Here is a 288,358-nt window from a genome sequence, read left to right as displayed (position 1 = left end):
TCTTACAAGTTTGGCAGCGCTGCTCCACCATCCTGCAAACCTGCAAACCTGCAGGAGGTTTGTGTTGGGGGAAGTTTCTGGGCAGCTCTCATGCAGCCCGGAGTGGTGCGGAGCTCCAGGCAGACTCAAGAAAGGTTCATGAAGCAGTGGTGGAATGGGAGAGAGGTTTCAAGAAACTGCTCTGCATAGTGCACTAGGGCTATTGCACCGTACTTGATAACAGAAGGAATGGCATCGTACTAGACTTACTCCCATTCTTTCTATGCAGTTAATAATAATGGCAAGAATTACCTTCCCTTCCCTGTTCATCCACCATACCAGATGAGTCTGATTTTTAGACAATATGATAATGTTCCCAGTTACTTTATGATCCAGTTTGCAGCCATCAGCAGTAAACAGCAGCTTAAGTATGCAGCACACACAGCTGTAACGTACATAGAGAGGCCAACCGTGTGTTGTTCTGCTTCTGGTCTTGGGCAATTAAACATCTGCTTTCCACAGGGAAATAATCTTTTCCATATAACCCTAAGGGAAAAGAAGATGGTTTATTTCATTTTTCACACGACGCATTTACTCTTCATTAAGACACATTACAATTAAGGCAGCCCAGCATAACTCAAACTGTTCCTTTCCACCGATAATGATAGGGGGCAATTTTTGATCACTGGCCAGTTCAATAGCCAAACTATCAATCTTTTCATAGTTACTTCAAGGAGCCTTTGGGGAGCTACCAGCTAATGTGCTACCTCCAAACACTCCCATGGCACAATTCACATCCCAGCCTCTTTGATCCATTTCTAACATTCAAATCATTATTTTTAGACCACACACTTATGAAAAATAACCTCTATGCAAGCCAGAAAAGCCAAACTGAAGACAACTTGCAAATTCAAACAATTTCACACTGTGGCATCGTCCAAGATTGGGGCCATAGAATCAGAGAATAGTTGATGGTGGATGGCGCCCCTTGGTATCATCAAGTCCAGTGTGAATGCCTATGGTCACCTCTGCTAAGAGATACAATAAATATTAAGTCTCCAAGAACACAGCAGAGACATGTTGCTGAGAATCCCAGAATTTGCAGTGGGATTTTTAAACTGAAGTGTTTCCTGTGATGTGCACTTAGCTATAGACTTTCGGAAAAGCCAAGGGTACTCCTTGTGATAATTTGTCCATACATATGAACCCTCATACAAGCAGTCAAGACATAGGAGCCACGTGTACACAGCTATTTGTGCCCAGACACCTATTCTCTATTTACTGCTGCAGCAGACTACATGTAATTGCTCATGTGTTTACCAAAGATGAACTCAAATCTGTCCCCTAAACTTGTCCCGTCCATTTTGACACTTCACTAAACCACAGTGGCTCAGTGGCTCAGACAGGTCTTCACTGTCCCTGTATTTTCCACTTTTTGCACATTTAGCACATTTAGTACATTCCCATTTGCAATTCTGCATATTTTCCAGTGCAATCAAGCAGTTTTCAAGCAGCTGGGGGTTCACAGATATACACATGCATTTTACATACTTTGAGACTTCTAGGGCAGGTGAAGAGAGGAAACAGTTTGGCTCCTCCTAAGCCATCACACGGATCTGGAGCAGACCCAAAAGGGTGTGTGTGCATGTGTGAAAGGAAGAGAGAGCACTACAAGCTCAGGTTGCATCCAAGACAAAACAGTTACTCATTGCCAGAAGCCAGTGGCTTTGCCTACTTGAGGAATTCCCGTCCCTAACTTTTGCAGATAAAAAACCCCCATCACATTTAGCTAGCCCCTCATCATCCTCTCATTTATCAAACACAACCAACTATCTCTAACAAGTCAACCAAAGCATACAGGGAAATGCAACGTTCCCAGCTCTTAAACCTATCGGTTACAAGCAAAGAGCCAGTGGCTAAACAAACAGAAGAGTAATCTTTCAGACCCCAATTGGCTTCCTATCTATTCCGAGAGTGTTTGTAAATTCAATGGTGATTTATTAACCACTATTGAAGGACAGAGCTGTTAATAAAAGCTCACCTACAAATACCTCAGAAAATGTCAATACCCACTAATGACAAGTTCCTGAGATTCCCATTTAGCCCCAAACCGGCACAATACAGTGTATAAACAATTGTTTCCATTTAAATAATGTGCTTAAGTCCCATTGGTTGCTTTTATTTGAAATAAATATGTAGACCCAGAAAAAACAACAGCACTTTTCATGACCTAAGTTCTTAGAGGCACCGCTGGCAACTCCGTACAGTTAAGATCATGTTCAATGTTACTGAAACAGGATCAAACTCAAAAAGAAGTCTAGAAGTGCTCAGAGGCTCACACTTGCAGAGATCTCTCATGTATTATGGCTTATTTGCATTTGCATTAAAACCACAGATTTGGGGTATTTTTCATGTACACTGGCCTAGATTAGACGTACTTCAATTGAGAGCAGAATTTGGCTTCCTATCAGTGAAAATGTTAAGTGTATGATCTCCTAGGGATTAATATTCTGTGTCACTATGTTTTTGTGGAGATCAGGACGTTATGCTAAGGGCCCTCTCAATTAGTTTACAGGCTTCTTTTTTAATGCTTGAAACATTTTCATAGTGCCAAGGACCATAAAGTTGTTGTGGCAATTAAAAATAACATTGATTACATTTGTAAGTAAGGTACCAAAAATCATACTATTCATGACTGCCAAAAATAGCAGCTTTGGATTCTCATAAGAATTTCAGTACTGAAAGGAGGGGAAAAATGTCAGAGAAATCATTCCTCACTCTGGGAATCAGTTAAAAAGCTTAATGGTCCAGACTGTGCAAGATCCACAGACCAGACTCCCACCACTGTGTCACTCCTGTGCTCATTTAGACATGTGCAAAGTAGGTATAAACTTCTACTGCAACAAAGAAATACTTCTGCTTTCCCAGTTTCCAAAAGTTTAAATGACAAAACATATTATAGGCCAGGGGAGAATCGGCCCCATAATAGCAGTTGTTTAACTGAAACTCCCCAGATCTTTTTTCTTTTTTTTTTTTTTTTTCAGAAAGACAAATTGCCTGTGACTACATTTTTCTTGTATTATTGCTAATAAATTCTGGTCCTAACACAATGAAAATATGTTGAAAAAACCTTTTGTCAGACTTTTCCATGAAATTAAGAAAAAAGATCCGAGTAGAAAAATAAAGGAAATTTTAAGAACTTAACGTCAAAACTTCTTTCATTCAGCTTTGAGCTTAAGTTAGGGATAAAGCTTTGGTAGATATTCCTCCTTACTTTATATAGTTAGTTTTTCTGGTTTTGACTTACAGATCTACAAGAATTTTCATTGCATTTGTCCCATGTGAGAATACATTAGACTGTTAAATCCATTTTCAATAAAACCTGTGAGGCTTTAACCGTGCATAGATTAATGAATGTCTATGCAATAATGATATGAACTCTATCCAATATATGTGCTGTTCGTGGCATATTAGTAAATATCAGGCAGAATAGAAGTCATTTGTCGTAAAGGAGACCATAATTTAAGACACCTAAGGAATTCCAACACTTTGCAAGGCCGTACATGAAGTAACATGTCACTTATGCTGTCATTAAGGCTTATTTGAGAGGTTTAGATAAAGGGGAAAAATGCCAAAAGCAAGCTAACACTTCAGATGCAGAGTTAAAAAATGACATGCTTTTTGGTGGGGGAGGAGTGGTTTTCATTTTTCCCTTGCTGGGTTCTTTTTTTTCAAATCTGTGTAATTACGACATTCCATTTCTTGCACAGCTGAATACCTCAATGTATTGCCCAGTCTGTGCTGCTCAAGTACATTGTCAGGACACAAGCTTTTCTTTCCTAGGGTGCAGTCTGAGTGATCTGTTCCTCTGCTGTCAGATTACCCCATTTGTGTCTGGAGCAGGACCCAATGGGGATACACAGGAATCCCGCAGATCAGCCAGGAAGCACTCCAGCCCATGAGAGACTTCCCTAATTCCCTTCTTAGGCGCCAGTGCCAACGTAATGTTCTTGGCTTCAAGAAGCGTGAGTTTCTGATTCATTTTTATTTTTAAATGAGCCATCGCATTGTGGAAACCCCGAGTCTTTCCACTCCAAGGATTGCCATTATTATTAGTGACTATTAGTAAAGGAACATTGATTATCACAAACGGGCAACCTTTATTGGAGGTCAAAATACTATCTCAGATCTAAGTTGATAGTGCTGTTTTGTGTAGGTAACCAGCTGAAGATGTAGGGAAGTCTTTTTGTCCAGGATGAGCACGGTCAAGAGCATCACCTCTAGATTCATGATGCCACTGTTCCTCACATTAGAGGAATGGCTTCTATTTGGAGAGCAGGGGCTTTTGGTGGGAGAAGGGAAGATAGGAGGACATATGTGGAAAGAGAATACAAAGGAACATAGTCATGCAGAGGGGAGGGAAAGAGTGAAGGGCAAGGGAAGAGAGAGAGAAAAAAAATCTGGTGAACTCCCAATAACAGAGCAAGAGATTATCCACTTCCCCTGGCCCAGCAAGCTCCGAGGCTTGCAAACACAGCAAGACTAGATGCTGCAAGGGTAAGAAACACTCAGACTCCTATTTCCATGGAGATATGACAGACCAGGCCTTTGCAAGCAGGGCGTGCCTAGGATAGAAACTGCCATGCAGCAAGGACTGGCTCCTCTGCACTTTGCAGGCACGTCCCCATGTAAGACAGCTTCGTATTTGGTTTTGGCCATGTGCAGCACAGCTGCAAAGTCAGGGCTTTAATTGAATGCCTGCCCGTAGACTTTTGATTAATAATTCCACCCAACAGTGAGCTGGTGACCAGCCCTAGATGAAGGAACCAACCTAAAGCTGTGACACGGCTTTGGAAGATCAATGAGCTTTGTCACTCCTAAGAGATTAACTCAGCAGAAGAATGGGAATCTCTTCGGAAATTTCCTTTTCTTTACACCAGCATTAGCCTCTCCTGCTCCTGGTAAAGCAGACAATGCTAGGCAAAGTCAGGATTGGGGGATCAGGGCTCCGGCTACACTAAATCTCCCAAGGCAATTAATATCAGGCAAAATGAAGAAGCTGAGTAGGGAGGCGCTCACCATGTCTTGGTCTGGGATATTTATTTATTTATTATTTCCCTTGATCTTACTTCAGGAAAAAAGAAGCACACACCGATTCAGCAGCCTCATGAGTGCACTGTATCACTCTATAGCCAGAGAGCACAAATCTGGGCACATCAGCTGCTCTGGACCCACAGTCTGGGCTTCAAGGTGCAAATCCTGGTCAATGCAAAACCATGCTCTTTTATACAGTGATATTTAAGTATGTAGCTGACAGCTCTCACTTGCATTTTACATTATAGAAATGGCAACTCTGCAGGTGCATCAGCATTTAAAACACTCTTGGGTTACTGTGTATGTAATAGCTCACATGTTTGTGCCACTGGCAGGTCTGGCAGAAACCCAGTATCACTCCTGACTATGTGGCAACCCTGAGTTTAATGATCAAAACTGAAACAAAAAGCTTAGATAACATTAAAGTCACGTTTCAGCTCAATCTCTGTAACTTTGAACCACTAGGTCAAGGCTGAAAGTTTTCTGCAAATTTTTTCAGGAGGACAGCCATGTAGCTCACTTCAAAGCACGTAAACTTAAAAATCTCATCTATTCCAGGGGATCATTTAAAAACTGCCCGGTGTTTTTGCTGAACAGAATTCTGGTCTGAGAATGAAATACACCATTAACTTTCTGACCTGCTACAACTGGGTCCTGTTCTGCTGAAGGAAGTGAGCTAAAAACTTACTCCCCACAGTCTTTTGGGCCCATCACCATTTTTGATTCTCATTAGTTGTCCCGCAGTAACATAAAGGGCCCCCAACAGAGATCAGTGCCTGACACGATAGACAGATACAGAGGGTGGGATTTCTCTCACCTAATTTTAGCTGTCTAAAGATTAGCTATCTAGTTTAAACTAGTCATCTAGACTCCCTTCCTAGTCAATGGAGAGGGATAGGCACCTTGGTGGTAAAATTTGTCAAGGGTCCTAGCTGATGAATTTAATGTGTGTCTTCAGGCCTGGATTCAGCACAGTACTTAAGCAAATGCTTATCTTTAGGCACATGAATAATCTGATCTCTGTTAAGTGGAGCACTTCAGCATGTTCTGAGTTTAAAGATCACTGTGGGCCTAAGTGCTTTTCTGAATTGCTGAGCGTGGAGTCAAGCCTGACATGATAAAGCATGGCAGAGCAGAAACAAAATATGCAGCGTTAAGCTCAGAAGAGAGGGATTCAGGGAAGGCTGAAGGAAAGGAAGACAATGTTCAAGGGATGGCTGAAACTCCCAGGTATATAAAAGAGACTGGAAGTATTAGAAACAATCCTCCGTGGGTATCTCTGATCTCTGTAAAATTCCCAGTGATCAGGAGTAGGTGTTCTGCTCTCTGTGTTTCTGCCACAGAAAAACAAGGTGACATTCAGTGCAACGGAAAGCTACAAATCCAAAACCAATAAAAAGGAACATAACTCAAATCCAGGTGCAATGAATTTATGGATATCAACACCGCAGGAAGTGACGGAGGGCTTAACAGTATCAAAACCAAGGTTGAATATTTCTGAGGATATCCAGAGACTGTCAAAAATAATACCAATAGGGGAAATTATGGTGTGATTACTCATCATCCTTCTCTAGGGCTTGAGCCAGTTTCTAACAGCTAGAAATCAAGACACAACCCACAAGGAAATGGCAACGGAGGGCACGTAACCTCACAGCAGGCAAAGCTCAGATCCCTCCCATGACTCTGAAGCTTCTGGTACCAACCCCTGTTAGGTTCACACGTCTGTGTGGATCCAACCCTGTGGCCATTCTTTTGAACCTTTGTATGTAACAAAACCTATAGCAATTTCAGCACTTAAATAACCCCCCTGAATTTAAATTTAAAACTCCAGCTTCCTCTGCAACTAATGGGTGTTCTTTGGACCACAGCACTGCATTAAAAAAGGTTGGCTTGGTATTGTAAAGGCTAGGGAGACAACATGCACATCTATAAAATACCCTCAGTGATATACTCACCTTTCTTAATATCCTGTTCCTTCAAAGTGTCTTCATGCTGATAAAAGTGATCTTAACTGTTTCCTGAAGTGTGGGACAAAACTAACACCTCAGGTGGTTCTGTATGTGGATGCATGTTTCAGGCTTGCATGCATCTGTATCTGTAATCAAACCTGTCCTCTAGTCTGTTAAACTGAGATATCTTTCTTAGCAGTTATCTTTCTAATCTTGGCATCATTCTGCCTGAAAATTGCTGACAGATAGATGTGATGAAGGTCCCGTGGAAGAGGATGGGGGAAAGGAGGGCAGCAGATACCAAACTCAGTGTAGGGAGAAAAATATCAGAAGTGAGACAAGCAGAAGACCCAAAGTAAATGCAGAAATTCAAACCACACAGCAAAAATCAGGTTTGATTGCACTACACAGCATTAGGACCTTTATGCAAGAATGTGTGCTTTACCAATTTGGGTTTGTGACCTTATTTTATAACCATGCTTTTCTTACAGAGCACTGCTCTGAGAAACATCTCTCTTCCAGAAAGGCCAAGTGATGTAAACATCTGGCAGGTCACTTGCCTACAGCCTAGACTACAAAAAGTTACAGCTGAAGCACAAAAAATTACTGCTGCACTTCAAATCAGGCATCTCAGATGCCAGTGGTTGGGACAGCACAAAGGCTGAAGAAATCTGAACTCTGAGGAATAAATTTCCCTATTTTTTTATAGAAAATCTTTGAATGACAGGGTGATTTGCCCATGAGGCTCCAAATGGGAAGCAAGCCTGAAAAATATCAGCATCTGGAGATTTTAGCTGTCTTGGTCTAAGAGACGGAGCAGACAGGGAAACCAAGATGATTTAGTTTTTCTGGAAAAAAAGAAAAAAAAGGACACTGGAGCAGAAAGTCAAAGGAATCTTTGCAGAGTCTGATACAGAGCCACCTTTACAATCATTTTCTTTCTCTGTTTATACTATGTTCCTTTTCTTTTCTTATGTATGTGATAGTTACAGGAAGCTGACTGGAGATGTTTTATAGTGCATGTCAGGAAATATTAATATCACCTTTTAATTACCATACAACACCCTGAGTGCTTTTACAGGATGTGGAGAGGGGGGGAGCTTTATAGATAAAATGAGTAATAGAGCACCTTTCCATACCTAAGGTCTTTGGAGTGCTGAGTGGAAAATTAAATTCAAAAAACCCAATCAATATTTCTAACACAAATACATTGCTTCTAACTCTTTTGAATTGTCCTTCATCTCTTGGTATTTTGTTTTTCTTAAATGGTCTCCCTGGAGACCAGTGCTTGCATGAAGATCAGAGCTTTTCCTTAAAATAGAAAGAACTGTAAGGTTTTAACTCCTGGTGTCTATGAAGAAAAAACTGAAAAATGTTTCTAACAGCCCAGAACCTGAATAATAGGAGTTCCATATTTCTCACCCTGTATTTACTGTCTCCACTTTCTAAGCTCATCTCATTTTATCTGGAGACCTGCCAGATGAGATATGAATATTCATTGTAAATTATCAAAATACAAAGTAAAATAAATGGGGGGAATTAACAGTTTAGACATTACACTGGCAGACTTTGGATAAGTATTTCTGGGTTTTGTTGAGCATCCAAGCAGAAACTCAGGTGCTGGAGCAGCCACACACACCAACACACAGGTCAACCCATGGTCATTGATTTCAAAGGAATTTGGGTCAGGCTCAGCTAGAAAGTTCCTGGGTTTTGACTGTTCCTTTGAACTTTATTCCTTCTGCAGAAGGTATTGCCATTGACTGATTAAAATCTTAGACCACTGGCCCAGGCTTACTCCACTCCCGCTTTGCAATAACTATGATAATTACTGCTTCAGCTCCTCACAAAGAAATATGTAGTTATCTCTTTATGGAGGAAAAAAATAATGTATTTTCCCCAGTGATCAGCAATCCACATGGATTTCTAATAATCAAAGGGTTTCCTCTGGTTCAGCAGCATGTTGTAAAGTAAAGTTTATAATGTTGAAACAGCAATTGCTGGCAGCTTTCTTGCTAATTTCTTGCATAAGTGAAGTGCAGAGACCAATTTCACATTTTACTGTTACCTTCAATAAAAATTAGCATTTAACTTGTCAGAAAGAGCTAACTCACATGCCAAGCAGTGTCACAATGTTGAACACTCTGCAGTAGTATGTTTCTGTAGATTTTTTCAAGCAGCAGGGCAGCTCCCAGAATAAAAGAGCCAAGACTCAATTCGTTGTATTTATTGACAGAGTTCTCGACATGCATGTGCTTAATAAAAAGGCAGGCACAGAAGTAAAGCCCAGGGCCAAGTTTAACGGTCTACCAGTGATAGTCTCTAACCAATGGACACTTGAGAAATCTGTATGCTGCCTATGAAATGAATGAAAATGGCTTTTTAATTATGCATCATCTGTATAAGTTTTTTGCAGTCAAGCCACTTAGAAGCTGTGTGTTGGGAAGATCAAGAGGAGAGTTTTTGTCCTGGGAGCTCTTGAGTTTGGTTGCAACTGTCTTGCCACTTAGGCAAGGCCAAAGCCTTTTCTGGTGGTTACAACTGTGGTATTTGGATGATGCTGCCACTGTCACATTCACATACATGAGCTTTCTGCTTCTTCCTTCACCCCTTGCTGTTCCCCCTCACTGTTGTGAGCTCCCACAGCTAGGCTGGCTACAAAGCTCACGGTGACATGGCCATGTTGACTCTGAGGAAGTTCCTTTGGACTTTCCCAGTTTTTTCTACAGCAACAACTGCTCAAGTCAGGCCAGCTCTCCAAACCTACATCACATCACATTGCCGACCCTGCAGTGCCTGAGCTGGCATTTTAAAATATATGTATATCTGCAAGATCTTTTGCCACTGCAATTAGTGATGTGCGAGCAGCCTGGGTGGGATCCATCTCCTCCAACTTCAGCTGCCTAACACAGAGGTGTCTACCCATCTGGGCTTTCCCTGTCATCAATGGAGAGAGGTATGAACAGCCAGAGGGTGATTCATCAGACCTCAGCTACAGGTTGGATACAGTGAGTTGGCTTCTGGAGGCAGGTATTTGTCTCCACTGGTATAATGGGAGTCTAGACACCCATCTGCATCCAGACAGCCAATTCTGAGACAGTGAAGTGAGAGGAAACCCACCCCACGTACCTGTCTACAGTGGCAGGCACTGATATCAGCTAGGGGCTTTCAGTGTTACTGGAATGCAATTAGTAAAATGCAGAAACATCAGCAGGACCAACTGTCTGCAGGAAATGAATTTTTTTTTGCTCCCTGACTTCCCAGGAATATACCCCTTTGCATCACTTCCACTGCTGACTCCACAGCACTTAAACCAAATCAAACCAAGGGCAAGAAACATTTGAAGTGGTAGACAGTGTGTTTGGATGTTGTCTGACCATAAGGTTGGGCTTGCTAAAATATGTAGTTTGATAACATTCATGATGTGTTGGTGGGTAGAGTTTCTGCCTTCAGTTTCAACCATTTCCTTTCAACAATTCTTAACATTAAACACTGCTGAAAGAATCATTTGATTTGTCTTCAACAGAAAGATCAGGAATCAGTGATAGACCACATTCCTCAGGAAAAAGCTTTCTCTGACCTGACCAAACTCTGAGTTAAGAACCTCAAGATTTGGTCCTTGTGAACAAACTGAAATGGAAATAACTGTGGTTGAAGTAATGAGATAAAGATCATTGTTTCAGAGGACTTTTAATCAAAAAGATTGTCTTAGTTTTCTGTACAAGGGGGGCTTCTTTAGATAACCACATTGTCTTTTTGTGTCTGGAAGGGATTCTGTAGGTTTCTGAAGGATTTTCCCATGAAAAAATCCCCAAACCTCTTATAGCAGACTACACTGAAGTTTAATCACTTTTCAACCCAAATGCACACTAAGCCTCTATTTTAGGAGAGAAAAAAAAAAAAAAAAAAGAAAAAAAAAAAAGGGGGGGGACACACACCCAAACAGGGATAACTACTGCTTATTCTAAATCAGATGACACCTTATGTACACTTTTTCTCTTTGGTTGTCTGAAAAATTTACCAAAACTATAAGGTTTTGAGAAGTGCTCAAATCCACACCACTGAAGGAAGGGTAAAACTCCAATTGACTTTAAGAGGAACAGAATTAGGCCAAAAATTAGTACTTCTGAAAATTCCACACCATTATATTTATCAGTAATGTCTGAAGGGAATATGGCAGATGCTCACAATTCAGATTGACTTCAGATGTAGATCCCAAATTTAACATAATGAACTTGATTAATTCCAAGAAAATATAATTAGGACATGTTTATAGGCATTAAGCCATTTTGATGAAAGAAATATTTTCCAGCCTTATGAGGAACAAGTCGTAACAGACTAGTGCAGGTTTAAAAATCTCAATATGATTAATGAATTGGATTGTACTTCTATCCGTAAGCAGAGCAGTAATTTAATTCACTGATGAACAGTAAGAGGACAAAAATTAACCAAACATCCAGTACCTTCAAGTGTAAAAAACCTTAGTAGCCCTACAGCATTTGAAGCAGTTCCCCATTTAAACCATGTTCTGTAAAAAACGGAAGACATCCCTTTAAGCTGAATTAATTACACTGATAGAACTGTATTTATAGCCTTTAAACCTCAAGGATTAAAATAGTATTTCTATATTAGAGAATGATCTGGGCTTTCCGGATGTTATTTTGCAAGTTTTAGCCTTACCTCTGATAGTCTTAAGAAACAAACAGGGTACTTAAGGCATTCTTCCTTGAAATCAGAGACAGCACAGCAGTCCATCCAACACCACAAGTGAAAAGCTTTCTAAAGTCATTCCCAGTTTAAAACATTGCTTTGCATCTGGCCATTCAAAGGAAGCAATGGGACTTAGGGATTTTAAAGCTGGTGACTACAAAAACCCGTGAACGTAGCTTTCTGCAGTTGGCAGCAGGGAACAAAAGAAGAGCTACACTCCAACTGGTTTCAGGAATTCAGCTCAGACTTTGACAGACTTTCAGGACTTAAAAGGGAGGAATGGGAAGGGAGAGTAGTTGGATGTGAGCCATCCAAAGGACTTTCTGACCCGGAAGGATTTCTTCAACCATTCTGTGGTAGGCTTTGACAAATGTGCTTAAACAAACAAGATGGCCCCAAAAAATTACACTTTATACCATTTTCTTGAGACAAAAGGACAACCCGACTGGAAGAAACACTTTTAGTTTGTCGTGGCTGATTCTCTTCAACTCACAAAGTCTTCAGTAATTGGGAAGGATTCACAGAAGTTCAGTATATTCCTGTTTTCTGTATAACAGTAATAACAATGTTCATGAGACGCTTGGAAACCCTCACCATTTTACATGTTCAAAGCATTGTATAAACATCACTTAATTAATAGCTGCTAAACAGTGCTTTATTCAGGTGGTTCAGATATACCTTTGAAGGGTACATAAGTACTCAGATTGTACATTGTGAAACAATTTGATATTTGTTCATTTTAATTAAGTTTTTCCATGTTTACATACATAATACAAGGTAACAAAACATGATTGTACAGGTGCTAGAAAGGAGAGGAATCATGGGGGCCCAAGGGGATATAGAGAGGTGTAATAGGATCAAACTGGAAAGGCAAATTAGGCAGACTAATCAGTCAGTGGTTCCTACTGACTAAAAGTTGGAGAATTTCTTAACTGTGCACCATGCTATATTTATGACACTAAATGTATTAGCCAGAACGACGCATGAGAAAGCTCAAGGAAAGCAAGTGAATTTCAGACACAAGTCCCAGAAATGTCATGGAAATATAGGGTCTGGTCCAAAGGCCATCAAAGTCAGTGGAAAGATTCCTACTGAATGCAGAGAGCTCTGGATCCCAGATTTCCCAAGGGAAATCATGAAGGCGTCATTTCTGGCTCATTTTAAAGCATCAAAAAACTGTAGAAGTCTGCACTGAACAGGGGTCACAACCAGTGTCTGAATTCTGCTCTTGCTTAGCCCAGTGATCAAGCACCTTGCCCGTCTCAGGCTTCCTCCTTTGCTTCGTTAAAACTGAGTTAGCTGCATTAAGTTTAGCCAGAGCTACTTACTTAGTAATAACCTAGTAACAACTGATAAAATTAGTTATCTCCAAAAATCAGTCATAAAAAGCTATTACAGCAGACAGAGCAAATGACCCAACGGCAGCGAGTATTGCCCTTAAGTGTAGCCCTTAAATAATGACACCAAGGACACATCTGTCACAAAAAGAACAATTCTACTGATGTCCTTTGTTTACCATGGTCTTCTGCATTTGGTTCACTGAACAAGAGAAGGAAGTTTACATGGTTGTTAGAAATGACTGGAAATGCCCAGGGACTGTGGTCTTTACTCTAGATTTTAATTCTTCCCATAACTTATTTTGCAGAGCTAATCTGATTTAGGAGGAGACATAGTTCCTCTTCAGTGTTTCCCCAGAGACTTTGACCTCTTCTGCTCCTGGATTCCACCCCTGGCCATCGCAAAATATGAAGACTATCCACCAAGTATGGTGGCATATTTAGTCCTACTCATTTACAAAGATTTTTTCCACCCTGTTCCCAGCTTCCAGTATTCCCTCCTCTTTTTTTTCTACACTTAAGTATCTTCCCGAGTTGTTTTTTTTTCCCCCTCTGTCTGTCCAGTAAACCCCCAAAGTCTGCCCTCATACACTTACCATGGGAGTTTCTGTAGGACACTCAACTTACTAAAATGTGTGGAATTTCTTGGTCCTACTAGTTAGAACATGATTTGGTCTTCATTCAAAGTGAAAGGCAAATATTTGTCTGGCAAGGTGACTCTAAGCATTTACTACGTGTTACTTACCCAGTTGAGTCTTGGCAGTTCTCCCTACTGACTCTCCTCTCCTTTAGATTTTTATGCTCAAATACACTCAAGTAAAACTCCTGACTTACCCTGCTGCTGAGACTAGCAATGCTAATATCCATTCTCTTAGTGTGGGGTGTAATACTGCATTCCCATCCATGTCTTCACTGTCTGAAGCACAAATATGAACCCTTCCTACCCAGAAAAACAAATACATTTAAGACTACGACTTGCTCAGGCAGGACAGTAATGGAGCCCATATAAGTACTTTGCTGGATAGACAAGACCAAGTCCTAAAATGGGATAAACTTTCATCTTGCTCTTCATTAGGATAGTACAGCCATTTCTCTCTGTGGGATCTTACATGAAGAAATCAGTTCTTGTGAATGTTTCATTCCCCCCACCCTCATGAAGGACACTTGTTGGCATGTTTCCAACCATGCTAGAAGATTGCTGAAGCTTCCTGGAGGTGAGCCAAGCCATGTCACATACAGGGGGCCCACTTTGCATTTTTGGCTTGTGTGTGATTTTTGTTTTCAACTATGGTGGATAAAGTTTTCAAGTATATGATTCATCGGTGCTCTATGTCAAGCCTACAAATCTTTGCTTCTGAAAGCCTCCCCTTGCTCCTGAATTATATGCCAGCCAAGGCCAGAAAAGCAGAATTGTCATTCAGAGGCTCGCATACGGCTCAAGTGAAAATTACTTAGTGGGGGGTGACGTGACTTTATGATACCTATGCTGTCAACTGAGGAGGGCTTTTTTTAGTTAAATGTGATGACAACTGCACCCTATTTATACCAATGAACTTAGGCATATCAAAATAGTAACATCAAGAGGAATATCCTGGGCAAAAATTTCACACTGCTCAGTTTACGCTTTAAAATAAATATTTCTTTAGCTTACAATTGATCACTGGCTACAAATGCTGGAGAAGTGTTTTGTGGCTTTGACTCCACCCTGAAAACAAGAGAAGGTCTGGGGCTTGGCTCATTACAAGACTGACCAGTCAGACTCATGTGGACATAGGTTGCCATCCCTACGACCAAACATCCATGGTACCACTGGACATTTCTCTCTCTCTCCAGGGCAATTTGAGCAGAAAACAACCAGCAATAGAAGAAAACTTGTAATTTTGTGGTCTGCATCACTCTTAACATAATTATTACTGAGGAGGTCCAGTGCCCCTGTCCTCCAAAATTTTGGAATGCCCTTGCTGAGCCAGAATCAGTGCAGTTTCACCAGCTGAGTGCAGGATGGAAGGAGTGTATCTGGAGGCCGGGCATCCCTTTGTACTGTGGAATTTTAGGGGTGTCTTTAGGCTATGCTGAAATGAGAAGCAGCATTCCCCAGCTCTCAGCTTTCACCCTCTCTCCCTAGAGGTTTCCCGAGCAGCTGAGCACAGTCGAGCGGTGCAGGGCTTTTAGATGCATTTCACTTAATGAAGCAGGCAGAGGCTGTGCAGTCTGGTTGTATGAACACGCTGTTGCTTGTGGTCCCAGAAGAGTTATCCACAGCTCAGCTCATTTACTTAGCTTCATGCTGAGGGCAGAATTCACCTTCAGAGGGTAGGCAAGGCTGGCCTGCATTGCTGAAACAAAATTCAACTTTTAATATTTTCTATTTCGTACCCTGTGGTATGATTACCAGAAGTTAGTCTGCTCCCAAATCCCCCTTCCCACCAACTCCCACAACTTTGGAATGGTTTAAGAGGTCACTCTGCATTTTGGTGTATAGCCCTAATTGCTACTCAGCATTATAATTGATACGTTAAAGCCTATTAAAATATGGACCTGAGCCACTGCTTTACAGTCACTGCACTTCTAATGCCAAAAATCACTTAGAGTTTGTTTTTGTGCTTTATTTCAGCTACTTTTAAATAAATGTCTCTCCCCAGGACCTGGACGATACGAAAGGGATTTAGTCTCAGAGTGTGAAACTTGCAGCCTGCAGCACCAGAAAAATAAAGTGTTCTTACAAAGCTATTCAAATGGATTTCCCTCACTGATTGCTTCAGCCAAAAGTAAATTATAAGCCAGACATTATCAAAGAAAATCGGTGCAGCACATTCCAGTTCATTTCACTGTACAGCAAGGATTTGAATGCAGAGGTGCAGGCCTTCAGTCACATTTTCATATTTGCAAGGAAACTCACACACTAGAGCAAACACTATTTGTATATGTATACTTTAACTATCACTTCTGTTATTTATTATGGCACAGGATGCCTTCAGGACATTCTTGAGGGGATGAGCTGTCAGGCATGCATATAAAAATGAAGCGGCAAAATCAAGTAAAATTAAACTTAGCAGAACTATTAAAAGACTTAGACACCCAGCAGTCAGGCAAGGCTACTGCAGGACATTTCTAAAAGCTCATGAATGCAAGAGGGGAAGGGTCTGCCAAATGCCAAGGTGAAATGTGTACTCTTGCGTATCATTTCAAAAGAAACACTGGAAAACAGAGGGAAAGCAAGAGAACTCAAAGAGCTGACCCACCTGAAAGCAAGTTGTGTCAGAGCAAAGAATAACAAGGGAAAATACAAATGATGAGATAAATATAGCAGCAATTTATTAGAGAATAGCATTCTCAAAATCTAGGAAACAGAGGGGTTTCTCCAGGACATGCAAAATTCCACAAAGACAGAAGGATTACATGAACCATACCTATTTCAAAAGAATTAAATGCTCTGCAGTTAAGACCGTGCTGGGAAAACTCCAAGTCAAACTGAATTCTTTATGAGACCTTTTAAGAAATAGTTTGGCCAAAGTTTCCAAAGGCATCTCAAAAGTCACCGGGCACTTCTATTCAGGCGTATAAATGGGCATGCATGGGCTAAAAGGGTTGCTTCTATTATTACGTTTGTTTCTTCCATGTGGGTCTTTTAAGGAGACATTATACACATGAAATAGATCTTCATCTGTGTGGCATTTACACCACAACGCGGGGGACTACCACCAAAGACTGTCAGATGCACCAGATAACACGTGGAGATGTCTTCCCAGCCTCAGGACAATCTGGACTGACACTCCACAAGACATACATCTTCAGAGGAGCTCAGCTAACTGCCTTATAAGAGTGTCTATGTATTTCTCTGGTGCCACACTCAAGAGAGAGAGAGGACAGAGTGAAAATCATTTCTAAAATCAGTGGGGGACTATTGGGTATGATACCTGAGACAGCAGGAGGCTGGACTTTTCAGGCCTGTGTTTCTCAATTCCCACAGCCTTGCAGTTCTCAGGGGTCAGCACATGTAGATTTGTTGCTTCTTTCAACCATGGCCTGGATTTGGTCACCAGGGAAGAGAATTCTGGACAAGCAATGAGAGCAGCTTGCTTTTCAAGCTGCTGAGAAAAGGTCTACATCAGCTGCCTCTTCTACAGCACAGGGAACTGCCCTACTTAGAGCAAGCAGTGATTCCAAAGTGATAGCCACCAAGGAAATACCACTTTTAAAAAAGAGGAAGCCCCGTGGTGGAGGCCATGTGAGGGATGTGTGGAGTCAGTGTGCTTGTGTCCCATCCAGCAGGTCACCTGAGCAAGGAGGGTGCCCTGCAGTTGGATACCACCCTCCTCCTTGCCCACCCCTCAGAAGGCTTCCTTCTATTTTCCATCCCACTCCTTGGTGTTTGCAGATGCACCATAGCCCACAGGTCCGGATTTAACCCAACAGGACATTCCCAGTGACAAAACGATGCCCAAACAACCTCAGCCTCTTTACATTCTTATTACATTTACATCTTATTACATTTATGATGTGATCCTGTACAGCTGTATTACATATCCAAACTCTGCATATCACACTCAAGTCTCTGATAAGGAAACAGCTGCTTCTGCAACTCTTGCATTTGGCTGTAACCAGTACCTTATGACAGTTTGGCTCCCACTAAATTTTCCCTACCCTTGGCACAATTGGGACGGTATCCGACTCCTCTCCCATCTCCTAAAAGAAGGAGGATTTTATTCTGGATCCACAAGAGGAAGAGATAGGTCTCTGCTGGTGTTTATGGGATACAGCTCAGCTTCATGAAGATTAGCATTAATAGTGTTTGAAGATCTAACACTCACTCAGCTTGCTGAGGAGGTGCCATCATAGCTTCTGGAGTGCACTGGACTGACAGCCTGCAGTATGTGCCTTACACATCACCCCTGCTACACGGTAGCACTGAGCCAGCCTCAGCCAAAGTCAATAAAGTGCCATGAACACTCAGGATAAATTTTAACCAGAATAGCAGTAATTGTGTCTGTTACCTCTGGAGATGTAGAGAAAGCAAAACCCTCTGATACTTTTTAAGGACCTTTAAACTGCAGGGCAGACTGGCCATGGAAAATCCTCGAACTGAATGAGATTGTCCCAAGGAGCTGCTGGAGGGCCAGTGGACAGGAGCTGCACATTGTGAAGCCGCAACTCGTTCCAGTTTTGAGATATGCTAAGAGACTTTTCCATTATTACTTCCAAACAGGACAGGAACAAGGCTTTTCCTGCCATCTGAAACACATTCTACTAGTGTAATACTGGTTTAGGGAAAAAAGAAAAAAAAAAAAAATATTAAAAAAATTATCCTGCAGTTAAGTCATGCCCAGGAAACATTGTGGAAAACAAATTTTTTCATGTGAGCACTGGAGCATAGATGGGTGTTTTAAACCAACAAGATGATTGTTGTATTAAGCTAACTCTCTTTGTGTTCATCAAATGGACCATGTATTTCAAAAATTAGTAGTTAATAATAAAATGTCAAAGGGTGAAGGAAGTGCAGGTTCCTCCACATGCCTAGGTCCCTGTTTAGGAGTTTCTGAGCAGTTTCCACATCCATTTGCTGTTCAGCCATGGTGCCAAAACGGCCAACAAATGGGGCAGTCATAGTCGTGCTATTTGTGCTATTCATCCCTGGTCGCTCTACATCGGACAGACGCAACTCATTCATTTCATAAGGCCACCAAACAGAAGCTGGGTGGTGAAAGCATCCGGTCCCTGCTGAGTTGGCTCAGGTCTTCCTCGCCATGAGGGTCTCCATACACCACTATTGGCCCTTGGAACTGCTCAGATGCCAAAATTTGTGTTCCTTTCTTCCGATTAGTGAAACAGAACCACATTGTCAAGGAAATGCTCACAGTGATCTAATAGGTCATTTCTATCTTTAACTTCTATCATTCAAAATAGAAGGAAATTATTTTCCAATCATTTGAAAGTTCGCATTGTGAGCAAAATAAAGCAAAGTTCACTAACCTTTCATTTGCTTTGTGAGTTTTTCCTCTTATGGGTATTTGAAGAAATCAGATGTGACAATCCTGGACAATTAAAGTCTTTAAGAAAGGTCAAAAATCTCCCCAAAATAGAGAAAATGTAATGTTTCCAAAAGGCTGCTAAGTCCTTTCCAGTAGGTTTTGAAATAATAATAATTTTTTTCAAAAATTGTCCTCTGTTTCTCTGCCAAGTGCCACCAAACATATCCGTATTAAAGCCAAAAACCTCTCTTACAGGCTAGTGCTGCACACTAGAAAGATAAGTTTCCTGATATGAAAATTAATCTGAGTCATGTCTGCATTTTAGCATTTGTGAGGAGCACTTTTGTAATACTGCTAATTCTCTGGTTAGTCTGACAGGACTTTTTTTTTTTTAATTCAGATAAAGAGATTCTGTAACGCAGCAGACATTACCACATTGTCTTTGTGCTGTTGTAGCTGCAGCAGGGAGGAATTGCAGGCTGGGACTTTCAAGGGCACATTAGCCATTTGGTTCCAGCTGAAACTCCACAGAACTGGGCACCTACCCCGTCCTGTAACCACCATGCTCCATCTCTCCAAAATGTACAGCAGGGATTTCAGCCTCTTCTGGCACAAATTCCTGAGCTAACCTCACTTCTTACGTTAATAATATCAAGTTTTTCCTTCTCCAGCAGTGAGTGGGACTGGGATGAAATTCAGCTCTGGCTTGCTAAAGTTCTATTTTGAGAGTTCACATGAGACTCTCCTAGAAGAATCAAGAAAGTCTTTTCAGCCTCTGGCTACCGTGCACCTCACAGCAGGTTACAGTGATGTCTACAGTTCCTTGCTTGTTTTCCATGTAATTTTTCACAGTGTCCTTTTTCTGGAGACTTAAGGGACGGCAACGGGTGAGAGAAGCGATAAGGACAAAAGGATGGCCTACCGACAGATGCTTTGGAAAGGTCATTTCAGTGTTGGCATCTCAAAACTTAGTAGTCGTGTGTGTGAGCACCTGCATGAGGAATAAACAAAGCCTGCTTGAAGGACTTACTGAGGAATGCCATGAATCAGTGACATGACTGTTTTAATACTAACTTCCTACAGCATCACAAAATGCTCAGCCCTGGGACAGAAGCAGCTCTGTCCTTAGGGCTACACTGTCACACTGTGTCCTGGTAATCCAAATGTGGCTGGAGAACTGGAGAAAAATGGAAATTTAGAACAAAAGACGCAGGCAGACCTATCTCCACACATGGGGAGGGTAAATCAGCACTTGGCTCAGCTGCCAGACCAGGCCTCCAAACACTGGTTATTGCTACAACTTTCTAAAAGTCGATGGTCACTAAGGACATTAAGCAATGTGGTATCCCCTTTGCAACAGTCTCTGATGCAAGGGATGTGTTTTGGGCTGCAACCATTTTAAGTCTACTTGCTGCTCTGACTATTAACCACTCATGTTAAGGCAGCACACAGAGAGAGGCACAAAGGCAGGGACCTACCATGCCTTGGAAGTGATGGCTCTTCACCCAGAGAACAAGCCCAAATGACAACTAGACAAGAGAATTTATCATGGTCTCCTAATTAATCCATCCGTAATGGAAAATTGATACTTATTCCCCATCTAGGCATTTTTCAAAGTTTTTTTTTTAACTACCTCTAATTCCACTCTAGTTACTGGGCAGCAAACCAGCTGACTGCACCTACAGCCACACAGTTAATGTCTGATGCAGTCACTGAAGCCAAAATTTGTCTCTGAGTACCCTATCACAGCAAATTCATTTATGGCAACCTGCTTAATGACAAGCTGGTTTAGACCAAAACCAGCATAGCAGAGGTCAGCCCCTATTTGCCCTGATGAGGCTAAAGGGTACATATTTATACAGTGACTCAGCGATTATTTCATCATAGATATTTATTAACATTTTCGGGAGTGATGTGATGTCAGAGGTCCTTGCAGCAATTGTCATTATCAGCACCACTGCTGGGCACAGCACAGCACTGCTGCTCTCTGGTTTTCTCCTCCTCCACCTGACTCTCCCAGGAGGTTTCTGTATCGTGTGATTTGCACTCTCTGGCCTAGATATTGCAGGAGAACAATTACATAGATTTCAGCATCTTTTTTTTTTTTTTTTTTTTTTTAAATGATGCTAACTTTCCTACTGTGACTGGATCATAAAATTCTAGGCAAGCTATCATTTAGTAGGACACCAATGAATTCACCCTCTGCCTGAGTATTTTTGGAAATATTATTGGCTCAGCAGGGAATTAGAAATTAATAAGGGAAACCTATTGAAACTTTCACAATACCTGAAAGATAAATAGGCCATGCAAACCCAGTCCAAATGGTTAATTACCTCTTTCCAGTTTAGAAAAAGCTTATGTAATAATCCATTCTTTTCATAATCCTATAAATCTCCTTTCTTTTTTTTCTTTATGGAACTTGCTCTTATTGGGTCAACAGGAATTTAGTAATGGATTTTAAATAAAGAGTAAAGAACAATTAGACCTAAATACGATTAAGTCCTAGGAAATGTAACAATATCTTGCTTCAAAAATGCCAGTTTTATACAAAACAAAAATAAAAAAGTTTATTTTCAATCAGATGATGTCAGTACAAAAATGCGAAGGAGAAAAAAAAGACCAAGAAAATATTTCAAAGGAAGTAGACCCCTGGGAAGATAAAAGTGCTGTATATTAGGAGAATGATAACAGGACTGGCACAAAATAGGGAATTATAAATATAGACCAGTGGTTCTCAGCCTCTTCTGTACCATGACCCCATACTTCAGGAGAGAAAAATTTGGGACCTTATCCATGCAGCCAACAAAAAAGGAAGGGTGGTCACCTGCTCCCTGGGGATGGAAAACCACAGATCCCACACAGAGGATACTGAAGCAGAACCCCTTGGAAATCCAGAAGTAATTCTGAACAATAGCTGCGCAGCTTTTTGGAGGACTAACCTAGGTAATTTCTTAATCATTAACAGCAATCTATCATCTAAGCTACAACTATTGCTGATAAAAAATGTTCATATCAGAAAATAGGTCCCTAAGTTATTTAGGTATCTTGGGAAATGTTAATCTCTGATCTCAAGACCTATTTTCAAAAGAGGCCTGGAAATCAGGACTGCCTTGCTGAAAAGATGATCAACATCTGAGAACAGCCCAACTCTTTGTGCCGTGGCTCAGATTTCAAAGTCCATGAGAACCGGACTGCTGACTAACTGTGCCACTCCAAATAATGTCATCAGTCACCTAAAGCAATTAGGACCCGACACACCAGTTATCACCGAAGCAACCTAGTCATCCAAGTTTTATCTCAGTGGCGTCTCTTATTTCCTTGCCTTGGCCTCATCCTGGCCTCAATGGCAGAGGCAGCTGTTGACCTGCACCCTCTGGGGGACCCTCTCCTTCCATTCGGGAGAGCAGCTCCAAAAACAGCTCAAGCTGACTGATCCTCTGCTGTTATTAGCCTGCTGATAGAGACTGAGGTTGACTTAGCCGCTAGCATAACTACAAATATGTTTATAGGAACTCATATCCCCTGACCAATTGTTGAACTCATTGGGAAACTTGCCTGCTGCGTTTTGTTTAAAATGTGAATTGAGCACTCGTTGCCAACATGTATTCTTCTTCGTCCATCACGTCTCATGGTCTCCTGTCTGTGCACTATTGGCAGGGCTGTAGCATTGATGGCTTCTTGATTTTCCCTTTCTGCCTTTGGCTTTGGTCCAGGGAAAGGAGCAGAGGTTTAGCTGGAGACTGTCACTGACACTAACATCCTTCTCTGACCACCTCAGAGGAGGGGAAGATGACCGTGAAACCACTTGGTAACTTAGCTCAAATTTCACTTCAGTTCTTCCTTTACATATGCTCCCCTTGTTTCTTTCAGCAGACATGGAGGATTTTCAGTTAGAAAGCTGAAGATGCCATAGACTCGTTAACTTTAAAGGATTTTGTGGCAACATGTTCAACTAAAATATAAGCCAGGTTCTCCTCAGTGGTCTTACCCAACAAACTAAAGTGTCCAGTGAATATAAAAAGCCCCTGAAAGGCACTCTACATTCAGAAAAAGTAGATTTGCATTTTGATTTTCATGACTAATAACATGTTTATCATTCAAATGTCATAGCTGTTCTCTTATATGGGGGAAAAACCACGAATATGAAATGCCCTCCCTTTCCCCATGAAGCTCTGTGAGCCAGTGCTACCTTTTCCCAGTGATCTATGTTGTTCTCTCCTTTGGGGGGAAGAAGGGGTTGGTTGTTTTAGCCAGGTTAGGAACAAAATCCCCAATCCCTTGCAAGCAAGAGATCTTCTGCAAAGACTGGTGATGCAGCCCTTTACTTGTGTCCGTCCATCCTGCAGGAAATGAATGGGACTGTCTCCATATGAGGCTTCTCAGTAGTGTCCCCAGCTTATCAATAGAGCATGGCACATAAATGAGAACTTCAGTGAGAAAACAGAAAAGCTCATCAAAATGCTAGCAGGGCCCCCACCCCCACACACAAGACAAAAAAGAATTTCATGCTCACAATGATTTTTTTTCTTGTATCTAACTGAGACGGACAAGCACTGAGGAAATTTTCACCGTCTGGCCAGACTTGGGTGGGCTCTGCCTCCTCCCAAAGAGAGAAATGTTTATTGAGGAACAGACCTTAATGGCGTGTCTAAGTGGTGTTTGAGTGAACGTGACCTGGGGACAGATGGGGAGCAACTCAATGACTTATCAGGGAGTGTTGGTGAGAGCCTGGGCTGCTCCTTTCCCATTAAGCTGTTTCAGGGAGACGGCTTAAAACCAGGTGCTTCTGTTACTTGGCTCTTCATTGCTCTGAGGAACATTCCCAGCATTTCTGCTTTCTCCTGCAGGCTGGTTATGTGGGGAACATCAGGGCACCCTGCCCAAACACCCACCTGGGATGGCCTTTCCTCCACCATTGCTTGTGAAAGTCTTCTCAGGCTGCCTGTGCTCTGCCAGGGAATGTTGAAGAGCTGAGCCCTGGCCTCGAGACTTCAAGCATCCCAGGACCTGCAAGGTGAGGTTCTCCCCCTCACCCTTGTTTCTTCCTCATTCCACTGCTCCACCCTCTCTGAGCTGTATCAGTATGAACAAGGCAATAAAGGAAGCCACTGGAGGTTTGGAGGTTACCTGACCAATGGTGCTACCTTCTGCTACCAGAGAGACAGCAGCATCTTACACCACTTGGATGCAATACACCAAAAAACATCTGTCACCCTCCTGAAGCCAGTGGGGATTGCCAAAGGGAAGACACTTGTGTCATCAGTTTTTAAGGTGCATTTGTCCCTGGGATCCATGATATGGATGAACAGGTTTTCTAATTTATGTCTAGTCAGAATCAGAAGAGAAACCTAAGCAAATACGAATAAATTATGGTCAGCACACTTAGCTGGCCTGTGGACTATTAATGATTTTCTGTTGTTCTGTTATATTCATTCATCCATGATGTTCTTTTATGTTACAATAGAGCCTCCCTATTCTGTGCTACTGCAGAACCGTCCCTCTGGTGGATTCATATAATTCATATTAGTAAAATTTTCATGTGTGCTAATACACGAGACAGTCAGAGAGAAGAAACAAAGTTTGCTTTGGGGGGTGGGGAAGAGGAAAAATACCATCAGCATCAGACTTAAACGTTTCACTTAATAGCTTTCCTGGAATATACCCATCTTGCCAATAGGAGATAGTAGCTTTAGTAAAGCCTTCTCATTCACACAACATATGGGAGCGCGGAGTGTGGGGAAGATGAATCCTTAGAGCTACCTTTTGAAATGTAATAGGATCGCCTGGCTCAGTCAGCCGTGCTGCCTGTTACCAATTTAGTAGTAGAAGAATCAAAATGCATCTGTGTATCTTTTTCCACTGGAGTAAATATTTTATCTGCAGCTACCAGTTTAATCACACTGTACTCTGCTCCCCACAGGGAGCCCACCAAGAGCTCCCAGCCACCCCTTCGCTGATCTGCCACAGAGGCAAAAGCCCCAGATCAACACTGCAGTCGCAGCAGCGGATGGGGAGGGCAGAAAGTCACAGCCTTCTGGTTCCTACCTTCCCCGCCTACAGAAACCTAGCCAGGACACAGAACTGCGTGACCCCACACACAGAGCAGTAGCCAGGAGGATGGGCATGGCTCTGGGCCCCTGCCACCTCCTCAGCTCTGAAACTCCACGCTCTGCTCTCCTTGCTCACAGTGACAATGGCTGTGGGGTCAGCTCTGTCCTGCTCCTTCGTATCTGTTTAGGTCCCCCACAACCTACCATTGCTCTCCTCATTGTGGAGGTTTTTTGCCCTCTTCTGATCTCTCCTCTCCCTCTCTCTCAGTCTTATCCCACTTCACACATTTCCTTCCCTCCTTTTCCCCATATTTTTCCACCATTCTTCCCTTTTACCTCCCCCTGTATTATCCTCTTCCAAACTTTACCCCAAGGCATATATTCTCACTGGACCTCTCATGCAGGAAAGAACAACTGGGCTCCTAAAATACAGCTAAAGTTCTGCTTATGCACATCTTTCCTCTTTCTCCTTCCTCTCCCTTTCTTCTCTGCACACTGCAAGCTGTGGGAGCAGAGACATGATTTTCCCACATATCTGCTATCATGCATTGCACACTATTGTTCTACTGAGCTGTGAACTTACCCAGTGCTGTAGTAAAAACAAGCTGCTTAGACAAGGGACACGGTGGATATATTTGCCTTGTTTCTTGGAAACCTGAAAGACAAAAACCTGTTTAGTAAAAAATGGTTGGACACTTTTGCACTGGGAACTGGAGGAGGGAAGAAATTTCAGCCAAAAAAATATCAGTTTTCTACCAGAAAATGTAACTAAAGCAGATACTAATAAAAATGTTCGACTGACAATCCAGTTTCCATCTTGATGGAAAAATTTCCAGTAGCCTTAGCACACAGTATTTTATATAACTGAAAATAAGTTTATAGTATAATGTTTATTCTCTGTGAGTTATTTGTGTATAGAAAAGCAAACCTTTTGTGGCTTATTCTTGGTATGAAAGATTTTTCCAAGATTAGTCACCATAGTCAGCCTTCCTGATTAAAAATATTTACTTGAATCAGTAAAAGAACAAACATGAAATGTGAGGTGCTGTTAGTTCATTAGGCTACTAGTAATGAATTTTTCCAGAATCTATGATTTTCCTTGAGTAATAAAGCTTCATATAGTTGTTTTAAGTTCATCAGGTCTTGTCCAGCCCTCAATCCCCCCCAAAATCTTGAGAAAATCTCATTTCACAGTTTCCCATAAAACCAGGTGCAAAACAGCTGCTTTGGGCATGGAAGGATTCCTGAAGCACTTCATTGGTATCAGTAGCCAGTGAAAAACCATGAAATTGAAGGGATTTTGATAGGTACATTCACAATCCTCCAAGAAGGTGCCATGGAGGATAGTATGGCTGAGCTAGTGTTTCCCACATTTGGAAAAAGGACATTCACGCAGTCTAGTTTTCCAAACTCTGTGAAATTTTACAGTAATGGCTTCATTCTACTCTGTGTTATTTTTGAAAACACCCTCAGTTTGCTCTGTGGGGATGATATGGATGACTGCACTGATATCCCAAAGCTCACTGAGACCATCCACTGGAGAAAGGAACTCCCAGTGTTTCTTTAATGACTGTTGTTAAGATAAATGGCTTTGGCTATTTTGTGTAGCAGCCATGGGTTGTTGCTGCCTTCCCCATACACCTTCCACTGAATCACTTGTTCATATATGTCATCTAAGACCTTAGGTAAGTGGGGGATTTTGCCTATAACTGCATCCAAAGCCAATTAAAGACAAAGTCTCTCCATAATTCACGTTTTCCAGCAGTACTTTGAATGATCACAAGGTTTCCTTCTACTGATTACCTGTCTTATTATGAGCCTGGCTTGAAAAATGTTCTTTCCAGGCAGGTTCCATAGGAACTGTAATTTAATTTAGCAGTAGTATCAAGAGCTAGGTAATTCAGTCCTAGAAACATTTACCACTTATGCCCCATTCTTCCTCCACCAAACTGAGTTCTGCAACTTCATGGGAAGATCATTTCAAAGAGCATGTTTTCATCCACCTGGAGAACAGAGAGGGTGAGATCATGTAATGTAATAAAGCCTGTAAAATTAGTCCTAAATCATTGAGGAAGCAAAAGAAGCAGCTGCAGGTTCCAGGTTGCTAACTGTTGGGTTTTTTTATTAGAACTCCATTGAACTACTTAGTGTTCAGCATCGATTTAAAAACATGCCATTCTTAACTACTGGTTAGGCATTTCATTCACTATGAGGAAGACAATGATACATGCTTAAAAGAGTCAAAACAGTGGATCAAACACTGATACGTGAAGAATGACAGTTCTTTTTTCCAACCCTACTTTAAATGAGTATTCTAAAGAAGAACACTGAGCAAATTACAATGGCTTTAAGAAGACAGGTCACCTACTGGGACAAATTCTGACTCCACCGCATTGTAGAGGATGTTTTCCAGGGCCAGGGGGTACATGATCATTCTGGCTATAAGACTGATACCAGTGATATTCCTACTGTGAAGAAAGTATTCAATTTTCATCATTTGCTTAAAAAAGTACCGTTTTGTTTTAACAAATGGGAACATAAATGAAAGATATTTCTGTGTGCTCTGCTTACATGAATATTTCCCAGTGTTTTTATATCTCAGTTCTCTAAGGAATAATGTTTTCAATTTCCTTCTGAAATGTAAAATAAGACCTCTGGGCTTAAGGACTCCATAAACGACAGTTCTTACTCGCTTTCTATTTAATTAGCATGAAACAGATCATGTAATCATTCAGGGATAAATCCTGACCTCTCTGGAGGAAGAGGAGAGAAAAGAATAAAGGAATTTTCTTCTCTTGTCAATAGCAAACAAACAAATGCAGAAAATGTATGAGGGTGAACTGGCATTTATCGTTCTATTGAGAAGTCAACCCCTAATTGGAGGGGCAGGCTGGCTGGTGAATTTATCTTACCAGCAGCGGTTGGAGAAGGCATTTAAAATACTGCTCCACATGGTTTGTGCCATTACAAATCTCATTCTGAGTAAACAAGAGTTTTCAGCTGCTAAACAAGGCATTTACCTTTCTACTGCCTATGTTACCAGCAGATTCCAAGTTGTCTTTTGGTTAAGAAAAGGCCATAGATGATGAAGAACCACTATATAACTATGTCCATAGGCAAGAGGAAACCTTGGCCCAGTGCTCTCAAAACTGTCATTATTTATTGACACTTCTCACAATTTTCCATTGAGAAACCTACCCCTGGAAAAGCAAGCAGTGATGTTAATATAGTCCATAACTGGTTAGAGACGCACAGCTGAGCTTTCAGGCTCAAAGGCTCTAGAGACCAGAGCACAGGGACTAAAACCAGGACATTTTCCATGAGCAGTTCTCACATCCAAAGCCATGTCCCCTCCTTTTCCAAGGAGACGACAAAATTAGTAACACAGGAGGCTTTCTTCGCAGCTTGGGTTAGCCCTGAAAAGATGAAGTTGGAAAGAAGCTTCGAGATGCTGTTGTGTGTGGAAGGGATTTCTTTATCACTGTTACAGTGCTCAGGTATCGTTTGCTTTAACATTGGATAGCCAGACATCTCCAGATACGGAACAGGTTTAGCATTGACTGCAAAAAGGAGACTGTTCCTCAAAGTCTCTGCTTTTGCAAGAGCTGCATACTGGTTTTGGCCCAGGGATTTGTTGGATGTTATAAACCTGACCTGCTGTTCTCCCAAACTCCAAATAGCTGTTTGTGCCATGAAGTGCAAAGCAAGTACAAAGCCAGCCAGCCCGGTGTGCTAGCAGTCTGCATTTATTTTTCCCTAGAGAGACTACTACAGACTATAGATGCAGCAATAAACGTCTGAAATGCCAGGAGAGCTGGTCTACTAAAATGCATGAGGGTAAGGACATAAATGAGTGGAACAAGCAGGTACTGGAGAAGCAAATTAGACACTTTGCTTCCTGTAGCTAATTTAAATGGGAAATGGGAGTTGTTCCAGGTATTCAGTAAACAGGCTTGCAAATTAGCTTCCCACAGTTTCCTTATGCTGCTATACATGCATAAAGAACATGCATGTACTGCAGTTCATTGCTTTAACACACTTTGCTTCCAAAATCAGTGATTTTTTTCCATTAATTTCAGTTACTTGCAGAAATGTCTTCATACCTGGTTGTGAGCAAATAGGGTAGGCGATAACTGGAAGTGAGTGCTAGGCTGTTAATAACCAGGTAGCCAGATTCTTTATTTGTGAAATGTTTCTTGAGTCTGGTGTTACCAGGGGATACAAAGCTGCTTCTCTGTAGCTGATATCGCCCTGTACAAGAGAGAGAGAGAGAGGCTCAGAAGAGCTTCGTATCTTCATCCACTTCTTTAATTCCATATGAATTAACTGGGGGCCAGTCAGGCTTCAGAGGAGAAGGGCAGAGGGAAAGGGACTGCTTGTCAGAACTGAATCAGCTCCTGATCATGGGGAAAAGAGGTCTGAAAGGGTACACGTTATTTAATGAAGAAAAAAATGGTGTAAACCAACCAATTACTTCAGACTCCAATTTTAGCCCTATATGAGCTTCAACCCTTGCCCCAAGATTAATCTATACGACAACAGATCTAACTGCCTGTGTTTGCCTTCAGAATATCTGTTCTCTAGCTAAAGACAGAAATAAGATGGTGTTACTGAGCTCATAATAGTCTTTAGCAAGTAGATACATGTCCCATAAGCTTTAACAAACAGTCCCTTCCTATGTGCTCCCCACTCCTACATGGGACGTAACACAAGAGTGGAGGAGCCCTGTTTCCCTTGCTTCCAAACTGGTCATAGACTGATCTGTTTTATCACTATAATTCAAACGTAACAGTTCTTGGCTCTTGAAGTACCAGCAAATGGGCCAACGAAGCTCAGAGCAAGACACATGAACACCAGAACTACTCATAAGCCATTTTTTTCTGGGAATATTCAATTTGCTACATTGTCCATTTAATTTGAATGCTAAAGGCAAAAAAGAAATCAGCATTTCCAGTTCTGCTCATTCCTTTTATGGTGAAATGTTAGATAACTTGCGTTATTTATAACCTGCACATTTGGTATTTTTTTTACAACGGGGGGAGGAGGAGGACATAGTGGGCAAAAAGACTCTGGATTTTTTCCAGTCTAACTGAAGAATTAAAAATTAAACTGTGTCACAAGCGCAGTCAACTTTATACCTATGCCTTGTAGAAGGGCAAATCTTGACCCAGGAAATTAAAATCAATGTAGCTTATGACTTTAAACAAGGGACCTACACACATAGCACATACAGCATGGTAAGAGGTAATGAACTTTTTTGCTAAAGTTTTGAGTTATAAGGTAGTCTTTAGATGTTTGTATTTCAAGACCTCCATACTTCCCAACTCAGTAACACTTCTAACAATAAGACAATGGAAATAGTTTTTTGGAATTACAGAGATGGGAGATGTCTCATATAAGTTCCTGGCTTTCTCCCTGCCATGACTGTGTTGCATTTTCCATCATGATGAGCTGCCCAACACAGCTGTGCTGTTGCTCAGGCACTCTCCATCCCTCTTGTCGCTGCTGTCCGTGTTGTGTTGTGTCATCTGGTCATTTTCTTTTTCATCAGTGTCATTGTTCCAATGGTAAATCCTGCCAAACCACACTGACTATTTCCCCCCCATGGTGCTTATGTCATGCATAGTGTGGAGCAGACCCATACCCCAGCCCCAGGTTTCACAGACATCACTTATCGACCCCTCTTGCACACCCCAAGAGGCTTTTATTTCAGATGTGAAGTGAAGGTCACACTATTGCCCCGCCACTTACCTCAGTCCCCTGATCAGCATGTAATGACATTTCTCTGCCATATTCATGACCTAGATCTTTTTTTCAAAATTGGGAAACAGGCAATTTTATTTCACAGAAATCACTTTAGGACAGATGACCTTTACCTCAATGTGTGTGGCACAAAGCTCTTTCAGGCATGCTGCAGGGCTACATCACAGGATACTCAGAGGGCACATAAAGTTGCTCTACGTTATCTTCCCAAAATGTCAGTTATTTTCTGCCTAACGGCATTTAACTTGGGAGGAAACCTCTTTGCATGCAACAGTCTTTGTCCTAACTTTTCATTCAGCAATAGAAATGATATACAGAAGATCACAGGTTATTTCTAAACTAATACTAAGCCTAAAGCAAAGGTAAGTAGGGCATTACATATGTGAATGTACATGCAGTCTTTAGCTGTGGTTAAAGATTGCTTGCAGATGTTGACTACTGATTTTGGATTTTTTTTGCCTTGCTCTGCCTCTTTGAATATTGTTTTCAATGTCCTCATTGTCTTATTAGCTTTCCCTTCCCCCTGGATCCAGCGACATGCAAAAGGAATGACGGTAGATGTTACTTTTTCCTGCTCCGTGGCAGAGAGGAGTGTAGGGTTTCAGAGATTGTAAACTATTTCTTCTGCACTGAGAGACTGACTGCATGGGTAGAGCCCATTAAATATAGCTATGCTGACAGTATCACTTCGGAGAGTTCTGTGGGAAAAAATCTGTCTGCGCTATGTTGGTACCTCCAGCCAGGCAGAGCTGTCTTGATAACTCGTTCAGATAATGAATAAAATGTGGAATGAATTCCATGCAGGATCAGTGCTCTGTTGATGTGAGAACCGGTTGCAAAACGTACGACAGGATCCTCCTGTGGCTGTTGTTTTAAGCTTGGCAAATACCGTGGATTGTATATGCTAAAGTCAGGATATTATTAAAATAAACCCCTCAAAACTCCAGAGAGTTAAGATATGATGCGGCTTCCTTTGAGCTCAGGTCCCCTTATCGCTGAGATATGTTGTATGTGAATGCAATTTATATAAAGTTTTTTAAGACTAGAACAGACTGTTATTTCTGCCATGCCTAGGAAAATTGGGAAAGGTATGTAGCAGTAATAAATCAATTATTTCTTACAAATTATACCAAGATAGCATTGCCTAACAGCAGTCTTCCAGATGGTCAGGATGAAAGGTGGACTGGTCTGGAGGGGAAGGGAGGATTTCTAGATAACCAAAATAAATGGGATACAGTTTAGCAGTAGAACTGAAAAGATCCAGAGGAATGACACCTGTGTGCGAGGAAACAGATATCGTAGAGCTTAGGTTATATCACTGGGTTGGCAGAGCAGGTTTAAACAAAGAAATTTCCTAGACATCATCAAGGAGGCAAATTCTTTGTGGTGTTGAATTAGGAGTAACCATGGGGATAGAAAATGACAGATTTAAATAAAAATGGTGTAATTTCTAAATATTAGGGGCAAAATATACTTATCCCTAAGAGAAAAGAATCAGTCAAGGGAGGAGTGGAGGGGCAGGCATTAAAACAGGCTGTAGGAAACTGAGGAAATGGGAGGGCAGCCCCAAAGCCAGCTGCTCCACTGTGCAGATATCAGCCACTGCGTGCCTCTGACGCTGGGTGCCTCTGCAGCCAAGACAAGGATCAAGAGTTTTCACCCACTCTTCCTGGACTAATTGTCACTCTGCCGTTATGAGTGTGTGGGAACCATTCCCTCGACACGCAGGGAAGCCTGAGATGTGGCCTACTTGTCCTCACCCAGTAACCCTCCCTCAAATGACACAGGATGCTTTCCAGCTATGGCAAGGAGAGATTGGTCCAACATTTCATCACACTGGGATGTTGAAAACAATAAAAGTTTTGATCCTACAAGCCTATTTCAAATGTAACTCCCAGAAGCAGTAGACTTTTCAAATGAGCAAAGTCCATAACTAAAGAAACCTGACGCTAATTAACTAGAAATTCACTCATTAATATCTGTATTTTGATATATTAAAATATGAAATATATTACTATTTATATATTAATATTAATTATTTTAACATTCATCTGTTTCTAATCTTGGGATTAAACCTGTTAATTTACTGAAGAATATCTATACATCAGTTCCCAAAAACCAGCAGAGTTTGTTGAGTAATCTTGGTTGTCAGCGGACTGGGCAATTATATGAGTCCCTCAAAAAGGCAGAGGTTCAAAACCCAGAAAAGTCCCTGACTACCCACCACAGATGGCCAAGTGGGAGTCCAAGTAGCTGAATCCAGCTTGTGAGGCAGTTTCATATGGCCCCCATGATCAACCAAGCAGATAAAAAGTATTTTTGCAGGTAGTTGTCAGTGAGAACTCAGAGGGTCGGTGAAGCCCCGCACAGATGCCAGGCACACCTCTGAACATCTGGCTGGGAGTAAGAGTAGCTCTGGAGTCTAGGAAAGCTGACTGCGATAAACCAAATAATCCCTGCTAATTCTCTGCATAACAGGGCAATCCATCTCTCCCTTCTAACTCCAAGAGGGAATTAGTCACACAGATGATTTGGGATGAACCTGAAGGAACAGCTTTTCACTCCATGGGAAGCAAGAAACACTCAACATCATTTTGTTCCTACACATAATGGTGAAAAAAATAACATGTTTTACCAGAGGCATTTTTACCAGTGTCTCTCAAATTCTGCCACTTTCTCAGCACTCCTAAAACAATTAATTCTTCAACATAATTCTTCACCCCATCAGTGGGTTTGCTCAGGTCTAATTGCACTTGGGCAGCTGCCGAGGGCATGCAGTGCAAAAGGCCATGTAGCTCCTGGGGCACACGCTCCAAAAGAACAGGGCAAAGACAGACCTATGTCCCTCCTACCTTATGCAGATTCTGGCCTGAAGTTGGTCCTGGGGCAACACGGAATAGCCCCATGTTCTGCTATAATTTAATTACAGCCTCCCCACAACTGTCTCCAGGATGATGTGAAGATCAGTATCTACTGAGGGCTCTCACCAGGTGCTCAGGTCTCACTCTGCATTTTGCATACACTCCGCACCAGTCCCAAAGTCCTTGCCAAAGTGGCTATTTTTCTCTTTTCAAAGACAGAAAACACCCACATGTGCTATATTTTGATGCTGGACATCTGAAAAAAGAATAACCCATGAAAATAGCCTGAATGAACCTGCTGAATGGCAAACCATTGCCAGCTAGACTGAATGATCTTTCTTGCAGAGATGTTTTTGCTGTTTTCTCCTCTGAAAGCAATAGAAATGGATGGGGGAAAGAGCTAATTTCTTTTCTCATGAACGCACCCATCATCAACAGCTTTGTTAAGTCCAAAGAACAGAATTTCTCTTCCCAGTAATGATGCAATAACTAATAATCCAAACCCTACATGTAATACTCAGAGCTGGCAGGCAAGATAATTTCTGTGTTGTTTTTCTTGTTCTTAAAACTTGTAAATTCAACAAAAGTATTTCAGATGTTGTTGCAAGGTAATAATTATGAAACCTCCCTACCTCAAAGTCCAGAAATTTCAGGGACAGAAGTATTTAACACAGACATACTGAAACAGAAACATGAATCTCTTTGAGAACAAGGCAAGGGAAAACCAAAGAGCAAGGCAAGAGGACGAGGGATTGTTCTGAGGTCCCCTTTGTAAGTGAAGAGGGTGGGTGGTGCAAGATAAAATCGAGAATTTGACTTCTCAAGACAGATGGATTTGAAAAAGCAAAAAAATTATCTACGGGCTAAACTAAAAATTGTTATCATGGTGAGGTTATGGACTGTTTCAGGCTGCCAAAACAAATAGCTTGCATCCCAGAGCAGTAAAGGTTACATGCATGGAAAATGGAGCTATCCCTGAGGACTAACTAATATACTTCAATTATTATTATAATTTTTTCAGAGAGCTTTGAGAAAACCAGGGTACACTGAGCTACCTAGTCTGACTGCATCTACAAAAGCCTTAAGAAGAGATGTTCCAGCCTAGATTTTTTTTCATATTCCTAGCTGAGCTAAAATCAGCTAACGCTGTTTGAGAAGTGAAGGCAGTATTACTTCAGCAGTTAACAAGAACAGTTTGAGGTTATCAATATATTAAAAATGCTTTGAATTTTCAATGTTTGAAATTATTTCCTAATACAGCTCATGCCACTTCTGTAGAAGACATACCCAAGTAAAATGCAATCACCTCTGGAATTTCAGCTAAGTACAGGTACTACAGGGGAAAAAAAAATCCACACTTCTGACAAGGTTGTATCAATCTCCACTTATCTGCTCTTTTGCTAAAACTGCCGAGGTATTCCGAAAGGCACAGGCTCCAGCCTTGCACTAAGACTTAATGCAGCCTTTCTGCAGGGTTTGCTGCAGGATTAGTTACATTACTATGAAATTATTATAGATTTATATTAGCTACTATATAAGAATATTGCTTCTTTTTGGAGCAACCTGCATGGTTGTAAGAGAGTGTAAATTCCCCCATGTTCCATATTTCTTCGAGGAGAAGTGTAGCCAAATGGCTAGAGGAAAAGACAGGACACTAGGATCTCCTTGGCTTCTTTCCCAGCTGTGCAAACTATTTAAGGACGGCTTCTCTTCCACAGAAATCAATGAAACTCTGTACTGAACTTTCCTGGGAACATGATAAAATCCTTAATCTCTCTCTGCCTTCCTACCCTATCCTGCAAGATATCAAGCACACTAGCTTAGCCAGCCCAGCAAAGCCCTTAAGCATATGCACGTTAAGTGCAGAATTGCTGTAGCCAAAGCCCGTGCTTGCTGGAAGTGTCTCTAAGTGCGCTGCCATTCCCAGAGCCAGGAATGAGTGGGGGGCGATTACATTCATCTACCTCCGAAGGATGTTTCAAACATTAAGTAACAGGATTCTTGGAGACTGGGCACAGGATGCAACAGAGTGAGATTATCATTTCTATCCTTATTCTTAATACCTGTTAATGGAAATAGATGATAGAGTATCTATGTCTATACATATACAACATCTCTCCCATCCTGTCAAGGCAGAGCATTATCTGGTAAAGAAGCAGTGGTTTCAGGTTTGAAAGGAGAAATAAAATAAAATAAAAATTAAAAAAAAATTTAAAAAAATTTTTAAAAAAAAAAAAAAAAAAAAGGAAAAGCTGTTTATAACACATTAAGCAGATACTATTTGGAAGTTTATACTAGAATTCCCTACCGGGAAGCCAGAACCTACCTACAGGGTGTGTTGGGTTAGTTCCTCATTCCTTCTTTTTTTTTTTCTTTTTAAACTTCTTTTGAAATCTCTGAGTGTGGAGCATACCTTGCCCCAGGGGAACATATTGCTGAGCTGTTACTCACACTATAAAAGGGTGTCACTTCTCGCTCCTCCCTTTCTTTGAGGCCCCGTTTGGAGGTGAGGAAAGGGCTAACTGGCCAAACCACCGGAGCCTAGGGTTTATCGACCCTGGGGCACACAGCAGGATGGTTCTGGGCGGCTCAGCCTTGGTGCCCGGCTCTGGGGAGCTCGTTCAGGCTGGGAGTGCTCCAGCCTGGGAGTGCGGGGGGCTTCAAGAGCATAGTCTGGAGGTTTGGTGCATCTCCTGAAGTTGTTCTAGCCTGGAAGATGAGATTGGCTTAAGAAAGAGCTTTCTTTGGGGGGAACAGTTTCCTGTGAAAGGCTGTAGTTTCTCTCTCCTGAATGACTGGCTTTAGACAGGTTGGGGATTAGGAGGGGGGAAAAAAAAGGGGTATCCTCTGAAATTTAAAGCTAAAATCCCTCACTTTCTGTTTTAGTGGACTCTGCCCCTCTTCTATTTGCTTTTTCCCTGGCATGTGCCAGAGGTTGGCCCACAGCTGAGGCTGACACAGGGCCACATTGATGACCAAGTGCTGGCAATCTCTAGCGCTTTCCCCTTCCCCTTCAGTGCAGCACACAGGTGAGGCACCTCACAGGCCTCAGGGCTGCAAGAAAAAGGAGAAATTCTTTACAGTTTATAAACTTCATAGAATTCACACATCCCCATGAACCTGCAGCCTTCCAGCTCCCTAACACACCACAACCCAAGCTATTGTGAATGAGGAGAAAATCATCAATGTAGTTAGCAACCTACCATGAAATTCACTGACTGAATTACTGGATAAATATTTGAGTGGATCTAGCTGACAGGTATGTCATGCATGCAGTCTTAAAATAGGAAGGTAATGGGAAATGAGGAAGAAATGAGCCAAGGAACAGGAACGGGAATGTGAGTTCTGGTAATACAGCTCACGTTCATCAGTGCCTTTTTAGCAATATAGAGGATGTGTGTGGTGAAACTGAGAGCAAGACATCATCGTTAAAATAAACTGAGAGAAATTGCAGTTATGAAGAAACAGAGCATTAAGCAGCATTTCTCCAGGAATAAGGCTGGAGAATAAATTTATGGGTATTTATGTCGGCTGAACCTGGCAGGTAGTTTTTAACATTCTCACAAGAAGCAGACATAGCTATTTCCAGTAAAATCTGGGAAGCTGTGGTGGGTGTGGGCTCGCTGGAGAGGCACAATGCTCACACTGGCCTGATGGTGCGGGGCTTGTGGCTCCACACTGACTCCTTCACCTGTCATCTCCACAAGGGCTTGTTTCCTCTACAGCCTGAGGATCTTGTGGTTAATTTAAAAAGATGAAAGAAAGAGGTCATCCTGGTGTACAAAGGCATCAGGGCAGTGCATGGCAGCCAGCAAGACTCTGCACATGAGCTGTCGGAACAAGCACACACGCAACTCCAGGCAGCATCAGCAAGGGCAGGATTAGGCATCACCACATCCATCAGATCAAGCCTGTGGAGGTCTCTAAGGACGGGCCAATCATATTTGTGTCATTCAGAGTAAACAGTCTGGAAAGTAATTGCTTTAAAACACATCTAATTCATTTTTGACCGATTCTGCAAATGTTTCCCTTTCCTCAATGCTGCACTGACTGGCCCTGCAAACCATTTGGCATTGGCCTGTGTGGTGCGTGCAGTCGCTTTGCTCCTTGATGTTACCTCATCAAAGAGCAGCTGAAAATGATATTTCCAGCCAGACAGTTTTCAAGAGTGGCCGGTGAACTCGCTCTGCTCTGTGCCCTCCGACTCACGACTAGATGGGTTTCCTGTATGTCAATTCAGCTCCACATCGGTGATAAATTTAAGATTGCGACATGCTGACCAAAGAAAAAAAAAATCATGACAGGCTATTTTTGGTTTCAAAAGAAACTCCCCTTGCTAGGTCTTTTCAAGACTTCACCTCCACATACAGCTGCAGCGGATAAGGAAAACAGGATGCAGGGTTGTAGAGTTGGAGTGTAAATCAAAGGAGACAAGCTGGTCCCTGTGTGTTGCCTGGGTTAGACCTCAACCTTTGAGCAAGGTGAGCAGTTGTCACTTGCTGGGGACTCTCCCAGTAACAGCACTGCCCAGCTGCCTGAGCGTTTATACTGGGCCATAGCCGCGTCTCACTTTTTCCTCCCACTGTGTCACCTCCTTCCCTTGTGCTGACAAGTGATTTAGACAGCCTGCCCTGCTGGCCCTGCATTTGAAATGTAAATCAAACACATGGGACATAAAGCTGAGTTTCAAAGTTGACTATTAACTCGGGCGGAAGGGGTGGCGTGGCAAAAACACACAGTTCCAAGTTCAAGTCTGAAACCATAAGAGCAGGCTGAAAAACCTTCCTCCTCTTCCACCGCCAGCCAGTGTGAGGGTGAGCACTTTCCCTAGGGCAGAACATAATTAGTCAATCCCTGATTTCCCTGATTTCCCAACCTAGGTGCTCGGACTCCAAATCAAGTCTGACAATCATGTTCAAAGGGAGGAGGATGCTGGGGTGCTAAGATGGCCTTACACATTAGTGTGCAGTGGCTTTAGCCATAGAATCATAGAATCATAGAATGGTTTGGGTTGAGTTGGAAGGGACCTTTAAAGGTCATCTAGTCTGGGGCTTTTTGCAGTTCTTGATGTCCTGAAAGCTTTTGATGTTGAGCTGTAGCATGCTTAGTCCAATATCTAACACCCAGAATGCTAACTGAAAGAGTCTCTGGTATGGAAAATCTGGTGTTTAAAAGTACAGTTTACTCAGTTTCCCCCAGGAGAGTTAATGACCAGCCATACCTGTCAAGACATGGGGGTCCCCTAAGCCTCCAGGCCCCCTCTGCTGTCCTAATGCTTTCAAAACCAGCAGAAGTTTTGCCCAAAAAGATATTGGAGGCCCAAAGCAAATCATTATGAATATGTTTTTTATCAAGTAGGAATGTACCTCTACCATGAACAGAATGTCATTTAATATTTCTTTACCTGTCACCCTAAATAATTCTGGGTTAAAAAAAATAACAGTGACTCCCATTTTCTCTGAAATATTTTCTAGCATGACTTACATAATTTAACTCTGATAATTCTATAGTGACAGCCTCACCATTAAGGTCTAACTCAGCGATCGGACACGAGTGACTGGTATTACAGAGGTTTGAATCAGTTCTGCTAAGCCCACCCATTCAGGTACGTAGCAGTTCTCTGGGCTTGGCTGGGTCAGCATCAACTCCTGCCTGGATATGAAACGAGATTTCGTTGCTCTCAAGGACAATCTACATGAAAGAAAAGCCTCACCTTTTTCTGAATTCCTTAAAGCAATATTTTTCATGCAAATTTTCTGCGAGTGAGAGATGGTGAGAAGGGCAGCTGTGAGAAGTGCTGTCCTCCAGTGAGTAGCAATGGTCCCAGCAGTGCTGGGTACCACACTGGCTGAGCAGGGGACAGCTCGAGCCTTCAAACACATTACTCTGATAAATGGGTCACGGCCTCTGGTAGACAGGGTGGTGTCCTGGGACTCCAGGGAGCACCTCTGACTGTCAACTGGGGCAACCCCAGACACATCATCTCATTTTTCTGCAGCTCAGCTGCCCTATATGTGGAGTGGCACCACTTAACCACTTCTGAAAATTGATTTTGGAGAGGGAAGCAACACTGTGGAGCTGCTGAGCGATGTTTCCCCACAGACTTAGTCCTGTATTTCTGTTCACAACAACGGCAAGAGCTTCGCTGGCATATGTGCATTCACAGGTGGCTTTTCCGTCTTGGGGATGAGCTCCACCCCCATGCTCTTGGAAGGCAGAAAGCACTAAGGGCAATTTCACATGAGCCACTAACCAACATATCTGTTAATAACACTCCTTTGTTGATATCTTGGACCATTTTCAAACGGGCTTTGTCATCTCCTCCAATATGGGAAAGCATTGTCTGAAACTGTATAGGATTATAATTATGTAGTAGTCTTCCTGTAAATAATGTGTCATTCTAGGGAAGTAAACTGCTCTGCTCGTCATTAGGCTGCATCACAGAGCAAGTCGAAGCCAATTTGCTAGAGTAGCAGTGAGGATATCATTGCACGATCTTCACTTCCATTAAACAACTGGATCTAACTGTCTTTTATTTTTAGGGTAACCATGCTGAGCTTTAAAATTGCCTTGATTATAACGTAGCTTTCAAATGATTTGTCATGGCTGATCATTTTGCACATGAAAGTTGCTACTAGCTGATTAGGAAAAAAAAATCCACCATTGCTTCTTCTATTGCTTAGGAAATTGCAAACCTCAATCTGCAGCTTGAAAAGCATGTTGCCATGGAAATGATGCTTATGCTGCTGTAAATAAAAGTATTCTAGGGTCACCAGGGTCTGCGGCATAAACAGGGGCACAAATACTGCCTGGAAAAGGGCCAGAGTGGTTTAAACATATAGGAAGATAATTTTAATGGTATTTCACTTTCACCATTAGCATCAGAAGGACTGATGAAGGTTAACATGTAGCTATAACCTTGTCACAAAAACAAAGCAAAAGAAGTCTTAGCTATTGGTATTAATAACAGAGTAAACAGCATCGTAGCCCTCCTGACCAGCATTTCTCTGCTGATCAGGTCAGTGTTCCTCTCCCATTGTATTTCCCACACATTCAACAGTGAAATCTAATTGCATACTTATTCAGGAGCCGTTTTACTGAATTCATGAGGACAGCACAGAAGAGCTTAGGAAAGCCAGTGGATGTTATAAAATGCTGTACCATGGACTACCCGATGGTGCAGTGAAGCTTCCCTGATTCCCCCCTATGTCCCACCCACAGCCCAGGAGCAACCATGGGAAACTGGCCTTTCCTTGGAGGGGAAACACTTTCGAAGAAGAACCTGGCTGAGGGAAGGAGACCGTGTGACATTTGCTGCTCTTGTGCAAGGGTGATGTGAAACATCTCCATGTGGGACTGAAAGACAGCACTGACACTGCTTCAATGGAGAAATGTAGAGGCAGGGACAGAGAGGGTTTGGGATGCGTTGGTTCGTGAGTTTTCAGGAGGAAAGCAGGCAGTTACTATTTCTGGTGGGTTCTTAATTGTTCAATGGACTGCTCAATGGCATTAAATGGGCCATACCGTGAAGCTGCCTTGGGCAGTATCAGATGAAGGATACATGCTCTTTGTATTTTTAATACCCACACAAGCATTGAGAGCACAGGCAGTCACTTTAAATAAAACTACAGAGATTGCAAATGCCACAGCTTGCTTATTTACTTACTGTCTCTTAGTCTGCCCAAAATGTGGAAATAATGTTTCCAGAGATGCTGGAATTCATGTGCCTGTTGAGGATCCTGGCTCCTGTCCTGGATGATATTGCATATTCAAGGGATGATTCATTCACTCCTGAGAGGGAGGAAGGTCTGTACCAGCTGTACCACCTCTCCTTTGCTGACTGACAGCGTGGTGATGTTTCCACAAGGAAGCCTCGTGCCTCCAGGTTAAGCCAGCAATTATGGAACAAACAAAAGAGAAGTGAATGCAGCGATGATTCACGGGGAGAGAAAACAAAAGAGAATCGGAAAGGTGATGCCAAGCCAGACTGACAACAAAATTTTCATTTGTCTCAGCCCAAAATGTGCAGACAGGGTTCTGTATTTCTTTCATGTATAAATTAACAATGTCCTTTGCCATCTGCAAGGGAGGATCCAGGTGGGAGCAGCTCAGCTTTCAGGGCTTTGCCACCCCACTCCTGCAAAAGGGTGGTAAAACCTACAGCCAGCAGCTCTCAGTTAAAGTCAAGTAAGACCCAACCCCAACAGCCTTGACTGCTCCATAAAGTGACTTAAAAGTTCCAGAAATGGTTTTTCCCTTTTGTCCTCTAATTTTTTAAAAATAATTCATCTCTGCTGGGACAGGAACTGTGTGGGATATGGGGCTGATACCACACGCATTACACACCTCACCATGATTTATCGCAGAAGGGCTGGCAGAGGCTTTGAAGGCAGCTGACGTCTCCCAGCTGGCTGGGGGCTCACTCGCGTGGCCTCTGCGCCTTCTTAATGGGAACAGGGTGGAAAAGTTGGGCTCAGAGGTTGCTCAGAATGACCAGGAGAGAAAAATCTCCTCCTGCCACTCCTGTGATAATCGAAGGGGTGTGGAGAAGTAGTTTCGATTCCTCATGTTTCACACGGCCAAACAGAAAAAAAATTAATAAAAGTTTATATATTAATTACACAGCCAATTCCCCTGCTAAGGAAGAAGGCTTCACACTATCAAAATCAGTCTTGAAATTAATCTTGCCTGTGGTATATGGAAACTGAGCCAGATAGTCCAAGCTCCCTTTCAAACACACCTAATCTGTTTACTCCAGGCTTTTACTGCTGGCAGTACCTGGGACTTCGCCTCTGAGATTTCCTACAGTCTGTGATCTTAGCAGGTCAAAGTTTCCAAAGGTGGGGAGAAGAGAGGCAATCCCTTCCCTGCCTGTACAAAAGGTATGTGCCTCTGAGCTACTAATTTAGAACCAATGAATCAGAAATAGGTAACATGAAAACCATCTATGTTTACAGAGCACCTCCTCTAAGCAGACAAAAGCATGTGTCAACAGGGAAACTGCCATGTAGAGCTTGCGTGGCAAGCGGCTCGGCGTATTTAAACAGCTCTTGCAAAGATGTTAACATGTTGCTAGGGAAGCAAGAGCCTGCATGGATATAGGTGCCCTCCTGCACCAAGACCCACCATCCGTACAACGGGAAATAGAGCTGCCCCGGCACTCAGAGCTTTTTGTTTTCATCTTTGCAGCTTAAAAAAGGCAGTTCTCCCAGCAGCTGATTAATGGTCCTTCTGCAGAAACTGCATTTTGCACATATTTAAAAATCTTGGGCTAGATAACACTTTGACCTAAATATAATAGGGGTTTTTTTGGGTTTTTTTTTTTTTTTCTGATAGTGGCTGACATTTATAAGTTTTAATGCCTTGTTTTTGAAAGAAGTCTTTTCTAACTTGAAGATCAAAGGTGGCCAGGCTGTGGCTCCATATGCCTGTGCACCCCCCTGCACGCGGGTGCCTGGCGGGTGCTCTGCACACATCATCACTAGACTGGGACATACCGACACACCTCAGACCACCAGAAGAGACACACCAGTCTGGCACCAAGAGGTTCTCCTGGGCTGTGGAAGCACGCCCGGCACAGCTCCTGCTCCTGTGGTGTGCGGTCCCTGGGGTAATAATTGTCATCCCCTGTCTGTGAACCATTCCTCAAATTTTCTCTCCCTGAGCTCTCCATGTGTGTATGATACAAGCCTGGGTTATATTAAGCCCCTCGCTCAAAGGACCAGAAGGGATGGCTCCCATGGGCATATAACAACTACACTACAGAAGGAGTGAAAAATTCAGGGAACAAGTTGCACTGCAATATATAATATCTTACCTACCTGGAATACATCTATCCATGTACTGATCTCTATAAACACACCCATTTCTCCATATGGGTGCGTATATATTTGTATGTACCAGTCTCAAAATACCAGTAAGTTTTTATTAGCCCCATCTGCAGATGAGGTAATGATGACAGACAAAGTGCTGTGATCCCTCTAGGCTGCTCATTCTCAGGAGGGGAGAGTTTGGGTCTTCACTCTCTAGAAGAGGGAGCTGAGTTTTTCCAAAAGCCGAGTAGCTCCTTGGTGCAGGAGTCTTGCTGAGCTCTCGCTTTGAATCATGCTGGCAAATAAACATGAAAGTGAAAACGGTATTGTGAGATAGTTATGCAAGAGCGGGCGGATCCCGGGACTGAGCCATTGTTCCAAACGTTTAATTAACATTATGAAAGCTGATTAAAGGAAAATCTTTAACCTCCAGGGAGATCCCATTTTCCCTCACTTCCCATACCTCTGCAATTTTCACAATGTAAGAAGGAAAGTGTTATTTAAGGCATGATTCATATCAGCTACAACCTGATCTTTGCCACAGCCATGTCCTGCAGCTCAAATAATCACTAGCAGTTACACTAGACGGGGACACTTCTGAGGCAGCATTTTTCCCCCGTTATACCATGACCTGAATTGCCATCATAATATCTAGACTTTGTGTCATCCTGGCACGATGACAAGTGTTCACCCACGCTCAAGAACTAAAAGTTAGTTCACAAGGACAGCGATACCTTCCCAGACACAGCATCTCAGATACAAAGTGTGAATGACACACCACGGTCCGGCTCTGTAACAGCAGGGGCTGTTTGCTTTGGTCACTGCAGCAAATTCCTTTGAAGGCAGGAGACTGAACCACCATCTCCAGTGACTCCCCATCTAACCTTGAGCAAATCACTTATCCTTACTCATCTTTTGGAAGTGGGGATAAAGGCAGTGTTACCTCTCTCAGGGCATTGTAAACAGGTACCCAGGCACTGGAGATGTCTAGGTGGAAAGTGTGATTGCAAAGTCATGTTAGTGGAAAGATTCACTTTCAGCTGCAGTCGGTCTGTAAGCAAGCACAGACCCCTCCCGGTCTTCAGCTGTGTAGGGGTTGCATATTGCCTCTGCTCTCCTAGGCCTATTTTAATTATACAGCACACCCAGCCCATGAGAGACCTGATCCCAGGATCTAATCTTGGATGCAGTGGACAGCTGACTGTCCGCACTGTTTACTTGGAGGAGCGCCCCTGGGGCTGTGTCGAGGGCGATGCGGCCGATGGGAAGGGGGGACGTGCACCCGCCCGGCACACAGAGCAGGTACCTGCCCAGGGGACAGCCAGCAGCCCGCTCACCCCCCCTGCCCAGGGAACCTCAAGCTCATCGGCCTCTGACAGCAATGGCACATGAGTAGTGTCGGGTAGACACCACGGCCCTGGGACCTCCCCTGGTTAGCAAGAGCCTGGGTGGAGGATGCATCTACAGACACCCAGATCTAATTCTTGAGAATACACACGGCTTCAGTCCTCCCCAGGCATCAGGCTTATATAAATACATACACATATAAACACATGATATAAATACAGCCTCTGACAGCAATAAGTCTCGTATGCATATCTTCAACAGTTTTTCCCATCTGTAGATCTTGCAGGGAAAAGACATTGTAGAACTTCAGGGACCGTTCTGAAAAGATGAAAGATTATCTCTTCCCACTGTTGTCTGCATTCGCCTGATGCAAAAACCATTTTAATTATGATATAACAGGATCAGCCTCACTACTCCGACTGTGAAGAACAGGCACTGCTTTTGTGCACACAGAGACATCAGTAGAGTAGAAGCTTTATTTACAGGATGAAATTCCTCCTGCAAAAAACGCTAGAGATAAACCAAAGGAATATTAATGCAACATAGTGAATACCAAATGCATGAAATTCTGACTCAATAAAAGGCAGACAGCTGGGTATTCTGATAAAAATGGGCCTTTATTTTGTAATTCTTCCTTTCATTACCTGGATTCTGTGTTTGTCAGAGCAACAAAATATAGTTTCTTTGATACGCAGCAAATCTGAAAACAATCCTGCAAGTAGCACAACACAAAAACTCCCACAAAAAGGGAAAGCTATAAAATTTGAGAGGCAACGAGGCTTTCAGAAGTGCCAGTTTCCCAGTGCAATGGCTGGAAGGGTGGCCTGGCCTGGCGGCAGTTCAATCATTTTGTAACGAAGGACAAATACTTTCAACATCCTGAGAAAGAGGGTGGGGGGGAAGGGGGGCACGGCTCCCTTGCTTTCCCTCCTCCTGCTATTCTTTCTCCTCCCTCCCCCCACCCCTTAGATTTTCAATAGCTCTTTAGTGTTTCCATCAAAGGCTTTTGCCATTCATCCTCCCTTCTGGTGCCTGCCTTCCACCTGTCTATCCATCACAGCCCTAACCCAGGTCCTTTTTTTTTTTTTCCCCTTTGCTATTTTTCACGCGGTGGGATTTGTTTATAAGCTTCTGTATTACCTAAACTCGAGGGGAGGAGGCTATTGGGAGGAAAGTGAGAAAGCAGGATTAAGGAGTAATAATTCAGCTCCGTTGCATTTCCATCTGAACGGTCATAAAATGTGCAAATCCTATTCCTGGGAATTTCATGTCAGAGGCCTTCCCTGCCATTGCCCTTCCCGTGCCCCCTTTCTCTCTCCCTCTCACGCAAAAACAAGCATTGGGAAAGATGCTTATAACATCTCGGACACCAAAGGCCATGACATGTGTGGCAGTGGGGAGAAGGCTCCTACCAGCACGTGTGCAGGGCAGACACTCCAGATGTGGCCATAAACTACAGACGAGGGGGTGGGAGGCTGCAGATTGAATCCGGCAGGAGAACTGGAGTAAGCGGGGAAAAGTTTAATATGACAGCTCCCAACACCCCCAGCTATAATTAATTAGGCTGGGGAAAAAATAAAAATAAGGTAACTTTTCAGGCTTGTTCGCTCTGTAAGAAAATGATACAGAAATATATGTGATTCAGACCCCACCAGCTTGCAGTTTCTACTATCTCCTTTTTAGATCATCTACATCACAAGGCACCAAAATAGACACAAGCTGGCTTTCTAGACCCCAGAGATCCACCAACAATCCATCTTTGATCAAACTTCAAGACAGAAGGACCACTGCCATATACAGGTCAAAGAAGCTTTGTCACTGATTCAAGCAGTGGCTGGATATGCCTCTGTGCACGCCTGCTACCTGACCAAGCACACTCAGAACAGCAAACAGTGCTAAAAAAGGCCGTGGCCTTTAACCTCCCCCCTAGTGAGGCCACAAACCTTTTCTTGGTGGAACTTCATGTCATGTATGCTGGACCTGGCAACAGCTGGCAGCTTTCTTCCACTGACAGACACATCTTGGAGATACTGAGGATCACCCAACAGGTAGCACATGTCAAAATAAGTTCCTTTGATTGATAGTTATTTATTATTTTTAAATAAAATGAGAAGAGATTGAATGGGTTGCCCATCAGCAGCTCAGTTCTTTGTTCAGCAAATTCTTAGACAGTCTGACCATACATATGACAACACAAAATAAATTTCACTTGCTCGCAGTAGCAGTTTGCTATAAACTCAGTCCATCAAGGATTTATAGTTCTAGCAGCAGTGGGATATATGAAATGAGAAGCCCTTTCACCCTTAAACTGCCCTGCAGTCCGGTCGAGATGATGAAAGTCACTGTTTCTAAGGCCAGAGGAGAGCAGGAGTTCATTCCGCCAGTTCAGCTGTGCTAGGAAGAGGCGTGCAAATTGGGTCCAACGTGCAAATTGGGTCCAAAGACGAGAGGAGGTCCAAAGAAACAGCAGCCCTTGGTTTTGCAGAACAGTCAAAAAGAAATCCTTAATGATGCTAGCCTTGCTTTGCAGGCTGGAGGGGAGCAGTATTTCCATCAACTAAATGATCTCAACTCTTTGCCTTCCCTGAGGGCACTGCAACAGGACAGACTGCGATCCATCGCTCACCACAGTCACTCTCAGACTCGAACCTGAGCATGTCTTTGGCACAGCAGGTGGTATCCTTAATCCCAGGAGGGCCAGCCCGAAGCAAAGATTAGCAGAAGAATTTGTTTTCATTAAAATCCAACCTACCATTACTATCCTATCTGATGGTGTGGTTTTAAAATGCACATGTCCAGCTATTCTAGCAACTCTACTTCTGCAGGGAAAGGGCAGTTCAGCAACCTGCCTCTTCACTTTCTAATGTTTTCCTTTCTTTTAATCAACAAGTAACCAATACAGACACAGTGTGGAATGTTAAATGCACCTCCTGGAGAATTTTGCCAGCAAGGTCAATGGAATTGGGATTTCGCCTTTATTATGTTTCTTTTGACCATGGAACTGGTCTGATTTTCCTCCCAGGGAATTTTTCTTATGGGCCCATAATAAAAAAAAAAAAAAAAACCAACAAAAAAAACACAACAAAAAAACCCAAAACCAACAGAAAGAGACATACAAATAAACACTAATACGTGCAGGAAAAATACAAACCTTAGCACCATGCACTCCCCTCATTATTAGACAAAGGTTGGGAAGGGTTCACAAGTGTAAAATGCTCATGTGAATTATGAGATTACTGCTCAGTTTTCTTTCAAGTCGTGGGCTGGAAACAGATGGTGGCTGTAGCATTTATGACGGCACAACATGTTACTGCAAGCCTAGCCATCTCTCTCTCTCTCTCTCCTCAAAAATGCAGCTGCAAGGAAAGTTGTGGAAAATCACATTAATAGTCTCTTCCACCACACAGTTTTCCAGCCCTTCATCCCTGGCCAGCACATGGACAGAGCCATCTTGTATCCCAGTAAGAATACTCTTCTAATCCCTGTCCTGAATAGTTACCACTGACTGGCTTATTTAAAGGCTAGTTAAAATGTGGGGTTTGCCAGCATCGTAAAAAAGCCTTCAGAAAGCAGGTCCTTAAGGTCAGAGCAGATGCCATGTGACCCCAAGCGCTCCATAAGGGAAACAGAAAGAAGCAATCAGACTGTCCTTCAGCTGTTTATTATTTAAACATTCAGTTCAGGCCAAGCAGGTTGATTTATAGAGAAGCAGAAAGACAGATACAACATTTGCAAAAGCATCTTTGTGACTTAGGAGTCCAAATCTCACTTTCAAGCATGAGTAGAAACTTTCACAAGGGCAAATGCCTCTTGATTTTCAGTAAGACAGACTTCCAGTGACCACAAGCTTGGAAGTAACTGGGTGCCTAAAGATACAAAGAACAACTAACTCGATATTTAAATATCTTGCCTGTACATAAGAAAAAAATGTTCAAGCTTCACTACCCGTGTGCTTCAGCCTGATGGAAACGCCTTACTACCTAAAATATGTTCATACATACAGCAAAGCTATTCTTACAATCTGAGTGAAATACAAGAGCTGGGAGGTGGATGTATCCCCCATGGTGGAGCACAGCAAGGTAACTGGCCTGTGCCCAACACATTGCACATGTTAGAGGCACACCCAACGCCAGCTGGTACTAACCTGGGGACAGCATGTCTGGACTTGAAACCATGAGCTGAGCCTGGGGCACAACCCCTCAGCTCTCCAGTCACCACCGAGGGGCCTGCTTACACCACGGAATTCTTTAAACAGTGGAAAACTGTCACTTGTCATCTGTAGGATCTCTGGGTGCTTTACAAATATGATATATTCCCGTTTCACAACACTTCTAAGAGCATTAACTCACTAACAGTAAATTCAGTAGCTTCAGATTCAGGCCCTTGTCCAAATCCAGGATTTCAGGATTACTTCTTCAGCTGAGTTAATTAAGAGTCCATCAAATATTCATTTTCCAGACAAGTGTCACTGCTAAATCTGAGTATCCATTTTGCTATCCTCTTTGCTATCCTCATTACCTGACTGAGAACATCAGCAGCAACTTTACTGTGTTCATCCTTAGTCATTCAAATGTGTTCCTGCTGTCCTCCCTGCAGCTAGATATATGCAGTGCAGTATTTCTGCCTTCTAGGGTGTAGAACAGAGCAACTGAAAACAAGATAGACTTTTACCATTATTACTTTTTGCAGCTAGACGAGGAAGTTGCTACAGAAATTCAATAGTGTACACACTTCAAACTTTTAAAAGCCTTTTCCCAGAGGTAGACTCTTTCCAGGTGATACGACCATAAACATCTACTACATATCTATCATAATTACAAAGGTCCTGAGACCTTTCCTCTAAGATACAGAAGGTGCCTTTATTTTTTTCTTTTGGAAACCTCATCCTGCAGAATTCATTAGCATCCTATGCAACAATGTACTTCCTGTCAGTAATGAGCTATAAAGTGTATTAGAAGTTTCCACTTCTGGTTTTATCTTTTCCTCATCTGGCCTGAAAATTCTTTTGAAGTTGCTCAAAGTGTTCTTCATGTATGCTTGTTTTAGGAAATACCAGATCACTATTGGCAAACTTCTCCTTAATTAAGTGAGATAAAGGGATCAAGATGATACAATCTACTTAATTTCCCACCTTTTTAAGGTACTATTTTAAGATACTGTTTTTTCACTTGCCTTAGGAAAGAAACATGCTGAAGAAAATAAGGAAGGAAGAGGCCTTAGAGGTCCAGAGAGCTTAAGTATTGCTATGGGCTTTCTAGAGTAGTTGAGCTTGCTGGTAGAAAGCCACTCAATAGTTAAAACTTTCCCTCAATACTATGGACTAGTTTACTGAGCAGACCGCTTCTGAAACTAACATCACTCCAGACAATGCATAAGAGGAAAAGACTACACTTACACTGTGTTAGCACAGTAGGTTCTTCAGGGCCTCAGCTTAGCAAGCCAACTCAGATCATGCCTAACTTTAAGCACAAGTAACTTCAAAGAAACATCTCACATGCCTCAAGTTCAGCTTTCCACTGATTCTCTTGCTGAATCACAATTTAGGGGAATGCAGGGAGCTAATGGGAAACATTTGCACTGGCTAATCCCAGCTGCAAGGTCCCAAAACCCCTATTAGATATGCAGACATAGCCTAATCATTTTGGATCGGCCAGGAGGCTCTTCACAACAAATGGATACAAGCTGTTAGGCATGCTCTTCCGAAGCACACGTAGGAGAAACATATCCCTGAATAAAAAGTGACAATTTGATTTAAAAGCAGTATTTGTGGCAATCGGTAAAGCATGTAAGCTGAGCGTTAACCTGCAGGACTCATACGTGGCCTGTTGAAGAAACCACTCTATCTGGGATAAATTGCTTCTGTCATTTTCGCTGTAGAAACCCACTGCAGTCAAGGGGAATTCAGATCCTGAACACATTTTTTAGTAGCTTCCTGGCTCCAAGGAGACCTCTGAGCAGCTTACTTTACTGTGGGTGAGTTCGGACCAAGAAATGTCTTCACTCCCAGGTGCATGAGCACAGGGCCCTCAGTCTGCACAGAAATCTTGCTGTCAAGTAGATGCCACATCTTCTCCACCGCACAATGCAGCATGAGACCTTCCTCTGCATGAGGGACATGTTGGCATCAGGGAATCAGTCCTCAAGACAAGGGGCAAAGGGGTAACTGCAGTATTTGGTGGCAGCCAGGGAGGGTGTGTCTTCAGGAAGGACTGTTTGAGCACAAGGAGGCACAGCTTGACTTCCCTGAAGTGCTGCAGCATCTCTCCCCCCATCTCTGGCCCCACACAGCTGACAGAGCTGGGCAACAGGCTCCAGCAGAACAGGGCCCATAGCAGAAAATCTGGCATCTTGAAACTTCCCCGGTCTTCAGCTTAAAACCAGCACCACCTTCATACAGGAAAGACATGTAAAGCCAAAGTGCTAAGGAAAAGCTGAAGCATGGCTGGAATAAGGACTCCCCATTTGAAAAGCCAGGGTGTCCTATCAGTGAACAGGGTACAACAGGCACTTGAAAAGTCACTGCTGAGAAACATCTACACCAAACAGCAGAAAAAAACCCTAAGGTCTTAGTGCCACTACCTAGAGAAGGAAGGCAACATTCATGGTGAAATCCCTGGGTCAAGATTAGTCTCTCTGCAAAACAAAGTCAGAGGCATTCTGAAGCCAACTGAGGCTTCTTGAAAGGCTTGTAAAAACAAACTAAACTAAAATTAGATGCCCAAATCCCTTAAACTGCTGAAAAAAATCACAGCTAGGGATGTCCAGCAATTTTGGAGGGCTCTTGATACTTCACTGAGATTTACAAGTTTGAGTTCAACCCCAAAGGGAGCTGAGGCCGCTCAGCACTTCACCCACAGGCCCTCTGTGAACAGAGCCTTCTTTCTTGTGGTCAGAGAGGGGATATCTTGAATTTATGCCTTTCTTCTCCCCTTGTGAGCAAACAAAACAATTTCTATGAGTAATTCTACCCGCTAATTGCCAAGGAAAAGTCTGGTAACAAATGCTCCGCATTTTTGACAGGTCAGAGGCTTCCCTAAACAAAGTTGCTGTTTTATGTTTTCTAAGAGCACATGTTCACATCCGGGGACCTTGGCAAATTCCAATGTGGATGAGTCTCTGTGGGAAATTGCTTTTCCAGATTTTCTTGTTTTAACTGCTCCAGGAAATGAGTCTATTTTTACAACACTAAGCAGCAAAATATAAAACCATTATCTGCTTCATGGCAAGAGTTTCAGGTCAATTCTCAGGTAACTGTCATCTCCAGTCAACGGAGCTGTATCTATTTATGCAAGCTGGTGATCTGGCCAATTATGTAATTGGTTGATCAGTTACTAGAACATAGAGCTACCACTGGCCTAAGGAGTGTCCCATTTTCATACGTCTCAAAGTTCATCCAAGCCCTGATGTATCGATAAGTGAAGTATTCAGGTATTATGGTCTGTAAAGATGATCATGAACTGCTGAAAGATTTAAGCATGAGCATTTTCTATGAACACCTACTTTGTCACTGAATGATCATTATATGTAGTGTATTTCCTGGATTCTTTTTTCACCTGCCAAATAAACCAGGGTGGGATTTTCAGAAGTGTTTAAAATGCTTTTATTCTACTTACTTGTGATTGCTGTCAAGCATCAAGATATTTTCAAAATCCCCAGGGGATTTCAAGCGCCATGGGCTCAACTGCATCTCTGGGTGCTTCTGGTTTTTGCATGCCTGATCTTAACAGCTACTCTCAATTTCAAAGGTGGACAGTAAAACCAGTTGTCTTCATTATGCAAGATCAAAGACAGTATGTAGAGGCCAAAACACCAGGTCTGATCTTGGGAAGATGACTGTGCAACACTTTTTTACAAACTTGGCTCCTTATTTCCCTGTTTGAGGGACTACTCCAGCCTTCACATGTGGATTTCTTTTCTGTTGAAACACACATGTCAGCCTTTCTTTGTGTATTTTTATCTAAGATTCTGTAAGACATTTGGCATGCACAAGTATCAATCCAAAGAGAAATTTTTAGATGCTAAAAACTCAAACCAAGTCAGATTTGATGGCCTGCTAATGAATCAAATATAATAATGGCTGGATTCCCCTCTAGGGGAAGAAGTAGCACTGGAAAAATGTGACACTGAAACCTTCAGGGACAGAAATTCTATCACCAGGATGTTGCCAGAATTTCATCTATTGATTATGAACAAGACTAAGAGTCAGCACTTCCTTAGATTCAGGTTGAGGACTACATGTTCTTGACTTTACACCCAACTGAAAAGCTCACCAAACTTCACTCAAGAGACTAGCATAGAGAAAACAAACTTAGAGACAATATCTAAGGAAAACAGTACCTAACCTATGACTTGTTCTTTGATTTACAACTGTGATTGCAGGCCCCACCTCACAGTCATATGCCATGATAATAGGTAGCAGTTCAACGAGAAACAGCCATAACTTTTTACGTGTAGTAGTGATTCTGAGCTACTTCAGCACATAATTTAGCCTGATGCAGCAAATAATTAGAATGACTAAAGAGATAGGTAACATTCCACAACTGAAAAATTAATGATCAATCTTTTGATCTTGTTCATTTTATTTTCCAATTCTTTTTTGTTTGTTTTTTTTCCCTCAACTAAAAGTTGCTAAATTTCACATGAAATTTGCTCAATTTTGTCTGTTATGGGTACGAGTTTTCAAATTATATTCTCTAAGGTATCCAAACAGAAAATCCTAAATCAGCTCACTGGCATTAGCAATTGCAGTCCTGAATCCACCCACATCAGGAAAGTACTTTCCCAAAAAAGAACAAATACGTATTTCAAAATGGCAACCTTCACAGGAGTAGAAGAGAGTGGAACTCTACCAGCTGTTTTTCTAGTTGAATATTCCAGTCGTTACTTCATCTTTGGCATTGCTTACAACACACTTTAACACTCTAAGAGCACAAAGACCCCCCATCCCACAACTGGGATCCTGTGTCAGGAAGGCACACCCTACTTAAAAAGAATAATAAAGCATCAACTCTGCTCCATTTGCCTGAGGTCAATGGGATGTTTGTCCAAAGTTACGAGCATGCTTAGGCACTAGTTTGAAGAAAGGGCAAACACAGGCACCTCTTAAAGTGCTTTTCCATGTTAGGGCTTGGGAAAAAAAATCAGGATTGGGCCCATGATAAAACCCGTTCCTCTAGGAAATGTTACCCACACCATAAAAGGAATGAATGACACTGAAGGGAAGTACAATGAAAATTGTCTACTGAATTTTTGTAAATTCCCATAAAATCTGAGTCCTGATTTGTTTTATGTGCATAATTTTCACTGTAAGTCACAAAAGATTGACTCCTTAGAGATTCAGGAAATGACTAGCTCATGATAGCATAAAAGGCTACATAATTGCACGGGCAGAAAGCTGGATTTTCATCAGTCACTATATTCTCTGATGATATGGCAGTGGTTTTTGTTCACGTATCCAATGCACAATAATTAGGCAAAATGACTTACCCTCAATCTTTTCAGTATTTAGCTCTAAGGGTGCAAGGATTCATTCTTGGAAAGGGAAGATGGTCGTGTGATTTAGGGCACTGGATGAGCACTCAGATCTGAGTCCTATCCCTGCTTCTGCCATAGCCTTGCTGTGTGACCTTGCACAGTCATTTCTCCATGCCTCGGTCTCGCCTAAAATGGGATAACAATAGTTCTTTATTTCAGAGGAGATATGAGTACAGATCCGTTCAAGGCTGTGCTGCAGAGATGCTACAGCAAAGAGCAGCACAGAAAAGTTCAGACATGGAATAATACCTTGCTATTAAAATGAGGGAAAACACACAGTAATTAAATGGAGCAATAAACACAAAACATAGGCTGATTTTTGAGGAATGCAACACTGATAGGTTTTTCTCTGTTACCTGGAATTAAAGCAAACTTAAGCGGGATTCTTATGGGTTTAAATTTTTACCTGAATCTGTTTCTGAGACCTGCTAGTACTAGAAGCTGCGTATTAGAAACACCAAGAAAATTACTTCATTGAAAACCTCCACGTTGTTTCTGTTTCAAAGCAGCCATCATTTCCAGCCCAAGAGAGGGGCAAATAAGTATTCAGAGTGAGATTTTCAAAGCCATGGAAGGGGCCTACAATCATGATTCCCTTCAATTTACAGTAAAATATGAGCATAAAAATCTGAGGTAGCTTTGAAACTTCATCTTTGCTTTTGGGTACACTTTCAAATTCAATTATAAATGGGGCCACTGATCTTAAGTGAACTGTCAGATGTCTGGAATAGCTTCAATACCACTATTCCAGAGTTGCACTGTCACTGGAATTGGACAGAGCCTTAGCAGGGAGCCTTCAGTAATGAGTATTTTTTCAAATGCAAAGATGAATCTTCTTCTCTCCACAAACGTGTCTATGTAACAGCTTGTCTTTCATGGGGGTCAGTTATGAACCTGTAGGCCTGGGAGACAGGATCTCAGGGCACATGCCTAGATAAAGCAACTGATTTGGAGATAAACAGATCAAAGGCTGTTCTGTCAGGCAGGACAAGAAAGAAGAGACATGATGAGACAGATCCTAGGAAGGGAGAATAATTTTTGAGGGACAGAAACAGAGGGATAGAGGAAAGTCAGGCAGAGAATAGCTGGAAAGTAGACCACAGAAGGGCAACATGGACCCGAGGACAGCTAAGAGAACCTCATAGCTGGAATTCTGAAGCCCGTTGGAGGGAGGAGACCCATGAGATGCTGTTCCAAGCAGAGTAAAAAGCCTAAGCTCAAAGACTCAGAGGTGCTGGAGCTGCCTAGGAAACTTCAGGGCTGGAGAGGAGCAACTGCCTGTAGTCACTGCGCACTGTCTAACAAAGCAGATGCCAAGCAGGATGGAGGACAGGAGAAAAGGAAAGCAAATTGCCACGTAATCCTCGGTTTCACTCAACAAAAGCAACTGAAGGGCAGCTCTGGAAAGATGAAGCACAGAATTAAATATAATTAATTGACTACAGAATCGGTGATCATGCACCATATTATAACACAGGGATTGTTTTCAAGCAATCTCCTACACATATACTTTCTGTCCAGAAGAGACCTCAAAAAAGATGAAATCAGACCAACAACTTCTGAATCTCTGGACAGAGGAAGTGACTGCAGAATGTAAAACAGAAAAATGTTTTATCCCCAAATCCCTACCTAGTATATGCAAGGACAAAAACAACAAGGTGTTAAAGGATTGCATGGAAACATGACTTACAACAACTACCATCTTCAACTCCTTCATTAAGCCCCCTACTAGCCCCCCACCCCACAAATAACAAGAGCTGTTAATCAGGTATCTTGCAGCTCCAAGTGTTCACACCCTTCCCTGTAACACTCCAAACGCAGCACTTCAAAATTCCAGATGGAGTCCACCTCCAGCAGACAGTGGAAGAAGATATGACACGGCATTCACAAATGCACAGAGAACTGTTTAATTTACAGCCACAATGGTGAAACAAACCATTTCAGAGCTTGGACATTCAAAGTTAAGTCTGACACTCATTCTTATATTCACTTATTGTGCTTAAGTATTAGAGAACACAGGATTACATTAACCGTACACAACAATCTGAGATCCCTGCAGGACCGAGTAGCAAAAGGGATGAGCAAGAATGAGGGACCAGCCCCTCAAGTGGTGTAAGCTGGTACAGCTCCATTGCAGGCAATGGAGTGATGGTGATTTACACCAGCTGAGGATATGGCCCTTGAAATGTCCAACTTAACTTTGAATTAATGTCTCCTGTGTCACAACCTTTAACGTTACGGTTCCTTCTGGCTGTATCTGCCACTTTGAAGAGAAGGACTAATACCACAGCCTGTAATGTTCGGAAGGCTGGCAGGCAGTATCTCAGCTGCGCTACAGTAAGTGATGCTCACGTCGTGACACTACTCCTATGATTTTAAAAACCGTGGACTGGATCCTCATCTGATGTAAATTAGCTTAGGGGCGGCTGAAGTCAAAAACATTTGCCAATTTGTACTAGCTGAGAATATAGCCCTGAGATTTTTGTGTTTTCTGCTGCATGCCGTACAGACACTGTGCTTGAGAACAAAGACTCATGTGCATTTCGCTCCTGGTAACAAAATTAACTCGAGACCACAAGTCTCAAACAAACAACTACGGGAATCGACTCCATTCAGTCTTCATTCTCTCCTGGTTTTCTGAAGTTGGCATACATAGCACGTTTATTTACAGGCATCAATAAAACGCATGCCTCTCAGTTTGCTTTTTTTTTCAAGACTTTACTACAGGGCCAGACTCACTCGTGATGTAAATCAGCAGAGCTCCATTATACTCAATGGAGTTACTCCAGGGAAGCCGGCCCACAGATCTGAATGCAGCCTTCTTATGCCAGTGCAACAACAGGACTCTCAAAAAGTTGTTTTGCAAATTATTCCACTTAAGTGACTTTGACATCCTTTCATACCTGCACAGTGTCTGAGTGGGTCACATAATGCTTTTCATCTACATGATTTTAATGGATATATGGTTTTTTTTTTCATTAGATATCTTTTAGACAAAAAAGGAACGGAGCAACATTATTGGCATCCCACTGAAACATAAATATATAAATTACATTTTATACACTTTTTTAAACGCAGACACATACATTCATGTGCATAACATTGTGAACAGTACACTCAGTGGAAAACAAGCACAGACAATCTTAGTTAAATGTATTTCCAGTTTTGGTGCTCAACAAATACACTGGGAAAATGATCACAAAACGGTGACTAACTCTATCTCTGCATTAGCATCTGAAGCCAATAATGCCTGTTAGCTAACATTGCTTTGTTTGGTTGAAATTGGACATAGCTACAGGAAGAGGAGGGGAATGTCTGAACTATATTTAAAGAAATGGAAAGTTAAAAATCTCTCTTTTGTTGTTTTAAGGTTCTGCAGTTCATTCACATTTGAAGATATTTTAAGTGGAAACACTTTCTTCTTCAAGACAAACTTTTTGTCATTCCAAACTAAGAAAACTCTTTCATCTCTTTGTAGATGCTTCACAAATAAAATAATCCAGTAGTTCATTTCACATACCCAATGTGATAATCCAAATTAAACAAAGGGTACATAATCCAAACTACTGGGGTGGGGCAGTGATTTTGGCCAAGTGAGTAGCCATGTCGTATCTGGCACAGCCCTAAATTTCCAAAGCAGTACAGAAGGATTTAGCCATGTGGATCCCACTGCAATCTGCGGGGAACTGAACATTTAATCCTTTGGCACTTTGAAAACATAGGAATTGGTGCCAGAGTATTTTATCTGCCCTGCTATAGTTAAAATAGATTTTGATGTTATTTGGGCTATTCTACTACAAAAATATGACCACAAAATGCTTTTTTTTTCTTTTTCTTTTTTTTTTTTGGTTCAAGAAAACATAGCAGGCTTTCTCAGGTATATAAAACTGTTAATTTTTAGATAAAAATACAAACTTCACCTTTACAAAAACACATATTTCTGTTGAATACACATAAAGCATAACATTTTACCAAAAATAAAGAATTTTAGGTTTTGTTCAAATATTTGCAGCAAGGTAGTTCCCATGCCACCATGACATTGTACAATGCAGATACAAGAATTTGTACATTTCACACAGCTCCAACATGTGAAATAAAAGTATCTGTATACTGATAAGAATGACAATTGCTAACACAATATCACTAGTAGGCAACTGGCATAAATCTTAAAGGAAAGAAAAAGGATTTTTGCATGGATATCCTATGATTTGTTTACGCACATCTCTCTTTTTTTTCTTTTTTCTTTTTATGTAATGCTTTAAATTACGGGGGAAGTTGGGGAACATAAACCAAGAAACGTCTAGAAAATTATGCATAGGTATACCGTTTTTATTTTAATACATCTCATTAGTTTGCATCCCACTAGGAGAAATACCATAATGTTTTGTGTTCTGCTTATTGTTATACCAGTCTTTTATATGTGTTATTGGCAAATGTAGTCCAAGAGATAATAAAAAGCTAGGCAAAGAGTAAAAAGAAAACTTAATAATCACTTTATGGTGTAAAAAAAAAAAAAAAAAAAAAATCCACTTAAGGCTCCCCAGAAGGATTTTTTGTATAGACTTTTAAAACAACACCAAGCAAGGATGTATTGTTCTATAGTGTTTGCGTGGCATTTGATCATTTCATACATTCCTGCTTTTTTTGTGCCTGAAGTTCACCAGTGTCCATCCATCTTCATCAAGAACGCAGGCACATTTCTTGACGTAAAGCACCGTTGACTGCTCTGACAGAAATCCACTATTCACTTAGATTTTTGTCATGTTTTTGAGTACTTTTGGTATCCTCCATTCATTCAAACTGTCTTTTTTTCTTTTCTGTTTTTCTTTCTTTCATTTTTTTTCTTTTTTGGACAGGGAAGCTTCCTATTGTTTCACAGAGTGCTACAATACTTGCTTTGATGTCACATTAAACAAATGTACATTGTCTCTTTGTTCTCATTAAGTGTTCTTTTGAGCCAGTTTTTTTCCACACAGGAGAACAAATAAAGTATACAGTCAATAAGCACCATACATAGTAGGTTCAGGAATGTAACAAACCATGTACATCCATGTCCCAGAGAGAAGTTTTTTTTCTAGCTTATTTTCACCTTACATCTGCAGGAGAGAAAAAAGATACAATAACTCTATGATTAGAATCAAAGGTCCTACCCTCTAAGTAGATGACTTAAAAAAAACTGTTCTGCATGAAGAGTCACTAACCTGGGACAAGAAGCTCTAAATGCTGTTTTGATTGAGTTTACATGCTCACTTTTAAAGTTGAATTTTAGAAAATCTTTGCTTCTATCATACTACTCCCAATAAATACCTGTTAATCTGAAACAGGATATCAAGTTTAGCATTCTTTAGAAATGATACATCAGTATAAATGAAAACTGCCATTGGGAGTTTATGTGCAAAAATAGGTGCTTGAAATTAAATTCACCAACATCCAGGTGTAAGGGTACACTGTAAAATCCAAATCATTCCCGCTCCAAATACTGGAATCAATTGCAAGTGCTGCAGTTCACATAATTTCAAGTCATTAAGAAATGGAAATTCCGCTTTAATTTGAAACGTGTATCGCCATCATCATACACTGCTAATACGTTGGCCAAGGGACTTCAGTCGGTTTTGCAATGAGGGTGTAAGCTTTTCGCTACACTGAAAACCTCATGAATTTTGATGATTGACTGTCATCATCCTACTGAGGCTGAAGATACCAAAAAAAAGATCTTAATTTTCTGGTGTAAGTAACACCAGGGCCCTGCAACACAAAAAATGTATTTCTAAGCATCTTCCTTGTCAGGTAGGCAGATCATCAGACCGTCTCAGGTGCATGTACAATCAATCCCAGTTCATGCCAAGATATGGGTTTGATGGTCATGGATATAATAATATTTGCTGTATGTACACTCAATGTTTTACAGCCAATGACTGGGAACACAAGAATTTGTAACCTGGCAATTCATTCATGCATTATTACGTGATGCTTTGACCTCAGAAATCAATAATAATGAAACAAAAGCAGAGGCAATGGAACTTGAAATTTCAGAAGCTGAAGTATTAGCACCCTCCAAAAAAAAAAAAAAAAAAAGAAATAAAAAAGGCAAGAAAAGGAAGTAGCTCAAGAATGTAAGATGCTGATGGTGATGTGGAGCTTAAAGGAAAAATACCAGCAGGTAGAATTATCAAAGCCAATCAAATCTAATCTCTTTGCAGCCTTGAGGTAGCAAGTGTCAAGATTCTGAACAGTGATTAAGTTGAAGTGATGATATTTGATTAAGTTTTCCAGTACTTGTGCTATTAGGGTGTTCAACATATAGGTCCTACCTGAATATCAAATAGTTCCAGTGGGTTTTATGTTGGTTTTAACCTTTTTCGTTTCCGTTTTTTACCTGATTCCCTAGGCCTTCCTGTTAACATAAGGGCAGGGCTGGTAAAAAGCCCTAAGGTAATGCATTTCGTTGAACACTGAAGTAAAAAATACTCAAACCATTTACATTTCAAAGAAGTTTCATTATCCTCTGCATTAAAGTAATAACTTTATAACGTCTGATTTGACATTCCATTTACAAAGTAATTATACAAAAGTAAAGAAATAATAAACTAAGTTGGCATTGCATACGTCATTTCCAAGAGCCATCTATAATTACTGTTACCATGCAGTATTCAACATTTGCTTTCAGCTCTGTAGTTAAGCTATTTTCAGCTCACCATCCACTTGCTGGTGCAAGTTTTATTCCTATCAGTAATTAAATCCTAGAAATCTATATTCTTCCATGACAATTCTATCCCATTTTTCACACACATCAAAAAGAAAAGTTTTAATCTGAAAAATCTTAACTGCTTAGTCTTTGGCAATTAAAGACATTTTGGAAAACTGAAATTAATCTAATGAAACTTTTTTTTTTTCCAAATAGAAGACATAGAAAAAATATCAAACCATACATACATAAAAATAACCATTTTAAATGTGGTTTGGTCTACTCATAACTCAACCTAGTTTCAGCTAAAACACTCAGCTCAGATTATAACTTGATGTCCAATAAAATCACAGCAGAGGCCTAACTTTGCTTTTATACAACCTCTAATTCTTCTGCTCTGTACAAAGCAGCTGAAGTTTACATTCAGTTAGACCAGATTTATGTCTCCACGCTGGATGGAGACAGTACAGACAACCCTTCCTTACCCAGCCACCTAAAAAATCCATCACCTTTGGGCCGCTTTCCTCCTGTATTTACCTGCTCTTCACTGACACTAATTTTGGGCTGGGTGTGCTGTGCCCCTAAATGCCCAGCAGAGGTGCAAAACAAGCTTTTGAGCCTGCCTTCAATCAAAATCAGAAGAACTACTGTAGTGCATTTCCTGAATATATGTCAAGTTCTGCACTGACTGCAACCTAGTAAGAGGATCTGAGCTAATGATTTTAGTTGGTTTTATGAAAGTCATATTGAAAGTAAATATTTTCTGCCATAAATCTTTCCCCATGGCAACTTAATTGTTGTCTTGATAAGGTAAACTTAGGTTTAATGTGACAACAGACAATACATTTTTGATTATAAATAAAGTAAGAAAACAATAGGAACAGGCAATGTTGTTTCAAAACTCCTTAGTCTTGAATACTGAATTTATTCCTCAGTGCTTTATGTTCATTTCATTAATATTTTCCCCAAGGTCAAGTAAATCTCAGCCTTAGCCCTGTCTCCAAAAAGTCTAAAGAAATTAGGCAACAGAGTTCACCAATAAGCTGCAACACAGCAATCTTTAACTCAATGAAGTAAGACCTGAATACTACTGGGCATTTACATTTATTTAAAGGCTAATCTAATGAGAATTGATACAGGTTAAACTTCAAATACAAACTCTTTATACAGCACAAACTGTCCCTAATTTTGCATCTTCGACACACAGAGAAGTAGCTGGGAGCTTCTCTACTGAATTCACTAGAAGCAAAGTTTGCTTTACATTCTTTACTAATATAAAAATAAGGCCCATATTAAGTCAGCATTTATGCAAAAATAAAAAGAAAACATACCAGTTTCTTCTTCTCTATAATCTGAATTAGTATTTGATGATGTACAGGTGCATTCCATATGCTCTTCTAATCTCACCAGAACTTCTTTTAATTTTGGCTTTTTTCTAACATATTCCACTTTTGCCACCTATAAAATACGATGAGGTATGTACTGAGACACATTAACATAGTTATAGTTCAGAACTGAAGACAGATAACTATATACCTCTATTTTTTTAATGTAGCCAAACCCATATAAAATGTTAGCATACTAATCATCTTTTATCTTAATTGTGCATCGTGTAACTATTTATTGCACAGACTATTTGTTTATTCAAGTTTAGCAGTTTGAAACAACTTTCTTTTCCCCCAAGAGATAAAACAATTTCCCATTCATTTCAGTTTGAAGTTTTAAGTAACTCAGTTTTCACATATATCACAATAAACTTTATTATAGATTCTAATCAGTGGTTGCTCTTGTAGATTGCCACTTTCAGCATGCTCTTCTGTACATGTTGATCATTGTTCTTAAGCTGACGGCTAACACTGAAGGCATTAGGTTGGTTTGTAACACATTTTATAATTTACAAATTGGTGTCTCTGGAGCCCTCTGAATGTAAAGTGCTCAACTCTACAGAACCAGTACCTGAATAGAAAGCAGCAATATCAATCCTACTCACTTCTTGCAATGACCTGGGCCTTGTTCACAAGAGTTCCCATGCACAGTTTTTAGGTTCAAGGGAACTACCCCCCACAAACTGGATCCAGCCTTTGGCTTTACTGTGGACAGCTGGCAGGGACGCTATTTCTCTCCAGTCCATCCAACTTCTTCCAACTGCACTACTCCACTTTGGGCCAAAGCACTGACATCCATTAAAAAAAAAAGTCTGTAAGGCAAGGAGAGGTTGGAGGAAGGAGCATGCTGGAGAAGCTCTGGCTACAGGCAGGTCTCTCATCTGAAGGAAACCAACGCAGAAGACAGGATGTTGGGGTAGGGGGATACTGAACACGAGGACATCCTGACCAACTTGGTGTCAGCAGCCAGGAGAGAAGGAACAGTGCAGGGGGCAGGAACACTGCTGTGCTGGGGTGCTGAAATGGGCTGTGGGATGCTGGGCACCAACTTGGGCTGAGTGTAATGGGCATGACAGTCACGGCAGTGCAAGGGAGGATGGCATAATGTGGGCCAAGAGAGTGCTAAACAGTGTGTAAGGGGTCCAATGTTTAGTTTACAATTGTGTTAAACACTGCATGAACAAGTGATAATCATTTGCTTGAAATAGAAATCACTGAAATGAAATCATGGCTCCTCAGTCCTGCTAATGATTTATTTAGCATTTGAAAGTGGGCTGCAATGTGGCTGTCCCAGTAAACAAGAAGACTGCACAGCTGCAGCTATGCATTATAAATAAGATCGATGAGGGAGCAGAAGGCCAAGAGAGGCTGGTTGTCTCTACAAAAGTTACATGACAAAGCCATGAAGTCTGATCCAACCAAAAGATGCAGTTCCTACCAAATAAAGCATCTACAACTATGCTAGGCTCTCCTGGTAATGGTTTACTTGTATGTTTGGTGGGGATTTAATGCTCCAAATCAATCTTCACACTATGAAAATCATTCCCTGGCCTTCCCAAAACTAGAACAGTGTCACAAAATGAAAGTGGCGGCTGGAAAGAAACATCACGTTCTCAGTTCCCAGAAACACTCTTCTGGCTCTGTGGACACAAACTACCAAAGCCCTCTGATTGGCAATAACAGAAGCTATAGCAAAACCTCAGCCTTATTAAGTCAACAGGAGATCTCCCATTGCTTTCATGGAGCAAGAAGTTCTGATCCACATTTTAGTCACCACCTCTTGTGTCAACAGGATCTGGAGACAATTTTCATTTCCCCAGCAAATAAAAGTTGCAGAAAGACAGATGCAGTAACAGAAGTGTGCACATTAAAAGGTATCTTCCAAAACTGTCAGACCTCCATATAAACAGATTAAGAGCTGGCCGTGACATACAAGAATGCTTTTGCTGAAAGATTAACTATGGGTTGAAGTAGTGTTTCCTATCAGGACCCAACTCCATCAAGCCTTTGAATGCAAAGATTTGAAAATGTATGGTATAACTGAGTCATCTGGCATCAAAGCATGACTAATCCTTAAAATTTACAAAAACAAACAGTAATTAAGACACCTCCATCATCAGAGACAAAGAAAGAGACCCAGCAGTCATGAAAGAGCTTTCAAATCTGCTATGCTTATTACAGCTGTTAGAATAAACTACTCTTATTGAAAATTACATGCAACAAAAATAAACTGTAATCAAGCTTTTTAAAGTCTGTCCTTGTTTTGCTTGGTTTTCCAAACTGAAAGATATATTCAGTTCCTGTGACTATGTGGTATTAAACAACAGTAAAAAAAAAAAAAACAAACCCCAACGAAGTTACTACTTTGAAGAATAGGAACATAATGAATTCATGCAGCAATTTAAAGCTGGTTTTTACTGTACTGCAGTTAAAATACAATCCAGCATATGTTTCACTGCCCTACTTCACGCTACACAAGTTAAAAGGAATGTCGTTTTGTGAGATGTTGCAAATATTCAAACTGAAGCAGCACAAACCAGATAAATTGCTGTGCTTGTGTCACCTGTTAACACCTGCTGCCACACAGGATGCTAATCTAAAACGATGAAGGCTGCAGGTCAGATTTTCAGTGGGTATAAACAGGGATAGCTATGCTAACAGCATGGGATTTGGCCTCGTGTTAGCATCTTTTTTCTTCTTTGTACTTTTCTCCCTGGTGTTTACCTTGTACAGTTACTCTCAAGTGTATTACCAAATGCTTTGAGATCATCAGTCCTCAACAAACCCACATCAGCTTCTTTTACTTAATGCCACAAAACTAAAAATCCTCAAATCCTCCAAACGCACAAAATATCACTATATAAAAACTCTGTAAAAGAAAAACAGTGAAATAACAGACTAGCTTAATTAAGTAGTGTATAACCGGCAGCACCATACTTGCATCACTGTAGACTCTAGGTACTACGCTGTGGTATGGCATGGTGGCGAAGTAAAAATGAAAATAAAATCTGATAAAAATATGAGGCTTAACAGAAACATCATAGGGACACCTCTTCCAGAGCTTCTCCAGGAAAGATGAAATCAAGGAGTAACAGTAGGAAAAAAACAAGACTGTAAGCAGAAGTGTCCAAAACACCTCTAGCACAAAGCCAAAACTGATCACAGGCAGGAACTCACAAGAGAAGTCTAAGCACAGAAAACTCCTCATAACAGCAAAACTCATATTGCTAAATAAAGGATGGGAAATGAAACCAAACAGCAACTGAATGAAGATGCTTTTTGGAAGCTGCTATTTCTTCCATATTAAAATAAATGCATGCCGATACAATGGAGGGAAAACCTAACTTCACCTTGCAGCTGTAATCTTTACAGCCCTCAGGTCTCTGAGGAAGACTTAAGTCAACAGGGCATAAAGGCACCAGAAGGACTAAGCCGGGATCAGGGATCCTGCAGGGCCTGGCAAGTCACTGACCATTTTGCAGGACCGGAGCCACGGCTCCAGGGACAGGATGGCAGGACTGGCGCAGTGCCCTCCAGGACACACCGTGCCAGCTGTTCATGCCTCCTCAGCACAGGCAGGATGGAAAGTGGCAGGGAGGCCAGCCGCCTCCGAGCCTGGCAGCCACCCATCTTAAAATACCCATTAAAGACATTACAGGGCACTCGTCTGGCAAAACCTCTACCTCAGAATAGCCTCACGCACAGTTATATAGGGTCGGGTAGGGAGAGTTTTCCCTGAGAGAAGCGAGGCCCGGGGGTGCACTGTCCTGCCAGCTCCGGGGACGGAGGAGCGGCCCTGTCAGTGCCCGGAGCAGGTAGGAGCTCTGTCACTGCCCTGGGTGTGCGGGCTGCGGCCCTGCCAAGCCCCACGGCAGCAGGAAGCCGTCACAGCCCCGCGTGGGGGGGCTGCGGCCCTGCCAGGCCCCGGGGGGGGGCGGCGGGGAGCCCTGTCGCGGCCCCGGGAGGGGTCGGAGTCCGGCGGGAGCCCTGTCGCGGCCCCGGGGCACGCTGGGAAACGCAGTCCCCGGTGCGCGGGAAGCTGAGGCGGCCGCGGGGCACGCCGGGAAGGCGCCGGGGGAGGGGCGGCAGGAGCCGCCTCCGAGGGTGCCTCGGCGGTGCCTCAGCGAGGGCCCGGCTGGAGGAAGGGCCCGGGGGCAGAGCTTGAGGGAGCTGCAGCCAACTCGTCACCCGCCCTCGGGGGAATGGCTGATGTGGGGTCTCGGGCCTCTCTCCCCGAGCCGGCCAGACCTTGCCCTCTGCCAGGCGACTGCCGGTGACAGGGCTCCTCTCACGCTCCGAGGGCACCCCTCTGGTTTTCTGTCTTGACTTCACCTGTATCAGTTTCCCTTGTTTCTTCCATTTTAAATTGACCTTTGATACCTGTCAGCTGGTCTTCCCAGCAGGTTCCACCAAGTCCTGGCAGTAATCTCCAGTGAAGCCACAGCTAAAATCAAAGTGCTGTTTATCCTAATGATAGAAAGAGTCACCGAAGAAAAATGTTCTTAAACCTGCAAACATTGCATACAGCCATTTTGCCTACATGCACAATTTGCTCTTGCAAAGCCTTTTTAACCTCTTCAGAGGCTGGTAGCTCTGCTGAACAACTTGTTCTGAATTCCTGCATTTTTTCCCTCTCTCTTAGAGACCTCTCGGAACAACTCCCAGATGACACCTGAGGAGCTGCTCCTGCATTCCCTCCTTTCCAGCTCCTTTTCTCTGCATCTTTCCCTCATATTAATGTACTGTAAGAATACACTAGGTTAAACTTCCCCAAATTGTCTTGACATTGAATATTCAGAAATGCCTAAAGCTGGTATGGCTCTAACTCAAGGCCAAGCAGAAGGCAAAGCTGAGGTAGATGGAGTGATTTAGCTCTTTTTTCTCAAGTTTCTTTTTTCTTAGATCTTTGTTGCAAACAACCATAATATTCAGCTTGGCTACTAAAAATTAATAGCATAGGCAGGATTTACTCGATAAGACTGTTTTTTGCTGCTGTGACCAAAAGCACTAACAACATGCTCAACGTTACAAAAAACCTCTTGGGAAGACTCAGTTAAGAAACCCCCCAAATAAATTATGGTCTGGTACTTGGCAAATACTTGATCTCGCTATGCAGAAGCAACAGAATCTGCAGATGTTACTGAAATGCTTTTGCAGACAGGGGAGGAAATATATCTGTAACAGACACCAACACCCCTAAAACTCACCAATCCTTGTCACCATTACTCTATCAGGAGAGAAACGCAATGCCTTCCTTCCTATCAAAGAGCAATTCCCAGCCAGCCTCTTCATTTCACTCTGATTTTTGCAGTGCTGTACAGGTACAGCTGGCTGAACAGAGATGTCTTTAGGACCAGGAAGCTATTCTCTCATGGATTCACTCTGTTACGGTGCAAGGCAAACCTACCTTTTACTAACCCACTCCATGAAAGGGAGGACCTTAGAGGACCCATTTCAGGGAAGCTGTTCCAGCAACACCCCTGGCTTGGAGCACCTTACAGCTCCCACTCCACAAGCCCATTAACAGTACTTCACTGACCAAAGCTCAGTGAAGGCAAAGTAAGGACATGCCTGAACCCTACAGCCTTTGAATCACGTCCCAAGAACGGAATGCCCCAATACAAGCACCTCCGCTGCTCCTCCCACACTGCCACTGCCGTCTCTTAACCTTGACTACACTGGCCCTCAGTAAGACAAAGAAAACACCCTTTGCTTTCGCCTGTTGGATGATGCAAACCCACTTGCTGACCTTTCTGGACGAACATTTTTCTAGTGTGAATGGGCCAGCTATGATCTCACTACCTTGTCAATGAAGAGGAAGTGGGAAAAGCCTTTTCAATGTTCAATCAAAAGAGGGCTTTTATGCAGTCTGACATCAGGGGAAAATACAAGACGGCTTTCCAACTGGAACAGCTGAGAAGGCTCTCCGAAACCGCTCCCCCTACCTTTCCAGCGACCCTCACTCTGGGCCAGCTACTTAATGGCATGAGCAGACATTCAGCTCTGAACGTAGGATTGGCAAAAGGCTCATAAAACCATCAATTATATCAAAGCTACAAGAAGATCTGACTCTGGAGGGCATAAATATGGATTCTGTTCAGAGATTTCTGGTGTGACAGTGGGGTCAGCCTACAACCTTTACAATGAACATCCTGTTCCTGCTTGACCTCTTGTCCTTTTTTTCCCTTCTACTTAATGACCGTTTGGAGCAGTCTTGGAGCTTGGGAAAAAAAAAAAGTCCCCAAAGCTGGCTGATGTATATTGATATTGCTGGTGGCAATATATTTACACAGCCACAAAAAGCAGCTGCTCAGCTGAGCCTACTTTTAGCTTGCGCCCTACTAAAATGAATGCAAATCTAAAAGCACTGAAACTCTATCAGCGGACTGATGAGAAACTAAGACTTTATTAACGTGGCGGTGCACCGGGGAAGCAGGCCCAGCAACGACATCCTGCAAAGCTACTGCCAGTTGTGGAGTTTACAGCTTCTGCGGAACCTCGGTGTCTGCAGCAGCAGGGGACTTCGACAGCCAAACCTCCCTCTCTCTATTTGTAATCTTGCCCATCACTGCAGGGGTAGGAAGCAAGCACAGGGTTGCAATGTCACACACAAGTACCAACAGCAAGTTCACAATACACGGCTCAACTTTTTGCTGGGCATCTCCAGCTGCTTTGTACGTATTAGTTGCGACACAAAATTAGCTGGAAGCTGTATCAAACACAAAGGCAACAGCACTAGATATTATAACCCTGAGGCACTTTGCTGTTTAGCTCTTATTCTTAATGGCTTGCAACTGTAGCGCTTCAACTTCCCCAGTTCCCTCTCAGCCCTCAAATAATTATTGATCTCAATTCTTTCCTCATTTTTAATTGTTTCTGCAAAGCATATCCCACAAAGGAAGGGCATCAAGCAAGTGTAAATTATAATTATTTTTGGAAAGACTGAGGGAATCTGTTCAGATGTTTCTCCAGCTTATTTGGGTGTGAAAACATTTTTCAGATGTTCAGAAACAGAAAAGAAAAAGACATCTTGCTCAGATGCATGCCTGTGTGTATGAAAAACACTGGAATGTCTAAGATGCCTTATTTTGTGTTTAGGACATACAGCACACCTTTCTCAATACAAAATCCACTGCACATACGGTGATCAGTGTGTTGCGCTGGGCAATTTTATGTTCAAGAATGTGGTTTGGGTTTTTTTTTAATTCTGCTCTTAAAATACTCAGGGCAACAAGAACTCAGAGTCTTAACAATATAAATGCTAAGTGTAAGTCTAATCTCCTACACACAGATGTAGATCAACAGTACTTGTTTAAATACTGATAAAAATTAGAACACAGTGAAGCCGAATGAACATAAGAAATATTTCACGTAATATTTACTGGAAAATTGCAACAGGGATTTTGTCTAATGAGTAAATACAGCATGAAGCCGTTGAGTCTTCTATCCCTGGGGTAAGATAATTTGAAACACATTTTTTCAGATCAAAAGTGTTATGTTGTCAAATATAAAAGCCCAATTTAGACTGCATAATATTTAATTAAGAAAACAGCATTCCATACTGTGATTTATTTATTTTTTTAAGTCCAATGCCCCTTGAGTCATTTTATCTTCTTAACTTCAGATGTGTACTGTGCGAGATCATGGGAAAGACACAATCAACTTTATTTTCATTACAAAAGAACAAAAACCTAAAGGGAATTCTATGAAAATCAAATCCAAACCCAAGATTTTTCCAATGATCGGGTAACTTGAAAAGGCCATCTGCTCACTCAAAATGGAGAGGAGCATTGTATCTGATCCTGGGGCTATGAGGATAGATAATAAAGATCCAGGTCACACAGAACAGACAAAAATGAATACCTGGAGCTTTTAGACTTAAGAGGAGCCTCTCAGGGCTCTGCAGCCACGATTTGCTCACCTTGACACTTCTGTGATGTATCCGCGATGGCTGGCATTTCACACTGCTGGTGTTGCAACAGCCAGTGCAACGTTTCACCTCCACGCAGGGTGGCCATATCAGGAAGTTGGCAGAGGTGGGATCAATCTGACTCCGAGGTATCTCATATATAACCGTCCGTGTTTTGCAAACAGCCGGGATGGCTTCCTCTGTAAACACAAGAAATTCACACTTCAGGTGAGCAGCTGCTCTCAGCTCAGAGCACCCAGATACTCTGCACCATTGATTTATGAGTGGCACCCTTAGCTGGTGGGTTGAGATGGCGTTCTCAGTTCCCATTACTGACTAGTTGTGCCGAGTACTGCCTACCAGTAAAGCTGTGTGTGCTACCCTAGGGAGAAGCTTGACTCACTCCAAAAGCCTAGCACTAACATGAGGGTTTACAATAGCCTGGCTCCCAACATAGCTTGGAGCACAAACTATTAGATAAGACAATCCTGGCTCTTCAGAAGTGACAGCAGACAGGGGCTTCTCCAGATTAGATGAGCCTCTAATACAGCCTCATAGTGACTGTGTAACAGCAGCTGTTATTTTACAGCACTGGGGCCATCACTGCACACACATATTATCACACAAACATGCAATACCTGACAAATACCACCACAGAGGCTGCGCTGAGGATATTTAGATCACATCCGAAGTGGCTGAGCTGGGAAATAACTTGCACCAGCTTGAAACTTTCAAGTCTTGGGTTTCCACTTCCAAAACCTTAACATCCCCACATCAGGGAGGCTGGTCCATCTGCCATTCCAAAGGGCAACTACCATTTTTTCTGACTGAAATTATCAATGCTTTCTATATGGTGAGTTTTATTTAATTTGTTATTTCTTGAATGAGGCAAAACCACAGGAGTAGCATGACTGAAAAACTTGCAGTTAAACCACTGCCCCGCTGGGCTGAGGTAAGGTGAGTTTGCAGACAACAGTTGCAGCCACATGAGGATCATAAAGAGTAGCTCTGTACTGCTGCATGCTGCTGCCATGAAAAATCCAAACCGTGTATTGCTCTCAACATAGGGACTGCCTAGGAAGTCAAGGAGGTAATTCAAAACGGTCCAGAAAATAATAGCAATTGCAGGGACAACTTGTTTAATGTAAGTTCTCCGAAAGCAGCTTGGATGTTTTTTGCCTTGCAGTGGAATCAGTGATGGCTTTGGGTTAGATGTGTCATTGAACTGGAATACTGCCTGCACTTCTTCAGTTACTTCTGAAGTACAAGAAGTTCAGGCCTGACCTGTGCCTGTAACATGAAAATTTAGGCTTAGTTTTGAAAGAGATGCATTTCAGTTGGCTAAATAGAGTGAAAATTCCTCTTCTTAATCCCCAGTGCCATGAACTCAAGAAAATTAACGGATCCAATTCTGCAAGATAGCTGGCAACTCCTACAAGTTATTGAGCATATCCAGTTCCCACTGACTTTTATGGGGAGGCATTCAACACCTTACAGAGTAAGGTGCCAAGTGTAGCAGACTGTTTCAGAACCGCTGTTCTCTAGAGGCATTCAATGTGCCGAGCAGGCTTGCCAATTCACACTGCAAACCCATGCTGACAGCATGCTGTGCTATCTACTGTGTACCACCATGGCTTAAAGTACAAATATATTGACTCTGAATTACCTATAATAGATAAGATCATGGTTGTTTTCTGCAGTCAACTGGAATGGTAAAACACTCAGATCTAATCAGATGAACAAGCACTGCATAATAATCCTATTCTAAAATTCATTAGCATCTCTTTAAATTTGTACTTGGGCTTTGTTGGATCACCATCATGATTGTTTAGTAAGAACAAAATCCTCTGTAAACATACCTGGTGCCCTACACAATGATGGAAATCAGTGCCCCAGCGTTTTCGTCAATGGCTTTTAAATTTTTGGATAAACTGTTTTTTTCTTGTGAATAAAGAGTCAAGCTGTTTCCTTTTGCGGAGCTTCTGTACTGAAAACTCTACCAACTGTTGATGTTTTTTAAAGCACACTGCTGTAGCTGTTCCCCACACTATGAATTATACATTGAATATCACAGCATTTTCCAACCAAGGTCTAGCTTTCTAACATGCTGCAACAAGAAAGTGAATGTAAAGAATTTGTGCTTGTCTGTCTCCTATGGACATCCTCCAGAAGACAGCTTCTCCAGCAACAGCTCGTTTTGTGCAAAAAGAAAGGCAGAAACTAGCAATGGCCTTTTTCCTTTGTGCATGGCACATTTTTCCAGTGAAATGTCCTGCTTGGCTGACCAAAAGCACCCCCTCTGTTTTTACTCCCTAAGTACAAATAGCTTGTTTCTTACCAATGCTTCTTTTTCTGCGAATGGGCACAGGACGATTCTCTTGCACATGTTTAGCAGAATGAACACTGTAAGACCTCAAGTTTGTTTCTGAAACATCATCATATCCTAGAACAGGAAACAAAATATTAAACCTCAGCTATGTTATTCGCATCAACGTTGCTGCAGTGCTATTCCATACATAAAAATCTGTGCTGTTCATCTGCACAAGACCAAATCCTGCTGCAATTAGTCTAATGTAACTCCTGTCAGGAGCAACTGCAGGGGCATAAGGCAGGAAAGAACATAGATGTTAAATGTCATGTAGGAGCATGTACAATTTAATTCTAACATTCATATTACTGCAAGCTCCTAGAAACAGTGCACACTCTGTGACACTGAACCATATCTAAAGTAAAACAGATGCATTTTTATGTGAAAGGCATAATACAGCTTTTCTTACTGGAAAGGTGTAGAAATAAGAACAATCATACTTCACGTGACACATTTCTTACAAGTTATTTGAAGTTCTGGTGTGAGGATACAGTAGAAAATATATTGCACACCCAACAGCAAACAATGCTGCCTCTGTAAATTTCCTCTTGCTTGGGCAGTACTAGGACAAAATCAAAAGCAAAAAGTAACTAGCATGGGTTTCCTTTTAGCCTCTCTGTTGCAGAACAAATCCCCTGTGAAGTATCCTAACCTTTGGAGGGGCATCTGAAGCTACTGCAAACTCTGGGACTGCATCCAGGCTTGTCTTGTTCCCTAAATAAGCCTACCACATGGGTTAAAGGGCCATGAGAAAAAGCAAAGATGGAAAACTTGGCATTTCATTTATCATAAAAAACAACAAAATAACCGCTCCAACTATTTGGTTTTGTTAAGTGAAGCAGTCCAGGTCGTGTCCCATGCAGTGGGGTTCTGAAAACGACAAGCACAATCTGCAAACAGGGGATCAGGAAGACGTAAGCAAACTGAGGACTGCATACAGATTCCAGTACACCGAAACTAAGAATCCTAGCACTCTGCTGCTTGGAGTGCCCCCTGTAACGTCACTGGAGAGTTTCAAGGTTTCACTGCCAGCTCCAAAGAAAACTGTGATATGCACTAAAAAATGTAAATGGCTATTACACAGCACTCAATTACCCTCTCTGCAGGCTACCAACATCCTACACTCCTGTCTTCTGCACTGTCACACTCCCTGCTTCCAGTTCCGTTCTGTATGTAGTTGACTGTGACTCTGGAACTTGTTTTATTCTAAGCTATTAGTAATACACATCATAAGGGTCTGCTCTATAAACAAACCAACTCCTTTTCTCCTCCCTCCAAGAAATCCTGCCCTAAAGAGCACACAGCTTGTGAAATCACCTGCAGAGCCTGGTAAGACATGAAGACAGCGGTATCTTCAGCAACTCAGAAAGAGCTCTGTGCCTCAGGTTTATCTTCACTTCTTGGAAAGTACTACTGTAGATAGCTAAGACATGATGAAATGGGAGGTCCAAGAGGTAGCACCAGGATCACCCACTGGTCCTGTCTATTTTCCTTAGCAGCTGAACAGATCCTTGTCTGAAACAAGTCAGTGTGAAATCCACATTCTCAATTTACCCAAATAAGTTGTCTCCTACTTCCTATGTAGAGTGCTTGTTTCCCACTGATTTCAATGGGAAATTTTGGAACCTGACTGAATAGCTGATAGTGGGCCTCATTTGCAGTCCCAGTCCTGTAATGTCACACAGCAACGACTGATGGATTTTATTTCTCCTTTCATTATACCTTGTACTCCAGAAAATTCATCAGTGGGCTAAATAAAATGGCTTGCCTGAGACCTCACAGGAAGTTTGTGACTGAGCTGGAGAGTGAAGCCAGGTCTCCTGCATCCCATTTCCAGTGGCACCGGGCCATCCACCTGACCCCAAATGGTGTTATGCAAAATGAGGATCTGTTCTGACATTCCTCCAGCCCTCTTCTGCTTCCTAGCACTCAGCCACCCAGCACCTTAGTACTGACCTCCTTTTTGGCAGCTTCAGGTTGTCACACCCTCTCCCTCAATTTGAGGCAATGAAGTGATACTCAAAAGAAAGCAGCAGGAATTCTGCTCGGTGTAAGATCCAAGCTAGGCTCAGAGCAAGAAGCATCTCTGTCCACATGCAAACAGTGTTTCAAAAAGATTAAACACAAAACTAATGCCTCTAATCCGAACTGCTTGGTGGGCACAGACATCTTGCTGCAAAGAGAAACCGTCGGTGACGCCAGCTGTACGGCAGGCCCGAGCCACAGGTCCTAATCCCACATTCAACACGCTGGCATAGCTCCCTTCTAACATGACTGATTTCTTGCTGTCTTGTTTAAAGAAACTGGTAAGACTAAAGGAATAGTATGATCAGCTAACCAATATGTTAAACCATGTGCTTATATATAACTGCTCAACTCAGCTGCAATTAGCCATATTCTATCATCATGTTTATAAAGCAAAATGACATGTCGAGGAGCATGTGTTGCTTATAAGATGATTTCTAAGGTGAAGAAGGCCTCTGGCTCATACTGTATCTCACTGTCTCACTACATATCTTAGGCATGTATATCATTTCATAAGTTCATGTCTCGTTGTGGGGGTTAAAAAAAAAAAAAAGAGATCTACAAAGCTAGCACAGCAGACTGCAAAACAAGTTCCAGTCAAACCTCAATGCATTAAGCGACACAAATTGTATTATTTCTATTGACACGGCATCGATATTTTTTTTTAAACAATCAGAATTATGGAGCACATGGCTGGAGACAGGACACACTATAATGCTAAAGGCACTTTGTGTGTCCCCGATCCCCACAGGCATTTGGAAGGAATTCCATTTCCCAGTGAAGTCAATGAGAAAATCACTGCACTTCAAGCAATCTTTAAGTCAACAGGAGTCTTGCTTGAGCAGGACTGAAAAATCAGAAAGTCAGCTTTGAAACCCACAGTTGACTCTGGATGTGTGGCCAGAAGACTTCAATAAAACAATGACGCTACAGTAATTACAAACAGCACTCTCCAGTTTGAATTTAAAGATGCCTGATACCTAATTTGCATCAGTTTTCCTCCCCCCGATGTACTGATGTAGGAGCATAAAGTTGCAGGATAAGGATAAGCTCTTAGCAAAGGAAATAGGAGTTTACGGGTGCTTAGAGCCTCACAAAATGAGGCTTAGAGCAAAAAGCTTAGAAACCTGGTTCTTAGTTTAGCAATTGAACATTGCTTGTCACTAAGTGAAGATGGAGGATGCTGCAATGAGCCAAATTAATGCAGCTCTCTTTTAACGTTTTAATAATAAAAAAATGTTTTCGTGGCAGCTGATCAAGAAATTTCTCTGTAATCTTTTATGTACTGACAACATATCAATGATGGGTATAAAAACTCCTGCAATTAGCCTTGGTCAATCCATTAGTGTAGCTAAAATTGTTCTTTTTGTCAGATTGGCATTTTTCCACTGGGTCATGGAGTATAAATCACAGAGTTCCTGTAACATTCTGCCAATATGTGATTACTCTTCTCACTAAATAAGCATGTGGAAAGCATCCTAAGACTACTGTTGGTTTATATTTACCACTTTATACTTTCACATTGCCATCTCCTTCCCAAACAATTTTATGTGAGGTACAATCCCCAATATATGCAGTCTCAACACAAACCCTTCTAGATGTCACTTTGATGTGCATCCAAAAAGTATAGGTCTCGTATTCTCATACCAACAGCAGCAGTGTAGGAAATTCTCCTTATCTCCTTTTTTCAGGAATTCAACGTGAGGTACAATAAACTGAAATGGTCTGTCTTACAAATCGGTCCTAGAGCCAGAAAGCCCAAGGCAACATCAATCTGTTTGTTTGATCTTCTCTCTGGCTGATGCAAAATATGCCCTTCTGACATCCAACTGCAGAGATAGATGTCATTAAGTTTTCAACTTTGATCTATTAAAGGAAATATAAGTAGCAGCCTGCAAGATCCTGTTTTGTTTAGGTTTTTTTCCCTTTACCTAGATGTGATCAACCAGCTGTAAAGGAGGAGGAGTATTCCCTCTCTCTGTCTCAGGAAAAACACAGGACACACATGGCAGTTGCCCACCTCATAATTTTTAAGAGGTGCAAGGAAAGCTAACACGTTGCATCGTAACATCCTTAATTTAAGCACCACACCAAAAGCCACAAAGTCAACAGAAGATTTTCCAATAGATTGAGCTCTGCAGCAATCTAACACTTTTCCATGAAAGTATACTGTTAATTTAGAACATTTCTCCACTTAACAAAAGCTGCTCTGCTGGTTCTTAATCACAGGCCGTTAAATTCACATGGCCTAAGGTGACCCTGTGGTTGATGCCCTTAAACCATGCAACGAAGCACACTCAGCCCTGCATTTCCCCACGCAGGGAGATGACTGGGGGAAAATCTGTTCCCAGCGGGAGGCAAACGTAATAGGTGATGAAATGAACTCTACCTCCCACAGGACAGATGGGTGAGGTGAAGCGCGAGGAGAAAAACCACGCTGCTAAACCAAAGAGAACTTCACAGGCGGAATATAGGAAATGCCCCCGTTTCGGTGATTTAGTCTGTTAGTAGTAAAACTGTACTCTGCACGCTACAGCTGCCTACTTCCTGGGATCGTGCATGCTTTCTGTTTTAAATAGGGTCAGACTCTGCTCTCCGTCATGCCAGCAAAACTCCATCGCTGACTATGGATCCCCCTCACAGCAAATTAATGTAAGACCCTGTTTTCTGATATAAACAGAGAATTTTCATGTTACCTTTACAGGGATTTCTCTTTGAATCGGACACTCAGCACTGGGCTCTGACAAATTGGCCTGGATTTTCTTTTTTGAATACAATGATAAGCTCCATGTTGGGTAGTGTTTTTCTTTAAGTAATATGCCAGATGGTCTGGGGGTGTGGTTTCTAATTTTATGAAGGGGGTTATCAGTCATCTCTGCGCTACAATATAGAGACCAAATCTGTCAGAATAGAAGAAAAACCTGCCCACTCCGACTCACAAAACTTACTTTCCCAATTAAAAATATATGCTCTGCATTGCAAGAGAGAAAAATGACCGTTCTTCCTTCATTTTTCACAGATTCCGTCTTGTTACTCAGGAACATCAGATATTTTCTGCATGCATGCCTGATCCTGCAAACTCTTCCCCTACAAGATCATTCTTAATTCTCAAGTCCACCCACTGAGTTTAAACAGGGCTACTCACATGCAGAAGGACTGGCAATATCGTGCACTAAAACAAGGAAGAAAATAATCACTGGAGTGTTTTTATTCCGAGCCTCACTTTAAGTCAATGTATACTATGAAATAGAAATATATCTACTGTACAAGCCCCCACTGAACTAGCCCTTCCTTAAATACAGTTATGGCCCTAAGGAAATATATTTCAGAAATACCATCTTACCAGTGACAACATTTGATTCGCTAATCCAAGCTAATACTAAACATAGTAAACAGGCCCAATCCTGTTTATTGAAGAAAACATGGTGATTTCAATGTTCAGTTAGTCACTCCAATAAACCCTTAATAAGAATTACTCATCCCAGTAAAGACTGCGGGACCGTGCACAGAAAACATAGATGTGGGTAGTAAAGCCTGGTTGCTCTCTGTGAAGATCCAACCCTGTCTGTGTAGCTCAGCATAAAGCTGGGAGCAGTCACATAAGCAAGAACAGGGTGAAAGGCTGAATATTTTGGGTTTATTTTTTAATATTGAGTTCATGTCTTAAGGCATTACTGTTTCATGTTGAAATAGTAAAACATTTATGTGTCTTGCTTCTCTAATGTTTTCTAAACTGACAAATTGCACGAGAACAGCAAAATGAAATGGTAAACTTGTGGCTGACCAATTTTTGGTCACACATCCTCTGGTTAGCATTTGCCATGAAGTAAATAATTATTTTCTGAAATAAATTTCTCTGCTACATCTACTAATTTATTCAGCTCCTGCCGTTGCTCCCCTTGTCTGCCTGATTCTCTTGCAATGGAGCCATGTGAACTTTTGCTCTCCTTGTAAGTGGTATTTAAAAATGAAGCATGCGCTTGTTAACACTGGGGTATTTGAAGAAAATAATGTATTCTGGTAGCTACAGAATACTGACTCAAACGCAGAAGAAGCGTGCAGTATTCTAAAATGCCAGTGCTCAGATCCAGCCCTACTGCTACCGCAGCCAAGCCTTCCACTGGGTTCACTGGGAAAAAGATTTTAGCAGTAGTGCACTTGTCTGGTCCAAAACAGTCTTCAGTGGGGAAATATGTATTGCATACCCCTTCCCTGTTGTGAAAGCTGCTTTAATTGCAGTGATAAGCAATAATGATGAAGCACTGCTCTCCAAAAATATTACACCGATGCCAACAAATCTGGTAATCAGTAATTAGCCTCTACGGTAAAGTATTGTGCAAGAGAGAAATACTCCCATTTTCAGTGCAATGGGAAACCGTTTGCTCCCTAATCACAGGAAAATTGAAAGCTATGTCCATAAAACACGTTCCTAGTGCATTCCTGCTCATTAATACAGCACTATTCAAAGAGCAGTGAGTTAAAGCCTAGAAGGATCCTGCAACACTGAATGAAGGTGATTGAACCTGGCACAGACTTTACAAAAATACACAGCATATGGTTTAAAGGAGATGGCCCAGTACCAACGCAAGCAAGAACTCATTCATTTTTCTCCGTGTTTGCTCTTGAGAAAGATGCAGGTTTCCCTTGGGCACATCAAAGGTGCCGGGTTTATTCTCTCTCGGCTAAGGGAAGAAATCGCCAGGAACAAAGTGCATCGCGTGAAACCAAACGATAAGAAACCTAGTGATAGTGCTTCTAGATCTGATTTACTGCTGCAACGATCTGTCTGAACTGCACGTTCTCACTACACCCATTTGCATGCCTAATGATGCGGAAAATAACCCTGCACTATTTTCTTTTGGGAAAAAAGTGTATTTTTAAGGGTAAGCTTCGTATGCAGATTCCTGTTTAAAATCAGCGCGGACGGTTTATTTTCCTTTTAATAAGGCCCGGCGCTTGAAGAGACATTACTTCATTCATAAATATTGTTTCAAATATTTTAAATACCTCTAGGACAGTAGTTTAAAGATAACAGAGCAATGCAAGACCAACAACAAACCTTACGGAAATTCTTCTCCGCTGAGAGACGGAGAGCTCTCAAAACACAGAGGGTCACCAGGTCCCTCTCCGCCCTGAACCCCCCGAAGTTTTCATTCCCGATCGGCCCCTTGGCCGCCGCCTCCCTCTGAAGCCACGCTGCCCCGGGTCTCGAGGCGGGGTCCCCGCACGCCTCCCGCCGCCGAGGCGAGGCAGCCCGGCCCGGCCCGGCCCGGAGCGGCGTGCGCGGCGCTGCGCAGCGGCGGCCGCCCGCGGAGCCTCCCCCCGGGGCGGCGGCGGCCGACGGCGCGGAAGGAAGGAGGACGGGACTAATTTACCTACGGAGTCAATCTCCAGGAGGCGCTGCAAGTCGCGGATGCTGTGGATCTCGCTGTGCGCCAGCCGCTCGATCAGCTCCTGCGGGATCTCGGCCTCCTTCAAAGACACACACACCGCGGGTCACCGCGCAGCCCCGCGCAGCGCCTCCCCTGCGCCCCTGCAGCAGCGCCGGGGGTTCAGCGCGGCGGGGTTGGGGGTTTACGGAGGGGGCAGGGTGTTTGCTGGACGTGTTTGGACGAAGCGGGAGAAAAATACGCACACACGCGCGCTCACCCCTCACCCCCCCCCCCCCCCCGCCCCAGCTCCACCGGGCGCTGGAGCGCTCCCGCCGCCCGCGCTGCCTGCGCGCCCGCGGGGGCTGCGCGCCGCCCGCTGAACTGCGCCACGGCTCGCCGGGGCGGGCAGCGCCGCCCGGCTCCGGCCTGACGGAGCCTGTGCCCGGCCGAGCCGCGCCCCCCGCCCCGCTCGACGGCCGGACCCCCCGCCGGCAGCCCGCCGCTGAAGTTCGCCCGAGCGGGCGCGGGCTCCCCCCGGCCCCGGGGGGAGGAGGAGGAGAGCCGCGTCCCACGGGGCCACCAGCATCCTACCAGCGCCCACGTCGCGGACCCCGGTGCCAAGCAGACCCGGTCCCGGGAAAAGTTGGAGTGGCCGTGCAGCGCCGAGCACCGCGCTCGCCCCGGCCGGGGCCACCTGTAGCCACCCCAAGAGGCGGCTCCGCGCCCCGCTCCGTCCCCCAGCAGCCGTGTGCGGGGGGGCTGGCTCCCCACCCTCGCCCGCTCCGCGCCGGGGATCGTCAAAAAAACCGCCGAGGGGTGCTGGGGTTTGCGGGGGGGAAGGGGGAGAATATTCAACCAACTTCTGCCCGCGGCACTAACGGGGCCCGCGGCCGGCGGTGTGCAGCGCCGTGCGCCGCGGGGGCGGCCGCTGCCAGGCGGCTCCGCGCACCGCTCTGCCTGCGCACAGCCGCAGCCCGTTTGCACCCGCGGGGCCTGAGTATATATATACATAATATACATTATATATATATATATATATATATGTAATTTTGAAGGGCAGCCAGCAGCCCCGGGGCGGAACGCACGGTCATTCCCCTTCGCCTCTGGCACGCATGAAATGGCAACTTGCTTTCTGCCTCGGCCGCGCAGGGGCTGGGGCAGGGCGAGCGCGGCCGGGGCGCGGAGATGCCCGCGGAGATGCCCGCGGAGCCCAGGTGGGCAGCCCGCTCGCCCCGACCGCCGGCTGCGGCGTCCCCCGGGCACCCAGGAGGCTGGAAGCCGCTCGCACCTACCTCGGAGAAGGTGAAGGACAGGTAGCCACAACCTATCAGCAAAACGCAAGCCCAGGTCCTCATCGCGGGCTAGTGCACTTTAGACACGGAGGGAAGGCAACGCTGATGGAGAGGAGCTGCAGGCCGGCTCCTGCCGCGCAGAAATTCAGTACCATCCCTCAGGGGAAAGGCAGCGGGGTGGCTCGGGGGTCCTCTGCATCCAGGGTGGGTCGGGGCTGCCTCGGGGCGGCGGTGGTTTAATTACGGCGCTGCCGCTGTTTGTATGTTCCCCTCGCTACGGGAGCGTGGCTGCTCTCCTTTCTGCTGCTCTCGCTCGCTCCTCTTGGCTCTTAGGACTAGACCAGCCGGTACTTCTGCATATTTGCTTAGATCAGACCAAAGTGAAACCCAAGGAGTCGATCCGGAGCGCAGCCGAAACGCCCATCACCTGTCTGGGGCGGCTGGCCCCCCTCACGGCGGGCGGCGCTGGGGCCCGCCTCCCCCCGCCGCCGCGGCCTCCCGCTCCGCGCCGGGACTCAGGGATTTCGCTATTTGCCGGCTTCTCCCCCACCCCGCTGTGCTTGCCCTCCACCCTCTCCCCCTTTCGCAAAAAAAAAAAAAAAAAAAAAAAAAAAAAAAATTCTTTATTGATAGGGATCGAAATGTTTCTCTTGCTGAGAATAGTCCCGCTTACCCTCCCCGGCTGCGGTGAGGTTAAAAATAATAATTAATTAGGAATAATAGCAGTGATAAATCGGAGCAATATTGCAAGATCTCGCGGGCTGCCTTGGTGCAGTTCCTTCTCCACTTTGCACGGGAGAAAAAAAAAGAGAGCAGCAGAAGGAGGAGGAGGAAGGGGAAAAAAAAAAAAAAAATATATATATATATATATGCAAGAAGGTTTAAATCCCAAGGGGATCGGAGACGAACTGCAACTCCTGGCGGAGGGAGGACTCCCGGGCTCGCTCCGAAGCGGTGGCCTGTCTGGAGCGTGGCTGGGCGAGGAGCAGCATATACCGCTCCCCTCCCTGCCATGCGCCTCCCCCGTCCCTCCTCCCGGTACTCCCGGCACCAAACCCACAAACAACAAGTAGTGGGGGTGCCGCCAGCTGCAGCCCCTGCTCGCAGGGCGAGAGGGGCTCTGCCCACATGTAAGGAAGAAGGGGGAAAAAAAAAAAAAAAAAAAAGGAGCCGGAGGAGGGCAGGGGGGCCGGGGCGGGAGCGGGGCAGCGGGGCCGCCACCCCGGCCCTCTGCGGCACTGGGGCGGGGGAGGGCTGGGAGCTGCTGCGCAACAGCCGCCGTGTAACCTCCCGGGATCCACCTTGTGCCCCTGGCTTTTATGTAAGGCGGAACAGATCGCCATGACCACGGAGGCCTGGGTTGTTTTTTTTTTTAAATCGCTGTTGTTATTTATTTTGGGGGGGGGGGGCGGGAGGGGGGGAAGCTTGTCTTTTGCAGAAGGGGAGGGGCAGAGCGGCGGTGGGTTGTGTTGTGGGGATTTTTTTTAACGTAGGTTCTTCGCTGCTGTTGCAGCGCAGCCGTCATTGCAAAGGAGAACCCCCTCCCTTAAGAGATACAAAAGCAACACACACCCCCCCGCCCCCCGAAAAGAAAGAAAAAGCAGCTGGGGGAAGGGTGGCGGTGCAGGCGGGGGGCAGTGGGCGCCCTCCGCCCTGCGGCACCTGGCTGCGGCATGAGCGGGCGCGGGGCTCCCCACCGCGGCCGCGGAGACGCGGCGCCCCGGGGCTCCGCCGCACCGGCCGCGACCCCCCGTCCCCCGCCGGCAGCCCGCGGAGCATCGGTGCCGGAGCCGGGCGGGGGCAGCTCAGCTCGCTCTGCCTTCGCATCCTCCGCCCCGGCGCCCCGGCGAGAAAATGCCCCCTTCTCCCGGCGTGGATTGGCACAAGGTGCCTGCTGCACCCTGACATCTCCCTGAACTCATTGTGATTTAAATAACAGCCCTTTCTCATCTAAACAAAGCATCTTAATAGCAGATGCAAAGAATTCAGCTCATCTGAAAATCCAATAGCATTTAAGTGGATTAACTGCAATAACACAACTGAGGAGTGATACTATCCTTCATGGAAGACAATAGACTGTAAATGCACAGCCAGGGAGACTTATCCTTTCATCTCTGAATTTCCTTCAGCATTTCAAAAGCGAATGCTTTCTAGAAGCCCTGAAGGGGTTTGCACGCTACTGGCTTGGACATGCTTCTAGGAAACAACCTGTGCTTTAATGGGCACTTTGCAATTGCATAGAAGTTCCCACCAAAACAGAAGTGGCCTTTCAAGTACGTTTAATTCTCTCTCATGATGTCATGTAGACTTACAGGGTGGTCTCCAGGACCACAAGGGGAAAAAGAAAAAAAAAAAAAAAAAAAAGTGGGGGTTGAAAAGAGAGAAAAGGAAAAGAGATGTAAAAGATTTGGAAGCACTTTAAAAAGGAGAATCCTTTTTTTTTTTTTTTTTTTTTTGTAAAGACAGAAAATGCTGAGCCAGTGTGGAGCCGTTCTCAAATGCCTCCTGATATAAAAAAATATGATCTGAGTGCCACACTGCAGCAGACCCATCCACACAGGCTGTGCTGGCAAGCAGCAGGGCAAGCAGGAGGCAGAGCAGGGCAAGTCATTCTGGGAGTTGCCATCACTTTCTTCCACGGAGGTTGACATCGCAGAAGTAAAAAGTGATGACTTGAGTTTAAAAAAAAAAAAAAAGTCTCATCTGCACTTATCATTTGATGGGGTTAAGAAACAATTCTTACGGTCTGTGTTGTCATAGTAATAAAAAAAAATAACTACCAAACAGTGAAATACATTCTGACAGCTGAGCACTTACTTCGCTCCTTCCTTTCTTTACTGGCTAATGTGTCTGGGATCAGAACTGCTGGGCATTTGTAGCTCTTTCAAGTGGTATTCCACTACGAAAGCCAACATAGAGATAACTCCTACTTTATCTGTTGGTAAAAAAAAAAAAACTATGCAATTCTGATTTTTCTTACATTTCCCTCATTTTATGAGAAACATACTGCATTGGCATCTTTTTTAAATCTGTCATTGTGGAGCTCAGATAAGCATCTTTCCCCGGGTCAAGTTACATTTGGAGTAGCTTTTAACATTAGACTGTTTATATGGATCATTGCAAATATTTGATAATAATGAAAAATATGTAAGATCCCAGAAGAGACCAAAGACCAGGGAAGGTAAATAAAATTCACACAGATTCTGCAAACAAATTTATACTTGGGTTGTCTGCTTACAAAACACATTTTCTCCTCATCTATTGTTTGATCTAAAAATGCCATGTGTGCCATGTAAGTCCTTACAAGCGTGCAGAGGTACATCTGTGTGAAAAACATCACTCAAGTGCATCTTTACTTCAGCATGGCACCTTCCAACAGTCCACAAGTCTATTAAACATGCGTGCACCAAACATCAGGTATCATCTTTTATGTAACACCTACAAGCCACACATGTGGAAAGAGCGACAGAGTGGTATTTATAGGTTTAAAAGAAAATCAGTACAAAGAACAGAGCACCAGAAAATTAGGTTTTGCCACTTTTCTATTTGTCTGAGAGCAGCAAGCAAGATACCGCTTGTCTAATTTAAAGCATGTACTGTTAGAAGTCCCTCAAATGCCAGGAATTATAATAGAATTATACTATGACAGAGTGTTGAGAGGGAGGATTCCCAGGGTTTGCACAGCACTTGGCATGGGGGAAGGGATGCAGAAGCTCCTTGACACAAAATGAAACTACTCGCGGCACCAGTGCTTTCTGCAGGCAGTGACGCATGAAGCCAGGGTGCCCCAAATCGGGCTTCCAGCACCAGCTACGAAGCTCATTTAAATCTCTGCTGGCTCAGCTGGTAGAAGCACAGGTCCAGCCGTGTAGCGGGACCAACACATTTCATCGAAGCATGCCAGGGCTGCGATGCAGGAGAGCGGCCTGGCCGCGGGAAGGTGGCTGGGAGAAGCGTGGTCAGGACGGGCAGCGAGGCAGGTGCTGAGGTGCTCGGGAGGGGCTGAAGCCACAGGGGGCACTGGGCTGGCTTCAAATGGGACCTGCAGCCCGTGGCAGCTATTTCAGAGGCTGAAATGTTGACGCTTGCTTGGCCCTCCTGACAAGCCTTGAAATTGCAGGAGGAATCATTTCATTGCAACCACATTGCTGCTGAGGGAGTCTTGGGAAACCTGTCTGAGTCTTTTCCAGACTTGATTTTAGTGGGGATTTTGCCTCATTGACAATCATGTGAATATTAGCAAAACAGAATGAGGGTGGGTAAGGGTTTCTCTTTGCAAGAGTGGCCTGCTTTTATTGTAGTGTCTGTATGGGGATGGCCAGAGTGGTTCAGTGTGCTCTGCGGGATACATCCTGCCACCACAGCTGAAAAAGGACCAAGAGCCGAGAGTGTCCTGGTTCCGGAGGGGGACCACAGAAATACTCTCAGCAATCCAGACCCGCACTGTTCAGTGTCAGCGCCACACAATACAATATGGAGGATGAAAGTTCAGAACATAAAATATCCAGAAAGCTAGACAGGGAGTTCACCCACTTTGGGCGGTTTCCCTCTGGTTTTGAACATTTCTGTGGCCTGTCACTTCAGAGGGCACGTGGCCATGGTTGGGGAAGGCCATCTTCCCGCTCTGCAGCTCGGTTGCAGCCTGCCTACAGAAACAGGCACAAAGCTGCTGCAGGTGTGGGTGAAGCACAGGCAATGGATTGCAAATGCAGAAGGTGCTGATGGCAGGCAATCCATTCCCATTCCTGAAGTTTGGCCCATAAAGAGCAACAAAAAAAGCTGCAAGGAGAACAAGCAAGACAGTTATTCTCCCAGCTGGTACACCTACAAACATTACTGCCTCCTCTTCCAGCTCTTTCTTTTGGATCCTTGCACTGGCTCCATCCTTCTGGCTGAGCTTTGTTTTCTTTGAAACTTTTATTGGTGCAGCTTTCCAGATGTTTGTATGGTTGATAATTTTCTTAAATGGTCAGAAGATGCAAATCTGCTACAAGGTTTCAGCTAAGTGGAGTGATCAAAAGGGGCTCGGAAAAGTTTTATGATGTCCCTGCCCCTGAACACAGAGGGTAGCCATGGCCCACACCACCTACACGGGTTGACACTTAAAGCCACAATATTTTTGGAGATGCTTTACCCTCCTGTGAATGGGGCGGGATCCCACTCGAGCTGATCCTCCCCCCAAAACTGCCCCTTTGACTTCAGTGGGGGTTAGACCCAACTCTCGCTGGAGAAATGGTTTGGTTTAATAGCAAAGACAGTTAGTAATGCTCTTGTTAACGTGCTCTTCTCTCCCCCCCTGCCCAGCTCCTTCTTACCAGGAGGTTCAGCAGCACAGCCCAAAGTGAGGGGCTGTTTGACCTTCCCTACTGCAGGAGCCACTGCTGAGTGACACGCAGTTCACCTTCAGGGCTGGAGTACGAACTGGCAGCCCTGCCAGCCTGGTTAGCAAGATACCATGTTTAGGCATTAAACGAGGACACTTGCATACCAGCACAGGCCGCTATTTTAGTGGGTATATGATGTTGCTCCCTGCTCTCCACCCTTATGGGACAACAGAGCCGCTGTGAGTGCAGGATATCCTCTGCCTGGTGGATAAAGCTATTAAAAATGGACTGTCTTTTGTCAGTGATACTTAGTTCATCCAGCTGAATAACTGTAGAAGTACCAGCCTAGCTTAAGGTATACTGATACGTGTTGTAAATGAAAGCAATACGCTCTGGGGTCCTGTGCGTGCTGCACTCATGTCTCCTCAGCAATGTGGGTGTAAAGCTCTTCTCCTCTGACTCAAATCAAAGCCAGTCGCAGTGATTCTGTTGAGACCATCCAGGATGTAACTCAGCCATGCTAAGTACCATAAAATTGTGATATTGTTCTTCATTGTTTGTAGCTTGGAAGCCTGTAGAGGCCTAGCTTGGAGCAGTCCATTTTATTAAGCTCCATCCAAACACAGTGAGATAGTTGTTCTTCTGAAGAATTTGTATTCTCAAAGTGCAAGCCGCCCGTTTGTGTTCTTGTATCCATGCAACCTTGTTGCTCTTACAACATTACACATTTGTCCTGTGAGATTCCCTCCCTTATAATAAAAACTCACGAGAATGATACACACATTTTCAGCTCTGCACACACCAGAGACTGCAGGATCCAGCAGTACCCAAAGGACAAAGGAGATACGAAGGCTGCTGTAGTGGAATTGCTAACTTATTTTGAACTGCAGATGTTTGTAATGGCTGTTGAGTTTCCTAATTGAATTTCTGACCTTTTTTGTCACAGAAACCCAGTTAATATAGGGGAAGGAGAAGAGCAAACAGAAGGATTGGTTTGCCTTTTTTTATTATTATTTTTTTACAGAAAGTCCAGTGTAGGGTTCTGTACATTTTTTTTTTCATTTTCTTGCATCTAGAAGTACAGCAGCCTGGTTTTCACATGGCTCAGTGGTTACACATAGTTCAAAGGACCACGCATGCAACCCCCAGTGCAGTCAGGGTCTCTCCAGTGAGCCACACTAACGAAATCCCCCAAAGCTAATCCTCTCCGAGCGCTTCCATCCTTCGAGGCACGCTGTTACGCACAGACCCACTGGTGGTGGTGGCCAGACCAGAGCCCACAACCCACATTGTGTCTTCTGTTCCTCAGCAGAAATTCCCAGTGCTTTCCAGCTGCTTATTCTCAATACTTTGTACTTACACAATTTTTTACTAAAAGCTGATAAAACCCCTCTATAACCGCAAGGCACATCAGTAATCAGAAATGCAGAGAGGACATAGTGAAGCTATGTAATGAACCTGCCATGTGACTGCGGCCAAGTTGCAGATGAGAAGCTGGGAGTAACCACTTCCAAAGTTCTTTTTTTCTCAGCCACACACCATGGCAGGACAAGTTTTAGCATTTCCCTGCTACATTCCAGGTCCAATGGACCTCCTAGAAGCACACAGTGGTCACATCGTTTGGCTGTGTCACATGTAGATATCTTAGCTCAGCCTGTCACCTGCTAGCCACCATGGCGTGTTCACTAGGACCATGGTCTTGCCTGGGATCTGCTGTTGGGCTACAAAGGGGACACATACCCCCATTTACACCAGAAATTAATTTCTTGGTTCTTGCAAAAAGTGAAGTGCAGAACTATCTTTTCCATCCTATTGAATGTAGCACTTGTTTACCTTTCAGCAGTGATTTGTGATGCTGTACCCATCAGTCTGGATAGAGAACTCCTTCTTTCTTGGAAATTGGTGAGAAATACAATGTTAAACCGGAGCACAGGCAATGGCCCTTTAAGCATTGTCTGTTTAACTGTAGCACGATCTCTCCTGCACTCGAGTGCTTTCCATAAACAGCAAGTCATCCTGGAAGGGGAGGGAGAGGATGATAAATAATCCTGTTATTCATGCGACTGCGTTCTTTCATGAAACTGGGAAAAGGCAAAATAAAGTGGCGACTGCAAGACTGAGAACTAAATGCAAGTGGGTTGTGCTGCTGCAGTTATTTTGGTCTAGAAGAAAATCTGAAAAGAGAAAGGTGAGCAGAAAAGGCTTAAAATGCCAAGAAGAAAGCCAAGAGACAGGGTATAAAAGAACAGCTTTCTCTGCATCCCTGCTTTGTGTCTCGGCTAACTGCTAGGGCTGGCTGTAGCTCTGCTGCCCACCACCTGCTCCCATGGTGTGGCTACCTGTGCACGCACCTTGCAGAGGGGTGGGAAGGAGAAGACACCAGAGCTCCATCAGGGACATGAGCTGGGCAAGGAGAGAGGCAAGAGCAGGCAAACCCTGGGAAAGAAATCCCATGGAGCAATGGGGAAGCAGAGAAGAAACCTGTTTGCTGAGGGTCCTAGCAAATGAGCTCTACCTAGTTTTCCTGGGACAGTCTGTGGTGTTCCCTCCATCACGCTTTGCCCTGGTGCCAGAGGTGCCTCCCCAGCTTGTGGTGGAGGCGTCGGTGCCCACGCTGCAGCCGCTCCAGTTCTCTATCTGCCCTCCCCATGCATCCCGCCAGGCCCCGCGCTGGGACAGCTGAGGCCCAGGCATCCGTCCCGTTCGGTCGCCTCTGCTCGCAGGCAGCCTCCCGCAGAGAGCCCGGGCAGACAGCTGTGGGGTAACAGCTTAAACCACTGCAGCTGTTTGCATGTGAGTCAGAGTCCTCCATCCCTGGGATGCTCCTGGAAGCAGCCTGGCCCCATACTGCTGCCAGATTGCCCAGTACCAGCCCGGTCTTCAGCTTGTAAGAGCATCTTATGCCAGGAGAGTGTGTCGGCCCGTCTAAGACTTCAGTAACGACACACATCTGTTTCAGTGGTGTGGCATCAGGGATTAGGAAAAGGCAGCCACATTGTTATAATCTTCCAAAAGTGCCTCTTCCCCATGGAACTTCATGGCATCAGTGCAATTCCTTCAGGCTTATAAAAGCTTAAGCCATTGTAAACAAGGCAGCCTTGGAGCCTAGGTACTGTAGAGAGAGAATTCCTCTCCATGTCCTAGATATTTCAGATGGGAAAAAAAAAATAGAAAAAGAAGAACATTTAAGACGTCAGCTTTTCTGCTAGTGTAGATGGGACCAGCTCCATCTAACTTCAGTCCGGTGTTTCTGTCATACCGTCACTGTATGAAGCTCCTCTTAAGGCAAATGGGAATTACACATGGTGTGATGAGAAAGCAACAGATACCTTTGTAAATACTGCACAATCACATGAGCCACATGTATCTTTCCTGAGACACCCTGCCAAACTAGCAGGTGTTTTCTACATCAGGCCTTATATTAACACACTCCTGCGTATGTCTGGCTGCATCTGCTGCATTAACGATCGTTCAGTGCATAATGGCTGAGTTGGTTTGTGAAGTTAAATACCATGGGCAACAGCCCAGCCACAATGCATACAAATGTTAAACTGCTTCTGTTTGAATCACAGGGTTTATTACCGGCGGCTCCTTCACTATGACTTTTTCTTTCTTCCTCTCAATGCATTTTTTCCTTGTTTCTGCCCATCCTTTCCCCAGTTTGTGGTTTCCAGATTGCCTCCATCTCTTTATTTTCTCCATCTTTTGCCATAGCTTTCCGGTCTCATTTCAGTTGCTGTGGATGCCAGAGAAGATGAAAGCTGCAGCCAGCCAGCCCCAACTGTCCAACACACTCTGACAGCTCCGGAGCGATGGGATGCTTCTCCAGCCAGTGCATGTCTGGAGCCCAGGGGTAGTGCTGTGAGGGCTGCTGCTTGGGGATGCCACCATTTCAACTCTGGATGCTCTTAGTGGCTGCTGTGGAAATGAAAAAGGGCAGATCAGGGACTGATGCTGTTTGAGTGCCTGCTCCACTTCTACTCTGAATGCAAACAAGCTTAACCGATGGATCTGTGTCCAAGTCCAAAGCCACTGGGGAAAAATCTGCGCCCTTAGCAACACCCAGTGTAAAATCCTACTTTTAGAGAAGTCGGTGGTAAAAGTCTTTGGGGATTAGTCTTCCACTGTAATTATCAGTGACTTTAAAAATATTCTGTGGCCAGGCATGAAAACCATTCAGAAACAAGGAAGGACCAAACCTGAAGCTATCATAGACTTCTACCAAAAAACCCCACCTGTCTTTGTAGGGCTGATACTGAAGTTAGGTAGAAATTCCCAAGGGCATCAAAGAGGTGTGCACGGTCAACTCCCATTGAAATGGGATTTGAGGGCATTACTTATTACAAGGATTTGAAAACTATTTTTCTATCCTACTTTGTTTACAATTAAGATGCCAAATTCAAACATCCAGCACTAACATGGTGTCTGTTTCCATTGCTCATGCTTTTAGTCTTGTAGTTGTTGTCATAGTCCTTCATGGAGGTCTCACCTTTGGTCCCGGGCTCTCTTGGCCTAAGGTTTAGTTTTTTGCAGTACTTCCATGGCGTATGCACATACACAAAGCGCAACAGCTGGTGGATCTCTTATTCATGGCTTAATCACTTCCCTCCGGAGGTGTGCGGTGTGATGTGTGGTCTTACTCAACCTTGGCTTTCTGAGGGATGCAAGGGCAGGGTCAAACACAGCCCAGATTCAGCCCAGCACTTAAGACCATGACTAACCCAGAGCATGGAGTGTTATCTTGATGTCATTAGGACGGACCTGCTTCTTTTCCTGGCGTTAAGCAAGCATTTAGCCTTTTGGAGTCTGCCTTACCACACCCTTCCCATCTCATGCTCATCTCGGCATCACATTGCTAGCTGCCCACTGGGTTTCCACACATCTCTGCTGACTTTCCCCAGGCTGTCCGTCTGATCTCATAACCACATCTTCTCTGGTGGTTCACCATGTGCCCCTGGTCCCACCCTCTGTAGGGGTTTGCTGTATCACTGCTACTTTCCCATCCATCTGGAATTTCCCCTGAAGGCCTTGAGCCACCTACTCCCATAAATGTCATCAGAAACCTTTCGCTGGGAGGGACTTTCTGTGTTGTGTCTTGTGTTTCTTTGCTTCATGTTTGCGTAATCCGAATTGGCTGTTGATTTTAATTTGAAACGCCATTACACCAGTACAGGGCCCCAGCATTCGCAGCACTTCAGAAAGATAAAATAGTGATAGGGAGCCAGATGGCTCAAGAGACTGGGAATCAGCGATGGAGTCTTTAATTTCTACATCACTGCTTCAAAATGCAGCTCTGATCCACAGTGATCTTCGTGGTCTCAGTCCAATTTCTAGTGTACATATGGTCATGCCGGAAAAACTTTCTCCCATAAGACACCTCCTACTTTGGCTGGGAGGCCTGAAGAGGTGTGTGGTTGTCACCTGAAACCACAGTGAAATGTCACCTGCTGCACAAGGGTGACATGGTCACAGTGGCTCTAGCAGTACTCAGATATGGTCTGTGGCAAGGGAAGTTCTAATTGCAGTGCTGCCCACCTGGCTGGCTTCTGCAGGAAAGACATTTCCTGCTCTCCCAAATTACCTTTCAAGCCATTTTAAAAATAACCTTGTTACTAAGTCTCATGAAGACTGTAACTCTGCAGTCCCAGAGGTTTGACTTTGATCCCACCTGTAGCTAATGAAAGACTCCTCGGAGGTGAGGAAGGCTTTGCCAAAGTATCAGTAGAATAAGAAACAAGTAAGAAATTTGTGTCTGGGGTGTCCCTAGGACAAAAACAGTGTGAAAACAAAATCTGGCCATGCATGCAGGAGCCAAAAGCCATACTAAACTAAGCCACAATTTCTTGCGGCATAGTCTTCCTTCCTGATGATGGTTATTTTCTAACCTATCTTTACATGAACTAGAAAGAAGCAGGTGCCAGAAAAGAGGTGACTGTGGAATGGTACTAAAGTCATTACACATGGAGCAGGAAGAAAGCAGTCCAGCCTTTCAGGTTTCATTTACTAAAGCCATAACAGTCTGATAGGACATCAGACCCCTTACTGGTAAAGTCTTCAAATGTATGTGAAGGCAGCAGAGCAAATGACTGTTTTTCCTTGCAAGGCTTCTTGACTTGGATGTTGTCCCTCCTCAGCCCATGTTCACTCAGCTGCTCTCTCCCGGGTTCCCCTTTCCCCCACTGGAAAGCTGCCCAGAAACTCCCTCCCCAGTTTAAGGGCCAAGACTGAAACAGCCGAGTCAGGCTTGTTATTTAGGTCTCTGCCCCGCCTCGCCTCCCCGTGCAGGTCCATCTCGTGCCTTCATCCTTGTTTTGGCTGGATACGCTCCCCACACCCCTCGATGCTCCTGGCTGTTAGATGCACACAGCCAGCCAACGCGTTGCTGCTCCGCGTGCCCCCCCATAGCCAGTCCCACGCCGCGTGTCTGTAGCCCCGCGTCGGCTCTGGGGATCTGCTTTGTACCATCAGCAATTGTTTGGTTTATATTCGCGTATCGGACTGTGACCCTGAACTGGCTTCTCCCTTTAAATTCCTTCCACTTGGCTCTGCCCACACTGTCCACAAAGCCTCTCAAAGAAATGCAGCTTGAAAAAAAAAAAAATCTAAGAAGAAAAACCCCTTCACAACAAAATGTCCTTCTCTCTCCCAGCAGCTCTGCTTGGGTGCGGTTTTCCCAACACTCCCCCACAACCGAGGCGCAGGGTCTGTTCAGCACTGCTCTCCCCGGCACTGCAGGCGATAGGGTCACCCCGCAGCTGGGCACAAAGCACCCGCAAACTCTCCCCGTCTGCGGGGATTGTCCCAGCTTGCAAGGGGCCGGATGCCTTCCCGGAGTCACCGCATTGCTACAAAAATGTGCTTTTGCCCAGCTTTTATCCCAAGACCCATATCGCCCTTTCAGCTTCTGCCGTTAAGCTGTGTAATGTCTCGTGCTGAGCTCACAAGCAGGGTCGTGTGGCCCACGAGTCTTCTCCTCCACGGTGAAGAGCCCATGAAAACCCCTCGCTGTCTCATTCACTCCCTTATATATATATAGGATCGTCCCCATGAAGTGGCAGCTCCACACATGTGCTGGTGGGCGGATAGCTGTGCATTTGCCCTCATGATTTCATGCCAAAAACATTTGCAAGTTCAGCTCATCGCTCGATTTCCCTCTCTCTCATTCTCCCTTTCGCAGTTACTCACTGAGTCTAACGAAGGCGACCTGCCTTCATCCCCCTCAGCAGGCCATATGCTCTCAGGCTTGGGTTTCTGCTTCCATCCCTACTGCTTTATCATTCCCTTGTCCTGCCCCAAGTTCTTAAAGATTTTATTAAAGACTTTCAGTAAGATCAAAATAAATTATGTCATATGCACTGCTGTTATGAAGCCTTCCCTTTCACCTCTATTTTCAGCAGCTATTTTGAGATGATTAATAATTTACACCAAGGCTTGGCACAACAATGGTTAAAGGGACGAAGCTGATCTGGTACAGGAGCCTTCTGGACAGAAGCAGTTTTCTTAGGTCTTATAAGTGCTATTTTTTCTTTAGGAAAGGAGTAGGTTTTTTTTTTTAAGTGTTGTGAGAACAGGAATGTTTCTTTTTTAGCCAATTCCACATACTTTTTGTTATAGGAGAAGATGTGGTCTGAGGGTTTTAGCAGAGGCTAAAACAGGGGAGAACTGGATCTATTTTGGTGGTGTATCAAATGAATAGGAAATAATTGAAAATGCTGCATTAAAAAATGAGTTTAGCAGCAGCTCCAGGCAAACCCTGTTCTGCAGACAGCCCTCCCCTTACCTGTGCAGCACCCAACAGACCAGGCCACTGGGTGCAGAGGTGCCGATTTGATCCATTTCCACACCTTGGCCAAAATACATTCCTTTAATCATGCCCTCCTGGGAACGGAGGTTTGGTGTGTAATTGTTTTGCTGTTGGTAAAATGAAACATTTTGGCTCCCAGAGGTTGTTGCAAGGCTGTTTTCAGGGTGGTGGACAGACAGGTCTTGCCTGGGGCTCCGCTGAGATGCTCTCACACAATCTGGTTAACGGGCAGCGTGTGCTTTGCTCAGACCGAAGCACATGGAATAAGCCTTGCTCCCAGGGTGCCGGTGACAGCAGTGCACCAGCAGCCTTCTGCCTTGTAGGGACTATTTCTTTTTTCCCCACCTGCTGCTTGGGCTGAAATCAGAGCTCAGATTCATCCATTCCCATCTCAGCACCCTGTCTCCATCACACCCTACTCAGTGGAAAGGTGATGGTGGTTTTTTGGACCCCACATGACACACACATCCCCTGCTAAGGACACACACCAGTCCTATCACTTCAGATACACGTCCAGGTCTGCCAACAGCCTCATCCGTAACCACGGTGGGGAGTGAAACAGATTAAAAACCAGAGGCCAGAATTTTTTTAAGGTTAATCTGCTAATGCCAAAGGATCATATTTGGCAGCAACATAAGGAGAGTTCTCATCAGTTTATAATCCTGCTTTTCTTCCCTTTAACAATCTAATTTTGTACATCACTGTGTGGAATCCCGATGCAGATCTCCCCCAGTTAACACCACCCTAGTTGTGCCCTATGGAAATCTCTCTGCTGCCTGTGGGAGCTGGAGAGATGTGGGTGCCGTGCAGGTGTAGAGACTATCTGGAGGGGTTTCAGAGAGTAACAGGAAGCTCAGGGTCCCAAGAAGTGCTGCTGGAGACAAGTGCAGAGCTTTTCATGAGCAGTTTTGAAGAAAATTACTTTTCATGTTTGTATCTCACTTTGCACTTTGGTGCCGGGGTCAGTTGTAGCTATTGGGAAATGAAATATTTTGATTGTCACAGAGGAGAAACAATTTTTCCTGAAAACTTTCACACCAAATGGAAAATTTCTGACAAACTATTCTGCTAGAACAACCTTTTGTACTGCAGAACAAACTGTGATGAACATTTTTTCTACCAGGTTTTTCTTCTGACATTATGAATCCTGATAGGGGATTAGCTAACATGGCTTGTTATCAGTGTATGCAGCATCAGAGAGGAAGACTTGAAGCTATGTGAGATCTTGAAAACAACCATCCGATGCCAATAAGCAATTTGAGATGTTGGTAGAACTGAAAAGCAGGAACCGTGGGCTAAAGTCAGTGCTGATGTTACTCCTAGCCGTGGGTGAAGTTGCCCCAGGGCTGAATTTGCCTCAAGAGAGTCAAGCCAGGGAGCATCTTAACTCCTAAGAAACTCAGAGTGAATAAATTACGAGGATTAATTGGTAAGGTCAGCAATGACATCGTGAGTCCATTGCAGAGGAAACAGGATGCATTTCTAAAGGGCTAAGAATGGCCCCTTTGCTAGATTTATGGGGCTAAGGTGATGAGAGGGAGGTCAGATAACCTTTCAAATGACCAAGGCAGACCAAATATGCTTTGCTATCGTCCGCTTGCTTTGCAATGTCCGTGTGTCGTGTTTAGAAAACAAGGCCCTGTCTGTCCCTGCTGAAACAGAAGCAACAAAATAACACTGCTTGTTAGGGAAATGCCAAAACAGAAAAAAGATAATTGAAACATTCAGGCTGGCAGTAAATGGGGATAAAGGCAATAAATCTTTAAAGCACGCTGCTTATCTCAGGCAGGAGCTGCTGGCGCTGCTCTCTGGCCAGCATTCTGCCAGCCCGGGGAGGCTTCTTTGGTGCCCAGTTATCTGGAGTGTCAGCCTTCAGCCAAGGCCACCGGCTTGCAATAGAAAAGGGATGCTGAATCAGAAAAGATACGTGTCCCTCCTGCCACAGCTGTTTTCTCTCCTAATCAGAGATGCTCTGCCTGGGGAAACGGCTGCAGGTGAAGTGGTGTTTATGAACTAACGCCGCAGGCACATGGCCAGCAAACCCCTGCTAAGCAGGAGGCAGAGAGGGGTGGCTTCACTGGGGAAGGACACACGGCCCCTTACAGAGCTGCTCCAAGGCTGTGTAGCACAGTCCTGGAGCTGCCACATCACCCCGAGGGCTTGGTGGGCTGGAGGCTGCCACTGCGGTACTTGCAGCCTTCTACACCATTGCGAGGGCTTTCTTGATGCCTGCACAAGCCACTGATCCCTGGCGACTCTCAATTTATTTTAACATGAATAATCTCGGAGTAAGTTGTCAAGGAACCCCCATAATTCAGTTACAAATCTGCAAATTTGATATAAAAGAAGACACAAATTTTCCTTCCGGATTTATGCATAGTTGAAACACGAGCAATAGAGGGGGAAAGCCTGCAAACAAAAATAGTATCCTAGAGTCTTATGCTTATTACATGGCAACAAAGGTATGTGATGCTGCAAAGCTCTTGGCTCATGGCCTCGCCCTGCTCTCACACAAGTCCTGGAGAAGTTATGAAAAGTCCAGTAGAAACCCGTGAGTTCTGATGAGGAGTATCCCTGCTTCCCACCTTCCCTGCCCTCGTGACAGGAGTCAGCAGAGAGATGTGCTGCAAGGCAACTGGCTGATAGTGACCACTTCATTGCTGCCCAACATTGCACTCCATGGCTTTGCTCACCCAATTTTCCATGCTCAGTGTCCGCTCTCCTGTTGCAGTGCTAAGGTTGGTCTGTGAGTGATTTTTCAGGGGGCAGCCTGTGCAGCGGCGAGGCCCAGCCTCAGCCAGCCAGCCAGGGTCACCTGGTGGGACATGGGATCCAGGGAGCACATCAAAGCTGGAGGACTGCAATTCTTCTCTGAAGAGCAGCTCCCCTTTGAGATTTTTCAGAGGCCACCCTCTGCCCTTTTTCTGGCTTTGATGTTCTTCAGATGGAGATGGGATTTCAAAATGCTTGACTATAGGGAAAAAAAATATACTAGAGAATGCTATTTCTCCGACCGCTTCTTTGCCCCGTCTGCTCAAGGGCTTGATCTTACAAGTACTACTGAGACAAAACTGCAGTCAGTGGGAGATAGATGTTTTCCGAGGCAGCTCCAAGGTGGGCAGTAAGCACAGAGCAATCAGGTCCCGTCTGTGTTGCTTTGGGCTTGTCAAGCAGCAGCCAGAGACTCTCCAGAGAGAGCTGCTTTTTCTAAGGTGCCAGTATAGCTCCTTACACAGAGCACGTCAGTTTGAGGTCTCGAGGCATCATTGTAAGACCCCAGCTTGCTATGGAAATGTTGATCTGGTAAGGATTACTTCTCTTCTGCAAAGCACAGTCCTTTCTTTTTCTCTGCTGTAGTAATTTTTTCTGCAATTATAACTCACCACTAAACAGCTTAAACTGCAGGCACTAATACAACACAGGCAGCAGCCTCCCTCTACCTTCAGTGGACAGCTTGTATCAGATGGCACCCGGATGGTTTCAGCATGAATCACTCACTGCCTCTGTAACCAACATTCCCATAACCTAAATCTATCAAAAAGAACATAAACCACATCAGAAGCCAGTTCTCAGATACTCATTTGCTAAGACTTTGGAAATCTCTTATATTAAACAGATCATCTCTTTATAGGAGTATGAAGCTGCCCTAATTATACAAAGGGTGGAAAGGGATGATCTTCTATCTGGGACAGCTGTTTAACTTTTTCTGGCTTCCTAAAAAGCCATTGTCTTGTAAACTGAGCATTCCTCCGCTAGCCTGGTAGACACAACATTCCCCACGTCCCAGCCGAGCGCCGTGCAAGGCGGGCTCTGCTCTCTGCGGAGCAGCGGTCCTGAGCCGGCCAGCCTGGAGAGCCCCGGCGGGGTCAGAGGCACGGGCAGGCTGGTGCTGGCTGCCCCTCAGACACCCCATGTGGAGCACTACCTGCTGCCAGACACGGGCCTGCGCTGGCTTGGGTGTGTGGTCCCTCAGCAGTGGCCTCTGGCCGGTTGTGTTTTGGAAGGATGCACCTTGCTCCAAGCACCTGCTGCGCATCAACCCCGTGTGCCCCGCTGCCGGTGCACTCCCACGCCGGCCCTCGGGGGCTGCACGCTGGGATTCAGCTCCAGGCAATGTGGCTTAGCAAGAGATGTTGGTCTTCAACTTTTTGATTCCCTCCTTTGCCAAGCTGTGCAGCGATTCCCACCTCTCACCTCCCCAGTGACACTTTAAATTGGGGAATCAAACCCAGGAGCTTTTACACTGCAAGACACTGGGCTTGTGGGGATCTCACTGGGGTCAGCAGCAGCCTCTGAGGTTTTGATCTGGTGGCTCTTAAGTTTTTCCATATGGCTGGAGATATGACGAAAACCCTGAATCTTCAGGAAGATGAACTGCTTCGTTACTAAAGGCTGCCGCGTTCCTTACCAGCCACCTGGGCAGCAAGCAGGGCCAGGGTCACTCACACCGACCGCCCGAGGAGGGTGACAGCTCAGGATACTAAACAACATCCATCAAATGCCCTTCACTTGCAAACCATGCTCGATTTTTTTCTGCAGCTAAAGAACCAACCGTGAGTGACAGTGAGGTGACAGCTACTAACACCAAGTTAGGTTTTACGGGGAAGATTTTAATTCCATGTTACGATAATCCCAGGCAATTTTATTCTCATGAGTGGTATTTATTCTTAGTTTCCTTCATTTGTCGGCAATAATGTATTCAGTTTCTGTTTGTGTACATGTTCTAGTACGTGCTATTGTACAGATGATGGGCCTTAAATTCACGCTTTGTTGAAGGTATATTTCTTTCAAAAGGTTTTACATTACTAAAGGTAGCAACTCACAAAATAAAACCATTGTTGCAAATATAATTTGAAGTTAATCTTCATATAATCCATAGTAAATATTTGTACGCAATACAAAAGTGGTTGGATTTGTTTACAGTTTAAAATCGTTGGAGAGAGGATTCCATATAGATTAGTTGGCTAATCTGCTGTAATCTGCTTAAAAAGAAAATGAAATGGGTTTTCTTTCACTGGATCATGTTAGCCCTATGTGTGCAGTGACTTCAGACAGGGAACGGATTCAAGCACAAAAGGGCATTTACCTTGTGGGCGCTCAGAGCATTGCTCACATTGCAGGAGAGCCATAAATTTCCTCTTCTGCCTTAAAGAATGGGACAGCTGCAGTGACTGAATTTAAACCGAGATGGGTGTCATGCTCTTCTATCCCATTTCCTCGCTGCAGCGTTTGAACTACATCGCCTGGGGATAAGCTCATCTTTGATGAGGCACCTGCAAGGTGCTTGCACAGAAGTCATCCTTTCTGAATTTATTCTGTTTTAATTCGTTCCCTCCTAAGGAGGATCTATGTGAGGTACCTCTACACTAGCATGCTCCTGAGTTAATAAGGAAAGCGTCCTGCTAGTTTTCTTGATGTCTCTAAATCTGGGGAGGAATGGGAAATTATCCTGTATTCTTTACTCACAGCCCAACTTTGATCACAAGGGAATTGGAGCTCAAGTTGGAAAAAGATTTTAGATACTCCTCATACTTCACAGAAGGTTCCTGGCTGTTGTGGGCTCCCACAGGACCCGTGTGTCTCCTCTGTGCAGGGGCTGCAAGGTTCAGGCTTGGACCTCTAACAGCCCAAAGAGTTAAGAGCAAAGCACAGGCAGCAGACTGAGAGATCCTCCTCCAAACAAACAATCAGCTTGGCTGCAAGGTTCATTTCACACATGGCTGAGACAGTGTGAACGGTGATGAAATCTTGTTTCGTGGTTGTTCACAACACACCAATATTCAGAGGTTGCAGAGGGATCCCTCTGAGCCCCTGTCCGCAGTGTGGGGGCCCTCATGCAGAGGTGACCTGGCTGAGACAACACACTAGCTGCAGTGTAGGCGAGTCCTAAATCCCTCTGCACCCTCTCGATCCAGGATATGGGCATGGGCCAGGCAGGGAGCAGCCCCACCAGGGGAGAAATGGGCTGGAACAATCCTCCCTGTGGGTATGAGGCCGCTTCACTTCCCATTTTCCCACCACACCTGGGACCAAGCAGGTGGCCATCAGCGGAGCCCGCTGACATGAAGGATGGGGTTGCCCACATCTCCCTGCTCCTCACTGGTTTTAAATCCCATCTCCTGCAGACCCCACGCTGGGCGGGCTGGGCTTCCCGGTCTGTAACCTGCTCCTCTGTCTGGGTCAGGCGGTAGCTGCAGCCCAGCTCTACTCTTGGGGGTTGAGACAGAGAACCCAGAGAACCTCCCCAGGGAAACCTTGGGGAAGGAAAAACACATCTTGCCTCATCCTGTAAACAGCAGCACGCTCAGGGCTGCAGATCCCGGCCTGGGAAGGGATCTGGCCCATCACCTGTGCTGCAAAGGCATCAGCTTTCAGTGTTGGGGCGATCACTTTTTTTTCCCCCCACCGCCTATCCCCAGTGCCGGTAGATTATTTCAGTGTGGGTCCCTCTGAATAATACATTCATCCGCAGTCCTTCCCCCACCCCGTCCTCAGCAAGGCCTTCATTAGTTGAATACAGTGGCTCAGCTCCAGCACGCACAGCTGCCGTCACTGCTGCAATTCTTTTGCCTTGAGAAAAAGCATATACAATTTAATATGCTCCTGGCACAACAGCTTTTCTGTAGCGGAGGAGGCGGGTTTGTTTATGGCTATTTTGATAGGGCAGCTTTCATCCGGACACAGGTTCTGCTGCATCTCCCCGCTCGCACAAGGGTGCCTTTGTTGGGCTGGTTCTCGTGTTCCTCGGGAACCTCTGGCCATTTCGGCACCTTCTCCTGCCCCCTGCAAGTCCAAGTTTTAAAAAGCCCTCCTTGGCTAATCCTTATTTCTCTAAAAGCTAAGACCTGGGCTAAGAGCCAGAAATGCAAGGCAATAGGAGAGGGTGTGATGCTTTACTGGATACGTGTCAAGGATATGAACCATCCTGCCATCTCATGGGAATTTGGCCCATGGTAGCATGGGCTGGATGCATCTGAGTGTCCATGCCAGTGGGAGCAGAGCTCGTGATGCTGCTGGTGGCTGTGAGCGGCGACTTACAGGCTTGCCAGGCTCAGGAGCAACTCTATTGCTTTCCCAGATACCTTTGGCCTCGCCAAGAGCCGTACAAACCGGGCGCCGGGGCATGGCTCCCTCCTCCTGATTGCAGGACTAAGACTGGGGCTTTTCCATCTCTGCAGGAGCTGGCGCTAGGAGATGCAGATTCTGCTCGGCAGCGATTCCCGCAGTCATCGTTACGCAAGTTAAACTGTGAACAGTGACGCATCTCCCCGCTCGGCGCTTCTGCAGCACGTTCAGCTCCCGGGCAGGGTGGGGTGCGGATGAGATGCACCTCCGGGCTGGAAAGTCTCAATCAAATAGTCCAGAGTCTGCAAACGTAGCCAACTACTTCTATCTGGCAAATTGCTTGAGCTGCCCCTGGATGAGAAGGAGCAATAATCTCTTGTATTTTTCAGCTGCTAAGTCTGTTCCCTGCCGTAGTGGAAATAAATGGTGGGAGGGTTTAGCCAGCACTAATTCATTGCCACGTTCGATCTGAAGTCGCTGCGACTTTGTGCTTGGCCCACAAATCCAACTGAGAAAATGAAAACGGCTCGAAATACGACTAATCATCCGATCATCGTAAACACATGGTAACGAAACAGAGTCACTCTGTAGCGCATATAAATTCCACACATGTGGAGGAATGCAAAGCAGCTATTGTACCCCCACTTTGCAGCTCCATTTCACTATTTTCCCAGTTTATCTGGAAAATACATACTGCATGGTACTGTACGTCGTATTTCACTGCTATGCACCATGATGTCTTCTGATGGAACAATTGCCATGCTTGTAGTCTAAGGGCAATACAAAAGTGCTTTCAAATAATAACAATACATTTTCTGTATAAAGAGGATAGGGAGTAGCCACTTCCCAGAAAGGCTTGATTTCCCTAGAGCCAGCAGTCTGAACATCCAGGGCGCCAGTAACAGCAGGCAGTGGCGAGAAAATCCCTACCTCATCATCAGTCTATACATCCCGTTTCCAACTGCCAGTCCTTGCAAAGAGCGGAGGCTGCTGCACCCACCAAGGGTAAGGTGAATGCACCCGGTGAGTCCTGGCAGCACGAGGCTCGATTTATCCCATCAGGGCTTGGGTGAGGGGCACTCTTTTGGCAAACCAACTCTTTCGGCTTCAAACCAAAGCTGTGAGTAGAGAGGATCTGCGTTCTCACAGCCCAGCTACCAGAGATCACGCAGCAGCGCAGCATCTGCCAATTCATTCAGTACTGCTGGCCCATGCAGCAACATGGCACGCCGCTGTTCCATGTTTGGAGACAGTTTATACTGGAATAGGAGCAGTCTTCTTGGGTAAAATGATTATTTTTTTCCTCCACGAGAGCTCACAACTTTTTTAAAGAGAACTCTGCACAGTTAAAATTGCCTAAGCACAAGAGGATGGGATGTGTGTTGCAGCTGGTCTGGGCAGCGGAGGCTCTCTGCGATAGTTTTGCAGAGAGTGACTTGAAAACAAGGATTAAAACACAGCTGGGGAGGGGCTGGAGCACTCAGAGGCGAAAAGTTACCCATGCACTTCTGAGATAGGAGTCACAGTATGCCCAGGGAGACGCTCATGTGTTGCTTTCCTTTCCCAGGCAAAGTGCGGCCTCTTTTCTAAAAGCGGAATCCAGATTTTTAGACATTAGAAGAATCACTCTGGTATTGGAGCCTGATCAAGCACAAAAAACATCCCCAGCCTTCACAAAAATACCAGATGGCTGCAGATGCCAGGTCCTTTGGCCAGGCAGCTTTTTGAAAGAAAAGGCCAGCTTGTTGTGCGAGTGCTGCATCCCAGATAAAACTCTGCTGAGCAGCAAAGACACCCTTGGAGAAGGAGGGGCACTGAAGCCAAGTCATTCCCGTAACATCGGATTTTCAAGGCTATGCATACACTCATATCCAAATATGTTCTCCTTCTCCAGAGAGAAGTAGGACCTACAGAAGTGACTCTGGCTGTGGAAACACTCTTGAGTTTCTGAGCAGTTGTGTGCATTTGAAGAAAGCAAAAATGAGCTCCAGTCAGAGTTGCCAAATCATTAGAAACAAATTAAAAAAACATGTCTGGGAATGTAAGAATAGATAATTCAGTCTCTAAATGGTGAGCTGATCTTTGAAATATCAAGTGTGAGCTTTTAGGCTGGTTAGTGCTCATTGTGTCAACGGTGCAACACCACCTACTCTCTCTTCCTACTCTGCTAACTCCATCCACCTGCAGCAGCCTTTGGGGACACTACTGCAGCTGCAGTGACCATATATTCATGTGGCACTGCCTGCCGTGAACAGCAGGCAATAGGATCTCTGGCTCTCTTTAAGGAGATCATCATGGTTTTGCCTCTGCGCGAGATAATGTTCCCTCTCTCAGCTGCTACACAGAAATGTGAGGAAACAACAAACATGATCTCTTCAATAAATGGGTCAGTGAAAGGATTTATGCACCATTTAAGACTTAAAACCAAATGCGATGCGCACTCCTTGTGCAAACCTTCACAACAGAAGAAATGTCACCCTGCGTGTGGTGACTCTGCTTCTGAAGACCACTTACTGCAAGAAAAACAAACCAGCAGCTGACGACCAAACTGGCATGCCCTGGGATTACTCTCTGCAATGGCTCTTGTTTTCCACCAACACCTGAAGAGGTAACATGGTGTCAGACTGTGTTTGCTGGAGGATCAAATGGCTCCACAACTTACAGCACCCACTGCCACAGAGCAGTGTGAATCTGACCTAAGAGAGCTTACAGGAATCTGACACACACACTAAAGCCTGGTCAGCCACACGGGCCTTGTAAAAAACCTGGAGGTACAATTAGTTTCTATTAAAAAAAAAAAAGTCTTTTCTTTTGTCTTGGGAGTCCTGAAATGGCTGCAACACAATTAAAACCAACCGAAAAAAGAATGACAATGAGAAGTGGTGAGATGCTCTTTTCTGGGGAGCGTGGGCTGGTAACGTCCTTCTGGAAGAACCTCAGAGAGAGTGGTCACTTTTGATTACTACATAATGTGAGTAATTCTCTGGAAAGACAAGTCCTTCCCGCCTGAATCATAGCAAAGGGGGGAAAAATAACACATTCCAAAAATGGAAAGCTGGACAGCCCTTGGATGCCGGGAGCCGCCTAAGATTCCTGTGCAGGGGCCACCGCAGAGAAGCTGGATGGAGTGAGTCCACCAGCACTGCACGCTGCTCTGGGGTGATGGCTCCAGCACCAGAGCCAAGCTTGGGCCACAACATACCTACTCACGGGGCCACCCAGAGCTCTGGTGGCTACTGTAGTGTGGCACCAACAACACGCTCAACTCCTCTTCCTCACCCAGAAGCCATACTCTCCAGTCCTTCAACCCCTGCATTCACCCTGATGCATGAGATACAGGTGGTTTCTTTGAGGGCTCTGCCTTCTCTGAGAAGTTTGTCCTCAGTGTGGTTCTTGGTCAGCCCGCTGCATGAACACAAGCCATGGCAGCACCACAGAACATCTCTGGCGCCAAAAAAGGCTTTGTGCTTCAGTCCCAAGGCAGCGGCACTTCTAAAAATCCATGCATGGCCAGAAGGTGAGAGGAACGGTCACGACAGATCCCCATTGTGGTTGGGGCCATGGAATTTGTCTGTGACACTGGAGGAAAAAGGAGCATCATTGGTGTTTGAGAAATAGAGAGCCTGCTCTTCCCAAAGTCTCCCTGCTGACTGTACAACAGACTCATCAGCAGTCCTGGGGGTTTCGAAGCTCTACACAGGGTCCCCTACGACCAGCGAGACAGCTCACATACTTCATGTTCCACATGTGCTTCAAGGCCGGCTAAGCTTCATCTAAACCACAACCTGAAGGTCTGAGAGACACCTTGAAGCCCTGCTTCTTTATATAGACATACAGGGTTACATTTAAACAGAAGACATATTTTTCTTCATGCTAATCCTCCAGAAAACCAGTTTGGTTTCCATTACTATAAATAACTGGGATTCTTGGTCTATTTTTTATCCCTTTGCATCTGATTATTTTCAGTAGAGTTCAAACTTTTTATGATATGCAGATTTTAACTAGAACATGACTTCTATTCGTATAGACTGCCATTATTATTAATAAGCCCACAACGGCCACATATAATGTAGAAGAATTTTATTCATACTGTAATCCTGTCCCATCATCCACTGCAAATATTACAATTATCTTTAAAATGTCATTGAATATCATTTTGTTCCACTTAAAGCATAAGAATCCTGGTGTTAAATTGTTACACTTCTCATGAGATTGCTTATAACAGAACCATAATTCAAATATATTTTCCATGAGCTGTAAAGGTTTAAAGCAAGAATGTGTTGTGTGTGTGTGCTCAAGTAACTTCTAAACAGTGAGGCTAATACCTGGTGTTTAACAAGAAATGTATCTTGCATGTTATGCAAAACACTCACAATTTTTTACCAATACAACAGAAATGCAATAGGTAAAAGATACATGAGTGACTGGTAATCTTTAAAAAATATTTCTTTTAAAAACTGCACAGGAGAATACAAAAACAGTGAAGCAAATCAAGAATTTTGCAAATGCTTATACATTTATATATATATATATAATGGGGGGCTGCCTATATAAATGTACGTGATAAAAATTGCAAGGTTGAAAAATTGAATGGTCATATTTAATAACACGTGCAAGAAGCATAACATAAACTTAATAAATAGTAGCAACGAATATACGCTGACAGGACCACTGAAAATATGCTGAAATAAATTAAGCACCTTGAAGTGATGAGAGGACTCTGAAGTCGAGAAGCAGTTAGCTCTGTAAAAACCACTGTGGGCAGCTACTGGAATATTGGCCCCTCTTGATGGGAGTCGATAGGAAATTCCCAAGTTAGTTTTTGTTAATTCCAAAGAAGAAAGCATTTGCATGTCAGTAGGCGTAATTTTAGCCATGTTCTTCACTAACACCTCTGGTTTCAAAAGGGAGATTGCCGCCTTACTTCATTGCATAACATTTGGCATGTAAAAGGTACAGAAAGTTCGTATTTACTCAGAAGAATGTTATCATAAAGAAGAAGTGTAGTTTTGCCACAACTGAAAAGTGGGCAGTGCTATTTAGGGCAGCTGAGATGCAGAACTTTGCTGCTGTTAGCAAGGAGAAGTTTTCCTTCAAAGGAAGAGCTTCACAACGAATAATCTAAATGATCCCATCCTCGAGGGCTGCGCAGCAGAGTAAGGTCTGGATCTGCAAAAAGCTCCATTCAGGAGGAGACCCACGTCTAGTCGGGACAGCAACAACTGCCAGCGCATCTGCCTGCCCCGGCAGGGACCTGCGCTCTAGGAGCTTCTTGCAAGATCCTGGTGCTTTTTGTTATGAGATACGTGTCTTTTGGAGGACAGGCAGCATTCTAAAGCATGTATTTGGCTTTCAGGAAATCCTAAAAAATCCTAAAATTTAGTTATGTACTGAAAGAAAGGCATCTGAATTTAATTAAGTGAACCTTATTAAAAACAAACTGGCGTTGTTGCCCCTGATGTACAACTGGCACCATCTCTTCAGCATTTCATACAATATTCAGAGAAGTGGCTGAGGACACTCTGCTGCCCATAAGTATGTTTTGAAGCCCACTTAATTCAGTGGAGAAGTTCCTGTTGGACTTCTAAGGGATCTAATGCAAACCCTCATTTAAAAAAGGCTGAGGACAAATAACTTCGGTCCTAAAGGTGCCATTTGAATTCTTACAAAACATTGTTCCTTGACCTCTTCACCCAGAAGACTGGAGCAGGCTGTTTGGCTTAGCATATCCTACAGAGCAGACCTGAAAGGGCTTGCAACACGGAGGAGTATGGCCCCTGTATCTAAGCCACAAACAAAATGACTCAAAAGCTCTACTTTTCCCTGGCTTGCTGGAATGATCAAAATCTTTCTCTGACCTTCCCTCTTAAACTGCCACTCACCCCGTGGGATTTCAGAAACCTCCAGCCCATAACCAGTGAAAAGTCTTTTAAAAGTGACAGGCAGAGGGACATCACTTGATCAAAGAAGCTTGACAAAAGGTGAATAAGACCAACCTCAAAGATAATAAGGGAAATAGAAATCCATATGAATTTTAAATAGTTAAAACCAGTTTTAAGCTATATGATCCAACAATAGGTAAAAATCTTGCCTGCAAGCCAAAAGCCTAATCTTTCCCAAAGCTGGTCTTATCCAAACAGTTGTCTTCCTATTTACATGATACATGAGATTTGAACTGACATCCAGTACGTGACATAAACAGAAAAAATACACATAAAATGCACATCTTTTATTTTTTTCTTCATAAAGCTATGGAGCTGCACAGAGCAAATTTAAGTGCACAAGGTCACACAAAGGCAGCTTTCCAGAGGAATCCTTCAGACGGTGAGCGAAATGAAACTGTTGTATCTCTGAATGTTTCTCTTGAGGATTTCGGAACAAGGGCCGAGCACGCGTTCGAAGCGCGGCCGATCCAGCTTCACACACTTCAGGGGTCCACGTGCCACCACCGTGGCAGCTCGGGGCCGATTGAGCAGTAATGCTATCTCACCTGGGAACAGGGACAAATACACTGTCACACACCCTGTGCCTCTTTTTCAGAGGGTGCATATTCGAGCTACCATCCAGTTGCTTTGGTTGTAGAACATCTCCCTTTATATATCTCTTGATAGACACTTTACATAATTCTGTTGACAGTACAAATGCATTACACATGCATAATGCATGCGTGTAAAATGCCTTTGAAAACAAATGCTTTCAGACTGTTTTGCTGATTCTGGATCTGTCTCCTATCAGCTACACTGGTGTAAACCAAGGAAGGGTTTCAGCTTCACTGAAATCTCTCCGTATCGCTGAAAGCAGCGGCTGACCTATGCATAACCCCTCGCTTGTAAAAGAGTGCTGTAAAAAAACACTAATTAACACAATAACTATTCGATACAAGTCCTTGTGTCTGTCTTTCTGAACCACAATTAAGCTTTTCTTACCAAAATAGTCTGATGGACCAAGTCTTCCAACTTCAACATACTCCTCGTTGTCAGACCTGCGCTGCAGAACAGAAGCTGTGCCCTGGGAAAGAGAAGTGCAGAAAGTCAAGCTGGCTTTCCTTAAACCTGTCTGCTTTAAAAAGTATCGAGTCCTGATTATTTCCTTTTGCATGTCACACCCCTTTAGTTCTGCTATGGGAGAGTTGACAATTTCAGTCAATTCTTTATATATGAATGAAAAGAACTAAAGGATAAAAAAAAAAAAATCCATCAGTGTGTGGTAAATGATTTCTCTCTTATGAACTGTTTGGATGTGGACAGTCAGCTCACACAGAAGAGGAACAGGACAGAACCCAGTAACACCTATTTAACTAATGCACATCATGCTGTGCAAATGTATGCTTTAATAGAATTTAAAAATATGCTCTGGGTGGATGCAGAACCTTCCAAGAGAACTGTAAAGATTTACATCAAAAGGACTAAAAAGGCAATTTTGCCAGTCACAATCTTGGGACACGATTTTGTAAGACAGCACCTAGTTTATTCCCCACCGGATCATTCACTGGATCTATTGCTGAAATGGTTGGTAAAGGGAGTTTTTAATGCTTTTTGCAACAAAGGATGATTTTTTTTTTAGTGGCTTTGCCCGCTTGCGGCCTGTAGTGATCTGGACACCTGCGAGTCAGTCGCTGGAAAGATGGAATGTGTCTTGTCTCCACTACCCTTAATAACTGCTGTACTTGACACATGCTAATACATGTCAAAACTCAGTTACAGTCTATTTAAACCTTCAAAGAGGTTTTACATGCAGAAATATTCTAACCTGGAGGAAATCTTAAATTATTGTGGCAAAAAGCTTTTGTAGAGGAATAGAGAAGGTATCTGCTTTTCTGGAAAAAAATTATAGTAACATATGAAATTATCTTCTGAGTCCAAACCAAAAGCATAGGGAAAGGCAAAATGTTAACATATTTTGATTTTAACTGAAATTAAAAAGATTTTTTAAAGCCAAGATTTTTAAATAGACTAGAGAGCCATTTTTAACAGTGCAGTTGGAGAGAATCAATGTTTCAATGTTTTTTAAAGATTTTCAGCTTGGAAAGTAATTTTAAGGGCTGATCCTGCCTCAGCCAGGACAGGGAAGGGGAGGAAGACTGATGCCAGTTATTGGAAAATATCAGAGCCCTCACTCTGCAGTTGACCACCCAAGCCTCGCGTTGCGGGGCCCATAACCAGCTGCAGGACCACCCCAGCTTGGAGCAAAACCTCCCCCCAGTGCAGAGTATTTAGTGCATATTCACTGGCTGCAAATATCCTGCAGCCTCCTTCCACCAAAAGAAACTTGTGTGCCTTTGGGTAGGGGGGGGGGGGACGGGACGACTTGAGGAGACACTGAGCACCCTGAAACAGCTTGGCTTCAGTGCAGCTAAAGGCACTCGGCACCCTGCAGAACCAGACTGCACCTTTGCACTAACACATCACCATCGAGTTACAAATCTGAACAGTAACGTAAGGCTGCTTCAGTTCTGGCTTCTGCTTTTCTAGGACCTGGGGGCCCAGGAATTACCAACAGCAGTAGAATATCCACTATTATGCATCAAATGATCATAATTTGCTTTCTTCTGAACAAGCACAACTAAGCTGCTGTAATACTGTTGTATTGCATCATGCTCTATTTCATAACAGGGTTATTTTTAAGCTCATATACTTCACAAATTGCTGGGGCACTCTCTAGGTTAACTTATGTGCTACATAAATGAAGAGGTAAATTTTATTTCTTCCGATGCCAGGAACCAGAAACAAAAAACAAATAGTGTATTATTTGATACATGCTAAACAGATGATGTTTTTTATACTGACTTGGATGTATATCAAATTAATCTAGCACATTAAAAGTTATAATTTCTCATTTTGCCCATTAGCAGTAACCCGTGCTTAGTATAAATCCCCTAGATATCAGACTGTCAACACGTTACACTGGTTATGACAATTTACCATTCCACCCCATCAGCTACATGCCATATCAGTATTACAAAAATACTGAAGAAACACCAGGGCTGTAAATCCAGGTACATTTGAAAACAAACACAAAAATCTTCTCAGCTTCAATGCTTCCAGTCTTAATATGCCAGGCAGCTGATAGCAGAAGATACAGAACTGTGTGCTTGGCACAACATGCTTGAGTAATGACACCTGAACTGGGCAAGGTTGTTCAAAAATAAGCCGAAAATCCAGGGGAAGGTTGGTTTTGGTCTTTTGTGGGGTTTATTTAGGGTTTTATCTACTATTAAAACATGACATGCACATAAAACTGTCCACAGAAGTGTAAGGCTATCCACAGAACTAACTGGAAGAACTGGATATAAGAAAGTGATTTGGTGCCTGTCAAGTTTCCAGAAAAAATTCCTTATCCTTGATATAACTAAACTGTTCCGCCAAAGTTGCTGTTTTCCAAGATCTTCCAGTAAATCTGCAAGGGCATGAAAATGCAAAGATAGTGTAATGAGTTTTGTTATTCACACTTACTGCAAGATTTCAGAACAAACACACACTCACATGCAGCATTCTCGGAAATACCCCATACAGGGAATATCGACCTCCCTCTTGCCAAACTTCAGATCAGGTGCAGCTCACTAAGTCGATGCTGTTCTTACAGCCTGTGCAGTGTAGATGGATTCAGCTTCAGAATCGCTTCCAGCCCCTGTCCTCCTCTGTGTCCCCATCTGGAGCCTGGCAAAACCCTAACCCCTTGACCCAAATAGCTGTCTGCAATCCATGTCTCCAGTCTCTTTCCCAAAACTATTTTTTAAAAGAACTTTTATTACAGATGTTTTATTACATAAAACAAAAAAAAAATCCCCAAAGTAATCATATTGACTGCCCAGGTCAAATGAAGAAAGGACTCGATTCCCCACTGCCTACCTTGAGCATGTTGCTGTAAAGGTAATCACAATATCAAGCAATATTGCTTTCATCTCCCCAAGTGTCAGCTTTTATTGTGGCTAATATTTTTTTGACAGGGTCCATATGATATAGGACTCCAATAAGTCAGTCTTCTGAAGCAATTTCTTCCACTGTTCCACTACAGTCGGTCTTTTTAATCCAAGAAACACCATGATATCTGTTGGAGGAGGACAGATGTGTCTGGCCTCCACAATAAACACTTGGCTTGGCAGGATAAAGCAATGCATATTCCAGATACATATTTTTCCACTCTTGTTTTAACAGTCACATAGGCTTTTCCCGTTGCCCAGTGAGAACAGGTCGATCATGGAGCAAAAGAAGTTTCCTGAAACCCTGACAGTGAGCACCCAGATGTAAGATCTGATTACGCCGCTTGGCCTCTCATTGCACCAGTCACCAGCCCCACAAGGACATCCTGGAGCATTGTCAGAGTGACCTCCACGGGAAGACTGTCCACACCATGAAACAAAGAAGATGTATTTATAATTATCCATCTGTATCACCTTCACTTTGCGTGTCTTATCTCTGGAATCAATGCTATCCTGACTGTATTAGAATCCAATTGTAGATGACTAGTGTAACCAAGGCAAAAATAATACAGAAATAAAATAATACAGAATAAAATACTACAGAAACAATCCTTTATTACCTGTATACTTAATGAAGTTGTGATAGTAAATGAATTTGGTGCTGACCCCTACCCTTGCCCCCATTGCAGGTTTCATGGCTGTACTTCATTTCACTTTACTTGTCAAGTTTTTCCGACACACTTTCTGAGCTTTCTATCCTTCTTGTGCTTCAGCAAACCCTACCTCCTATAAATGATACGACTGAATAAATCTCCTGAGCCCTGTCCCAGGAGGTATGGGCATTATCTAGCAAGGATTAAAGGGGCTTACCACTCTCAGTCCCAAAAGCATTTGGGAAAGATTCCCCCTTACATGGCCGCAAAACTTGGCAAGATCAGTCTCTGAAATAAACTGCACGATCCTAGATTTGCAGGCTTAGACTATTTAGTGCTGCTCAATTTAAGATACTGTCTTGTACACTGATAGCCATTTCAGCCTCCTACACCACCAAGAAAAGCCTACAGAGCACAGGCTCAAAGACTGTCAAGAAGTTTGACACCATTTAATAAATCAGCACTCTGTGATGGTACTGACCTGAAGGCAGACAGGCATGTCTTTCTGCTAGCAGATGCCTGGGAGTGAAATTATGATCTTTGGTGGATCCAGGAATATTCCCTTTCACTCACTGGGGAGTGCCTGTATTCCCAGGAACCAATATCATTAACCTTCTCTCCTCTCCTCCAAGTAAATACAGGCATCTTATTGCAAAAACAACAAGAGTAGCAGTTCCAAAAGCAATGTGCCATCACCAGCTCTCTGCCATCCTCACCCCACGCACCTGCTTACTCCCTCTATCACTGCTCTGTCACGGTGCTGAGAGTATTTATTTGATTCTTTCAAATGCACCAGCAGTTTGTTTTTTAAAAATTTATGGCCTAGATACAGCACCATAATTTAAAATATAAAAAATAAATTAAGGTTTATAATCCATGAGCTCCAATCCTCTCCAAAGTAATGAGATTTTGATAGATGTTTCACTTTTAAAATATCAGACCATATGGATGAGTGAGACATCCTACAGTGTAAAGACAGTGACCCATCCGGATCAACACTGAGATTCCCAGGCTTTATCCTGCATGTACTTACAAGCACTCATTGCTTCAGGAACCCTACTTTTATATTTAAGTATGAATCCTATAGCCAGCAGTTGGACTAAGTAGCCTGGCTACAAAAGGCAAGTGTTGATGATGCTAAAAACTGAAATCCTGTATTTTTCCTCTATTTCAGGTCAGCGGATTGGATGGGATAATTCCCGAGCAGCACAAGGCAAAATGGGGCAGACAGTGATGTGTCTGTGTTACCTCTGGGTGGGACAGGCTGTGCAGTATGGTCCTTCCCCAGGGCCAGTGGGTAGGAACAGAAATTCAGCACCGTTTTAAAAACTTTTTTGTTTAAAAGTCAATCTTGTTCATGTTTTGGTTTTGCTGGTCTAACCTCCCATTATTAAAATATAGCAATCAGTAAAAAATATAGTGAGGCTCCATCTGTAATAAAGGACATATTTATCATTATAAAATTGAAGAATATTTATCCTACCATGAGAGTATGCAATGTCAATGTCTACTTTTTTTGATACACCAAGTATACAGAAGAAATTTCTACATTTAGAAGAAAATAATTTCTTTAAAGGAAAGTTACTATTTCTATTTCCATTTTTATTTCATACTTTTACTTGCTGATTTTTTAAAGAAAAGCACAGAAGACAGGTTTTTTTCCCCATGCCCTCAAAATGTTACATTTTTATCCTAGTTTTCAGCTTATAAAGTTTTTCTAGCCTATATTGATTTCCTCTTCACCATCCACTAGAAAAGAGCAGTGCAGTCTATAGAATTAGAGATGGAAAAGGTCAGGCTGATCCATCTGCTCTTGCTACTAACTCTATCAATTGCTATTATGAACATACCTTTGCTCCTTCTCACTTTGTTAATCCGCACACTCCATAATTCACACATTCAAAAGATAAGTTTCTCCTCACTCCACAATCACACAAACCCTCATTATATGTTGCTATTAAATCTTTGCGAAGTTACTACAAAAGAGGAAAGAAGAGGCTGTGAAGTGGTATGAAATGCTCCTGTTCACACAGTGACGCTAGAACAGATCTGAAATGAATTAAAAGCTCTTTCACACAGCATGATTCTAGGAGTATTTTATTTAATTGCAGACAAGATGAGGCTTGTGGAAGTAATACTCTTTTCTTAAATCAACAAGCACAGCTAGAGAAGGGAGAAGAGCTTTTGGGCACACATGCCTGTCTTCAAGTTGCCTATTTCTCCAGATATACCTAATAAAATATACTATTCACCTATCTACAAACACTGTCTGCACAATGGTCTTACACTATAATTGCTACAACCACAGCAGGTTGCACCATGTTTACTCATATCTGCCTGCTTACTGGTTCATGCATGTGAATAAATCATTCACAGAGCATCTCCAAATCATTACTTTAAATTAGGGAGAGTCTAAGGCTACAGCTCCTGATGCTAGGAAACTCCTGGAAATAGTGATTGCCTGGTGAATCTGCAAGACCTGCTAAGGTCTGTCAGCTAATGTTGCACCCTCCACTTCAAAAAATTTATCATTTTAATCAATTTGGTCTTCTGATGTGAAACCTCAAACAACTTTGGTCCAGGTTGGCAAACTTTACCTTTATGACTATTCTTTACGATGTGCCTGCTGTAATGACTGTTGGGTAAGGACTACAAGAACAGACCCCAGGTTTGCACTGACTGAAAAAGTGGTGGTTGTTTGGTTTGCTTGTTTCTCTAGCAAGTGAATTCTCTTCTGTGTCCATTAGGGTTCACTACAGATTACAGTGCGAGACAATGCACAAGCTAATGAGCTACTGAGAGCTTTTGAAAACAAATATACAACTTTTTACACATTCAGCTTTTTTAATTTGGCCATGACTCTGGAAATCTGGAGTGCCACTGATTTCAGTGGATTTTCAGAAAGCCAGTACCTTGGGAGTATCATTAGGATTAATAATGCAAGGTCAAATGAGCTCAAAAGGCAACACTAGAGTAACAACATGTGCACTGTGATACCCATACAATCTTCCCGAGAGAGAGAAGCGCTGCAAAAAGTGCCTTCACACCCCAACCACTGCGCTGTCAGTGGATATGATTATCATTATAACATTGATGCATCATATTCTTATTGGCCATAATTCTCAACAACAGTAATGCACACTGCAGTCTAGTAGCAAAGATGGAAAGCAAACATCACCACCCAGCTGGCACGGATCCTAGACATCAGCTCTACAGCCATGCCTGGTATCAAACAATCTGCAGTTCACCGTGTGTACCAGCTGTATCTACCTGCGTAAGACTATTGTACGTGTGTCTAAACTTCCACCATTTCTGCTACTTAGGCACATTTATATTAGTTTAAGAATAACATCCAGACTCAGAGGAACAAAGCTGTCTAGAGCAGTCACCAAAATAGCCACAAACATAAAGGTACTTTTAAAAATTACAATCAATCATAAACCTAGTGTAGCTTAAAACAGCAGAAACAACTGAGCCACAGGGCATTTCCTAGGGATATACGAGAGGCCAGGGTTAAGGCCCAGACATGACTACACCCAGCCCATCATTAATCACCAGGAAACACCTTTGCCTTGATAGTTTAGTATTTAAAATCATAGATGTTTGACATGGGAAGACCTTTTCAATCATTCTGTTCATCCTCCTATTGCAGTATCTCAGACAACCTTCCTCTTCAGTGTTTCTTTGATACAGTCTGCATTAAACCTGTGCTGTACCTATGTATTCCCCCTGAAGTAAAAGAAATGTTATTAATATGGAAGAAGACAAGATTCAGGCGGAGAGAGACCAGTAAACGGTGAAAACCTGAAAGAAGCAGAACACACTGCACCGACTGAAATTTGCTTCATGCATGGAGACCCTCTGCAATACTTAGGCAAAATAAAGTGGGTTTTGCACACAGAATAAAAAATTGGGATTTTTTTTGTTAAGCCTTTTCTGTTGAAAGGCTTGTCAGAATTAAACCATGAAGTTTTATAGCATTTTGACTTCAAAATGTTGCCCTTGAGCCACAGCAGCAGAGCTAACATCAGGCTAGATCACAAAGGTGCGTATCCATGTGTTGGGGGACTCAAGACTTCATCGGCAGTCATCATCATCATCCTCCATCATCAGACGGAGGGACACCACAGTGACCTCCGTGCTCCCCAGCCTCAGTGCCACCGTAGTCCCATGCTTTTCTTCCATACCACCAGTTGCTCACGGGGACTGGGAAGCCTGGGACCGAGGGGATGGTGACAGAGGGATAAGGATACCAGCTCTGAGCCCTGGGAGGAGCCCCTTGCCTGGGGTGTGATCCTCCTTGGCTAGTTGTCCTGGCCCCATGCCCAGAAATCTGGGAAGCAGTTGCACCACAGCCCAGCCTTTGGGATCCCCCTGAATTTGTATCTTTACTCCATTCTAGGATTTTAGTTGCCCCTTTTATTACACATTCAGTCCACCTGTCGCAGGGGTGACAAAAAGCAGATCCACTCAGTGAAGGTGGGCTCAGATGCTGGGCTTTAATGAATCATCTCAGTGATACTTGGCCTTGACTAATCAGTAGCTTCTGTGGGAAAACAACTGAATTAATATTCATCCCGGTGCCAGATTTTAAAGACTGTCTGTGCCAAGCACTCTGGATTATTGGCAACAAGGCACTGTTTTCCTCCCTCAGACATGTCAGCGTACAAAGCAATAAAAGTCACAAAGGAAAAAAAATGTTGCATTTTAGAGATTCTTTCTTTCTACAAAGCTAGCCATTATCTTCACTCTCTCTGAAGCCAGGAAACATCCACTGAGTCAACATAAAAGTGACTCTATAATGGGTTATTCATCAACTGTTCATATTTGTGACTGACCTGACAGGGCTCATCTCCTGGAAGCAGACAGTGCAGAGCGCTACCACCTACAGCAGGGCAGGGTTGAATGTACGGGACAGAAAACAAGAAAACAGTGCTGAACCTCCCTCACCCTGCCCACAAAATCCTTTCTGGTGAAAATCGTTTTTAGCTGTTAATGTTGTTTTACGGCCCAATTACTCCTACCACCATCTGCTTCATTGTGAAAACATTCTGTAGATGCTGAAGTAACCAGACCAAGCAAAAGGCTGAGACAGACATCGTCATTAAAGCCTCATAACTAATGCTGAGACCAGGGCTGGGCGAGCAGCTGTGGCCAGCTAGGGCAACAGCTTCTGAGCAAGCAATAAAACTTGGAGCAAACTGGGGGAAGGAGAGAAGAGAGTTTATCACAGAGATGAGAAAAATCCCCCATGGAAAAGCTCTCCTTAAGTCCCTTCAGTTGGTGAATGTTGTGCATTCAAAGGACCAAATTCTGAAATTCAGAAGAAAAAAATTAATGCGCTCAAAGCTGCCTTTTCCTGGAGCACACTGCAGAGAGCCCTGCATGCTCCACAAAATCCACACTGCACAGCTAATGAATGAGCCCTAAGGGGTATATTCCTTCAGCAAATCTGCAGTCATCTCAGCTGTATCTTCTCTTCAGGGAGACAAAAGCTATCCCAGTAAGGGACAGCTTTAACATGATCTAGAGAAAGGGATGAACTCCAGCAGGGATTAGGAAATTCTCCATTCCTCTTCCACCACGTTGGACACCACTATATTTCAGGTCTTGTTCATACTGCAGTATTTTTGCTTAAAGACAGAGAAGCACTCCTCAGGATGGGGCTCCTAGCTCCTAAAACAGCAGATGCCTTTAATTTCAGTTCAGATTTAACGTGCTTCAGGACATAAAGTTCTTGGTCATGTTGACTAAGTGCTTTGCATCAGGGCTTGTGAGCTCAGTCTTCAATGCCAAAAGAGCTTATAAGGATCCTGAGAACCTCCTGAAAACCTTGAGGGGTAAACAGCCTGTGCTGCTCTCCTTACTCACACAGAGAGGTGTTTTGTTACCAGGGAACCTCCACTACTTTTGCAGATTTCCATGGTAGGAAGACCGTGGAAGACTGTGTACCAGGCTGAAGAGAGGAGTCACAGCATCAACCATACCTTAAAGCAAGTATTAGCTAAGTAAAAAGCCACAGGCTGTTTTGAACACAGAGAAAATCTAGCACTCAGATTTTTATGAAAATTCAAATGGAGCATGTATATATTAAGAATGAAACTGCCAATTACTAACTTTGTGTTTTACTTCTGTGCACACCAAATGATCTCCCAGTTTTCCACGTATCCTATAGTGGTAAGAGGCCAGGGTGTGTCTGTATTTCCAGCATAAACTTCAATTTTATGGGTTTACAAATCAGATGTTTTAAATTACAGCTGAATGAGACTGAAGACTCCTACACAAGTTGTCATGTCAAAAGTGAACTGGGGAAACATTCATATGTATTTTTTTGCGCTGGGTATAGCATGTGCAAAAGAGAGGTTATGAAAACTACTTTTAAGCCTTTGAGAATAGTATGGCTACACTGCATCCTCTGGTGGTTTTGCTTTAAGACCTAAGTTTACCAACATCCCAGTGACACAGAGCAACACAGCAAGTCCTGCATGTACCTCATGATGCTGGCATAAGCAATGTTCTCAGTCGCAATGTCCTGGAAGACCACTAGCATATCACTCCTCAGCTGCCATTCTAGCCCTTTGGGACTGCTGATAGCATCACTCCTGGGATGGCTTTTATGTTACAGCTAAGGATCAGCAATTCTAGGGCTACTTTCCAAGAGAATACAAATCCTTTGAACTATGTAGCCAGAGACACTGCAAATATTCCTTTAGCCAGTAAATAATCTTGATTTTTTATTATTTGCCAACCTTTGATATATGAAAATCTTCTATACAAAAACAAGGGAAGAAATAAACAAATTTCAGACAGCAATAGAAGTGCAAGTGACTTCCACATAGTCTGCAGCAGAAAATAACACCCATCATTTCTGGATGATAAAAATTAACATAAAAGGACAGTCAGTTGATGTGTTAGCCTGGGATGCTGATCACAGGGCTAACACTGCTTCTCTGCCTTAGATCTTTGTGAGCAAAACCATGAAGGTTCAGACCTTCAGGGTACCTAATTCCCATCGATTGTTTTCAGCAAGAATGAAGAACTAAATACTTGTGCCTGTGCTTCAGATCCCACCACGCCACATGACCCCACCATGCCACATGGGAGGTTGCTTCATGCACCTCATCACACAGGTGTGGTAAGGATAAACCCCACAGAGTTCATGAGATGTCCATGTAAGTAGCTAAGGTGAAATGAGCTGGTTAAAAGGTTACATATATTATATACTACAGTTATTATGACTCAACATTATTTGGACATACTACATGGATGTACCAATCCAGGTGACAATTTTTTTCCATAACAAACTACTGGCTCTGTACATTGCTTTTACATTGTTTTCCTACCCATCAGACTTCTTTTTTAAAAAGCTTAATTTTCATAATATTAAAAACTAGCTGATCTTAATGGTTTTGAAGAAGGATGATGCAAGAGGACTTAATTCTGATTGTGGACTCAAGATTGAGTCATGACTGGGTCTGACAGTATTTTTCTAACTGTACATTTTTAAACTATTATACATTATTCTCCAGTCTCTGAGTTCATAGCAACTCACAGAATTTACATACAGTTGTCCTGGTTTCTGCCACAAATGAGGAACAAAATCTGCAAAGTTCTAAAATAGACTAGAAATATTGGCTAATCTTATTTCACAAAATTGTAAAGAAAATGGTCCACTGTACATCACTTCTGAGGTTTTAGATTTTGAAAAATTTACCATAGGTGACTGCACTGCGGTGGTTATTAGTGGGGGCAGAGAAAGAATTGGAAGGAAAGGCCAAAAGCTGCAGTCACTGACAGGTATTCCACCACTGGTGGGAAGAAGGGGAGCAGCCAGTCTCTTCCTATGAAACACTGTCCCTTTCTGACAGAGGAGAGATAAGGATATGCTCAAGGTTGCATGTACATGGATATTGCATGTATGTGCAGCCTGATCCACTGCCCATGGAAGTCAAAGTCAAACTGAGTGTAACAAGAGCTGGACTAAGCTGACATTTTAGTTCCTTTGACTCCACAAAATACTTCACCTCCATCCCTAGTCAGGATGGGACCCAATCACACACTTAACTTTCAATCTTTGACATCAGCTGGCAATTAAAAATGCCATCCCGAACAAAGATGAACTTGGATGCAGAGCCAATGGAAATGCTATTGCTCCAGCACAACTAGGTCATATCTAGAAAACTGAATGTACCTTTCCTGTAAGAGCTCTATGGGAAACAATGTCTCTGCAGTTAAAAATAAGCAAAGTACAGAGACCCCTGTGACTGCTGGCTCTGTTTATTCAGTATATTTTGTTTATTAGGTATATTAGAAGTCCCTGTAGACTGCCTTTGACAAACATTTTCATTATCAACAAAATCCCGGTAACACTAAGCAGTTCAGATTGTAGCCTTTGAAACTCCTTCTCTAGACAACATTCATCTTCCTAATTAATAATTAATCACACTGTGTTTTTAAGGAGATTATCAGGTGTGATAGCAGAGTGTGCCTAAGGCAGTGACTTTATTAACCATGCGGAAGAAGTTTACTTTGTAGTTCTCCTGCCTGTCGCAGGGGTAGGTGCCAAAGGGGTCTCTCTTAGGTTAGAAAGTCAAAGAGCAACAATTTAGAGCAGGAAACAATTGGGCTCTTATTTTACTTTTTCCTTTTCCTTCTTAAGGAGCTTTGAAACCATAAATCTTCAGATGCTTGTTGTGCAATTTAAGACTCAAGTCGACTTTTCCTACAAAAAGGCCCCGTTCTGTGAAGAACAGAGCGCCCTTCCGAGCTAGACCGAGGACCTTCCTCTGTCAGTGCACGTTACCATGGTAGGAAGAGTTTACAAACACTGTTCCACCTACAAGGCTTTGAACTGCATTTGTGCAGAGACACTCCATAGCGTGCCAAGAGTGTCAGCAGGGCTGGAAACACTGATTTCACCTACAGGACAATATCTCAAGTACACTCTCAGCAAGAACTCGCAGCGGATCCTGCCCAGACCGGAGCCAGTTTGTGGCCCTGACTTGAAATGTCAACAGCAGCCTGAAAGCTAGCAGCCCCTCAAGGATTACAAGACTGTTTTCAGTGTGATCAGCCAAGAATAGTGCTGGGCAAATAATCATTACCTATTAATTTGATTCATTTCTGTCAGTGAGGCAGCTCTGTGCAGTAATTCTAGATGGATTTGTGTACTATCATTGAAATTTTTTCTTTTATTTGTCAGACTTGCTAATCCCATTGCCTGGTTTCAGTAGTGACAGATAATTTATGCCTTTTCTCATTAAGATCCTCCTCACCTTTATGAAGTATCATTAGGATTATTCCCACTGATGAGGAAACAGGGAGGATAATGGTCTGCCCACAGACTGGACTGATAACAGAGGTGAGACTGAAAATCAGATGCCCTGACTCTGCCTCCTCTCTAACCAGCAGGATAATAACAAAGAACACAAATTCCCATCTTTTTTGAAGTGCTTTTCACAAAGGAGCGGCATGAGGAGGGTGCAACTACCCCCTCTAACATAGCACTAATCTGCAATTAAATATACTAGTTTTTAAAGTTAAAAACAAAAATCTATGTAAAACTACTTGATACAATGGGTCCATTTCTCCTTGACTTTTCTCCTGTGTATTATCTTCTATTTTTAGGTCTTTTATTTTTAGGCTGCTGCATGCTATTGCTGGGCAGCTTGACCAACTATTAATTGGAAATGTTCTACTTCTCATGCAGTTTTATTTCTTTGCTTTCTACACCACTTAAACCAAACTGTCCTCTGAGGAGATGACAGGCTGTGGAGAGCACATGTAAAGGACACTTAGAAGCTGTGCTTTTTGGGCACAGTGTGGCACTATTATAAACCTTTTGCTGTTCCACACCTGTGTATGTTTGTGTCTGTCTGTGCATTTTTCTTAAGTCATGTCAAACTTTACGGAGTATTAGGGCCATATGGCAGCAGTTCAGCAAGCTCCCAGTAAGCAGCTGAGATTACAAGACTCCCTGAGCACAGTCAGTGGAGTCCTGTGATAATATCCGTGTGCCGTATATAGTGCTTGGTCATGACAAGTAGATCCAAATGATCTGACATGGGGAGGGATGGGAGCTGGAAAACCCAGAGCTGCACTTCACGGCTGCAGGTCCCCACATTTTTGGCAGCTGCATTAGGGACTTCGAGGTACTGTGCCACCCAGCCAAGTTCAAGGCTGAACTTAAGAGAGTGGTACATGATCATAACCGCTATTTTTAATACTATTGTCATTACTTTTCTCAGTAACCTAGACAACAGCAAAAACCTCATTTCTTTCCAGTTTCAGAGCACTACTACACTAGTTTGAACTACTAAAGTCAGTGGCAAAGCATGAGTCGGGAACAAAATCAGCTCCTGTTCAATTGGCATTTCATTTAAAGGGACTTAACATTTGCTGGGATATTTAACTCCACAAAGCTCACATGCCTTTGCAAGCTACCACTTTAAAATGCTAGCTAAAAATATTTGCGTTATCTGAAGTCAGATGAATAAATCGTCCCTACTGCTGGGTACACAGTGTGGCAGTGTACAATACAACTGCAAATTTATTTGTTAGAAACTGTACATCTGTTATGATTTATGCTTGCCAAAATATAATTCTTTATGGCAACAATTGTTTCATGGTGCTTAAAGTTTTTCACCTCTGTGCCAGGAATCTCATATGGGATAATTCCATGACCTTGGAATCCAGCAGATACATTCCACATCTGTCTGGTCTGGGAAAGCCCAAGTTTGTTGTGTGAAAACTGTAGTGGGAAAATAACGCCTGAATATATCTGAAAATACAGAAACTGCAGGGCTACTTCTTTTCTTTTTTTAATTACTAGTTTCAAGTGCAGTAAATCAATCTCACAGAAGCAGTTACTTTGCTTTTGTAAGCAGACATTCACTTCTGATCCTATCTCCAAATTAAGGAATATGGTATAAACATTAAAATAATTCTATCTCTGGAAAAAATCACAGCCTTTAAATATTAAAACTAGATCTTACTGAAGGCTGCTTGCGATTTAAATGGAAAAGCACCCAACCTACTAAAAGTAAACATCTTACTGGTGCCTGTGAAGATGTAGGGTGGCAGAAAAACTGTAGCTGCCCTGGAATCTCAGGGTAATACTTTTCTCATTAGACTTTTTAACAAAAAATGAACCATATACAGGTTTGTGAGCAGTGAACTTAAAAAGCCCTGGTTTCCTGTGACTCTTCCCTGTGCACATTTTCTGTTATTCTGATAACTGGGCTGAGCTCCCAATGCAGCCTTGCTCTCCACAGGGCACTGTAGCATTTTCATGCATACAGCCTGCACGTCAAATAACCTGCACCCTCCTATGATCTCTGCAACACTGGAGATAAGATGGTGGACAGAAAGACATGAAAAAAAAGGATATACTAAGAAAAATGGAGAAAAGGTGAATGTGCTAGCTTGGGAGAAGGGGGAGACTAAATATTCTTGTCCATACTAACCAGGATGACATTCCTGGTTTAAAGCAGGAATTGCTGTTCTGATCATCACCGAGGCTGGAAGTCTCCCTTTCAAAAGGGTTTAATGGTTGCTCTTCCATCTGCAAATCCTGAAAGTGCCAATTCACTTATAGGCTATGTCCTTCTGCAGGACCAAAATACTTAAAAGACAATATCCCAAAGATATCACAGAGAAAGGCAGCATTGCAGGCTAACCAGAAATGAATGACTCATTTACGAAGTTCATACAAGACCGTGCTAACAATTCAAACTCCATGTGTGAGTCCTGGATTTCTCAGAGAAGTTTTTATGATAGAAGTCACAAGATCCTGCTTGGAACCAGTATCTCTGATGCTGGTGCACCAAAGCTTTGTAAATTGGTAACTGAATTGTCTAAGGCATGATTGTGGTTTATAATAAATGAGTACCATTCCCAAAAATCTGTGTGGCAAGGTACAAGTTAGCTTTGCACTACCGGACATACTATGCTCTAAAGGAGACTGCATTCTGGTGATCTATGAAATGGTTTCTGCATCTACAGCAGCCAAACAGATTGGCTGCATTTCTACTGTTTTGGATTATAAGGCCATAAACATCAAAAAAACATATGAAAGAAGCTAATGACTTTTCAACATATTGTGACAACAAACCAGCCAAAACTACTTTCAACCAGTTTGTAGAATAATGTGTTCCTGGCGGCTCGCACCAACTCTCCTGCAGAAAAGTTTAACATCAAAGATGTAAACTCCTGTGAAATCAGGTTTAAAATACAAAGCTTAAACTATGTGTTAGCAGACTGAAATACTGCTGCAGCAGCACAAGAAACAGTTGATATTGGATTTTCATTCTTTAATGTAGAAAAATATAGGTGATTTCCAAAGTGAGAAACTGTATTAGATTTATAGTGGAAAGGTGAGGTGAGCAGATACTTTATGATTGTGCAGTATTCAGTGTTGATACTTTTCTACCCATTCAAGTCTTAACAGCTGTTCCATCAAGAGGGGGAAAATAAAGGCCCTTGGTAATTCTTAAGCAAGCTGCCAATTTTCCACATGGGATTCGACAGCTAAGAAAATTAGGTTTTCCTAGTCTCACACTGCTGCAAGGAATAACAGTTACTAACACTAGTAGAAATAAAAATTCCGTATTTCTAAAAAAATATTATATATCCTAAATTTTACTTATAAAATAAATATCTTGTTAACAAAAGAACCACCCTATCTAATATTTAGTCTCTCATTCTGACACTATTTTTTGAAGGGGCACTGCTCATCATATATTTAAAGATCCTTAAGTGTCCAACTGTATAATATACAGGTGAAGTTATTTGCACTGACAATTTTGTAAGCATCAGAAGAAAAACTATGTTCATAAATCAAATACGTTATTTCCCACACTCAAGAAGGATGGAATTTTAAGTGTCAGATATTGATTATGAACCAAATTCTGGCTGCCTTGGATAGATGCACCTGCCCAAAAAACCACAGATAAGGAGCAAGCAAAGAAAAACCTGTTGGCCTCTAAACCATCTGGAATGAGCGCTGTACAAGCCCTTTATCCCCTGAGCTGGGCAGGGTCTCTTTCCTCCTAAATCACATCACAACACTGCAGTCTGGTGGAGCCAGAGAGGTATTCTGTGTACATACAACTGGACTCCAAGGCAACACAATGATACCAGGTTCCTTACATCCACCTGACCCACCTTCTCCCACAGTGAGGGATTCAGATGACCTCCTAGCTCCTGTGCCACCACTGCCTTGTTGCTGGTCATGTAACATCCAGCCTGGAATGTGCACTTGAACTGTCACCACACAGCCATATATCGGTCATCCCCAGTTTATATATTTGTGTATGAACACTTACAGCTGGTACTGAAAAGCTCCTACATCAATACATATACAATCATATCCTAATGCTGCCTTGTTATTCTTAGTCTGAGTCTCTCTAATACCTTTTTTTATAACTTCTTGTATCACAGCACCTAGGTATTTGTACGAGATACCAATGATCCAAATATTTATGTCAGAAAGGGAGGAAGAACCCCATTGGCATCTGTTTGCAGAAGTGAGATGGTGGAACTGAAGTGTCAGATAATCTCCCAGAAAGATGTATGCATTTTCAGCTGCCTGACAGATCGGTCTGCCTGTGTGAGAGTAAACAGAAAAGTGTCTCAGCCATTTGGGCTTAGTTTAAGGCAAAAGAAAGAACAAATTATCCATTTTCAGATCAGGTCTCCTGCTCCAGTTTACAGATGTTCGTTTGTGATTTCCCTTGTAAGTCCCGTTAGGAACAACGATCAACCAGCCTGGTTGAAGTACAGGCAATTTGGAACAAGAAAAATCTCATGTACAAAACAAACCTTCAAACAGTAAAAACACAGACACACCTCAAAATTCCTCTGTGTCTTCAATTTACTGGAAATGGGGGATTGTCCCACTTAAGACATTTCCATGGAAGTAGGGTATGAATTAATTAGAATTTTGAGTCATTCTCCTGGTTTGAGTGGAGTTAGTTCAGATATATGCTGAAGTAAGAGATTATACTGAACCCAAAAGTCTTGATCTTTACCAGGAAGTGACAGAGTTTATCAGGATGCCAGCCTTACCTCTGTAATAATGAAGAAGTCATCACCGGGCTCTCCCTGCACAACAATTTTTTCTCCATCTTCAAACTGGACAGGTTCCAGTGCATCAGCCACTGTCAGCCGCTCCCATTTATCCAGGGACTCTAAAATATTGAAGATCATAAAGCTTTATTATAAAAAGACTCTTAACTTTGCCTGAAGATTTGTATCTAAACTGACAGTTCTGCAATGCCTGGTTCTGTTATAAAAGAAACATTTCTTTCATCCAGGCACTTTGCACGAACCTCCAGTTGGGAAACATGAATGTATTTATTCATTGTGTCTTAGACTTTAGTAATCACCCAGATAATAATCTTAAAAGTTGGACAAGGAAAAGTTGGCTCCAGCTCCCTACGCCTGCGATCTGATCTGCGCTGCCCTGATGCTGCAGTGGATTGGAGCAGCCTAGGAGCTGTTTGGAGATACCAGCGATATGGGAGCGCCGAGATTCTCTTGCCACATCGCACACCAGATGTCAGAACAAGTCCTGCTGTCTTTTTGTCAGAGTTGCTCTCAGCTGGTTACTGATGGCCTGACAGATAAGCGATTCAAAAGTGTCGATCTCAAAGATGACTCTTCCCCCACGGGTGAGACCATGCACCACTGAAGCCAACAGCAAGACCCTGGTAGCCTGGGTGGCAGCAAGACCAGAGGCTCAGTATGGATGTCTGAAGTGGCACCTCTCTTTCATTTGCCAGCAGGATGGTTTACAAAGTGTTTTTCTTTCCATTCGCCCACTTAGACAGAAAAGTTATAAAACTTCAAAGTAAACTTCAACAAGAAAAAATGACTGGTCTCTTTTATGAGTGATGGAGCTAATAGAGCCTGCTCCCTGGGGCTTGGTGTCCTTATCACCCACCTGCAGCCACCACAAGGCCCTGGTGATAACCACATGGCAAAGGACAGCCTGCACAGAGGCTCCTCCAGGGCTTCTCACTGTCCCACTGCCTTCCTCCTCCTGCCTTTGCTAAGGGATGGATTTCACCTGCACTGCCCTTGGGGAGAGGAGGGGTGCCAACCGGTGTCTCTCCCCTCTATCTAGTTGCATGAGAATTCAAAACAATGAATTGAACTTCTGTACTTTTATCAGATTTGACTGAAAGAAGTGACAGGTTTAGAAGTTATTAAAAGAAACAGATAATACAATGATATAACTTCCACTGCCTCATAAAGCTGGGCTAAAATTCATGTACTGGAGCATTGCTGATTCTTACTTACTATGAATTATTGGACTAATATAAGTCACGACATGGCTTCTGATACCAGGATTAGCTCTGGGCTGTTCTCTCAGACTCTGTTTTCCCCATTTTGTTCAAAATATTGCTTAGAAGTATTGTGTGAGGCTGAAAGAGTTCTTCTTTAAAACTTAAAAAGCCTTTTGGTTGAGCTCAAAAGTGCACACTGAGTCTGGTAACAAAACCTGATCAAAGTGATCAACCCAGCAAAGGTAAGTTTTGAGTTGCCTGACACACGAACATCTTCTTGTTTTTATGCCACTTTCTGTTGCTGTTTGGGAGATGACTATTTCTAATATTTTCCCCACCTATAATCACTAACGCACTTTCCGGGTGTATTTGTGACCTTTGCCGCAGAAGCACTAATATCAAAGACCAATTCCATATTGTCAATGCAACATTCAAAAAGTGCTCTGTTTGACTAAAAATAAGCATAAAACTCTTTCATACCGACTAGAGTAGGCTTTTTCATTTTTTAAAAAAAGAGAACTCGGTAATTAACAATGAAAAGAAAGAGTCTCTTGAAACTTCTTCTTCAGTTGGCTTTATGAAAAATTCAAAGCTAATTCTAGCTCTAGTCACGAAATGTCTCTCTTTTGTCTAAGAGAACTGTACCACTACAAATACATTGGTTAATGATTCTTGCAAACAGAAGATTATATACAATATTGTACACAATAAAACTCCTGAAGTTTTAGTTGCAGAATTAAAGTCAAGCTTCAAGTAAAGTAGACCATAAGCAATTTTTTGCTATTTCTAAATTGTACATATCAATTCACGGCTTTATATTTAATTAAACTCCAGAAGAAAGATTTAAAACAATTACTTTTCTCATATCTTGTTTGATACATTATAAGCAGCTACCGATAATCTAAAAAATCTTTACTTTTTGAAAAAAATATGACTCTTACAATTATATGGCTAGTTACAGACACTAGACAGGCTTTGTAAAATATATACAAGAAGCAGGTAGAGTTTTTCCCACCAAGAAATCACTGAGTTCTGACCACATTATGGCATGAAGAGAAGTTGACTTCTCAGTGCTGTGTTGAGATTTCTGAAATACCTTTCTGCTTCCCAGGTGTCATCTACTTTTTAGACATGTGAAATAGATCCTTACACACTTCACCTAAATTATCCATGTTCCTAAAATGATGCGTTATTTTGTCCAGCTTTTCCAGACTTAAAAAAGGTTCAAATCCTGAAGTCATTCCTCTTTTTTTACGGGGATTCAAAAGCCATACTACAAACTAGGATATAATTACATTGCAAACCGCATGTTTAAGGAAGCACATCTTTGAATAACCTTTCTACTCTGGAATTGTTTTGAGATGTCTCATTGTTGTAATTGCTCCTCATTAGTGCAGGTGCAGAGATCCTTTTTTCTTTAAATAGTCATTGTAATTTGGTATAATTTGTGCTCTTAATTTAGGAGATTTAAATTAAGCATAAAAGAAGACATTTAAATGATGAAAACTTCATTAATAAGTGAGCAACATCCTTGGCCTTACTCTAAGCATACAAATGTAATTGAAGATTTCATGGAGAGCACCTCTCAGAAGTTATATTTTCACTAGGATACTCTCATATTTCAGGTACCTAAGCTCCAACGGTGGATGAATACCATACCAAGAAATGGAAATTGTTTAAGTAGAAATATAAATACTTTAATTATATAGCAAATTAATCCTGAACTGTTTTTTTCAAAACAGCCCCAGCAGAAACATGATGTTTCTCCTACAGAATCAGCATTTCATTGTACTGTGTAACACTGTCCTCCTTATTAGAAGCTTTTGTTCTCCTAATGGTGATTGATTGGTCAGGCATTATGGGTTTGTTGTTTTTCCTACTGAAGGCCATCAAGAACATGTCCAAATTTCGTGGCTATCACATTAATCAAAGGGAAACAAAATCCAAGGACAAGAAGCTAAACAGATGTTTTAAGAATGTGAGACAGGGGCTGTAAAATACAAAGAAAAGAAATCAGTCCGTTTTGATTTGTAAGGTTAGTCTGTTTAGTGCACATAAATACAGTATTCTTGCAGGAAAAAGCTTCTCACCTGTCACCTGGAAGGATGTAACTAGACTTTATGAAAAATTCATATCTCTGCACTGCTTTCTCCTCTATCCATGTGATCTTTACCACAACAGCAGCTACTGAAAGGTTACCTCTGCGTGCCTGCTCCCATATTTAAGAAAAGATTTGTCTTTCACATAAATGTTCAGTGCATATTAAAAAATGAGAAAATCAAGTCCTAAAAAGGGCCCTTTACACTTTCATTCCTTCGGAAATGATCAAACCATGAGACCTTCTGTTTGACCACCATTGCTTTCATCATGCCATCAAAGAACAAAATTCATCCTGCCAACACGTATAACAGAGGAACTAACAGGCAAGTCCAAAGGGCAACTGACCCAAAATGGAGACCTTGCTCAGGAATTCTTCATACATCTTCCGCTTTCTCAGTGTGCTGCCCTGTTATTAAAGGAGAGAGAAAAAGGAGGTAGAACATTACACAAAGTATTTTTGTGATTTCTTCCTACAGCTGCTCTTTTTTTTTCCCCTCCCCTTCCAAATCTTAAGCATAGCCAGTATAAACAGCCTAAGGCAAATGTTTCCTCATAAAATGTCTGGACAAGTTGTATTGCTGATAAGCAAAGACAGAAGGAATCAAATTCAATCCTGGTGTAATTTCACTGACTTTGCTGGTGTTACTGGACACCATGGATGAATTGTATTCATTATTTACAGGCACTCATTTTAAAGCCAGAGCTTCATCAATTAACTGTTTAGCTAATTCAATATATATCTTGTTACCAGTGAGGCCCTGCTAGAAGGGAATTTACAAAGTAGGATGAAGCTTAAAATGTCCCCCTCATGGGTCCCATCCTTTTAAGTTAAAACCTCTTTAATGACAAGAGTGTTTATCTGTAAGCCTGGTTTATATTCTATATAGTGTTGTATGTACTGTTACTGCTAAGCAACCTATTCATATTATTATTATTTTAACAAGATTTACATGTTTTGGAGCAGATAATCCATCAATGTATGTGCAGCCACCAGCACAGTCATTCCCACTCTACTAAGCTTTTATTGTGTGATAAATTACTGAGAAATCTTCTGCTTACATAGTGTCTGATCACCATAAACAGAAACCCTAAGTAGTCATTCCAGCACACATTTTTGAAGGAGATTCAGGTATGAATAAATACAATGCAGTTTTACCAATACAAAAGCAATTAATTCATCCTTAACTCCTTCTGCAGTGACACAAATGACTTGAAAAGACTTCCCAGGTACCAAAGAGGAACTCCAGAGTCTTCCTTGGTACCGTGCAGTTCATTCCACACTGTTATACGACAGCCCACATAGTTTCTGCCTGGGTAGATTCCCTGTGGATGTTGAAAACTGCCTGGTGCCTGCTAGTCAAATCTACATGGCAGGAGTACAGCACAAAGATGATACGTTCCTCTTCTGAAGAAAGGGAAATAAAGATGGCATTTGCTCATAGGCTGGGAGAGAAGACAGAAGCAAATGTCAGTGTTTGCCATAGAAAAAGCCATTTCTTCTCCATTTCTCCTTCTCCAAGTAAGCACTGGTAAGTGCTGGAAGCAGAGGCAGAAAGTGGGGATAGAGAAAGGAAAAGGAGGAGAAACATTCTGACCTCCACTGTGAAAGCATTCAGAAGCACTTTAAATATGCAAATAGGAAAGGCTGGTGTACTCAAGCACAATAATATAACTAAGAATTAATCATCCGTCTTCCTACACGCACTGTGCAGGTCAGGCTTGATCCAGCAACCACCAAAGCATCGTGAATCCTTCCACCAACATCAACAGGCTTTGGCTCCAGCTTCTGACTGCAGCACCAGCAGAAGCTGCTGAGTGGTCTCCTCTGGTGACAGCTCCCATTTGCTCCCCTCTCCTGGGGACACCCCTGCTCCAAAACAGTTGCAGCACTGTCAGGAGCTGCCACTCTTCCCAGGTATCTCTGGATCAGCAGCAGCACCAGCTACCAAGGTCTCCCCCTCCACACCCCGTTCATAATTTCCGAGTCTGGTGATGACAGTTCGCCTCTCAGCGATAGCATCAGTAACCCTTGTCTGACCTCTCTGTCTGACAAACCTGGTTCTCAACCTCGGGGGCCCCCCGAAAGCATTTGAAGTGCCAGAAAGAAAAAAAAAAAAAAAAGAACTTCAAACAGAGGAGGCTCTCCAAACCACGCCATACCCTGACAGCTCCCTGCAAGACAAAGAATGGAAAACTGGACACTGCACAGTTGTTGCTTTCCTCCCTGCAATCGAGTGGAAACGAGACAAGCAAAATTGACAGCTGTGGAAAACCAGATTGGTGGTTTAGTTTGATGGGCTGGGGCACCCAGGGACAGATGTGGAAAATGCTTTTTAAATGACTTGCGGACACAGATGAATTTTAAGAAGCAGTAATCAGTAGCCATAAGTGACACCTGACCACAGCTTCGAGTATTTAGAGATGCAGACAAGACTCAGGAAGGTAAGAATTGCAAGCATCCCGCCCGGCCCGGAGAACAAGAGCCCATCACTTCCTACAGGAGCACGGGTGTGTTATGTCTTGGCTAAACTAAGCCAGCACAGCAGTACAGAAGCCACTGTGAAGACAAGTACAAAAGCAAAACTGAAGTGGAAAGAATTAAATGTGTTGTTAAATTTTTTGTATTGTGATGGTATCTAGAACCTCAGTGGGACTCCACTCAATGCATAGCTACACTGTCTTAAACATCCCATGTCTCAGAATGATACCACAAAGGTAAGGGAGAACAAGGGTCTAGGAAAGAGCTAGTAGTTGAGGTTTAGGACTCCTATTCCGTATCACGTGCACTGAAACCCAAGATGACCCAACTGATGACTTATGACTCAACCTGAAGGGTGGCTCCATCCAACCCTCCATCTCTCCTGGAGGAGACAAACAATAAACTCCAGGGTGGCATGAGCCACCCAACAGCGGAGCTTCACCTAAGGGTGCCCAGGCAGGCACAGAAGCTTTCTCTTAATTTTCAGAGCACGTGAGGCTGGATCCCAATCAGCACAACCAAATTCCAATTTCTTTTCCAGAAAGGAAAAGCTTAGCTCACCATCATACATATTGTTTTCACTTGAGTGTGTTTTCCTGCTCAAGCTTTCACAAGCAGAGTGAGAAGAGATTTTCAGAACACTAATATAAGCTGAAAACAACTCAGCGGTAGGTATCTTACAAACAACCAAAGCATGTGCTTATTTCCACAGGTATTAATCATCTTCTTCTCTCCATGAAATAGAGAGAGAACATGCCTACTTCCCATCTTCCATGATTAGCCTAATATTCCCCTCTCATCCCCTCCCAGAGGTATGTCACCTCTGACTCCTGATGTTCTTTTTATACTTGTTTTATTTGGTCTAGTTGCTTTATTCAAATTGTTGAGGCCACGGGTATGAACACCATCATAAACTCTTCTCTACCTTCAAGTAATTTCCACAGAAGCGTCAACCAGTGTGCTCCCTAGCACATGTTCTAAGTCTGTTCTTATACATTTTCATGGATCTTCTAGAAACAGCAACAAATCAGACAGTAACGATATCTGCAGACTAGAAGATACTATGAAAGCTTGCCAGAACAGGAAAATAACAAGAAAGGACCTGGAGACATTAGAAATGGAAGCGGAAAATAATAGAATGAGCTTCTGTTCGGAAAATACAGCTAAGAAATGCAAGGAAAAAAAATCCAAAGCACATATGTTTGATGAACGGAAGACGACTGGAAAGTTGTAAAGCTGAAAGAGATTTATAGACACTAGGTGAGACCTGGTTTGCAATATCAGACTGCAACAACACAGCCAAGCTATTTTGGTCAGTATACTCAAAGACATCATCCAGGAATGAAGTTTAGAGACTCCATCTCCATGACTTGGATATGACGGTGCCTGGCGTGCTACACTCTGTCTCAGTACCTCTTCTCCAGAAAAGTGCTCCCAAACCAAACAGAACCTGAAGAAATGCTAAAACACTTGGGGAGAGCCAATAAGGAAGAAACAAAACAAATTCAGCCTATATATGTTAGCTCAATACTGGGATCATAGGTACTTCATGCTCATAGCTAGCACGCATTGTTGCAAGGGTTTTAAGTAGACAGTGATAATCATCTACAGATATATGGCAGAAAGAGAGGGCAATTTAGTACAGCATAACTTGACATAACTCAAAGTAATAGGAGAAAATTAAGAAAATCTAATTTAAGATCAATATCAAAAAAGTCTTCCCAATGTAGGAATTATTCTCTTGCAGAAAAGTTTCCCCAGGGAAGCAGTAGAAATCTTACTGCTTGAGCCAGATAAAAACAATAGTAAATGTACATGAATAATTCTGCACTGGCAGGGTTCTTGATGGCATGTTTTAAAAAGTCTTTATTAATTCTGCTTTTTCTAACCTATTAATATCTTATTTCAATAGTCACTGCTTCTTCCTCTCCCCCTTTCCTTTGTTCACTTTCTTCCTGGTTCTGAGCTGTCATGCACAAGCTCAGCTTCTTAAAGACAGTGGTTCCCACTAACTAGAAAGACTCATTAATATTCTAAGCTGCAGTGCTCCTCCCTGAAACAGTCCCAAGGAGAAATGACATTGCTTGCATTTGCCAAATCCACCCAGAAAAAAGCTCAAAGCCGGTTTTAGGGCCACTTAAAAATGTAGCAAGCCCTAGGCTACGCTTAAGCAATACACAGGCTCAGAAAAATGGATGCCCCAGAGATTATAACAGGTCTTGTTGAATAGGACTGTTGCATGTCTTTTCCAACTGCCCCTCCTTCACTTTCCCTGTTTTCTTCCACTTTTTCTTCCCACTCCTCCAGTTCACCTCTTTGCTCTGTCCTTCCACCACTCTTCACGTGTTCTTTCTTGCTTCATTTTTTCAGGTGAGGTTGATCAGGTCCTTCCTAGAAATCCCCACCTTCAGTAAGAAGCCAAACAAATGGCTACCAAAACGCTAAGTATGGTTCAGGTTTCAAATAAAAATAAATATCCTGGCAGGAGGTGCTGGAATGGCCTTCTGGACTGCTCCCACCCTGTTTAATCCTTGCATAAACCTAATATTGAATGATGCTTTGGGTGTACATTCTTACAGGAGCATGAAGAAATAGTCACTGTGAATACTGGTCATAAAAACAAAATAGCCTGCAAGATCCCGGTGCTATATTGCATATCGAACGGACTGTAGACTTCGGCTCTGCTTTATGTTTTGGCCACCATGCAACCTACATTCTATGGCAAGTCCTTCTGACTTCATTTTCTCTGCATAGAAAAAGACACTTGTTAAAGAACTTGTTCACAGGTTCAAAGCTGTGAAAAGATGGTAAAACAAAGCCAAAATAGCATAAATAAAATGAGTTATAACATTAGGAACTGACTAGCCTTGATTTGTCATGACTTGCATCCCAATATTACAACTCACTTTATGCAAAGTTTGCCAAATAGGCAAAAAGTATGGTACCCCATGCATCTCTGCTCTCAGAGCCAGGTATCTTGGACCATGGGAACTAGAGGATCCTGAATCAAGACTTCTCAAAGAAGAAATTACAAGAAATTAATACTTCAGATTTCCTCAGTCTGGGAACTAAATTGTCTGGGGGATCAATCTGATGTTGGGATACAGACATTTGCTTCTCTGGTATTTGTGGTATTTGCTATATTTAGAATACAAATGTTGTACTACCCTGGGATGTTCCCCACTCCGTGATGCTCTTGAATCCCAATTGCAAAGAAGAGAGCAGCAACATTTCAGCAACTGAATTACATGAGAATCCTATGGCAGAAAAATTCCTTTGCATCTCTCCCAGAAGAATGTAAGTAAATAAATACAGAATATTTACGAAAATATGTGTGTGTGTGCCTGTGTGTGCACACACAGAGAACATATAATAAAAAAAATTTGTAACAGAGTGAAAAGTATGCAACTCAGCATAGATAATTTTACGAAATAAATGGAACACCCAGATGGACAGATAATTTGTGAGTGTACTAACGGGGGGAACATGTTGAAGTGGGTTTTTTGTAATCCATCTAGTACAGTGAATTTCATGGTATAATATTTTGTCAAGAACTGCAATGAAAGCCAAGCAATTTCACTGCAAATCCTGACAAAAAGAACTATCACAACATTTACAATCATCACAGCTGCTAAAACAAACTTGAATGTGACCTTCAAGCCATCAGGGTACCTAAGCTGAGACAGTGAAATATAAAGAAATATATCTGTTTTAACAAACTTCCTTTGGGACAGACTAAATAATAAATGGATGACAAGCGTAACTAAATGCCAGCAGGAACTTTTTGCATCAGCCTTTGTCTATCCAGAAAAAGGAAAACCCAAACTCCTGAACCTCCTGAGATGCATTTCATTCATACCATAAACCAGTCAGGATCAATGAGACACGTAAGTGGGGAAAATGGCACTAAGCAGAAATAAAAACTAGAAATGAATAAATGCAAAGAACCAAAACAGAGCCTGCAAGGAAAAATGAGGTAGAGGGTCAAGTGTCTCATGACAGGATAAAATCTTTTTGGCAAGCGTGGATCTAAAGGCATGACTTGCAAATAAATATTTACAACTTGAATAAAATTTCAACACTAGACTGAGAAAACATGGGGCTGGTCATGGCCGGGAAGGAATGCAGACGAAAGAAACAACTACCTCGGGTTATGGAGGGGCTTTATCTGACTACAGAAAAAAACATATCTTTGGGAGAAAAGGGTCATTGATCCCTTGGAGAAAAGTATTTGCAAACAGAAAATAAGAAAGAAAAACCTGCTTGCTCTCAACCTTTAAAACCATCTTAAATAATATATTTCAGAAGATACCTTAAACATAACTACCTCTTACTTAAAGGCAGAGGCATTTCTACATCCAAAATACCCAGCAGCTTTCTAGAAACATAAGGTTAGAGGCTAAATAGCAGGAAATCATGTTTATGGGACTTGAAAGGCAGCTACTACTACATCTTGAAACTGAGTACAGCAAAACCAGCCACGTAATGGTGGAGTCAGATTTAAGTATGAAATGTAGCCACTGAAACATGATGTAATTAATTCTTAGGCTTGGGGAAATGTGCAGAGAGCCACTGTAACCTGCCCTCACATGAATACACAAAGACAGGTGTCTCATTTCACCTACAGCAAAGAAATTATCCACACTGCACCTACAAATAAATGAAATTATGACAGAATTCATGTAGTCTGGATGGGTAAATTGCATTCATTGTAGATAGCACTTAAAACTGAACATCTTCTATACCTGCAGCAATGAAATCACCGTGCTACCTGAAATATTTCCTATCTAAGTACTGGGAATACTACATTTATACTGTCTGGATATCTAATATAATGCAACAGACCACCAAGTTTTAACGGCCCAACTGTAAAAAAAGCAAGAAGAGAGAGAGGGAGAGAAAACATCTCCATGTGAAGTTAAAGGTCTCATCAACTGCAGAAACTGAGCTTCCTAGGTAAAGTATGGCAGTCCCTGGTTCAGAGAACATGTAAATGATTTTGAAAAGTACCTAGCACTATACCAGAATCACAAAGAAATATATCTGTAGTATTCAAGTTGTATGTATGGCTAGCTTTAGCCATTAGCATTACAAACACAGTCTTTTTCACTTGGGACTTTAAACCCTTTTAGTAAAATCCTGTCTCTGCATCAAATATTCATCTTCTCAAGGCTGCTATCAGACACATACCGAACCTGAAAGCTCACAGGGTTGGATGATGTTAGGTACCACTATCTTTATCACCACTAAAACTGAAATTGCCTCTAGGCTACGAGGCCTGTGAATCTGTCCCTTCAATTCTTTAGTAGCAAGGTTATAGGCAGTTGTAAAAGTCTGTGCTTAAAAAGCCAAGAAATACGTCGCTTGTCCTGACATTTATTTCCCTCCTACATTCCTTCTCTTTTATACCTTGGGTTCTTCCTTGCAGCCTCCAGGTTATCCTAGACACCTCCCCACTGCATCCATGTAGGACATGGGACAAATAAGTTGAGTGTGCCTCTTAAATCTTTAGGAAATTCTCCTGCTCTGTTTTAGAAATACTTTACAGAAAGGTCTCAGTACTACTGCCTGCTTTCCCGCACTGGGAAGCATTCAAAACCAATTCATCCTGCTTATCCACAAGAGAGAAGAGGGTACGCTTCTCATCATTATTCCTCTCATTTTGTCTTGGAGTGATCACGCTGAGTATTTAGGGATAGAGTAAATTTCCATCAGATGTACTCTCCTAGATGACATTGTGATGTTCGTTTATGTGATAAAGAACTCAGCCCATGAAATACAGAGTGAAAAACAGCAATGCTTTATACAGACATCCAACAGTCATCATACAGCATAAATAAAGATCGCTTTTGCAGTCTGATGCTTAAGAACTAATCAACATGTAAAATCTACTCATTCTTTCGCTAATTTTTGTTATCCATGACATCCACTGGAAATATAGAAGATCTCACAATGCACACTCCTTTATTATTCTGAGAGCATAGTGTGATTTCTTTCAGATCAGAGTGAAACAATGCAGCTTTCAGAGACAAGTCCTATTGAGAAAAATGCTTTACAAAGAGTTATGTCTGTTAATTATCAAAAAGAAAGGAATATTTTATGGAGAGGGAAGATATGCACATGGACATCGGAAACAAACTCATAAAAAAAAGTTATGACATCGCTAAAGTTAATCGTCTGTCAAAGTTTCCATTATAAACTCACCACTGAAGAACCAACGGCAAATTCATAAGCTAGCACACACCCCAGGTGCCCAGAAGGTCTGCTGAGCTCTGCAGCAGACATGAGGGAGTTTGAAAGGAGCAGAGCAATGAATCATTAGCAGGGGCTCTGCAGCTACCATCCTACGATACGTGTGGCTGTGGGCTGGCTAATGACGATGGAGGGCACAGTCCAACTGAGACTTTTTTTAACCAAGCTGGATTTACCTTGTATTGCCTGCTTTAAAGAGTATAATACAAGTTCAGACAAAGACTTCATAGGCAAGGAGTAGTCCTGAAAGACATTTTGAGGTTCACGATAAGGAGAGGATTTGCATAGCTTCAGTGGGTAACGGAGGCCTCCTGAGGTTTTCATTCATGTATAATAGTTACGCATAATGTTATTCAATTGCATTTCTGACTCAGCGTCTTTCTGCTGAATCTTGTCCCCTTTCCCTTCAGTTCACTTAATTTAGTTACTCAGTGTTATTGTCATGTCCTCTCTCTTTTCTGTAGAAACACAGACTGCGTATATCATCAGCGTACTCTGAACACAGAAGTGCTGGTGCTACAGAAAAAAGTAAAAAATATCAACTCCATAAACAAGCTCTTCTCCATAAACTTACCATTAAAATGCGTCTGTAGCTGTCCCTGTCGATGCCCCAGAGTTTGAGATCTGTCTTGGCCTTGACAGTGGCAGCCCGGGGTGTTCCATAGATCAATGCCAGTTCCCCGAAGCTGCCTCCTTCTCCGATACTGGTGACCCATTCCCCGTTGACATAAACCTACCACAGCACAAGACAAGAAGCAAAACCAGTTTGGGGAATTATTTGCAGTTCTCCTCCTTCTACCAGTTACCTAAAAAGCTATTAGTAATTTCATTTCTAATCGTCAATGCTGGGGCACAGAAGAAAAACAAGAGCGTAACAGTTTCCGCAGTTGGTCCCCAAAGAGGGCAGCAACCTGCTTTGTGGACAGAATTTCAAGTCGTCTTGCTTCAGTACAATGATTGCATTTACTCTCCCAAGTTTTCAGCTCCCATGGTTAACTGGCATCATGTTTTCCCTCTTGTGTTCAAGGCTCAGACAGTCAACAAGCAGAACTGTCACAGCTTTGGCTTTTTATTAACACTGTAGAAAGGAAGGAGATTTGTTGATATGTGTAATGAGGTTTGCTGGAAAGCACCATGGCCATGAAATGAAAAACAGTCAAAACAGGGAAACATCTTTCGAAAAGGAACATTTTTTTTATTCCCTAAGCCTAGTGCCTCCAACAACCATTTAAATAGAACTACTGAGATCTCCTTCTTCCTTAGTGAAGACTACTAAGTGCTCTGGACTTGAGAAGCTATATGCAGAATTACCCTTCGTCTTTACAGCTCTACAGAACTTACAAAGCAGTGTTTGACCCACGGCCTATTTAGATAACATATCCTCTTGAAACACAGTATGAATAGAAACATCACAGTATTTTTCCTGGATGATGTCTAACTTGGGAAGAATTCCTACACTTGAGCGCTGTGTAAAACCTTCACTGGAGAAGGTGAGACTCATGCAGGTGCTTTCCGCTGGGCTGCATTTTCCTCACCATTCATGGACAATACAGCTCATGAGAGATAATAGTGTATTCAAAGACTGGTATGGATTGTGTATTCTGCAGTTTGCTTGTAGGCTTGCTGCTATAAACCTACACAATAAACCCTTTTCATTCTGTTAATGTGTCTGTGAGTTTACAGGGTAGGAAAGGCTGTGTGCATTTGCCCAGTGCAGAATATATCCCAATCTGTTACAGACCAATAATGGCAGAAATCTACCAGAATTAGTTTCATTGTTTGGAAGTTCTGTGAAAAAAAATAATATGAAGAAAATATGCAGGTATTTTCATTTTAAGTAGAAAACTATGGCAAAGGAAAAAACCATAACCTATTACCAATTACTGAATCACAGACTATATCAGGTTTTTTAAAATATATGAATTAGAGCTGTGTTCAAGCTGGGCATGAGAAATGCTGGTGACCAAAATAAATGAACTGGGGTCAAAATTCAACAAATTGTCAGTATTAATTTTACTTCTATCTTCATTTTATGATGAAAGGTCTTATTACAAACTACAGCTGGAATCAATCCCAATTTATCTTTCCAATATTCAGTTAAGATCTGATCCAGCTCCTACTCAGGTCAGTGAAATGCTGGTTGAGTAGAAGATGGATGAGGCCACAGAGAAGTTCAGCTACCAAGAGCAATTCAGCTGAAAAGCAGCAATATTAGCATTACTGCTGAACTCCAGGCAATGTTGTGGCTCTTGGTGTTCCTGGAGCATCTGAGGATCAAGGGGATGAAATATAGGGTAAAAATAATCCCAAACAGGCAGGTGGTAGCAGACTGCCAAGAAAGAGATCAAGCCACAAAAGCCATAGCTTCATTTCTTCGCCAGGACAGAATGAATGTCACATAGGAGAATATCACAGAAGAGAATAACAACAGCACTTCCTTTCAAACTTTTACACTCACCACAGAAAGAAAATCTCACAGAACCCTGAATCTACTTTTGATTCTCCTCATAATGAAAAAAATGAAAGCAAAAAAAGAAGTTTTAAAAAAGCCAGGCAAACCCAAGCACTTCCTGGTGAAACAAGCAGGTGATACTGTGGCTCCTGGATATTTTTTTGTGAGACACACAGGAGAAATGGATGAATAGATAGGATTCTGAAAGGCGCGTAACATGAGAACATATGAAAATTTTTAAACTCAATCCATTGCAGAATTGTTCAGATGAATATCTGAATGTAGGGATAACCTCCTCCTGTGAGGATTTCACCAGAGGGACTCAGCGTTGCCTACAGTACAGGAATTCATGTCCTCAGTAAAAAGTCTGAGAAACGATGGGGAAAATCTAGTAATTCCATTGAATTTTGGACCACATCCTGTATGTCAACTGACATTGCATCCTTGACTCTTTTTCAGCACACCAAAACCACATGTATTTCTATATGCTCTTTTGTTGAAAAGCACAGGTTTTGTTATTGCAGAAAGGTCTGAATTACAGGTGGGAAAAAAATTCATTCCAACACATATCTTTTTAAGCAATATGGTTGCACTTCTTGTTAAAGCAGAATACATGATATGACTGCAGCCCAGAGAGGGGAATTACCCTGGTAAAATTCAAGGTGGAGCAAGTGAAGGATGGACATTTACTGCTGCATGGTTGGTATAAAGAGACTACTCCTAAACTGCTCTAAGACTTCTTTAATTTTGCTGTCTTACTTGACAAGACTCCCCAAAACATGTTTGACATCTCAACTGTAAACAGTTTATGCAAACAGCCATTCCTCCACTCTAAGGGCGTCAGGTTTAAAGTACTCTGAGGTGAAACCAAATCACTGATCTGACAGACTTTGGGCCTAGCATTCACTCCCCCAATAAAAATGATACTTCCAACATCAGTCTCCAAAAGAGAAAACAGCTTGAGAATAATTATTGTTTTCTAGGAGGAAAACTACTGCACTTCATTCTCTGCAATGGCTTAAGTGAACAATCAACTTCTGAATCATGAGGAAGCTAAAGTACATTGATGGCACATTACAAAGCCGTTTTGCACCTTAACAGAGTATTCAGCTCCACTCTGAACCCCTTTGAAACAGATCTTTTAAAAAGTAGAAAGGAAAGTAGCTCTGTTCGTAAGGTGTGGGAAGTGAAGCTATTTTAGGCTCAGAACAGCTTATGAAAGCCAATGTTATATGGCAGCAGCTCAGATGATCTCCTTCTTTATCCTAAAAATTGCTGGGCTGAGGTTTTGGCTCAGGTAGTTTTAGGCATTTGTGAACTCTTGCTGAAGCGGTGAGTATACAGTGTATTATTCCTCATCGTTGCTTGATCTGCCAATCACAGCTCTGTAATAGCTGGGACCTTCTTCTTTCATGAGCTGAAGAGGAATGTAGAATTGCAGGTGCCCAAATATGACTAAGCCATCAGGACCACCACTTTCCACAGATGAAAAGGACTTTAGGTTTCTATTGTTTTCTATCATGTAGTATGAGCGCTGCAATTTTTGCAGGCTTGAAAAATCGCACAACTTGGTTCATTTATTTATTTTTTAGGAAGCAAATGTGAAAAATCTCTTGTGACCATCAGCAGTTCCTTCCTTCACAGGCTGTGATATACATAGGCACTAATTGTGAGGGAAAATGCAATGAAGTCACACAATGCTCAATGCAATAGGAATGCATCTTGGCCTCACTCATCTTCGTGTTGTCTAGAGAAGCAGAAAGCATCCTCACCACAACCAGTAATATAGCCATTTTACTTTGAAAGCAGGATATGAACATCTATCTCTGAGCTTCATTAGAATGAATTTACCGTTACCTGAATTTTGCATTGCGAATTTCAAGTTAACTTTTAGAATTTTTCTCTGATGCCACTCTGTGATCTTATTTGTTCCAGACATTGCAACTTTTAGATGTTAAATCCCCTTCCGTGGATCTGTTTGTAATAATATATGCTTTGTGCCTTGTCAAGCCTTAATATTTATTATCCAAAAATGAAAATGAGGTTTATTTGTTCTTGGAAAAATAAGCAAGCCTTAGACATGAAGGGTATTTATATATGGGTAGTTTTCTCAAATAAAGCCAGTGCTTTAACTGTAGTATGAATTCACTTTTCTTAAATATAAATATATGAACTTGGAAACTACCTTGAGAATACTTAAAAATTCAAGGTGAAAAACTCCAAACTTTAAAATGTTCTGTTTCAAATTTCCAAAAGCATCCTTCGAAATTAGAAAGATCATTAATGATGGAAGAATTCAAATCAAAAGCAAGCTATGGAATCTAACCACAACTAGTTTTAAAATCCAACAGTATTCTCACATAAACCACCATGTAATTTTCATCTTTGTATATACAAATTAGACAGTTTGTATATATGAATAAGGGGTTTCAAGAAGATTGACCTACAATCAAAAGATAATCTTACCTATTGTCCACAATATTCATGTATAGCTCCACACATGGATTTATACAGTAAATACAGAACCTGTTTCAGAAAAAATACTGAAAAGTTTTCATTTTGATTTTCACCATACTATAGTTTGGCTGCTATTGTTTTACAAGAAGAAAACCTGAGAATGACTGTAGGGAAAGTTGCTGTGACATTAAATAGAATTGGAAGTTGTTGAGTCTAAAAAAAAATACATCTGTTTTAAAAGGGTAGTTGACGGTGCTTTTTAAAGTAAAAAAATGTGAGGTTATAAGATTAAAATAATAAACAGGAAGTCATTTTTATATTTAGAAATATGGATTAGAGATTTTTGCAAGACACATACTTTAGCAGGTACTTTCAACATCTTTACTGGAAACTATAATTTAAGCTCTCCCAGAGAGAGATACTTTTTGGCATACGTTCACATTTGTCTGAGCAGAAAAGCTTCCGGTAGACAACTGACCTCTAAGACTTCAAACCTCATGCCATCATCTACCTACTCTAAACTTTATCCACCTGCAGGGCTGAGTCATGACTTAACAATTCTCCTCAACCAAAAAGGAGGAAGACTGCAACCGATAATGCTATAATGTCTTTTCCCATCCAATGACAGTTTTGGTCAAAGTATACCTGGTTTGTAGTATACAGTATAAGAGAAGAAAACCCCAGGTTGCCCAAGGCCTACCCTTTCCTGATTTCTAAAAACCTTTATTTTACATATTAAAAATATGTCCTTCTTGCTTGGCCCACAGACCATGTTGAGCGTGCTTGCCAACAAAACAGTATTGAGTCTTCTTTGGCTGTCCATAGTAATGCCAAGAAGGAAATGTACAGATATACAAGGTTTGTTTATACCCTAAGAAAGTGCAAGAATTGAGGATAAAGTGTTATTACATTTAAAAATATTTTATGTACTTCTAATTTGACTCAGATTACTTTTAAGGGAAAATATTAGAATGCTCTTACTTACTCTTTGGAGTACCTAAGCCAAAACTCTAACAGTAAATTACTTTTAAATGTTGCAGTTTTTAAACTCAAAACACCACACACTGATTTTGCTATTCTGGCTTTGTTGGTCATTTCTATTTGGTTTTGGTTGCTTGGTTGATAGATTTTTTTTTTTCAGTTTGCCATGACTTTCTTCCAGGGGATGGGAACTTTATGATGGCAACTGCAACCTCCTTTTTGTGTATTTTTGCATGCATATGGAAAACCTCAGTGTTTATCAGTCACAATGTTCACCAGCCCTGGTATACCTCTCACTATTGAGCAGATCAGGGAAACGCTGAAGGCAGATAGCCTGGCCAGGGGTTAAAAGCCTCCATGCATATGCCAACACCAGCTGAAATAGGCAGAAAATGGCTTGAGGCTTTAAGTCTCAGGGTCAATTGTCTACTCTCCAAGTTGCTTTTTTTTCCTGGAGAAGGGTGGAAGCATGCCAAAAAAGTATCTGGCAAGGCTTCAATGAACTGCAGCTCTTACTAGCAGTGTGGATTTTCTTCAGACAATAAGGAGTTTAGCACTGCTGCCCAGAAAGTGGAGAACTCTTTTCTGGGGAGCACTATATACGGTGTGATAGTGCACACCCATGGGGTCTGGGAGCTGCTGCCTCATACAGCGGCAAGTTACTCTGCACTAACTGCCCTGATAGAGACTTTACCCTATGGGGGGAAAATGGGCTCATCTCCCTGCAGCTTCCCAGCAAAGGCAGTTAACGTGGGTAACTTCTCTACCAGGGTGTAGTTACAACTTGCTCCTGGATGAGCACATGTTTCTTGTGCTTTACACAGTATCTTGCAAAGAAACAGTGTGTGTTTTGGCTGAAGATACAGGAAAATCTTAGGAAGGAGAGAGCACCTAGCTGAGGAGATGGGGAGAGCAGTGGTGCTAAGGTGCAGCAGGATGACGGAAGGGGGATGCTGAAGTGGGACAGCATGAGAGTTGGTTACAAAGAGTTTTTCAAGACTTAAGAAGGTCAGGAACTTTGGTTGTCCCTGGAATAAGCTCAGTCCATCTCTTAAGTCTTGTAAAGGTATATTTGTCCCACAGGTCATGTCAGAAAACTGTCCATACTTGTGCCTGAGAATTGTCAGGATGACATTATTGTGGATCTGTCCATTTTGATATGTTCTAGCAGCTATAGGCTGAGTTTGGCAATTAGGGGAGTAGGGATTGAGAATGCTTGCGAAACTGAAGTTACAATCTACTCAAAGAAATAGTTATTTCATCCATTCCTTAGAAAATCTGCTGTTCCAAGTCTCAAAGACATGGCAGGAAAAATGTATATCCTACATCATATATAACTACTCAGAATGCAAAGAAAACTTCTGCCTTCAACTCCAATAGCATAAAACAAAGCTATGCACCAGGTTCTTCATTTAGTAAAACATTAAGTCTCACCAAAGTCAACAGAATTACTCATGTGCTTAAAGGAGGACTGGTGCTTAGCTTGTCATATCAGGGGTCTGGAATAAAACTTTCAAAAACATCTATACAGCTTAAGAGTCTACATGTAATTGCAATGCAGTGGCACTGAGGCCATTGAGTCACTGTGGCAGTTTTTCATATTTTACCCCAAATCCTATCTCAGAAGCCTCAAAGGTCTCTGAATTGTTCTGGGAACTGTAAGATTATTCTGCAAAAGACTTTCATGAACTCAGGAAACCACCAATGAAAAATGATCTGGACACATGTCTCGGGTCATTCATGGTCAAGATTATTTATGAAACTATTTCAAATTTCTATAAAAATATGGAGAACCTCTGATATACAGCTAACATGGTGTAGTAAAGGTGCATCTGAGTAGATGCCATGATATACATGGGAAGGGAACTACAATGCCATCTTACCCGACAGAGAATACAGCAACTGGTGCTCTAAACAAGCCCTTGCAGAGCCATGGCCACCTTCACCATTAGTGGCAACCACCAGCTGCAGAAAATACACAAACCACCTCATGCAATGGTTTTTCAAGCAGACACAAAGCTCGGTAGGCTCTGGACATTTATTTTCCACATTTTGTCACTGCTTTGTAAGAGCAATATGTGCATATGGAAGATTAGGTTTTTTGCAATTAATTGCAAGGGTTTTGCAAACTATTTTCTGATGTCGGTCTCCCACTATCCCTGAGCCAAATGCTGAAGAAAGCTTTCCTAAAGGTTTTGAGCAAGGACAAATTATTTTTAAAGAGGATTAATCTGTAACTTCAATATGTGCATTTGCGTATGTTTGTGCGTCTGATTCAAAGCCAGTGAACTCATTAAGCTCAGTATCAGGCTCTAACCAATTATTTTAAAACTAAATTTTAGCGCTGTTCTATAAATATTGCTCTTTTATTTTCTGGCCCTGTGGATGTGGCAATGTTTGCTATTGAGAGGTATGCCTGATAGGAACAGTGAGTCAGACGGATTTCCTGAGAAGCAACTTCCAGAGACAGAGGGAGCATGTGAGGTTTCTCAATTCCCAACAATACCAATTAGATGGTCTCCTGACACAAACAGACTGCTAAAAAAAATAACTTTCACTAAAATAACTGTATGTCTCCTGCCCAGATTTAAAATAAATCACTTTCTTCTTTAAATATGCCAAACAAAACTCTCTGGGCATCTGAAGACCAATGTTGCTAATGAGCAAGCCTGTCCTATCCAACAACTGTGGATGTGTCTGATGTGTGTAGAAAATTCAGTCAAATGAGGAACTTGTAGCAAAACTGAAAAAAGGTGAGTTTCATACAGGATAAAAATTATAAGGGGTGAATAGATTATGATTTGAAAGTCAGGTTCAGAAAGAAGCTTACTTTCAAAGACTTGCTGATTAAACCACTGCATACTCCTGTAAACATTTTGTGGTCTCACAGATCACTTTAAACGTATAATAATCCTTGCTTTATTAATATGCTGCATTGTTCATATATTTGGACCTAATTTTAAAAGCAAATTAAGGTTTCTAAGATGAAAATCATAGCCCGAGGCTGTATCTCAATTTGGGAGAAAAAAAAACCAACACATGAGCTAAGCTAACTGATTAAAGAAAATATTTTCCTTATGGTTGATCTGAACCCTCGGGTGCATTCCAGCACGGTGGCCTGCTCTGCCAAAGACTGCACACCTCCAGGTGTGGTTAGGGTTCTAAAGATAATGTCATCTGCTTGGTTTTGATACCATATTTTCCTGCTTGGAATGGACAAATAAGCTAGGATGTAAAACATGCCAATTATAAAATTATGCACAAATGACTTAACACAACAAAAGCAAAGTAATGAGACCAATCCTGTGAAATCTATTTCAAGAAAAAAGGAGAGGGAACCACAGCACATGTCTGGATCAAGCTGTGTGCCAAAGCATACAATTTTATTATGTAGTTTCAAAATAAATATTATACTGTAAGAGTGTACTTACATCCACCTCGCCTTGGTCAATCACATAGAAGTTGTCTCCTTCGTCACCTGGAAGCAAAATACAAAAGGTGATTGTTTCCTGAAGGTCTGCTAAACTATTCAATAATTTCCTGTCTCCCTACTTAATCCTGTACATATTTGCACAGGTTTGTACACCAGATTACTTACAGAGATTCATTTTCTGAAACATCCTTGCCTATTTGCCTTCATAAATCAAACCATCGCTATGATTTCTTCCTATTAATATCTTTCAGTTGCATTAATTTCTCTCTTTTGACTGATTCAACACTTCATTCAGTGTAAACACACGAGAGGCTTTAATATAGCCTGAGGGTAACGAAGTCCTCCACAACATGCTGCAGGCACGCAGGTAAGTTGCCAAGTGTGATAACTACGATATAGCACAATGAGGTGTTGAATATTCCCAACAACCATAAAAATATTTTCCATCTCTAATTACTCTCAGCTAGCCTGTGCCACCCTTATGCATTCTGAGCTGTGGTTTACTTCCTCACTATCTTCAATTAAGGAATGAACATTTTAATGTGAAGTGCTCTTTATCTACATTTAACTGTAGCACTTTGAAACCCTGGAGATCTACCAGTGTGGTTTTGTAGGAGACCTCTGCACACACACAAAAAGACCTGCATCCGTGAACTTATGATGTAGCTGCACACTTAGATGCTTTCAGAATATGGTTATTCTTCTCTTAAGCAGAGAGGGTGAAATCTCAAATGGAGAGATGAGAATTGTACAATCTTAGCAAACATGCAAGGGAAAAAATGAGAGGAAGAATTACCCTGTTGTATGACTGTTTCTCCTGCAATGTGTGTGACAGGGAACATGGCATCAAATATGTCACTGGAAAAACAAAGACACATTTATTAATCAATCAGACCTATTTCATATCTAGCTAGTAGACCTACCTTCATTGTTTCATTTAACCTTCATTAACAGATTTTGCAGAAAAAGAAAAAGAAAATGTTAGTTGTAATTGGAAAATGAGCCCCCGCTTGGCAAGAAATCAAAATAACTAGTTAGGCACAAGCTGTGGTTTAAAACTAAGTGAGACCGTGATTCACTGCATGCTATTTTGAAAGAACTCCTGAATTATATGCATATAGGCCACTTCTTATAGCACTGCACAAACTAGCCAGCCTATTTTATTGTCTAAGCAGAAAGATTTCAGATTTCAGCTGCGATTTGTATGTGTCACACCAGTAAGTGCTAGATGCCTAAACAGGAGCTCTCCTCTTCTGAACATCTGGCCTCGCATTTACAAGCAAAACCTGTTCCACAATACAGAGCACATTTGGAAAGGTAGATGGCTCTAAATTAATGTAGCATAAGAGTTGGCAAGAGATTGCACTCACAGTGCAGAAAAGGCCAAACACTGAAAATCTTAGTGAGTTACTCGTGAGAAGGGAATTTGACCAATGCTACAGAAACACCGAAGCTGCAGAAGAGCCTTGTGATTATTAATCATCGCTGAATTACACACCTTACTGTGGTCTCCAGCATACTGTCGCATATCCTTAAAAGGCCAGGCAGAGCAGTAAGGACGGAAACGCACCCTGCACCAACACTTTGGGCAACTTGCCCAAATCCAGTCCTTTTGTTTATTGAGGGAGACAGCAGGCTCCGTGGAGCCAGGGCTTCCTTTCCCCACATCAGATTTTGGGGAACTTATTTTCAGAAGCATGAACCACACTGAGACGGGCGCTCCCCACCTCTCTTCCCCTTCCTATGCATCAGTCTAAAGGGCTAAAGGAAATAGCTCCCCGACACAAACAAAAGGCAGCAAGGAGGAATCATTAATTAGTCTTTTCCCTGGCCTGATCTAGGAATGGTCCATCCAGGGACCACCAAAGACAACAGCGAGATGAAATACTTCAGCCAGGAATGAAGCAAAGTTCTCACAATTGTAATGAAGCACAAACAGTGAAGGAACCTAAAATTTCCATCAAAATAGCCAGAAGATAGCAAACCAACCCATGCTACGTTTCGATGCCTTATATGGGAAACACATATTGTAAAATCCCATTATTAGTTTATTTCCTGTTCAACTGTTCCAGAATTTATTCAGGCTCAGGTCTAGGAAATGTTTCACTCCTAAGTTCAAATTGGTCATGTCTTTCCTCTTGAGCAGCCAGAATGTTTTTGCTCAGTATCGTAGCTCTGCGTCAGCACCACTTGTAGGAGAACTGGGAGATTTCAAACCAGACACCTCCCACTGCTCTGCAGTACCTGCAAAGGATGCTTACCCCATGACCTATAATAAAATGATCTATTTTACCCCTGTTGTTTCATCAGGCCCACCCTGTGCTACTCCTGCTCACTTTCAGGAAATACCTCCACCACAGACAAAAAGCTTGCTCAGAGACTCTAAGGAGAAACCTCTTTCTCACCTCATTCTGAGTACCAATGCAAAGACATACAATAAATTATTCTGTATGGACTGTATTCTTAAATCCACTAAACTGATTTTTAATGATCTTGAATGGGTTCAGCATTTCTCCAGTTCAAGGGACTTCTCTGATGGCAGAAAGCATCCATCTGGTGCAGGCTGTGAAGCTCGTCCCTGTGCCAACCTTCAGCGTTCCCCACCTATAAGAAATGGGAGCTGAGATTCAGATGGGATGGGGGAAACTACCACGATGGTAGGTGCCGAACTGGAACAGCCACCGAGGGACCTTATGGTGATGAGGCAAGTCAAGCTGTTCTTCTGTAGCTCTGGGACCTGGAAATTCAGTATGACAGAGGCTCATTTGCCTCCCTGTGGTTTCCCCTTGGCTGTGCCTGGGCACCTCACCAAGCTTTAAGAACAGTCCTGCAGCCTGCAGAAGATTTACTGGAGGAAAAGCACTCTGCGTGGCAGAGAAGAAAGTCTTCAATGCGATATATCCAAAAATAGGCACAACACTGTGAATATCAATAACCAAACCAAAATGTGACTGCTTGAACAAACTTGGAAACCTTTTTTTTTTTTTTTAAATAGAAACACAGAGGAAATAACTACCCACAGTTTCATCCTTTCATCTTTGTTTTAAGGCTGTGTTTTATTTATAACTTAACAATTGACTGTACAAACAGTGCCCAATAAATTATGTATAGCACTGTACCCTTCTCCAAAATGTTTCACATTTAATTTCTACACCTTTTAGTTATATCAAAAAAACCCTCTTTAAAACTCACAGACTAAAACTTTCAGCTGATGGTGTAATGAACACAAAGTCTATTAGCACCAACAGCACTTTTACACTGTAGTAGTGTAGCAGAATATTAGTGCAAATATTACAGCACCCCATATACAATGTGTTTCAGAAAAGTCTTAATCTTACTAGACCAAGATTTGGATTTTTAAAGAGACCTTTGAAGGGCATGTCATCAAACATGAGTCTAAAATACATAGGAACACACAGATAGACAAGGTACCCGAAGTCATGGTGATGATGATTTACATCTCCAAAGTGAGACAAGGGCATATCTTTGATAAATAAATGTAAGTGACCAATAGTGTCATGACTGTCACTTGAAACACATAATGATTTTCTTCTACTAGTAGTTTCTTTCTACTAGGGAACTGTTGTTCTTAATCGATAAGGTTAGGCCAAGATCTCTCACAGTGATTAATGAGTTGGAGTGTTTCTGCTTTTGGATGCCCAATTTGATAATTCATTAAATAGACTCAGATCTCAGATGATACAGACCAGCAGGCAGCCTCAAAGTTTCTCAACCTACAAGTCTGGCAGCCAAGAACTGGGACATTCAGAATACCACCAGAGAAAACCACCCTTCTGGAAATTATCATCTCCTGAAGTACTAAATGCTTAAAGTCCCTGTATGAAATCTGGCTTTTGATTTAATTCAGACTAAGTGTAGAATCTGCTTGGAAATTTTTCCTATTGCCTTTATCCTCAGTGTCTAAAATAAACACAAAAATGTCACAAGGATCAGTATACCAAAATACTTCGAAAATTTGAAAAATTTGTTCCTGATCCACGCCAAAATCTGAAACTACAATTGTCATGGTTTAACCCCAACTAAGCACCATGCAGCCGCTCGCAGCACAACAATAAACAGACATATTTTCCACCTCCCCAGTAAACGTCCATGTGTCCTCGGTCTGTACTACATAGAGAAAACAGCTTTAAATACTGAATAAGTTGAGAAGTGGCTCTTGCTAAAGGCATAAACAAAATAGCCAAGGGCAAAAATATGGCCTGTTGTTTTTTGCCTGTACCATGCAGCTGTTTATAAGACATTCAAAATCATTCTCTGACCATTACAGTAGAAAAGCCCTTACAAATACAGTGCTGCAACCATCTCCCTACCAAGAAAAGACTGTAGCTGTGTTCTCCTACAGCTCTGCAAAAGTAGGTAGTTGTATTCCTTGGCTTTGAAGGTTTTGTTAAATACTTAGGGCCAAACACATGCATACACATTCTAACAACCAGAATTTTTTTCAAGCACAAACAAGTTTTATTCCAGCATGAACAGAAAGCCAGAAAATCAGTAGTTAAGTCTTCACGAAATGTTGAACTACCATGATTTCATCTGTCTGAGCTGTAGCACCAAGAACACAGCAGCCTCTGTCTTCTGCCCCTGCACCAGCTATTTAACTGTTGACACCGCCCGTGCTAGCAATGCTGTGCTCTGAATTGATATGGAAACGGTTTCATTTTTTGCCAGGATTTTTATGGTTGTGCTGTAAATGAGAACTGCTCAGAGGGATTTCCTTATGTTGTTGAAAATGTATCATTTGCCCTGTTGCCAGATGACTTATTCAGGTGATGGAAGAAGAAAATAGGGCAGCAGTTCTGATATTTCAGCTGTTGTTTCATGAGACTGCAACCAAGACAGATGCACTGCACCCAGCGTGTCCTGGGCTCAGCATCAGTACTTGGAGGGCTCTTTCTCACCCTCTCCAGAGCCAAAGCTTTTGACAGGTTTTGCAGTTTTTTCACAGCTCTCTACCTACTTCCAGAGGATCTGTATCTGGTTACCCACGGCACTTAAAGTCAAACATTTGTTCCAATCAGAAGGTATCAAGAGCAATTTTTGGCTTGGAAGTGTAGTTGCAGGCAAGACTGTATGTACCTGAATATCCACATTTGGATCCAAAGAGAGATGCTAGCAGGACATTACTAATGTTTTCAAGGGGAACTTCTGTACATTTAACTCCTTGTAATTTTTTGAGGGTATCATTAAAAAACAAATTACAAGAAAAGATTATAAGCAGCATAGAATATAGAGAGAGCAGTTAACTAGTCCAACAAAGTGAAACCAAGAAATGTGTTTAGACATGAAATCTCTATCTATTCGATCAAAAAATACCATCTGTCTTCTTAGGGAATATCAAAATTTAAAAGACTTTTTAAAAAGGTCAAAGATATCAAAGGCTTGCAGCAAGTTTTAACACATAAAGTGTCTTCCATGAGTGTACAGGAGAATTGCAGACAACTGTGATCAGACCTGAAATCACAGGGGCTGATCCTCTGCTGCCTGACATCTGTGATGACTTCGGGCCACCTGTCCAGGCTGAGCCAATTCCCTTTTCATGCAAAGAAAAACTCCACTAGAATCAGTGAGGCTGCAGCTATTTAGTCCAGCAAAGAGCCTATCACAGTTATTGCAAAATAAATATGATGAAACACTTTGCTGATTTAATTCAGTAGCATTTTACAGACCCCGTTTGCCAAGATGCAAATGACTGTACTAAGAGGAAGCCAGCAGAGAGGGCAGGGCCAAGGGGTTCTCTTTCTCACGAGAAAAAGTGAGTGATAAAAATAAATCATCTATCTGCTTTTACACCGAGGCTGCTTGGAGTTGACATGGAATATTAGATGGACAAAAAAAAATAATGTGCACTGTAGGTAATATAGCACTGGCAATGGGCAACTGAGAAGAAGTTGTTAAAACAAAGCGAGAGAAGGAGGATTCCAAGCACTTTCAGAACCAGACCATGGCAATGGCCAAAATAGGGAAACTATGTAAGACAATTTATCAGTTTCACAATCAGATTTCTTTCCAGCCCTTGCTGTGCTGGATGCACTGCAGGAAAGGATAAATGGAAGAGACAAAATGCATATGTGCTAGGCAAAAATGGAAAATCTTCGTTATACCTGCAGGTTATAATTTGTCAAGAGTTCAATCAGAACAATTTCATTGTGCAGGCAGACTCAGCCTTCAGTGTGTGTGCTACAGAGTTCTTTCTTCTTTTGCTATCACTCCAGCAAAACAAAGCAAGCCCGATATTGTTGAGGATAGCTTTAAAAGATATGTAGCTGCTCTGGCATAATTCAGCAAAAGACATGCAACATTTTCTTGGAGTGAGGCTGCCCTAGCAGGAAGATTCCAGCATTTTAAATCTTTCCCACTTACATACCTTTAAAGTTTAGTAAACAGAGTTGATAGTAACTCCACCTTTATTTAGCTGTAGCTCTTATAACTGGGTACTACTTTAAAATTTCTAAAGTTGGGGGGGGGGGGAATTCTCTTCCCTCGTATGTCTGAGATTTTCTTGTGATTCATTTCCTGAAAAGATAACAACTTTCTAGCAATCAGTCCAACAACCACTTCTCCTGCCCTGTAAGGATGAAGAGCACAGAATTTAAACCAAACTGGCTTCAATTAACATCTATGCAGTAAAGGAATAAATGCAGTACTTTACCACCGAATAAAATGCAAGGGTCTATGCTATGTGTAAGTATAAGGCTTCAATACATACTGCTTGTTCCTAGGAACACTGCAAGTCCTTGCTCACGTATAATACTGAAATCACTGAGAAACTATTACTATTTTTTTACTGACTACTGAGAATAAAAGCAATGCACCCAGGTAAAAGAAAAGATTCCTTTTTAGAGGTATTTAACAGCCCTCAGCTTACAACTGCTGTAATCAAATACATGGTGTCGCAGGCATGTACCTAAGAAAGAGAGTCAGTACTGAAGCCTTAACAAAAACATTACCCATCTACTTCTGTTAATTTCTTTTCATGTTAGGACAGCAACAAATTAATTATAGCAGCATGCAAAACTATTAATAATTAAGAATACGGAATTACTTCATTATAACGGCCAATGTTTAGCTATTATTACAATTTAAACATGCATTAATTTTACTATAATGACCATATAAGTCTTTGAAATTGGACATGTGAAGACATTCTGAATGCCAGGTTAACATTAAAGTCCATGTCTAATTCCATAACATTTATTAAGTCACAAGTCCACATAACCAATAGACATACGAAACAGAAAGAAATAAAAACCCGTCGTCTTCTATTTCTGTGAAGTATTTCCATTTTTACTGTTCTATAAAGTCCTTTTATAGGTACATTAATTACACCGAATGAACTGAACGCAACTTTGTGAGCAGAGCATCAGTTCATTTTACAGACTCTATACATCTATGTGCTAATGGTTCACATCATGTCCCACATGTTAACAATAGCTTTCAAAGAGAAATAGTTTCTGCGGGGTTCTTCATGTGGAAAACTATCTGCCATGGCCTACTGCAATAAGAGGCAAAAAGAGGGGCCAAGCCTTGTCCCTCGAGAGTGACAAGGTCCAATCCCACACCCCACCCCATTGCTTTTGCCACGGCTTCTTTTCCTCCCATCCACCCCACAGAAACACCGTTTCATTGAGGTCGTGTTGCCAAGGCCTTGGCTGTACCATGCTTGTCCAAGAAGCAGAGCTCAGTGGAAATGTAACTCAGGTCCATCTCTTACTTTCATCTCTACCTAACTTTTCACAGGGTTGAGGGAAGACCCACGCTTCCTTCAGGGAGTCTCAGTTCCAGACCCATCAGCCTGTTCGCATAAGAAGCCCTGTGACAAGGCACACGACGGATGCTGGGAGGTAGGGGAGGACATTACACAATGTGCATGTTAAGCCACATATCACACTGTGTCTAATGCCAGGCTGCAGCCATACAGCATCCCTTCCAGCAGAGCCAGCTGAACACAGGGCAGCTCTCCAGAGTCTTTCACGGCAGACCAGTTTCATAGGTTTTCATAGTTTGTAGTTCAAGGACAACTGCAGACTGGGCTGCATCAAGAGGAGTGTAGCCAGCAAGTTGAAGGAATTGATTATTTCCCTCTGTTCAGCCCTTTTAAGACAGTCTGGAGTACCATGTCCAGTTCTGGGCTCCCCCATACAAGAAAGACACTGACAAACTGGAGCAAGTCCACAATGGCCACCAAAATGGTCCAGAGCCTGGAGCATACAGCAGATGAAGAGAAGATGGGAGAACCATGTTTATTCTTGTATGAAAAGACAATCAGGGAGATCTTATTGCTGTCTACAAGTGCTTAATGAGAGGGTGTAGAGAAGTTGGAGCCAGACTTTTCTTAGCGGTGCACAACAGAAGGATGTTAAGGCAACAGACACAAATGGGAATGGAGGAAATTACCACGTGATAAAAAGAAAAAAAAAATTCACTATGAGGGTGGTCAAACACTGGAAGAGGGGCCCAGGGAAAGGGATTGTTTTCAAACTCAACTGGGCAAGGCTCTTGGTTAGAGCAGCCAATTTTGACCGGACCTGCTTTAAACAGGAGGTCCGAGTCAGGATGTCTGGAAGCCCCTTCCACCTGCCGGGAGCCCAGGGTTTGGCACCGACCTTCTCCCACTGGGAGAGATGAGGTGGTCCTGAGCTCAGCCGCAGACACAGGGGAGGCGGGGGAGCGTGAGTCAGGAGGCCAGCTGGAGGAAATCCCATGCATAATGCATGGAAAATATGCTCTCTGTGTACTGATGTAGGAATATCTGCACGCTTCTGCATGAATAATTGCAGTGAGACTGTATCCCAACTTCACATCACTAATACCACTGCTCATCAACAAAGTCTGTGCATATCAGAAGGCCTTGATTAGAAATTAGGCAACATGGGGTTTTGGGGAAAAAAACAGTTTGCTGAAACTGAATATTCCTGTGGAAAAAGGCTGATGTCATTTCCCATGTAAAATGTTTTAAAAGTTTCGAAACCATCTAAATGTCCTACTGTGATATCTGCAGAGGATTTACTTTTCACTATGAAATTAGTTCAAAATTAAGTTTCTTAGTAAAAGTTTAAAACCAAAATTGTTGAAAATGATATTTCAGTTGAACTTAATCGTATTTGTTTGCTTGGTTTTTTGCTTGTGAGCATTCTGAAGATTTTCATCTTGGAACGAAGATTCAAGATGGAAAAATTTAAATGCCAAAAGAAAAACAAACAAGCCAAAAAAAAAAAAAACCCCAACCAAAAACCAACAACAGAGAAACTTGGGTCAATAAAATACACTTCCTACTTGGTTATGATGTACAAATATATATACACACATATAGAGAAACACATATACTAGACTACACAGGCTTCTTTCTGTTTTAGCAGGTACAGGATGGTGATTAGGAATTCTCTCCTTAGCCAGGTACCAGACTCTAATGTAAAGATAGAGACATTTATGGATGAAGCTATATACTATAAGAATACAGCACTGCTGCAAGCATCCTCTACTGAAGCTTTTACTTTGAGAAAGTTCCAAATACATTATTATTAAAAGCACAGAAGGGCACTGTAACAAAGTCAAAGGTGTTATTTGTGTGCACTGGCATTGTAGAAGTGACCTGGGAAAACACTTAGCACCATGACAAACCATGTACTGCAGACAAAGTGGGCCAAATTCATCACTGGCGTCACCAAAATGAGATCAGTGTATCTGAGCCGACTAAAGGATCACCCTTTAAGTCACAAATGACTACATTTTTCATTCTACGTAATTAATTACTTGTCTCTTTCTCAAGCATTCTAGAAAAGGTCAGATACCACATTGAAACAAGTATTTTAACTTAATAGCTGAAAGAAAATAACTTCTAGTGGGACAGAAACACAACACCACAAGAGTAACTATCATCCCCAAAATAAATCTCTGTTGTTATTAATATGAAGCAAATTCCAGCCATGATAAAGAGTGACCATAACAAAGTTCCCATATTTGAACAATTTATTCCTTCTGGTACTTTTACATCTCTTCACTCTTTAATTTCAAGCTCCCTCTTCTGGACTATCCCAATGAAGCTAGACAGTCACTACACACTACTCCTCATCCCTACTTTAGTATTCAGGTAATACAGCTAAAGAAGCCCTTGGTAAATGGCGCTGGCATAGATCACTAATCAACATGCCCCACTTTCACAGTTACTACAGCTGAAGTTCTTTGCAAATGTATTAGTATATGCTGCAATTTAAAGAGCTCCCAGAGGTTTGCAGTTATAAATGCAATATTATGTGACCTCTTGGAGTAGATGATGGAGGAGATGTCCCTCAGCATTGGGACACAGGACATTATATCCCTAGGGATATCCCTATATAGGGATATAGGACATTATATTAAGTAATGAACTATGATAAACTGTATTTCACATGTACCTACGTAAATATGGAGAAAAATATACTATGTACATTGTGTTACTGTTCACATTATGCAGTAAAGAGAAATACCTTCCCCACTACAGTAATAGCATTTTTTGTTTTGCCTTTGAGATTGAGATGGAGGACATTCTTTCATGAAAAAGAAATTAGCAAATTGTTAACAGAGTAAGATTTATTCTAATACGTCATTCAATCTTCCTATTCCTACAAACAAACTGTTGGCAGTTAACTTAAACTTAGGCATCTATTTACATTATTTTAGTTTACTTTTTTTTTGCAGTCTGTGCAAGAATCACTTCTAACAGTTTTCTATAAATATGGTAAAATTAAATTGTATTTGATAATTGTGACTGCTCCTTCAAATCATATACTTACTGCTCACATACACTATTTTTATGATTACAGCTTCTGCACCTAAAAGAAAGGCTAGAGCGCCACATGATAGCACCTGTGCCTGGCAACTGTATCAGCACAAAAACAGATAAAAGATAAGAATTATCAGGTATTAGAGTAAAATCTTTTCCTTTCTGTGCCTGGTGGTCCTTGCCATTAACATAAAAATCAGGATACTGCTAAAGAATGACACGATGCTGAAGAATGACAAGATGCTCAATATAAATTAAGTTAGAGGGGTTTTCTATCATGTTCATAGAAAATAGTTCTGTACATCAGGGAACTCCTAGGGTAATTCTGGTAATATGAGTACCAATATATAGTACCACTGGAAAACCTTGGAAGCGATTAGAGACTGAAGCCAAGGCTCTGCAGAGTTGTAGTTCCCGAGACACTCAGCAGCGTGCCTGCTGCGAGACAGAGGAACGCATGCTGCAACTAATCAAGCAGTGTTTGACATGCGTCTCCTCTGGCTGACAAGCACATAACATACGGCTGCAACCATCTCCCACATCTTGCTTAATTAATTTCCATCCTTGTTGTGTGCTCCCACACCTGGAGATATCAAACAGCTGTGTATAATAAAAACATTTTAACCTGTGTTAGTGGATAGGATTCAATTTAGTTTATAATTGGATCTGTAAATGAAATCATTATAAAACAGCTGATAAAGGTTCCCAGGAATGAGTCAGAATTATTTTTTTAGAAGTGTGTAAATCTAGTGTTAAATAGCTGATGAATAAAATTCATAGCTGACACAAAACCACATGTCCACAAGCACTTGCTTTTCTATTTGCATATCTATTATAGCTTACAGACATGTGCAAACTCATACACCCACACATTTTCCTTATGTTTTCCCTAAGTTTATCATTACTCCCCTTCATCTCTGATCCACAGCATTTCTGAGATATAATCTTTTACAATAAAATGAAATAGAGATAAAATTTCTCTAGACAATAAGCTTTTTTTGTAGGAGCTTTTTAGTGAACTATCACAATTAAGCAGCTTCATTTTTTACAGCTCCACTAGTTCAAAGAAGTAGAAAATAGAGATCGATCAGATCAGATGCTACATGCATTTTTTCTTAAGTGATCTGTATTTGCAGGGGTCTGACAGAAAGGGAGCTTTTTAAGCATGAAGAGCTGTTTAAATCTATAGATGCACTTTCTTCCTACCTATATAAATAAACTCAGACGCAGTTACATTACTTTGTTCCACCTTTCTCAGTAATTTTCTTTCCAAGTCTTCACCAACCACTAAAATGTACATCAAAGACATCTTGAAGACACCCAGCAATATCACTGGCAGCAACACCTGCTACTTCGAACCTCACAGCACTAATTCCTTAGCAGTTTGCCGTGTTTCAAAAACCTGGCTAGCAAACATGGCACTAATCTCTTTCTTCTGCATTCTGCTGCAAACATTAACAAAATCAAGAGTGCCTGTTAAATTCTGCAATGTAATGTGCATGGGTCTACTTTTATCTTTCCACGGCGATAGCAAATGTGGAAATCTCAGCTATGTTGGTCTTTCATCAGCATTGCCGGGATGGGAGAGGGGAAAAAGCAGTGTTGTATATGCCTTCCTGCATATCTGCAGTACATATTTTAAATGCCTGGTTGAAAGGGAACATGAAGAATTCGTTAGGCAGGCTGGTGGATCAGGACTAACACAGACGTTTGCGGTCACTCTTACTCCAAACCTTCAAACACCTTTTGCTTGGCTCTGCTAACTCTGTGTTTGCCTTCACGCTGGTATAATTTTTAAGCAACTTCCCAGCAGGAAAAATTATATTTTATGGCATTAAATAAACAAGGACAAACTCAGCCCTGAAACAAATTGCAAAAAACCCCCACAGGAGTACATTATCACGCGACCAATGTTGCTTCCTCACAACTAAATAAACCTCCTGGTTCACAGATTTCTGTTTAATTTGGCCTCTGGCATGACAGAAAGGAATTTTTTGCCCATTTACACAACTCTATGAATCAATCGTTGACAACAGTAAGCTGCTCTTCCCTCTGACTTAGAGGCATGCACCGAAAAACAGCCAAGTGCTGTGCTTGCTCTATCAGGTCTCTCGAATAAACCAGTTATGATATGGCCTGTAGCATACAAATCCCTCTTTAAAAAAAAATGCTTCACGGTTCCTTCTCTTGAAGACTTGATGTATCAGCAGGTATAATTGCTCTGAATCTTGAATCCTGGCTGGGTACGCTGTGGTGAACTGCTCCAAAACCAGCATCTTAAAATACTCTGTCTGAAAGCTGAGAACTAGTTTAGGTATAGGTTTAAAAAACAGTTTAAAAAAAAAAATTAAGATTTTGCTGTTTAAGAAACATATCTCCACAGGTTTAAATATATTTTTAATGCAGAGCAAGCAAGCTTTATCTGTGTTGATATGAAATTCCAAAATACAATACATGGCAGAAATTTCTATACTAAAACCCACTTAAAAATAAATCCAATTAAAGGGAATATATAGGACAAGAGAACAACTAATTCCTTGTCTTTGCCTCTTTTCAAGGAATATTCATATAAATCCCTGGTCTGACATTTATGCCGTTTCATGTGACAGGGATCAGAATTCTTCATAGCACAATGTTTTAAACCATTTACCCCGACAGCACCTTTATAACAAATAATAGAAACCTCTCTGCATTCACAGAACATTTTCTATAGGCTCACAAAGATTTAACCCTGCAAGCTTTTATCCATGTGAACAGTCAGCACTCATACTTGAAATAAAAGGAGTAATTTAATGAAAAGGGGGTGGTAGAATCAGGGATTTGGAGTGAGAACATTCTGTGAAGAAGAACATTTATCTGTGCTGGTGAAGTGGCTTGTAATCACAGGTATTATATATGTGCTTTGTAATGCAATAATAATAACAACAAGGAAAATTTTGAGCTCAGTGCCTGAATTAAGTAACTGTCCTGGATCCTTCAGGCTGCTTTATTTTAAAGAGGGTTTCACAACTTGTGGACCCACAACACATGCGTCCTTTACATGTTCCTGTGGCCACAGGAGGTGGAAGAAGGTCACAGGTGTTAAACCCCACTTTGCATCTCACTTTTTAAGGGGAGGACATCAGGAGAGACCCCACCCATGACTGAACGGCTTGAGATAACATTTAGATGAGATGTTCCTGTCTAAGTATACAGGCAGGACAGAGCAATCTCTGTGTGTGTTTAGGGGTGAGAGCCTGGAGGACTCACAAAGCAACAATCCAGACTTTGGGACACCTCAGTTTGAATTTAGAATGAGATGTTATCACACTAAATCAAATGCAATTTAAAAAGAAAACTTTAATAAGAACACTGCAGACAAATTTCATCTTGGTGAGGGTCAAAAGAGAGGGGAGGATGAAAAGTGTTTCTTAAATAGAGGAGATAAAGGTGGCAGGAGATAAAAAGGTCAGACTAGGTGGTCTAAAGGTCTCTGCTAACCCTAAACTTAGTGACAGATACAGAAAAGCAAACACTTGATCTCAGGAAGATTTGCTCATACAAAGAAAGTCTTGAAAAAAGACCAGAAGAGTCAGCTATCAAAGCAATGCTTATACCTTAGTAGTAAGTAAATACATGATGAACAGCACAAATACACACTGGTACTATGGGCCACCTCCCTCTCCATTTGAAATAGCAACTTGCACACACATTCCTGAGATTCTCCTCAAAAACCAGACCGCACACTTTCTGCAACACCTCAACAGTAATATCAGTGGTTATTAAAAAAAATCTTAAACGAATAAACAGATCTGAAAAATAAACTACCAATGTGCCATAGGATTTGTAACATTAAGTTGACTTTTAAAAATAGACTAATACATGCAAAGGTCACTAAAATATTTATATTAATGATGGAGCTGAACACTAAGCAGATATTGACTTCTGTTAAGGTGAACCTCAAGATTTATTGGCCTAAGAGGTAAACATTGACTGAGATAAATCCAAGGTCAATATTTACTACCAAGGACAATAAATCTTGGTGGACTATGAAACATGAAATAAATAAATATATATGTACATTCATAGACACAAGGATATCTACAGATATTTACACAAATTATTTGGAAGAATGATCATCAACATCATTTTTTACGGCATGTTTTCTTAATTATGATAGAAAGAACAAATGAATAATTATGAATCAGTGTTAGATATATCTATTTGCATATGTCAGCACTGATGATACCTAAGGGTGACATTTCTGCTTCTCCAAGTGACTCCCTTTGCCTACTGAGCTGGGTGAAAGGTTTCTTAAGACACAAAGGCAAGTCAGGACCTTAAATGCAAATTAGCTGCCCTATTTCCATCTTAGCCTGAGAACCCATGCTTGTAACTTAAGAAGCTGAGTTATATACAGCAAAGTAATCTGAATAATTGTCAAGCTCTGGACTTATCAACCAGAAAGATTTCTGATGGAGCACTCCTGAATTCAATGCACCTTCATGTAAGGTCAAGTTTTGTCCCATGCAAGGCAAGCGCAGGAGGGAAACACGTGGATATTCTGGAAGCGTTTTAACAAGAGGCACTTTTACTGTAGTTGTGGTCAATTTTGTAAGAGCTCAGGACAAAGATGTATCAATCAAACTGAGCAAAATAAATAAATAAAAGCATTGGATGACTTTCAGAGTTATAGGCTTTTTCCTTGAACTAGAAAAGCAAATAAATTTAACAGGGGTGCTGACAAAAGTAGACCTTCTTCCTCCAAACAGTATACAAGATCTAAGCCAAAAGGAAACAGATGACTTTGTGTGTTTGTAGGAAGTGATTAGAGAAGATAGAACTTAATTTATTAAGATGGGAGATGGTGATTCTTTTGTTGACTTTTCAGGTCAAGTGTTAAAACCTTCCGCAAATAATGCAGTAGATATGCTACAACTAAGCCTTAATGGTTCAGGAGACTGGGCTTTTTTGATACTCTAAGTAGGTTTTTCTTGTTCTTTCAACAATTGTTTTGGAAATCCAAGTGAGAGAAATTTGCAACCCTTTTCTATGCCTCCTGGTGACCTCCCCCTTTGCAAACTGCACCAGCTCGGGCAGTTGGTTTGGACCAATATATACTCACCGTCCCAATGCAGGACACTGCCTAAAGCCAACGGGGACAGCTTCCACATGACTTCTGAATTTTTTTCTATGTACCCAATGGATGACAGAACAGGCAAAAAAGAAAAAGGAGGAAAAAAAAGAAAAAAAAAAAAGGAAAAAAAAAAAAAAAAGAAGAAAAGACAGACCAAAGTGCTCTAAAAAAAAGTATTTCATTTATCTACCAGCCTGACAAGTCTCAGGGAGGAATGCGGCGCTGCACAGGCAGTGCTGGCCACTGGGTTTGCAGGAAGGAAGAGCAATTTGAAGTGCTGGGCAGGAAAAGGCCTGTTAGCACTGTTACCTTTAACTTAATCTTTAATCTCCTCCTATGCCTCCAACTTGTCACCACAGGCATTAATCACCTGGCAGGTCTTATAGCTGTCTCAGGCTCATTTATATTATTTGTTTTAATGGGCTCTCTCATGCCATCAGTGTTCGGTGGTGTATAGTTCTGCCCTTATTTCCTGCTGGCAGTTTTGGTCTATCAAAGCAATGTGGTTTATTTTTACGCAGGTTTCCCAAGGCTACAGTATAGCCACAGGTTTCAGTGATCACAGTTGCCCTCTACAGAGAGTAATCCAAAACAATCCATGAAATATTATTGCTCCAAATATTTTAGAAGCCACTCAAGTCTCATTAATATGAACACTTTGCATTTAATTAAATTTTATTAATGTTCTTAGTAATTCAAGGAATGGCAGAATGGCTGCACTCTGAAGCGGGATTTATTTTTTAGCTTGCAAAGAAAGGAAAAGCAATTTTCAACTCCACAAAAATTGGAACATGGAGGGAAGATAATAAACTGACAAGGAAAAAACAAAATGTCTTTGTACTCTTGACTTCCAATTCCAGATGAGATCTCAGGCTAAGTGTTCTCTCGACAGACAGAATTGCTATATAAAACTTATAGCCAAGATTTGCAAAATCGGAAGCCGAAAATTCACATTTGTGAGTTTTCAGAAGAACTGATAATTTCAAGACAGTCCTGTTTAGGAAAATATAATGCCAAAATAGACTTAAGTAATAAGCACAACTTGAAAACACTCAGCAAAAGGACTGTTGTCTCCTTTGAGTAGAAACTGTGTCCAGAACAGGCAGATCTTGTTTCTCCCGAACTATTTACCCCTGTGAGGATGCTCGTAAAAGGGACTGTCAGTCAACAGCAGTAACAATTAGAATATTCAGAATATTTACATTGAATGTCACTTTCACTTTGAAATAGTGCCAGATAATTTCTCTTAAAATTAAAGTTATTTTGGCTACTGTGAAGAGTCCACTATGGATTCTTAATGCAATACAATCTATATTTTATATGGTGAACTCATTTATATGGTGAAACATTTTATATGGTAATTATTTCACAGCATGCAAAATGATGAGGAAATAATGAGGAAAGCTTTGGATGAAATTTTAAGACAAGGAGTGATTCAGTGACCTGTTGGGAGAAAAAAATGAGAAGCATAAACCTCTTCTAGTCTGATTTTTTTAATTAGAAATAGAGATTTCTAAAAATACTGTCTACTTCACTAGTATTTTGAGGGGGAGATAGCCTAGTAGTTAGCTTTCATGCAGCTGAAAACTAAATCTGTTAGACATCCCACAGTCTGAAATTCTTATTCCAAAAGGCTCAGAATGGTATATTTTCCCTGATGTGAAATCAGGATTGCAGTGTGAATGTCTGACCTTTTATTAATCAACTCAGAAATGACTGAACTTAAAGCCACTTTGTTCATCATCTTTGATGGCTATAGGTTGATGTCACCCAAGGTAACCTGTGCAGATAGAGATTCACCATTAATTCAACTGCAGTAATGCAAGGCTTAAAAACAAATTTTGAAGGCAAGAATAATGAAAATCATAGATGTAATTGGAAAATGAGACAGACTGCAATATCTACTTTCTCCCTTTATTTGATAACTGATATTCTAGGTAAAATAAATCAATCAGTTCTTCAAGGAAGCATGTTCAGTGCTATGAGGGAAGCTGCTGGTTAAAATGGGAAAGTTGATTAGGAAGAAGAACCGTAAAGTGTTTAAGGCAATAATTTAAGGTAGATTAACAACAGTTGATATTGCAAGTGGAAGAACAAGCCCAGAGGTAATTTTATTACGAATATTTTAAGGCCCAGTCTTAAGAAGTGGAGATGCTGTGTTCGCAGGTATTGCACAGAGTATCACAGGAAAAAAGTGGATGCTTTTGATGACTGAAGCAATAAAGTTAGAATGAAATTTGGTAATCTAACATGAAAGGCCATGCATGTTGAAGTTACAGCAACAATTTCTACTTTAATCTGAATTTATTAAATCACTGGATAACTGTAAGCTACCCTTTTTACCCTTGGCTGGGGAAAAAAGCAAAACGACCCTATATCAGTAGAAACTGGGTTGCTTCCAAGTGAGCAAGAAAGTGTTAATGCCATTGTAAAAAGCACTTCTGTAAATGATCTCACTTCAATATCGTGCACAATTCTAATCAACCATGTGCAAAAGAAACAAAGAATTCAAAAATATGTAGAAAAAAGGTATTCTGGGGTTAGATGGAGAGCCTGTCTTTTATAGAAAAGAGTGTGAATCATTTACAGCAGTAAAATAAGCACAGATACCATTTTAGTTTATAAATACAGAGATGAGAGACAAGGGAAGGGTGAACATCAGAGATGAAAAAGAGTTATTTTAACTAATGGACAATGAGGGCATAAAAAATCAACATATATAAACATTTATTCTGGAAATGAGATGCTCTCTTGCCATGGGAACAGTAGTGTTATGGAGCAGCTTTCCAACAACTGTAGTCCAATAAACTGGAGAAAATAAAAATATCTTCATTTAGGTTATATCTGAGGGATCATATGACTTGGTTTTCTACAGTATCAGATGGCTGAACTCAATGATTCAGGAGAACCCTTTCAGAATGTATTCCCAAAGACAAGCAAAAAGATGTTTCCTAGCAGGGCAATGAAGAGTAAAACAAGTGCAGGATTGCTGTCGGAGAAGATTTCAGACACTGATTTCTGACAGCCTACTCTTGTAACTGAGGCAAAATAGCTGGAAACCTCATCAGATTTGTTCCTCTCAACTTTTTAAAAGATGAGAGGCAGTGCCAAACACTCAAAACAATAACGTCTTGCCTTTATAAACAACCTTTAGTATCACTGGATATAAACCAGAGACTTGGACATCTGCTGAGCATGCCTATTGGATTGGCATCAGTGCTCTCCCCCTGGCTCGCACGGAAGGTGACGGGGTCAAGAATGAGACATCTTGTTCTTCAAAAACAATCTTCCATTTTGCCACTGGTAGCTTTCAGAATCCACCTCCTTTATAGCCGAAGCCTGTTTAATTTTGCCTGCCTTAGGGGTTTTTTGAGCATCCTCTAGATTTCAATTAGAGCCGGAGAATCTGTCTAACTGCATGTGTTGTGCTGAATTACTGACTACCAGGAGACGTTTGGAGTTCGGTCTCTTGGCACGGCCATGGGTAATGCTGTATGTCCTGGTACATACTGGGAACAGATTGTCTGAGACTACTGTAAGAATTTCATTATTACACATGTAGCCTGGGACTGCCTTTCTCACTGTTCCACCAAACATCCTTCTCTAGCCTTTAATCTATCAGCTAATAAATGTTATTTTTAAACTGCACTAGCCCTCTCCATATTTTGCACATCCCCACCAGAGATGCAGACAGCCTTTATCCAGACAAACATGCTGGATGGACGAGGAATGCAAGGAACGATATCATTCCCTATCTTCTCAATTTTCCCCCTATTTTTCCACCCTTGCCAGGAGACAACCTTACTTGGCATAGCCCAGCATCATGCTCAGTGAGATGCAGAACAAACCAGTGCCATGTGCCACGAAGTGTTTCTCCAGCTTCAACTAATGGGATGATTAAACCGAAACAGAGTTGTGGATAAACACAGTAACTGGTAAAGACGCTGGGTGATTCAATCAGGTCAAGAGGGAAGGCAGGCATTTGGGTACTGGAACAAGCAGTGTGAGATCATTAACACCCAGCTGATGGATTAAAAGAAAGGCAAAGGAAATCTCTGAGGTCTCCCTGTTTCTTCCCTTCACCGGTTTGAAGACCAGACAGAAATACGGGCATGTGTAGGGGAGTGTGAGCTATTTTAACCAAAACATTTCATCCATCCCTAAATATGGTCACAAGATTTTAGATACTTGGCTTACTCTTAAACAGTAAGATTCTGAATTATCTCCAACTGTGTAGGCTGTAAAAGAAAATGCATAAACCAGCAATCCTGCAAACTCCCTAGAAACATATTCACTGCCAGTTTTTCCTCTGTAGCTGTTATATTAATCAGTGTCTTAGGAAATTAGAATGCCCTGTGATTATATCTCTTTCAAACCTAATAAGCAATGCTCTGCAATTAACTTCAACACGCTCTCCTTAATGTCATTATCTATCATCTACAGCTTTGAGATACACCAGAGGAAAATGCCAAAATTATGGCACCATGTATATGGATTGCATTTTCTTTTCAGTGAGCAGCAAACACCAGTATTTCAGTGGCATCTTGGTTACTCTCTTAAGATTTCTAACCCAAATGGAAAAAATGTGAAAAGATCAGCTGTTCTCAGAAATATTGCCAGAAAAACATATTCAAGGGATTTTGCCTGAATCGGAACTCAAATAATTTTCCAGAATCTAGCCCTGAACCAAAACCCAAGAGATCAGCCCAGATTTCAGGCTTCAGTTTTATATCTTACCAGATATTCACACACAAGTTCATCCTTCACAGCAACTTACATGCACATGTGTATAAGTGTAAGCGTACACACAGTGAGTGTGACACTGGGTGTAGTCAATGGATGTTATTTCGGTACTTGTAAATGTATATAGTCTCACAGAAACATCTCTCCTCATCTGCCATATCAAAGTGCTATATATATGGAATGAATGCTATAAGGTATTATCAACATAAATTTGGAATAGTCAAGTTATTTATAAACAGGCTTAGTAATATCAGATTTTAATTGACAAATGCTGATAAAAATGGAATTTATATTGCCTTTCAAGACTCATGAGCTAGAATTATTTTTTTTTTTTTCTGAAATTGAACAGATGCCAGAAATAAATCAAAAATTGCAAAGTGGAAGAGAGATGTAAGGCAGTGCGCCGAGGGCCGGGAGGAGAAGAAAAGTGGAAAATTACCAGAATGTAAAACTGATGGATTTAAGAGAGAAAGTCAGAGTGGCATCACTGTGGATACCAGGGGAATAGAGATAGGAAGAGAATTAAAGTTGACCAGAAATTATAATCAATAATGTAAGTCAGGAACTAAAAACATCCTGTGAGTTAAACCCTGAGTTTTCAAAAAAATAACTGCAATATCCTACCAATCACCAAATCTCCAAGTGCAATAGATGGATTTTGCCAAGCAACATACATAGCAAACATGGGTGAGTCTTCTCTCATATCTCATTTTGAAAAGCAAACTGTTATAAACTTGCTTTAATATATGACTTTTAATTATGCTGATTTTTCATGCCTCTGTGACTGAAATGCTGAGTCACTCCACTACCAAGAGGCTTAATCAGAGAGCAAAGAACTAAATACACTAAGAAATATAAAAGAAAAATCAGAAACTTTCAAAAATGACAGTTAAGAAAATATAGTTTTTAAAGTCATGTACCTGCAATATATGCAATGCTGCATCAATGAAATATTATACTCGTGCATATTAAATCAACAAAAATAAGGAAAGGAAAAAGCAGACTCCAGTAACAAGAAAACATTAATTGAATCACATTAAAAATACTCTATTTTATGTGAGACTTCCAGTACTATGAAAGGCAGCCAAGTTTAAACCGCTCACAGAATTTGTAGAAATTAATGAGTGACTTTCTGATTGAGTTAGGTTTACAAAAGAGCTATCTAAGAGCACAATTTAATTCTCTCCTACCAATATTTTCTGTTGTTTTGCTCCCAGTCCACAGCTCCTTTACTTTGGCCGTCAATTTAATATCGATTAATTCTTCTGCTTGTAGTAGCTCCCATTGACACCCACTGAGCTCCTCCAGATCATAAGAGCTGCTCACATAGATTCACTTTCAGGATCAGATACTCACTTTGCAGTTTTATTCATCAACCACAACAGCATCCAAAAAGTGTTCAATGTAGATAATGGTTACTTACCTTTCTTAATAAAAAGCCCAAAGCACAACAGGCAAAGAGCACCTTTTAAGAGTCAACTATTATTAACATAAATACACCTCACAAAGCTTTCCATCGTTTGCTTTTCACTACCATTCATCCTTTCCACTGGTCTCCTGCACAGATTTTCTATCAAGCTACAGATCAGATCCTACAGCTGGATTCTCCTTCTTCCTGAGACTTAACATAGTTAGATGCCATGAATAAGTATTGATTTACATCCATGAGGATCTTCTTCTTCTGACTTAATCTGCTATCTGATCCATTAGCAGCAGTTAATGGAGAACTAGACAATGTGGTTTCAAGGAACTGCTCGAGTTCAGCGGAGCTTAAAATAACTTAGGCCGCAGAGAAGGGAGTTAGCAATTTCAAACATAATCAACCAGTACCAAAACCCATCCTGCTATATACTACAGCAGTCATGCTGCTTTGCTGTGTCAGCAGGACCAATCCTTCCGTCCTTACAGCAACAAGTGGTACGACCAAGCCCTCCCTTTTGCCATGCCCTCGTGATAAGACTGGTGTCTCAGCACTGAACGTCCTGTTTTCTCACCCAAAAAGATGCAATTCTCTCTGTTACTTCACATTCCACACATTTTCACATGTGTAAAGGGAAAACAGCTGTGCCATATTTTTAGCTTAACTAGTTGAAAGGAAAAGCAAAGGAAGCTAAAATCAGAAGTATTATTTTGCACTATTGAACATATTAATGATGCCTTTCCAACCTCATCAACATTCCCATCAAAACTAACATGTTAATTTATATTCTTCATATAGTACTAATTATGTGTACAGCAGCATGATACCCTGTATGAGGAGCAAATCTCACTGTAAGAGATGAAAACATAATGTTCTGATTTTAACTTCATGATAGTATAAGTAACAAGCTACTCCAAAGAATACTGATTATAATAGGACTAGAATGTGGTCCTTAGAGATGTTTTAAAGATCATGTAATTACGAAAGAGGCTAAATAATTTTATTTAGAGGTGGTGCCAGTGATGCAAAGTTCATTTGAAAAAGCACAGGAGTAGAGCAGTTCTGACTACATAACCCTTTAGTATTGCAAAGAATGCATGATTTCCATTTGCAAAGAGCTATAGAAGAAACACTACTATGTGCAATACTGGTCTCACCATCCTCTTCTCCTTCAACTACACCTGTAACTGAAGTACATCTTACCTAAACGAATGCACAGACACGTCAACAAAAGCAGTAAGTAAATTACACACATAATTTCTAACTAGAAATGACAAAAAAGGGTCAAAGTACTGATTTACCAAACTTTCCTACTCAAAACCATCCTGAATTCCATGCAATGTCTTGCATAGCCTCATTATCTAGAAGTTTCAGCAATATTTAGCTGAGAAAAGATGCACTAGATGTTATCTTCTTCGGCTCTAATAGAGGCCACCCAGTGGCCAGGTACAGCAGTAGAAATATGTTCTCTGGGTGTCTACAGGTCTTTATCAAAGGATCTGTGAACAGAGAGTGGGAAAAGTGTTCCTGTGCCTTACTGCTTTAGCTTTGACTTTCTCTTTTAGACTCCTAGGCAGCAATTTTGCAGCTGGTGTTAGAGACAGCTTTCAAAAAGCACTGAGGATGTCCAGCTTCCAAGCAGCACACACACTGCTCATGCTGCTCTGACAATAAATGGGGTTTGAAGTCACATTTGCATAGTCTGAAGCTGCTCTTTTGCCAGCACACAACCAGCTTTTTCTCTCTCAAAATGCAGCACCTCCACAGAAAGATTTACATCCAGACAACATTCTGAGGAGTTTTAACATAAATACATACTTTGACAACTTTAAGCCTACCCAACTTGAAAATTCAGCTAAAGTGCTTTTAAAAGTACTGCAGGTACATAATATATCATGTGGGGTTAGCTGAGACAAAGGTTTAAATAATAGCACACTTAAGAAATTCTGTAAGATGGGTGAAGATTCAAAATATATATTAGACTCACCTATAATCTCACATGTGTAAATAATATGAAAAACCACTGAGATATGCACAGCAATACCAGTGTAAAACAAGTTCAGTGTCAAGACCACCGAAGATTTCTCAACCACAAAATTACACTGCTGCAAAGAACTTTCAAGTCAGTTGTAACACACTGTATGAACCACAGGTAGAAGGCCTAAGACAAAATGCAGTAACAAAAGGTCTAGGAGAGATAACGCTTTTTGTGTGGTAATTCATCTCTTGCTTTATACAAATCTCTAACCTGTTAAAGCAGACTTCTGTTTACACACTGAAATATAGGGCTCAATTTTTTCACACACAATAAAAATTTCAAGTAATTTGTATACTTATGGCAATCTCAGTTATAGCCTCCAGGGGATACGGTTTGGAAGTACGTTTTTTACCACTTGTATTTTCTTTGTTACTTTATACTTCTCCTTTTTAATAACCTTGAACACAGTGACCCCAGGTGGCAGATACAACGATGGCTGCTTTCAGAAGCTGAGCCAGACCTTCATACTTCATCGTGAGGCTGAGGAGTCTCTGTGTCCTATCACAAGAGTCCCCAGCATCAGTCCAGGACAGCTCGGTCCCTGCTATGGGACTGGGGGAGTAAACCCTTCCAAGAAGGTCAATAAAAGTCTTTACAGAACAGAGCGATAGGTCCTGTTAAGGTTTTTATTTTAGAACCACCATTCCCCATTTATGCATGGAGGATTCTCTAACAACACAGCCTTCAATTTTGCTTGAGTGCTGGAAGAAGTCCAGCAGCACAAACCTGTGTATCTGGGCTAATTCAGGCTGCTGAGCAGCTGGGTGAGGTACCCGGCACAGATCCTCGTGCTGCTGCAGTCAGTTGTTTTGCCCTAACTTGACCATTTAGGTAGTTCTGTACTAACAGCTTGCCTTGTAGACATGCACAAAGTTGTTTATCAAAACGAGATATAGATCTAGATCCAACAAAAAACGTTAAGTATTCTCCAGCACCTTGATTTTAATAGGACTTAGGCATCTTAATGCCTTTCTCCAAGCCTCAGCTTCCCCACCTCACTGTTCCAACTGCCTCAACAGTTTACTGGTTTTTCTCATGCTATTGCTTGGAAAAAATTTCACCTGCAAGAAGTTTGCATTTTGTGAACCATAGTGTAAAACAGTACAAATAAAAGGATTACCAGTGCAAAATAAAAAATTAACAGTAGGTAGACAACTCACAGTAGCTTTTCCATCTTTAAAAACCTGTTTTATTTCACAGGTAGAACAGATCAGTGAGTCATCTCTGTTCTGGTGTGAGCTGCACAGCAGCCAGAGCATCCGTAAGGCTTTGCTCAGAGGCTGCACTCCAGAAGCGAAAAGCATGCTTTAGAGTTGTAAACAAATTAATTTAAGTACAAAGGCAGACTTTTCAAGCTGCTCACCAAAAAAAGCGCTGCCCAATACTACTTCTTACACAGTACTTTAATTGCATACAATTAGCCATCAAATTCATGTCCATCATTAATTAACTTCATGCGTGTGATTTTTAGTCTTGAGCTAAACTAGCTCTGAGAGGGAAGGAAGCACACCCTATGCCAATGCCTTTCCAGTGAGATTGCTCAGGGATTGCTAAAGAGTTCCCTAATGGCAACAAAACTATCCTGCCATTGCCAGAGGGTGTCACTACGGCACTAGAACAAGCAACAAAACAAATAAAATGGATAAACAAGAAATATGGAGAAGTTTAGCAGAAATAAGCTCTATGTAACCTTCACATGAATCGTTCATCATTTCACCCGCAGGCTTTAGGAACATGGTTCTGGAGTCTAAGAACAATATAACTCTGTATTTTCTTTTCCTTCCTGTATCTCTTGTGCTCTAATCTGATTTCTAACACTAAAGAAAGAAAAACTACCTATTAGAGCTGTTTGCAGAATCTTCATTATACCCACACAATTAAACCTTATTTTCCATGAAAGCATCCTTTGAAATTTTGAAACTATTCTAAATGCACATCGTTCACATTCACAATAACTGTATTCATCAGGCTATTGTTTTAATCGGAAGTTGCTGCAAAAGAAATATAATTTTCTGACATATATAGCCCAGGTAACTAAAACGAGCCTACGCTGAGCATATTAAAGTGAAGATCAGATCTCAGTTTGAATTTAGCTAAAATCCTAAACCAGAAGAGGAAGGAAGTCCCAAAGCCAAAGAGCACAGTAAATGAAAACATTCAGAAGCCAGTGGAAAAAACCCTGCAACATAAGGAAGATCCCAAGGTGTACCTAATTAATAGGTTTATTGTCTTTATAGTCTATATACAATTTACTTATTACTGAAAAATGCCAGGAGTCAGATGACCTTGAGCCTATATTAATATGGTATATGACAGCCAAGATAACTTTATCTATGTTGGATCTATGAAGAACTCAATTAGGACGTCTGTGTAAGGGATCAGACATTTAAAAAGCGTGTGTTGCTAGCTCCTGCTCTGAAGATGACTTCAGAGGGTGGGGTGCGTGTGAAAAGGAGATTAAGTCCCATATGCCACAACACATTGCCCAAGCAATTGAGCAGCTTTATTTCAGCTATATTTTAGTACCAGTGTAAACCAACTGGCATTGCTGAGGACAGTTTTGATTAGGAAGGGCTGTTCCCACAAATTGCTGCAAAGCTCTTGTCAACCTGTCAAGCAATCAAACCCTGTGCTCTAATAATAGAACAATAATTTCATACTCTTGGAAATAAATTCTAGTCAAAGCACGAGATTTAATAAATAAGAGAGGAAACATGACACATGACATACGATTAAAGAACAGCAAGTAAATTTGGATGAAACACTACTTACCACTATTTTAAACCGAGTTTCTAAAAGCAAAGGAAAATCTGCATGGATGTTGTAACCATGTTGCAGAAAGCAGCCGTACGAGGAACACAGGTCAACTGCAGTGATGAAACTGTCAGGACTTGAAATCAGGGCACCGCTACAGTATTTTAACATAGCAAATCTAGTCTATCGTGGTGAAGGTTCAGCTGGGTGTTCTGGGAATTATTAGGATGTCAAAAGGCAGAAGTCTGTTTCTGGACATTGAAAAATAATTCCCATTCACCTCGTAAGATAGTGATGTGCCTCTTAGGGAAAAGAAAAGCAAGCATTTCAAAGGTAGCAGCAAAGTCTTCTTACAAATCTTTTCAATTTAAAAAAGACAAAATTAAATTCAGAAAATATTTAAATCTGTTGTTTTGTTTCTCTTGTTTCTCCCTGGCTTTTCATGACAAATAGAACTCACAATCAGACAGATGAGAAATACATAGATGTGGAAACCTGCAATGGAATTTAGCTTAATGTCAGCAAACTTGGTCTTTCACTGAAAATGGAAAGAGGAATTCAAGAGGTCTAGCTTCTATGTGGACCTTGTAGCAACAGTAAATATAAAATAGACTATCAGGACATTCCTATTAATGAGAATTAAAGCTCTAGATTGTGCAGTTTATTCTACTTACCTCAATTATTAAATCTGGAAGATCATTCAATTTATGTCAGCCATTACTCTAGGACATTCATTCATGTGAGCAAAAAACTTCCAAATCCTCTGGGGTCATGATACAAATCTACTTTTTTCCTGCAGTCATATCCACAAACAGAAGAATAAACTAAACTTGATTCTGGAAACAGTGACGATAATTGCCAATCTTTTAGTTACTCAGATGGTGCAGGATAAAGATCTAGGAGTACAGGGCACAGGAAAGTAGGTTATATGTGATCAGTAAAAGAGTTTTTATAAGAATCCATCATTATGCACTGCTTGGAAATACTGAAGTAAATCACTTAGGCAAGAAAACATCAGTGCTGAGACACGTCTCATCATCTGCTCAGCAGCACTCTTGATGAAGCAAAGCAGAGGGCTCGGGGTACCACTTGCTGGGTGCTTCACCTTCTCCATCAGCGGTACGATCAGCCATGCTGCGCACTGAGAATTAACTGATGAATAGATGCTAAGGCAACTACAGCTTTCCTGATACCATCCAACACAGATTACAAAATCTCAGAGGGTCCTGAATAACAACCCATCCTTTGTAATTGAACTAAGACAATAGTTTAGCAAAAGACCCAATATGTGCCTATTTCAGGCGTCCAAAAATCAGTCAGGCTCCAAGTCGTAACAGCTTGGCTTTGAGGCATACCAAAGTCAAACAAGCGTTTTGTTCACAAGAGATGGTTGCTGACTCTTCATTAAGTGAAATAAATTTTCATGTCATCACATTTTGCCATCTTTGAAAAAAAAAACCCCACAATATTCTGGAGCACTTTAGAAAGTGCTGCAAGAACTAGCAAGAGCAGAGAGCCAAGCTTGATCTGAAGGCTTCATGCAATGGAAAATCTGCCACATCCCGAGCTAATTTAAATTATGGATCAGTTCCCTGATTACTCTAAAAGAAAAAACTAAACTTTTCCAGTCTGAATGAGCCCAACTTCAGCCACCAGCTTTTGGAACTCACATCCCTCTGTCTATTAAAGAGATCGTTGCTATCCCTCACCTTTCTCTTCCAGACATGATCAATTCAAGTTGATTCTGCTTTGTTAAACTAAATACACTCTCCATATACAAAGCCTGGAAGATGCGGAATGCCTTAAAATACCATCTGACACTGTTTTCTGGACACACACTACTATATTTTCTATTTAATGCACCACACAGAGGAGCATGTTATACTTTTCTAATGCAAATCTCATCTGTCAACAAGCATGTCTTCATATTGGTTATAAATCAGAAGTTGAATAAACATAAAAAATAAAATCCCTACAAAGATAGTGATAGTTTTGTGAGGGCTTTTTTTCAGTTTCTGAAAGCAAAAGGGAAATTGAAAACCCAATATATTTTCCTGGCATTTTTTTTAAAAGAGAGAAAAGGAATCTGATGGTGCCAAAGGGTTAAAGTATCCCATTTCAGGCAGTCTGAATATCTGAATTTAGCAGCTGACAGTGCATGGTGTGTCATTCTCTTACAGCTGTTCCCGTTGATTCAAAGACCATCTTTGTTTCTTGAAATCTTAGCAACTGTTACTTTTTTCCAAAGACAATGATGGACCAGCTGTTACCTCACAAGATGTGATGTACTTCAGGTCAAAGTCTTTAGTAAGGAACTTGTAAAACAAGAACTAAATCATTGTTTCTGTTTGTCAGATTTTTTTTCATTAAAACAGAGTTAACAGCCTAACAGTCAAATAACTTACACTTGGTATTTCCATTAAGTGCACTGGAATGACAGAGAAATTTCATCTGGTTGTTGAGCTGGATCCTCTCTCTCTATAAGGAAAAAATCACCACTAAACCTCACAGTATTATAAATTTTTTTTTGTTTGAAGGTTGGTTTCTTTCTGTCTTTCCAAATGAGGTGTTACTAAGCAGATGTCATCTCATAATGGAAATGCACAGGTCTAAGCATTCAGAACATAAGATGGGGATTTTCAAGAGAACCTTACAGGAGTTAAATGTTCACTTCCCACTATATATCAATCAACGTGAATATTCAGTTCCTCTATGCTCTTTGAACATCCTCTTCTAAATGCATAACTAAGCAACTTAATCATACAGTTGATCCTCCAGTACCGGTACCGGTAATATTCCCTCTTGAAGACATGTAAGCTTTCAAAGCCATGCAAGGTTGCAGAATCAGTCACCTAATTAAGACTTATTAGAGTAGGAGTAACTGTTGACAGGTTACCTACAACCCTTTAGGGGGGGAGAGGGGGAGGGAAGGAAGCATCATTTTAAAGAGCTTTAGTTGAAATAAACCCTTGTTCGTCCATGCACAAAGACAAATTACTGCTTCCAGCTGCTCTGATGCAGAAGACAAAGACTTGCTGAGAAGAGTGGATGTTCTTTTATTCAACCTTTGTGTTTAATTCTGGAAAGCCTTAGCATTGAGCAATGTATTTTCAGAACTACTGCCAGCTAATTGTTCTGTAAAGAAGCATACAAAGGCACGGTCATATATACTGCTGTGGCAGAAAATTTTACAAGGCGTGTTAAATTCCACAGTAGTCTTAATTTTTCTATTTTATATATAGAGAGATTAAACTTATCTCAAGATTTTTTCATGAGCATGCATGATGAATACTATTTGTTTCAGGCTATTTTTTCTAGATCTAGAAAGGATTTATGTATATCCCTTCTCTGCTTTAACCCTGTTTTTCAGAATTGGTGATATACTGCCCATATGTAAGCCACTACTTTATGCAGAATTAAAAATAACTACCATTAGGAATGGCGCCACTAGTATTTGTAACGAAGAATATAAACTGTCTAACAAAACACTAAGGGTGAATCACAACCTCTAAAAAGCTACGAACTGACAGTATTCGTTTCTCAAGATAAAAATATCCATAAATACCAAATGTGTGTGCTTTTAGTTATGTTTAAGAGAGTAACCTACCTACCAGGCCAAATACTGACATCACAAAAAGTACATCCCTAGTACAACGTCTGTACGCTGTCAGGCTGTTGTAAAGGCATTGACACTAAAGCAAATACAATCTCCTGATGACTGCTGAGAGCATAACTTTGCATAACTAATTTAAAGACTGCTGCCTGCAGGCACCACAATGGTAATTAAAGACAATAAATGTCTTGGATAAATGAGATGGATGTACTGGAAAATAAAGTCAGTGTTAAATTCATGGCTAATCCTTGAATGGAGAATTGGATCATTTATTTTCCAAATGGCTGGGAAATTCTACCTGGTTTCATTTCCATTTCTGCTGCCAGATGACTTTTGTCTCCAAAATCTGTAACTTTTTCTAGTTTAAGTAGTACTCCTCATTGGCAAGTTCCAATTCAGCAGGACTGAATGTGCTTCCATTTAAACACATCAATAGTTCCTTTGACATCCATAGCAAGTCAATGGAACAACTCACAGTTAAACATGCACTTTTAAATACCATGCTGAATCAAGGCCGTGAACAAGGGATAAAAGGCACAAAGAAAAGCTGGATTGCCAGGCAGTTTACCTGGAAAATACCTTGGTGTTATCCAGAGGGAAAGCTTTGTTTAGCATGCCTTGGTTGATTTGAGAGATGAGTTTCCTCCTCTGGGTTGCTTACAAGTAGAATTGAAAGCACAGACTAATCATCTAATATGACTGATGATCAGAAAGAAATCACCCACACAGAGAAGTTCTGCACCAATCTCTTCGATACCAAATCTGTTAAATAGATATACAATTTGTATATACACATTTCTGCCCCAAGTTACCACAGTCTGCTGAGCATCTCCTGGTGTTCCAGCACAGGTGGGACCTTCATGCCTCTACAACCCTTCACGGGATGCAGCCCACCTGCTGTGCAACCCTGCACAAAGTGCATTGGGATGATGCTGTCATCTTCCTTTCTCTATTGCTACTCACAAAAAGGAGAGGCAAGAAACCTATCCAACTCTTCGGTCACAAAATATCCTGATGTAACACAAGGAAGCCATGTTACATACTCAGCAAAGCCCTCTGCCCCCAACTCTGCCATGTCTCACTGTACAACTTCTCTTTCACCTCTTATTCTTTCTTTTTATCTCTCACCTTCTGAGTGATTTGAGGATTCTTGGCATGAAACAATAGCTCATTATAGAGGTATTCATGCCATCTATTTCCATCCTCTGACTTTGTCCAATGGCTAGTAAGAGAAATTAAGGTGCAGTTTTGCCATCACTTAATTTGATTTCAGGCCCTGCTGCTCCCCAGAAGGGGAGCTCCTGCCCTGTCCTCTCCTCCCTTCAGCTAGGCAAGGTACTTCTGCAGACAGGTAGAGGGTGGAAGGACCTGATCTGACTGAAAACTAACCCTCTGGGGGAGGATCACTTTTCAGAGAGCTGATCTGGCTAACCATGGCCAGGAGAGCAATAGGAACATGCAGCCAAGGTTTGGCACTTGCTGCGTTGCTCCTTCGGTACCAGCTCAGGATTTGGTTTAAATCAATGGTGAAACGATACCCCAAGGCTCCAAACTGAGGTATTCTGAGCACCAGCAAACTTAAAACACCTACAGCAAGCAGAGAAAATATTCCCCCTTAACATCCATGTGGTTTTAGCAGAACATGGACTCCTGGAGATACAGAAATACTAATGCAGTATCATGGTAAGGGGATTTTTCTAGCAGTGTTCTGCACACTGTAGGCATATACAAAGCACAGGCAGAAGCGAGATCTGTGTTTGTTTTTTAACAAAAGAGTTAAGTTACAAATGCAAGGAAAATACAGGATGTATAATGAATATGTCATAGCTGTGGCATCCTGTTTCTAAAATATCTTGCTCCTGAATGGTGCCGTCTTAGGTTTCTTCCACATATATGAGGCTTTCCAGCTGGCCTACAGCCAGTGCTTTAATAAAACATGGTATTATGCAGAAGTGAATAAAGCTTATGGCAATAATAATGTCCTTGAAATTCACCAATCAACAGAAGATTCAAGAATATTTTAATATGACATCAACAGGACAACAAATAAAATTCATCTGTTTCAACTTCTATTTGTTCAACTTCATCTGTTTCAACATTCCACTTCTCTCATGTTAGATCATGCCTATACTGAAAAAAAGTACCCAAGTCGTTACTGACCTGGATGAAGAGTGTGTTTTCTGAATTTGATGACAATACCTAGCATAAAGGAACTTCAAGCACTTCAAAAAACAACACTAGGATGTGAAATGATTACAAACTGAAGAAACGGTCTGAGATAATATATGTACTTTCAATAAAGACACAACAGCTAAGTCTATTTGGGTAGGAATAGCCAGTGGCGTAAATATATGAAGATTCACTGCCAAGGTAGCATTTCTGCAGGAAAGGATCCAATGATTCCTGTGATCACATGCTAAGCAGTCAACAGTTGTTGCAGTGAAAAATATAAACAAACAAGAAAGAGGTGGACCAACCGGAGAAAGTTGAAGAAAACAACAAAAATGGTCAGTGGTCTGAGGAACCTGGTCTGCCAAGAAAGATGGGAAAATTAGATTCATCTAGCTGAGAGAACAGAAGATGTGCAAAATAACAATAATCCTTCAAATACATTAAAAAAGAGAAAATTTAAAAAAAAAAAAATTTACAGAGAAAGAATACACTAGTTCCCCACTACCAAGGATCCAAGAATTATAAAAGTAAGGTAGAGGGTGGGAGGAAGGACCTGATCTGACTGAAAACTAACCCTCTGGGGGAGGATCACTTTTCAGAGAGCTGATCTGGCTAACCATGGCCAGGAGAGCAATAGGAACATGCAGCCAAGGTTTGGCACTTGCTGCGTTGCTCCTTCGGTACCAGCTCAGGATTTGGCTAAGAGACTTCTCCCATCCAAATAGAGGACAACCTAAATTATGTTCAAAGATATTTGTCTAACCTGTTCTTAACAACCATAGATTCTACAATCTGTTTAAGTATCCTAGAAATTATTACCATGTGTCTAGTTTACATCCATCTCGCACAATTTAAGCCCAGTTCTGATGTTTTGTCTTCAGGGAACACAGATACGTTATAACTCATTTCCTCTCTCTGGAAGCCCTTAATATGTTTTAAGAACTTTACTGTGTCTTGATACCGAGGAACTCGTGATTTGGACACTAAAGTCTTTCAAATAGTGTGTGTTTATGCCCAGTAAATTCCTATAGGACCCCGCTTTGCCACCCATCATGGCATACAAAACTGAATTGCAGAACACAGGTTACTTACAATACACCTTTAAGAAGGTAGTAGAACATTTTTCTGAAATGCTAACAGCAAGATGATGCTATCTACAACAACGTGCCTCCAATTTTATCTACAATATCACAGCAGTATGTGCCCTCCACAATGTCTGGGTAAGAATTTTTGCTTGAAGAAAACTCTTGGTTGGCTTCCATGCCCAGTACAAGTGCCAATTTTCATCTTTACATCTTGGCCCCAACAAGCATAGAAAATAATAAACGCCTTTTTATCTCATACCTTTGCAATGCAGGCAACACACAAGGGCAAATGCAACACTGTGTGTTGCTGTAGTAAATAGTTGTGTCTACTGTTTAGTTCATTTGTTGTTGCTTTTTTGCACCTTCGATACAGCTCAATATTTTAGTAAAAACATTAAATACAATTTCCTAACTCTTTGTTTCCAAAGCAGTTTCACACCAGCATACTGTTCACACAAACCAATTTATTATTAATCCAAGTAATAAAATACACAAAAGATTTCGAAAAGCTGTTGCAGGCATTACAGCTGCCTGTACATTAATAATAAAGAATCAATGCTTGTAAAAATTATTCCATTAGCTAAAATGCCAAAAGTGGAGTCTGGAATTGCATGTTAAATATTTATCTACTCTCTTTATTCCTTTACAAACAAGTTTTTCACAGCTTTTACATACAGATTTTACATTTACACACAGATACGATGAATGTTTAACCATTCCACTTTTTTATGTGGTCAGGAGGCCACGGAGCTTCTGAACAGGGACTGGCAGACGTGGGTCATGACTCACAGCAGAGCAGACAGGCATTGGTGACATCCTGGAACCAGGACTGACACTCCTGCTGCTCTCAGTCCTGCTCTCTCATGCACTGGTTATGCTTCAGTTATACTTCCTTCTCCTCCTTGACAATCATCAGGTTTGGGTACAACTTCCATTCCCACAGCAGGTCACTTCTGAATCTTCTCACCGTCCCCCTCTCACGGGCTGCCCCCATCCAGTAGAGACAGAACATCCTGTCAATGAAGTGATGAAAAATATCTTTTATTTTTATCCACAGAAGGAAAAGGAACAATTTCTTCCTTTTTTTTTACCCTTTACTGTTCAACATCATGGCAAAGCCAAGTGGGTGTACTTGTATTCCAGCATTACATGCTGAACCAATAAAAATTCTCACTAGCTACACTGCCAGGTTATAAGAGATTAGGACAATCAGACTAGCCCCTTGTCACCAATTTTGACTTTATACACCATTTCACAACTAGGAAGGCTTAGAGGATGTTAATCTGCTGAATATCCAAGAGTGGGAGAGGAAATAAAATGCTGCCAAGTTATGGGTGTAATTATCTTTGCATAGATAGAAATCATTCACTGCCTGCTGACTGAACGAATCCAAAGCAGCAGAGAGGGCATCAGTACAGCACACCCTGCCGTGCTGATTTCTCCCATATGCAAAATTCTCAAGTGTCACAGACCAAAAGAAAGGGGAAAGTTTATGCAAACTCTTAGCAGCCTTCAGAATGGACCTGAACCATGAGATCATGTTGGAACCAGGAGGAATTAGATCAGAAAGGAACTCCTTCCCTCTATTCAGCCACTAGAACCTATAGCACAGGCCACCTAAGACAACGCTTGGATGTTATTAAGTGTAACTTTCCCCCAGCACTCTGGAGGGACACTACAAAGATAGATCTACTTTCCGAAATATGCACTTCTGCAAAATTTGTCATTTTATCTTTGCATTTTTTTTATTAAGTACAAATGCCATAATCAAGGATTGTATTTAATTTTATTCTTTTCTGCTGGAACTTCCTCTTGGATCACAGGTGTAATGAAGAGCAAAGAAACAAGATGGCTTCTGCCCCAACTGATGTTAAAGACAAACTGTTGCAAAGAACATAATCTATAAAAAATATATTTGTGTTTATAATGCAAAAACCCCTCACAGTTAATGCTGCCATTTCACTTTTCCCCAGTATAATGAAAGAGAGGGTGAATGTCTCTTACCTGGCTGAAGGTCCAGCTCCACCAGTGTTTTCTCTCAAGGCTGTTCATCCTTGAACAGACTGCAGAGCAATTCCTAGTTCTTCTGGGTGCACAGGCTGTGTAGCGCTGTCTTCTGTGTCAGAAGTTGTTCTATGCTTCAGTGAGCTCCTTCAGCTGTCACACAAAAAGCTGTTTTGCAGGACTGTGTACATACATGTAAGGCTTTGGTGAGCACCAAGCCAGGACCAGAGTTGCTGATCCTGCAGTGATCATAACTATCTCTGCCTGGGAAAGTTGTCCTCTTGGTGGTCACCTCCACAGCTTCTGCATGATGTCTGCACACCAGTATGAACCATGCTTTTCAAGAAAATCTTGCTGCGGTCACATCTGAGCTTAACTAACGTGCTCCACTGCCCACCTAATAAAACCCTCTGAGCAGTCTTTTCCAAGAGTTTCTGAGTGGAGTCATGAAGAAAGTGGAGTATGGAAAAAACACAAAATGAAGGGCAAAACCCCCATGTGAACGTAAGCCAACCAATATGTCATCACACGAGGTGGAAGAAAGGAGAGAAGTTAGAGCACATGTGCCTATGGACCTGAAACGACGATATAACAGCACGATCAAAATCCAAACTCAACTACCCCAGCATTAAATACATCCTAACTGCAGAGGAAATACATCAAAGCCTGAAACAAAGTGAAAGGGCTTTGCCACACATCCCAGCCAGGGAAGCAAAACCCATCAAAGCACATACAACATAAGGCTACTCTGAGAAGACTGCAACTGAGTTTGGGCTCATAAGACAAGAAACAAGAATGAGCTCAAAGGCAAGCACACTGATACACATCCATGTACTCTCTGCAACTATCTGAGCTTTTTAGTTCATAATTAAGCCCATCACCACCTTAATATCCCTCTTTTCCCCACAGCTCACAAATATTCACCCTGCCCGTATTTCACTGAAATTTTTAATATAGTCCAGTATTTTTGTTAGATGTGCAATATTTTAATAAACAATCAAAATCAAACTATATCTATTAAAACACAGTGAGAAATTAATTTTATGAAGCCCTGATGCTGCTTTAATGTTTAACAGCTAGCTTCTCATCAATTAAAAAAAATTCTGGATGAGTATATGATACATCCATGTAAATCCGAGGTTTTGTGTCAGTGAGAATGTAACAGACCAGCTCTGGGCAAAGGAGGACACACATCAAATATACATCAGGTGGACATGTCCAGAAACACAATTAAAAAGCCACGCATTCCTGGTTTTGCAAATGAGAACAACAGCTCCCTTACAGTTAAAAGCACATTTCCACTTCAGATAATGGGCATTTTGCCACTGGCTTTGAGACAACCAGAACCCTACTCCAGAGTTTAATCAAGATCTTATTGAAGTCAGTGGAAAAGTCTCAGGAGAAAACAGCGGACTGCTACATCACTTTGCAGAGCTGCACTGTTCTTTATAATGTTAGCAACTCCTGAAATGAGCATTTTGGCAAAAGTTGCTGATAGCTAGCTCTGCTACCTTCAGTACTGATGCAGTTTCCCTTTCATTGCACTTTTCAGTGTAATTTTACACCAGAGACTCTGTGTGTGTGTGTGTGTGTGTGTGCGTGCGCGTGCGTGTGTGTCTGTCTCTCACTGCAACTCTTTTTTAAGCATGGCACATGGAAAGACACTATCCAAAAGACTTGAACAGAACTATTTCAGACACCAGTGCAAAAAGATACTTGTTTACCTTAACTTCAGCATGACTTCTCATGCAATTAATCATTGATATGGAATATCTGACACACAGATTATATGCTACATGCTGCCTTTATAAATAAGGGTTTATGTCAGTCATAAGGCCCTTTACAGCTGCCAAGCAGCAAGTACAACACAAGTCACCTCTCCTAGCTTGCCACCATTCCAAGAGGACAGAACCCAAATGAAGTCATATACCACTTACTTCACTGAACTACGTATCTCCAGCAACAATATCCGAACTGTAAGTGATGGCAATGGTGTGCTCCACCTTGCTGACTTCTCCACACTTGACAAATGAAACCAGACAAGGGCTGATCAAATCTCAACATCTCAATGATGTTGAGAGTGAGCTCAGTAAAATGCAAAGAGAGGACAACTAATTCATTCATTGCAATCCTGTCTGCAAAAGCAGAATGCATGTGTCCTTCTGTGAGTTACTTTCTTTTTTTTTGCACAGTGCCAGCAATAGCTTGCTGTGCCTGTCATGAGGCTTGAACAAGGCACCGAGACACATCCCTTGAGCAAGGGAGATGGTATAAACCTGAATATGCTACAGTGCACAACCCAGAAACCAAGAAGCTTCTAAATCTTTTGACAGCAGGGGCAGTAGACACCTGGTCAAGCCATAGTTTGAGGACTGCAAAAGTTGACAGTCTAGAACCCATCTACAGCACACACATGGGAATCTCCACATATCTCAGGACAGTCTGTCTGACAGAGGTAAATGGGTCATAAGGAATGGATTTGAGAGACTACGACCATGATGTACAATCAGCACAGTGCAAGGAAAGGCACTTTTACTTCAGTTTTTCTTTCAACCTACTGCGATATTACCAAAATGTTCCTTTTCCAGCCCCAAAACCTATCCTTTCAGTGCCTGTCACATTAGCATGCCAATGGTATAATTAGGATTTATAGCAGTTCTGTACAAGAATTCTCTGCTGTGGGTGAAAAAGCAAGAAGAAATGTGCAAAGTTAATCCTCTTCTAATTACTCCAGAAAGATGCATGTGAATGTGATAACATAATAATTAGGATTGCAAAGTAATTAATCTGTGCAAACGTCTGCAAGAGGGAGCAAAATTTGCACGCTTGGAGCGTGCTTTGACTGAAAGTCTTCAAGTAGCCCCATGAAAGGACTGTACTGCTGATGTTCTGCCAGTACTAAAAACGTCAGAGTAGACAAAGTCTTTGTCCTTTCTAACCACAGAAGCACAGAAAAGCAGGGTTGGCAAGGACCTCATGACATCACATGGCCTATCCGCTGCAAGGCAGGACTGACACTACTTATGTCATTCCTGGCAGACCATAGTCTAATCTGTTCTTAATGTCCTCAAGTGGTGGAGACTCCACAACCTACCCAAGCAGAGACCTCTTCTTATCTGACTGACTCTTTCCTACTGCACTTTAAATCTGTTATTCTTTACCCTTTGGCACACACAGCTTATTCCTCATATACCATTATTCATACACAACTATAAGCTATTATCACATCCTTCTACCCCTGACTTGTCTTCTGCTGGCCAACCAATCCCATTCTTTCTTCAGAAGAGATGTTATCTAGATCTGTGATAGTTCCTACTGCTCTTCCCTGAACTTCCTCCAATTGTTTATCCTTGAAGTGCAGCGCACAAACTGGACACTGTGTTCCAGCTGAAATCTTTCCAACATGAGGATGTCTTGCATGTTCTCCTGTTTAGTTACCCCAGTAAAACATTAGTATTTTCAAAACAGCTTGACATTAGTGACTAATGTTCAGACCATGATTCACAGTAAGCTCCACATAGTTTTTCAAGGAACTACCAAAACTGCAAAACCATCTTATAGTTACAAAGGTGTTTTTCCTGCCTAAGTATACATCTCTGCACTCGTCTCAGTGACAATCCATCCTGCTTTTACTACAACATTTCATCTACTTATCAGCCTAATTCTGAATTCTAGCCCTGTCTCCCAATGTTTTAGCAGCCCTTCCCCTCTTCATGTCATCTAAAAACTCAAGACTCAGACTCTATTCCACTACTGAGGTCATTAATGACAACAATGATGAAAACCAGAACCCTCACCACACTTCAATGTATCTTTCCATTAGAATGTTAGACCATTAATAACTGCTATTTGGCATGGCAACCCAATCAGTTTTGCATAGACTCCACAGTGGTTTCACTGAAGACGTTTCCCATGATTGTTTATGGAACTGTCATATATATTAATGTCAAAATGTTACTAGATGTCAAGCTTCTTTGGCCTCTGTTGTGCCTTCCCTAGCTACAAGACTTTCTACTCAGTTGTAGGAAGACTTTTTCAAGTTTTTAGAAGTCACATTGGCTGTTACTGAACTCCTTGGTCTCCTTCAGGTGCTTACACATAATTTGTTTGTTCCAGCTTTTCAGAGAACAAAATAATTTACCTGTAATTCTCTTTTACCTCTTTATAGACATTATGCTTTTTCTTTCCAACTCTTCTAGCACTTGCCCTGTCTTCCCTGAGTTCTCAGAAGTGACTACAAATGCTTCTGAGATTGCTTTAGCCAATTCCTTAAGTAACCTAAAGTTCATCAGGCATAGCTCATTTGAAAATATTAAATATGTCTGAATACACTCTTAACCTGTTCTTACCCTCTTTTAGCTTGTGATTTTACCCTCTGTCATAATACCATAAGTGTGAGTGATGGTGCATCTAGTATGATGCGAACGCATCAGTAAGAGTAGTTCTGATCCCCGAGTCAAAATTTAATATAATTTTTTGTCCTCAGGTCAAGCTATTTAAATCATAAAGCACCTCATACCTTCGTTCATTGTCATCAAGATGAGCAAAGAGCACGTTCTTGGAGATGGCCTTTGCCAGAGCAGTCATAGTTTTATAGTCCTTTGGAATAACCTGTAGAGAAAAGAACAAATGGTAATTACATACCTGGTTGTACTTCTTCATAGATCTTGTAATCTATAGAAAATTCTACTACTCAAGATAACGGATGCAATTTAATTTCAAACACTGACACAGGTTTAGACTACAATATAAAGCCACTAAGAAACTAATAAATTACAGTTTTGATAATGTGAGGATAAGAATTTATGTTCTCAGTATGACAACCAGAAAAGAAATATAAGATCCAGGATGAGTGGGGAGAGGGATATCCATAAAATACTATAACTAGCAGGTACTGGCAGCTGTGAAGTCTCCTTTCAAATCTCTTGAACCGAGGAAAACATATTTCATATTCTTCTTCCCCCACAAACAATATTAGAAGCAACCTATTTTTGAAACAACATTTCTTTAGGTAAAAGATAAAAATGTGATGATTACACCATACTTTTCAGTACTCATTGTGGTATAAGAAACTAAGCTTCTGAGAGGCCCACCTTCCTCACAAAGAACTGATCTAGATATATTTCAAGGGAAAATACTACAGTGTGAAGATCTGAAGTTAAACTCTGGCTTCAGACATCACTTACATTGACTGCTGTGGTCATTAGGCTACTCAAATTAAGTCTAGAGAAGCATTTATGTATAAATAGCATATTTGCACCAGAGTGAAACATAATCTAATTTATCTAAAAGTTTAAATACCTCAATGTTAAATAGAACGGGTATCTTATTCTTGGTTCTTACTCTAGCAAACAAACCTCGGACTGAATTGCAGTCCTGAACCCTTGCTCTATTAAGAATACCCTAGCTGTTCAGCTTCCTGCTGATGAGCCAAAAGGGTAGATAATCAAATCACTAAGACATTCAACTCCAACCTTTCTGGCTGACTATGCAATAGCATTGACAAGCCTTACTCAGTGAGAATCTGCAGCAGTGAAAGCCACAAGGCCAAGACCAAAGTGGGTCTGCTGGGGGAAGAACACAGAAAACACAGAAGAGATTCTCTAGATGTCACAGTAACCGTACATCTGACCAAAATTAAATGGCAGGAAGAATCATTTGACCATTTCTTACATCACTGTTCCAAGTAATCATTGAATGTTCTCTTCAAGCCAATAACCCTCTTTACAGCACGATTCTTATTCTGTTGGTTATTAACTATACGTTATGTCAGATGTAGTGACAAATATTGCTTTCTCTAGTTTCAGGAATGAAGCAATAAATAACCCTCTGCAGCGATCTTCCTTTGTGCTCCCCAGAATGGAGCCATGCCATGTGCTTGCTCAAATCACAAAGCTAAGTCTCCTTTGATTTCCTCTCCAGTGACATAACTCATTGCACTGCCTTTAGCAGTACTCACCCTATAGCTCACCCCTTCAAGGGATCCTTTAAATTGGCTTATGACCCATCTGTGTTTCTATCCAACACCTGATTTCAAGCCAGTGGTTCTTCCTGGCTACTATCTAAAATTCCATCTGCTTGCAATAGTCTAACACAACCTCTGCCTTGCTTTTTACACTTTTAAATTAGTTTCATAATTTGTCCTTTCAGTGTTTCTGTTTATTTCTGTATTCTAGAAATTTCTGTCACAAACACACATCCATGGGAATCACCATGGGATTCATTTGCTGATGGCAGAAGACAAAGCACTGACACAAACAGTGCTAGTTCTCTATTCCTTGCAGCATCTGTAGCCTAACAAGAAACCATGCCCTAAATTATTATTATTTAAGTTCAGCCAGTTCCTAGGAAATTAAAATCATTAACAGCTCTAGTCACAGAACACAAAGAATATGATCTGTATTGCTTCTTCTCATTCTTGCCTACCCACTGTCAGGGCTTATTGGCATCACTGTAGAAAAACAAAGAAAATAAAGTTAACTTCAGGTTCCATTATAAACATAAAAGAATTACTCAGGGGTGTGGGAAGGAATATTTCCTTTGATTTTCAGAAAAGTCAGATGGAGCCCATATTAAGCAGAGACAAATGTGATCTCTTCATGGAAGTTTTTAAGGGGGATATTGCAAACTGCACAGAAAGAAAAGTGTTTGAAAGTGGCTTTTAAAATAACACACAAGTTTTTTAACAGTGCAGTGCATTAATAGCTTGACCACACTGTTGTTAAAATTTACTGTATACTTGCAAGCATTATTTAACTGCCATGAGAATACTCCTCCATATTGTTTTTAGGAAAAAAGGCTCTCCTAATTCTTTGTTTCTTGGGTCAGAAATCCCCAGAGCAGCCAGTGTACTTGTATTGTAAGTGGATGACAAAAGCACATCTGACTGCAAAGGCAAAAAATATTCTGCCAAAAAACAGTGACTGAAAAAATGTATTCCCATACAGAAAAAGCTCTTTGGGTTAAAGCTACTCCAGGCATGTACAAAAGCACATTAGTAGCATCTGTCAACCTTACGAAATGCATTTTTAGCCTAGCTCCCTAAAAAAGTATGACATACGCTATTGTAATGTCTGTCTTCTAATAACATTTGAAAGCTCTGGCCAGTTTAAAAAAAAAAATGCAGTTATTAAGAGATATCAAGGACATAGCATATCTAGATATTTTTGTGAAAAAAGCAGGTAAAACAAGATAAGCCCAAATTAGTGCTCCTACCGAAGAAATCACCTAATTTGGGATTGGCACTTCTTCAAAGACTACAGTCACATAAAATCACCCAAGTATGGTCAACAGACTTTGAAAAACCCATGGATTAGGTGGTACTAAATCAACATGGATACCATGTGCCGGAATGGTCTAGGGAACCTAAATGATCTAGGTTAGAAGAAAACTTGAGCTAGAAGTGACTCTTTGGAAAAAAAAAGCAGGAAATGCAGCAATAGAAAAGGCTGCTTTCCAAAACTGTGAGGTTCTGACAAAACTCAGAAGCTGCTGAAGTCTGTGAATATCAAGAAAATGGCTGAGAATTACTGACCCTGCTAGAAAGAGAAACAGATTAGCAGCACATCTCAAAAAGGAAAGAATACAGAATGCTGAAGCTATATTGATAGGGAAAGCAGCAAAAGAACTTTGAGTGTGAAGAAGATGGTCAAGCCATGCACACGATGGCATGAGGACACCATCCTACAGGCTGACACGAGTCCAAATTATGAGCAAAATATGAGTCCCTCAATTGCCCTGTACATCTCAGAATCAGACAATAACACATTACCTTTCTGACATAAGAAACAGCATCTTCCTCGGTGTACACTTCTGCACTGACACCCCCTCTCCTGCGCCGGGCTTTTACCACTGGGTTGGGAGGAGGAGGGGAAATCTCATCGTCATGAGAATCAGACTGGGAACTGGATTTCTGCCGAGCCAGTATTTGTTTGCATTCTTCCTGCAAGGCAAAAAGAGACAATGAAGCATCTTACCCATGTAGCTAACTTGCTGGATATGCTCAATTCACTCTTTTACAATTATCAGCAACCCCTTCACTTCTACATTTGGATGACTGTCAATTTACACATGTGTATTGCTGAAATAAAATTTAAAATTTAATGCGAGCAGCATGAAGGACTGACACTAACTACAATGTGTGTACTGGTATCATCACTCCACTATTTGACATGTTCAACTCTTCCTCATGTAATGGAAACCTATGTATTATAAACTGTGGACATATCTTTGCAGCTACTGCGAAAGCAAAAGAACAAGCCTCTTTTGCTTACTCTCCAGCATCACAGCTGTTATTTTCTCAGTTGGCTTGCACATATCTTTGTCTCTTGTACAGAGAACATATCAGAAGTCACACGTCAATATATCAGATAGGTTTTTTCATCTTACTCTGCTTTACAGGCTCACTATCACCAGAAAGAACAAAGACGCTCTCTACTCCAGAATTTCTGCCATATAACAGATTTACGATCAATGGGACTACCTCCAAGCCAGTAAGATCCAAGGTAGGCTCCAGAGGACTGTGAAAAATGATGGCTGGCCTAGCACCAGCTGGCCAATAGGGAGGTTATTCTCCAAATCTCATGCTCATGGAATAGAGAGTAAAACACAAAGGGGAATCCCTGAAGAGATAGTAACGACAGCAGGGAACAGCACAGAAAACCTCCAAGAAATTACGTTAGAGTTTTAAGACTTTGTCAATTCATACACTGAATTATTTGACTTCTAAACAATTGAGACTAATGAGATTAGCCCATAATTATAATATTTTCCCAGAGCCCCATCTCCTATTCTTCATCTTCCTGGGATTTAAGGAAAAGCACAAAGGAATAAAATTCCCTTCGCATTATCCCCGTCTATCAGCCAAAGGAATGGGGGCCTGTCTGCTCATTCCCAGCCCACCTCCTTGCCCATGGCACCACCTCAGCCTGTCACCCTGCTGACAACACACCACACTGCCTTTGCTCCTTCTTCAGCGCCTTCTTAGCTGGCTCCTTCTGGTCTTCACTGACCCTTCCTCAGGCAGGGGAGAACTGGAGATGGGATGGACCACATGTCCTGTCCTCAGCTTGTCTGATACAAGAAACCAAAGGGCACGTGCAGGAGGGACATGAGCTTTGTAAGGAGGCAAGCAGTCTTGTGTGGCAGTAGACCAGTAATGTTCCTTGCTGTCATCTATTAAATTGCTGTAGGCATAATCCACACCCTGACAGTCTCAGGGTTATGTTGATCAACGTACATGTAGCCAGCTACCATCCCACGACTCCCTGAACAACTCCAGTATTTTTGAGACAATTCAGATTAGCAGCATTGCAGGCTACCCAAAAGCAAGCGTAGAAATGCTGAGGTCCCTGTGCGCCCCATAAAACCAACATTCCTTTGACAGGGATGCCAGAACCTGGCCTCTGTCTTACACAGCTTATTTCCAGTGAGACTTTGCAATCAGAGCTAATGCATGGAGTCGGTGGAGGAGGGAGGATCTGGGAGCACCAGTGTAGACAAGTGGCAGACTACCAACATAGCCAGTTGGTCTCATTGACAGAGGAAATGAGTTATAGTTAACTCATCAGGTATGACACCAGAAAAAAGCGGTACAGAAAACTGGCACAAGTTCACAATTTTGAAGCTCGCAAGAAAAACAGATGATTAATATATGTTTTGCCATTGATGTTTACAAATGTCTGACAAATCCAGTCATGCCACTTGTCTTTTCTGGTCTTATTCCAGTTTCTTTCCTCACCATCACTGACACTGCCCCTCTCATTAAGCTAAGAAGCCTTTGACACCCATCTTTGATGTATTATTGCTACTTGAAATAAATAACTAAATAGTATTTCCCGTGCTGCATTATTCAAAGTAACAAGTTACAAGTTCTTATTTTGATTAAGAGACTACTGAACTATTTAAGAGATAAGCACAGAGGTAAAATGTAGAGGGCTGGCTAAAGATCTGACTTTTCAAGTTCCTGAGCTATCTCAGAAAGTGCCAAATTCTTCCTGAGATCTGTATTTTTTTTAAATTGGGATTACAAAACTGCATCTCCTGGGCCATAACACAGTTGATCTAAGTGCTGTAACCAAAGAGCAGAAAAAAACCTTGATTTCAGATATATTAAATCCTTACTGAAACTATTTCATTTCCAATTCAAATTTCAAATAGCAGCACTGGATATGTAAAAATATGACTCAGCTAGATTTTCCTATCATGTAACAACTCCAAGTCTTATTTAACCATTCTCATCAACTTCTTCCCTGCTCCTCTCTGACTGTCTCTAGCTTAACTACAATTGGGCACTTGTAGAAACACGAGTATTTGAAATACAAATATGTGCTACATATTATCATTATATTTAGTATCTAATCATCAAAATGAATCCTATGACTGAAGAATTTCAAATAATATTACTGGCTATTGTAGCTTATGTATCTTTGATAATGTTAACATTCTCTGTTTATATTAAATTAACACAACCAAATGCACCTTCTTCATAAGCTTAACCAAAAGGTAACGAAGACCTTTCTGGACAGTAAGCAGCTAAAAGTATACTAAAAGGTAACTACAACAAGAAGACAGTCAGGTAACTATTTAATGCTATGCAGCACTTACACAGTTCTTTTTATACATAGCATATTTACTCATAGAGAAGAGTAGTAGTTTGCCCCATTTGAATATCAAATATACACTTCTTTTCCAGTACACATTGTATAAAAGGCACTTCCAAGGAATTAATAAATAATATCTCCTCTGCCCCAGCACAGATTTATACACGAAAGAAAGCTCAGTTGAGATAAAATTAATATCACAAAGCATGCTCTTAAACCCAAATACCTTTTAAAGCCAAAAAGATATTAAAGGATTATAAAAGTGAGTTACCATATGATTCATTTTAAAAGGAAGTCTCTTCACTACAAACTCCTTTTATATAAACAGCAGATAGTTGACTGGCTGGCTTTTCCATATGTCGCTATTTGTAGTCTAGGTAGGATTTCCATTACTGAACTAAAGAGTGCCTTTTGAAAATAAAAGCCTATGCTCTGTCCTGGGTTAAGCTTTCAAAAAGCCATCTTCCATATATCCTGGGGTAAAACTGCACAAATACAGCAAATATTTTAAAGGAGGAATAGACTCTCTGAAGAATAGTTCTTCAAACACTGATCTTCAGACACAGCTTGATGTGAACGCTTGTGCAGAACTCACTTTCAAGTAAACACCTCACCATCTTTTGTTGTCATGACAACAAGCAATCTCACTCTCTATTTGGATGGCACAGATAATTCACAATCATATTACCCAATTATGTCCACCTTAAAATGAGAAAACACGGGGAAGACACAACTGCAAAGCAGTGTAATTGCCTTTGAGCAAGCCCCAGTATCTTGTTCTTCCCTTCACACCAGTATCTACACTGGCTTCAGCAGAGATGCTCCAGACTTGTAGGACATGTAGGGTCTGATCCAGTTATCCACAGTCCAGTGTCATTTTGGGTGACCTTGCTCAGCTTTCAGCTGCCAGCTGAGGTGGACACGAGTCTCAGGCTGTCCTGTGTCACATCTACCAGCCCCAGTGGACATCACACATAATTCAGGGAGTCTGACATGGCAGTAGGGCACCACGCGTGCACTGCTGACTGAAGCCTCCAGTGTCACTGCCACAGTCCAATACAATGATACACACACCCCAAATCTACAAAACAACATTGCTGTGTGACAATAACACCCTATTTCATATGTACATAATCTAATACCACTTCTATTCAAACCATGTTGCAAGTGACCAAAAACCTAGCTAGAGCTGTGAACAAAAGTCCTTCCTGGGACTTCTGGGGGAGGTGGATGGTGAAACCAGAATATCATCACTGACTTCAATGATAATAACTGAAAAGGAAAGAAAATATACCATCGTTGCCTCAAATTAAAAGAAAGAAGAGCCAACAAATACAACTGCAGTGACCCATTTATCTTTTGAATGTTCACCGAGACATTTGTGCTACAAGAGGCTGAGGTGTAAAACACAGGAATTTAGCACGCTGTCCTCAGCGAATGGGGTCATCGCCTTTCCTGATTAATGTTTCCACAAGTTTGTAATGACTTTAAACACTGCAAGAGAAGTTGCCACAATGCAGAGACAGTTTTTAGGTTTATCCTTCCTTTCAGACCGCTGCTTAAGAGCACACACGCTTCCTGACCCAGAAGCTTTTTTCTCTGTCAGCCAGAGCCTTTCCAAACAGAAATTCTCTTCCAGTAGTTCCTCTCCCGGTCTCTCCTTTCAGGCTTTGTCACCACCCGGAAATTCAGATGTTCCAGTTGAAGGAAGGACAGCACCTGAGGAGGCTCCAAATCACTGCGCAGCTTTATAACAACATCCCAAGGAGACTTTTAAAAGCAAGTCAGCCATTCAGTATCACTGCTCACTATCTCTGCGCTGCCTCCTACAATTTATTCACTGCATTCAAAAGCAACAACACAAAGTACACTCTAAATGAAATGTTTTCTCTTTTTATTTTTTCCTCAAGTGCACTCATAGAGTTTTGTGACTGACAGACCTGGAATTCACTTTGTATTTATCCACAGAAAATGTGCAGGATACTTCATGCACACGTAACTAATCTCTCTTTGCACTGGAACTGACCCAGAGGAGATGTTCTCAATACAGGAAGGCTTCTAACACCGCCCCATCGCTCCTGGAGGTTGACAATGATTTATAGCAACTAATAAAGGCCAAAGGCAAAGCAGTCTGCTTTGTTGAAAGCAGAGGACAGACTGATGCCATCACTGAAAGCTGGAGAAATTTGGGAGGTCTTAATGTCCTTTCCAGCCTTGTCTTTGTCACACTGCACAACTCTATCTTTATGATCATTCAGCCTTGTAAGAGGAGACTTTTCACACAATCCCAACTATTGTTCCACTGCCTTCCCAATGTGAAATGCCGCCTTTTCTTTTACAGCATCACTAAGAAATATCTTTAACGTCCATCCCTAACCCACCTACCAACATGTTTATCCACTCCGTAGTTATCCACTGCTTCAGTTACTACTACTGCGTCCTCGGTGGCCTCTCTGCATCTCAGTTCATTCCCAATTTACATCTAGGCAAAATTCTCCTGCCAAAAATCCACCTACTCCTCTGCTGCTCTGACTGCACTGCTTGCCTTCTTGAGTCCCTTTACTGGCATCCTTTTACCTCCTGCAACATGTTAACACTTCTTGTCTTCCCCTCCAGTGTCTTGCAGTATCTCAACCCATCACCACCTCTTCTGTACTTTCTTACATACACCTCACAGTAAAGTAAGAGAGGTTATGTTACAAAACACAGACGATATTTTTGATACTTAAAATCTTATATAATCAAAGAGAACCATAGCCAACAATTCTGATTTTTAAAATGCAGCCAAATAACAATGTATGCACATATATCTTGTATAAGAAGAAACATGCCCACAGAAAAGCTCTATTTCTACTACATAAATATAAACTAAAATGCTGAATACTATGCTATATTTTTCAGCAACAACCAGAACACCTAAGGCACTCTGAAGTTTTTAATCACTGAATATTTAATGCCAAAGCTGATTATTTATTTTTTATTCCAGCCTTCTAAAACAGCAGACCCTTAATCCAAGAGAAACAACACCAATATCAGTGAGGCTTACATACATGTAAGAGGCAGAAATGGACCATCAGAGCATAGGAAGAGACAGCTGATAATTGAGGGTATCAATGAGGAGGGAATCAGAAATGCTAGCATGCCATTTTGCTCCTTAAAATACTTCTGTTGTGTAGGCCCACTTAACATTTAGAAGCCTACTGATGCCCTTAGATCAAATGTGCTGTTGACAGCAAGGATGGTTATTCAAAATCTTCTGTTCCCTCAGTCATTTCAAAGGGGCAATTTATACATTGTCTACTCTTCAGTAAAATTCTACTCAATTTTTTCTCTCTTCTAAGAAATTATCTGATGTTAATACAAATATGAAAATATATGTGCTGGGCTGCCCACCTTAAATATACACTCAGCTTTTTTTTCTCTCTTTCATCCTCCTCCCTTTCACATGCATTTCATTTTTGAAAGCCAAAACAACTTCCGTGTGCTATCAGTGCCTTCACTGGTACAGGGGTATTAAGGCTAGATAGCAACTTGAATTGCATGCTCGGGCAGGAATCCATGTGACCCCCTTAACCCTCCAGTGGGATGTTCACAACTCATTAAGTATTTTTTTCTTCACAATTTGCCAATAAATCCAAACTAAAATAATTATGGACATGTTTTTATTTTGAGTTTCCCACAGCTCACTTTCTCAGTTCCCTAGCGTCTTGCCCAGGGGTGATGGAGCTGGCAGGCTGAGCTCCCAGGAGTTGCAGAACCTCAACAGCTTGAGCTTACAAAGCTGTCAGGGTACAGCTCCAACACTGGCTGCCAAGCAGGCAACCACAGAGGCGCAGACCTCAGCAGAGCACACTGGAAAGCAATTAATTCCCCTGCCTAGAGCATTTCAAAATCTAAGGTCCTTTTCTTCATTGAAACAAAGTCAAATCTCAAATAATCTTAAATCTGCTATTTATCAAAAATAAGAAGTCATCTTTTTCTGCATTTAGGAGAATATTAATGAGGAACTACTGGAAAACTAACTTAAAAACAAGAGCAAAATCAAAATTAATCTTCATATTGGAAATCTGGTTTAATTTGTAACATTTTTTTACATAGCCTTTCTCCTTGCTATCATTCCTATTCGTTATGCCCCTCACTTTACTGTGGGAAGACAGACAAGGCTTAACTACCTCTGTGCCTCAAGTCACCTCCTGCAACTGAAAGAGAATAAAAGGAAATTATTTTGAAGATAATTTAGTGCCTTCAAGAAAAGCTATCGCCTCGCCTTGGCTAAGCACTCAGCTGTAATGGAAAGGGTCAGTAGCTGTCAGAGCACCTTGCCCGATGCTCTGATGACTAAAACACAGAGAACAGGGAGGAATTGCAGAAGCACAGCTCAGAAACCTCCCATCCCTGAAAATGGAGTTCTACCTCATCTGAGGCGAGTTGCTATGCAGTCCGACCGGCCTCTCAAAAGATTAGTGAGGGATTTGCTGAGCTGCAGACAAGCAGGAGGGTAGATACTCAGCGAGTTCTGCAGCCACAGACTCCAACACAGGCAGGAGTTAAGCCCCGGCAAACTCTTTTCAAAAATCGATTGGTAAAATAAGGCTTAAGGGCTCATACATCTGTTTGGGAGACTATAAAAGGCTGCAGTCACTGGGGGAAAATACATGTATGTACCCATTCCTAGCTGTAAAGACCCATTAGTATCGAGAGCTTTCCCAAAGTCCATTGTGATCTAGTGAAATCTGCCATCACATGGTGCCTGACCCAGCACCATTGTTAACCTTACACAAATTTGACAAGGTATTTCATTCATGCGTTTAAAAGCTAAGTATGAATTTGTTTCTTTAAAGCCACTTAGATGCTTAAAGACTGACATGGATTAAGTATCCTGATGAATATAAAACATGACAGCTTGAGATGTGAAACAGAGATGACATCCAGACAGACTTCCCTCCTCGTTCCATCACCGTGCTCCATTTTTGTTAGTTTTTGACTTTGAGACGGGAAAGCTACTCACACTGTAGACACACAAAGTCAACAGGGAGCTCAGTGACACTCTAACGTGTTCTGCACAAGCTTGTAAGAGCACAGCTTCACTCATAGCCAATTTTATTTCTTAGGAAAAAACTTTTTTTCTCCTTCCACTCTTATCCCCTTCCACCCTTCCCTAAATCTCCTGCATTTAGGAAAGTTTGACTGAGGGATCTTAAAAATTCACCTAGTTTTTCCTTCCCCTGTTCCAAGAAAACTGTCACGTCTCACAACACTGCTTGTGGCTGACTACGGCAATCACTGAGGTCTGACCTGAGCTGATTTTCCTTCATCTCTCTCGGGTGCTGGTATCAGAGGAGTGGCAGGAGCAGAGGCTGCCCAAGCCTACTCAGAACTACTCAGAGGTGGTGCTCCCACCATTGTGCTGCTATCAGCATCTTGGGTAGCACAGGTATGTTCCCACATACTTTAGCAACATTTCTGACCATTAAGCAGATACCACCCAACTGCTTTGCAAGCTTTGAAAGATACGAAAATATTTGTCTTATTAATCTTTATCAAACTGTTTGGTTAATGCATTTTTTTGGTACTTTTTCCTCCATAGGATTTTCCTTCCAATAAGCCTCTCCCCGGCTTATCTTAAAGGAATGAGTTATACTTAGCATAATTACCTGTACTTAGAAGAATGAATTTCATTGTTTTGGACAGGATCTGGTGGAAATCACTGATTGAAAAATTTCTTGTTGTGACAAAATGTAAATACTGGGAGAGAATATTGCTGCAGAAGAAAACCTTTATGCTCAAATTTTGATGCTCAAATACCTTTTGTTCTGAAACTCTTATGATAAATAAATAAACTGTATTTTACTAACAGCGAATGAACTTGTAGCTTACTACACACTTTCTTTTCAGTGCTGGTTTACAGTAAACCTGTCACATAAATGCCTTTATTTTTCTGACCAGGTCTGTGTGCAATACTGTCTAATATCACCAGGTGGAGCTACGCAGGAAATCTCATTTTGATTTATTTAATTACAGACAGTAGAGTCCAGGTTTTTCTAAAACTCTCTTTTTGGATGGTACCTTAAGACATGAAGCATCAGCTTGGGTCCATAAAACCACTGCCAATCCACAGCTACCCAAGACAGTAAATTCAGTATGTGCAGACAATATTTCTTCTGTGTGCACAGGGCAATAGTAGGTACTAGGAGAGAGCTCAGGTCCAGAAGGTATCAGCAAAGACCAGCTGGCTTAGCTAGCAAAGCCACTGCTCTGAAATGGCTTCAGCAAAGTACTTGGTAATGCCTAAATATATCCTGCAGGTTCCTGCTTCTTCCCCTCCTTTTGTGCCATTTTCTTCATTAATTCTACTGAACAACAGTCTAGCTCAGCCTGGCAAGACAACTCCACCTTTGATCATATAATCACCGCACTAAACAGCCTGACACTAACGAAAGTTTTGCAGTCTCAGTATAGCTGAAAACACAAGGCTTTGCCTGTAATGTCTTAATTAACTTTTTTACATAAGGTAAGGACCAGAGATAAAAGATGTGTACCCTGTTTTTTCTGCTATGTCTTCTTTAGTCCTCAAGTAAACAGGGCTTAATTACAGCTGTTAAAATAATGCCATAGTTTCTTAGCTAAGATCCGTTTCTAAAAAAGCCAACTGATACCCCTAAGGGAAAGGGTTCCCTCACCCCATCCACCAACAAGAAGTTCTATACAGTCACAGGGAAACGTAAAAAAAATTATTCAAATGAAAAAAATACATAATTTTAAAAATTTCAGGTATCTAAACTGTTTTCAACTCTTTTCTGTGCTCAATGGAACGTTAGAGATTTTTACAAAGTAACTGTTAACGTGATCAGAGTAGATGTCATCTTGAAGTTTGTAGGTCACAGTATATGAAAACTGACTTGCAAACTTCAGAATATAGAAACACTGATTCCCAGAAACTACTGGCATCTTAAGACAAGCAGGTCCTGCCAGTATTAAGTGAATCAAAAAAAATCTATTAAAGTTCTCCTACAATTATTTTCAGATTTATGGTTTTTAATATTGTACTAGATACAAATGAGCTGAAAAATTAAAATGGCATCAAGCACTTACTTCTTTTTAACCTTGGCACTTCTCCAGCTGAAAACAATGACTGCAGAATCAAACACCAAACCTCCATCTCTAGCACTTTATTTGTAAGTATTTATTCATATTCTCACTTTACAGCCCTCTCAGGCCGTGTCTATAACTGTGGAATAAAAAATGGCCCAGCCATGGACCCAAATACTAGCCCAAGACAGTCCACATCCTTTAACTATTACCTCATTCCCTGGCTCTGTTCTGAGCTGCTCGTACTGATTCCTGCCAAAACAAACCTGCTCCTAGACGTGTTAGACCTAAGAATTATATTTGAGGCCAGTTAGTGTTGTGGGGTCAGGGGTTAGTCCCTGGCCCTTTTTCATTTAGCAGCACAGATGCAGGCTGGAGGCAATGGACCTAACTCTGGTATCATCAGAAGTAAGGTGAAAAGCATTTATGATCTAGTCTAATCTTGCATATGATAATAAATCTTGCTTTTCTGAGTTGATTTCATGAGATGTAGTTAAGAATTAGCAAAATGAAATAAATTTTTTTTGTATTCACTCTGAGGTGGCTTCAGTACATTGATGTGGATTGAGCTCTACATGTTTTCCATAAGCTTTTTTTTAACCACTTGAAAAATATCCCACACTCCATCTCTAAACTGCCTACATGATTTTATGACAGATAAACTGTTATTCTACTGCTCTCTTCAGTGGAACATGTTGTCTATTTTAATGAGTTTGGAAAATAATCCCAAAATACCACACTTCAGTGGAAAAATGCATGACTTTGTTTAGAAAATCGTGCTTAAACCCAAAGATTTTCACTCCTCTCCCTGCTCAGGACCAAAATTAAAGGAGCTAATAGCAAATGTGCTGTTTCAGTGTATTGCTCATTGACATACAAAAATCTAACAGGCAATTGCTAAATTCACAATTACATTAAGATTCTTCGAAGTACCTATGTATGACAAGTGCCTTCTAAAAACAGGATAAAACATTGAAATCATTTCTCTATCTTTACAAGTCTTCCTTCAACTGTTACTATGCAACTGACCAAGTCAAAATATTATCCTATAGCAGAAAATCCACCACAGTGCAATCCATTTCAAGAAAATCCTCAGAGATGGTTGGGCAAGGAAGTCAAACTGCTGTAGTAACAAGAATTACAGTGCTAGAAACCCCCAGAAGCATCCTAAAGCCTTTAGACTCAGCAGGCTTAGCTCCTAGCCTGCTTTACAGAGTCAGTGGCAAGATTGTTTCCTTCCCTACAAAGCATGATATTCACTGAATTTCATGCCTTGAGACTATTTTTTTCTAAATCATCTCATTTCGTTTTGAGACAAGTGACATCCATCAACTTCTGCGTTTGCATCCTGATCGATACCCTGCTACTGAATTCTGGTATCTGTTGTTCTATGGGAAATAACAGTTTACATGAAAGAATGTATCATCTCTCAAGGGTGGGAACTGCCTTCCTGTCTCAATTCTGAGTACTGTGTTTAGATCAATAAAACCAAACTGCCCCAGTACAACAACTCAAGTAATCCCACTTATCCCAATATGAAGAATATTCTAAAATACTACAGTATATTTTAATTTTTGTTTTCAAAAATTATGTTTATCCTCTTGCCAGGAAGTTGAGAATTGCACACATAACAAATTCATAACACAATAAAGGAAATTCAACAGATTTGACTCTCTTGAAATGGATCTTGGTTCTCAGAAGTTTAGAATATGCAGAACTAAGAGATAACTTTTTTTACTAATAAGCATTATGACCTTGTACTTCCTACCTCTCCCTGATGTTCCAGTCATTCTTACTGGGCTTCCACCAAAATGCAATGTTTGCATTTTTTTAAAGCTACACAAATTTGGCATATAGTCACCTATATAAAAATTTATTTGAAAAGCAGACAATGTTTTATGTATAAGCATAAACTGCTTATATCACCTATATCAGCTCTACGTATTATTCACTAGTTATTACTGTTCTTGCTTCGTCCTTACAAAATTCTGCCTCTAGAAGGAAAAAAAACACATAAAACTCTTCTCTTAAGCCTACAAACTTTAGACATTTCCTTCAAAAAAAACCCCAAATAATAAAGTACATGAAAATATACGAAAGTATATGAAATAGTAAAGTATATGAATAAAGTTTCTGGCAGACTGAGGACTTGTATAACCAACAACTTACAGCCCTGTGCTCCCATTTATTTCTGGAGGAATCCCATCCCCAGAGATGCAAAGGACACCCATAAGCTTTAGCAAGAATTTGTCTGGGAATGTTTTAAAATGTTTCCCCCTCTATGCTGCTTTTGAAGACAGTCACAGTATATGAAGTCTCTCTGAATGCATCTCTTGTTGGAGGATCCTGGGATAAGCAATGTAGATGGGTGAGAGACATAAAATTAAATGGCAAACTGTTCAATGATGTTCAGAACTTGCTGGTTCCCTGATTTTGTTCAGTTTTAGGGGAAGGGAAAACCACATCACCTGACACTGGAATAAACAGGGAACACCATCTTTTCCTCTCAGAGGCAGGTTCTTCCCATAGGTGAAAGCTCAGGACACCATGTATCATAACACAAAGTATGGTCATAACTCAGGGCAATTTTTAACAAGTGCAGTTTGATGAGAAATTATCATTTTGATGCTATGCACAAAAAATCCTATACAATAGCCAGTAATATAGTTGACATCAGCAAACAAAGGGTTGGGGTTTTTCTTCTAACAGCCTATATTTTAACAGTAGCCTGATAATTTAAAATTTAAAAGGAAAAATGTACCAAAATATTTGAAAGTCTTTAAACAACCTTTTTCAGTTTAAAGATGGAAAATTATAAGTCACCTGAAAATCACTGACCTTTTCTAATTTTTCAAAGTGTTCTCTGAGGAACTTCATGGGTCGGTCTGGCTTTGCTATGCAAAGGTTTACAATACACTCTTTTAAAATCTGTTGGATGTTGTGCTTCTGAACATAGAGTTCACATCCCTTCAGGCTCTCATCTTCTTCCACATTGCAGGAAGAAGCAGCAGCCATCTTCAGGCTTGTAAACAGAAAACAGACCTAGGTAAGAAAATGGTGCAAGAAAGAGATAAGAGACAGTTCCCAAACACTTTGTCAAAGAGATGTAAAGGAGCAAAGACATTTTAACACTGCCTATTCAAGAGCTGTCGATTCCGAATGTTTTAACGTTCTGGGTTGTATGTGGAAATGCTGAACTGTGACATCATACCATTAAGTACGAAACGAGCATTTTAACTCCTAGACGGTTGTCTACCTTTGGAAAGAACAGTGCAATGAATCATACAAGGCCATGAGTTTCAAAGGCAGCTATTAAATGACGGCGTAAAGCCTTCTTTCTCTATTCCCTTGGGGACTCCCTCCCTGTCACCAGAAACCCAGTTTTCTGCAACAGAAGGATTTCGGGTAAATTTTAACGTCTTTCACAGCGAACGACTCTTCCAGGTCCCGGGAGAGATGGGGAGGAGGGCACGGAGCCGCCCAAAGGGAAATGTGTAACGGGGTGGGGGGAAGGTTAACAACGCCAAACCCCTCTTCATTGCCCCCGGCGAGCGCATGACCGCTCCATTACAAACCCAAAACCGCCAGGGCAGCCTTTACACCGGCCCCCAGCCGGCCCTGCCCGGGACGCCGGAGCCCCGGGGGCGGCGGGGAGCGGGCACGGCGGCCGGGCCGCCCCCGGCAGCGGGACAGGCCCCGGGAGGCGGGAGGGCGCCGGGCCGCGCGTCCCCCGGTCCCCAGGCAGCGCATCCCCCCCACCCCGGGCCCGGGCCGGCGGATCGGCCCTTCCCTGCCCCCGCCGGGGCTCGGCCAGCGCCGGGGGGAGCGCGGGGGTCGGAGAGGGCCGGTAAATACCTGGGTGTCTGGAGCCGGCTGCTCGGCGGCGGCTCCTCTCTCGTTCCCCGGCGGTGCACGCGGAGGAAGGGGCTCCCCCGCCGATCTCCGCACTGCAGCCGCCGCCTCCTCCCCTCTCTGCCCGCCCGGAGCCGCGGGGCGCCGCGGGGACCGTCCCGCCGCTCCCGCACAAAGGCTCCGGCCCCGCCGCCGCTCGCCCGCCCGCAGGAAGTCCCGGCGCCGTCACTCAGCGGCGGGCGCGGCCTCCCCGCCGCCTCCGCCGGAGAGGCGGCCCGGCCCGGCCCGCGCCGCCCCGCAACGCACCGCCCGGCCCGGCCCGGCCCGGCCCGGCCACCCCGCTCGGGACGGGCTGGCCACGAAGGACGGGGCTGGCCACAAAGGGCAGCCTGGCCGCGAACAGTGGCCTGCCCTGAAGGACGGCCTGGCCATGAAGGACAGCAGCCCGGTCACAAAGGATGGGCTGGCCATCGAAGGTGGCCTGGCTACAAAAACCAGTAGCCTGGCCAGCAAGAACGGACTGGCCACAAAGGACAGACTACGGCCTGGTCATGAAGGATGATGGCCTGGCCATGAAGGACAGGATGGCCACGAAGGCCAACAGCCTGGGGAGTCGAGGCGGGAGCGCGGCGGCCCCAGCGCTCTCTGCGCACACGAGCGGCCAGGCCTGTGGCACCCGCGGCCGGGCTGGGCCGGGCGGCTCACCCCCTCGCTCCCTGGGGTGTTTGCAGTAAAGCCATCGCACCCAGGAGCTCCTCCATGCAAGGCCCGTGAGGAGGGTGGTCGCAGGTGGGACTCGGCCAGGTGCCAGGGCGTGCTGTCAGGAACACTCCGATGCACGTTAATATTCCAGCTGTTCCCAGGGAATTCCCACTTGCAGTTCCCACGGAATAAAGAGTGAAAAAGGACTCCAAAGGTTCGCAGTCAAGATAGGAGCAGTGTAATGAGAGAATAAACTCCTTGCTGATAAATGCAAAGCTATTTTAAAGGAATAATTTGAATTAGTTCTATAGTTTATTGCACTAAGGTGTGATTACTCAAGAAAAGGACCTGACGACCCTTTTGATGTGTGTTGATTGCACAGTCACTAGGATAGCACACAAAATGTCACGTTGTGTGAAGCACGCGTAAGTACATGAACACAATTTATATACACATTAACTAATACAAATGAACACTAAAAATTATATAATGCTGTTACAGAAACCCGTGACTTACTGCCACTGCAGTACTGATCCTTCCAGAGAAAAAAATAACGTGTTACATGTGAAAGCCTCCGCACAGCCACACCCCCTCCCCAGGCGCTGTGCCGTGCCGCGGCCGTCCGGCTGGGAGGCTCCGGCCGGGTCGCTTTGCCTCCCCCCTCAGTCCTTCCACCACCCACGGCCACCCGTGGGGTTCTCTCAGGTCTGTGTCTCTTTTTCCCCGCGCGATACGAATAACGGCTCCTCTCCTGCTGGCAGCTACCGTACCTGCGGCGGCGGCCGCCCTGCCTCCTCGGTGCTCTGCCGCGGGGCCTGGGACGTGCCCTCAGCGCGGCGAGGACACACCGAGAGCGGGATCCCCCCCCTCCCCGCTCCGCCGCCACACGCGGGGCCCGCGCAGCTCCCTCCGCCTCGCCGTAAAGCGCTCGCCCGCCGTCGCAAAAGGCTCGCGCGTCCTTAGCAACGCTGCCGCACTTTCGTGGCGACGGCGGAGCATGGCGGCGGCCGAGGTGGCGCAGGCCTTGAGCCGGCCCCTGAGCTGTCTGCAGGAGCCCGACTGCGGCCGAGCGGCGCGGCTGCGGGCGCTGGAGGCCATCCGGGCCGAGGTGCAGGGGCGGCCGCTCTCGGGCGCCGTGCTGCAGGAGGTTTTCGGGGCGCAGCTGGTGCGGCCGCTGGCGCGCTGCCTGGCGGGGGACGCGGCGGAGCGGTGCCGGGAGCTCGCCCTCCAGCTCCTCTGCCACGGGCTCAGCCACGGCGACCGGCCCGGCGAGGCGCTGCCCGTCCTCCTGCCGGCCCTGGCCCAGCGCCTCTGCCCGCCGCAGGGCTTTGAGCCCAGCGAGGAGCTGCGCCTCGGCCTCGTCCAGCTCCTGAGCCTCCTGCTGCAGCGCTGCGGGGCCTCCATGGCTCCCTACCTCACCGATGTTATCCGCATCCTCCAGGCCACCCTCCTCGACCACTATGCCGAGGTCAGGCGGGAAAGTTGCAGGTGTGCCGTGGCCTGCGCCCAGGCCATGCCAGGTGGGGCCTAGGAATGGGCAGAGCGGGGAGTGGTGGGTGATGTGAGACTGGGGGGACAGGGGCTGAGGTAGGGACCAGTGGGAGGTTACAGGGATGCCACCGGGATTGAGGAAGAGAGGTGAGAAGTTGCACACACCCTCACAGGTGTCCTTCGCAGGCTTTGGAGGATCATCTGGAGAAGAACCATGCCAGGGATGGATGCTGAGCCATTGCAGCGTGTGGGTAATTGTGGGAGGAGGTGGTTAGGGGAGTGCATGTGGGCTAGTGTTAAGCTCTAATATAGTCTGAAGTTAAATCTGCATGCCACATAAATGCAGCAACATGAATCAGGCTGCTTTTCATAGTGTTACAGAAATCATGTTGCTCAAGATCTGTCACCCACATAGAGAAAGACATGTTTGAAGTTTCTGTCTCTCTGCCCTAACAGAGCACTTCCATATGCAGTCAGAATCTCTGATAAAACCCTTAATGCAAACAATTTCACACCAGCACTACAGAGTTCGTGTTGATGTAATTCAGGCTACTGGAGCAGTGATACAGTTTGGAAATGGAAAGTCAGTGGATGATGTTCTGTCTCATCTGGCCCAGAGATTATTTGATGAAATTCCCAAGGTTTGCTTTTCTTCTTTTTTTTTTTTTTTTTTTCCTGGATTTATTTTAAATCTGTTCCAGGGTGGATTTTTTTGTGTTTCTTTCATTCATGCAATTGAGATATATAAATATGTTACATACAGGCTTTGTCAGTTGTAAGCGATCCAAAACCAAGGTTGGTGACCTATTTGCCTGCTGTCTAATCTGCAGGCTGTTGAAGTTTGTAGGCACCTTTTTCTTTTAATGGGTCCCTTCAATTCTGCTTTAAATTATACTGTCAAATCTCTCTGGGACTTGAGTCTACGTCATTTTCAGATTATAACAAACATGGTATTGGTCCCTTCATAAGATGCGGTTGAGGCAGTAATTTTAAAATGTGCAATTTACTCATAACTAAAATATTTTCATTTCTGAGTGGGTGCATTCACATTATTTAACTCAGGCTTCCTTTATAGTGAACAGAGAAAATTGTCTTCTGGACATGTGCTTGGAAAGCTTCAAATTCTGGAGAAATGTACGTTTCTTACATTCTCAAAGAGATAGTAACCATGAGAATTTAGAGTTTTCTGAGTTTGGTCTGTATCTTGTCTTCGTCTTGGAGATGTACTTTGGTGCAGCAAGTAATCTGAAACTAAGCCAGAGTGAGAACACAAGAGGGAGCATGATACCATGCAGGTTACTTAAGATGCTTGTTGCAAGTGAGGAAATCCTGGGTTCTTGTAATTTCTTCGGAGACTATTAATGCACGTTATATACCAAAACCAAATACTGTTTTTTAATTTCTCTGGTATTTTCCTGACATATTGAAAATGGTCTTTTTGTATCTGTGTAGGTTCGGCATGCTGTAACAACTGTCATTGGAGAATGGTTGTTGCACCTACGAGATAGATACTCATATTTTCACAAGTTGATCCCTTTGTTACTTGGCGGCTTTACTGATGAAATTCCTGAAAATATGTAAGCAGAACACTTTTTTTTACTTTTTTTTTCTCTCCTCTAAATAATTGTTCTACATGGAAGTGTTTCTGTGTTCATAGATGTATTGCTTGGTGAAAAAAACCTCACTTTCTTAAACCCAGAATAATAGCATTATCTTCAGTAATTTTTGTTATATTGTCCTTTTATACTACATTTAAGTAAGTATGAGAGATGCAAAGACAAAGAGGTAGACAGAGACAGAATTATCACCGGAAGAGGTGACCTCTGTCCACTGAGTACAAAAGAAGCATTTAAAGTGCCTAGGTTAAATGGCAGGAATGCTTCCTGTCCTTCCAGCTGAATTTAAGAAGTCAAACTTTCTGGAAGTCTTATTTTAAAATGTTTTTCTTTGGGGGGCATGATAGTATAAAACTCTTACTTTATGTCTAGGAAATTGGCTTGGACTTACTGGGAAAAGATAGGCTTGCAGTGGGAGAAAGAGAATGAAGAAGATCTTAAGGATAAGATGGATTTTAGTATTTTGCCGTCTCATTATCCCAAAGGAGGTGAGTGTTGTACTGAAAGTGGTTTTTACTTTCTGAATAATCCCTGAGAGCTGCAGTGCTGTAGTGACAGCAGAGGAGGATGTGTAATATTCATTACAAGATGTAATATACAGGGGTATAGCAAGGGGTAGCACCTATATGTATAAATATAATATATAGCACATATGTATATAAAATCATTTGTTAAATTTAAATTTTAAAAAATGTTTGTTCGGTAACTACATTCAGTTTTTACATTAATCCCAAAATGCATTTTTGAGAAAGAGTAAATTAAAATGCTGTTGATGAAAAAGAGGTAAAGCAGAGGTGCAGAAGCACAGAAAGTTCTACATTAGCCAGCAGTCAGGTGGAGAATGGGCACAGAGATGACCAGAAAGGAATGCAGGATGAAAGAACCTGTGAGCAGACTCCTTGAATGATGAAAACTAGACACAGCATTAATGATCTGTAGAATTGACGTGGAAGAAAAATTTGTACTGGAATGATTTCAGACTTCTTTGTGAGACACTGGGATACTAACTAAACTCTGCCAGTGTACATGAAGAACATGAGAATAGAAACAATAATTTCCTTTATTATACACAGAAAAACAGAATATGCAGTGCGGGTGGATTACTTTTTAGTACTGTATGATTTATAGGTAGCTTTAAAATGTTATGTTTGCAGTAGCTTGAAGCTTGTTTCCTGTCTCAGGTTCATAAAGTTAATGTTTAAAAATATACATATGGGTGTGGTGAGAGAGAGGGTTTAAATGGGTCATTTATTGATTTCTATAGTCATATTTAACAGAACAAAAATTCTTTTGGTGTGAAAGAACAGGTTCATGCTTGACTTGTGCCTACATGAATCACAGAATACCCAGCAGCAAAATCCTTTCCATGACAGTGGGTTCCGGAGTTCTTTCTTCTTTGAAATTGCACTTTTTTTTTCTTTTTTTTTTTTTCTTTAAAGTTGTTTTACTCAGTAATGCTTGAATGAAAGGGGAAGTACTTCATAATTGTGACTGGTTTGACAGAGCTGTTTAGCTTTGAAGACAGGCAAGTTGATCTGTTATCCTTTCCAATTTTTTTTTTCTTTCTTCCTTATTTTTTATATAATACTACCTCAGGGGGTTTTAAATGGTAAAGAATGCTTTTACTTCCACTACTGATGGCAGAAACATATTTCTTTTTTTGGCAGTCAGAGAATTTTTTAACATACATAAGCTGATGTCTAAGCTCCAGTCAGTTATAATGCAATGACCATGATGTAGTGAAGGTCATAAAAGGCTTCATGTGCTAGTCCTTGAAACAGTTGTTACCATTTATATTACTAATACTGTTATCTTGTTTTCTCTAGGAGTGTGTTGTATGTATGCTGTTCTGGTTTGTTTTATTTTCAGAAAGGGACATCTATCAATTACATTATAATTAAATTATATGTACTTTCTGAAACAATCTTCTTAGAACAATAAATATGCTTCATGAATTTGGGCAACATTCCAGCCCTGCATTTAATTGACTTTTCATGCATCTTGCTTGGTAGAATGATGCAGTTAAGGCCTGAATGTGACATAAGTACACACACATGTATATCTGTACATATATGTAACTAAAGAGTATTTTAAAGAAATGACATGATAGTTTTGGACCTGAGTCCAAATTAATGGTGACCTTAAGATATAATTTCCTCCTGCTTATCTTCCAAACTGTATGTCTTATTAACAGTCAGGCTTTATGTGACAGAATTAAAATGAGAGGAAAGGGTAATTAACTTTATAGATACAAAACTTTGTCAGAGACACTAGTATACCTTAGTTTCAAGTAATAATTTGTGGTGTCCTACCACAGAGTATATATGGATGAGTTGTCATTATGTGTGTCCTTCCCCTTTGTTTCCCCTCCGCAAACGTTTACATTTTTTTATACGATAATGATATATTTTAAGACTCTGTTCCCATTTCTTCTGACTTAATGTACTGGAATATCTTTTACAAGTGTGAGTTTCTAGTAGATTTTATTTAACTATCTTTGCCCAACTGTCAAACTAATGGACCTGACATATGAGCCCCCCTGTGCTTTGATCTCACGATGACAGATACTGCAGGTCAGAGGAAGAATAGAGTAAGACCTCATACCTGGTGTCATCCAACCAACTGAATAGCTTTCCATTGAGCAACAGCAGTCTTTGCCTTAGGGTACAAGTGCCGACAGTTTATAGCAGGGAAGTCTTTGACAGGAGTAGCTACAGGGATAAATGCCTCCATTTGAACATCTGAAATGAAGGAACTGCTGATAAAGAATGGTCCAAATTCTTTAAATAAATTTCTGCCTCAGGTCAAATAGGATGCCAGTCTGTATTTGCTGTGATTTCTTTGTTTCACCTTTCGCTATTCATTGTCAGTTTTCTTAATCCAAAATGTTACCCTCCGTTGACAAAGGAAGCAGCAATTCATGTCCTGATGCTAGAATTATTTTTTTTTTTTCCTACTCTAGGTATTTCATAGGCATTTGTATAAGCCTTTTGTATAAGCCTTTTGTATTCTTCAGACTATTTACGTTACTCTGTTTTCCTTTTAACATTTGTAGTTACACAGGCCAATGTGGGAAAACATCCTGAGACAACTCAGTCATGTCCTTTCTGAGGAGGACTCTGTACCAGAAATGAAAAATGCACTTGCACATTCAATGTTTTTTGACACCTCATAATCAATAATGTTTCTTTTTTAAAACAGTATGTGAACCTTGTGAGTGGCAATTTAAAAATGATGGTTCTCAGAGAACAACTTTTCAGATTTTGTTTGTATAAGTATGTACAGTATAAAGGAAAAAAAATTTGCTGTCGAAAAAAATCACTAAAAATGTTTATTGCAGGTCTTAAAAAGTGCTGTCACAGCGTTATGTGTAAAGTACAGAGTGGGAGGTTTGATAGTTGCCTGTGATATTGGTCGAGTTGCTTCTCTGAGTCTCAGTGATTTATAAATGAACTAAGAGGTAAATTTGATGATTACCAAGAGAGGGCAGTAAGCATTTCTTGGGGAAGGTAATTCCATTAGTTCTCTAGAGGTCTGCATCCTTTATTGAGGTAGGGAATATGTATTTGTTACACTTTGGAGTTTTGTTTAAAAACAAAAGTTAACAACAAAAGCACACTTTCCGCAAAGCCTTTACAAATCAAGTTCAATCTAAAAAAAAACCCCAACTCCTGTATAATCTTTCATACTATTTTGAAATGTGTTATTTAATATAAAAATGGGATGGAGATTTGAAGAGTCATATCAGTGATCCACTTTTCCTGAAAAGGCCTTAGAAAAGAGATCATGTAACAGTTGTGATTTTTAAAATACTATCAATTTAGTTGGCCTGATCTATTGCACAGCACTTGTACAAGTCATAGTGCTCTTTCTGCTTTTAATTTGCTAGATACACTTTTAACCTTTTTCTTGGAGGGCACAGTTGACATTATCTGTTTTACTGCTGTTCATGTCCCTTGTAGTATTTGTGACTTCTACCTTTCTTTCCTCCTTCAATTGACATTTAACTCTGATACCACAACGTTTGCGTGCAAAAGTCATTCTTCTGTTTATCTCTCTGTGTGTCAGTTGTTGGTTTTTTTAATGGGATTTGTGTTGCTATAAGAATTAAAAGGAAATTATTAAGCTGTGTTTTCCAAATTGAATAATGTCCCATATTGATTTAAGTTCTATTTCTCTTCCCCTTCTGTAAATATTTTAAAGATCGTAATCTAAATCACCATATAGGAATAAATTAATGAATTTTTAGAGAGCTGTGTGGAGTTTAAATTCTGCTGTATACATTGAAGAAGTGCAACTTGTGCAGGTAAATTACTCAGCAGCATTTGGAATATTCTGTTCCATGCTGAAGCAGACACCCGTGGCTCTTCCTTGGAGCTGTTAAACTTTTCTAAGGATGAATGTGCGTTGGCTTTTCCTTTGATTTTTCTTTTTCTTTTGTTTTTGTTTGTTTTCTTCTAGTGACTCGACCAGGACTAGGTTGCCGGGAACTTGTGTCAAGAAACCTCTCCAAAATTCTTCCAGGTCTCTGTCATGATATAACGGACTGGGTTGAAAGCACAAGAATAAAAGCATCCCAGCTTCTGTATACATTATTGCTACATGCAGAGGATCACATAACACAACACATGGAGCTACTACTCAGAACTTTGTACCAAGCATGCTTGGATGAAGAAAGTGATGTCGTTAAAAATGTAAGTTTAATCTGTTAAAGTATCTATTATACCCTGAATAAAGACCCCATCCTTTACAGTCCCAAGCCCAACTTCTGAGAGTTCACCTTGCCTTAGGCGACTGGAAATTGCCCATGATTGAAGGATCAGGCTCATGTTTTTATGGATGTTAAAAACGTGAACATTATACTTCCTTACTTGCTATGTCAAAATAAATGTATTCTTGTACTAATGGTATGAAGACCAATAGTAAAGTTATTTAACATTGATAGTGATCTCTCTAAAAATCATAAGCAGTGAATTAAAGTATAAAAGCCTTGGGGCAACAAATTCAATTTAAAAAAAATGTACAGTCGTGCCCTTTCTAGTTAATTTCACTTATCTCCCCCTGCTGTATAATCCAACCATAATTCCAACTAAATATTAAGGTATGTTTATTCCATATGTTGTGTTTGAATACTTCATGCTTGTAAAATGCCTTTTTTTGTTTACCCATATATTTTGTGAGGAATAGTTAGTATCAGATTTTTCTAACAGTTGATCCTCTCAACACTTTGGTCAACAATAAGTCAATAAAACAGATGTAATTGAAGATATTAGGTAAATTTAGCAAAGGGTAGCTTTAGGTAAATTACGTAAATTTAGCAGAGGGTAATGCTTTTACAATTTTAAGATAAAATTGTCCATATTTCTACACAAGGAAGAGAACATATGTATAACAACAACAAAAAAAATCCTCATAACTTACTTTAAAGCTACAAATTTTTTTCTGTTGGGAAATTGGAAGAATGCATTCTGCTTACTGAATGCAAGTAGCCCAACAAATGTCAAAACAGTTGATTTCCTAAATCAGGCTTTTCTTTAGGTTCCTGCTATCAGTTGAGCTATGTAGACCGTGAAATCAATTTCTGAAATTATCCTTTTTCTGATTTTTTTTTTCCTGCAATTTCTTGTTGTCTTTAGGCTTTCTTAATACTGTTGTTTCTCTCAACTTTTCCTGAATTGTTCCTTCCCTTTCCCCAATCCTTATCTGTTATCCCCTTCTAGCTATTCCACCCCTTTCACCTCCCCTTTCAGAACCAGCTTCTGACCTCTAAAGATACTGCCTTACAGTGAGATTGAGCTTGTAAACTAAGCCAGTCACACACCAGTCAATAGTAGAGAGAAGTAAACCTGGAATACTGTCAGAAGTCATGTTGTTGTTTCAAAAAGGGGTGTACAGGCCTTAGAAAATCACAGTCCCGGGCCTGAAGAGATATGCCACTGTGGGTATCCAGCTTTTCAAGTTTCTTAATGCTTGCATAAAATCTATAAGAAAACTTAAATAATTAGAAGAGTAAACCCACATAGCCCTGCTGTCCTGGTCAAATTTCCTATCTAGTGCTTGTTGCTATAAATATAAATTCAAAAGTATGTGTTCAAGCAGCACATAGTTTTCCCTTGCCTTTTTTTGACCATACTTGTCTCTTTCTTAGAATTCCATCGCTAATCTTCTTGCAGGTGCTTCTAAGAGATTTATTCCCAATTAGGAGATGGTTTCTGTAATGAATTTTACTCTTCCTGTGCCAAAATTTAAGATTCAGCAACTTTTGTTTGTGAATGCCTTTTATCTCCATAGTGATGCTGTTTCTCAGGGTACTGTGATTATCATTTGTGACTGTAGAACCCATTTCAGAGCAGCCACCACCTTGGAAAATGTGTATGTCTTTCTCCAGCCTAATAATACCAAATGAGATGTATAAAAGACCAAATGGTCTCTTAGCCTTTTTTTCTTTTTTTCTTTTTCCCCTGTTAAAATGAGTAGATAAATTGATCCATATAAATGTATCAAATTGTATTTTTAAATTAATTGCTTTTTAGTTTGTTTAATTGTATTGTCCTTTTCCAGTTTTCAGTGCACTATGAGCCTTTTTCTTTCTCTGTGGCAAATAATGGAGGAGGACAGGGTTCACATCTTCACAGAGTACGTTAGAACTGGTTTGAGTCTTCACCCTTGTGGAAAGCAACAGCTATATATAGTGCAGATTTAAACTATAGAATTCATGGCTACATGCTTCCATTGAGACAAAAAATCTTGGCTGATTCAAGTATTAATTAGGTGCAATTAAGAATCCATGGCTAAATCGCTAGACTAAAAATTATATACAAAGGGAAATAAGCTTTCATGTTTGGGGAAATGAGCCAACCATTAACTGAATGGATTAGGAAGAAATGTTCCTGTTGCACAGGTAATGACACAGTAGTTGCCTGTATCTTTATTTATGCACCTGACTGTAAATATTGGGCATCAGTCAGGGAGTAAACTCTGATTGTGGTGGTATTTCATGTGGAGTACAACACACTGATATGTCTGCAAGGCAGAGATGGGATCAAAGGGCATGAGTGTCATGGGGAATACATAGTAATTTAAGCCTTTTCAGTTAAAGAAGCGAGAGATTGAAAGCAGTGGGCGGTTCCCCCATGGCAGTGCTTTCACACTGAACCAGAGCTGTAATGTCAGTGTCAAAATATAGTACGATAACAAAAAAATTCCTCTTCTGGGGTTTTACTGTTGCTGCTTTTAATAGATGGGTAGTGGGTGCGTTAAGAGCATGCCTAAGCATGCATTTAGAGGACAAAATGCTAAACCACTAAATCTGCAACATCTGGTTATTCTAAACTAGAGACTTTATTACACTGAAAGTTGTACACTTCATTTCTGTGCAGTACTTTCTCATGGAAGTTTGTCTGATGCTGAGAAGAGTGCTTGCATGCCTTATTATGTGCTTACTGAACACATGTCAAGAAAATTTCTTCATGCATATAATCATTACTGAGTGAGTGGAAAAGGCCTTCAAGGCAACTGCTGAAGCATTTAAAATAACAGCTGGAATCATAAAAAGAAAATGCCCACGATACGTTGAATGGTCTTTGTGTTTTCAGGAAAATCCTGAAGTTATTCCTGTTCTTTTTTCAGTGTGTGAAAGCAGCAGAATTGATTGGAACTTTTGTCAGCCCTGAAGTGTCATTGAGATTAATCACATCAGCCTTTGGGAAGACACCTAAGCCTTCTTGTGTAATGGTTCTAACTGCGGTGATTCGAGGTAGCCCAAAAGAAATCTTACAGCCTCATTTGGCCAGTCTCGGCAACACACTGTCACAAGCTGGCGTTTGTCAACGATCTGAAGAGGTAAGGCTAACTGGAAAATACACAACAGACCAAAGTTTTGGACCAGTGGTTCTCTTGACTTATTTTTCCCTTGTTCTCCCTAACTGATCCCATTCCTATCTCTCCCTTGCACGCCTATACCACCCTAACTCAGGATATAGTTGTGCACATGAGTCTGAGGCAAAACAGGAGCTCCCCTGTCCTCCCTGAGCCGTGTTGTGGTCACCTGGTCAAATCTGCTATTCCCAAAAACTTGCTAGCAGTCCATCTTCTCAGAAGGTTTGAGAACAGCTGTGAAAGGCTTCAGGTAGTGAGAGGAAAACAAAAAGGTGTAACAGGGAGAGAAGAAGCTGTTTGCTATGTACTGTACTAATAGAGGACTACCTTGGCAGATCCAGAGGCAGAATTTAACCCATGTTTTGAAATGCTTTGTGTTCACAATCCAAACAGGGTCATATGTTTTGATCCTCATCAGTAAAAATAACTGAAAACTTTTCACAGTCCATTGTAACTGTCATGTCAGGTTTCCCAAGAAAGATTCCGTCTTAATAGCTTATTTTTGTTTTGTATTATTATTGTTCTCCATTTTAAAAGGAAGGTACCAGTACTCTCATGTGTACATTTAGGAGCATACTTTGTAAACTGTTGGGCTGAGTTGTTTCTCTTTAAGTGAGAATCTAGGAGGAAGACGTTTATAAATTATAAATTTGCTCCCAAGTGTATTCTTAACTAATGGCTGAACCTGAAGACCACTTTCATTTTAGCATTTGAAGAATATTCGTCAATTGCTATATAAGGACATGAGAAATTCCCTTCAACACGGAATGGATATTTTTAACTTCCAGGATTATTTTTTTTTGTTCCCTCTTCAGTTGCTTGGAAGTGGAAATAGATCTGTTAGAGCACAAGAATAATATCTACTATTTCCCCCAGAAATTAAATCCCAGCTTTCATTCCACCAAAAGTTTGTTAGGCCTCTGCGCATAAGATGACCAAAAAAGGGCCAGTGCTGTGCCTTCAGAAAATTGATTTCACGTCAGATGCAGACTTCCCTTTAAAATAGCTATTCATGCATGTAGACTGAATCTAGTGTAATTGTCTTTTTCAGCCAATGTAAGATATACATTTGAAGTTCTTCCTTCATTTGGTTTCTTTCCTAGTGGAGTATGTACCAGTGATACAGGAATTCGGCTTAATCTCTATGAAGCCTGTGATGATTAGGAACTCATATAACTGGAAGCACTATAACCTGATTGTTCAAATGACAATTCCCTGAAGTATATCTGCAAAATTGCTATGAGCTCTTAAGCTTCCACTTCCATTTGGCATTAGATAGAGTAGATACATTCATCTGCAGCTGAAGCGTTTGGTGGGATTGTTCTAGCCTTTGGTCTTGGAAAACAGTCTTTCTTTATCGTAACAGCAATTGCAGCATAGACACTGTTTAGCTAAAGGATTGACCATGTCCATGAGATTAATAACATTTATAGCTAACCTATTCCTAGACTTGATTTATATTTTTGGAAGTAAACTTGTAACAGTGGCCCCTTCTGTTCATCAAATGTAACCTGACAGTGTCGTGGAATATCTGATGCACTTTGTCATAGAAGTTACTGCAAACTAACTGACAACAATGTTCACTTCAGCTGGTACCAGTTGAATCAAGATAACATGCATTATATTGCATCAAATGAGATAAATTGGCTGAGATAAAAGCAGGCACTCAGGTTTTCATGGTTTATATATTTAATCATTATTGTGCCATTCAAAATAGTCAAACATGGAATTATATTTGAAAGAGTTGTAAAAATATGATATTAATTAACAAATTGCACTTCAGAATGAGAAAGTACAGTTGGTAAGAATTCCAAAATGCTTTGATGTTTGTATTCATAGTGGAGCAATTGTGTGATTAAGAGCAGGGTCGTTTATTTTGTTAACAGGACAAGGTAAATATGAACAAACAGTGTGGGAGGAAGATTATGTTGTAGTCTATAAGAAGTAGAATGTAAGTAATCAAAAGAACTAACGGAGTTATCAATATATTACCAATTTAGGGGGTTATACAGTGCTTAAATTTTATTATTGTCATTTCCCGTATCTCTCACTTAAAGAGAATGTTATATTTTATAACAAAATAATAATAAATGTATGCTTTTATTAAAAAAATAGGTCCTTTATATGGAGCAGTTGCTTTATTGTGTACAAGCATTGGTTGAAGTATGCCAGGAAGACTGCAAAGAAATTAGCTTCCAGCTAATGAAAGTGTTGGTGACAATAATGGCAATACCAGGTTCTGAGCACCTTAAAGAAAAGGTAAACCATGAGCTGGTTTAATATTTTGTTGTGGTTTTGATTTTTACTATTGATAAGATACTTTGCCTAAACAGACCCATAATTATTTGTCTTGCTGGTAGATTTAAACCACAGAAATCCTTAACTAAGAGCTCATCCACGAAGATTGGTAGGGTTTGAAATTACTTGGTGTTGCATGACCTTGACTGTACCCTTCGTCTGTCTCCTCATCTTTTTTCCTAGCTGAAAATACTTTGGATTTAGTCTGTTTAAAACAGATAAAGGTAAATTCTCCAGAAGAACAAATCATTAAACTCTTATTTATATTTATAAGAACTAAGAACTTGTACAATACTACTAGTTTTGTTTGGGGATTGCTTATTTGTCACGTGTGTGTATAGCAATCTGTTTCCAAAATTATGTAGAAATGTAGTAATTAAACATTCAGATGTACAAACAACTGCAAATTCATCAGATTCACTGTTAGAATGAAAAAAGCTGGAAGGAATACTTGGATTCTGTGTTTAGCCATAGAGCTGTTCTGCAAAGATCTATCCCTATGGCATTGTTCTGGTGGTTCGTTAACATTTAGAAGCCTCTGTGAAGGCTGAAAGATCTATGAGTGTTGTAATTTGTCAGTCAAAATATTGATATTTCTGCTTTGCCAGATCACAGTTCATAGTTGTTAGGTGCTACATCTGTTTCCAGACAGCAGTTTGAACATCTCAGTTTAATCTTGCAGATCCACAGGGCTGTAACTAAGATTAGCAGCAACAGAGACTAGAGTCTTATAGGTTATTTATTTTATGGAACTGGAACTCAGGGTAGTCCTAAAGTTAGGATGGGATTAAAGTTGAGGTTAAAAGTCTAGAGCAACAGTGGTGCCAGAAGAGTGGAATGTATTGTTGAGCCTTGCAAACACTGTAAGACTAGAACATACAGTGATGTTTCTAAGGCAAATATTAGCTCCTACATAAGTGTGGTCTTCAGAAATGTGATTAATGTCTGAGTTTGGCTGACGATAGGAAAGGATATTACTTGGGTAAGAAACTTGGATGTTGGCCTTATTGGTACATCTTGTAAGGCTTGTTCACTGGCTATACCAGTGCTGTATCAGGGTTATACCAGTGAGGAGTAATGTCTGGGGGCTAGTCCAAGGTTTTTCATCTCTCACTGTACATACTGTATATGATTAATACCAGAATTAAGTTTGGAGTTGGGTTTACAGTTCGGGACAGCAGAGCCTGGATGATTACTTTTCTTCATAACTTTGGTTGAAGGCCCATAGATTTAGAATATGTGCTGGTTCTGAGAAAGGCCCTGGAAATCAGTTTTAGTTTGTGGCCAAAGACATCCAGTATGGGTCAGTAGACTATAGTTACAACTAGATTTATTTTTTTTTAAAGTGTGTTTACATTACATTTTAGAATAGATGTCTTGAAGTACATTACTAGAGCATGGAAAACTCACAGTTGGACAAGGGCTGCCATTGGCCTAGAAGAACACTTTACTTGGATGGATGGGCCATAGTTTAGGTAAAGTTTTGGAACAGGAGGTGTTCAAGAGCTTGTTGCTGGATTCTGCAAAGCTTTGGCCATGCTGTTGGTGCTGGTTGAACTGTTGATGCTTTTTTTTTTTAGGTGGATGTAAATCACTGGATTATTGTTATTGTTAGGTTATACACAGGAGCATACAAGTGGCCATGAAAAATGTCACTGACTGTTAAATAACAATTCACCTATAGATCAAGAGCACTACTAGCCTTAAAAGTGTTGGTTTCATAATAATTTTTTTTTATCTTTAGACAAAGATCAGACTGATTTTACAGTAGCTGACCTTTTTACCTCCACACCAGAACCAAACATTTAAATGTTTCAGGAATGCTTTAAAATCAAGAACATCTGTAGATGCCCTGATAATAGATGAGCTTTTTTGGCTAAACATTATCTCACCCCATTATTTCTCTCTTCCTCAAGCTAAATATCAAATAAATCAGCAAGCCATCCTCAAGTAGTACAATTGTGACCTATCCAAGTTGTCTTTTTTCAAACGTGCACCTTAAATGCAATGGCTATTCTACTTCCTTTTCTCTTGCTTCCAGGCATGGTATTCCAATGGCCTGTGTAGCATCAGTATTTATGGCCCCTTAGCTGACAGGCTGCCTCCAAGAAGGCATACACTTTGAAAACTATTCTGAAAGAAGTAAAATAGAACAAAGCTTGAAACAAGTACTGAAAAGACTTTGCAGGTCAGAGAGGTACAGCGTGAAAATCTGTTTCATGGAGTGCCAGTGTGAGGGTGGGATTTTCAGGGGGTTTGTTTTGGCTTTGTTTTGTTTTGTTTTTTGGGTTTTGTTTTGTTTTGGGTTTTTTTAAACAATCTGTCCACTTAAGCCTTGGACAGATGGATCTGGTATGTTTTGCACTAACTTGTCTGTTTAGCCCTACAGTTGTCTATAAAGTCATCAATGTCCATTTAAAACCTTACAAATTCATACCCCTACAAAGAAAGCAGTTTCATGGAGATAAATCCTGATTTTCATGTACAGAAAGATAATCTCCCAGGTTTATTAAAGATTTAAGATGTTCCTGCAGTTACAGATGATTTTTAAAGTTGACAGTACTTTGGATGAGAGTCCTTTTTAAAATTTTTTTGGTCACCAGTTACTGACTATTCTAAAACTTCAAAGTGATCTGTACAACTTGCAGAAGGCAAGAAATCCATTTGAAAATAGTTTAAGACCATATAGAACAAATGTATTCCAGCTAGCTTTACAAGTATAAATTTGTTGTTTGGAAAAGAAGTCTGTATTCAGGATATATATGAGTATAAACCTAAATTATTCAAAAATTTGCATTATAGATCTTTAATTCAGGCTTTACTACAAGGGGGCAGGAGATCACAGAGACACTGGAGACCACAACTGCTGTGACCTGATTGTGAACACTCAGTCTTGCTTGATTTTTGGCCCCTTTGCTTTGTGTTCATCAGGTTTCTGGTTGCTTAGGGCTAAGGAAAAGGATCAAGACCACCAACTGAGCACTTTGGTGTCCTGATGAGGAGTACACTTTACTGCCCCAAGTAGACTGAAGCCATATCAGTTGTTACAAGTCTGTTCAGCATGTATTGAGCTTGTCAGTGATTTAACTGGTGAGCTAAAGATAACAATTTGTTTTATTACCAGTGGTCTGTGCTATCTTGGCTCTTCTGGCACATGATTATTAGCATGAAAATAATGAAATAATGTATTATTAGACTTGTTAGTTTTCAAATACAGGAAAGAAAATCACCCTGGCTATTATATTCTTTTTCAACTGTGAGACAGTTCTTAATGAGAAGATACGCATCTGTCTATTGGCATATTTAATTTTTTTTTAAATTGCACTCTTGAAACTATTTAGAGTTTATTTTAAATCACTTCTGAAAAATGTATTATTTTGTGTCTTGTTCAGTAAAAAAAAAATCTTGCAAATTGTGGTGGGATTAATAATGGGGAACGGTCTGTCTTTAAACATTTTGTCATGTAAAATGGTCCCATTAATTTATAGACAAATTAATATTTTACATATAAGTTATTCTGAGTTGTTTGGGCTGGCTGGCAGAACGCTCCAGAAAGGAGAAATCTGTTGTTCTTGAGGGAGGCAAACCCGCTTTAAGAGTAACCCTTGTCCTTGGCAAATCCTGATATTTTTTTTTTTAATGTTTTTTTCCTAGAAATCTCATTTATTTTCTCCACATCTGGTACTTGCATAATAACATGTTTTGTCTGGCAAGTGATTAGTGTGTAAAACTGTAAAGGTCCTAGACGTGTTTCAGCTAACTTGTGCAGTTGAGTTCAGCTTAAAAATATGACTACACTTTGTAGCTCTGCTGCACCACTTAGAGTCAAATGATGTCACGCATAGCGCTGCACTATATCTTTCCCTGCTAGAACTGGCCATGCTGATGACGTGTTATTTCTCAGTGAGATTTTTAACAGTGTCTTCCCCCCAATTCTTGATTCACTGTCCACTGAAATCACTAAGACTCTGGATGCTGCTTCCAACATGCTTTTAATCTCTTCCTTAGAAAAGTCTTGTACCTCTGGTAGGAGTCTTCAAGAACTGTCAAAGCAGATTTTCCTTTGCTTTGTAATACATCTGCTACAAGTGATTAAGAAAATCTATATGCTTCCTTGCCAAGTATAATCATGTGTGGAATTCATTTAGTAGTTCTTTTTACATGTTTTCTTTGTACATGTTTTATTTGTTTGTCTCATGGAATAGTCTAAAAGTAAATATGAAGAAGGTATTTCAAATGTAACAGTAAATTTCAGTACTTCTAAGCAACAGAAGTTGAGAATTTCAAAATTAACCTACCCAGCTACTGTAAAGAGAGAGCATCTTGTATAATTAAAATTGAGGTGGAAGGGCAGGAAGGGAAATACCATGTCTTCTCTGAGCTGTAACAGCAATATTTTTTGGAAGCTGCCATAGCCTGCTTTGTTGTCCTTTATGTTAATGTTTTAAGGCATTCTTAAATTAAGGAGGAAAATCACTACATCTTTAAAACTAGTAAGAGCTTTTTTATGATGTGGTTATTTTTTTGGATAAGTGTTCACATGGATTAGAGATGTTCTCATTTTTCTGTTACATTGCTGTGTTCCTTACATTTCATCTTGAACTCAGGACAAATGTTTCGCTTTAAATAAAAGTTAATAGGTGTAGTATAGGCAGACATTAAATATCAATCCTGATTGTCCAAGTAGAAACTATGGAAATCTTGTGTTGCTTTTGTTCTTATAGTATGAGTTTTAAAAGGTTTTTACATTTTTTTTTTAATATTGTTTCAGTTAAGATAAAGTATCCTGTCACTGTTTTAACAGGTAGAGGAAACAATGTCTTCATTGGCTGAAGTGCAGCGATTGGATAGCTTTCTTTATCTCTACAAACAGCATATAATTCAGCTTATGGAATGGGTTTCGGTATCATGTGATTGTTGGGCCTGCTATTCACCAGAAATATTACAGTTAGATGTCATCGCAACCCATTCAGGTACGACTTATTGAGTAGTTCTAAAAAAAATAAAGTGATAATCTCCATAGCCTGCGGACACATTGTGTTTTATAATGAATAGTGTGATATTCAGAAACTTCACAAGACTACGATGGAAAGCAAATCAAAAATGTTGAAGCAGCTCAAATTCCAAAAGACTCTTTGGCTGCAAGGAGCATACTAAAAGCAGTTCTCTAAAAACACACTTTCAGGTAAATGAAATAGATAAAGATTATGGAGAGATGAACTGATGTACCTCATGTGTCCAGAAGTTTATGTATTTTTTTCATCTATTCACCAGTCTTATGAAAGATACTATCTTTCTGTAGAAAAATTTTCTCCCTTATGTTCTTCAACACATTGCTGTGTATAGATTAGTGAAACACTTTGGTGTACGTTCCACCTAGCTTCAGATCTGCACAGTGAATGTTCCTCCGGTGCACTCCCCAGATTGCATCTACAGGCAAAGGATGCAAGGACAGGCAGTCCTGGTCACCTAGACACCCATTTTAGGTTATTTATTAAAATGGAAAGTCCTTTTTGGTTTTTCCTTTCTGTTAGTTAAAAAGGGGATGTAGACAGCTACTTCAGCTACAGGTAAAATACTATTATTGCTACTGCAGATAGTTAAATTGTGGACAGGTATGTTTTAAGGGACTTTATCTTCTGCATTTAATCTTTGAATCTCAAAAAAAGCCTCACAAACCTATGTGAAACACCCACTTGCTGGTGTCTGCAGCAAACAGTGTAAGTACTTTTTCTTTTTTTCATCGGTGGAAAGAACAGAAAAGTTTTTTCAGCACAAGATCTGAGAGGCCAACTTTCCTGTATATTTACGCTCCCATTTCCATGACGGAGGGACTTCTAGACAGTTGTCTCTGTTTTCCTTAATGCTAAATAAATCATCAAATGTCTGGGCAAACATTCTGGCTTGCACCCAGCACTGGTAATATGCTATTGTCTGTGTTTTCTGTCTGACACAGCAGCTCCTAGAGCTATTCTTTTTTTCTTTGTTTTCATTCCCACACATACTGTTGTTTTTAATCAATTTAATCAGGTTTATTCATTTCAAATTTCTCAGTTTTTACTGTTTTTCAGGAACTTATGCTTAAGCTGAAATTAGCAATGCAGTTTATTTTATTTTCCATCTGTTGAATTTGCTGTTATCAGTTTGATATAATTGTAGTATCTTTTAAATGTCTCAGAACTCACATGAAGCAATGTATTTGAATAAATGCTGTGAAAATAAAGACCTATTTGTTGGCACAGAAATTTAGCAAACTGCAGTTCAACACCCTGTATTGCTTCAGTCTAGACAGTGAAGATTTGGGGAGGTTATTATTATTTTAAGCATTATATTTCCAGATATTATTAAATGCTATTGAACTCGGTTTGGAATCTTGAATACTTCAATCTGTCCATTCCATGTGTGAGGAATATTCTTGTCATCAGAAATGCCAGTGTTGTGTCTCCTTCTGGGTGGATTTTCTGAGTCACTGGAGTTGAATGGAATGTGCATCTCAAGGATGCAAAGATGAAGAAGTTCCTAGAGGAAAGTAGTTTATTGCAAACATAAAGCTGAAAGAGCAATCTACAGCAAGAAGCTTGCAGAATAAAGCATGTGTACAGTCTCTATGTATTCTTCCTCTTTAAAACAGTGCAGTTGTTAATCGTTATCAAGGAGAAAGGCACAAACTTCCTTCTGTTTTGGGAAAATCTTTTATTCAAATGTTGGGAATACAGCTTAAGATTTTGTTTGTTTGTTTATTGTTCAGTGGTGGAAACAATTTATCATAGGATGTGAAATGTTACCAAACTAGAGAATGAATTTGGAAAATATTTTTATTTCAAACAGCTTCTAAAATTCATCATATTTTAGATTTTCTTGTAAAATGCGAATAAGCATTATTTAAACATGGAGAAAGAATACTGTTCCAGTAATTCTGTTATCCAGGTTTTGAGGCTGACCCTTTCAAATGCCCTTTTCTGTGCTTCTGGGAGTCATGAGCATCTTTGCTTGAAGGCTGCATTTGGAAAAATGTCAAAGAAGAAAAAAAGCATAGTTAATGCTGCTGTTTGGAGTGGTGTCATGGTCATACCGGATTCAGTATAAATTTTCATTAAGTTCAATAAAACAAAAACTGTGCAGACCCTCAAACTTTCAGAGCTACATAGTGAACAGGATTAATCCTCCCCCCAAAATGTCATCTTGTACTGCTGGTTCCAGCAGCGAGCCGGTGTTGTTGATATGTCCATGCTACATAATGCAAGGCAATACAGCAGTACCAAGCTGCCTAGATGAGATCTGGGGTAAATGTTCTTCAGGGAGCACCATGGTGTTGTGGTTAAGACTGGGCGTACCTGAGCCTGTGCAGAGCTAGCTTGGGTATTTGTGCACTGCCTAATACGATGTAACATGGATACAACAACAGCTGCCATACGAGAGTGGAAAGTTAAGTCCTATTTTAATACCAGGCATATTACAAATCTTAATGCATTCACATATTAAACATCTAAATAGAATTTATTAGTACTCTGAAATAAGTTACATGTTTATATTCTAGGTCCTGTCATAGGTGAAGCTCTGAATAACTTTATTCTCATTCTTAAGACGTGTCTTCAACCAAACAAAGATCCCCAGATGCGGTTAAAACTTTTCACTGTTTTATCACAGTTGCTCCAGAAAGCAAGTGAAACTGTCAATTCTCAGGGGTAAGTAGAGTTCTAATTTCACACAGCTGTTTGAACACTACAGTGGCATTAAAAAGTAATGGCCATGGTAGTTATTTAACCCCTATAATTGTGTTCATGTTAGCATGTCTGGAGGAAGAAAGACTTTCCCACCATTTCTACAGCATATTTTTCTTGCTGTATTTTTTAACCATGTTTAGAAGGACAGAGTGCAATAATTTAAAGAAAATATAAATAAATTGAAGGCTGGACTTCCTCCACTGTAGTCTTCTTACCTCTGCCATGGTGGAAAATTAAAATGGATGTCATGCAGATCTGGATAGTTTTCAAAAAATAGTGAGCTGTAGTTGAAAAGAATACGTGTTTGAAAGCTAAAATGGGGATTCTTAGGAAATAAATGGAGGGGAGGGGTAGTATTTTGGTTTTTAATTTTTCTTCCAGCAAACTTCTAAATCCCTAAACTTTGCCCATAGTCATTGTAAGGAAACAATAAAACACTCCAAAAATGGGCAGTTAAAAATGCCCATGGTATAGCATGGTGTTTAAAAAGCATTAAACCACGTGTTTGATAAGGAACACTCTCAGTGACTGAAGATGGAAGTCTCCTGTTGCTTGGCACTATTTATGCATTGCAAGTACAATCTAACTATAATTTACAATGCTTATAAAACGCCTCTATTTATAACAATGCCAACAGTGGGGCTCTTTTGTCACTATTAATTTAGCTTTACTAGTACTGTAAACACTCTGCAAAGTTGTCCTGAATGCATAAACCATAGCTGCTCTGCTTGTCCCAGTGCCTGCTGCATTTAGGATGTAAATGTATTCTGATGCATTTTTTTTTCATTCTTAACTCTTAAAAACCAGAAACAATCACAGGAAACGTTCTTCCTAAAAGTACTTTGATAGCAATGGTCCTTTATACTTAAAAGTTTTTCATGATTCTGATGAGCAAATTGGCACTCAGTGGGCATTCTGGTATGTTGAACGTTCATTCGGGTTCCATGAGGCCATGTTAGTATGAATGTAGATGTATTTTTACCATTTTTAGATGTATTTAGTATATTCATGGCCTGCATCCTATAATAGTAGAAGGAGGAGGAGGAGCAGGAACCCTGGTGTTCCCATTTATTGGGGGATTCCGGGTGAGCTGAAGAATTCCTGCTGACTCATCCCCTCATAGATTTTGAGGTAGTGTGCTTAAGATGAAATATAATGAAGCTGACTTTTTTCATCTGAAAGCTTTTGTGCCACGTGTATTGTTATCTATTTCTGAATTTTCATGATTCAATGTTAAAATCCCTATTCATGTGAAAAATCTCTTTTCACTGTAGTCAGTGGATTACTTGTTTAAATAATCAGGTAACTGAGTGGTAGTTACAAGGTCATTCTAGATACATAAGAATCTTCCTAAAAGAAAGAAAGCACTTTGAAAACTATTTTAAGGGTTCCAGGATCTGGCTAGTTGTAAGCTAATCTGTTATATCTCACATCTGTATCGTCAGTAACTGAGAACGCAAAGACTATGGAGCCAAGAAATGTCACCTCATGTGTCATGCCCTGAACACAACAATGATGCTTATTAAGTGTGGAATAATGTATTTCAGTCTAAAAATGGCTAATGCAACTCTCTCCTATCTATTTATTTTCTTTTATGGGCTAATTTTACTTCTCTTTATTTACTGCAGAATACATTATTAGCTTCTGTTCATCTACTATACCAGTGTAGAAAATAATAAATGTGATTGTTTTTAAAATATCGAATATGTTTATTCTTTCAAAGTATTTAATCAAATTCAGACCTGGTAAACAATTTAGTCTCACTGGCATTTCTTCTCTATACATTTTCAGTTATCTGGCTCCAGCTCTTCTTCCTCAAAAACAGAATTGCAGGTTACAGCAGAATAGAATTTGAAGAACTGAGTTAAATTCTCTATTCTGCCTCTTATTGTGATCTACAGAAAATCATTTAGACTGCATCTAAGCAGTATAACAGGTACATTACATGCTACTGAGTCCTGACCCACAGTGCTCCTGACTAGGGTGGCTAGGAGGTAGGAAGGACTTCTGCATTAACACAGAGCCTTATTAATTATTTTTCTCACCTGTACAGTAGGATTGATAGCACTTCTTTATCTGAAAGTATCTGAAGTAGACAGGTAAGTATATTAAGTTAAGTCACGTAGGTACTGCTGGTAGAGAGAGATGAGCAGTGCAGGACCATATGGAGAACATCGCCAAAGAGTAAACTTTTGTTTTGACAGTAGTCAAAGTAAATAGGATGAATTAAGAAAATCTTTCATCTGCAACCCAATCATTTGGGTAAATAATGGAGCCAAAGAGGGGAGAAAGAAAACCAACTCACTGATCTGCCACCTTCACTAGGATTCCCAGGAAAGGGAGAAAATAGAAGAATATGTTTCAAAGTAATGCTCTCAGCAACTATAACCACACATCCCACCAGCTCTTCAGAGATGGCAGTGATGGAAGTTGTTTTGCTCAGAGCAGTATGAGTGAGTAGCCTTTTGTCAAGATTAGATACGTCCAAGTAGGTTAATAGAGCTGTTGTATGAACAACTCTTGGCCAAGGATGGCCCAGTCTAACTCAGAATGATCACTCTGTCCTCTAACAATGAGAGCAATGCAATGGATTTTACCAGTAGGCTTATCTTCAGAAACTAAAAAGCAGTAGAGGGAGCTAAATGACTCTTTGAAGTCTTGATTCTACTTACCATTGTCACAGCAAATGTGTTAATGTAGGAAGTAGCATGTAAAGTTCTTGTGTTTGAAGATTTGTTTTGTTTGCAAAACATTTTGTAAAAGCAAATCCAGTTTTGTTTTGAATTACCTGGGTTTAGGATACTAAGTTTGCAAAAACCAAAAACATACACAAAAAACCCAAAGCACAACAATCCACAAACATATAAAGCCAAGTGCAGCAGTGTCATAAAAGCAGAAAAGGAGCCAATCCAGAACAAAAATGTATAAAAAATAATTAACATGGAATGAAAGTTTAAGTAATTAAGTCCACAAAATGGTAGTAGCAATTTTAATGTAAACCCAAACTCTGCTTTTTGTAACTGCGTAAGCATTAGGTGTTATTGTATGAACAGATCACGTTTGAGTTATTTCATATCCAGTTGAGAATAAAGACTCAACTCTGTAAATACAGATAGCACAGACAGGGTATGTTCTTTCATGGAAATGGCTCGCTTTTAGAATTAACTTACATAAGTTTGCAACAGTAAGATCTGAAAATGGAAAGAGGGAGAATTGAATTGCATTGGCAACAGCAAAAAATATATCTTAATGGTAATGAGAGATAGTGTAGTGAAGCGGTAATAAGTTCTGGTTACACAATCACATTCCCTGCTGGCAGTAATTTCTTTAGCTCCTTAGAAAACATTCTAACAGTTTAGATAGAAAGGCTTGGAGTTACTACACTAAACACAGTTGTGTGGTCATTTAATTTTGTTTGAGTCTGTCATGACTGAGTCAGATAATTGCCAGATAGCGCTTTACTCATTCTCTTTCAAGGCACTAGAACAGATATTCTCACAAATAGCATAGCATTATGGTTAACATAATGCTGATGGAATTTACCTTTATGTTTTGACAGATTGGGTTTTCTTTGCAGTTTGGCAGAAAGCTTTATTAAAAACAGAAGCAACTACTGATCAGATAGCAAAGTAGCACAAATAGCACAAAGCTTTTTTTTTTTAGCTTTGGAGCTAAAAGGAAATTCAGAATGATAGTGATCATTAGTTATTTTTCTGGCAACTTTTTGAATAAAAAATTATTAATTCTCAAAAATGTATTTAAAATAATCTAAAGGGTTTTGACAAATTTATGTGGCCTAATGGGACATCAGTTTTCTTGTTATTACTGAATCTTAAGTGCCATCTGCTGGACAGGAAGCAAGAATGGATCTCTGACTCTCAGACACTGAGTACTCCCTTAGCCAAGGAGCTGAGCAGCAGCCAGGTGTATCTATTTTCATCATGTTGAAGATAGAGAGTTTCAGGTTTTTGTGTGTGCAATAGATGATTAATGTCTGGCAGGCTAGCTGGTCATACTTTAGTTGGATTAGACCTGGATGACATGGTCTAACTGCAGTGGGTAGCTGCAGGAAATAAGCAAATTGCATTTCTTATTACATTGATGCAATATTATTATAGAATTTTTTAATTGCTGGATTATCATTGCTGGATGATTTTGTATTGCTATTGTTGGGATTTTTGTAAAAGTACTTGGTGATTTTTTGTTTGTTGTTAACATCTACCCATTATATTCCTCCTGTGGCTTGGCACATCTCTGTAGGAGCAAGTTATTCATCCTGGAAATGTACAACTCTTAGAAAAAAGTCAGCAACAGTTTGTTCCCTTTCTGCCAAGCACCAGGGGTGTGATGTGCTGTTTTGCACTTGGGTGGCTGCAGTCCACATCTGCGGGAAGTTTGAATAGAGTGGGACACAAGTCAAGGTAGATTTAGTCTGTTACTTTTCAATCCATTTTGCATGCTGCCAGCTGCTTTTTAGAGGAGAGAGGCACAGCAAATAACCTGAGCCTTAATTATCTAGTCACAGCCAGGCACATGTGTCTCTTTGATGCAGTTAAGTAATTTTTAACTTGTGTGTAAGATCTAGATCTTTTTTTTCTTAATTTAAAGTTGTTTGAGCTGGAATTAAATGAGTGTGAGGGGATACTGCCTATTGGACTTGCTGACTCACAGCAACTTTTAGCATTATAATAGCCTGTACAGCAGAGTACAAGGAAGAAGCATCAGCAAAAATATCAGATTTGTGTGTTTGTAATGAAAACAAACTAGTGTTGGGACTGGCACCATCAGAAAATCCTACAGGACCTCTCATCCTTGAGGGAGACTGGTTTCTGAGCCAAGGGAGAGCTGAAGTAGGCTGTGTAGACTCCCTGCAGTATCACTAGCTCAGGTCTCATCAAGAGCATTCATACTTTTCACGTTATAAATACTTTTCACTGGACAGTCTCAAAGGGCCTTACAAATATTAATGAATCCTCACAGCATTCATATGAGGTGTTATCTCCACTTTGCAGACGGAGAAAATGAGACAGAGAGAAGGTAAGTAGTTTACCAAGATAACACAGTGAGTCATGGGCATCGTCTGAAGTGGGAGAAAGTCTAGCCTCCCCTTTCCATGAATGTTAGGTATTTGTTTAAATATTATCTAGAAAAATTAAGTTATGAAAAGCTTATCACATACACTATAATCACATTGGCTTATAAGATTTTATTTATTTTTTTACAGTCTTTTTTTTTTCTTTTCTGCCTATGTTTCTATGACAGAAAATTCTCTTTTACATCCTGTCAGTCTCTTTATCACTTTCTCATGAACCTTTATTTTGCTTTCTTATTTTTGGCTTCAGGCTGTTCCCTAGCTACCTTGAGACTTTGATAAAAGACATACTGGCTCCTAATCTGCAGTGGCATGCTGGAAGAACAGCAGCTGCCATCCGCACTACAGCTGTATCGTGCCTTTGGGCTCTTATTCACTGTGAAATGCTTTCACCAAAAGAGGTAAATTCTCTCTCATCAAATGTACTTTGAAATCTTAAGCAGAAAGACAAAATAAATGCAAGGGGCGAAAAAAGAATAAATCCTTATTGTAAGTAATATTTTCAGATGGATGTGTAGTTTTCATAATAAAATTCATTAATTGTAATTGAGTATTAATAATGAAATGATCGGTAGTGGAGGGACAATGGTATCCTGATAAGAGACCTGAGGCCAGCAATCTGGTAAGCTGTAGTACTCACCATTGTCAGATTTTGTAGATCTTTGTTCTAGCTTAATGTCTGTTCTGTTGCACAAAATACTAACTATTAGGACAACAACTTGGTGCTACTGATGTTACTGGACCCCTAGCCAGTGCCTGTGCAGCAGCACTGCAGCTGGCCAGGACAGGCTTTTGTGTAACAGGGCAAAGACAAGTTGTCTCTTTGCCTTGGAGCCCACAGGTCCATTTGGGAGAAAAAAAATCTAGAAGATTCCGGAAAAGGCAGGAGGACTTGAGATGGAATTTGAAGGGTATCTGTAGAAACCGAAGTAGAGAATTAACAAGGAGTACACTTAAAGAAACATTAACCACCATAATGGCTAAGGATTAATTGAATTTGAGAGGTTTTTGGAAGCTTGTTTGCTAACTAAAATAGCATTTGCAAATGATGCACTGGAAATGTGTTAAATATAAGGACATTTAAAAAAAAATAATTAAAATGTTATTAAATGTTCATAGTCATGTCTTTAAAACAGACCTTAAATGAACAAAGTGCTTAAACACATGTAACTAGTTGAGTTCACATATCTGAAAACATTGATATCAGAGACTACTGTTCTAGTTAAACATTTTTCTGAATCAGTGCCTTAATGCCATTTTTTAATTAATGTATAAGAAAGGTACATATTGAAATCAAATTATGAAACTCACTAAAATACTGTATTTACAAGTCTTTACTTAAATGCTTCCTTTTAGAATAAGAGCACCATCTACTGGTATGTACACATAAATCCTCATCTCCAAATTATTTAAAGTTCTGCCAACAATTTTTTAAAAATAAAAAGGCAAGTAAGTTTAAAGCTTTTACAAGTTACATAAAACTCATCTGCATATATACTGAGCATTCATGAACTGGATGATCGACTGGTGGATTTTCATTTGCCAAGCTTGCTTAGAGGCAAAAATAGAGCTGTGTAACTTCCAAGATTTTCAGGTTAACTTTTATAGTTAACTTTTTCTTTATAAACTAAGCAAGCCAGTATCATTCAGACCTAATGGTAACCGATGTAACCACTAAGGGTGTTGTTTCAGAGTGACTGAGAAGCTGCTGCTCTTCTATGCTTTTCCTGTTAATTGTAGATCTTAACAGTCAAAGATGGGCTAATGCCCCAAATCATTGCCGCCATGGATGAAGACTCTAAAATTACTCGACTGATGGCTTGTCGTATTGTTGGTGTTTTTTTAAAAGTCTGTGGGAAGCAGTTTGATGAAGATAAATTTACCACCACTTACACAGGTAAGTGTAAAAGTTTAATTTTTATAAAAGGTTTTTTTAACTAAGATTTCCATGCTGAAGAATTTTAGTTGCTACTTTACCTGAAGTATCATAGTTAGCTTAGCTTTTAGGGGTGAAAAGCATCGGGCTGGAGCAGTAGGCAGTCACTCTACAGCTTTGGATTCACTGTGCAGGTTGTCCACCTGCAGATGCACTGTGGCTGGTAGCAGTGAAAGCACTGTTACAGACTAGGGAGTGACAAAAGCTGCTTTATGGCACTATGGCATCTGGCTTTAATCCCACGTAAAGAGCAAAAAGCCTTTAAACAGTTTGAGGTGCAAATAGAGGCAGATTTTACATAGACTCGGTTTCTCAGCCGTTCTTATTTCGCTCCCATGTGCATATTCTAATGCTATTTCTGTGTTCTCTTATCTGGTGTTTTAACTATTTGGGTAATTCTCCCCCAGAGTAATTTTATAGATATTAAGGAAATGGAAAAAGTGAAGTGCTGCACAAAATCATACCGTTAGCAGCATTTTTATGTATGAGAGGCAATTTAATGTCTTAATCCTTCAGAGACTAAGATGTGGTTTTAAACTGATAAGTGAAACTGCTTAAAGTGTATAAAGTACACATACACATTTTAGAAAATCAAGGTGTTAAACACTTGAGTAGGTGTTGTTGAGTGGGACTCCAACAGCGCTTGCTTCTTGCAAGGCCTTTCCGTAGCAGCTTTTTGCCTGCAGTATTTCATTTCATTGAGGTGGTGTATTGCAGACCAGTTGATGTGCTTTGGAAATGCCCTCGCTCTCAGTCGAGCAGAACTGGGCAGTATTCCCAGCGTTATTATGCATTAGACCACTAGATGGAACTTCACTCAACATTCCGGCCTTTGCAAGGCTTGCCAGTTTTTCATCTGCATTGCTTCCTAGTTTAGACTATGTGAAATAATGTTCTAACTATAGTGAAAGCAGAACAGTAATGCATTATATAAATGGTAGTCACATTGTTCTCCTTGCTGTGTTTCAGAGTGCCAAGAGCAAGCCATTTAATTTTTACCAGAAATAGAGCTGAATAGGTAGTGGGTTGGGTTTTTTTATTTAAAAAAAAAAAAAAAAAAAAAGATGAAGAAAACCCTAATCTAGAGTGCTATAATGTCAAGGAGCACTATTATCTGTAGTGCTTCTTAGGATTATGTTTAAATGCTAAACAATGAATCAGAAGTACAGTCTATGCTACGTAACGGATTTATGTTCTCAGAAATATATATATATACACATAAATTGGACTTTCCCAAACTCAGCTTCCTAATGACTGATACTTTTTCTTAAATGTCACAGTAGAAATCGTAACAACAGATATTTTTATTTTGGATAAATTCATGATCAGACAATTGTCAAAGTACATCTTTCCATCTTGCATAGTCAAATAGTCTGCAATGCAGTCATTCACTTAAACAGTAATATTTGATAGAAATGCTGTGCTTTATAAAGCATAGAAATACTTAAACTCCTGTAATGCATTAATAGACATTCATAGCACCTTGTTAGAAAAAGTGCTAGAGAATGTTCAACGAATCTAAATAATTTTGTATATTTTTTAAAGGTTTTTGACAACAGTCCAGTAACAATGTACTGTGTGGTTTTAGGAAGAATGTACTACGGGTATTTGTAATGTAATGACAGAAATATGTCATAAATGCAACAATAATTTCAGTGATGACAACATACATTTGTTTTTTCAAATGCAAAAGATAACTTTGCTGTTCACAGCGCTGTTTGCTTATGTATATGTACATATATATGTGCTTCTTTCCAGAAGTTTTAAAGCGTCTGGATGATGCTTCATGTGATGTACGCCTGGCAGCTACTCACACCTTAACTAATTGGTTTAAATGTTTAGAAGACAGTGACATGAAATCTGCAATGCAAAGTCATATTGAGTTTCTGTACCAAGAACTGTTGATACACCTCGATGACCCGGATCAAAATATCCAAAATGCAGTCCTAGGTAAGACTTGCAGTCATTTTAAACAATGCTTTTTTAATAATGTTTTAATAATAGTGTTATATGAAAGTAACACATACACCTAGAGGCTAAGCCAAACAGGGTGGAAGCTTTCCTTTGGGTTTCAGTGAGTATGCACTCAGACCTTTTACCTGTATGCAGGATGTCATGTTTTATCTAGCATTCACCAGAGGGGGAATATCAGTGCATCTGATGTACCGGAAGACTTTATAGATGGTAAACAGGATATGGAGCGTAGACACAAACCATTGCAGGATGTGACCATATCCTAGCTTGCTTGATGGATTCTTTGGAATTTATTAGTGTATTGGTCTGTGTTCAAGCATGTAAATGTCAAAATACAGACCTCAGCAAATGCGGGAGGAATCAGGCTGTCATGACTGCACAACTTGTAGAACAACATCCAGGTTAGGTTTTGGGTACTTTCTGAGGGAACTTGGATAGAGAAATGCAGAGAGGCTAATGATTTATAAAAGGTATTTTTGTTTTACAGAAGTTTTAAAAGAAGGAAGCGTTTTATATCCAGAACTGCTCGTGAAAGAAATTGAAGGGGTTGTACATAAGCATCAAACACCAGTCTATTGTAACCAACTGCTACATCACATTCAGTCAGTCAAAGAATCAGCTTTATGAATCAGTGTGAAAATTCTTTTTAGTAAACTGAATGTGAAATCTGTATGATCTGGATTACTTTCATTTGCTTAAGAAAGGCTGAGCAATAAATAGATTGTTTTTTCTTTGTAAGTTCACTATTGGCTCATTTAAAAGTCAAATTGGCACAATTCTGTGTTCTTTGCTGTTTGAACTGTTCTTTGTATTTGCTAGCAATAAAACAATGTTTTAATTCACTTTGCATTGGAAGTTTTTCAGATAAAAGATTTAAAGGAGAAATGTTTTTCAGAAATTTGACACTATAATTGAGAAAGACAGCTATTACTTTGTTAAATAAATTTAATATCAAAGTTCTTAATGTGATTCAGTGAGGACTCAGTCTTTCAAGGAACATTTCAAACTCTGGATAAAATCAGACTTTGCAGAGTCAGGTGTGTGAGAATCAGTTTTATCAGGAAAAAAACCCACCCAAACTTCTCTTGCATAATGCAGCAAAATTCTTGTAATGTTTTGAGTACTCATTATACACATGTATAATAGGGACAGATTCTGAGTAGGTGTCACTAAAGGAATAGTTCTTATTGTATTACATTTCATGACTGAGAATAAAGCTTAGCTTTTTTAATTAACGTTTATACATAGGAGGAAATGTGCTATTTTGTCATTTAGATTAACAGTATTTATATTTTTGTATTAAATATCAGATCTGCAGTTTTGATGTTTGTACCATTGTGCCTTGGAAAGCAAGCAACATTTGTTTGCATATTACATTGAAATTAAATTATGCAACATTAGGTTAAAGTTTGGTTTATTTTTTTTAAAGAACCTTTGTAGTGTGTAAGTTTTAGTGTTGTCTTATATTCTCAACTATGTAATAAAGTAAGTGAGCTCCTCAACTCTTGTCTACGTCATTGTGGGGTCATGTGCTATTTATTGCACACGCAAATCATGGAAAATTAGGATCCTGGTTTTTTGGTTTGGGTTTTTTTTTTTAATTATCTGTATTACAGACAAAAAGTGTTCTTTGGCTTCTAACTCCCAAGTGCCTTGGCTTGGTATCAACTCTAAAAACAGGCTCAGTGGGGTTTGGTAATACTCCTTATGCTGCAGGAAGTCCTCATGTTTGCTTATTCTGAGCTAACTTTACCTTTTCAGATTTATGACATAATTATTAACGAAACCATGATCTGTTTACAGCAATACCTACTTGCATTCTTAAACATTTGAGAAAGACTAGATACACAAGAACAGTTCCTAGCTTAGAAGCAAGTCATGCAAACTCGTGGCCTCTTCTCCATAAAATACTAGGTTGCTTTGAAAATTCTGCCAAAAAGGGACAATACTACTAATGATACAGAATAATTCCATAGTTTGTTATGGATCCAAAAGCTATTTTGCATTCCTGGAGAATAGGATAGTAATTTTAGATGATATGTACTGTCTTTGAAGTTGACTTTTCTTTTCATGAAAAGCCAAAATATAACTGTCCTTGTGTTGAGCAGCTTTTTAGTTGACTTAAAACTATTAATTATTTAACTCGCTATAACTGGGGGGTCAGCTGAATTCTTAGAAGATGCAATGTGAGTGAAATAAAAATCCCTAGAAGACATTACATTGAGTGAAGGGGTTGTGGTGTCTCCAGCCTTGGAGATACTCAAAGTCTGACTCATCTCAGCCCTGGAAAACCTGTTCTATCTGACTCTGCTTGGGCAGGAGTTTGGACTGGGTGATCTCCAGAGGTCTCTTCCAGCCTCAGCTGTTCTGTGATTCCATGAAATTGTTTCCTTAGTCCAATCGATTATTAAAAAGCCAATTTAATTAGACTGGAAATAGACTGCATAACTATCCTAGCAGAGCCCTTAAGAGTTTTCATTTAACACTCTCTTCTCAAGAAAAACCCAGTGTTTCAAAGTGCTGCAGAGCAGCAGATTCTTCCGATGCAGCCTAAAGTTTCACTTCAGCAACAAGAACCCCTTGAAAGTCCACCAAATAAATCCTACTTAACAACATTACTACAGGCACATTTTTTTTAACTTCATATGTTGGCAAAATTTAGATTCTTTTACTTTACCACTGACTGCAGCCTCATGATAGCTGCAGTACAAATGTTGTGCAGGTGCTTTTAATTACTCTGGTGATCTTAAGAAGAGATATTTGAAAACCCCACTTCAAATGTGGGATTAGGGAAGAGAACCTTCTTAGGTGAAGTGAAATCTAGTCAAAGTTTTTCAAGATGTTCTAAAGCTGGTACACAGTAAGAGCCGAGGTATTCATCAAGCTTGATATCTTCAGCAGGCTGGGAAATTTTTTTTCTGCATATGTTGAACACTTTTGTTATCTTTCAGAACAGTCCGTTGTGTGATGCCTCCCAAAGAAAAATCTCCGCATCATCCAACAAACCAGGTTTTTTCTTCAGAGCCAGAAGAGGGTTTTGAATTGAATATTCTAATAGTCCTTCTAGAGACATGTTAAACAGCAGCCTGATCTTGTTTATGCACATGTGACAAACTAGATATCCTCCACTATGTCCTTTTACTAGAAAGTGTTCTGGACATAGCACTTCAACAATATGCTGACCCTACTTATCATTTACCATATTTCAACTTATATAATGCGAATGTTGCAATCCCCTTTATGAAGAAGCATTATTACTGAGTCTCCCATGGACGGTGTATTGAGCCTGAGTTTTGAAGATCTTTTGAGACTCAACTTTCTCAGCTTCAGCCTTTTACTGCATCAGTAGGAACACAGTTGAAATGTATGCGCTTTTTTCTATTTTGCTAGATCAGCTATAATACGTACTAGATTTTATTTGTGTTCACTGCATAATGTTACTAGGATCATATTCATTACATAACTTTCAAGCGAGGACAATTTTTTTTGGCAAACCAGTTATCTCAAACTTTCAGACTCTTTAGATAAGCAGGCTTTAGCCCTGCCCTTCCTGTGACGAACAGATGTGCTTCTGTCTTCGTCCTTGTAAGCTAGAAGGCCTGTTGTGGAGGATCCTGGAACTTGGATTCTCAGCAAAACAAAGTTGTTGGTAAGTGCATGCATTTGTCTAACAGAATATAGAATCTTCTAAATATTTGTTGACTACCTTAAATAGAACCAATTAATTAGACATCAAAAGGTCTCTGTCAGATGAGGCACCTAGACTTTGAGAGAAAGTACATCAGAGAGCATTTTTAGGGGAGACTGGAGGTTGAGTATGTTCCCAGATCCATCCACTTCTCATCCATGCAGGTGCTTACACGCCATCTGCAGATTTCCTCAGGCATGCTTTAGGCAGATTGCAGACAGTCTGTCTGCAGGTATCCAGCAGTGCACGGTGTCATCTGAGCCCACTAATGCACCCTGTCTGCTTGCGTATGCAGTCTGCTCCCCAGAGAGCAACCTCCAGGTATATCCGGAAAGTTATTATTAACTATAATAACCCATCAGAACTTTAATCTCTACATATAGAACTTCAGCTATTGTTGTATAATAACTTTCCGGATATAACTGGAAATAACTATTATAGTATATAGTATAGTTTTACTATAGTATAGTAAAGTAATAGTGTAGTATAGTAAAACTACATGAAAAACTATATAAAGTATGGTAAAAACATACAATTATACTATAGTATAACCATATTGATGTTATTATACTATAAGTTATTTTATTTATTATTTTGCTTACTATATTTAAGTTCTTATAATAGCTATAGTTATATATATATAGATCAGATTAGTGTTCTGATGGGTTATTGCATAGGCTTTATCTCACCCTGGCGAAGTCCCGTGTCTGCACAACAGAGACATATTAGAACATTGCCCCGGATACAAAGTACCAGCTTGGCTTGTGGAAGACAACTGCTGAGATGAGAGCAGCCGAGTTTCTGTTTTATTTTCAGTCAGTGTTAGGATCACCGCCTGGGAAGGTGAGCAACTGTTGGCTAGAAGAGTGGATCAGAGCTGGTCCTGGTGGATACTGCTCTGTGCCTCAGCCCTTCACGTGAAGCTCTAACCAAGTTTTAAAAAGAGAGAAAGAAAAATTTAAAAAATCTTCATTATTAGCAGCTGAAGGATCAACAAAATTACAGTTAACAGGCTTCTGTCCATCTACTGAGATCAATCCCCCAGAGAAGCTCACAAGCAGCAGTAACTGAGATGAAGCAGCAGTTGAGAGCTGTGAGGAGAACGGCTGCTCTGTCGGCCTGCCTTGCATGTAATCGGCTTTTCTTGTTAGTGTCTGAAATCCCCTGTAAGTCAGGGCCGTGGCAGAATCTAGTGGCAAAATTGAATTGAAGTGCTTTGCAGCCCCCTGTTAACTGATAACCTAATTGCTCCGTAGGGAGCACCCATTGCCTTTGGCTGACAGCAATTGATGGTGTAGAGAAAGGGCCCATAAAACGTGATGCAGATGGAGAGAAACTTTAATGAGCAAGAAATCAGATTTCCAGATATTTTAGGCAATTTTCATACTAATGCACATCATATATATGGTCATCTCCCCAGTCTTGAACATAAAGGTCACCACATGCCTCACGCTAGGGAACAAACCCACAGCATCTCCCTTGCCCAGCACAGCCCTGCCACGCGTTACCCCAGCACCCCGAGCCCAGCACCCCTCCCCAGGCTGCTGCTGAGCTCCCTGGGATGCACCACAGCGCTTCCCCAGCCCCACCACCTTCAGACTGGGAAGCAGTGACCTGGTCCCCTCACTGACCCACCACACAGCACCGCCCCGTGCTCAGCCATCCTCGTGCTTCCAGGCACCCCTGCCTGGGTGACGGCCACGCCATGGCCCTCACAGCCCTGGGAGAGGCAGCGTTTCACCCGTTCCAACCTGCACAGCAGCATGCCGTGCCCGCTACCCAGCATTACCAGTCAAACACCTTGCCACACTGGTTTCTGTCACATTCAGTCCATACACTGTGCGGTCCTGTGCCTTCTGATAGCACGGGCCAGAACGTGGAGCAGCCCTGGCTTCCCAGGTGTGAATGAATGCAGGAGTGCACTGGGAATGGGAGTGGGAGTCACGGCAGGAGGGGAAAGGAGCGGAGCAATAATGTGGGAATCACAGTGGGAAGGGAAGAAGAGGTAGGACTACAGAAATGTGGACTTTGAATTGGTTTGGCCTTGTATTGCAGTTTCCCTATACCTGGTGTCGGTAAAGAAAGCTTTTTTTTCCAATTCCCAACTGAAATATTTTTAATATGATCAATTTTTATTCCTATTGACCATTTTTCTACAGACTTCAGCTTGGCTAGTAAAATTAAGTGAGCCCACTTTGTGTTCAGAGCTCATTGTTGGACGCTGAAAAACTTTGAAATAATTTCTGTTTGCCTCAGAGCAGTTTATTCTGAAATGTGGAAAAATTAACTCCCTATACGTACCGGCTTCTAACAAAACTGGGACATCCAACCAAGTTTCCCTTAAATCCTAGAAACCAGAGGCCCTATTGCTCCTCATAGCCAAGGAGCAGAGGGACAGCCAAGTCTCAGCCATCCTCCTCCAGCCTCTTGGCCTGGTCCTGATGGAAAAACAACTGCTCAGGACAAGTCAGAGCGGCCCGGGGAGCTGGAGCAACGCCCAGGGAGCGCAACATGCCTTGTCCTGCCAGAGCAGAGCACAGCCTTGCCCTGGCTGGGCTCCAGGGGAACCGGGGCAGAAATATCCCCAAGGGGGCCTGGCCTCACACCACCAAAGAGTTTCAGGGAGATTTAAACTAAGAGGTGATTTTGCCCAGACTATCTTAAGCCCTTAAACATTACCTACTCTAAAGACAAGAAAACAGGTGTGAAGTAAGTACAGAAAGAGACGGGATGGCCAGAAAAGGGAGATGATTTACCGTTCTGCAAAGTATTCAGCCGTATGCCAGGAGGAGGTGACTGGTGAGGGGATGCACGTCTTACCAAATTATGTGTTGGCTTCCAAGCGTTACTGGAATCAGATCAACTTTGGCTGCAGCATCTTAAAACTCTCACATAGCTAGAGCAAAGGTCTTTTAAAATAAACAGTAATTGCCTAAAATTAGTGCTACATTGACATCAGCTGATGTCTTAAGTGAATGTCTTTATTTTACATCTCTGTGTCTTAAGGATTAGCTGCTTTTACCCATTTTGTATCCAAATAAGTACACAGAGTCTATTCATTTATTTGATAATTACATATTTATTACCCAGTCTTTCCCAGCAAGCTGAGTCATTTCTCCTGCATGCACAAGTAAATAACAATTTTTGGCCTGATTACCCTCTCTCAAGTGACACATTCCCTGTTCTTTTGTTTACTGCCATTTGAACCGTCCTTGCCCGCAGCGCACAGCATTGCAATGCCCACAAGAAAACTGTAGGCTCGGGGAGACTAAAGATTTAACAAAACGTGACTCAGATGCAGATTTCAAATTGAATGTATTGGCATACATTCCCCAAATATTTGAACAATGGGTCTTATTTCACACTATGACTTCTCTGCTGAAAGCAGGCCTGTGACATTTCTTTGGTGTGCAGTTGTCCAGCGGTTACCGCAGCCTGGGGTTGGCACTGGTGGAGCTCGTTTGAGCATGGAACGGGATCTGAAATGCTTAAATCCAGCTGAGTGGCTGGGTGCGATGTGCAAGTGCCAGGAGTCTTAGAGAACAGCAAGTGAAAGAAAATCCAAAGAAGACTGAGTGGGAAGGAAACAGCGAGGGGAGACACAGAAATAGTGGTAAAGTCAATGAGGATCCAAGCAACAGAGGCCGAAGTGAAAATTAGAGGTAACTCTCCTTGTCTCTAACATTTCTCTCTCCAGAGGCATCCCCGGATCCATTTTGCGGAGGGGGAAGCTGAGGCAGGGAGCAGCTTGGCTGCGGCTGCCAGCAGCCACTGCTGCCCGAGGGAAGAGCCTGAGGCAGGGCAGGACAGCCCTGGGGAGCGGGCGCCAGGGAGGGGGGTCTGGTGGAGGGAAGTTGGGGCCATGAGGGTGTCGTGTCTGACGGAGGGGAGCCGGGGCCATGAGGGGAGTCTGGGGGAGGGGAGCCCCGCGCTGCGCCCCGCTGTAGGGGGTGTGCAGGGGCTGTGAGGGGGTGTGTGAGGGCGGTGTGCAGGGGCTGTGCGGGGCGGGGGGTGAGGGGGGGTGTGGGGGTGTGATGGGTGCTGTGATGTGAGGGGCTGGGTGAGGGCGGTGAGGGGGGGTGAGTGGCTGTGGGAGGGGCTGAGTGAGGTGGGGTGTGAAGGGGCGTGAGGGGTGTGAGGGGTGGGGGGGTGTGTGAGGGGTGGGGGTTGTGTGGGGGGTGGGGGTGTTACCGGTGGGCGGTTACCGGTGGGCGGGCGGGCCGCAGAGGGGGGCGCTGGCGGCACGCGCCGCGCGGGGGGCGGGGGCTCCCGGCGGCCCCGGCAAAGCGGGCGGGGCGAGGCCAATCTCAGCCGCCGCTGTTGCCGCCGCCGGCGGTTCAGCCTTTCCCTCGCTCCTCTGGCGCCAGGTAACCAACACCCGGGCACCGGCGGCGCCGGCCTCGCGAGCGCTCGGTGTCCCCTCCCCGCCGCCCCCTCTGAGGGGGAGCCTCTCCCTCCCCGCGGCCGCGCCGGGGCGGGTGGGGTCTCCCCTTTCCCGTAGGGTCAGGCCGCGTTTCCCCGCCCTTCCTCGGAGCGGCGGGGGCCGGCGAACAGCTCGGCGCCAGCCCGTTCCGGCCGTTGCCGCGCTGCCAGCCGCCCCCCCGCCCCCGACACCCGCTGAGTGGCGGCAGCTGCCGCCCGCGCTCGCCTCGGCCCGCCCGCCGCCGCCTCCCGCCGTGAGGGCCGGTCCCGGGCGAGGCGGGCTCGGGCGGGCAGGGCCGCGTTGGGCGGCTGCCCGCGTGGGAGCCCGTGGGGCGTTGTGTCTCGGTCTGCGCCCTCCTCTGGGCAGAGGGGATCGGCTTGTTCCTCGGCTCGGACGGTAGTCCAAGGAAGGCAGCAGGACGTGAGGGTGTCGCGTTGGAGAGCGGGCTGGAGTTGTTCGGTCAAGTGCTGAGCCCTCTTGAGGGCCCGGAGTCATTTGGATCGGTGCTGTTAAACTGGAAGGAGAGAGACAAATCTCTGCCGTAACGGTCTGCCTGCCTGGGTGCCTCTGGGCCTGGCCCTCGGAGCGTTTCCTTGTCAGATGGAGCTATAACCTGCAGCTTTCCACCCGGATTTAGGAAAAACTGATAAGCGTGCTGTAGTGCCAGTGCTCGCCGCAGTTGCCGAGGCTTAGTGCAAAGGTAATGTACTGTAATCGATGTTGTGGCCTGGTGCTGGGCAGTGCCAAGCCTGTCTTTACTGTCAGCCCGGCTGTCACCTCAAGTCAGCCAGTGTCAGTGAACTGCTGCTGTGGGGAGTGTAGTTACACAGGGTTTTACTGTAAAAGAGTTTGGCATTACTCAGTGAGTGTGTGTAGTTTTACTGCAAAATGTGATATTTCAGTATTGTGCTTGCTTTGAGACGATAGGATTGTGTTCCTGATGTGGTGATCACATTTGGTTGCTCTTCAGTAAGCACAGGGGTACAAGTGTCTGAAACATGAGACTCTTTAGAGGCAGTGCCTGTCTTCTGTTGATCTCAAGAAGTTTTATGGCTGCTGGAAAGGAAAAGTGTTTGGTTTGCCTTGTTTCATGTTTCTTTACTAAAAAAAAAAAAAGTTGTTTATAATATAGGGAAAGAAAATCTTAGCTAGCAAATTCCATGTTCCGTGTTTCTGCAGTACTTGCAATCCTCCTATCCCATGTCTGGTTTTCAGTTTACCATTACACAAAAAAGGAAGTGAAAACTTTGTTCGTTTTCTAAAAATCTTCTATCTTAGTGGTTTGCAACAGACTCTTACAGGCTAATGCTTCTGTTCAATTTCCAAGTTCATCTTGATGTCTAATTCCCCCTCTCGCCTATGGGGGTGTATTACTATTTGCTGATTTTCCTAATAATGTTATGGAAGTAAGTTGCAGGCTTTTTTGTTGTAAGGGCTTTACTGGCAAGCTTAGTAGGCTTTTTACATTGATATGTTGGTAAATACGGGGTGTCTATATCTCCTTAAATCTGTGCTACTTGACTGACTTGTGACTTGGTGATTTTAAGCGTTGTGGACATTTTAGGCATTCAGGTGTAGGAGTTCGTTGTGAAGAGGAAGACGTCGGGGTTTATGTTGTTAGTTAATACTGAGGCTGTGTTCTTGGGCGAGTGCAGCGGTTTAGGAACGCGAGGCATTAAGCAAAATGCGCCTTTTGTCACCGGCGGCGAGCTAGCAGTTGGGCCGAAGGCGGACGGCGTGCCCCGGCGGCGGGACCCCTCGCCCGGGCGCCCGCGGGTTAAGCGCGGTGGGCTGGCCGCGGCCGCGAATTCAAACCCTGCCCCTGAGTGACGGCGCGGGGGGCTGGCTCCCGTCCGCAGGAGCCTGCGGGCTTTGTTGGGGCCGGGAAGCCATTTTGGGATCCTGCGCTGTGGCATGGAACAGCATGTCCTGTCCGCCGCGGAGCGCGCCCTGAGCCCGGGCCGCCGTCGCGGGCGCGGCGCCCCCCCGGCCCCCCGCCGCCCCCCCGGCCGGTGCAGCCCGCGGCGCCGGGCACCGGGCGCGCCCCGCAGCCTTCCCGCGCCGCTGCGCCAGGCCGGAGGCTCGCCGGGCTCCGCTGCCGGGGCGCCCTGAGCCCCCCGCTTCTGCGGCAGCGCGGCGAGTCGGATGGGGGAGCCTCGAGCGAAGCGCCGAATCTCAGTGAAGGCAGAGGCCTGGTGAGGCTTGTGCTTGGACTCTTTGTGCGTATTTCATTGAGACGGGCTGGAGGTTCCTGGCTTGTAACGCGGCTCGGGGTGTTACCGGCAGCGTTTCGGGTGCTGCGCGTGTAAACAATGAACAGACGTGTTTATTGTTTCACCATAGCTGGGGGTACAGCTGGCTTCTACCGACCTTCCTTTTAAAAACCATCGGAATGGGTACTTAACGCGAATATGCAATATTACTGCTTTGTGAAGAACCTCTCTTCTTTTGTTAGTAGCGTTACAGTCGCTGACACCTGTGTTTGGGAATCTTTGCCATAGTACTCAATGGTAACATCTAGTTTAATGTGGATTTTGTGGGATTTTTCTGTTTGCTTTTGTGTTCCTGCTTTAAAGGAATACTAATGTTTTAAGAATGTGTGTTTTAATAAATTGTTGATTTAGCATGGAGCTCTTTGCCTTTCAGCCTGTTTAAACTAGTAGTTAATTTGGTGTATGGAAACATTTTTCGTGGAGCATATTTATTTAGGAATTTGCCTTTTTTCTTAACAAAAAGTAATTTTATTTGTTGTCCTGAATAATACTAGAAAATAAAAATTGAAATTACAAGTAAAAAATGGCTTGCTCTCATGAACTGATAGGGTTGCATACTCCAGTTTCATTATTGTTAATAATTTGCCCAAAAGTCTGTTTAGCTTTTGTGGCATTGGTATGTTAAATCATGATGACTTAAACTTACTTTGTTTGCTTTGAAAGATAAGGGTATAGGTTCTACTTGAAGTAGCACTACCAGTATCTCTCTAAGACTTCAGATGTGTAATATTTTTACCCCTTGTAATTTAAAAAAATGAGACATGCTTTCTTGCAAATTTTCTCGTTCTGTAACAGACTCCTGGTGAATATTTCTACTGTGTCAGGGTCCCGTTTGTGAAATGGCGATTTACCACTTCCTTTGTCACAAAGGGTGTTCATGAGGAAATGCCTAGGTAGCATGTTTGTGGAAGGCTGTTTATGTACCCCAGAAGACATAAGTGGGAGTTCATCCTTGTCCTTGCCAGGTACTTGTAGTGTATCTACAATGTGTATGTGGTGCTGCCCACCCCCACACCGCTCCACTGTGATCCTTCTGTGCATAAAGGCCGCTATCAGAGCTTCTCCTCAGCTTCCATGAAAGACAGGAAGCTTGCTGCAGCGCTGCTAGGGTTTTGCAGGGGCTGATTCTGAAAATCACTTTTAGCTGAACAGGCTCATGAGGTAGTGGTGCAGCCTCGTGTCATGTCCACATCCTCTGCAAACAGCCAAGGGGCTTTGTGCAAAGGTAAATCTGCTGCACTGATTACAGGAGACCCTGTGCTTCCTTGTGTTCTGACCAAGTCAGAACCTGACTTCTCCCGCCCTCTGCTCTGCTGGTTTACTCTAACACTGATTCGGTTGAATTATTGCAAGGGACAGATGATACTTGAGATGATTATCATTGTCTGCTTCCCCAAAAAGGCAAATAATCCATCTGTCTCTGCAGGAATGTGGAAGCTAGCTTCTAAGTTGAGGTGCATCTAGTGTCCACTCACATTCTACCTGAAATGTGTGATTCTCGCTAATAGCTTTTAGCTTGTCTTACAAATGTATTCTTATTAGTGGGGCTGGTATGTAACTACATGTGTAGTTCTTTCACTGTATATTCCTTAGTACTTAGAAACAGATGTTTATGGGCTTCTGAAGAGGGGAAGAAAGGCTACTTAAAGTTTGGGCCCAGTAGTGCTTGCAACAAAGTTAATACTGAAAGCCTACGTGAATTGTTATGGACAGATGTATGGTACCTAAATCTGAAATCTGCTGTGCACCTAAAAGTGTTTGAACTGGAACTAAGTACTATGTCTACCTCTCAGGTTCTCTGCCAAATTTTGTGGTTTTAAATTTCCAAAATACTTTATTAGCATGTCGTCTTCTGTTCCAGTTGTATTCATAAATGAGAAGAATTAATATATGAAAGGTGGAGCGCTGTTAAACATGAATGAACAAATTAGAGGGGGTTAGTGTCTTCCACCCAGCCCTGGTCTGTTCTGTAGTTTAAAGTTGTGTAATAAGAATGTAGAATATTTCTAAATAAATTGGGTTGATCATTTGTTTTGTGGGTTTTGTCTTGAAGAGATGGATAACTAAGCGGTTGAACTAGTAGCCAGGTGGGTTTTTTAAAAATCCAGTTTCATAGTGAATTTAGATGCCTGGTTTTGAAAATTGTGGTGGTTATCTCTGAAGATTATTTTCAAGTTCCTTTTCAGTCAGTTAAGCCTGTTGCTTTGAAAAAACGAGTACAGGTTTTTCCCTTTGAATCTGAATTAATTTTAGAGCATCAGGACAAGTGAATTGAACCAAGTTCCTAATAAGTGATTTCCAGCTACGTGGTGTTTAGATGGCAAACCTGTTATCTTTACTGGAGATCTTGGTGCTGTGAAAATCAGCTATTAATAGACCTGTGCATAAATACCTTCAAGGCTTTTCAGTTAGCGGTGCTATTGTCAAGTACATATTTTATCTAATACTAACTTAATGATATATTTTGAACTTTACCAGATAAGAAATATGATGTAACTTCTAGCATTTGGTTTCTTCAGAAATCAAGTAGAGAGAACTTGTGGGGAAGAGGAAAAGAATGGGAAAAAAAAAAATCTGACCTAGTATGTTATTTTTCAAAGTCTGTCTTTGCCCTGCCCCATACGGTTAGCAGAGACAGCGGGAGGAGTTAAGTAGCTGCTGAAAGCTCACTCCCTTAGCCCAGCTGTCCATGTGGGAAAACTGCTGGGTGTCAGAAGCACAATATCAGCTATTGAGTTGCCAGTTAAAGACAAGGTTTACTGATGAAATTGTGTGCTAAGCGATCAAGATCAGCTCCAGTGGAAACTAAACAGTTTTCCCTAGCTTGTGGTTTCAAAATCTTTCTATTGGGATGGACCAATTTAAGCAGAGCAACCTTAATCATCGTTTTGAATTTCAGTAGGCACATGTCTGAGAAATCTGGTTTGCTGTTGTTTAAAACAAGTGCTATCTGATGTTATCAACATCCCTCATCATGCAATTCACTGTATTTCCATTTTTCTTACTGGCAAATCTTTACTCTGTGGTCCCCATTCCCTGTGTTCTAAAATGAGGTCTTGCTTGTTAAAGTATGGCAGCAGTTGTTACGTATTCTAGCAATAGTTGCTGCTTATTCTAGCAAGAGAATTAGGCTGCTTTGCTAATACTTATGCACTACTGATTTAAGCTTCCTCTAAACAAACAACAGATTTTGTATATGAGCCAGTGAAAGCATTATGGCTCTGGGACAAGTGAAGTAAGTGTAGAGAAAGGTCACTTAATGGAAATTCTTTCTCTATAATATTAAAAACAAAACAAAAAAAAACTATAAACAGCAGAAGTGGGATGTTGTATTTCATTAACCCCACAAATGCATGGGAGGTGCTTGCACTCAGAAAGCTACAATGTTTAGGCCTGTAAATTCTTATTTCTAAAAACAGGGAAACTGTCTTCAAGAGTAATGGAAGTATCCTCCTGCCTTATTGATTTGGAGGCTACAGGTGGACTAAGAGTATTTTTATGTTCTGTGTAGAGATTTCTTTTTGAGCTGCACCTGTACATGTGACTCTGCTTTTTGTCTCTTTCTTACATATATGTAGCTATACAAATGAGCAAAGTACATCCCTAAAATGAGATACTTGTTGGCCTTTTGATTATAATGATTAAAGTGTAGGTAGGGAATTTTTTACCCTAGTTCAGGCACGTCATCACAGTTGTGTGGAGTGTTTTACTGCTACTGAAACAGGAGCTGTAGATAATCTGAAAATAGCCAGGATTCTGCTTTGCTAATGTAGATCCAGGATAGCCAAATCCCTATTTGTTAACCACAAATAACCTTACTATCAAAGAATCTTTTCTAGAAAAGCAAAACTTTCCTTGTAGCTAATAAAACTGAGAAGGGTTCAAGAATTTTTTGTAAATATTTTGAATGTGAAAGTCAAATCATACAGAATATCACAAGTAGGCACATGTGCAGTTCTGCACATTTATTGATATGATGGCATCAGTTTTTATTTTCTTCCTAAAGCTATAATGCCTTTCAAAGACCCCATGGAAAGTGTTACAAGTGTTGGTTTGGTGGTTTTGGTTTGTGGGCTTTTTTTGGAAGTGTACAGCACTCTGGAAAACTTAACAAATTCTAGCCATGTGAGTCACTTTGCAGTTGGCTCTTCTTCTAGGGTGTGTATTCAGTGTTTTTATGACAGGAATAAATTGTTACAAAATATTACAATTTTGTGAAATAAAGGAAACTCCCTCTCTGCTTAGTGGATGTTGTTCAGAGGTTGTAGAGTAAAATGATTTGACTATATGTAAAAACTTCCTCCAGCTTCATCTGTGTTATGCTTTGTTGCTGCACAGAACAGCCTGTGCTTTGCTCAGTGGGCTTTCACAGCAAAATTAATTATGAAGAGATCTCTGAAAGCATGGCTGTGTAGGTTTTTCTTTTCATTTTTATGCTTAGCTTTTGGGGATGCTAGCATAACTGAGTTCCTATGGAAGTGCTGTAGTGTAGTTGTGATAGGAGCTTGGCTCATATTCTAGTAGTGTTCAAGAGAACTCAGAAATTGCTGAAAATGGAGTATCGTAAAGAAAGTTGCGGTCAGAAATACACTGAGCTTCATGTGGTAATGATAAGGGATATCTAGCACTAGCAGCAATACTGCTGAAATACCGAGAGCTCCATATTTCTCTTTAACAGTAGGTTTTTTGTTTCAATACTTTGTAACACAGGCTGAACAATGCAAGGGCTCTTACATTGACTTTATGTAATTATAAGTCATTGCATTGCTTTATTTTCACCTTTTACAGTATGATTTGAAACAGTCAACATGGACTTTTCACGTCTACACACGTACACTCCTCCCCAATGTCTGCCAGAGAACACTGGCTATACATATGCACTCAGGTGAGAACTCTTTTCTTCTTGTAGAGAAACTATATGTTCTCTGAATGTTGTTATATTGTGGACAGTTTGGCTTTCATGGTAAGTAGCTGACTTCTTTGAAGAGGCATGCTTTATCTAGTCTGTTTTGAAAATAACTGGTGTGTCCTAAATGGAGGAAAGAATACATGTTGAACTAACAGGACAATGACTAAGATAATGACTCAGTGTTTATTAGTTGCTATGAATAACTAGTCTCCGCCTAGTTACAATTGCCGTTTTATTTCTATAAATAAGTCATCAGAATTCTTAGATGTTTTCTCTGATATGTCTTGTAACTTTGTGTGTTCTTTTTCGGCTTGGCACCATTTTCACTTTAAAACACTGATTGATTGCACTCTCATTGCCACTAGTGTGGAACTTGGCTGGAGGCCACATATTGATTACTTTTCTTTTACCAAAACTGCCTGTTGTGTGACTCTAAAATCTAAAGTATTGTAATGAACTTGTTTTTTCTTTTTTTTATTAAACTGACCATGATTATACTGTCTTTCTTAAGTCACTTCACTTTTCTAAAAATAGCTCTGTGCGGTGTTTGCTAGTTTTTGTATTACGTGTTCAAAATAAATGTTGTGATGCCCATTTGAGTGTTTTTAATATTAATAGAGCAGATTGTGGCTGCTGATTTTTAATCTCTCTAGCTTTTCTTGTTGCTGAGTTGTTAGATGTATTTTGAAGCAAGTATACATCAGTGAACCCAAGTTACTGGTTTAGTTAAAGTTTTTTTTAAAAAGTTTTGTTCATTGGGATGCAGTATGAGATTGCTTTTTTATTCTGTGCCTGTAAATCATTATTATGTATTAATGGGGATTAAAATGTAGTATGTAGATTGGAGAAAATTTGGCTACTTGCCAATAAAACAGAAATTGGCAAAACTGTAGAATTAGATCACTAACTTTCGTCTGTAACATTCTTGATTTTGTGTATTCTAAGACTGTAGCATCGCCACTTTTTCTTGGGGAACGTGGAGGGGTTTTTTTAGCTATAGCCTGATGTCAGTAGTGTTACAAAATGGTATGTGTTTTACGTTGCATCAATTAAATGGCATCTCTTTTCTGAATTTTTAGAAAAACATTGGTAAAATGTTGGCTAAGTACAAGTGAGTTTAACTTCAAGAGAAGACATGTTGGACGATGAAAGATTATTTATGTGCCTTACATCAGCCAGCAGATTCACTATTGTATTACTAAGTGTTTTTAGGTAGCTCTATGTTGCAAATGCACCTTAGAGACTGGCTGAAATATTTTAACTCTTTTACAAAGGAGAACTTTCCCTACTGTGAGCAATTAAAGTAGACTTTGATTCTTCTAGTTGTTTAGATAGCAATTTTGGTGTCTGTGTGAACATATATTTCTTAAAACAAGCTGTTAAATTGTAATCTAACTTTATTTATTTTCCTTAGCTGTTACATTTGTTTGAAATGATATTAGTATGTTCTACTGTACAATCTTCTCCACAAAACTAATCTTCCTTGCAGACACAAGGGAATAAGTAGGTCTTAATACTAAGAAATTGATTTTTTAAAAAAAATTATATGAAATTCCAAGAGTATTAGCAAAGTAAAGTTCAGTGGCATCCTTAAACTAATCTGGGGTTAAAACCCTTCTGAGATGAGTCTTTCTTCTTGCCCACTGTTTTGTTGGATAACAGTTTTGTTTCTCACTGAAGCAAACAATACAACAGGAGAAAGGATTAACCTGCCAGGAGAGGAAGATGCGGAATGATAAATCTTGTTTGGGTTTTATGTAGAAGATAGTTGGAGGATTTGACTTCTTACATAAATGAAAATTACTGTTTTGCAAATCTGAGAACTTGTGAAGAGGCCTTTGTGGAAAGGGAGGGTTACATGTCTTGAAACTTTTTGCCCTCCCATTTTGCTGTGTTAAACTGCAGGTGTAGGTATTCAGAAATGGATAGAAGTGGCTAAGCTGAAGTTTAATAACTGGCTTAATGAAGGCAAGTACAGTTAGACTAGGTTGAAATTAATTAATTGTAATTCTTGTGTAGAAAGGAAGGATTAGCAAGCACTTTCTTCAAAATTTCTTCTTGAAAAGTTCTGCAAAGCCCCAAAGACTAAAATAATGATGGAAGACTACTTGGTACGCTGCCTGCTTTCAGGGTGTCAAAAGAGTAAACTACAGCTGTGGAGCAGGCTCCTGCTGTGTGTCTGCTTGCTGAATCTGTGCAGAATGCCCTGTATTATTGATGTAGCTCTTCCTACCTTGGGTCAAGTAATATTTGAAGACTGTGAGGAAAGGGTGAATTAGAGTTGCTAATCAGTATTTTCATGCTGAAGTTCATTCCTTCTCCTCCCCCCACCCCCCGTATTTATTTTGCTTATATTCTGATCTGTCTTGTTCTGCCTTTGACAGTTCAATCTTTACAAAATATGTCTGTGATTTTCTTTACAGAAATTGACTTGTAGCACAGCAGAAACAAATACAGTGAAGTTAGATACCACAAAGCTATTAATAGAGTTGGCTATGACCTATTATTAGAATTTACATTAATACTCACTGGTATTGCTGTCTGTTCATAAGTGTTTGTAGTGCTTCTACTTTGTGCTTTTACTCCTCCAGCACAAATCAGAAATGCATTAAACTGATACAGCTAAATAACCTTTATCCTCCTCAGAATGCAAGTCAAACCTGTGAATCTCACCCACTTGTCAACATAAAATTTACACCCCTCTCAAGGCTGATCGTTGCTTTTAGTCACTGTCATCTTTTGAGTTGTGGTGTTTTGTCAATTTGGGTACTTTAACACTTCTTTTTCTTCACAAATACGGATTAAATTGGTAAGAGTTTGGTTTGATCCCCTCTCCCTGTGTCAGAGCATTAAATCAGGATGTAACTTTCTGCAAAATACTTGTGTAAAAAACCCAAAGGATTTTACTTGTCTTCTGGGACTGATCGAAGCAATAGCTAAACAACTCAAGGTAGTGAGTATCCTTGGTCAGTTAATACAAGTAACGCCCTGGTCAGAAAGCATGTGAACATTCATATACTGATCATGGGCCTGTGTCCATATTAAGAGATGTCTGTTTAGCTATAGTTCTGTAGGTGTATTGCATTTATCTATTATTATCCCAAATAATCAAGAACACTACTACCCATTTCATTCTAAGGAGTACTTATAAAATAAATGACACTTAAGGTCCTCCAGACAAAGCTAAAGCGTGTTAAAATTGGCAGACCTTGATCTCCTTCTACTTGTAAATATGTAACTTGAAATTTAACCCACTGAAGTCTAGGATATTCATGTTCTGTAGAAGCTCATGTGAAGGTGGTGTCAAGGTAATAGCCAAGAAGCTGGAAATGTAAGACTAGATCTAGTCAGCAGATCTGCCAGCAGCCATGGGTGCTGTTTCTTGGGGGAAGGAACCAGTCTGCAGTGTGTAGGTTAATTGCACCCCACCTTTAAGATGTTTTATGGTTAGCCATTCATATTGAATAGGAGTACCATCAATGTACAGGTTCATTTCTGTCCTGTGAAAGGAAAGGCAGGGGTTTTTGATCTTCTGTAAAAGAAAAAGCCACTTTAGAAAGCATGGAAAGTGAGATGGCAAGTTAGGCTTCTAGGTAGTGTCCTAAGGACAAGAGAACAGATAATGCACTTTCTATGTGAAGAGAGTTGTTATCCTGCATAAGCAAGAGAAGCTCTCTTCTTGTTTGAAAAGATCCTATCATTTTTTTTTTTTGATAGTAGAGGCCAACTCCAAGCTATGTATTCAACCCGAACTGATATAAATGCTCATTGAGATACTTAATAACGGCAAGTGTTCATAAACAGAAACAAATTGAGGTTGGTCACAGCTGTCAGCTTGTCCTGTGTACTTTGTGTTCTTGTGAATTGAGTAGCTGTAAGAAACATTGGATGAAGATGAGGAAAAGCAAATGTGTCATGGCAAGTGTAAATAGCAAAACTCAGTTCTGAAACAACTGTTTAGGGAGGGACTCAATAATAAACTGTTGTGGCATTGACCCTTTCAGAATGAACAACAGGAGGAGCCATATTTAACCTGTATTCTCACTTCACATCTGTCATAATGCCAGTTCTCTAGACATAATATTTTTGAAAACTGTAAAAATTATATCCTTTTGTATTTAATCGAATGTAGACTAAATTCATTTTCATATGAGGAGGCTCCTCTCCCCCTTCCACCCAAATGTAGGCAAGGATTAGTAAGCATAATGCATATAGTAATGTGTGCTGGGTTTATCTTAAGCAGTGCTTAGACTCCTGCCTTGCACTGGGTTGCACTGCATGTGACAGCATTAGCAGGGCAGACCAGTCAGATCGAGCAGGTAGTGCCAAAGACCTGCTGTCAAATCTGTGCATCTCTGGGCCATTGCAGAAGTTATTTTGGACAAGCTCTGGACTGGTCCTGTGGGCTGAATGCTGCTGGAGCAACTAGATGTTGTCCTGGGTCAGGTGGGTTTTTTTTAGCTGAAAGTTCATGGTTTAGCTGAAAAAAGTTCTTATGCTCTGACACAGTCCCATTTTATGGGCTTTACTTTGCATTGTGGAGCAATCAAGAAACTTGATTCCAAAGCTTGTCAGAATTAAATCACTACTGTAACTAGTGAATAGGCCTTCTGATGTTACTTGTATGCCAAAGTAATACAATTCATATATTATTACTTTGTAAAATTCAGGTATCTTTAATGATTGTGTAAGAAAATTACTTCCTTTAAATTGTGTTTGCACAAATACATTTTATAGTAGATGTTTATAAAGTGGAAGCTTCTGTATCACATATAGATTGCACAGTAGAATCTACTCATTCAGATTAATTTGCTTGCTTGGGTGTTTTTGGTATTTTGGGGAGAAGGAGCTGCTTGTTAACAATACCTTGCTCAGCTCTTCTGTTAAAAATCAAACACAAAACCAGCTCTGTATATGCCTGTGACCCAAGAGAGACCAGACCCTGTAGGGGAGCTGGCCTAGAGCACTGAGTGTGTAGATACTGCAGGTCACAGTGCTGAGTGGTTCTAGAACCTGGTCTCCAGCTGCGCCGTATCCCGTATGTGACAACAAGACTCTGCTTGGTTACATGGCTTGAATGTTTCCTTTGATTGTAAGTATGAGTATTCTGCTCTAGGCTAAACTTTTAGTAAATGTATTTCTTACTGACTCATCTGTTTTAATATGTTTGTGTTTGCCTTGTGTTGCTGCTTTGTCTTCATTGTAAGTTTTCATGGAGATTCGGAGAGAATCAAATGTAAAAATGTGGAGTAGAGTTCCTGGGGTAATAATGAAAAGCTTGTCTACATGTAAACTTGCCTCTATAGGATGAAACAGAAAAGTGGATGAAATACTCTAAACAATTTTTATTTGTTCTGAGTTAAATATTTCTAATGATGTACATAAAACTAAGAACTTTTAAAAGCACTTTTTAAAAGTATTGGTAGTTAAACTAATGTAGCTAAAGCAGGGAAGCCTTTAAATATCTTAAGGGGGGGGAGTTGCTACTTGTTGGGAGATGTAAGTTTAGAGTAGTGTGGCGCATGGATCTTTTGTTCTCAAAACAAGGAATTGGCAAACAAAAAATTGAAAAAACCACTTTGACTATGAATGAATCTGTGTTTTGTAACTTAAGAGCACATCATGATTTTTAATTTGCTCTTAGGCATGCTGAAGAAACTGTCACGAGTGGCTTCCTCTCTCACATTGGTCCCAAAAGAACTATTTGTCTGAGGCTGTATGATTGTTTGCTCTGGCTCACAAACATAGTTTCCATAGTTTCTTTCTAACTGTGATTTGCTTTCAGTTGTTAAACTTGTAGTATGGATAGCTTAAGAGAACCTTGAATATCTACATACTTCTAAGTTATTTGGATTACGTGGCATATCATCTGGGAATTGCTCCATAACCCTGGATAAACTGCTTTTAATGGAAACTTAGACTAGCTTGAAGGGCATGTTTGTTACTAGGGGAGTTTTTGCTTAAACTCTAGTAACTTTGCTGTTCTTATTTTGCTGCAGTTCAAGTTATTCTTCGTCTGCTTTGGATTTTGAGACTGAAAATAAAATAGATCCAGTATTTGATTCACCAAGAATGTCACGGCGTAGTTTACGGTTAGCTGCTGCAGGATTTAAGTCAGGTGATGCACAAAATGATCGTGACAGCTCTTACGCCGGAAACTCATCCTTCAGAGAACAGTCTTCTAAGTAAGCATTTTTTTATCATCACAAGTTAATTTATTGGTTGGAGTCTTGAGACTTCCTGTTGAAACACGATAGTACAAACGTGGGTTACCTACTGTTTTGTTCTTTGTTCCAGTACTTACTTTGAAAATTATGTTCAGTGTGTGGTTTACAAGGAAGTCTTTGCAGAAGTACAGGTGCTTGAATGGGAGGATTTTCTTTTAAACCTGATGAGCTGTCTATCACTTCAGTATTAACATACCTTAGCTCTTTGTTTTAATATAAAATAAGAGGTTTAACTTAAAGAGAAACTTGCATCTTTGGTGCAATGTCTTACTTGTCTTTGCTTTGTTTCCTAGGTTGATGAAGCAATGCAAAAGTATGAATAAACAATCTGGCAGTATGAGACACGTGCCAAGGAAAAATCTATCCAGCTCTTCCATTTTTAGCCAAAGCAGTTTCAATAGCCATGCCGGTGATGCATCAATGGTATCCACTGTATTAGATGAATCTTTGATTCGAGAGCAGACAGAAGTTGATCATTTCTGGGGTACGTAATCCTTGCTATTGCTCATATCAGACTCTGAAAGCTGCTTATGGCTTGGTGTGTATAAACCTATGTCTGCATCTTCCCTCTTCCCCACCCATTTATCAGTCCTGCCTTCAGATGTGTGCATGTACTTATTCTTTTGCTAAGATGCCTGCTGGAAATTCCCAGTCCAGTGTGTAAACTTGATTCACTGGCATAGTCAGCGTCAGGACGTGTTGCACAGTCAAGTTAATATGCAAGGCAAATGTATACAATTGGTGGTGAACACCATAGATTGTATAGGTGTAATTATCTGTTATCATTACTTTCTTCAGAATGTGCATGGAGTACTGTTTTTAAAGAATGGTAAGCATGTAACTTGTCTTTGAAAAGCCAAAGGAAAAGCATTTTCTTGTTTATTTATAGGCAGAAATATGTTTCAATTTAATGTACCTTAATCTGAAAGTTTAAAATTAGTGGCACTTCAGGATTTCCCCGAGAGGGTTTTTGTGTGTGTGTGGCTGGCTGGTTGGTTTTTGCAAGTATTTACAAGTATGCTTTTCGTCAACCTACATTTTTCATTGAAAAGGAAGATGCGAGAGTTGTCTATATAAAGCATTGTTTACATAGTGTTGTGTAGATGATCAACAATTTATTATATCTCCCAATTCAGATTGTTTCTAGTCAGTATGTTTGTGATCTTCCCAGAGTCCTCATGTAAAGAACTGTGACAGTCTTAGTAGAACATGTTCTAAACTTCAGATTACCTGGCTCTTAAAACAGAACCTTAGAATACAGTAGCACCAAAGTAGTTAACAGGCAACAGAAATGGTGTATACTTGTAATTAGCTGCTTTAAAGCCACATGGGAGCTAAGAAAAGGTGTAGTTGTCATTCATAGTATTTTGTCTGCTGTTTCTGTGGTAGAATGCTTTTCGCTGTTACCCTACTACATTAATATCTGAATATATGAATCTATTTGTGTGGTGGACTGCAAAATACGTTAAATACTAATCAAAGTGGTTTTTCTTTGCAGTCTTAAAATTAGTGGGACTTTTAATTCGAGTTCATGTCTGATATTGTAGTTGATTATGGGACTGCCTTATATTTGGGACCAAATTTTTCTTTTTTATTTTGAAGGTCTGGATGATGAAGGCGACCCTAAAGGTAACTACACTTTACTCTTCTTCCACACACATTCTAGTTAATGGTAACTGGTGATGGCAATACTGATGTCAATGCACTGAATGTTTTACTCTTCGTTTGCTAGGTAGTGGTGGTACTACAGTGATGCAGGTAAATGGTGACATAGCAACAGCAGAAACACAGACCACGATGATCAATGGCTACACTTGCAGTGACTGCAGCATGCTTTCTGAACGGAAGGAGGTTCTTACAGCATACTCACCTTCTCATGTGCCATCTTCTAGAATTTACTCTAGGGATAGGAGCCAGAAACATACATCCAGTAAGTTACTTTCTCTTGTGTTTTACTTGGATAGCAGAATGGTATATGCTGTAGTTGATGCATTTTTAGGTATAGCATTATTTAAGCATTTTCCCTACCCTGCTAAACTTACCAGGAGTTAAATTCTAGACATCAACTTCTGAAATAACTTTTTTTCTATACCAGTTGAAACTTCATATACTTGTCAGCTTCTAATACATAATTTCCAACTCTTTTTAATGCTGCTGTAGGAATTAAACAATTTCAAAATTACAGTGCCGTGGTATCTTAATAAATTATATTTCCAGATGCATGTGGAATGCAACGGGCTGTTGCAACAGCAGTGATTGTAAGAGTCTCCTAATCTGGTATTGCATCTATAGGTGTCTGTTTACCAGGTTTTGGTCAGGGTTTTCAGATAGAAACTTTTTCTTTGTGGTCTGGTTATTTGTTTTTTTCTTACAGGAACTTTCAAGATTGAGCAGAATTGTTGTTACTTTGCAGTGCTTCTGTTATCCAAGAAATCTGAGAGATACTTTCCTACTTCCTGCTTTGTCTTTTTTTTTTCTCCTCACGTAACCTTGCAGCTTGTTAGAGTGTTTTTAGAAGCTACACCTCAACTACTTGAAGAATTGAACTCCAAAGGGAGAACCTGATCCCAAATAAACTTCTAAGTGACTACATTCCTAAAACTCAAACCCAAATGAATCTGCTGTAAACAAGGCTCTGTCTTTCAAGGCAATCTCCATTCTATGGATAAGTTGTCTTCATTATCTTGACTGTGTCTGCCTCTTGCATAGCATCTTGAATTTCTTGATTTTTGTTAGTCCTCAGTTGTAATGAAGAAGTTGGTTTTTGAGTGGCTTTGAATTAGAAATGAACCAATTTTGGGATTCTTTAGGTGTGTTTATTCTTAAATGAAGTATGTTTCAGTAGCAAAAAACCAGTTTGGACTATAAGGTGTGCCTTTCAATGCTTTGAGGCAAGTATTTCTTTTTGGTAAATGTGTAGCACAGGTAGGAATTCTGTTGGCTTAGCATAATGAACTAAAAGTGACTGTATGAAAACTGTTTTCTGTCCTCCAGAGTTTGTATTTACACAGGAGAATTTACAAGGAACTAATCTTTGTACATTCCTTTGAACTTTAATCCAGTAGCTTGGGTTAAAGTGGAGGAGGGCAGGGGAAGGGGCACACAATCATGGAAGATTTTTAGAATGTGGCTGGTTCTAAGAGAGCAGCAGTATGGGGGACTGAAGCTTTTTTTCCCATGGCTGTGAAGAAGTGTTTGTCTCTAGCACTTGAGGCAGACCACTGCAGTATCTAACTTCTTCCAGTGTAAAGACAGAGAAAAGACAGTGCAAGTCCTCACCCTTTCAGATACAAAGTAAGAATGCAGTTTGTCTCTTTAGACCTGTGACCTACTAAATCAGTATCACCAGCTCACATTATTGAGAAATCCTAAGTTATGTAAGCAAGGAATTAATTGCAGTTTAGAGTTCTTAATTCTCATGAATAAAAGGTATTCTTGCTGAAGTCATACTTTCTGTCTTGAAGGCATTTTCAAGGATGTGTAGTTCTTACAAAAGCTTTGCTATACTATCTAGTGCATCCAGACTTCTCAAACTGTGCTTGCTTAGGTTTCATATTCCTGGTTAAACAAAGGTTCTCCATGCTTCATCCTCACTCTTCTACAAGCTAATGGTCACCAGAGAATAGATTTACATCCTCATAGGTGAATAACTTGTATTCACACTTTTTTCAATAGGAGGAACCTATTTCTACGCAAGTAAGATTCTGCGATTGGTCAAACATACTACAGCATCTTTTGCATCACTATTAGTGCAACTATTTCAAATGGTTTTGCTGAAGCTGGGTTATGAATTTAAAGGTACTTTTTCAGTTGTCTTTCTTGGTCTCCACACAAAGGCAGAGTGTGTGTGTTGGGGTCTTTTTCTTAAGGGCTTCATCTTTGGCACTGTGGTGTTCTTTTTCTATAGCTTTTTGGCTGGCTCCTGTCTTTCTCCCTTTATCTCGGTTGTGCTGCCCTTTCATACTTTCCCCCTGTTTTGGAAGTATCAGGATTCATGTATGTGAGATATCTTACAGTTAAGATTTCATGTGTTTGATTTTTATTAGGAAGTGACAGAAGGTAATGTTTAAATTGAGAAATTTAATTTTTAAAAACTGTTTGGTGTGATAGTGTCAAATCCTAACTTTTCAATGTCTTTAGGTCTGGACTATCTTACTGCCCTTAAGCCCACTGTACACTTAAAGCCTGATTAGATCTGTCTTGCAAAACTAAAACTGCCATCATCACTTTGCACTACTCTAAAGCACATCTTGTTTTCCCGGAAAATGTTCAATTCTTTGGTGCTTTCTCTTCTATAATACATGCTCTATGAGTGAAGTTCAGTTGCCATAGGCAGAAGGTAACTGATTTTTGTGTGCGAATAAAACTCTGTTCTCTCTGCCTGTTTGCCTTATAGTTTGCTAATGCTCTCTTCCCAGTCTTTTTAAGATCTCTAGTAAGACCAGCACAAATATGTAACAGATGGCCTGTTTGACAGGATGGTGGGAATAGGGGCTCAAGTTAGGGGCTTTACTAATTTAGCAATCTGAAAAGAAGCAGAAAGATTTTTGAACTAAAAGGCCACCTGTTGTTGAAAGAAGAAAAAAAAAAAAAAAAAATTGCACAGAGTAGGCTTCTTCCTTCATCATTTTTCAGGTTTCCTGTGAGTAACCTGGCTTTAATAGTGAACCAAGCCAGTTTGGCTAAAATCTGCATATATGATAGCTGCAATGTGCATATATATGAAAGGCTTTGAACTTGAGAGTTACATTCCATGTATGCTTTTTGAATGTGTTGCAGCTCACTCAGACTACTGTGGGAGCATGAATGTAAAGGAGTTTTACAGAGAAGATAGTAGCCGTCTTGGTGAAAATGAGGAGTCAATATGTAAGTATGAAGATTGATGTTGTCTTTTAGCCTTGGGCAATACACCGGGTTGTTGCTTTGATGGTAATATCAGATGCCCCATGACTCTTTGGAAGCTACAAAGTAAATGTTCATTTTGCAATTTAAATGTAGGGGGGGAGAATGGTCTATTCCACTGAAGTTTGCTTAGTGGTTTTTGGGTTGATAACTGATACTATGAAATAGACTTGTTCAAGTTACCTTGTAACAATCTTGACTTGATCCCATTAATTGACTGTTACCACAACCAACAGGTGATGACTGTAAGGGGAAGAAACAGCTTGAAATATACACCACAGACCACATGCAATCCTCATGGGCTAAAAGGGTAGCAAGGACCATTTGGCACACCTTTTCTTATGCAGGTTGACTTGGACCTTTTTTCTTTTGCTTTTATTTTGCATCACAATCTCACAATGTTAATCATACATATTGTTTTATATCTCTTTTTTTACCTTCCTCTATCAAAGTAGATTAAAAGTGTAAACGGTCTAGAAAATTAACACATTTCCTGTTTGACTTCTTGCTCTGATACTGGCTTTTTTGCAAGCTTGGCAGACTGCTTACCTATTTGGAAAAACAAGGTGTAAGGACAGCATACATGTATGTTAGAATTCACATTGCTAATTTATTCACTTTGGGGAAGTCTGTATAGCTTGATAGGTTGAAAAGCTGCCTTTAAATGAAAGCAAAGTATGAGGTATTGGTATGCAGATTATTTGAATAAAGGGTTTTTAACATCTTATTTTTGTTCTAGAGATAGTCAATTTTTACAGGAATCTTATATAGGGATAGAATCTTCCCTGAGATGAGCGTTCCCTAGCTTGAATGACAGAGGCATCAAGAATCTGTTGAGTGCTCTTTATTCAGCAAAGGAAAATGATTTGAGACACTTCAGTCACCTAAATGCTTTGCAAAATATTGGGTTGGTATATCTATAATCTGTCAGATTAACCCAGACATATCTGCTAATCTAAAAATGGAGAATTATTTTCTAAATGTATACTACTTGGTTTGTTCTGTAGAATGAACAGTTCTAGACTTGGATAGATTTGGCTTCAGTGGGCTTGAAGTTACAGCATTTTGCTACAGTGTGTTGGTTTTTTGCTGTTGGTTTTATTCTTTTTAAGAGACTCAAAACATACTGAAGATACTTGGGAACATTAAGTTTAATGAAAATTTACTGGTTGTAACTTCTAGTAGGGAATATTTACTATGTTTTGTCAGTCTTTCTTAGACATCATTTAGTTCTTTCACCAGGTTTTAAAATTTTCAGTTGTTCCCTCTTCTATACATGAACATAGATAATTAATTCCATGTATAACTTGGAACAAATAAGATGCTTTTAAAATAATGATGTGCTTAAAACTTGGTTTCGGTAGTACTTTTTCTGCTATTCTGTTAGCATGGCACTGTTTAGATGAACATGCTACAAAGTGTAAACTTTGATTTTTAGAAAAGTGATATTCTGACTGCACAGATGCTGTTGATCATTCTCTATACATGAGAATTCTATTTCTAAATTGTCTTGGTTTTACTCGGCTTCATATTTATTAGCGGCTTGCTTTGCTTTTAAATAGTGAAGAACCAAGTTCGTAGATTACTGAAAGGTATGGTTTAAAATTACATGTTCTGTGTAATGGGGGGGATTGAGTCTGTGTCACTGCATGTATTGCAAAAGAATCTTAAATTCATTTATGTATGTTACCACATAGAGTTAATTTGTTATAATCTAGGTTACTTTATGCTTCATGTGTTGAGAACAGTGGGAGCAACAGGATGGCTTGTGTCTCAGAAGGTGTTGTCTCTACTTTGGCTGGCCATTCTTTCTCCAGGTTACTATCCTAATCCGTGTGTGTGTGCATTGCCTGTTCTTTTGACAAACTAGGAATCTGCAGTATGTGACTTACAGTAATTCAGCTGTGCTTATGCTGTAGCTTTTGTATCGTGGAATGCATGTGCTACTTTACTTTCTTTATTGACCAAAATATGCTTATGAGAGGGTATATTTCTGTCCTCAGGCATAATGGGAGACTAACCGGTCTGTTTCATGAGGGAATATATGTGTTATTGGTACAGATTGTGGGGTGTCAAGAATAATGGGGTGTGTTTTGGTTTGGTAGTCGCTTTCCATCTTGGTATTCATCTTAGCAAAAACTGATACTGCGAATCTGTGCATTTCTTGAAACATACTTAGGTCTTCATTGTGTTTGGATTCAAATATTAACACTGAATTTCTGGCAAGGTAGCATTGTTATAACAAACAAGCACTTCATCTTTTTGCATGGCTATTGGTTTTGTTGAGTAACTGATGTTCTAATGCTGCCATATTTGCGATATTTAGATGTTAAGAAGCTGCATGTGTTGCCTATACTCAAGTATTTCTCGGCTCTGCAAAGTATTCCTGGCCACAGTTGCATGTCCTTCTGCTTGGTTTCTTTGAACATGTGCCACAGTAATTACATCTCACACTACCCCTTTTTGTCTTCCAGGGAGAGGAGCTTCAAGCATGTTCAGGTTGCTTAGAACTGGGTGGTATCAACTTGTTACTCTGATGTCTTTGCTCAAGGTGTTTCTTTTAAGAAGGTGTGTATGTTTTGTAAAAACTGTTTTGTGAGCCAATTATTTGCCCAGTTATAAAACCATAAAATATGGTAAATATGTTTTCTTGCAAACTTCCCTCTCTAGATGCCTTCCAAAGATCTACAAGATGTTGCTGTTTCTTATCCCACTCCTGTTTCTACTAGGTATGTGAACCAATACTGATCAGTGTATGTTTACTTCAGCTGTTCCAAAATAGCATTTTTAGTTGGAACTTTAGGTTTATGAAGAAGATGCAGAAGAAAAAAAAAGAGCAAGTTTCTGAACAGGGCAGTAATTCAAGATTTCAAAGACCAATGATTCAGTGAGCTTTCCCCTTGTTGTGTAAGGAATACCCTTGACTTCATTTCAGAGAGCTCTTTAGACAGAGTGGGTGAGTAAGTAAATGCACTGAAGTCCTATTCTGCTTTACTGCCCTTCATAGGAATAGCAATGAGGTCAGAGAGAGTAGGCTGCATACTGATTGCTTTGGTTGTCAATCTCCATAAAAGAGTGGTTAAGTTTTTACCAGCTCATCCCCAAGTCTTTCCTTTGCTCTAGACCATGCTTTTAGTTGCTTAAAATACTGCTATTTAGACTGGTTAGTTGACAGTATTCCAGGCCAGCTGCCTACCTTGAAATAAACTCAGTCTGAAATATTTACCAAAAGTGCTGGGGCATTTCTGAAAAGGAGTTTCATGTCTTTACATGTCCTAAAAATCTTATAGCTACTTTGGGGAGCAGATGGCACTTCTCAGCAACTTACAATGGGGATTTAAAATCCTCTGTACTAGGGAGAGTAAGAAAGGAAGAAGTTCATCTGTGTAGAAAATGCTGCTACTTCTTACTAAGATAATATAAAAATAAGTGTAATCTTTGTGAAATGCTAGATTGTTTCCATGGAAGCCTAAGTTTCCTTCAACTTTTATTAGGTATTATGCAATGTAGTAAGTAGGGTATAAGACAAGATATTTTCCATTGAGATAAAAAGCAGTATTTACACCTGCCTTGAGTGAGCATGGCCTGTCTTAGTCAGCAAATGAGATCTGGGTCCCAGAGAAGCAGCACTCTGAGGTTAAGGATGTATCACTGACACACACCTGCCATACAGCTGTGTGAGTGGTACTGATGGATGTTTCCTAATATTGAGTGCTTGACTTAACAATTTTAAAACTGGCTGATGCTAATTTTTATTTAGACTGGAATAGTGTCACTGTGTGATGTCTACCTTGCAAACTTAATTGTCTTAAGAAGACAATTTGTAGATATAAACAGTCCTAAGGAGGAATTCTCTGAAACACCCTTTTTGCCCTTGGTGTTTTTTTTTCTGATCTAGGTATATGGTTCTGGGGGTTTGATGGCTTCATTTCATTATTACCTTCGTTGAACTTCACAAGAATTGATAGGATACAGAGAACAGATAACTCTATTCGTGTTCCTGAACCACAGGCTGATTCTTTTCACTCTGTGCAACCCCCAAAGGTAAGGGAGAACAATCTAAGGAAGACCTTTCATGTCTTTTAAGACTAATTACCATGTCTCCAATATTTTGCAATAACTCCTTGACACACAAGGGTAATGTCTTTATTTTTATATTTTTAAAAAATATCTTTATATCTTAGGATACCATAAATATCTTTGATTCTGGTCGTATAAATGAGCTGGAAAAGCAAATGGCCTTCGTGTCTGACAGATGCCATCACCATGATGAAGCATATAGCAAAGTGATGCTGCTGCTCCATAATCTTCAAGATCAGGTTGCCCAGATGAGTGACAAAAGTGAAATAGTGAAGCTAATAAAAAATGTGATGGGTCAACATCTTAAAGATATGAAACTGGAGGAAAAGGTAAGGTAGTCAGTTATTAATGATTTCTGATAATGATCAAAGTCGTAGTCTGTTTTAATAATGCACATTATTAGTAACTTGACCTCAGGATTCTTTTTCTCTTACAGAATTAACTGATAGGTAGTAGATGCGAGGGAGTGGTTATTGGCATTTGTTCCTCCTGTCAAAGAACTAATTCCAAATAGGTGGTCTGAAGTAGAATCTTACATTGCTGAAAAGCAGATGGATTTATCCTGTTTTCATACAGAGAAAGAAGACTATAGGAAGGACTAGTAACAAAGAAGGGGTTTTGTGATAAACTTCCCTACTACTGCTGAATTAGGCCTTTTATATTTATTACAGATTATATAATTTCTCACACTACCTGCAGGATGAAATAAATGAAATAAAAACTGTGCTTTGTAGAAAATCTCAATTATGCTGTTGGTACTTGGAAAAAACCACACCACCTTTTTTTTTTTTTAAGCCTGACTTCATGACTTTACATCAGGAACATGAGTTGCGCATCCTGACACTGGAAAACATCCTTGCAAAGCTCTCTGCTGAATCGAAGGTATTGAAAGTCAGCTTTGCTAACTCACTGTAATTGTAACTTATTGATAAAATAGACCAAGTTTTTTGTTGGCTATCCCAAACCCCAGTTTGCTTTACTCTAGATATTACAGTTGTTTAAATTTCAGAACAGTGGTGTTCTTGTTTTTCCCTTCTTGAACAGGGTTTCAGTCTAAAGATTAAAAAATACTCACTTGACCAATAATGCAGGTTCTATTTGGAATAAAATCTTACCATACAGAGTCACAAATATAAGTGTGGGGACGCAGTCCTCTACAGATGGTGCTAAAATGTGTAATTTTCATTTAATATTCTTCATCCTTTTTATGTCACTCGTGTTTGTTTCGATATGCTAAAACTAACTTTTGTGTTTTTTAGGACATCCAGAAGGAGTTTGACATAGCTAAAGCAAAAACAATGAGGTATAAAGCACTTCTAAAATACATTTTGCTTTTTCAATCCTGATGCTAGTTGGTGGTGATATACATGTTCTTGGAAATACAACAATCCTTTTCTTTGTGTCAGTTAACTGACCTTAAGAGTTTGTGTTAGCAAGAGTACTTCTATCTTACAGTAGACTTGTGCTGACATTTGGCATTACAGCTAAAGGCCCACTTCCAGTGTGTGAACAGTGCGACTACATTTTTTTTACTAGAGAAAGCTGTTTATGTAGAGGAGAATGAGTGACTTCTCATCTTCTTATAAATGCATTAGAATTTTTCCTCAAAGTGCTTAGTGAAATACACAGTAACTGCTTTTGATAGGCTTTATATTTAAATTCTTAAACTGTATCTATTCAAACCTTCATCCCTGTTCTTGGTTTGTTTGCTATACTACTTTTCACTCATGTACTGTATAATACCGGGATAAAAACTAAAGCACCTCATTAAGTAGTTTCCCCATAGGGAAGAGGAAAAGAAACACTTTTTTGCTGAATTGTCATTTTAGTTGGATCTAAATGTAAAATGGCTTTAGAGTGATGGCTGATACTCTTTCCTGTAGCATGCACTGAACACTGATCCGTATCAGTCATATGTGACCTGCTACTTAAGCTCAACTTGACACCTGCCTCTAAAGTTATTCTGGTTTAAGTGAGGTAACCTGAAACCTCACTCTAACCAGGGGCAAACTCATGCAAATAAAGTTTGACTGGTTTGCCAGAAACCTTAAATTCCTAAAAATCTAATACATGTTTGACTTATTGTCAGCCTGGTGATGTTCCAAAGTCATTACTGCTGGATTTGTTCACAATTTCAAAATACTTTGCCTTGAATATATTAATCCTAAGTATGCCTTAAATAATATCTTCAAAGAACTGCAAGCTCACAGTGTCTGTCATGGTGAATAACTGAACTAGGAGACCACTTTGTATTAGACAAGTATGTTCTCACACTTTTGGGATTTGATGAAATGATTCACACTGCTTTCCTAATTATTGACTCCTTGTTTTTGTCAGAGATGATGATGAACATAATCAACTTTTGTCCAAAGTTAAAAAGCTAGAACTAGAGTTGTCTCAGATGAAATCGGAGCTGTTAACTGAGGAAAGTATGAAGACAAGTTGCGAGAAAATAGATGTCATTCATGAAAAAGTAGGTTCTGAAACTTCTGTAACTGTCCCAGTGAACAAAATCTAGCAGCAAGTTTTACTACCTTTCTTGAAATGCACCGCAAGAATTATTGTGGGGGTGGTATTCATCTTGAAGAATGGTAGTGTTTTATGTAGTGGTACTCCAAATTTTTTCCACTAGTGTGTAACACTTTACTGGACAAGCATTTATGAATTGTTAAGTATTGGTATGGAATTGTCAACTGGTATTTGACTAAAATACCATCTTGTGACAACATTCAGATATGATCCAGCTGTTTTGTGGGGAATCAAAGTATACTGTGAATGATTAAGCAACTTGCTTAACTAGGCCTAACGAGGACACTGCTGCCCTTAGAGTTGCCACAGTGCTGCCTTTGAACTGTTGCAGCCAGCTTTTTTATTCTGAAGCGTTGGACCCCTCATGTAAACTGCACAGTTTGCTAGGGCTGTGAGTGTGTCTTGTTCACCAAACCAGTGAAGCACCTGGATTTCCCATGTGTTCTTCTGCACACCTGACTGCTCTGTTATTTCAGTGTAAGTCAATGTAGTTAAAACACCTGGGAAAGCTAGACTTTCTTGTGGTACCGAACGTATGTCTGGATTTCATGTGTGCCTATTTTATATATATATGTATAGTATTACTTAATGGTTTATAAAGACAAAAAATTTCTATTGTAATTCTTAATGGCTTCTACTAGGTGGATGCCCAAGTCAAAGAATCTGTCAAGCTCATGCTTTTTGGTGATCAGCAAGAAGACTTTCCTGAATCGCTTCTCCAATGGCTTACATCCAATTTTGTGAGCAAACGTGATCTGCAGACTTTGCTGCAGGATCTAGAGTTGCAGATACTCAAAAATATTACTCTCCATATGTCTGCTACAAACCAAAAGCTAACGTCTGAAGTAGTGACAAATGCTGTGGCTAACACAGGGATTTCTGGAATCACAGAAGCGGTGAGTGAGTTTAAGTTTCTAAAAGTTCAACTAAAACTGTAAAGAGTCCATTTATAGGTGGGTTTTGTGCCAATATAAATGTTAATGACTTCAAGAGATGTTTGGGACGCTAATTGAAATGGGAAGAACTATAGAAAATGCTTTATCAGGTGTACTGTTACAGCATTGCTTGTTGCCTGTTACAAACGTTTTCTTCCAAAATACACATCTTGAAAATTAAAGAAATCCCAAAAAACAAGTACACCAAAGAAATGTAGCTCAGGGTCTTGGGAAGGTGAGGAAAGAATACAACTTCTGAAGAAAAACTCCTACTGCATCTTGACTGGAGTTGTATTTTAAGCCAGACAACCCTGCATTAAAAATGGCCTCTGTCTTGACAGAGGCTTTCAAAGACTTGTGATGGAGTGCAGCATCTCAAAAAGATGCTTATATGCAGATATGTATATGTCAGCAATTTTATCAGGTGACAATACTAAAATCTTTTCTATGTGTATATCTGTAGCAAGCACAGATTATTGTCAACAATGCACTGAAACTCTACTCTCAAGACAAGATCGGTATGGTGGATTTTGCCTTGGAATCTGGAGGTAAGTGGTAAAGGAAACACCATTTTTATTTATGGTATTTACTAAAAATGTTGAAGACTAAGGTTAGCAGAACATTATGTTGCCTAATCATTAGACTTACTGCACTGTGTGCATGTTGTTCACGGGGTTATATATCAGCCTAAGTATGCATGGACAGGGATAGAACAGTTCTAAGCATGTGTATAACTGGATAATAATGAATCACAGATCTTTCTGTGTGGAGTGTACACACCACTGAACTCACTAGGGAAAATGTGTATTTTTCAGACCTCCTAAATGAAGAACCTTTAACATGTTCTTACGGTGTTATTTTACTTGATAGAAGCATTGTATCCCCAGAAAATTATTAGACTTCAACAATATCTTTAATAGCTTTTTTTGAGGAAAATAACTGGTATATTCGTTAAGCTTTGTACAAATCTCTGCCTTAAAAGTTATCAGGAAGAAATAAGTAATTATTTATGCTAACCTGATATGTCTCTTTTGAGGTGGCAGCATTCTGAGTACTCGCTGTTCTGAAACTTATGAGACCAAAACAGCATTAATTAGCCTCTTCGGAATTCCTCTGTGGTACTTCTCTCAGTCTCCCAGGGTGGTGATTCAGGTAACTAAAAGCTAAGTAAACAACTTTAGCAATGTTACTACGATTTCGATGGGGTTTTGGATGCTGGATGTGTCTGTGGGGGGCACAGGTACTTTGAACTGTGTTCCCAAGAGTGGGATTTTTCTGGTAGTTCCTGGACACTGCTTAAGTCCTACTCCAGCAAAATTTTAAGACCCCTTACAGAAGGCTTGGGTGGTATATTGGACTTGGGTGGTGTGTGTACACAAAGTGTGAGCGCTGGGAGGGTTCCTGTTGAGAAGTCATCTCAGGGTGGGTCTTCAAAACGCTGCCAGTAGTTCAGGTGGATATGCTGTCTTCCTCCTGAAGAGTTCTACCAAAAAGATTAGATTCTGCCACTTACTGAGACTGTCCCTAATAATTCAGCATTCATTACAACTCCTACAAAAAACTCACCACAAAATGTTTGTGATTATATTTGTTGTGTCCCATCCTGTTCTCTCCCCCTTCCTCCTGTCTTAGCCGGACATGTATCCAGGAAACTGCTGGGCTTTCAAAGGATCACAGGGATATCTTGTAGTTAGACTTTCCATGAAGATCTATCCGACTGCCTTCACAGTGGAACATATACCAAAAACACTCTCACCAACAGGAAATATCACCAGTGCTCCTAGGAACTTCTCAGTATATGTAAGTTTGTCTCTGAATTTAAGTTGATGTTTATATGCATGAAAAAATATTTGTGTTATGTATCTTGAACAATAATGACTTGAAGACAGCTAAGAAGAGAAACTGTTTCTGTATTGCTCTTAAAATTGCTTATATGTTTTTTGAGTTTTGAGATTAGGAATAAGAAGTGTTAAGACTAATTTTGGAAGTTGTTTACTGCTGTATAAAGCAAGAGAAAATAAATGTTTTTGGAGGGAGATAATGTTTTTTAATTTGGTGTAGTTCTTTTATACATGCCAATTGTTCCATCCTTCCTCCACTCTCCCCTTCCCCTCCCTATTTTGGCTCTAACTTCTCTATGAAGTACCTTAAATATTTTCTTTGATTTTTAACTAGCATCACAGTTGTGTGGGCATGATTGCAGACCATAGGCTACATCACAGTATAATTGTGATATTTGAGAACTTTTTGTCTAGTTCTTTTAAAACCTTAAACAGATAAGCAAGCATCTTGTTTATAACCTTGGTATGTTCTTGTTTGTACTGAGCAGTTTATATTGTACACTGTTAGTGGTTTTGCCGTGGAAATTAAGGGGTTTGACCATCAAAACATAAAGCATAGCACAACTATTTGCAGTGCAGGAAACTCAAATATGGACCCATGCCTGAACAGACATTAAATTACATGGCAAACATTCTGATTCTGGTTTGATAGACTTGGGAGCACTCTCTGTTGATACTCAGTTATGTGGGTGTGCTTCTGGGTTTGGTTTGACATCAGATTTGACAGAAGCAAAAATCTTTATCCTGTTACAGGGTCTAGATGATGAATATCAAGAAGAAGGTAAGCTTCTAGGACAGTATGTCTATGATCGAGGAGGAGAACCACTGCAGATGTTTCCAGTGATGGTAAGTCTGGATGATAAGATTTGAAGTGTCAGGAGAAAGATACTCACCTTTTCTATGGTAGTGCACCACAAGCAGTGGAGAAAAAAGGCCTCGGTCTTCTGGGCACTGTAGAAGCTGAGGTAGACAGTGTCTACATATCTGCCTCGAAACCTGTGGTCTAAGTAGATTAGAGGGGAGAAAAGGTTTGTGCTGTCTGGACCCAAATGGTATGAAGATGCTAAACATATGAAGAGTGTGCTTCATGCTGCTTCTGACTCCCTTCACAAAAAACTAGCTGTAAGGCAAGGAGGGGTCTGCTCAAGCGTCAGAAAGTTCCCAAGGCATGATATAGTTACTAATAAAAGTTGGTAGTTGCAAGAGTCTAAGAAAGCAACTTCAGTTGCACCCGTTCATACTAGAAACCTAACTCTGGTTTGTGTGTTTGATTTTTTTTTTTTTTTTTTTTTTTTTTCCTTCTCCAGGATAAAAGTGAAAACGCATTCCAAATAGTGGAACTGAGAATTTTTTCTAACTGGGGACATGCAGAATATACATGCCTTTATCGGTTCAGAGTGCATGGGAAACCTGCCTAATAATCTCCTACACTACAGCTTGGGTGGTTTTTGTTGTACATCTTGTTCTTAATTTGTATATACCGGAAAGCCTAGAACACTGGAATCTATAAAGGATGAGGATGCAAGATATATACTGCAGAACTATTGATCCTCTGGTAAAGGCAGAAGACTGTCAGCAGAACTGCATAAAAAAATTTGCTCTAAGGCTCAGCTAGTAACTGCCAGTTAGCTTTATATTTTTGTGTCCATGCTGAGAGAAATAATGCATGCAAACTACTCTGGTTCATAAAGCCCAGCTGACAAACAGGCAACACCTATTTTGTTACAAATGAATGTATGGGGTTTTTTAAAAGAATAAACCACATTTTCTGCAACTAGGAATCTGATTTTTTTAAATCCAAGACTTAACTGCATACGTTTGTTTTTGGCTTACAGTGCCAAGATAACTGTGGTACATTTTAAACACTGACTGTGGCTAAAGGTTTTGACCTTTGGTGGATCCAAAAGGGTGGCTTTGATACATGTGGAATATAATAAACATTACTGTCAGGGAAAGTTAACACAACCAAAACTAGTTTAAACACCAGCGACTGAGAATGCTTTGCTGTAATTTGTGGCCATGACTTGCTCTGAAAGTCAGGGATAAGTAACTGATGTTATTTTAAGGGTTTTTACCATAGCAACTTGGCCAATTTGTTCTTTTTTAGTGTTAATTCCAAAACGACCTTGATGTACTGACTAACTGGATCAGAGCTGATAAGCCTCCTACAATGCTTTGTAAACATTAGTACACAGCCATTAAACAGTCTTTAATTTGTCAAAAGTAATCTCTTCGGGACAAGAATTTCTTAGGCTGGTTCAGTGTTATACTCAGTAAATGTTTTACTGTGAGAATGCAGAAAACACGACGTGATGTAAACCTTGCTACTCCACACTGGCAAGAGGGACTTCTGCTCAGTACTGCTGCATTGAAACACAGAGGCATTCTTTAGATCCTCCCCCAAAACCTCAGTTGGGTATAAGAAGAGTGATGTCTTGTTTTCAAAAGCAACATTTCCATCTAGAATGAGATGAAACTGCCTGTTGCCTCCCTTAGGATTGCTACTTCGAAGATTCCTGAAATGTACTTAAGCAGAATTTTTATCTTGCTGTTATAACGCATTTTATAATTACATATGAACTGTTAACACATGGAACTGCTGACTGGTTTTCTAAATAGTTATGTATGTTGCACAACAGTCCTCAAACGTTTAACAAAGTCTCCAGGTGAAGAACTTTTTTTTTCACTTGAGCTAGAGACAGAACTTATGGCCTACGCATAGATTACACATGTACAGGTGTTGTCATATTATAGGTTAAATATTTAAAATTAGAATTATCCTGTATAAATTGAAACTAGGGAGCCAGGGTGGGAATATTTTGAATAACACTAACTTATTTTTAAAAAAGCAAGATAGGACTTTGTGCAATGTATTTTTGTAAATGCTTTCCAAAATGTCTGTTATTTGCTGCCTCCAAACTGACAAGATGCTATTGAGATGTTTAAATAAAGAGTTTTAATTTTTGAAAGTGCATGTAATATTTGAAACAATAAAGTTTCTTTTCTGTATTTTTGATCACCTGCTTAAATAACAGAGGCCCTTAGAGCCGGTAACACCAAAAGGGAATTAGGGGGTAGCAGAATCGGTTTTACAATTACAAACCACTTCTTTCTCCTGCTGCCCTGCTTCCCTCTGACAGAAATCATCGCTCTGAAGCGAGGAGGGGTCGGCCAAGCTGTTCACAGGGCTGGGGTCACCAAGCCTTGTTCTGTGAGAAATGTTTGGCTTGCTTTTCCTTCCAAGTTTCTGGGCAGCAGTGCCATCTGTGCAGCACACACTGGACTTTTTGAAGAAAAAACCCCAGAAGTGCGTTGTTGCTCGGTGACTTTTTAGCTGTGTGCAATACACTGGAGATGCCGGGGGGGGGTGGGCTCGTTTTTTAAACCCGGTTTCCCCAGCTTTGCCCCTGTCCCAGAGACACGGCCCTCCTCCCTTCCCTGGGGTCGCTGGCCGGTTGTGCGACACAGAATCAATCCTGGCCCAAGCCCCAGCCCTCGGGCTTCTCCGACGCCGCTTCTAGGCGGCCGGCAGGCCCGGCGCGGCGGAGCGCGGTCACGCGCGAGGCCGGTTCCGGCCCGCCCTGCCCCCTCCCCGCTCCCCTCCTGGGCCGCGCCCCGCCCCCGCGCCGTCACGTGGCGCCTCCGCGCAGCCGCGTCTCCTGAGCCTCGCCGGCCGCCGTCGGGGCGGGCGGAAGCCGGGCAGCGAGGGGCGACGCCGCTCCGGGGCTGCGTGCGTCTGCGCCGCCCTCCCCTCCCCTCCCCTCCCCTCCCCTCCTCCGCGTTGATGGCGGCGGCGATTATGGCGGCGGAGCAGGAAGCCGCGAAAGGCGGCGGCAGGAACCGCGGCGGCGTGCAGCGCGTGGAGGGCAAGCTGCGCGCCAGCGTCGAGAAGGGCGACTACTACGAGGCGCACCAGATGTACCGGACGCTCTTCTTCAGGTGAGGCCCGGCGCGGCCCGCCGCCCTGCCCCTCCCCCGCCCGGCCTTCCAGAGCCTTCCCACGCACTCTACACTGCTGCCGCCCGCGGCGCCCACGCCCGCTCGCCATTGGCCGCTGCTTCTGCCCATCGCCGCCTCCCGCTCCCTCATTGGGCCTTGGGGGGGCGGGGTGGGGCGGGTACGTGCCGCGGAGGGTAGGGTGAGCGGCGCCGGCCCAAGCGGGGCCCGGGCCCGGGCCTGGCCTGGGGGCAACCGGCGGCCCGCGGGTCGCTCCGGCCCGGCCGCCGCCCCCTTCCCCAGGCCCGGCCGCCGCTGTAGGGGTGTGGCGGTTGTGTGAGGGGCCTGGGCGCGGCGCGGGGTCCCGCTGCTCGCCGGGCTTTGAAGGTGAACTCCGGCCGCGGGGCCCGGCGACCCGACCGGCCCGGCTGAGGAAGGCGGCGTCGTGCACGGCGGGGGCTCCCTGCCGCCGCCTCCCCGGCGCGCACCGACCCCTTGACGTGCAGGGACCGCGTTGCGTCGTACTTCCCAGAGGTCACGGACAGAGCTGGCTTTCGCTCCCCCCCCCCCCCCCCGACGTCTCTGGGCCGCCCCTCGTCCCGAGGAGGCCGAGTGAGGCCCTCCCCTGCCAGGCGGAAAGGCCTCAGGGTTCCTCCCCGGGCATCCCTGCGGGCCCGGGTCCGACGCCCCCTGTCCCTGGCTCCAGGACCGTCCGTGAGCTCTTCAAGCAGGCGTCCTCTGAACAGCCTCTGGTTTGCCAGCTTATTTTAAACGTCAGCCTGGCTGAAAAGTAGATTGTTTCAGGGCTTTAAGGTTTTTGTTTCAGGATTTTAAGGTTCGGATTATTGGTCAGCCGGGAAACAGGGCTACTTTGCTGCACAGTAGTCACCCTCTGGTACAGCTTTTAGGAAGGGGCAGCTCTCAGGGTGGTGAGAATCACATGCACGGAGGAATTTTATGAGAAATATTTATAGTTGGTGTAATGTTTGTGTTCATGACAATGACTACCTTGAGCAGTTCTATTTGTTCAGAGATACTACTAGTGCCTGTTATGTCATAAGAAGCTTACATTTATTACAAACTTGTAGATTTTCTGTTACTTTTCACATCCACCATAACTTACAGTTGTCACCCTTTCATCAAAATTTAAAATGTAGACCCTTGCTTTCAGGGGCACAGAATAAAATATTATTTCTAGGGGCTTCCTTGGTTTGTCCCAGCTTTGTTCACTTGGGGTTCTGCTGGGGAAGGACAGATGGGAAAAGTGCCTTCCGAGTCTTGGTAGCTCACCTGTGCTTCAGCTGCCCCCAGAGCTCCTCCTCTGAGTTGGAATGGGAACAGGCCTGTAGGTATCCCCAGAAGAACAGCAGCCAGCTATGTGGGGAGGAGAGCCCTTGTGCATAGTCTGCTTCTGCTACCAGTGTACCTTGCATAGCTTTTCCTCCCAAGCACCATTAAATTAAAGCAGTTGTGTTCTGCCGTAACCTTCTGATGGGATCAGCAAGGGCATCGTCTAGGCCTTAAGACTTAAATTGTATTTGAGAATAAATCTAAATTTACGAGAAAGCATGGCCCGTTTTGTAGTAAGGATTATGTGATGTGATGGCTGCAGTAGCAGACGATGACTTGGCTCAGCAGGTCACTTCTCATCCAGTCTCCTGAATGTATTAACTCACATACTTTGCTTAAGCCTTCCTGAATTAATTTGGAATCAAAGATCCTGCCTTTTCCATTTTAAATGTAAGTGAAAGAAGGTGCTCAGCTAAATGAAAAGGTGACATTTGCATAGTTGGGAAGAGCATTTCCTTCTAGGCAAAAAGATGTAATGAGACAGTGAAACTTGTTTGGAAAGTCACTGAGGCCAAAAAAGAGTCCTGGATAGTCTTGCATGTCCTCTGTAAAATGTGTGTTAATGTCAACAGTTTTCCAGAGACACATTAACATAGAGTGAGGTGATCTCAGCTGCGGAATTGTAATTGGGATAGACAGTGCTTACTTGTTGTAAACAACGTTGGCCTGCAAAACATTTGTTCGGTCATAAGTTGCGTGTTAAACTTGAAATCCTGACTCAGAGTTTCAGAAGCCATAAACTGAGATGTATTTGAGGGAGGAGGAGGGGAAGAAGGGGAGGAGGAAAGATTATTGTAAACCTGCTTCCTGCAGACTACTTATCCCTCCCTGTGATCCCCAGAGCGATTTGAGAACTGCTGTTGCTGCCTGACGCCAAGCAGCCAGTCCTTTGCTCCTCCAAACAGGAGTACCTGGGCCAGTGTTGTTACTGCATGGGCTGACTGGCTTGAGCTCTGTTTATGATTTGGTGATTGAGCCAAACTTCCAAATTTAACATCTCTGTTACATAGGTTTCTGTTTTCCTGGTGCTTGTAGGTAAAAAAGAAAGTATTTTAGATGGATTTTATATTGTAAAGCTGTTTTCAGCATCTTTTAGTATGTGCTGTAATAACTCCCAGATTAGGAGCTCCCAAATAACTTTGGGAATCTGCTGGAAGTAGAATTGTTGGAAGTTTGACACTGAGATTCAGAGTGAAACACCTAGAAGCAAACCTGGATGTGAGGCCAACTATGAAAGTGTTAGAGCTGCCGATCTGTTTGAGCATTTACTATGGTGATTGCAAATCTGAATTATTCCAAAAAACCACCATCGTGCCATCCATTATTACAGTTCTGCCATCCATTATTACAGTTTTGCTGGTTTAGATAAAAGACCTTGGGGCTTTTGGAAGATGGTGAGCAGGCTGGAAGGACTCTGTCTCCTCCCTTGCTTGTTGTCTGATCTGATTTTACCAGTACGACCTGTCCCTGGGACTGCCAGGTGTGACAGGAACCTCACGTGCAGCACAGCAGTGTAGTATCCACCGTTTGCTTGTTTTCCCACTGGTTAGTGTGACCTCCTCTGTGCCCACACTGTCCCACCTCTCCCCAGGCAGCTTCACTCCCAGAACCACTGACCCCTCTCTGTTACCCCACAGGGACACTCGTCAATCAGATTTGCTGTATGGGGGGGTCTTGCTGCTGCAGGAGGCTGCTCTGACCACCGAGAGCAGAGAGGGGTGAAGCAGGGGCACAGCACAACCGGGTGTTACAGGGGACAAAATGAATATTGCAGATAGTAAAGCAGTGTGGTAAAACTGATGTCTTACCTTTTTGATGTGAGCAAAGTGGCTGTTGTTATTAACTACTCAGAAAATGGACATTTTGAGGAGCACTTAAGAGAAATGGGAATTGGAAACTATCTGCTGCCACACCTTAACTGCACTTACAAGAAACGCTGTGTTTGTAATCTAGACATGTGACTATCCAAGGCCTTTAGTTACCAGTAGTGATGATGTGCAGGAGGCTGCAATCACAGCACCATAGTAAGAGGCTCCTGCTCTTGAGGGAACCATTAGGAATACTTTTATTCTTAATTTCTTGGTTAACTCTAAAGTGAGGAAGATGAAAGCTGCAGCAGATGTGTTTTGAAGCATTGTATTTGAGGGACCAGACTTGTTTCTATTTATGAATTGGTGACTCTGTATAGCGTTGCATGGTAAATCTTGCTGGCTGTTCTCACCTTACTGGAGCGCATCGGAGAGAAGCAACTTTGGTTCAGCAGAGGACTGGTATGTGGCTGGTGTCCCCTGGCAGAGAGTAGTAGTGGTCACAGAGACTTAGAGCAGTGGAAAGGAGACATCTGTGAGGAGAGGGCTGGAGTCGCTTGGGCAGCGCTGGGTGTGTGAGCTGTCCAGGGTTTATTCCGAAAACTGTTTCACTGGGACAGCTTTGGGTTTGGTAAAGGCTCTTTTGCTCAGGAGAATTCCTAGGATCATTTCCTTGTCTTTGTTTCAGCCCAAATTGGGTTTGAAGCTCTTTTTTCATTCTTATACTCTTTGCTTGTATTCCATCAAGTCTGGAGCAGAAAACAAATCATAGCTTGCAGTTAAAATTACATCATTATTGAAACTAACCCAATTTAAAAATAAATCCCTTACTGCCTTTATTTTAAATTATAATGATAGTTAATCCTTTAAATATAAGTAATTTAGTTGTGGTAATTTTTATCAAGGTGTTGGTATTGTTTTCAGGTATATGTCACAAGGAAAACATGCAGAAGCTAGAGAACTGATGTATTCAGGGGCTTTGCTGTTCTTTAGTCATAACCAGGTAAGCCACTGGTTTTGTGTGTGTGGTTTGGGGGGGGTAGGTGGGAATTGTTATTCCAAGATTTTGAGGAGTGAGTGGTGAGTTCTCAATGGTAAATGTCTGGAGTAATTGCTTTGTAATCTTTTGTTTTATCTCTTTGTTGAACCTTTCTCCACAAAGAAGGATTATGCCAAACTGGAACATAAAGCAGAAGTGTTTGTGAGCATCCAAACAATAATCATAACATTTGTTTTGCTGTCCTGGAGGCTTCTCTTTTGATGACATGAAATTACTGTAATTTTTTTGTAAGGGAAGGTTGAGGCTTGATACTGTGCCTTAGCTGTAGATGTTGATGAAAGTATTAAATCTGCATCTGACAAAATTCTGGTTGATGTTTCCTTTTATGTACTGATACATTCATCACTACCAATACGTGTCTGTTTTGTAGCAAAACAGTGCTGCTGATCTGTCCATGCTGGTTTTGGAGTCTTTGGAGAAATCGGATGCAAAAGTAGCAGATGACCTTTTAGGTGAGGTGATCTTTGTGTTCAATTTGATAGTGTTTTAATGTGCTTTCACTTCACAGTGACTGTTAACATCTTGAAACCTGGATTCCTTTTTATATCCCCTCCCACATGGCTAAGGGTTACCTTCATCATAGAAATGGACTGGGGGGGGCGGAATTTATTAGAGAATAATGGATTCCTGATAACTTCGTGGGCATGCTTAGAACAAAAATTGATGTCTTGTGACATTGTCCTTTCCTCGATGCAGCAGTAATGTATTGTCTGCGCAGTCACTGATGTCCCTAGGGCTTTGCTGGATGGTGATTTCCCACCCGAGCAGTGTGGTAGTGTGCACATGATTTGTGATTCAGCTGTTCACAAGGAAAGTCTTCTTGTTTGACTGTGAGTTTTGGTAAGCAGGCAATTGAGGGAGCCCTTTTTAAGAGCTGCCTGGCCAGACTACTGCTGCAGCATGGGCAAACCACTCCTATTAACAGCCTACGGATGGAGACAGACAGAGCTGTTCTTCGTTTACTTAGATCAGTTCTGATCTTTTGTAACCCATCTATGACTTCTGGTGGTGCTTTTCCAAACTGCAGCCCTCCGTCCCTCACAGCTTCCCCGTGAATGGCAGGCAGTCCCGTAACCTGCAATCTTCCCTCCTCCTTGGAACTGCATGGTCCTCTGGGATATCCTGTACCAAATGAGGTGACAGGGAAGCTGTCACCAGGTGACTACAAGGCACAGCTTTTGGCTGTGGAGGTGTCATACAAATATCGGTGGCTGATAGATGCGAGATTGACTTGGTGTATGAGAAGTGTCTCAAGCTCAAAGTCACTCTTCTAAGGTGGCTTATGGAGGTTGTTAAGGGAGTTTAAAGACACAATAGCACTGTAACAAATGTTGTTTCTTAAAGATGCACTCCAAGCATTCTATTTCTATTAATGGTAAATATTTGTGAATCTTATTGTTTCTAGAAAACTTGGCAAAATTGTTTAGTTTAATGGATCCAAATTCTCCCGAAAGAGTGGCTTTTGTATCCAGAGCACTAAAATGGTCTAGTGGGGGATCAGGAAAACTTGGACACCCAAAACTACACCAGTTACTAGCAATTACCCTTTGGAAAGGTAAGAAAAATCAACAGGCTTTTATGTGTTTTCTTTTGAAAATACTGAAAGTGGGATATTGTAAGAAATCTAGTTTGGAAGTAATCTAAGGAAGCTGAGATGGAGATGACTGATGAGTTCCACTATTACTTGATTTCTGCAATAACTTCAGTTTAATGTTACTAACAAAAACCTGGGGCTGTAAATTTGTATTAGTGCAAACCCCAAAACACAACTGCTGTAAATCTCTTTGTAAAAGGAAGGTTGATCCTTTAGACATTGAGATAGTTTAATTGAGTCATTAGGAAGAAGATTGCTGGGGAGCAAAGCTGTTCTATTGTGGGTTTTTGTCTTTAAATCCTGGATGAACATGACAAAGATTGAAATATGTCACCTAGCATCCAGACTGTCTTTGCATCAGTAATTAGGTGCTTTTTGAGACATTGACCAGCAGGCTTATTCTGGAATGAATGCTGTTGCCTTTGGTTTATGTGGGATTTTATCACTTGTGATGGGATGTAAGATAAACCAAAAATGCACTAGGTAGTTATTTTAGTTGTTGATGATAGCCAGTTTTTAAAGTCTTATGTTCAAAATATAACAAAGGTAAGTGCAAACAGTTGAATAAATGCCATCTCTTCTGTGGTTTCTTGTGAATTAATAACTGTGCAAGGTGATTGTTTATTTTAAATTTTTTGGTAGCTACAAAGTGATGAGAGTGGTTTCATGTATCAATCCTGACCCAGTGGTCAACATTCCAGCTTACTGCCTTTCTGTGTGCCATAGGCAATCCCATAGCTGTTCTCATGGGACTTAGGTTAGCTTGGTGGCTGCTGCCAGCCAGAAAGGGAGGATTTTCCTCAGAGCACTTAAGTTAGAAGCTGAGATATGATTAGGATAAGAAAGAGTTGCATTCTGAAAGTAAAAATCCCTACTTTGTAGCTGTCTGCTCACTGTTCTTTTGAAGAGCAAAATGCGTACGTTTTCTTAGTCTGTAGTTTTTGAGACCTTGATCAGAAAAGGCTCAGATTTTTAAAACAAAGCTTTTAAATTCCAAAAATTAGCAGCTATCCAGTTTTGATTTGTCATTGCAGTGATTTTGTATGATGCTTTGCTTCAAGTTAAGTTCTAACAAATCATTGCTATTTCTTATACCTTTTTTCCTCTATAATTGCTGTTATATTCCACATATGGAAGCAATTTTAATTTTGATAGCAAGAGTGGGCTAAGCTAAAAATAGGAAATGCCTGCTTTCCGTGCACTTAGAAAGAAGGACACTGAAGTTGCTGTTTGACTTCTTGGTGCACATGGTCTAATATGGAACTTCTTGATTCTTTTCCTAAGCACTGATGATAGCACATGAACTGTCAACGTGCAGTTAGATAAAATGATATGACGGCAGCTCAAGCTATTTGTCCCAGTGGTTGTGTTTGGTGGTGGCATTGAATAAATTGTATTTAATAGCAGTTGTTCACGTGTATTTAGGAAAACATATTTATTATATCCCTCTATAACTTGTCTGTAACTTATGAAGAAAACAACCCTACTCTTTGCTAGTTGTCTTGTTTATATACTATGTGTGTAGCTCTTGTCCTTTTACCAGCTGTACTGTACAAGCCTAACAAATTTGTTTTTATGTTCAAGTATGATGAACTGATTTCTTAAAAGCCATTTTCTTTTTCCTTTTGTAGAGCAAAACTATAGTGAATCTCGGTATCACTTCTTGCACTCCACAGATGGCGAAGGATGTGCAAATATGCTAGTAGAATACTCCTCGTCCAGGGGATATCGCAGTGAGGTGGACATGTTTGTAGCACAGGCAGTACTACAGTAGGTGTTAAACTTTTTTTAATTATTTTGCTAAGACGACACTGTGTTTGAGGCCAGTCTAATTTAATCATGATAACTATAGGTTAACCATGCATCCTTTTCAAAAGAAACTGTGAAACTGGCCAGAGCTCCTGAAAATCACTTTGTGTGGTAACAACAGGAGAAAACTATCTCAAAACAGCCATGTTGAATTGATCATATTGGGGAGAGGGAAAAAAAAAAGCACCCAAAAATGTATTAAGGTCAAAACCTGAAATTATGTTAATTGCCTGAAGAATTAATGTAATCTGTTTGACCCTGAAAGCACAGTTCTTAGCTTTGTTAACACCACTTCATGTCTAGTTAGGGCTTACTTTGATGTTTTTACTAAGACAGGACCTAAGCAGGCTCTATATTTACTTTTAGCGTAGTAATTGCTCTTGGTTTCATTGTCCTGAGAGACAGTTTGTCTCCGATCACCCTGATCTGTCAGCAGCAGTGCAATGGTTCTTGGTTTGACAGAGTTCCTGGTGGCTTTCACTTACTTTAAGCATTTATTTTGTAGGATGTGGGAATGCAGGCTATTATGTGCCTTTGCAGAGCTCATGTACAATTAAGGTTGACAAAGCCAATTTGACTGCATTCAATCAGCTGATGGCTTTCTTCAGTCAGGGAAAGCAGCTCATGGAGGAGTCTGAGGAGGAGGTGGAGACAGGACTCTGCAGCAGGGAGTCAGGCAGAGAGTAGGTGTTGGGGGAGAGGGAGGAGGTGAGAGCAAGTCTGTCTCTCTTTTGGCAGCAGTGAGCTGTCATGTCAGATTTGTCCTGCTTTCCATAGCTGGTTGATATAGATTGCAGTGATTCTGAGCGGTAGAAAATCCTTTATGGAAATTCAGTATATGCAGGACTCTTAAACAATTTTATGGGGCTTTATTCTGGAGGGGGGAAAATTCTGGGGAGAAGTTATGAGTAAGAGATTATTTTTTCAGTATTTATACACCACTACTACTGCATCCCTTACTGGCCGATATCTCAGATACTCTACTAAATCCTCTTACATAGCAGTTTATACTCTAATGAAAATAATTGCAGCTCCTTGCTCAGCAGTAAGGCAAAAGAGCTCAATGCCCTTGCACGTGTGAGGGTACAGAATTGGAGGCCAGCCTGCAGCCAAAAATGAGACTGCACGTGGCAGCCTTCCCAGTGCTTGCTGACAGCGTTTGTCCCAGATAAAGTCTCTTGTTAAGCCTGTGGGACTTGCAGAGATTGCCAGTTAAATTAACTGGACCTGAACAAAGCTTTGATCAGTTTGGGAAATCGATCTGTTAACCAGTGATAAATGGCTTGGGAGCTCAAAGTGCAGCTTTATTATGAGACTTTTAGATATGTGTGTCAAACTTATTAGTGGTGCTGATGGCATGTTGTTTTGAGGTAGCGCTAATAGAATGACAGAGCCGTCAGACACTGACAAACACATACTGCAAGGAGATGTGTTTGGGAGTGGATGGGGTCAGGAGAGAGGTCTTTAATTTGGTTTTTACCTCAGCATAGTAATCTCTGGACCAGTAAATGCAATATCATGTTTAATTTGAATTACGTGATGGCTAGTCTTTCCACATGTTGATTTAATTGATGCCCTCTTTTAGTAACCATCCTGTATACAGTCTGCTTAGATCTTGGTTATACTCATTCTATTAATGTTTAGTGTCAGTTCTCCCTCCCAACCCACTTATTCCACAATGTGTTCTAGTAGTGCTTTTCCCCTTCCTCATTTGATAGCCAAAGCAGTGCCAAAGCTGTACATCTCTACCAGTTAAGTTTTTGCCATCAGATTAAACCTGAGATGGCTTGTATGCACAAATGAACTAGATTGTTGAGCTTTTGGTTTCCCTTTTCTGCATGTAAAACGACTTCTCTACCTGTTATTTTTAACTTGCCCTGTTCTGTTTCCTTTTGCAGATTTCTCTGCTTAAAAAATAAGACCAGCGCGTCAGTTGTTTTTACGACATACACACAGAAACATCCTTCAATAGAGAAGGGTCCACCCTTTGTCCAGCCACTGCTAAACTTCATCTGGTTTCTGTTATTGGCGGTTGACGGGTACAGTCTGATTATCCTCATGTTCTTGGTTTCCTTTTCAGTTGTTACTGAGATTACATTTTTGGTTGTTTCTTTTCTAGAGGAAAACTAACAGTATTTACAGTATTGTGTGAACAGTATCAACCTTCACTGAAAAGAGATCCCATGTATAATGAGGTGAGTTACTCATAGTTGTAAACAGGATTTAACCTACAGAATTAAATAATAGCTGACTGTCTCCTGTTTTGTGACTTGTAGATAGGAGTCAGTGATCTAGCTTGTGTGGTGTGACTGCTGCCCATGGTATTTCTACCTGTAAATGAAGTAGCTGACGTTGTTCTTCATCCTGTGTCGTTTCAGTACCTAGATAGAATAGGACAGCTTTTCTTCGGTGTTCCGCCCAAGCAATCATCGTCCTACGGAGGATTACTAGGTAAGGTTTATGCTGACAATTGTTTATAGATACCACCAGTCTTTTCAGAGCAGTGGCTTATATGAAACAGCTGTGCTAGAAACAGATAATTTGTTCTAATGAATATATCAGTTTTTTCACAGACCATAGAAACAGTCCCTGCTGAATTGCTTGCATGTGAAATTAATTTGGTGAAGCTAATAGACTTTTCATCTTTGAGAAGGGGAGAAGCATGTAAATGACTCTTACAGTTAATTATTGATGTTATGGTATAACTTCCAAATGTAAAGAAAAATCTTACTTGTATTAAAGCTTAATTTCCTCATGCTTCAGTGGCTGATTTTCCTTAAGCCAAGTCTGGGACTTTGGTAGAGATCTAACCAGTGCTGATATAAAATGAGTTTTCCTACAGTAGCAGTTCTGAAATTAATACTGCCCTACTACAAGAAATGAAAAGGAATAGAGAAATTCAGCCCTCATTTCCTGGCTCTTGAATAAAATGTGAACAAATTGAACTGGATTACTTTTTTTAAATCTTTTTTTTTTTTTTCCCTTGAGAATTAAGCTTCTTGTTTGTAAACTGACTTGTTTTACCTGCAAATAAGTGATACCCAAAGTTTGATGAAAACCACAAGCATCACAGAACCCATACGTAAATAACATCTTTTCAGCAATTCAGGAATCTATAAATTGAAAAAAAAAAAAAAAAAGGAAGAACATGTAGATGCCTTTGACTCTCAGACAAGTTCTTCATAGCATGATGTAGACCATTGCTGCTTTTTGAGAGTTTCACTGCTGGAGGTGTCTTTCCTCGTTTGGTTGTTTGTTTTTTTCTCTGTCAGGATGCAACTGTAGTACATAAGTATGTGACTTTGGTGTGGTTTTTTTCCAGTGTACTCTTAGAGAAGAAACTCTATCAAAATGCCGCTTCCCAAACCAATAAATTCTTAATGGAAATCAGTGTGGGAATACTAATGTCTTGCTGAGCTTTTTGACTTTTTTTGACTTCAGAATTCTCCTTTTTATTTTAATTACTGAAATCTGCAACCTAGCAGGATGGAAGGAGAATAGTTTAAAGTTTTTGAGACAAGACTGTAAAACTCACAATTTCGACTGTCCTGTATTTTATTCTAGGAAACCTTTTAAACAGTCTGATGGGAACTGGAGAAGATGATGACACAGAAGATGGTCAGGAAGATAGCAGTCCTATTGAGCTCGACTGAATGTTGTCATTGGGTGCCGTGTAAATCTGATGATTCGATGACTCCAAAGACAGTTTTGGAATTTGAATCCTGCAGTTGTTTCTTGGCGCCTAAAAGGGCTCCTCCGGTCTTTTAGAAATGGTTGCTGAAATGTTTATAATGTTCGGTCTATATTATTTATGTAAAAAAAGAAAGAAACCAACAAAAAGTAGCCAAATGAACCAATCGGAGCAATTGTTAGCAGGTTTCCGATACAGCAGCTGGTGACTTTGATTAAAATATAGTCTTCTACGGTTTCTGATGCAGTATTCCCTTTTGCACAGTAATTCAATAAAGCATAAATATGGGTCTTGTACTTCACGGCCTACCCAATACTGTCTTTGTTGCAAGAATGCTTCCTTGACCTCTGCCACCTCCAAGGAAGATCTTGAAAGGCAGGGTGATCAGTTGAATAATTTATTTGTGAGGCTGGTGCCAAAAGTACTGCGAGACGAGCCAAGCAGCATAATTTGAGATGCACATCCAAGAGACATTGATACCAAGAACTCGCTTCCACTGCCGTGAGTAACATGCACGCCATTCGTACTGCCTTTCACTCGACTTAAGGTCTGGTTCTGGCTGAGCCCAGGTGTGTGTTTAGCCGATACTTCCTGAAAAGCACAAGATTGAATTGCTCTTGAGTAAAAGCCTGTCAGTGGAGCATAGGTAATTAGCTTCCATGTGGATCTCTCTTGCCTAGGTATAAAAATTTGGCATCTAAAATACCTCCTCTGACTTGTGGCTCTACTCCTTTGGAACAGATTCTATTTCGGTGTAAGTTCACAACCATACGTAAAGGCAACGGTGTTAAGTGAATGAAATGATATGATTTGCCGTGAGCAATGTATGTGTTTGAACTGCAGCTGTATGTAAAGAAAAGGGATACTGCAGAACTTTTGGTTCTTTATGATATATTTATTTTTCTTGGGTGATTGATTCATTTAACACTTTCTGTAAAAGAATAAATCAATGAATAATGGAGTAACTTCAACCCCAGTGGTAGGCATAGCCATTCTACATCTCCTCTTTAATGCAGCACAGTGGATGTCAGTGGTACAGTGAACAGATGAAATGGTGGGGAAACGCTTTATTTTTTCACGATGAAAATAAAAAGGCTTAGATTAATAAACAGCAATCATGCATGGGGGAGGGAGGGATTAATACAAATTTATTGACTGTATGAAAAAGGCATTGAAAAGAAGACTTTGTGTTAATTGTGAAGTCTCAAATAAACACTTTATACCAGGATGTGTGATGGTGCTGCTTTTTAAGTTTTAGGAGCACAGATCTTGCTTTCTTTGCTATTTTTCTTCCCCTCTTCTTTTGCCTGTGGATCATCTGGACCTCAGTGCTGCAGCTTGACCTCTGCCAGTGAGGGCCTAGCTTCCGTCAGGTGTTGTAACGCCGGGAGCAGGTGTGGATTGCTTTCATTTGCAGCATGTTCAGCAGCGAACCCCCTACCCGGATGATGCTGCAGACGCAGTAAACGCTCTGGGACGGCGGCAGAGGCCAGAGCCGTGTCACACTGCCTTTGGCTGCTGCCTGACGTGCCCGTCCTGGGGCAGCTGGAGGTGCCCAGCAGCATGTCCTGTGCTCACAGTTCATGTGCTCACCTTGTCTGGGCAGGACCGTCCGTGTGCCCAGCCTGAACCCCAGCTGGCCCAGGGGTGGTGGCCTATGTACAAAATACAGAGA

The 288,358-nt window shown here is 41.3% G+C and overlaps 5 protein-coding genes across 22 annotated transcripts; 3 read left to right on the top strand and 2 right to left on the bottom strand.

Moving 5' to 3' along the window:
* Window positions 1-45,469: 45,469 nt before the first annotated feature.
* PDGFA (platelet derived growth factor subunit A) lies at window positions 45,470-81,987 on the bottom strand. 3 transcript variants are annotated; one of them, XM_074918846.1, is made up of 7 exons: window positions 81,442-81,987; window positions 80,153-80,249; window positions 72,723-72,827; window positions 70,397-70,584; window positions 62,422-62,548; window positions 54,358-54,531; window positions 45,470-48,227 (listed from the first exon to the last, which is right to left on the bottom strand). In XM_074918846.1, the coding sequence occupies exons 1-6, from the start codon at window positions 81,502-81,504 to the stop codon at window positions 54,398-54,400; spliced, it is 714 nt and encodes a 237-aa protein (XP_074774947.1). In that variant the 5' UTR covers window positions 81,505-81,987; the 3' UTR covers window positions 45,470-48,227; window positions 54,358-54,397. The 3 variants fall into 3 exon arrangements, 2 of the variants coding, with proteins under 2 accessions (XP_074774947.1, XP_074774948.1); XR_012634578.1 differs by lacking the exons at window positions 45,470-48,227; window positions 54,358-54,531 and adding exons at window positions 56,289-59,501; window positions 59,607-59,720; XM_074918847.1 differs by lacking the exons at window positions 45,470-48,227; window positions 54,358-54,531 and adding an exon at window positions 56,289-59,501.
* A 23,710-nt stretch (window positions 81,988-105,697) lies between these two features.
* Window positions 105,698-205,184, bottom strand: PRKAR1B (protein kinase cAMP-dependent type I regulatory subunit beta). The gene is made up of 11 exons (XM_074919407.1): window positions 204,921-205,184; window positions 203,904-204,107; window positions 191,147-191,317; window positions 187,895-187,986; window positions 148,447-148,508; window positions 147,649-147,695; window positions 138,902-139,060; window positions 129,942-130,002; window positions 126,274-126,395; window positions 108,561-108,642; window positions 105,698-108,124 (listed from the first exon to the last, which is right to left on the bottom strand). The coding sequence occupies exons 2-11, from the start codon at window positions 204,078-204,080 to the stop codon at window positions 107,952-107,954; spliced, it is 1,146 nt and encodes a 381-aa protein (XP_074775508.1). The 5' UTR covers window positions 204,081-204,107; window positions 204,921-205,184; the 3' UTR covers window positions 105,698-107,951.
* A 1,426-nt stretch (window positions 205,185-206,610) lies between these two features.
* Window positions 206,611-237,130, top strand: DNAAF5 (dynein axonemal assembly factor 5). Of its 2 annotated transcripts, none has more exons than XM_074919126.1 (13): window positions 206,611-207,139; window positions 207,567-207,751; window positions 208,563-208,687; window positions 209,099-209,214; window positions 213,188-213,420; window positions 216,356-216,568; window positions 218,720-218,863; window positions 223,707-223,875; window positions 226,440-226,587; window positions 231,969-232,119; window positions 233,459-233,615; window positions 235,413-235,604; window positions 236,116-237,130. In XM_074919126.1, exons 1-13 carry the CDS (start codon window positions 206,617-206,619, stop codon window positions 236,253-236,255), a joined length of 2,496 nt encoding a protein of 831 aa, XP_074775227.1. In that variant the 5' UTR covers window positions 206,611-206,616; the 3' UTR covers window positions 236,256-237,130. The 2 variants fall into 2 exon arrangements, with proteins under 2 accessions (XP_074775227.1, XP_074775228.1); XM_074919127.1 differs by having other exon boundaries at window positions 207,032-207,139; window positions 207,629-207,751.
* A 5,629-nt stretch (window positions 237,131-242,759) lies between these two features.
* On the top strand, window positions 242,760-274,444 carry SUN1 (Sad1 and UNC84 domain containing 1). 13 transcript variants are annotated; one of them, XM_074919668.1, is made up of 23 exons: window positions 242,760-242,978; window positions 250,801-250,897; window positions 256,921-257,106; window positions 257,442-257,632; window positions 258,751-258,777; window positions 258,881-259,078; window positions 260,824-260,946; window positions 261,928-262,014; window positions 262,287-262,397; window positions 263,769-263,867; window positions 264,525-264,618; window positions 264,721-264,779; window positions 265,949-266,094; window positions 266,235-266,459; window positions 266,926-267,012; window positions 267,390-267,433; window positions 268,468-268,603; window positions 269,301-269,555; window positions 270,058-270,142; window positions 270,631-270,746; window positions 271,227-271,394; window positions 272,189-272,281; window positions 272,743-274,444. In XM_074919668.1, exons 2-23 carry the CDS (start codon window positions 250,821-250,823, stop codon window positions 272,851-272,853), a joined length of 2,718 nt encoding a protein of 905 aa, XP_074775769.1. In that variant the 5' UTR covers window positions 242,760-242,978; window positions 250,801-250,820; the 3' UTR covers window positions 272,854-274,444. The 13 variants fall into 13 exon arrangements, with proteins under 13 accessions (XP_074775769.1, XP_074775771.1, XP_074775766.1 ...); XM_074919670.1 differs by lacking the exon at window positions 242,760-242,978 and adding an exon at window positions 243,586-243,683 and having other exon boundaries at window positions 263,799-263,867; XM_074919665.1 differs by lacking the exon at window positions 242,760-242,978 and adding an exon at window positions 243,586-243,683.
* Window positions 274,445-275,142: 698 nt separating this feature from the next.
* Window positions 275,143-287,911, top strand: GET4 (guided entry of tail-anchored proteins factor 4). 3 transcript variants are annotated; one of them, XM_074919383.1, is made up of 9 exons: window positions 275,143-275,374; window positions 279,454-279,532; window positions 279,960-280,041; window positions 280,995-281,144; window positions 282,860-282,953; window positions 284,891-285,031; window positions 285,112-285,187; window positions 285,371-285,443; window positions 286,557-287,911. In XM_074919383.1, the coding sequence occupies exons 1-9, from the start codon at window positions 275,220-275,222 to the stop codon at window positions 286,643-286,645; spliced, it is 939 nt and encodes a 312-aa protein (XP_074775484.1). In that variant the 5' UTR covers window positions 275,143-275,219; the 3' UTR covers window positions 286,646-287,911. The 3 variants fall into 3 exon arrangements, with proteins under 3 accessions (XP_074775484.1, XP_074775482.1, XP_074775485.1); XM_074919381.1 differs by having other exon boundaries at window positions 275,155-275,374; window positions 282,815-282,953; XM_074919384.1 differs by lacking the exon at window positions 275,143-275,374 and adding an exon at window positions 278,132-278,991 and having other exon boundaries at window positions 282,815-282,953.
* The last annotated feature ends 447 nt before the right edge of the window (window positions 287,912-288,358 follow it).

The sequence above is a fragment of the Athene noctua genome, chromosome 15 (assembly GCF_965140245.1).
Source record: "Athene noctua chromosome 15, bAthNoc1.hap1.1, whole genome shotgun sequence".
Taxonomy (NCBI): domain Eukaryota; kingdom Metazoa; phylum Chordata; class Aves; order Strigiformes; family Strigidae; genus Athene; species Athene noctua.
This window is presented reverse-complemented; position numbering and strand designations above follow the sequence as displayed.

Bases quoted from the DNA above. Each gene is read 5' to 3' on its own strand.
- PDGFA (XM_074918846.1), bottom strand. From the start codon at position 81,504: ATGAGGACCTGGGCTTGCGTTTTGCTGATAGGTTGTGGCTACCTGTCC. The intron at 80,250-81,441 runs GTAGGTGCGAGC...GTGTCTTTGAAG, and splicing joins TGTCCTTCACCTTCTCCGAG to GAGGCCGAGATCCCGCAGGA. The intron at 62,549-70,396 runs GTGAGCAAATCG...CGTATTTTATAG, and splicing joins TACATCACAGAAGTGTCAAG to GTGGCAAAAGTGGAATATGT.
- PRKAR1B (XM_074919407.1), bottom strand. From the start codon at position 204,080: ATGGCTGCTGCTTCTTCCTGCAATGTGGAAGAAGATGAGAGCCTGAAG. The intron at 191,318-203,903 runs GTCAGTGATTTT...TTTGCCTTGCAG, and splicing joins ACTTTGAAAAATTAGAAAAG to GAAGAATGCAAACAAATACT. The intron at 108,125-108,560 runs GTAAGAAAAGCT...CCCTGTTCCCAG, and splicing joins TGGTCCATCAGACTATTTTG to GTGAGATAGCATTACTGCTC.
- DNAAF5 (XM_074919126.1), top strand. From the start codon at position 206,617: ATGGCGGCGGCCGAGGTGGCGCAGGCCTTGAGCCGGCCCCTGAGCTGT. The intron at 218,864-223,706 runs GTAAACCATGAG...CTGTTTTAACAG, and splicing joins CTGAGCACCTTAAAGAAAAG to GTAGAGGAAACAATGTCTTC. The intron at 235,605-236,115 runs GTAAGACTTGCA...TTTGTTTTACAG, and splicing joins TATCCAAAATGCAGTCCTAG to AAGTTTTAAAAGAAGGAAGC.
- SUN1 (XM_074919668.1), top strand. From the start codon at position 250,821: ATGGACTTTTCACGTCTACACACGTACACTCCTCCCCAATGTCTGCCA. The intron at 267,434-268,467 runs GTATAAAGCACT...TGTTTTTGTCAG, and splicing joins GCTAAAGCAAAAACAATGAG to AGATGATGATGAACATAATC. The intron at 270,143-270,630 runs GTAAGTGGTAAA...GTCTCTTTTGAG, and splicing joins TTTTGCCTTGGAATCTGGAG to GTGGCAGCATTCTGAGTACT.
- GET4 (XM_074919381.1), top strand. From the start codon at position 275,220: ATGGCGGCGGCGATTATGGCGGCGGAGCAGGAAGCCGCGAAAGGCGGC. The intron at 285,188-285,370 runs GTGAGTTACTCA...GTGTCGTTTCAG, and splicing joins GAGATCCCATGTATAATGAG to TACCTAGATAGAATAGGACA. The intron at 285,444-286,556 runs GTAAGGTTTATG...ATTTTATTCTAG, and splicing joins GTCCTACGGAGGATTACTAG to GAAACCTTTTAAACAGTCTG.